The sequence below is a fragment of the Scardinius erythrophthalmus genome (assembly GCF_964197995.2).
Source record: "Scardinius erythrophthalmus genome assembly, chromosome: 16".
Lineage (NCBI taxonomy): Eukaryota > Metazoa > Chordata > Actinopteri > Cypriniformes > Leuciscidae > Scardinius > Scardinius erythrophthalmus.
In genome coordinates, this window is record NC_138236.1 from 9774462 (window position 1) to 10062819 (window position 288358).

At 38.2% G+C, this 288358-nt stretch overlaps 9 protein-coding genes across 18 annotated transcripts in view; 6 read left to right on the plus strand and 3 right to left on the minus strand.

Annotated features, from left to right (window-relative positions):
- Positions 1-21541, plus strand: part of tgfbr2b (transforming growth factor beta receptor 2b) — a 26508-nt gene extending 4967 nt beyond the window's left edge. The window contains exons 2-7 of the mRNA XM_081389110.1: positions 1078-1234; positions 1825-2015; positions 10802-11604; positions 13788-13929; positions 18386-18513; positions 20167-21541. Coding sequence (XP_081245236.1) covers positions 1078-1234; positions 1825-2015; positions 10802-11604; positions 13788-13929; positions 18386-18513; positions 20167-20355 — 1610 coding nt within the window. The 3' untranslated portion in view covers positions 20356-21541. The remainder of the gene's footprint in view (positions 1-1077; positions 1235-1824; positions 2016-10801; positions 11605-13787; positions 13930-18385; positions 18514-20166) is intronic.
- A 12520-nt stretch (positions 21542-34061) lies between these two features.
- stt3b (STT3 oligosaccharyltransferase complex catalytic subunit B) lies at positions 34062-83744 on the plus strand. Its single transcript, XM_081389103.1, has 16 exons — positions 34062-34589; positions 57633-57741; positions 63265-63552; positions 64335-64400; positions 67275-67374; positions 71809-71907; positions 72097-72243; positions 73771-73819; positions 75479-75633; positions 77539-77750; positions 78155-78342; positions 78434-78605; positions 79279-79452; positions 81132-81245; positions 81397-81603; positions 82056-83744. The coding sequence occupies exons 1-16, from the start codon at positions 34333-34335 to the stop codon at positions 82134-82136; spliced, it is 2418 nt and encodes an 805-aa protein (XP_081245229.1). The 5' UTR covers positions 34062-34332; the 3' UTR covers positions 82137-83744.
- A 1985-nt stretch (positions 83745-85729) lies between these two features.
- osbpl10b (oxysterol binding protein-like 10b) lies at positions 85730-143585 on the minus strand. Of its 2 annotated transcripts, XM_081389104.1 has the most exons (12): positions 143154-143585; positions 140160-140335; positions 137827-137906; positions 132092-132325; positions 120718-120940; positions 120374-120516; positions 109038-109184; positions 99503-99992; positions 93299-93485; positions 92442-92624; positions 89321-89474; positions 85730-87506 (listed from the first exon to the last, which is right to left on the minus strand). In XM_081389104.1, the coding sequence occupies exons 1-12, from the start codon at positions 143363-143365 to the stop codon at positions 87462-87464; spliced, it is 2274 nt and encodes a 757-aa protein (XP_081245230.1). In that variant the 5' UTR covers positions 143366-143585; the 3' UTR covers positions 85730-87461. The 2 variants fall into 2 exon arrangements, with proteins under 2 accessions (XP_081245230.1, XP_081245231.1); XM_081389105.1 differs by lacking the exon at positions 132092-132325.
- A 1274-nt stretch (positions 143586-144859) lies between these two features.
- On the plus strand, positions 144860-165635 carry gpd1l (glycerol-3-phosphate dehydrogenase 1 like). Of its 2 annotated transcripts, none has more exons than XR_014031823.1 (9): positions 144860-145026; positions 145395-145572; positions 145665-145805; positions 147059-147197; positions 149566-149678; positions 151279-151515; positions 151660-151766; positions 153914-154073; positions 164864-165635. XR_014031823.1 is itself a non-coding variant. In XM_081389111.1 (9 exons), the coding sequence occupies exons 1-9, from the start codon at positions 144983-144985 to the stop codon at positions 165096-165098; spliced, it is 1287 nt and encodes a 428-aa protein (XP_081245237.1). In that variant the 5' UTR covers positions 144860-144982; the 3' UTR covers positions 165099-165336. The 2 variants fall into 2 exon arrangements, 1 of the variants encoding a protein (XP_081245237.1); XM_081389111.1 differs by having other exon boundaries at positions 153914-154006; positions 164864-165336.
- A 96-nt stretch (positions 165636-165731) lies between these two features.
- Positions 165732-167363, plus strand: tmem42a (transmembrane protein 42a). Its single transcript, XM_081389125.1, has 3 exons — positions 165732-166199; positions 166386-166532; positions 166612-167363. The coding sequence occupies exons 1-3, from the start codon at positions 166026-166028 to the stop codon at positions 166753-166755; spliced, it is 465 nt and encodes a 154-aa protein (XP_081245251.1). The 5' UTR covers positions 165732-166025; the 3' UTR covers positions 166756-167363.
- A 329-nt stretch (positions 167364-167692) lies between these two features.
- On the minus strand, positions 167693-182539 carry zdhhc3a (zDHHC palmitoyltransferase 3a). 4 transcript variants are annotated; one of them, XM_081389119.1, is made up of 7 exons: positions 182364-182539; positions 180407-180726; positions 178960-179084; positions 178505-178601; positions 178129-178210; positions 176231-176361; positions 167693-169442 (listed from the first exon to the last, which is right to left on the minus strand). In XM_081389119.1, the coding sequence occupies exons 2-7, from the start codon at positions 180704-180706 to the stop codon at positions 169221-169223; spliced, it is 957 nt and encodes a 318-aa protein (XP_081245245.1). In that variant the 5' UTR covers positions 180707-180726; positions 182364-182539; the 3' UTR covers positions 167693-169220. The 4 variants fall into 4 exon arrangements, with proteins under 4 accessions (XP_081245245.1, XP_081245244.1, XP_081245246.1 ...); XM_081389118.1 differs by having other exon boundaries at positions 182234-182464; XM_081389120.1 differs by lacking the exon at positions 167693-169442 and adding an exon at positions 170294-173336 and having other exon boundaries at positions 182234-182475.
- On the plus strand, positions 182158-190542 carry ebag9 (estrogen receptor binding site associated antigen 9). 2 transcript variants are annotated; one of them, XM_081389124.1, is made up of 8 exons: positions 182158-182332; positions 183990-184070; positions 184521-184617; positions 185008-185083; positions 186898-187056; positions 187646-187753; positions 187945-188036; positions 189214-190542. In XM_081389124.1, the coding sequence occupies exons 3-8, from the start codon at positions 184535-184537 to the stop codon at positions 189329-189331; spliced, it is 636 nt and encodes a 211-aa protein (XP_081245250.1). In that variant the 5' UTR covers positions 182158-182332; positions 183990-184070; positions 184521-184534; the 3' UTR covers positions 189332-190542. The 2 variants fall into 2 exon arrangements, with proteins under 2 accessions (XP_081245250.1, XP_081245249.1); XM_081389123.1 differs by lacking the exon at positions 182158-182332 and having other exon boundaries at positions 183799-184070.
- A 3058-nt stretch (positions 190543-193600) lies between these two features.
- sybu (syntabulin (syntaxin-interacting)) lies at positions 193601-205556 on the minus strand. 4 transcript variants are annotated; one of them, XM_081389106.1, is made up of 9 exons: positions 205344-205556; positions 204994-205025; positions 202188-202242; positions 201010-201187; positions 200577-200780; positions 198961-199060; positions 198397-198546; positions 196437-196592; positions 193601-195473 (listed from the first exon to the last, which is right to left on the minus strand). In XM_081389106.1, exons 3-9 carry the CDS (start codon positions 202209-202211, stop codon positions 194318-194320), a joined length of 1968 nt encoding a protein of 655 aa, XP_081245232.1. In that variant the 5' UTR covers positions 202212-202242; positions 204994-205025; positions 205344-205556; the 3' UTR covers positions 193601-194317. The 4 variants fall into 4 exon arrangements, with proteins under 4 accessions (XP_081245232.1, XP_081245233.1, XP_081245234.1 ...); XM_081389107.1 differs by lacking the exons at positions 204994-205025; positions 205344-205556 and adding an exon at positions 202349-202631 and having other exon boundaries at positions 193602-195473; XM_081389108.1 differs by lacking the exons at positions 204994-205025; positions 205344-205556 and having other exon boundaries at positions 193602-195473; positions 196437-196589; positions 202188-202199.
- A 3701-nt stretch (positions 205557-209257) lies between these two features.
- gdf6a (growth differentiation factor 6a) lies at positions 209258-213989 on the plus strand (the record flags this gene model as incomplete). The annotated part of the gene is made up of 2 exons (XM_081389117.1): positions 209258-209594; positions 213078-213989. The coding sequence occupies 2 exons, from the start codon at positions 209258-209260 to the stop codon at positions 213956-213958; spliced, it is 1218 nt and encodes a 405-aa protein (XP_081245243.1). The 3' UTR covers positions 213959-213989.
- Between the last annotated feature and the right edge of the window lie 74369 nt (positions 213990-288358).

A 288358-nucleotide genomic window follows, 5' to 3' on the forward strand; every position in this document is an offset into this window, starting at 1 on the left:
GGAGGTGTGTGGTACTCCAAAGAGCAGCTAAACTAACAAATTACGTAATACAGTTTAACGACTTCTTATGGATTGGCCAAACACAGACACGCTGCAATTGAGAAACCATACACACTTAGAAATGACTCATACAACAAACAGTAACCCCTTGCGTGTTCTTGAATTTACCTTTTGGGTCTCTAAGATCTACAGACTAACCCAGTGGCAGAAGCATAACTTTTCCACTGATCTGAGGTCTTGATGTCAGTCTTTACTCAGAGACAGGAGTTTGACACCATTTGGTCTCTCTGTGCTAGTGTTTGCTTGATCGCATCAGTGCATTTAGGTCAGATTTTCAGCAACCTGACAAGAGTGCTGGAGATGAAAGCAGGTTCAAACAGGGCATTGAAAAGCAGATAAAAAAAGAGCAGCATGTATATCTGATAACAGAAACATCCAGCATTTCATCTTTCACTTTTTTTGTATTCCCTTAGGACACTATTCAAGGGCAGTAGATGCAGTATTGACTTTAATACAGATTTTGCACATCTCTAGACTTCTTAATTTGATCTGATACTGTGGTTGAATGTTAGTGATGTTGACAATTTTATCTAGTTTGATATTTTAATGTAACACCGTGTCTACCTCAGACGTGATAGTAGCAAAAATCCATTTGTTCTTTGTGTCAGAAATAACGCCAGTGCTTGAAGTACGTCAGAAATAGAACAGGGCAGCAGTTTAGTGTTGGAGATTTGTCGTGTCTTGTCGCTCTACAACCAGTGTAGACAGCATAACTGATTATAATGGGTTCTATTCGCTTGTCGCACCGCTCGTGTCTGGTGTGACACGGTGTAATGCCTGTGGCTCAAAAAGCATAAGCATTGCATTTTATGATGATGTTAAAAAGTCAAACTTTTAAAAAACATGTCTGAGACCTCTTCATTTTAAACGCAAGGTTCCCCTGAAAACTAGTCCAATTTATTATATAGGGGTTCCTAGTCGTAAAATGTCATTTTGCACATTACTCTGTCAAGCACAAGTAAATAGTCCAAAAAAGTATGTAAAATGGGTGATGATCTTGTTTCTGTTTTATCCTAGATGGGATGCATCCTTTACCTAATCGATTTCGGCTTGCTCAACTGTGTAAGTTCTGTGATGTGGAGGCATCTTATTGTAACGGCTACGGCACCTGTGAAAGCAACTGCAGCATCACGTCCATCTGTCCCAACCCTGAGGAGATCTGTGTGGCTATCTGGTACGTCACTGTCAAAGTGTGAAGCATCTGCTTGCACAACAGTCAAAAATCACAACTATGTCTTGTTTACAGATTGCAATATTATTCTAATTTTAAAAAAAGGCATGAAATCAAAATTGACCCTTAATTTATGCCCTTGGTCTCAGTACATATTGTTCTAAAAACAGTAGTTTCACTACTTCTGAAGCAACATTTCTTTTCTACTGACATAACCCAGGCCAAATGGTGTGAAAAAAAAAATATTATCCAATAGTCTAATACTTCATAATCCAGTACCAAAAATAATATCAAGTACCTTGTTTTACTCTGAAATATGTGACACTGAAGTTAAATGAGCTGTGAATGCCATTTCATGTTGTCTTTAATTATGGAAACAGTGCAGTTAAAAATAGCAACAAGTCATTACTGTATCTAAGTGCTTATTATGTTTACTGGTGAAGCAACAAGGGGATGCAGTTTATATTTTATTGTCAAAGTCAATTAAAAACGTAAAATAACAAAAATGTATTTTGGATTGAGAAACTATCATTTGATATCATAATCCTTTTAATCACAGTGTAATTGTATTTGTGTTCTCTTTATGACATCAGGAGGAAGAGCAATGACAACAACACGATTGAGACATTGTGCCACAATCCCTCTGAGCCCCTCTACGGCATCATGGTGGAGAACTACAACAGCACCAAGTGTGAAATGAGAAAGAAGACGTCAAACAGAGGCCCTTTCTACATCTGCTCCTGCAGCGCTGAAGAGTGCAACGACAAGCTGATGTTCACATTCTGTTAGTTTCCTCTTCATTCCTCCTTTCAAGCTTTGTCTATCCTCCATTTCTTGTGTCATTGATAGTAGTGGTTTAGGATAGCAGCTGAAAATTGTAGATTCAAACCATTGTGTCCTTGAGAAAGGTTCTTTAGGTTGATCCAGTGGGACTGTCCCAGTGACTCACTTACTAGTTGACAGGCCCAGACGGAATCTGCAGAATCGCATTCTCTCTGTTGATTTTATAAGAAGAGCTGTGGAAAAGTGCAGGAATTGATTTAAACATGGTAATTTGTTAAACTGAAAGCTAAATAGTACGTGACAGCATTATCAATTGAACAATGTTATAGTCAACATGAACAATGTACTTTCGTTATACATGTTCCTTGGCTTTTATTCCAAAGAAAAATATCTGATGTCATAATTTTTCATCAAAATCACCATTCCCTCATTAATTTAATAATTTTCAATGATTACAAATCCCTTTCCCTCCAAACAGCTGTCTCCATTCTGGTAACACCCACTTTCACAATCCAATCAATTCCTGATGGATAAAATCAAGCCCTGTCCATTTTGTTTTCTTGTTGAACATCCTGTTTCATTCTGAAATACAGTAGATTATGGAAATAAAATGGGTGCGGACACCATTTAGATGCCAAGCACTGTTGCTATTGTTGTTAACTAAAACAAAAACTATTGAAAAATGTTTTTGTTATTTAAAATAAAGCTGAAATGGAATGTAATAAATATTAGATGAGAAAAACACTTAATTTAAAATGTTTCACTGGCAAATAACTGAAATAAGTGAAATTACTAAAAGTTAAATAAAAATAGCTAAATGGAAATAAAACAAAATTAACAAAAATGACAAAAGCACATAAAATAACTAAAACTTAAACTAAAATGAATACGGGAAATATAAAAGTTTAAGCTATTTCAAAATACTAATACATATTAGTATATAAAAAATGCAAAAATGACACTGATGGAAAGGGCGGGAATTTTACGAATGAGGGGCTTTCCAATTCTGTGTTAATCTTCAGCGTTCTGCAGTCGCAGATTCCGTGTGGGTATGTGAAATGGTAAGCGAAACTAGATCATTGTGAACTTCTGATCTCATGTGATGTAGCCTACATCACACCTCTGTTTCCATAGACTATAGAAACGTTGTTTAAATAATGAATTGTGTTTCAGCTAGTTTTAGTTTAGCTAACGTTACACTTTCTTTCACCACACTAGATGGAGAAATAGCATTCAACTGAATTTAATCCCAAACCCCAGCAGAACATATTTAACTACAAGCTGAAACAGTCTGCATTAGCATGCAATGCTAACTATTTAGCACTGGCTCATAACGAGTACCTCGCTCTGGTATGTGAGCTCAGGTTGTCGTAACGTTCTAAAGCAGCTGCATTGTTGCTGGCCAGGCTGCGCTGTCTCAGGCTGACTTTCTATTGGCTTTGGTTGTGTGGACGGCTGAGGATCTCAGACATGTGGTTTCCTGTCTGTGTAACTTGAAGCAGAGACATCACAACCACATGGCAAAACAGCTGTGTGCACTAAGCATGCTCTAAAATAACCTTTTTTTTACCTCTATTTGGAAAGTTTATAGCACGTTTTGTAAGTTTTAAAAAGCCACAATATGCGTGCAACATCCACATTGTGTGTTTTCATAAAACCTAAAACATTTGCACGGGGATTTCTGAGGTGTTGGGAATCCTGTGGCGAATGTGCTTCCTTTATTTCAGTATGTAAACAGCTGTCTTGTTAGCAAATGAAGACAGATGCTATGATGTTCAATTGTGGATATAAGTTACAAAAATGCCGTTTGAGCAGGTGTTTGATGCCTGTAGTGTTGACTATGTAGGAGCAGTTTAGGGAGGCTGTAATTCCATCCGGTGAAGGAGGCCTCATTCCCTGCTAGAGTGGGGAAGTATTGCAGGAAGTCCATGTTTACTTATTGGAACGGTTCCATGGCATATTTCTCCAGAAATGCCTGGCATTGTTTTCCCGGACCATAACATTTTTATGACATTAACTGTGGCTGAGAGCCTGCACGTTACAGCAATAAGTTCCCTATTCTGTATTCGACTGGAGACTTTATTATGGCAGCTGCAGGGTGTACACACCAGCTTATAATTACATACTGCACAGCAGAGCTTTCTCGTATTGCAATTTTACACATATTTTTTGCTGAATCAAATAAACAGAAAGTCACGCTTACAGTACTTTTGGCCTAGTTGGACTTTTTAGGTGGAAAGTACACTGTGAAAACTAAAGGTGCCTCAAATATCCGTTTTCTGTACTCGGGAACTACATTATATTTTCTTATATATTTATTATTACATTGTTTTAAAGTGCCCCAAAAACCTTTCTTCTTCTTGATGGGTTGCCGGAGGACTATCAGTCATCATGGATAAACAAACAGATATTAATATTGACTGATGTATTGGTTTATTCAAAGTATATATCCCAGTGGGTTCCCAGACAGCAACATAGTGCCGGCCCAGATCCGGCCCACATCTGGTACACATGGATTCCACACGGCCCAGATGTGGGCTGTATCTGGGCCGACACTATGTTGCTGTCTGGGTTTGTATTGCAAGATTTCAGTTCCACGTTCAGAGCCATTATGGTGTTTGAATGCTGAATATTTTAATATTTTGAATGAGAAACAGTCTGTCAGCATGAAGATATGATTATGTCTTCTAGACAACACTCCACACAAATGAATAGAGGGAAACGGAGAAACTGTGGTTAACTGTGGATTACTGTCATTAGTTTACCAAAGAAAAAAAAAATGTATATGTTGTAAAGCAGTTTCTGCTGAAATGTATCTAATTCAGCTGCAGAATATTAGTGCTGATCCTCAAAATGGAGTTTGTGTAAACATTCCAGTGAGCAAACAGTGAGTGAAAGCACAAACCACAGAAATGGTTTGCACTTGAAAGTGATTTTGTAACATCATGTTTGTTTAAATTTGGCTCTGAAATGAGATGATGATGAGATATGAAGACAAATTGATGTCACTGTTTAAAGCAGACATATTTGCTGCTACTCTCTTCACATTGGTGGCCATTATTGCCTGAGTGCTCCAGCAAATGTACATTTGTTTCTAATAAGCAACTCGTAAAGCTTGTCAGGAGCGTTGAACTTTTCATTGTGGTTTGCACACATGTTTTTCTGTTATTTGACTTGTAAACTTGATTGGCTCAATCAGAAGGAACATGAAGTGAATATGAAACCTTGGAGGCGTCTTGATTTAAAGGTCCTGGAAGCCTCTCGTGTTTTTTTCACGACATGCAACAGTGTATACCATCACAGTAGCGCAGTGAACGAGATTCACACTCAACTAGGTTGGGTTAGTCATTGCTGGAGTTTAATTACCTCGGATTTCCTGTTTGCATGTGCAGTATTATTTCTGCAACTGTATTGTCACTATAATGCATAACAATATTGCATTGCTAAACCTGTTACATTATTTGATTGCAATGGACATAGGCTATACCATGTTTTAATGTGGCGTATATGTATTCACACAGGAAGTACAAATTGTGGCTAACAGTTTATCATATAATGTAATGTAACGTTTTTAACTAATTGTCTTTTATTCCTAATAATTTAATCTATTATTAAATATCTATTATTAGTGATCATTATTATTGTCTTTTAAGTCAATACAATTCTTATTATATTCTTTTTAGATTCTGTTTCCGTAGACACAAATTTGTTTATTTTTATTTTAGTTTTTTAATAAGTTTTGCTTATATTTTCTCTTAGCAACCATACATTAAATAAAAATAATGTAAAAACTACTAAATAAATACATGTATTTACGTACAAACATTATATATTTAATAATATATTTTATTTAATACATACTTTTTTATTTTTGTGATTGATTCATTTAACTTGAAACAGATCGATGTGTGTTACTTGTAATATGTTATTCCCGAAACTGCTGGTTTCATTACGCAAAATATTCTTATATCTTATTATATTCTTAATATATAGCATGCATTATTCTTTCCCAGGATGACAATCCAGGCCATTGGCCTGACAGGACAAATAAGTAGCAGCATGTGTCTGTGTCTCACTGGAATATTTCCAACCAGACAATATGTTTCTCCTCAGTTGATCTTTTATCATAGGTTATTTTGATGGAAAGAAGAACATAAAGGAAAGGAGGAAGAGTGCAAACTGAGGATCAGTCTGTCTGTAGACTTTATTTTCAACCCAACCCTGACCTGCACGTATATAAGCTGGTTCGCAAACACACCCACGCTCACATGCTGAGGAATCTTGGCCTCTGGTTATAGAGCAGATAGTTAAGAGTCACACTGAGAAAGCCAACGAGAGACCAAGACGGTGTTAGTGAGAGAGAGAGAGGGAGAAAAAAAGAAAAGTCAGACTTGTTTGTGGTATGAGCCATGCTATAAAACAAAGCCGTAGTCATAACAAACAAACAGTAACAGGTCTGTTTTTTTCATGTAGAGCATGTTATCAATCTCAGTACTCTGCATAAGGACAGGGATCCAAAAGGCAATAACATGTACATATGGGAATCCTCACTTTGAATTCTGACATTTTCAAAAGTAAAGCAAGCTAACGATGCCCAGCCGACAAATGAAAGCAGACCGAAGCTTATTCGCAAGAGGGTGGAGAGAATTGGCCTGTCACATCAGTGAACATAAAGGAAAGTCCTGGCAGAAAGCGATGCATAAGGATGTAGTGTAACGACAAAAAGTGTTGACAACTTAGTGTTAACTAATAATTGTTGCAAACTGGTACTACCAACAAAATATTAGTGCATTCCTGGAACTGGGCGTTGTTACACTACATGCTTATGCGTCGCTTTCTGCCAGGACTTTTACGTGCTTTTCCCAAACCACTGAAGTGAGGTCGACGTCCGGGTTAGCGGTAGCATGAGCCGTCAGGCAAGTGTTATTTAAATAATCTCCTGACGTAATTACAAACTTTCCAATGCCTTGTTTTATGAGAACCAATTTGTACTACTGTAGAAGTTTGGTAGCATTCCGGGCATTATTAGTGGGGTAATTTACGAGATACAACCTTGGATCCATTAGCGCCTGCACTAAGCCATTCGGCTGATATCTCTAAATAAGCTCTAATAATGTTTGACCAAGGGAAAAAAGGCTTCTGGGGGGGGTGTTTGGCTCGAGGTCATGGTGCAAAGGACCCTAGGTTGATTTTACTCCGAACCATCCCTTTAACCTATAAATGTAAAAAAAAAAAAGGATTTTTTTTTTGTAACGCAATTACAATATGAAAAATGGTTTCTTAATATTGAGATCTGCTAAATTTTGTGTAATAATAATTGTGTTATTAAATTAGTGGGTTTTTTAGTGTTAGATGATGGCAAACAAAAAGTACATTTATTTAAAGGGGACCTATTATGCAAAATTCACTTTTGCATGCTGTTTGGACATAAATGTGTGTTGGCAGTTTGTGTACACAACCACCCAAAAGTGATAAAAATCCACTCACTCCTTTGTTATTAATTCCCATAAATCATCAGCAGTGTCTCCCAACGACCTGTTTTCAGAATGCTGTTTTAGTGACATCACTAAGCATAGGCCCCGCCCACTAGTGTTGACAGACACTGCCGTTCTAACATAGACCCGCCCTGATCGAGTTCACACCGAGTTGTACACATTCTCCATTGCTGCACTGACGAGAATGTCTCCCAAGCGTTGTAGGTGTTGTGTGGGTGGATGTATTAATCCACATAGCTCTCTCTATTTACTCCCAAAATCTGAGGCAGCTGCTGAAGACGCAGTAAAACTGATGCTTCATCGCTTCATCTTTTGTTTGATGTACAATAAACTTTATTAAACTCATCAGTATATTTTTGATCATCATTCGGACCTGGTCCGAAACAGCAGACTTATAGGCTATTAATAGTGGATACATACAAGCAGATGAAAAATACGTTATAACCGTAATTAAACTAAACTATACCTGTTCCATCTCCATACAGCACTCTGACTCTGTAGGCATTATTGTCCGACTCCGGGTCGAAATGAACACCGTTACTGAGAGTTTCTGATATTATCATCATACCGTGAGATGAAATTGTCCTGAGACTGAGTGCGAGCTCATGAAGCTCCGCCCCCTGTGCCGTGCAGCAGCAGCTTATTTGCATTTAAAGGGCACACGCTAAAACAGCGCGTTTTTCTGAGCCCCAAAAAGTGACAATTTAAACATGCTATAAAAAATGATCTGTTGGGTATTTTGAGCTAAAACTTCACATACTTACTCTGGGGACATCAGAGACTTATTTTACATCTTGTGAAAAGGGGCATACAGTAATAGGTCCCCTTTAATATATTTGGCTGAAAGTGACTCACTGCATTCAAGCTATACATTTTTTTCAATTCATGCATTCCCTAGAAATCGAACCCATGACCTTGCCGTTGCTTGCGCCATGCTCTGCTGTTTAAGCAACGGAAAGACAAAGGTAATGCAAACATAGGTGGAAATAACCAAATCAAATATCCAATATCAACCAATACTGTTATTAAAAAACTCAATATGGTACTGATATATTCTGCATCCCCTTAAAAGCACAGTATGCAAGTTTTGCCGCTAAAAGTTGCTTATTCAAAACAATAACAAAGGCATGCCGTGAAAGAGCGTGGAATCATGGGAGTTGTCATCTTCACCTCAGCAATCTGACGGGACTCATGTTAATGGATGACCGAATGTATTAAAGTTTTATTAACGTTACTGTGGCGTGAAGCAGGGCGGGCGAATTCGGTGGAGCGAATGCGAATGAGAGACACCTGCGCAACACACCGGTGTCTTTGGGGTTTCCTTGGATTCTACAGATATACAACTGGAAATCGAGGGTCTAGACAGGCGACAAAATTACACGGGCCGTTGCACTGGTTAAAATTGCGGATTACTCTGTATTTAAACGTTGGGAACATTTGGGATAATGCAAGTACACAAGTCAATAAAATATATAACATTGTTCGAGCAGTTCTTGGATATTTGAATCCAAAAATCGTACATATTGCGCCTTTTAATTAATCCTTTTCCAGTAAGTATGAGCAATGGTAATAGAAATAGTGCTTGTTAATGCACTAATAAGAAACATGTCCCCCCCCCCCCCCCCATGAGAAGCAATTAAATTTTAATAGATTAACTTGTGAGTCAGAAGCATTGGAAAGTGTAATCCACTTGATTCTTGTTAAGACCTTGGCACAGATGTACAGTGATGCGTTTAACGGTAGAGCCTGCAGAAAAGTGCCTCTTATTAGCTGATAATGGCATGGACCGCAGCAGTGTGGCTGGCATCCTGTCTAATGTGGCTGGAAAAAGCGCTGTGATTTCATGCATGTTTATTTTAGTTGTTTGGCTGGAGAAGAGGTTTCTGCTGCTGTTTGTGAAGGGTTGAGTGTTCCCTCTGCACCACACGTCTATGCTTTATGTATGTGTTTGCTGACTGTTCTGTCTGCCAAACGCTTTGGCATTTATTGACGTTTTCCCTCTCCCAGCGTTGTGTATTCTTTTTCTGTTCTTTTTATGTCTGTGTCTCAATGATAAGGCGTGTCTGTGTGTTTGATGGAAGAATGCAGACAGACGAAACACTGACTCCACTCTCTGCCCACGTAGTTGGCAGGTCTCACTTTGTCTCTGGATTGAACCTGCAGCGCTAGGGCTTCTAAGCCAATCCTGAGGTTGGCTGGCACACATCGTAGCTGGGTAAACTTTCCCTTGAAGGATGCAGTCACTGAACAGACTCCCACTGTGCGAGCTTCACTCGTGCTTCCTGGTGTGGCGGGAAAAACTGCTTACAAACTGAGTTAATGATTAGGAGTTCAGTCAAACTAGGTATAGCGAGATGGTTATAGCTGATACTTGAAATGGCGCTAAATTCTGGACATTTATGCTAAGGAGTCATTTAACAATTAACTTTGCTCAAGGACACAATGGTGTTACAAAGCATCACTACCTCTTACTTACATTATATATATATATATATATATATATATTTTTTTTTTAATCAATGCAACATGATACATTGAGATTTTATTGAACTTCTAATTTAAATAATGTATTGGTGTATATTTTGTAATCATTTAATTCATCTTATAATTAGTCTTAAAATAAATAAAAAACATTATTTTACATTTATTTGAAATAATGATATTTTTATTTTTATTTTACTAAATTAGCTGTTAATTTCATAACATTTTATTTATTTATTTGTAAATTAAATGTTATGAAATGAATGTTATTTATTTATTTACTTTCTTATTTTTTATGAATAAATGTTCCCTGTAATACTATATTGTTTAGCCAATTTTTATTGGATCATTCATTAAATGCAAAATGCCTTCAGCCAATAAATTGTTGTCAGGGCAACTAAAGATTTCTTGTTCAACAAATGATCAATTAGCAACACAAGAAATATTGATTTGTAATTATTTCTTTCTAACATAATTAATGGTATTTTCTTTTCAGAGTCTTGGCCTCTGAAAAGAAAACATTTGGAAAGCCAAATAGGAAATTGTTCAAGCAACTCTTTTAGGATAATTGGAACAACATAGGGGGAATATTGTTTGTCTAAACATGTGTTTTTATGTAGATTCATAGTAAAAAAAAAAAAAAAAAGGTATCGGACATTCCTGTGTACAGGGTGAACTGTTCAATTTTGAACTGGTAACTTTTTACATTGTGTTGATTTGTAAGATGTGCATAACTAGTTTTGATAGTTACGTGCATTTGTCTTGTGTTGTGTAGAGGTAAATGTTGTGACATCATCTGCTTTCTCTCCAGCTATTGGTCCAGATCCCACAAATAACCAGGTGGTGTTGGTGATCCTGGTCAGTTTGCTACCCCTCCTGGTTCTGGCTGTGCTGGTCATCGCCTCCTTCTACTGGTATCGTATGTACCGTCGCCGCAAACTCGATGAGTGGGAGACAAAGAAGCCGTCCAAACGCAAGGGCCCCAAAGGCCCGCTGGACTGTAGTGATGCCTGCGCCATCATGATGGACGATGACCGCTCGGACAGCAGCTCCACGCACGCCAACAACCTCAACCACAACACGGATCCTCTGCCCATTGAGCTGGACCTTCAGGTAGGCAAGGGCCGCTTTGCTGAGGTGTACAAAGCCAAACTGAGACAAAGCCCCTCGGAACAGTTTGAGACGGTGGCGGTGAAGATCTTCCCCTACGAAGAGTACGCATCCTGGAAGAACGAAAAGGACATCTTCTCGGACATCGATCTGAAGCACGAGAACATTCTACACTTCCTGACTGCCGAGGAGAGGAAGGTGGAGAAACAGTACTGGCTGATCACCGCCTTTCACCCACGCGGGAACCTGCAGGAGTACCTCACGCGCCACCTCATCAGCTGGGAGGATCTGCGACAGCTTGGGGCCTCCATGGCCCGGGGTGTGGCTCATTTGCATAGTGACCACACCCCCTGCGGGAGGCCCAAAGTGCCCATCGTCCACCGAGATCTGAAGAGCTCTAACATCCTGGTGAAGAATGACCTCACTTGTTGCCTCTGTGACTTTGGGCTCGGCCTGCGTCTGGACAACTCGCTCTCAGTGGATGACTTGGCCAACAGTGGACAGGTATATGCAACGATATTTCATATGGTGCATTCTTTCTATATTGATGATATACGCTTCTGTTTTTAGCCATCAGTCATCGTAATTTCAACTTAAAGGGATAGTTCACCCAAAAAGGAAAATTCGGTCATCATTGTGTTCAGCAGGTGTCCATACAGGTTTGGAACAACTTGAAGGTGAGTAAATGATGAAAATTAAATTTTTGAGTGAACTATCCCTTTAAGATCCACCAATTTGTGAATAAACGAAAGAGAGAAAGAGATCAGCAATGAAAGAGATCAGCAGAAATCTCGTCCATTCGCATGAATTGCGTTATAAAGTCAAGCATCTTATTTATTTTTGCAATAAATATAAAATATATTGTTATTATTCTGACAGCAAATGACTATACATCAATGGTTTTATATTATAGCATTGTTTTTTATTTATTTACGGCAGTTGCATTGTTTTATGGGATTGTAATCCCTTCATAAAAAACATTTATGAAATAGTTTTTCCTCATTTTATCATATTTTTTGCTTAAATGTTACCCGTTTTAAATAATGAAGTCCATCATCTGAAGCAGCGTAGCTTATATTTTATCAAACCCAGTGCAGCACTAGACAGCTCAGATTCACATGCTTTGTAAGTGCCAGGTAAAGCTGCCATGGTCTATACCTAAAATTGTGCAGATTTAAAGTGGCAGGGACGTCTTGTCATAACTTGCTGGGAAAGTCCCCTCAGGCGTTTCACCATGTGCAGATGTGTATGTATGTATATGTGTGCCCTTTGTTCAAACTGTCTGGTCCGATTTATGATTCACAGGCTAAAAATGAAAAGACAAAAGGCTCTGAGTGAATCAGTAATGAACGAGCTAACAATCGCCTGACTCTCAATACCTAGAGTGCTTTGATGTATGCCAACAATCTGCTAATCCCAGACAGTGACCCTAAACGCATTCAAAGGGAGTTTAGACTTTCACTGCTGAGGTTGCATTTAATTTATCACGTTTTAGTTTTGTTGGTTCAATGGTGTGACCTTTTGTAGTTCTAAATTGAAGTTGAGTAATGAAGTGAGGTGTGCATGTTTTAAAGATAAAGAAATAAAAAAAGATCACCTCAAAACAGTTTTCCAATCGAAAGCAACGGACAGTTAGATAAATGTATTATCTGAATGACGATATGGAAGGAGTGAGTGAACTTGTCATTTAGATCAATGTTAATAAGGTAACACTTTATAATAAGGTCTCATTTATTAAAGGAACACTCCACCGTTTTTTGAAATAGGGCTTATTCACTTTCTTTCCTACATTTAGATTGGTGGGCAAATGCATTTTTGTCTCAGTGCATGCATTGTTTTAGTTTGACAGGGTCGGCGCTAGCTTAGCTTAGCATAATGAATGAAATCCTTTGTTGCCAGTTAGCATGACCTGAGTAAAAGTGATATATAAAAAAAAATATTTATATATTCTTGTGGCCTGTCTATTCACAACAAGTACAAATAGTGATGCAGATTAGCACTAGGCGATTTCCTTGGCAGATATTGACTTATATATTAAGGACTATATTAGGGGGAAGCACAGGCGAAGCACTGCTACTTGGGCGTGATATCTCTGCGCCCAAGTAGCAGTGCTTCGCCTGTGCTTCCCCCTAATATAGTCCCAAGTCAATATCTGCGTAGGAAATCGCCTAGCGTTAATCTGCATCGCTATTTGTACTTGTTGTGAATACGCAGGCCACAAGAAGTAATTAGGTGGTTTTTATTATTTTTTTTATATCACTTTTACTCAGGACATGCTAGCTGGCAACAAAGGATTCCATTCATTATGCTAAGCTAAGCTAACGCCGACCCTGTCAAACTAAAACAATGCATGCACTGAGACAAAAATGGATTTGCCCACCTATCTAAATGTAGGAAAGAAGGTGAATAAGCCCTATTTCAAAAAACGGTGGAGTGTTCCTTTAATGTATTAACTAACATGAACTAGCAATGAGCAATACATTTGTTAAAGTATTCATTCATCCTTGTTAATAATGTTAGTTAATAAAATCCAGCTGTACATTGTTTGTTCATGTTAGTTCACAGTGCATTAACTAATGTTAGCAAATACATTATTGTAATAATTCTAATTATTGTCATGAAATTGATAGATATACAAAATCAAATTATTTACAGTATAATAAGTATTCTATGTATCTGATTCTCAGGTGGGTACAGCCAGGTACATGGCTCCAGAAGTGCTGGAATCAAGGATCAACCTTGAGAACATCGAGTCATTCAAGCAAACCGATGTCTACTCCATGGCCCTGGTACTGTGGGAGATCACGTCCAGGTGTAATGCCATCGGAGGTGAGTACACAACCATCTTCAAGATCTCACTTGGAAACATAGCTGTCATTTTGGCATTTCCTAAATCAATATGGTTAGTAAACTTGAGACAATGCTATTCTATTTCTATTCTGCCTGTAATTGTCCCTCAAGGAGAGCAGGGATGAAAATAGGCTTGCCTTTTTATCCGATTCTGTCAGTGGCATTCAGTTGTTGTTTTTTTCTACCATCATTGGGCTATTGTTTCTGTACACTGCATGGAAAGCCCACTGCGGCCCACACTGTTTTGAGCGATTTGCAGCTTCCTGTTATTGGAGGAGTCGCACTTTAACAAGAGCAGAGATGGTTCGGCATACTCACTCTGTTTGGGGAATGTAAGGAATGTGTGAAATGTCAAGTGCTTCCTAAGAACTTTCCCTTTTTTGGTCAGGTGGGAAGATTCTTGGCACACCCAGATATAGGCGTTAACAACAATATATAGCTGTCATTATGACTATTTATGCTCTCATATGTATTAAAGACAACAGCAACATTTTTAAATAGTTATGGAAGTACATATAAAGTATATGGAAATTTAAGAAGAATGAAGGATTTTGTTGTTGTGATCAGGGTTTTTCCTGCATTGAATATTTTTCAGTGGCTGCCCTGTGAAATTACGGCCCGCTGAAGTAAATTTTTATATTCATTTTTCTTTTTTTTTGTGCTAATTCCTTTTGCATTTGAAATGCCCAGGATGGATGAAGTCTACTGGATTTTAATTCCAACTATGGTTCTTTCATATTCAAGGAAAAATGGCTTTGATTGCCTTCAGATAATTTTACATTTTCTTATATGGCATTAAACAGACAGGATTCTTTAATTTGGGGTAATATTTATTGGAGCTTTTCTGTGATTTTAATCCCATCTGAATAGGGCTTAGTCAGAGTCTGATGGAAGAGAACAGTAATTTTTACGAAATAGGAAACAAATTTAAATTAAAATTAAATGGTGATGATTTAAAAAGAATACAATTTCTGTGTTTTGGTGTAAAAAAAAAGCGGAGATAAATCTCTTTTGCTTTATTTTTTAGCACAAAACATTTTGGGATAGTATTTCTTTCTTTTTTTTCTCTTTTTTTTTATTTCGAATAAATGAACTTTCTATTCATAAAAAAACCCTAAAGAAATGTATTGCAGATTCCAGTATTAAGCAGCACAACTGTTTTCAACACTGATAATAAGAATTGTTTCTTAACCACCAAATCAGCATATTAGAATGATTTCTGAAGGATCATGTGACACTGAAGACAGTAACGATGCTGAAAATTCAGCTTTGCCATCAAAAGAATAAATTCCAGTTTCAAATATATTAAATTTCTATATCAAATATATAAAACAGTTATTTTAAATTGTAATAATATTTCACAATGTTACTGTATTTTTTTTATCAATAAATGACCAAAAAAGAGACTTTCAAAAACATTAAAAAATCTTACCCAAACCAGTAGTCAACATAAATAAATACCTTTTGTTAAACTTCATAGTCATTTTGCTTCCCATGTAAATGTATCTTGTTTTTGAGCATGTTTAGATATTTTACTGGAAAACAAGATAAGAATATTGAGAAATAAATTTTCTGGAATTTTTGTGGAATTTGATTGTCGAGTTTAGAAGGATCATCATTTCATCATTTACTCACCCTCAAGTTGTTCCAAACCTGAATGAATTTCTTTCTTCTGCTGAACACAAAAGAAGATATTTTGAAGAATATGGGGAACCAAACAGTTGATGGGCCCCATTGACTTCCGTAGTATTTGTTCCCATATATGGAAGTCAGTGGGGCCCATCAACTGTTTGGTTCCCCATATTCTTCAAAAGATCTTCTTTTGTGTTCAGCAGAAGAAAGATACATACAGGTTTGGAACAACTTGAGTGTGAGTAAATGATGACAGAATTTTCATTTTTGGGGGAGCTATCCCTTTGAATCAGCTCTGAGAATATGAGTGACATGTATGGGTGTATTTGCATGTGTATATTGTTTCTCACACTGTCCCTGTGCCTGTAGAGTTGTGTTACCCACATGCCCCGGCATGCCCTCTCTGTGGTTGACAGGGGTTGCAGGAGTCCTCATGTCATGCTGCTTGAAGCTTATCTGAAGAGCTGGAGGTGTTCATTCCAGACTGTCTCATTCCAGCCTGTGCTGAGGGGGGTAGAGACAGACATCCCAGGGTCTGTCTCTCGAAGTCCTCGCTGTTTTTTATTTTGCTCCTGTTACCACGTTCCGGTGAATGCAATGTTAAAAACCTTGGATCACCTGCAAAAAGGGGGAAAAGAACCGTTTTCGGGACTTAAGACTGCAGAAAGTCAATGTGTGGGTGATGGTGAAATGGAAAGCTGTGGCCGCGTTGTTCTGCTTCTGCGGCTCAGTGTGTATGCTAGTAAGTCCTGAATTAGCACGGGGTGCGGCCTGGTTTAGAGTAGAAGAGCAAACTTGAGACACTGCCAGTCAAGGAGAACTCCCTCCCTTCCGCCGAGAAAGAGAGGAAAACAAGAAGTAAATGGAGGACAGCAGCTGGCTAGCAGGTGGCAGAACCCCATGCAGGGTGGCCATCCATCAGTATGGGTCTCAGATTCACCGCCTCCGCGCCTCTGACTGACTAGAGCTTCTTCACAGGCACGCAGAAGAGTCAAGGGTGTTGTGTGCTCATGATCCACCCTAAAACTGCCTGACTGAAGCCTGAAAAAATCCTCCAGCAACATTGCTCTCTAAGCAACTCTTAAATAGGTCAAAGTCTTTAAGCAGGAATCTTACCTCCTGTCTGCCCCGACCGACTGTCTAACTCACTGTGGTTAATGGATGTTTTATTTAATTAAAAATAAGGCCTCTTTTTATTTTTTTCAAAACTCTCAGTCAGTATATGAAATCTTGCATATAGTGTAATTTCCATTTATTCCATGGAATAAAACAACAATGTTAATTTCACAGTTGATGCATTTTAATTTCACAGAATGATAATCAGAATTACTGTTTGTTTGGAAATTATATTTACCTTAAGGAATTTGTAATTAATCATATCTTTTTTCAACATCACATCTCAGATTTATCAAGCTTACTCTCTATGTCTTGGACAAAAAGCAAAAGTAAATGATAAAGGCATGATTAAAAGTTTCCAAGAGAGTCTTACTGTGTGGCCTTATGATATAAGAAAAAGAAAAAAGCTTTTAATTTTAATACAAATCAGCCCTTGAGACATAAAAGCGCTCAAGAATGAAGAAACACCCTTAAACTGTTTCTTTTTCTTGCACTCTTTCCCAGACTCGGATAGGCAGGTCTGTGGAGGTAGCAGACGGTTAATCTAAAGGGGAAACTGTAGTACTAAAAGCATTTCCCTGGATAGCGCTAGCTGGGCCCGGGGTGGGAGGCCTCAGCCGGCAGGACATCTGATCCCAAAACCACGGCATTCCTCATATAGCGAGTGCATTTGTGGAGCCTGGCCTCTTGAGCAAAGCAAAACGTATAGAAAAAGAGACGGAGACCAAAAAAAGAAAGACGCTAGGTGACCTTAATTTTGCAGAAAGCCTCATCTACAGATTGCATGCATGCTAAATACCGATTTTGTCCGTTTTACCACCGCCCGGTCAGAGCCACACGCAGGGCACAGAGGACAGCAGAAATAGCACCGCAGGGGTGGGAGTATTTTGTTTAAGAGCTGAAACAGGGGAAATCCACTTGTCAAAAACAGGATGCGTTCGCTTGTGGAGTCAGCTTCTCCTCAGGGTCCCAATCGCAGTCCTCCACTTCCTGTCCCAGGCTGCACGCTGGCCTAGCCCCTTCCTGTGGGCCCAGAGTGCTGGGCAAGAACCACAGAGCACGCTCTCCAATCAAGAGCAAGCCGCTCCAAAGTAAACGTACTCATCAAGCGTAATTTGCTGTAATGGATTTTATATTGGCCAAGAAGAGGACAATAACCGCTGTTTTATGGGAGGTTTTGGCGTTTCTTGCAGATTTTTAGCACCCCATGTTTGTGTGTGTTATCTATAGCTGGCTCTGGTCAAGCACTTGGCTATGGAGGCTGAAGACGGATATATGATTGGGCCTCTGCAGCTGGAAGTTTCGCAATGTCTGGAAAATGTGTTTTTTGAGCTCGCTGGCACAGTCCAGTGATTAGCCTCGTATTTTACCAATTTGTTTTCAAGAACAAAACAAATGACCCACAAAATCAGCATTGTTAATTGTTGGCATTCTGATGGAGGAACTGATTTCGTTTCATTTTTCTCTAGTTGCCACATTTTGAGTTGAGGTTTTTCAGTACTGGATAGAATAACCGGATGCATATGGAACATGCTTTTCCACCCTCCATCATGGCTTGCTTCCAACCTCAGTACTTCTCACGACCTAACTTCTTCTGAAAATGCTCTCCGAGAATGATTCTTCATGTTGTCATGAGGGGATGTATCATATGTCTGATAATCTGATTGTCTTGTGTGTTTCTTCACAGAGGTTAAGGATTACGAACCTCCATTTGGCTCTAAAGTACGAGAGCACCCCTGTGTGGAGAGCATGAAAGACAATGTGCTACGAGACCGGGGCAGGCCAGAGATCCCCAACAGCTGGATGAAACACCAGGTAAAAGAGCATAGGGTTGCATTTTGATCTCAGAACATGGTAAGAGACAGCATATTAGCCATATCAGCAAAAACTTTTTTGAGAGGTTTTGGAAGGCATACAATTGTCCTGTGAAAAATAGCTTTTAGTTTTAGTAATTTTGACTCCGTTCAAAAGATTGGGGTAAGTAAAAAATGTTTTTAAACCAAATGAATACTTTTATTCAGCAAGTATGCATTGAATTGATCAAAAGATACAGTAAAGACATTTATAATATAATGTTACAGAACATTTCTTTTGAACTTGTTCTTTTGAACATTCTATTAATCAATTATGAAAAAAAAAACTGTTTCTATGAAAATATTATGCAGTGCACCTGTTTTCAACATTGATAAGAAGAAATGAGCAACAAATCAGTGTATTAGAATGATCATGTGACGCTGAAGACTGGAGTAATGATGCTGAAAATTCAGCTTTGCCATCAAATGAATAAATCACATTTTAAAATGTATTTAAGTAGAAAATGTACTGTTTATACTTTATTTTTGATCAAATAAATGCATCCTTGAGTATAAGAAACATAAAAAAAATACTTACCAAACTTTTGAATTGTAGTATACATACATTTTTACTAGGGCTGTCAAACGATTAATCGCGATTAATCGCATCCAAAATAAAAGTTTGTGTTTACATAATTTATGTCTGTGTACGGAGTATAATTATTTTCTATATATAAATACACACACATGCATATATATATATATTTAAGAAAATGTGTTATTTATATATAAAATATTTATATATTATATAAATTATATATAATATAAATATATATACACAGTATATACATGCAAATATTTCTTAAATATATACGTGCATGTGTGTGTATTTATATATAGAAAATAATTATACACTGTACACACACATGTATTATGTAAAAACAAACTTTTATTTTGGATGCGATTAATCTTTTGACAGCCCGAATTTTTACACAAAATTTTGTTAGATTTCTCTGAAAACAAGGCTTATATTATCTCATTTTGCTTCTTGTCTTGTGTGTTTAGATATTTTTACCTGAAAACAAAATACTGAGTAAGGGGCAATTTACACATAATGTGATGCCTATTCCACTGCGCTACTTTTCCATTGTTTTTCAATGTAAACGCGCTAGATGGACGCGTTTGACCGTTGCACTCGCGTCTTGTGCTTGACGCGGCATTCTAAGAACGCGCTGCTCAAGTTAAAATAAGTTCAACTTAAAAAATGTTTTCAAAAAAAGCATCTCTAGACCTTTCGTTTTTCTTTTCCCCCGCTTCACTGACCTGCGTCTCATATTTTTAACTGCAAAAACGTGTTCTGTGTGAATGGCAATTTTGTGCTTGACAGTCAAACTGTCCCCTAACTTTTGAATGGTAGTGTATACTGACAAAAAGTGGGATTTAAATAGAAAAAAACACCAGGGATGTAGAGTTTAGTTCCCAAGTTGAACCAAAACATGTTAATTAGCTCAACTACTATAGCTATAGTTGATTTAGATGAGTAAAATCTTTGTATATGACTTGACAAAATATTGATTGAATTTAAAGGGCATTTTCATCAAAAGACTAAAACTGACTAAAATAAAACACTGTTTTTAGGCAAATGCATTCACAAACACTTGTGTTTTGTCTCCAGGGAGTGGCTACAGTCTGCGCCACCATCAACGAGTGCTGGGACCACGATCCCGAGGCCCGGCTCACGGCACAGTGTGTGGCCGAGCGCTTCAACGACATGGACGACGACCTAGACAAGTTGTCCACCTGCAGCAGCTCCGAGGAGAAGATTCCTGAAGATTGCTCTGTGAGCGTGAGCGATGACAAATGAGAGAAACTCTCTCTCTCTCTCTCTCTGCAAAAACTGAATGTTTGGATCCTTCCAATGAGATGGAGTGAAAGAATATGGCCTTTTCATTAAGCTTTGTTTCATAGCCAAAGATTTCATGCACTTTATCAAGATTATGCATAGCTCACACTGAGGAAGGTCAGGCTACCGCGCGAGGAGCTGGACAGACGCTGGGTTTCTCCTCTGACAGCTGACCAAGAGCCAAATGTAATCAGGAAAATGTTTTGCCTCGACACTAAAGATTCATAGGAGATTGTAAGACTTTTTACAGATCATTTCAGGAATTTCTGGATTTATGGAAGAATGTGTTGGGTGAGAGATTTGTGTTTGTGTGCATGAGTGTGTTAGAATACTAGCGTGTGTGTTTGTATGTTTGGTGCATTTACCGAGAAGTGTATTGTGCTTGTTAGCCAAAGAAAAAAGTATGTTGTAAATACTGCTTTTCAACATAACAAAACAAAACCCTACACTATTGAGAGAGCCAAAAAAGGGAAGATTATGCTGCACGTAGGACTGGGCGGTATATCGTGTTTGTGTGATATATCAATATATTTTTATAAACTATATAGGATGAGGCAATACTGTTTATATCTATATACGGTATTGTGATATTATGAGCGCATCTGAAAAATGGACACAGAGTGGGATGAAAGTACACAACCCAATTTAGCCTAAATATGAGATTTGTGTAAGATATAGGTAACGTGTATTGTTGTCCCAAGTGGCTTGTCCCGTCAAGGTGCTTTGACAGATACTGATACAGATGCATTTGAAGTGTTGTTTTCCTCAGTGCAAATCTTACATTTCACAATATTGTCCATCTGTAAATGTTAGAAGGTCATGCATTGTGCTGTCAGGAGTGGACAAGCCTGATGCAGACTTCAGTGAACGAGCACTGCCGTGCGCCTAACAGACGAAAATACAGAGATATATACACTATTTCGTCATTCAGACAAAAAATACAGATATGATTTTTTTAGACATATCGCCCAGCCCTACACATACCAAAAAAATTTGTTAAACAAACAGTATTTTGAAATCACAAAATGCCTCGTATGTTCACATATCCTGGATATTAAATCGTGCCTCTCTTTTACTACTTTTTATGTAATATATTGTAAATCTTTGATGATTAAAATACATTTATGTACAGTATTGACACTAAAAATGGGTCACATTTTTTCATTTTGTTTTAAAACAGCCTGTCCATTGTGTAGTATTCTTTGAATTATTAGTTGGATCTATTAGGTCCACTATCAGCCTGGGAAATTCGTGAAGGTTCCTTTCATTTGGGTGATGATTGACAGACGGATATTACCTGTATAACGCCGCTGGTTACAACAATGTTTTCAGTTAGTCTTAATTAACATTCCATTAACCGGTTGTCACGCATGCCCACTAGTTCAGTGTTGTGGGAAACAAAGCTCTTTAATGGAAATCAGTTGTCAAATATGCCTCGTAGAACTGACACCAATGCAGGTGTCAGTTCTACGAGGCATATTTGACAACTGATTTCCATTAAAGAGCTTTGTTTCCCACAACACTGAACTAGTGTTTAGTGAACTCTGTACATAAGCCTCAGGGTTTTTACAAGAACACCTAAGTCAAGAAGCTGTTGTGTGAAAGTATCTTTTACAACAGTAGCAAGTGTGTAAAACACTTTTTTTGTCATTTTCAAAAGAAAATCCAAAACCCACTGCTGTTGTTGTTACAGGTCATTTTTAAGCATTGTTAGAGTATTTTATATATATATATATATATATATATATATATATATATATATATATATATATATATATATATATATATATATATATATATATATATATATATATATATATATATAACTTTTTGTCATTTTTATGTACTTTTGTAATTTTTAGCATTTTTTAATATTTTTATTTAGCTTTAATTGATCAAATTTCAGCTTTAGTTTTAGTATACGTTATTTTATTTCAGTTACTTAACAAGGAAACATTTAATTGTTTAAATTTAACTTAATGCTTTTTTATTTAATATTTATATTTTATTTCAATTTAAAAAAATAGTTTAACAATAACAACATGCTGATTTACCATATTTGTCTCATTTACAGTAGTATCTTTGCCATTTTCTAACACAAGTCAGACTTTAAAAACATTAACATTTTAATAACACTAAATGTAATTGTAAAAATTACATAATAAATAACACTGTAATTGTAAATGCAATTTTTTTTTACCGTACTGTACATCATAATGTTACTGCCACTGGTAGCATTTAAAATGATTGATTTAGTGTTGTATTTTTTATTTATTTGAATAGTACAAAATTGTAATATCTGTTACTTAAGGGTTATCTTGTATTTTCAATTTATTCAGACAACATGCCTATAGTAGCCCACTATAGCCAATACAGTTTTAATGTAATTTTTCATTATCGCCAAGTTTCATGTTAACATCAAAAATTTTTTTTTTATTAGATTATTTAAGATTATTTAATGTCAGTCCAACGCTATTCATCATTCTATGGATTTAAAATGATTCTCTATAAAAGCAGGTCTTGCAGCGCGCATGCGTGTGGGCTGGGGCAAGACGACTGTCTAATTGAGTGAAATAATCTTCCTCTTTGACTCTCTATTGTGGCGTGAGGCAGTTTGAGTTGAGCTTTCACGCTGGAGTCAGTATAGCGGTTTATCTGGGCTTTGTTTGGGAGTGAGAGTTTTGAAATTCATGACCGGGAACTGTTGGACCATAATGACAGAGAAAACGAAGACTGCCGAGTCCCTCAGACGAGTCATTTTTATCCCCGGCAGTCGAACACACCCCTGTTCCTCTCACCATCCCTCTTTTCCCTATGTCTATTGTTTCTTTACTATTTTAGGAGGGGGGGGGGGGGGATAACCAGACAAGGGAATAAAGCAGAATATGTGGGGCTGAAGGCCTATAAATATCTCTCTGTGGCACTGATCTCAAAATAGGATTTATGGGCCCGTTCTGAGTCTTGGCATTAGTTGTCGTTGTGGTGTTCTAGAGAGAGCAGAGCTGACCAGAGGAAACCGTAGTGCATTCTTTTCTGTCGTGGAGAGCTGGAGTAAACAGTTTAGTCTCTAGTCTCCATTTTCAGATATCTGTAAATAGCTTGAATACTAAAATGTATAAATATATGCTAAAAGAAAAGATTTACGAGACCTCAAATATGCGCCTGTGAAAGAGACTTCTCGTGAAGTGAGGAATTCATAAGTGCATATAAGTTTTCGTAGCCTGTATACAACAACTTTATTGGGCACAGTTAGATTCATCATACATAATGCATTGGCTATCTTTCATTGTTTAGTTAATCGTCAATCCTAAATTACCCAAAACAAACATTTATTAATTTAAGTGGCACCACTTTACTCACAAACTAGCTGCGATCCGTTTAGCCTGCAGGCTCTAAATGGATTAAAATAGCAGTGTCATATTAAATAAAAATATTTTTAGAGACATTATATTTTACAATTTTTTTTTTTTTTTGAACACAAAAGCTTATTTGTAACCTATGTGTAGTCTTAGTAAACACTACTTTAAATGTTTGAGGTTGGTTTAAAAAAATAATAATTATGAAGTCTCACCAAGGCTACATTTATTTGATCAAAAACTATTGTGAAATATAATTTCAATTTAAAACAGTATTTCTATTTTAATACATCTTAACCCTTTTTTATTATAATTATTTTTTTTATTTTGATATATTCGGAAGTGAACTGTAGCTTTACACACAAAATTACGCAGATCTTTTCTTTTTTTTAAATACATTTATTAGTTAGATTTGTCTAAATATTGATAAAATATATATTTTCTTGCATCACACTGTTTTTTTGCTGTAGGTCTTGTGAAATGGTAAATTTCAAAGAATGTCTCTACTACATAACTTAATGTAATAGCATGGTAAAAACACATGAACATTCAAAACGTTAATTATTCACTCAAAGTTACTGATCAGATACAATGATTATAATTGAAATATAAAGTTATGACTTTTTTTTACAAGCTTATGTTCCACCAGGTCCAAGACCCAGGAATGCAAAAGGTGTATACAGTTTTTTTTTTTATTTTTTATGCATTACAAGGGTTAAAATGTAATTTATTCATGTGATGGCAAAGCAGAATCTTCAGTGTCACATGATCCTTCAAAAAAAAAATTCTAATATGCTGATTTGGTGCTCAAGAAACATTTTTTTATTTTTATTATTAAAAACAGAAGTTCAAAAGAACAGCGTTATCTAAATAGAGATTTTTTTTAACGATGTAATTCTACACTGTTACTTTTGAGCAATTAAATGCACCCTTGCTGAATAAAAGTATTAATTTCTTTGAAAAAAAGGGGACTTTGAAAAGTCCCCCTGTAGTCAGTTAAATGTTATCCTTTAAAACTCACCTTATATCATCAAAATTACACATTTAAAAGTTTTTTCAATGCCCTAAAATAGCTTGAATGTAACTTACACCATGAATATGCAAATTAGCCCCGCCTCCACTGTCCACTCACCCACTCACACCAGCACAGGGATCCACTCATTGACGATCACGTTGATCTGATTGGTTACAAGGTAGTTTGTGACATCAGAAACACCAGCGATTTCAAACCGCATGTCTTTGGTTCACTGTTTTATGGCGAAAATATTCAGCAATGCAATGGTCATGTTAATGACTTATGAATTTGCACATAACTTGTAGGCTATTAAATCATATAAATAAAAAAACACCACATAGACATATAAACAATATTAAAAGCTTGATTTTTCATTTTCTTTTAGTGATTCCCCTTGCTCTCTACTTCTTTTATTAACTTATAAAGCTTCAAGTTTTGCTTGAGTTCCGCATACATCACCATAACAAGGCTGGCACATAGCAAAGTCCGTGAAGGCCTCCGCGATTCTTCTTCTCCAGTTCTTTCGGCAGTTAAGTTGAAGAAGTGGTGGGCTGTAGGCCATTTGCCTGCTGACTGATAAGTATCTGTTTGAAGACATTCACCTTTTTCCCTGCACGTCTGGCGAGCCACCATCAGGCTGTGTTTCATCATGCTCTTTGATCGCTGGCGCCACCCGAGGGTACAGAGATCAAACAACAGATAAGAGATAGACACTGAAGGGGAACAGTGCACACAGCTCAAAGACACAACACACTATCATACTTGCTTCCAAACAAACACAAGTTAAAGGAGCTGGGATAATGATATAGGCTGGCCAATTGGAGCACTAGTGCTCCTCCATTATATTTCTGATGGCCATTAAAGTACAAATTAAAACAAGATGCAAACTGTCAAATGGCCCTTTTTTTTATGAGTGTTAAGTTGAGTGTGTTGTGACATGACTAAAAATGGTCACTTCAGTAGAAAGCCTGACTGACATGTAAAATGACCTATGATGTGCCATTTAGGTGTAAGTTTATCTGCAAAAGATGACCACAATAAATACTGATTTAAATAATGGTTCATCAAAGATGTAGCCTACAGAAAATCCCAAACACCTGAAATGATGTTGAAATAAAGAAGTGCTTAAACTCTCATGAAAATATTACAATGCAAAACTTGGAACACTCCAAAAAATGCACTTCATTAGGTAGGTGAAATCTGACCATTTCTCGAAATGAACAGAATATAGTTCATATTTTTAACTCATAATTTATATACAAGGTAGGTTGAATTTATTTATATATATATTTTTTTATTTTTTTTGGTAATGAAATCTGACCTTGACGTGCTTAACAGGATAACTCATCATTTTAAATCATAATTTACATAAATATGCATATATGTAAGCTGGGTCAAAAGGAGAGACAAACACAAATGAGACTTTATTTTTTAATCTTAGCTTAACGGGATAACTTGTCATTTTAACTCATAATTTACATGACTATATATATATATATAGAAGCCGGGTTGGAAGGATAATCAAACACAAGTGAGATGCCACCAAAGACAAAACAAGAAATACATAGTTAGCACATTTCAGCACAGATCTTTTAAACTTGTCATTTGCAACAATCCCAAATCCCAAGCTTTGTATTTCTGCCATCTGTGGCCTGCTCCGCAGACATTGCTTGTTTACTAAACTCTCCCGTTCCCAGAATAAACCACTAAATCAAACCCTTTTGTTGTCAGAGATCTAAGGATTGACTTTGTTTTAGTCCAGTGATTGATGTTGGGCAAAATCTGTGCATGGCAGCAGTCAGGTCTTACTATGACTCTGTAGTGAACTACACTGCCCTCTGTTGGTCATTGCTAAATACCATGGTACCTACTGTATATAATACATGTTGTATAAGTTCAACGACATTACTATCCGCGACCATCACTGTACATGGTGTCAACATAGTAGTTTTTCTTATATGCGTGGTTAAAGTTTTTTCAATGTGTCATGACTACTTTAATCTGAATCTGAATGTTCCTTTGACCTCTTTAGCTGGATGCCTAAAGAGCAAAAAAAAAAAGTTTATTAACGTCCAATTATGTCCTATCTGTCTTCTACGACTAGAGAGAGCTGTGCTCTTTATTTTTGTATTTATTAATTATTAGTAATTATTTATTAGTAATTATTTTTGAATGCCAAGCCATTGCAATAATTTATTCCTGCAGGTTTTACAGTCCTAAAATATGTGCTTTAAGGGTGGTATTGTGGTAATTCCACTTTAAATGAATCATTTGAGTAGAAAGCCTTCTTAAACATTTAAAAAAATATCTACATTATCATGTAGCCTATTAATTAATTCATTATTTTCCATAGTAGATTACAAGTCAAAGCAAAGTGATCATTCACTAATTATTATGAGGCAGTGTGCTGAGCTTTGGGCCGTCGCCGTGAGAGCCTCGCTGTCTCTACAGATCAGTCTAACGTCTTTTCCAGCACTTCCGTCCCGGAGTCCATTATACTGGAGAAGCCGATGAGAAATAGGAAAGCAGTTTTACAGCAGAAGGCCACCTAATGAAGACAAACAGACCTTCTCCACACTGCTTGTATGTTATTTTGCGAGACGTCTCTGCAGATACAGAGAAAGATCAATGCCTGAGTAGTGACAGAGTAGATTATGGAGTATGCAGTGCCATTTGGTTCAGGACCATTATGACACAATACTACAGTCTGGCCTTCAACATCTAATGGAGGCTTGCTTGATGCACAGTTGGCTTTGATAAAAAAATATTAAATTGTAAATATACAAACAATATAAAGTCAATACATTTTAGTATCATATTAATATACTGTAGTTTGATAACTACATAAAAACATAACAAAAATATGGATTAAAGGGATAGTTCACCCAAAAATGAAAATTCTGTCAGTAATTACTCACCCTCATGTTGTTTCAACCCCGTAAGACCTTCGTTCATCTTCGGAACACAAATTAAGATATTTTTGATTAAATCTGAGCGCTGTCTCACTCCTCCATAGACTTCTAAGGGACTGAAACTTGCTGGCTCAGAAAAGTTATTAAAGAGATCGTTAATATAGTCCAAGTGACCACAGTGGCTTAATCTTAAGTTCATCAAGCGACGAGAATACTTTTTGTGCGCTAAAACAAACAAAAATAATGACTTTATTCCACTATTCATTTCCTTCTCTCTGGGCCTCGAGTGAGTTAACGTAGTGTTTTTGCGCAGCGCGTCACACACATGACCAGCGTCGGCCAATAGTGAGCCTACGTGTTGACGTGCAACACTGACGCGCTGCGCAAAAACACTACGTTAACTCACTGATAAACTTAAGATTAAGCCACTGTGGTCACTTGGACTATATTAACGATCTCTTTAATAACTTTTCTGGGCCAGCAAGTTTCAGTCCCTTAGAAGTCTATGGAGGAGTGAGACAGCGCTCAGATTTAATCAAAAATATCTTAATTTGTGTTCCGAAGATGAAAGAAGGTCTTACGGGGTTGGAACAACATGAGGGTGAGTAATTACTGACAGAATTTTCATTTTTTGGGTGAACTATCCCTTTAATTATAAATTATTTTTCCTCTTTGTCGCCATCTCTGTTCGAAATCTGCAATTGCAGTTATTCGCGGAATCATCAACTTTACGTGGGTTGTGCATCGGCACGGCACAGCGCGGATGAATCCAATGTTTTGAGGAGAATGTGCGGCTGTCAGTCACCGCGCCGGTGTGGATACTGTCATTCGGAATCACAGATTCTACTTTTTGGAAGTATGACCTTCTTATACTGTCTATGAGTATGACCAAATTACGAATTTTCACCGGAAAATTTCATCTGTAAGTAACATCCACTTTTGTTCTGACCAACTAAGGGAAAAAAGCATTGCAGTAAATTGCGCTGATTAAATCTAACAATCGCTCAACATATCACGTCAAACCGTGCAAATTATACTTTGTCCTCAAATTGTTAATGTTAACAACATCAGCATTGCGTGACTACATTTAATTTGTATTAGGGCTACCTGTAGTTCAGTTTCCATTTCTAATTTCTAATTAGCAACAAATTAATTTGCCTTACTGGTTCTCTTTGAAATACAAACACACGTGTAAGATGCATATTTAAAACTGGAATATAATCTAATTTTTACCTTTCAAAAGCCCTTCCGATATTTATCCTTGTTTTCACATGGGTCCGGTTGCAGTCTCTTTTTTTCTGAAGCCACTCCGAAGTCCGAAATCCGAAGTCTTTTGCATGTTACAACGGGTGAATCTTCAGTTGTCACTTGTGATTGTCGTATGAACCTTTCTGAATCCGCCATCAAATTGATAAGTTTAATTATATCAAGTGCTGTGAGAAAAGGCAATAAATCTCCACCTCCAACATCCTCACACGCAATATAGCCTAGCCGAGACTCCTTCTTTATGTACAGTCTATGGTACAGATACAGATGTGACGTAATGACGCAAAGACATGCTCGAATTTCCTGCGGAAATCCACCAGTACCACTGGAATTAAAAACAAGCTTACCGTTTTGAATCGAGCTAAGGCAAGCAGATCGTTTTGAACACTGGCTGGTTATGTACTTGCTCAAAAATTTATTTTTGGATAATTTTTAACCCAAAAAAGTTACGGACTGCAGCTTGTTTTGCCGGTCTCCTACAATCGGTTTACATGCATCCAAGGTAAAAAAAAAAAAAAAAAAAAAAAAAAAAATATATATATATATATATATATATATATATATATATATATATATATATATATATATATATATATTTTTTTTTTTTTTTTTTTTTTTTCATAGTATACACCGCAGCATCACCTCTTTTCTCAAAATGTCTGAAACTGTTTAATAAAGATTTCTCTAAACCCCTCCTTTCCGAAAGGTTACTATGCTCTGATTGGTCAGATGGCCTAGTTTGTTGTGATTGGTCTACCGCTTACAGCGCGTGTCGGAAACGAAACTGCCATTACCATATGTTACCCTGGATCACAAAACCAGTCACAAGTATTTGTGACAATAGCCAACAATAAATTGTATGGGTCCAAATTATCGATTTTTCTTTTTATGCCAAAAATCATTAGGATATTAAGTAAAGATCATGTTCCATGAAGATATTTTGTAAATTTCTTAACGTAAATATATAAAACATTTACTTTTGTGAGTGAATGCAGCACAATCGCAAACATAAATGGACAACTTTAAAGGAGATTTTCTCAATCTTTTGATTTTTTTGCACCCTCAGATTCCAGACTTTCAAAAAGTTGCATCTCGGCCAAATATTGTCCTATCCTAACAAACCATACATCAATGGAAAGCTTTCAGCATCAATTTATTCAGCTTTCAGAAGATGTATAAATCTCAATTTAAAAAAATTTACCCATGTGACTGGTTTTGTGGTCCAGGGTCACATATCTGAATTTCAGCTCCTGAATTTTCTCATCCTTTGGAAGTGGATTTGCCTTCGCAGAACCAAACTCTCAGCCCTCAGCTACAACTACTTTGAGGGTCAAAGTGGACGTTGTTCGTGGGCAGCCAATGAAGACCAAAGCATTATGAAAATGTGTTACAAGCACACTTAGGTTTGTGTGCGAGGAATTACTGACAACTTGTTTCAGGCAGTTCAGAATCAGTTCTTTCTTTTGGGAGACAATAACTCCATGTGCTGTACACTTTAATTTTTTAAACTTTGCAGACCGTTCACATTCACAAACAATTATACCACACACTAAATGAAAGGTAATATCCGGAAAAAGCATAATAGGGGCAGCCCGCAACAAAACCTAAAAATGTCTCAGTTCCCTCCATCAATGTAAGATTTAGTGTTATTGTCAACTGTATGATCTCTTAGAAACATCTCTCTTTAACAACCTGCATGAATTGAGATGTTATTTATGACTGTAGCATAAAAGGTGCCCTGAATTTGAATACTTATGAACGAACCACTAAAGAACTAACAAATGAATGAACCACCAAAAAATGATTAATCAAAGTCAGCCCTTAATCCAACATGCGTCCATCAGCTGTCTTCAGAGACATAAAAGCCTTAGAAAGATCTTAGCTGTATCATTCACAATAAATGGATCAGCCCAATAAATGAACACACATGAGAATAGTCTTTCACAGCTGCTTTTTCTTCTGTCGAACAGATACACACTCAGCCTCATTATATGCCTTCATTCCGCACAACTGATATGAGTCACCAGGTAAGTCGCCTCGTTGTCTGATCTCTTCTAACCTCTTCAAATACAGGTGTTTTTTTTTTTTTTTTGGCCTAAACTTTCGCAATTCACTCTCCTACTGAGACAAAGAAACCACAGAGGAAAATAAAAGAGAAAGAAACGATTGTTAAAACCGGATGTTAATGTCAGAATGCAGTGGGTAATTGCTTTGGCATTTAAATAAGAAGGGACCTTCTGGATTGCATGCCGTTCTCTATAGGAACACCACTACTATTAAAAATCAAATAATGGCACCAGGAAGACCAACTAAACAAGAACACTATGAGCATGCTGCAAAAATGTCATTTTCTTAATCAGTATTTTTCTTTTTTCTTTTTTAGTGGTAGCCTTTAAGATGTTCTGAAAAATATATTATCAGTCTTTGCCATTTTAATTATCAATATTTGGTAACACTTTAGTTTAGCAATTCTCACTATTGCTTATTAGCATGCATATTACTAGGATATTAGCTGTTTATTAGTACTTATAAAGCACATATTAATGCTTTATATTCTATATCCCTTAATCCTATACCTGAATGTAACAACTACCTCACTAACTATTATTAAGCAGTAAATAGGAGTTTATTGAGGCAAACGTTGTCGTTACTAGTTAGTTAATAGTGAGCATTGGACCCTTAACTATAGTGTTATGACCCAATATATATATATATATATATATATATATATATATATATATATATATATATATATATATATATATATATATATATATTATCTAAATAGCTTTACAATTAACAAAGAGTAATTACAATATTTCCAAAAAGTCACTTGAATTAAAAAAAATATAATTATAATTTTAAATAAGCCAATATATAAAAATGCAACCTTATGTCAAGAGCAATGACTCCTCTTATATTTTGCATTATATATGGATCTATATTTACAACAATTTTCATTATTTGTGGAGGACTGATGTTAAATCAAAGATTTATTGCATTCTACACGTTTTAGCAGCTGGTTGCTGTGCACTGGCATCATGGAAACTGTGGGTGTCAGCAGAGGTACATTAAAGCTGTTCAAAACCAGAACAAGACTTACTTGTCAAACATTTGACACCATTAAAAAAAATACTGTTGGCAAATGTGATTTGTTTTAAAATGCTAAGCAACTCTCTGAAGTAATTTTCCCTGGTAATTTTCCTGATGAAAAGGAGACATAAAAAGGCCTGTTATATTCAAATACTACAGGACACAACTAATTTTCCATTACAATATAACCAAAGCCACATGTGCAAGGAAAAGAGGCTTCCTTTTTTCCAGATGGTAAGCAGAACATAGGCTACAAAAAAAAAAAAAAAAAAATCAATTGGCTTTAATGCATCTATTGATTTTTCAATGCAGCAATATTGACACATGCTTAATGTGGGATATTGTCTGCAGAGACGGATTCCTTGCACTGTGGATAGAGGCATGTTTAACTAAACCAAATGTTAAACTGTCACTGTTAAACACCACATCTGCAATGTCACATTAATGGATAACTTGAACATGTATCGAAGCCAGAACAATCCACTGACCGATGAAGTCTGCTTTAAAAAAACTTGTTATGTTTAAGATGACCTTCAAGCTTAATGCTGAATTACCCTTGAAATAAAGAAAAGTTTAATTAAAAATAAAGCTTTTACCATTAAAACTCATTACATCTTGCTACTATGAGATGTTATGGAACTGATATTTTCAACTGTGCCTGTGATGTCTCATGAGCAGATCCAGAGCAATTTCTGCATGCTGGTCTGCACAAAACTTTGAAAAGCCAAAGGCGGTATGATCTATACTGCATGTGGTTTTTGAATGTTTTTTTGCTTTTTAGCAAACCTAACCTGGAATGACATTGTGGAGTGGTTTCAGTGGTTGACTGGGATCATGTTTTAGGGGGGATACAAGATAATTCCAGAGAACCTGATCAAGGCAAAGAATTCACTTTGTGAATTTCAGATCACCATCACATGGTACCGGTAAGTTTCCTATATCCTATATTAAATGAATTATATTTTGAATGACCATAGGATTTTTTCCCTCCAAACACTCCGGCTTTAAAGCATGATATAAGCATTTGCATAAATATTTACATTAATTAAGTATTCTGTCCACACCATTGGTTATAAATAAAGCTGGTTTAAAAGAATAGTTTTTAAATGAATTGTTTTCAGTGACTTTTAGATTGTAGCTGATATGTCAGTTGTAAAGTCATTCAGATCTAATAAAAATGGCAGAGACAGTTTGATAATTGTTTTCAGGACAGCTAAACTTGAAGGCTACCACAATTTTGTTTCTTAAATCATTTATCTTATTTAAGGATGAATACACATACTGGAGAGAAACTTTAAAATACAGATCAAGACCTTTTTCTTTTCTTTTGCAGTGTTCTCAGGTTTTTCCTGTAGCTGGTCTTCGTGATGCCATAATTAAATGTTTTACTGCTGCAGCTTCTCAGTTTATTATTGTGCAATATAAAAAGCAAAGCATGCAGATGTAACACGGTTAATGTAGCGTGTTTGCCAACCATTTTATCATTAGTAGGGAAAGTTGACCTTAAAAGTTTTGAATTTCTGTCTATAACTTCTATAACTTTCTTTAGTGAAACAAAGTAATCGGTAGCCATTTAATCTCGTTTCATCTTTATCCATACAATGGAGTTGCTGAAGACATTATGCCTAAAAGCTCCTATGCAACGACATGAGGTTGAGTAGGCTAAATGATGACGAGATGTTCATTTTTGAGTGAGACAATGTGACATCCGCATAAAAATATCGTTTGCGTAGTGGCCTGTATGAAGGCAGTTTTCTGGTACAAAATTCATTTATTTCATTGGTGTATCGCGGCACAGCGCCACGACGGTTCTTCGTGCTGAATGGCTCAAACGAGTGTTCGTTATTGAAAACCAGGGACAGGATTGGCTAACCTCCTGTCAACGTTTTTCCGTTTGTGTTTGTCAACGGTCCAGGCTGTGCGTGATCTCATTGGCTCCTGTCAGTGGTTTGCTTGCAGCGGATTGGCTGAAAGGGTCGCGCGTGTGACCCGCCTTGTTCTACCTGTCTCGCTATGAGAGGCTGAGAGATTCTTCCTGCTGTGTATAGAACAGAACCGCCCTGTTCACCCCCCTCCCCCGCCCCCCTACCAGTGGATCTCGTGTGCCGGTTAGCATGCCACTCAGACGCGGAATCTGCTGCAAATAAATCCAAATTATTAATACACAACGCCAAATTCTTGCAGTTGGAGCAAAGGCCTGGTTGCGCAGAAATATTGGCGCCGAGGAGGGAGCGGGTTGGCGGAAAGAGGGGTGCGTGGCGGTGGGAAGTGCTTTCCTAACCAAATCCTCCAGAACATGGCGGAGCACCACACTGCCTCCGACTGTAAGCACAAAGCGAGCTCCAACTCCGGAGGTTCGGTCTCGGGCAACGGACGGCCCAACTCCCCGGCTGGATGCAGCGGCGGAGGCCTGTCCGGGGGACTGACGCAGCCGGCGGGATGGCAGTCTTTGCTGTCGTTCACCATTCTCTTTCTGGCCTGGTTGGCAGGGTTCAGCTCTCGACTTTTCGCAGTTATTCGCTTCGAGAGCATCATTCACGAGTTTGACCCTTGGTGAGTATAAAGGCGGGCGGGTTGTGGCGCATTTAGAATCTGACGTTTGGGGATGTAATGCACGATTAATCTCGCCGCGAATGAAATGTACGTGCGTGATGCACTGAACTGCTGCGATCCTTCATTCATAATTGTCTCAGGAAGCGTTTTGTCTCTGTGCGGTACCGTCCATGCTTGACAATTTTGACACGTAACCGCATGGCAGTTGCCCTCCATCTTATTATAATTCACGATAAACGAAATTGATTGTGATTGCGTTAGCGCCATGCTATTCTAATTTAGCACGACTTTTGATTACTGTCTGTTGAGATATAATGAATACTACGTCGAGGTGTCCTAAAAAAATCCAAATCAGAAAATTATTAATAAATATGATGTCAAAAATCGTTTTCATCCGTTTTTGTGGCAAGTCGTTTTACCATTTCTATTCCTTAACATACTAGTAATTTATTTTTGTTACCATTTCTTTTTGTTAATTACTAGTAGACAATTCAATAGTGTCTAAAAGCTAACTAACATCATTAGTTGTGTTAGGCTATCTATTTATTAGTTATTTGCTATTGCACATTCATTACATACTATAATATCCAGTCCTTGGCTACTAGTCAGTGATATAGTGACTAATTACAATTGGAGTACACAATTACTAGTGTCTATTCAATTAGTACTAGGAAAACTTGAAAATGTAAAGTACTTAGAATAAGTTATGTATTCAAAGTAAGTTCCTGATGATTAGTGGAAGTGGTAAAACTGGAATGGGTACTACTAGTCAGAAGTGAATATCTGAACCACACATTGCTGAAGTGTCCAATCACAAGTGTGCACTAACCAGTAACAGTAAAATAGTTAGCCTACTTTTCACTGTTTGGAAAATTATTAGAAACATGAATAATATATTGGGAAATTCAAGATATTACTCACTATTGGACCACAGTTACTTAATATGGATGACTGTTTTTACTATTGATTATTGTTAATCACTTTATGTTTATCACTTAATCACTTTTTTGCTCATCAGCCACTGTGACTAGTGGTTTTCCAAAGTTACAAGCCACTCAGCATTTTCACTTGCCACAATTTCGATACCATGGGGAAGTAGAAGATATATTTTATATTATCTCATAATTTGGCAGCAGGTTAACTTAAAGACCTGACGCACAAAACCATTTTACTGTTACGTGTGCCTTTTCTTTCTTAATCTCAACTGTTTACGTTCACTTAAAACATAGGCTAACTGACTGTTTATGTGAATAAACAGCAAGTTTGACATTATTGTGTGTGTATCTGACTGTTTAAGCACAATAAGCAGCGAAAAATAACTAAATTTAGTACTGAGAGGCGGCTTTATGTGCGCACTTTGTGTGAGCACAAAATTATACGAAATCCGAAATTACCGCTTGTAATTAAAATAAGTTTTAGTGACAAAATCTATGTTCAGTTTAAAGAAATTAGTGTTAAAATGGCTTGGCGTGCAGTATTATCACCTCCTGATACTATTAATGTGGTTTATTCATAAAAATCTGTTTCATAACAATGTCAGATTTTTAGATAAATGGAATTCTTTTGATCTGCAGAGCTGTCAAATGCAAGCTCTTAACTTTGCTTTAGAGATGATGGTGTATTTTTAGCACTTAAATGTTTAATCCATTCATGAATCATAGGTTTGAACTAAACCCCTTGTGCAGTAATTATATCCAATTGAGATACAAAAGCATTTACTTCCTGTTCTTCAACATATAGACACATACTGTCAATAATTTCCTTATGTCCTCAGTTATGAGCAGTGAAGACATACCTGTTTATTAAACTGTTATATTTAGTCTCAATGTGGTAAATAAGGCTGGATTAATTTAGGTCAACTTTTGATTTTATCATAATCGGAAACTTCATAGTCACACTTCCGACCATGACAGATTCTTTAAACAAATGAATGGTATAATCAGGCATGTTAAATTGCATTTCAGCAGTTCTGCTACACTTCTTCATAAGAGAATAACAGCAGGAACATCCTTTGACGGTATGATCCCAATTTTCATAGCTGCCAATATTGAGGGTGATGGTGCACTGCATTCATTAGTCTGAACGGAAGATCAAACAGTGTTATCTATGTGCTTAAACAAACAAATTCTTAACCTGCCTCCTAGGCTAAAATTAATGATATTCAACGGTAGAACATCCTCATGCAAAGCAGGTGAACATGCTATTTTTTGTTGTTGTATGCCGGTCCTGGTTTCCTCTTAGGTTCTGAAAAGCTTGGTCATTACTAGTGATGCACTTGAAAATATTTGACCGTAACGGTATAAAAATACATTTGATTTCAGGTTGAAATCATTGACCGAAACAATGACATTTAATGAGCATTCTGTGGTGATGCGTTTTGACTGTCAGTGTCTATTTTGTGCACACAACGTGGATTAGCTGGTAAACATGTCAGCGGTGTGGACACACTTCACCGTGACCAAAAATGATGCTAGAGTAGAAATGTCAAATTTGTTCACCTGAAATAAATATTGCGAGGTGGCTCGTTGTACATATATATATCTCTTTCAGATCATACACACATCAGTTAATATATAAACATTACAGAGCATTCATTAGACACTACAATAAAAAAATTGGAGAACAGCATCTAGAGCATGTGAAAAAAATGTAAAGTATTGTAATCGCAACTTAATAAGGTGACTATTGTATTCTGTATGTTCTGCAAGTATAGTATTGGATATTGTATAGTTGAATTTCTGTATTTTCAGCAGTAGTCCAACTGCAGAAGCCAGAAATGTTACAGTACACTCAAAAAACAAATAAAAAATTGCGTCAATGAGAGATTCAAGAATTGCAAATGGTGTCTAACTACCTGACCTTATTTAAGGATTTGACAAAAGAGTGATTTATCTGACAAATATGTTTATGCCACTGAGCATTTGCTTCAGAGAATGGGCTTTAGTATTTTAGCTATTGAGAACTATACTAGCACGTTAACCACATCCATGAGCAGAACATGTTGGGCCAGACAGCATCTTTGTAGGGAGTAGGTTTTACAGTCCTCCTGATACAGTATAATATTGCAGTCCAGTAGGAACGCCTACTAGCAAACAACAGCACAGAGAATATGCCATTTAATGTGAACTATATGTGTGAACACCCCTTAAAGCACATGTTCTCATTGGCTCAGGGTTTCATTGACTAATGGAGTAAGTGGGTATATGACTATATAAGCACCACTTGCATGAGTAGATTTAATTAGCTAACAGATCATTGCTGTTTGCTAATGACCTTTCTGAATTTTATTGGTATAGTTTTCGAAACCATTTACATACGATGGGTCCGCCAACCGTACCTGTCATTAGCCCATTTACATTCAGAACGTTCATAAAACACTGCATATTCTGAATCTGAAATTGGCAAATCTGCTGGCATTTGTTAATGGTGAAGGTGTGTGTTTTTTATTTATTTTTTATTTTTTTATTTTTCAATGTTAAAATCATTTCTCCTGTCCTTGCTTGTTTGGAAAAAAAATAATTATTTTATTCCTTTTACATTTATGTGATTTGTTATAAATGTAGAAATATGGGAATAGGCATGCATAACGTTTTTCTATGCTATGTATGAAAGATATATATATATATATTTTTTTTTTTTTTTTGGCTTGTCAATTGGATTTTGTAATGTCTGCCAATCCTTGTCTAGTCTTTTCTGCCTTTTGTAGAATTGCGGAGCATTCAAGTGGTCTAATGTAACCCACTGATTGCATTTTTTAGATTTATATCTGTTTGTTCATGCCATTTATTTTGCTGTGAATAAGACATTGGATTGTTGGGATTTATAGTGTTTACCTTTTGTTTGCTTGCACACATGCGACTGTCCTCTCAAGTGTGGCATTGACACCTCTCAGGCTATTGTATGCTCTCGTTCAGTAATCTACTTTGACATGCAGGAGGAGTTTTTCTTTTCTTGCTGGCAGGCGCGCATTGGCTCAGATTGATTTTCCAGCTCTGTTAGTCATATGAATGTTGAGAAGCTTTTAACCGCAAGTGAGTGCTCAAGTCCCTTTGTAGAGGTTGGGATGGAGGTCCCTCTGGGTTATTGGTTTCCTGGGCACAGATTGGGCCTAGTCTTGGATTTGAGCGCGCTAACACTGGCCATATCTTTGGAGTCTGGACAAACATGTAAGAATGCATCTAGAACTTTACATTTGAGATTTGCAGGCTTTTGAAACTTGGTTTTACCTGCAGTTGCATCAGGTTTGGTTCGGTCTGGTCTGAATGCTGGTTTCTAATACTGAAGGAAAGTATATTCATCCTGTTCCTGTAAATAACACCAATTAAAAAGGTTTGGACTGACTGAGCTCCGTAAATGGTTGGAAATTGTAATAACTCTGAGAGCACCTTACTTTCAAATGCTTTCAAGCGGCTTTTCCCTGTGTTTCCAGCCAGGGGCTTCATTGATTTGAGAGCTCAAATGAGTAATTGTTTCATGTCCAGATAATTTCAGTGCAACACACACACACTTGGTTCTCTGGGTGTCTCATTTAGATCCAGCACACTGCCCCGAGCCTGCTCTGTCCTTTCTCATTTTTGGATGCTGGAGTGTTGCGTTTCCTGTTCTGCTTTTCTACTCTTAATTCCTCTAGTGTATTTTCTGTCTATCGTTTTTCTCTCTCTTGCTTTAGCTTGTGCACTTCTTTCAACCCTCTCTAAGGCAAATAACACAGCCTGCTGTTAGGGCTGGATTGAAAGTTGAAATGTCGACTGGTAGATATTTTTGTGCTGTATCTTGTGGTAGGCATACTTTTGCTGCTATCAGTGGGCGGGAACTATTTATGTTATTTGCATGCAACAAAGAATCAGACTGTTGTGAAAAATTACAGAGGAGGACCTGGACAAGTTAGATGACAGATGTACTTATGGCATCACAAGGCATATGTTATTATATATTCAGGGCTTGGCATTTATTTATTTGTTGTTTATTACAACAAGCCATTTATTTTAACAAGCCAAACTTGCCTTAAAAAATAACATCTGTAGCCATTTGAAATTGGAGGTAAACACTGCATTTTAATCATGATCTAAACAAAGATGCTACACACGTAGAATGAGAAGTTGTTTATTATTTAAATTAGATTGCACAATTTCAAGACTTTGAGCAAATACAGAATGGTCTGACTTTGTGAAATTGTTACATAAGACAGACCTGCACAAAAAAAAGATGGACTGAATCAAAATGCAATTTCACTCTCTGACAGAAGGTGGCGCTTATGGAAAATAAGCTTTTCTTTGGGTACCACTGTAAACAAAGCAGCATCTGCGCTTATAAACACTACTATATACGGAGGTAAGAGGAAAAGAAAATCCCATCAAAACTATTCTGAAGGCAGTCAGTTCTCTTTAGAGACAAATTCATATAAGCCTATGTTCCTATGTTTCAAGCACATCGAACAGTGATCTTGCTGTGCCTGGTATTTTCTCTGCTGTGCATCTGCGCTTTCCTCTTTGCGTCAGTCTTCAGCATGTCCAGTCTCTGGCCTGTGTTAACGTCCTGTTAACAGACTTCTTAATATTTTCACACAAATGACATTTCGGGAAATGATTGCAATGCAGTTTGTGTGCAAGTCCAGAATAGAGCAAAAATTAAACCAAAAACTGGCCTGTTGCCGATCATGTGTTTGGAGCACAAACAGGCCGTTTCTGATTTATGGCCGGTCGATTGATGCATCTCTAGAAAAAAAGGTCGCACCACATCAATTGTTTGCACTCGCACAAATGCTCCCACATAAATTGAGTTGCACTACATAGTTCGAATTACAGGGGGTAATTACAGGGACAGAAATATCAGTTTTGGGGGGGGTCAGAATTTTTCTGATATTGTGAAAAAATATAATTACAGTTACAATACAAGTCAACTCCTATTTTCAGTGTAGGAACAATTTAATGTAAAGCGATTTCAGCGATTTGCCAAAAATTGTCCTTCCGGTTTGTCACAAGTTTCGGAAAGTTTTTTTCGAGTATGGGCATGTGTGACGTCAGATGTAGCGGAATTTCCTTATACGGGTCCTAAGGGCACTTCTCCGGTAAGATCGCGGGCGCGCGCGCACTCGTACACCAGAGCGAGAGAGCGAAAGCAGTACCTCATCTAAGCGCTCTGCTCGGCTTTAGGGAAGTCAGTGTCACCAAAGAAGTGGGTTTTTGGTTGCCAGGGCAAGACAAACCTGCACAGATTCCCAAAGAACCCAGTGTTAAGGGAATAGTGGATGCAGTTTGTTTTTCCGGGGCAAAAACGAGTTGAGCAAGACTGTTTCCCTGCATTTCGACGATGATTGTTTTATAAACAAAGCCCAGATCAACGGATTTGCAGATCGTCTAATGCTTAAGGATCGAGCAGTCACAATGATAAAGGTCCGCAGTCGTGCGTTGGAACCGCAGGCGGTGAGTAAAACTGTTGAACAAATGTCTCTGTGTGTTGTTAACGTTACTAGCTCGGCGCGTTAGCACAGCTTTAGCACATCGCCCACACGGCCCGCCCCCAGCCGCTCGTTTTTTTTCCGGAAAGACTCGGTACAGTCTATCTTTCACTTATAAATATAATAAAACTAAAGACTTTTTGGAGATATGAACGATGCAATACTACTCTATAGGTACTCAAGATTAACAGGAGATTGAGTGAAAATGAGCATTTCACCCCCCCTTTAACATGTACAAAATTTTCTTCCGGGTGGGCATGCCCTCGGACCCCCCTAGAGGTACCAAGCTCCACCAACAAAAAAATGTGGGGAACACATTAGGCTATATGATGATTTACAAAAATATACATATTTAATTATCTTATTAAAATACATTATTATGATTTTACCACCTCCGCCTCATTTTGAGCCAGGAAAAACCCTGAAATAGGCAATAGGCTTCTTGTAAAGGTATTACTTTTACTAGTAATTAGAATGGTATTTCAGTGCACTTAACTTCTAACTTTTGGGAGTTGATCAAAACAGTTCTCTTTTGGATATATAATAATGAGATATTCTGTAGCCTACTGATTATCAGTTTGTCGCATGTTTAGGCCTTGTATGTGTGTTGCACAACACATGTTGCACATGTAGTGGACCATGATGGTCATAGAAGAAGTGAAGGAGCAGTACCCCACAATTATAGTGGGGTAATTCGCACTCTGGTTGCACAGATTCAATTTTGGGAGCGTATCATTTCGAGCCCTGTATATTTATTGGTTATTTTACATCGGCTTTGAAAATGGCTAATTTAAAACAGAATTTAAAGTTTTATATATACTAAAATTAGTTTTTGCCATAATGTGAGACTTTTAATTTACTGATTATCAGTTGTTTTTTCTATAATAAAAGGAGAAAATATTCACATTCTTATTATGGTTACTTAAATATGATTATTTAAAAAATATGTAATATTTTAATTAAAAAAACAATGTGTATAAGTTTATTTAACATAAACAAAATATTATCTGCCAAAAAAGCTATATTTATAAATGTCTGTATTTATAAATATATTGTGTGAGTTAGAATCTCATTGCAGTATTGAGGTAAAATATTGCCTTTTTTTGAAAGACCCCCCCCCCAATCATATTACCCACATCTAACCCTTATGTTCTGTTTGCACAACAGAAATAAGGGCAACAATGCAAAGCTCATATTTCTGTTTTTACCTTCCCCTGTTTTCTTTGAATCTTTATCTCCCTCTCCGCTCTCTCTATCCATATGGCATTATCCATCCACCCTTGTGTTAATTGAGCTTTCATCCTGTATCTCCCTGACCGTGGCTGCGTTGTCTGTGACGGGCATCCTGATCTGAAGAAGCATTTGAGTGCCACTTATCTCTGAGCTGCCTGTGGAGTTGAGCTGCTCTCTTGTATATCTGAATGAGATTCTACTTTTATTGGAAGATTTGAGGAGAAGTATAATGTTTCAGGGACCACAGGGCTCTTGTTGCCTCTGCCTGGCCTTGAATATAAGTCGTCCGATTAATTAGTCTCCAGAAGGAGAAAAGGAAGCCAGGCACAGCTCATCTTTTTACTGTGCTTAGTGTAACCTTTTCCAAATATTCTTAAAGAATAGTGAGAAGTCACGTGTTAATTAGGGTGGTTTAAAATTGCAACAGGTATTGTGGTGGTTAGGGTTCTGTCTAACGTTTCCGGTTCCATTAAAATTATTAAACGACTAATAAAAAAATAGTAGTAAGGAATAGGGTTGTGTATCGTTTGAATTTTAGCGATCCTCATCGATTCCTAATTTAAATTCCAATAAGGTAAAAAAATAACTTGGATATCATTCACATTTATTTGTCTTCTTGCAAAACAATCAATGTAGCTGATTATCATGAACAAATCAATAGGCTAAAAACTTTTTTCTATGGTTTAAAGATACCATAGCAAAAACAACTAGCCTAACTAATATAAATTTAAAGCATTATTAAAGACAAGTAAAAAAAAAAAAGAATAAACAGAGTTTTAAGATTTTCAGGTTCAGAAACGAATCAATGACTCGCACGCTGTTTTCTGCGCTGCACGCATGTGTAACAGTGTAGGATTAAAATAACTTTTTCTGTGAACGCACTTTGGATGTGCGTGCAGCACGGAAAATAGCGTGTGAGACTTTTGTACTTGAATGGTTTAAATCGCATTAAAATGCCCACACAGGAACCGATAAGCGAAATCGAAAAGCACGTTTCTTACTGAATCACCAGTTCTTGGAAATTTGGAACCGGTTCTAAAATGGAACCGGTTCTCGATACCCATCCCTTTAGCTGTCTGATGCCACTGCAACTCAATCCAGGTATGGGACCTCTTCGTATTTGTCTATTAGCCAGCTCATGAATATTACTACTTCCTGCTCACCTGAATGGAGAATGTCTTTAACATTTCTGTGTTTGGCAGCCTGAATCAGAGTCATGGTAAGATGACTTTAATGTTTTTTCCTTTGAATAGTCAGAACTGATTGTGGTCTTTGTAGTATTAGAAATGGAGGGGTGGACGATATAAAGGAAAGGAAAATGTCCTCCTCCTCCTTACACAGAGAACAGTCTAAACAATAACCACAGTAATTTCAGAGTCTCTATCTCAATCCTTTTTCAGATTCCTTTTTCTTCTGATTCCTTGGCTGAAGACTATTTGTTTGGAACTCGATTTTGAGGTTTTGTGAAAAATCTACTATTTCGAACTCCTCTTAGACCATTGCTCTGATTTTCACGAAAATATAATCGGATCATCTTTAGACCATGGGGAAAAAAACATGGAATTCAAGTTGAGTCGTCAAAGCGTTCTTGATTAATGTGTGAACGAATTCGACGAAGAGCACACCAAAATGGATGTGAGGCTATATCTCTGTCCACGCTTGGTGTGTTATGACAACCATGACCTTTGATCAAATCATCTTTAGCCCATGTGGCAATTTTATGGATTTTCGTATACAGCATTAATGAATTTGCTGGTATAATGCCAAACTGAATCTAAGGCTGTATCTCTGGAAAGATTAGACATAGGCTAGACCAAATTTTGTGTGTAATTGCCACCCAACACTGACTCCACTAGATAATTTTGGTGTCGTCGCCACCTACTGGTCAAAAGTAATAAGCAATTGTGTCACGTTGATTATTTCTGGTCTTTCAGCCATTTTGCTTATCCAAAAGTCTCCAAATGTCTACTTATTTTTGCACTTGGTCTGATGCTCTCTGCCTTTATTTTTTTATTTTTTTTTAGCTCTTCATTCTGCCTCTGTGACGCTTGGCCCCTTAAAGGGTTAGTTCACCCAAAAATGATAATTACCACTTTCAAGGCTTTAAAATAGTCCATGTGATTACAGTGGTTCAACCTTAATGTTATAAAGTGACAAGAATATCTTTTCTGCGCAAAAAACAACAACAAAAATAGACTTGATTCAACAATTTCTGCCGTGTCAGCCTCAGACGAAATAAAATTTTTGGGTTTATTTGAATTGCTTGGGTTTATTTAATTGCTACTTACAGCAATATTTTTTTAATAAATTATGATTTATTATTATTATTATTATTATACATTTATATAATATAAAATAATGTTTTTATCATTTAATATTGTCTAATTTTAAAGTTTTTCTGTTTGGCATATTGTTAATTCAAACAAAAAGAGGCTTTTATAATTTTATTTGATTTATCTTTTATAATTTTCAGCTATTATGGCTTAACCTAATAAATTTATTGTTAGATATGTTTGTAAAGAATTTGATATAAAAAAAAAAAGAGATACAAATCCTTATTCTGAAGAAAAAAAAATGATGCAGAAAAAGAATCCATTTTGTGATGAAGCTGGTGAACATTTTGGCATAGCAAGTATAAATCTGAACTACTTGGCCAGCAGAAACAATCTTTGTTGAGCCCCTGCTTTATCCTTAACTGGTATATCGCCCACACATAAATGGAAGTAAGGTTTTAGTTTCTTCTTTGCTTCTGTAGCTGGGCTAGTTGTGTCTGCAGCCTTCTCCCACTCAAATTTCATTCATGCAGTGTCATCTCTGCTTGTGGTCAAAGTGGAGCAGTTAACACGGTCCAATTGACTGTGAAAACATGATTATGGGGGCAGTACTTGTTTATTTCTTCATACTGTTGGAGTCTTTCACCTTAGCTTTCCCTGCTTATTGAAAACCTGCATGTGGTCCATGAGGTCGCTTGCAGTGTAGCCTAATGATCCACCCTGCCCATTTCTTATGATAGTTCACAGCTGTACAAACTGTACAAAATGGATTTATAATGCTCAAACTTTTTTTTTTTTTTTTTTTTTTTTGTGGCAAGAAATGTTATCAAATCAAGTTATATATTAAGGTCTCCTTCCATTTATGTTGTTGTTTTGGGGTTGGGGAAAAAAGCAACCTTTGTTTTTATATTTCAAATATTTTGAAGGTGTATGATTTCTTTTTCATAACTAGACTGAAATTTTACGTTTTTTACTGAGGTCTAAATCTTACCAAGTTTTCATTTGCAAATCCATTAATCTGAGCAAATCTTATTGTCTTTTCAAATAGTCTTTTCTTTACAAAGAATCAGTTCACAAATCTGAATGAGTTCAGTTTGATTTAAATTGCAGTCTTTACACAGGTTTATTATATTATGTTATTATATTATATACCTGGTGTAAACAAGGTGTTGGCAAACTTTGTGTTTGCCAGTCATTTTGAATTTAATTCTTTGTTCTTTTGACATGAGAAGGTCCTTGTTTTTCTGCGCCAGATAATTATCGTTGACAATGATGCATAGATGTGGGATCATTAGCCATCTTCAGAGGAGTATTACAGAAAAATCTAGTTCAGGAAAAACGTATCAGTCTTTGTGTCTAGTTAATAAAATGTACGATTTAAAGCCGCACTGATTGCCTAATTATTGCAGACTGAGGTTTTCTAATCTGTCATCACACAGTGAAATGCAAAATATTAATTGCTATGGTTTTTCGGCCCACTTGGGTAAAGATATTTGCTCTGTGTGCGATACACAATACGTTGCAGGCGTCTTTGTGTGCTGAAACGGAATGGGTTTTAATTGGGATGTGCTCACTTAGCTGAGCAGCTTTGCATTCACAGCACAAGCTTTCCCCCTTGCCAATTACGGGCCCTCAGTTATTCCAAGAGCGTAGCTTTGATGTGCTTGTGTCAGGCGGGACGAACTCCTTGTCCTCATCCGGAAAACCTTCTGTATCGTTCCTCAAGGTCAATCAGTTCTTTTATGTTGGATTAAATCTCCAGGAAAGGAACACAAAGCAAGTGAGATGTGAATTTGGCATTTGCTGTTTGGTTTTCCTACTCCAATCAGCTATTGAAAAGATTAAAGGTTATGTAGTATGAGGCTTGATCAATGCTTAAATCATTCAGACAGATTGCTTTGACCAGAAGTGCTTGATGTGTGAATTTGGGTTCTTAAATATAGTCAGGCCTTTCATGAGTTTCTGAAGCACAATTTCCCCTTTTAAAAAGAACAATCTCCGAATTTTATACAGCTGACTGATCTTTTGATCCACCCTGCTCAGTTATGAAATCTTTTTCATCCTTTTTGTTTTTCTTTTAGAGAGTTTGAGTCAGTAGTGGAGCTATTGATGCACAAGAATGCACTTTTGACATTCTCATTGGTTGTGTTCTGAGCTTCAGACCATCTCATGCTTTTACTTGCTTGAATTTTGTAACCCTTTACAAGAAAGCTCCCATTAGTTAACGTTAATGCTTTAACTAACATTACAAATGGGCAATACATTTGTTATATATGCTATGTCATGTCCATTAAATGATATAAACGGATACAACTTTTGATTTTAATAATGTATTTGTTTGGGCTGTTGGAACGAATTCCGAAATTCGAATATAATTTGAATATTTAAAAAATCAATACTATTCGAATGCTGAAGTTCCTATTCGAATATTGCTTTATGTATATTTAAAAAAAAAAATGCAATCTTTCTCGCTTACACGCATGTGAAAATGAAATGCTTTTGTTTCGTCTGATGAACAATAACGTTTTTGAATCGTCACACAATTGTGCACGTTATCCACGCTGTATCATAACTATACAAAAATCGCGGAGAGCAATGTCTCCACGGAAACGGAGATCACCACTCCTGACAATTTGATTCCCAGTCCACACTACAACGTGAAAACGGAGTTTTCAAATGTATCCACTTTGGAGTGCGTTTACAAAAAAGCTTCGTTTTCATTAATAAAAACACCGTCTCAGTGTGAACGGAAGGCCAAAACAGAGAAAAATATACATTTTCAAACGAAAACGTTTACCAGCTGTCCGCCAAAAGGCGATAACAGACAAACTGACACGGTTTATCTGTGAAGATATAAGACCGATCAACATCACGCATTTGCATTGGCGATCCATAAGACTGTGTAATGTCGTAAATATTAATAATAGGATGAATTTGAGCATTTAATATTCGAATATTATTCGAATATTAAATAAAATAAGGAATGGAATTCGAATAGTATTATAGAGGAAGATTGACAGCCCTAGTATTTGTACATTTTGTAATCGACATTTAACTAAGATTAATAAATGCTTCAGAAGTATTTTTCAATGTTGAATCATGGTAACTAATGTAGTTAAATAATGTTAACAAATGAAATGTTAATACATCAATCATTAATCATATGCAGTACATAACTCTATAGTAAGTACATGTAATTAATGAATTACTCCGTACTTATTTGAGTAAGTACGATGTACCCACTTGACCTTAAAATAGTTTAACTGTCTCATTTTCACTAACATTGTAAAACACAAGAAAGTCCAAAGAATTCAATCTGATGGATTACATCTCAAGTGAATATGATGTATTGTGCTTTGTAAAGGTCAGAATTTATTTAAATTCATAAATATTTACAGATGTCACATTCTTAAATTGAGTATGCATTTTATATTTCAGTTGGACAGCAAAATGAAGTGGCTAGAGTTAGCCTAGCTGTGCAGTGACACCAACATAGGAATCCAATATCCAAAATTTCAAAATGTATAGAATTTTAATATTGTGATCATTTGATCACCATTGACATTAAAACAATTACTGGCTTATCGTATTGACTAGAATTTTTAAATCAGTGCAAAAAATACCCACTTTTGAAATCAAAGAGAATTTCCAGTCAGTTTTTAACAAAATTACAGGACATTTTTGAATTTTAGTCCTTATCTTTCACAGGGTTGAGGATTCTGCAAAGCACCAGCACTCCCTGACATATTTAATGCACACTGAGACAGCGCATCTCATTTTATAAACCATAACTCTTTTCCATATATTATTCAGCCATCAGACCTCTTTCTGCTGAGTTGCTCTGCCTGAAGCAGTCTTGCTTAGACAGACCCATTTTTAATGGAGCAGGTAAAAAGAGCAAACTTAGCTGAAGCCCCATCACTCCTCCATCAAAAATCCAACCTGGCTCTAACTTGCATTCTTCACTTTTTTTTTTAACGGAAGGATCCATGGATTCACAAAGCACCTGTATTGTAAGATGACACCTGGACTTTGATGACTGTTTTCCACTGGCTGTAATATGAAGAATGCTGAAGTGCTGTACAAATGTAGTGTACTTTCTCCATTGGGTGCTGACATGTTTTTGTTACCATTTTATGGATGATGGTACAGTCCTTGTTCTGTGTTTTGAGCTGTGAGTTTTGTATCTCATTGGTGGTTTTCTTGTATAAATGCTTGTACGGGCCATGACAAGCTTGTGGTGCGATTGAACCAGAATCTGATGTTAATGATTTAGAGATGTGTGTGTTTGTTTGGGCTATACTGATTGAGGTCAGATACATTGGCCCCACGGCCACCTTCAGAGCACATTAAGCATAAAAACCCTCTTTTAATTCTTTGAAGGGTGGAAGACTGCCTTATTAGATCACAGTAATTGGTTTTTTGAAGAGAAAAAAGGTTAGCGAAGGAACAAAAAACCCAAGGAACATCCACAGACTGCGTTTTTATCTCTGAGGCTACAGCTATTTTTGTCAACTAGAATGTGGAAGGGATGTGCAAAATGCAGTTTGTCTGAACGTCTCTTTGATTAATAAGGAGCCATGTGTAATAGGGAAAGTTTCATGTTAACCTGATCCAACATGTTGCTTGCATTCAAACAACACTAGATGCTACACAATGAAATGTAAAAAACAAGCAGCTTTGCACAATTTGGGCAGAATAGATGGTAAAGGATACGGTTCTGTCCCGAATGTATTTTGTAAAAAGTAAAAAAATTCTCCACCCAGATTGAGTTACTAAATCAGTATTCAATTGAACAAATTATTTTTTTGTACTTTGGAACAAAAAATATTGTGAAACATTGATTGTGCATTTCTAAATTGAATGGTTTTAGATATGTCACTAATCACCGTTTGGATCATGGTTGGGTTTTCTTAGGTTAATAGCTTTAATGCTAATTGGAGCTTCACCACTAATAATTTAGGCTACTTTTGGTCTAATAGGTGACTATCGTCATTCATCCCTACTAGAAAAATAAAAAACACTTAGTATGAAATGGAAATTCACTCTATCTACAGTATTTTATAAATGCATTATTGATCTTTTTGGGCAGGATTAATCCATGTATGTTCCTTAATCATTTTTATTTTATTGACCTCAACATTTTGATAAAATACAGGCTTATTTAATCATGTAGTCAGCTTAAACCCCACCTCTTCCTCTCAATCGATTACAAGCTTGCGGATCTGCCTCCATCCAGTCAACTGTTGCACACTATTGTACGTCACAATATGGAAGCTAAGAACCTCCAATACATCACAACTGTAAATGTTCTTTCAATGCTACTTGCAGAATTTTATTAAAATCCTTTGTTGATTTTTATTTTATTTTTAATTATTAGCTTCTGGTCACACAAGTTGACCTGGATGTAACACATTTGAGTTGTGCTTTATCCTGCATTTGTGTTTGTTTATACGGTGGAAAATTAAGGATGAGTTATGATTAGGATTGCTTAACAATCGTTTCTCAAAGATTGTCATCTTCCATCTTTGCAACTCTTTTCTTTTTCATTAGTAGCAGGCTCCTATCCGCTCCAGATTCCATACTCCTTGTAATTTCCTTGCCTGCACCCTGATTAAATTGATGAAGGTGATACAGGCGTAATGTCAGCCATCAAATTTAATATGACAAGCTTCCCAGCCTGACGACTCTGTATAAACGATTGCAATCATTTTTCCACAGCCTCTATCTTGAAGAAATGCATAGAGCAAATAGCAAAGTCTAAAATGTTTGACTTTTGGCCTCTGAGATGCACAAGATGTGATGGGGAGTAATCAGAAACCAACACTTGAGTCCAGGCTAGCCCCTCAGTCTCATTATGTCACGGTGAGACATTTCAGATTTAAAAACTCTTGCTCTGTTGTTGATTTTCTCTTTCTTTTTTTGGTCCCATAATTCCTTTATACCAGGTCTTAACGGCCACTTACATGGAGAGCGATTTGCAGATACAATGTGGCCAGAAGTCAATTGTTTCAAATAATAGTTGGAGTTTTGAAGCTGGAGACAGTGAAGCTTAAGCAATTTGTTGCCGCCATTGGATAATTCAGTCAAGTAAAAATGCCTTGTCAACCTCCCACAATATCGCCATCAGCGTAATCATTCCTTTATGCTACAAGGTTGAGCTCTTTCAGGCTGTACAGGCAATTATTTGATTCATCACTTGATTTCTTAACTCTGGTTATTCTATCTTTAGTTGTGTTTACCCAGCAACAAGTTAACACGACCTTGCCTTTACTGCAGGCTTTAATGAACTCCAAACCAGTCCGGATACCTTTAATTGCTTAAATCTGTTGTACTTTCTCCAAGTACCTTAGCGCTTCTTCTCAACTCTGGACTTAAGCCGTTCTGTCTACAAGAAACTTAAAAGTTTAAACAACCTTTATTTCTAGCATTTCCAGACACGCTTTAAGCAGCAATTTATGCCCTGGTCTCTGCAGTGGCTGTTAATAAATGTTAGGTTGCTGCATGGCATTGAATGGGACCTTTTCAAAGCTCTGCATGTATGTCCACACAGTGTGAAATTGAGTTTTATGAAGTGCGGAGTTCAAGAGTTGGCGGGAATGTTGAGCGGAACGTGTGTCACTGAGGTTAAACTGCAGATGAAAGAATTCCAGTTCACTGCTTGCATAAAGACATCTCAATTTATCCAGCTGATAATACAGTCACAAAATCTGATTCTCCTGCACATTGTCTGCTGAGATTACCCCACCTTAAAACGACACGGCTTAGTGTCGCCCTGGGTCATTTCCAGGTGACTTCTCACGTGATTCTGTATCCTGGCGCAGAGAATGCAGTCACGGAAACATTAGGGTGTTTCTTCAACTTTTATGTCACAATGGTTGATTTTTATTGAAAGATTAAAATTATAATAAATTATATGAAGGTTACATTACAGTCTTGCTTTTCTCCATTCCTTAATATATTTTTGCTACGTTTCAATGGCTTTGTTTCATCCTTGTTCCACATCAGAATTTGTCTGACTTCATATTGTTAGAATGGATTTTTATGTATTAATGCATGTTTAAAATTGAGTCACCTAAACAAATGTATAAATAAAAATAAAAATATATTAATATATATATATAGATATAAATACCTGTCCCACAGTTTGCTGCATTTCTGTAAGAGGTTAGTTTACCAAGGAGACAACAATGCCATTGAAATGATACTTGTGGTCACTACCTTTTTAAAAATAGGGGTCAGTAATTTTGTTGTTGTTGAAGAAATTAATACTTTTATTCAGCAATGATGCATAAATGTATGACAGTAAAGACATTTATAATGTTACAAAAGATTTCAAATAAATGCTATTCTTTTGAACTTTCAATTTTTTCCCACTTTCAACAAAAGTATTAAGCTGCACAATTATTCTCAACATTGATAATAATAAGAAATGTTTCTGGAGCACCAAATCCACATATTACAATGATTTCTGAAAGATCATGTGACACTGAATAAGTAAGACTTGAAAATTCACAGGAATGAATTACATTTTAAAATACATTAAAATAGAAACCAGTTATTTTACATTTTAATGTCATTTTACTGTGTTTTATCAAATACATGCACTGAGCTTTGGTGCTCAGAGCATTATGTATTGCCTTGGTAAGCATAAGATGCTTCTTTCGAAACATATAAAAATATAATTTAGTTGTGTAAGACAAAGTGTTGGTCATTTTATTCCAAAAGTGAGTCATTTGTCATTTCTACCACATAATTCCATTAAACAAAAATACATAATTTAATGATGTTTGGATTTCATCTCCTGCAATGTATTTTTTCACTTTCTGGCACCTTTTATTGGACAAACTGGATCAAACAAGTAAGAATGTGAAATGTGTGTTTTAAGAGTCAATTTTCTAAGTCTTCAGGGCCAAAAGTGGCCATAGTTGAAGAAACAAACATTAATGGAATAAAAATTCAACTCAGTGGAACTTCTTTAATGCAAGTCATTTCACTCTATGGGCATCTTCATAACGGCGTCCCAGGGCAGCTATTCTTGTAGGTAATAGGTATTAAAGTACAGAGTCTATCTGTTCGAATGGGGAAAGAAATCTCCAGAAGATTGCATTTCAATAATGTATTTCAAATCTGCAATAAAATCTGACAACAAGGGTATCTTATGGTTTTGCTAGTGTGTTCATGTAGTTTCTTTGCAGAAAGGACATTGCAGTGCTCAGTGAATGCCAAGGATCCGGTTTAGATATCAGATCGTGATTGAGAGTTTGACCATGCCAGTAAAGGTTCCTGAATCTTTAGCCTCCCTAGAGAGGGAGAAATGGTCTGAGAGGGATGGGAGCTAGCAGGTTGTGGTGTCAGTTAGCAGCCATGGTCAGTGATGGACTGTTTGTGTACTTTAAAGGGGTCTTTAAATACACATGATTCACAGTTCTGCCGATCCTCCTACTCAAGCGCCAGGTTGCCAGTTTCTCTCGCAAACACAGAGCGTCTCTTGCCAGTAAGACGTCTGTATTACAAAATAGTGAGGACATTAATCTGATGGCAGGCCATGTGCTGACACTTGCCATGCATGCAGAATCTGATTAAATAAATCCAGAAGTAATGCTTTTCCATCCCAGTGGACACAATTTACTTGCATTAACAATAGCAGCAATCATGAATTCACTGGAGCCGTAAACTTGCAATAAGAGAGCAGTATTCGATGGATCCTAGCCAGAACTGATGCTATATTTTACGTGAATGAAAGTGTGCCATGTCAGTTTCAATAGGTTGTGCTGTCGTGAGGTCCTATGTAGGATTGTGCAAGACTAGTTGACATTGGAAAAACTTGTCGTTTACTTTTTTATGTTTAGAATTATATTTTTTACAAAAGCTACATTCAAATTACTGTCATCATGTTAATGTCACAATTTAAAAATATTATTTTGAAAAGAGTATCTGGAGCAGAAAACAATTTTCATTCACCTGATTATTCAAGTTCAAAGTTCTTTATTGTCATCAGTGTACAGCAGAACAAAATTGCATTTCTCCTAGCTCAAATGTGCAAAGTGAGTACAAGCATAAATAAGAAAACAAAATAAGGGTAGTACAAGCAGGACTACAACAGGTGGACATAATATACACTATAGATAGGCCAAATAACAAATCAAGATATAAAACAATGTAAACTAAATTATTAAACAAAAATTATATAAATGCTATACACAGTGGGTATATTGCATATAGTAGTATATTGCACATGGGTAGAGCAGCATATGTGATTCAGTCCTTCTATGTAACATGTATCGACAGTCCAACAGCCATCATATCTCTGTATTGGTAATGTGATTTTAAGTATTCTAATGGCCTGTGGGAAGAAGCTATTACTAAGTCTGGCAGTCATGCATTGCATGCTACGATAGTGTTTGCCAGAAGGCAGAAAAGTAAACAGACCATGGGCGGGGTGTGTGGAGTCTCTGATTATTTTGGTGACTCTGTTAAGGCAGCGTGACAGATGTAGTTCCTGTATAGATGGGAGGGAGGTCCTGATGATTTTCTTTGCTGTCCTCATCAGTCTCTGGAGGGACTTCTGGTCTGCGGATGTGCAGCTGTTATACCAGACTGAGAGGATGCTGGTCAAAATGCGCTCTATCGTGCCTCTATAAAAAATTGAGAACAGGAGGGAGAAGGTTTGCTCTCATCCACCTTAAGAAGTGTAGGTGCTGCTGAGCCCTCATGACCAAGTGATGTGGTATTAGTAGTCCATGACAAGTCCTCAGTTATATGCACCCCCAGGAATTTGGTACTTCTCACTGACTCCACAGTGCTGCCATTCATTATGAGTGGGTTATGAACATTATACTTCCTCCTGAAGTCAACAGTGATCTCTTTAGTCTTGTTGACGTTCAGTGACAGGTTGTTGTTATCACACCAGATGATGAGCTGGTTAACTACTTCTCTGTTGGCCGATTCATCATCATTGCTGATGGAGCCCACTACTGTTGTGTCATCTGTAAGCTAAATGATGTGGTTCGAATTGTATCTGGCGCAACAGTCGTGTATCATTTAACAACAGTGGGCTCAAGACACAGCCTTGGGGGAACCCCGTGTTCAGGATGATGTTTCAGAGGTTTTGTTCCCAACTCATACTTTCTGAGGTCTATCAGTGAGGAAGACCTATATCCAGTTGCACAGTGGAGTTTTGATGCCTAGTGGGGCCTTTTTCCTCTCTAAGTGCTAGGGGATGACTGCGTTAAAGGCGGAACTAAAATCAATGAAGAGCATCCGCGCATAACTGTTGTTGTTCTCCAAATGCGGCAGGCTCAGATGAAGTGCTGCTGGTATGGCGTCATCAGTGGAGCGGTTGGGGTGGTATGCAAACTGGAGTGTGCCAAGTGCTGCCTTAAGTCTGGATGTGATGTGACTTGACCAGCCTTTCAAAGCACTTTATCATAATGGGAGTGAGGGCTATCGGGCAGTAGTCATTAGCCGCGTTTCCATTACCCTTCAAATTGCGCAAATTGAAATTGCGAATTGAAAATATGCTCAATGGAAACACATCAATTTCGCAAAAACTCCCATTTATCGCAAAAAAGTTTTTGCGATCGCATGAGGTGTTTTTTTCAGGCAATTCGAAAAAGGAATATTTTGCAAAACGGCAATGGAAACAGTTTTTGCGCATTTACAGGTTACCTGACTTAGAAGGCGCTGTGTGTTTGGACAGAATACGAGACAGTTCTTGAGAAGAAAGAATGACAGAAATACTGGATTCTAAACCTCAAAGAAATGCCACAATCAAGACCTCGGAGCAGAAATGAGGGAGAAACACCCAGAAACTCCTCATATGTGCCGCTAACAGTATAAGGGTCTTTCCTTGCCATTAATGCTTGGATAACACGCCTACGTTTCCTTCCATTAATAATAATAACGTCTAGTGCGGTACGTGGCTGTGATATATATAAACTTACCAATGTCCATTGCCATGATTTTTGGAATGACTTATCGCGAGAGGAAAAAATGACGTTTTAGTCGCATAACATCAGTTAATGGAAACGTCGTCATTTCGCAATAGTTTTTTGACGATATTTAGAAAAAATCGCAAAAGTTTCGCGCAAATCTTTAATGGAAACGTGCCTATTGAGTGTTGAAGCTGGTGACTTCTTTGGTAGTGGTAAGATGGTAGTGGCCTTGAAGCACGGGCTATGATGGCTTGACTTAGGGAGATGTTATAAATGTCTGTGAGAACGTCTGTCAGTTGGTCTGCACACCCTGGTATGTTGTCTGGACCTGCTGCTTTCCGTGGGTTGACTCTACGTAGGGTCCTTCGGACGTCAGCTTGGTCAAGAAAGACAGAGTACTGCATCATCTGGGCTGGAGGGCGTTTTCATTGCTGTTATGTTGTTCTTTTCCTCAAACCTGCTGAAGTAGGTGTTAAGTGTATTGAGGAAGTCAATGTTGTCATCACAGGGTAGTCTCTGATGGACTTGATACCCCGCCACAAGCGCCTAGGATCTTTTATGTCAGAGAAGTAACTGGATTTTCTGTCCATAAGCACGCTTTGCTATTCTATTCTATTGGCTATTCAGGGCTATTCTGTAAATTATTCTGTTTTCCTTTCAGCAGGGCTCATCCTGCATAAATAAATGAAAACATGCATTTTGGTGAACTAGGCTTTGCACAGTCATGGGCTTTTTCTGGGCTAAAAATGGGGCATTTAATTTCCTTTAAACACAAAGCATGATTGACACAGGGCTGTGCCTTGATTTTTATTGTGGATAAGGGGAGTTTTAAAAGGCTATATTCATCTTGTGTTAGTAATGAAAAGTTTCAGAATGACTACTCTGGAGTTTTGAGAGATAGCAGGATACAGTTTGCTGAACTTTGGGTGATAAAGGCATTAGAGAGGATTGCACAGTTTAATTACAGCCATGTTCGTAGTGCTTTTGTTTGAGCTTTTTCTTTATCTGTTGTGCATCAAATGAATGGTTCTAAGTTAATAAAGACTATCAGGAAATGTATTCATTTGAGCATTTCTACATTTTAAAATGTTTATAAAAAAGAAAAATAAAGTGCCTAATGTTAACTAGTTTTTTTAATATATATATATATAAGCACAAAGTATATGGTCACACTTTAGATTAGGGTCCAATTCTCACTATTAACTAACTATTAACTACAACTTTTGCCTTAAACTCCTAATTACTGCTAATTAATAGTTAGTAAGGTAAAGTTTAGGTAATGGGTAGGATTAAGGGATGTAATATGGTCATGCAGAATAAGGCATTAATATGTGGTTTATAAGTACTAATGAGCGTCTAATATCCTATTAGTGCATGCTAATAAGCAACTAGTGAAAATTGGACTCTAAACTGAAGTGTTAGCTATTATATTATTATTATTTATTATTATTATTATAATATCCATAATATATAACTGTATACATGTGTATTTTTACAAAAAATAACAATTGTATACATAATTATATACTTAACACTTAGATACAAATCTCACAGTTTTTATTTTATTTTTTTCTTATGTGAGGCCTGTGAAAATATTGGCATGGTATGTGCAAATCTGAACTACCTTTTGTAGATTTTTTTTTTTCTTTAATTTGTTCTTTATTGTTAATTTTATAATATACACTCTGTATCATTGTTGGTTATTTATTCATTTTGCTGCAGAAAAACTAGCCTAAAGGACAAAGCAGAATGCATGACTGATTGAACAGGTGTATTCCTGTCTGTGTGCACTGAAACACAGTGAGCAACCAATCTTGTCCTTGAAAACACGTGTCCTTCAAGATGAAATGATTGAAAAGTTTAACCAAAACATCTTTTTCTATCTAATTAAATAGTCTATAATTTAGTTAGTTAACTGTTTCAGTGCTTCCTAGTGGATGCTCTTGTTTTATTCTTTGTGGTTTGGCACTGGTGATAGTTGGCTGCTTATATGGAAAGATCTGTCATTTAGGCAGTGTCTTAACAGTGTTCTGAACACCTCGTCACACCATGAAATGCATTGTGACATGCCAGTGTTGATAAAAGGCTGCCTTTTCTCATCAGAAGTGACACCACAACCTCTTCTGTTCTTCTTTGTTTACAGGTTCAACTACAGATCAACTCATCATCTCACCACCAACGGTTTTTATGAGTTTCTCAACTGGTTTGACGAGAGGGCCTGGTACCCACTGGGCAGAATAGTGGGAGGGACGGTAAGTTTTTTGTATTTTTTTTTGTATTTTTTTTTTTTTTTTGTATATGTAAATGTTAAAATTATTATGAGTAATAAATGGTGTAGATAGGGGTGTGACGGTTAGTATAAAACCGTGAGAACGACGGTTATTATTAACACCGTCATTAGAACTCTATAACCGGCAAAACCGTGTTATTAAAATATTTTTTACAAACATTTTTTATCATAGAGAATGTACAAATACTAATTAAAAACAATTGTTAACAGTCTTTGTTATTAATGGTCTACGTCGTTTCCAACTGTATCTGATTTTTTGCGAAGTACCCCCTGACTGACCGCCAATCAGAAATAAAAGCTATGACTTTGATAGTGATGTGCCATCATTGAGAATTATTAAACAAATGAAAAACATTTGCAATAATAAACATTAGCAATAAACATTTGCAATAATAAACAACGTATCATTACTGATCATGCAGTTTAATTACCCCTTGACTGGCCCCAAACATGTTTGATAAAAGAAACATATATAGTGTGTATATATATGATGTGTATTACATTTTAGCTCAAAAACAATTGTAATAAAAGATAGGATCATAAGATGCACAATATATCGGGAGACATGGTTTTTACCACTTAATGAAGTTTTGTTTTGTAAATTGTCAGATATGATTTTTACCACTTCATTAAGTTTTGCTTTGTAGAAAGCCTGTCTTTAAAGGAGAACTCGGCAACTCTAGCGAACTCTAGTCACTTCTTCGCTGATTTTCCCTTTTGTTGTCGCATGTTTTCCCCACGAGCTCCCCCTACAGCTGTGGTGGGGCGTATATTTCACAACACAGTCGTAAAAAACTCACTTGCGGCGGCCTCCTCCCCCTCTCTACCGCTGCTCATGTGCGTTTGTTTTGATCGGAGCAAGCCAACTGTATCGCGTGGAGCTATGTCTACCGAGGTGGGTAATCTGGTAATACATCATACATGCGTGTGTGTTTATGTCGAATTGCCATAAAGCAATTTGTGTTTCGCGCTCGTTCTCGTTCTCGCTTTCGCTTCTCACGAGACTTCCAATTTCTATCTTGCCGGGACGGTAGTGAACAAGTTGCAAGGTTGGTTTTCCGCCTGGGAACGCTGGGGGGAGCGGGGAAAGTCACCAATATCACCAGAACAGGTTGTTTAACCATCCAAATGATTTCTAGACAGTTTTATTAAGTTAAAAAAGCTACCAAGTTCTCCTTTAAAGTGAATTTCTTTTTGTACAAATTGTATTTTAATTTTAATAAATGTTTCATCAACCAATTGCATGTATTTAATAATAATAAAAGCAAATATAGCAGACAATATAATAGGGGTGCAACGGTACAGATAGCCCACGGTACGTTCCGTACCTCGGTTTTTGGGCCACGGTCTCGGTTCGGTTTCGGTACATGTTTTGTGCAGAAAGAGACTATTTCATCCCAAAAATATGTTTTATTTTTCTTATGAGCATAAACAGAATGTCACAGTAGGAAGAACATCAATGTATGGAATAAATTAACACTCTAGTCTGTACTGAACAACACTAAGTAATACAACCTCTTCAACTATCACTTAGGCCTATATGAAATACAAAATGTAAACAAACACACTTCAAAATATTCAAGTGGATCCCAATTCCAAACCTTGATAACTGGTATATGAAGTGATCAATGTGAAAGAAAAAGTGCACTTTTACCTTTAACAAACATAAATTAGCTTGTGCTAAAAAAGCAGAGCAAAATAATATAATAAAAAAATACTGCATTCAGGATACAAAGTGCAATGTTATTTACTCATCCACTATTGAGAGATTCTTGTGCAAAAAGATGAGTCTATCAACACTGTCTGGTGCAAGGCGAGACCGGTTGGCACTAACGATGTCCCCAGCAGAAAATTCTCAACTTTTCAGAATGCCGCAAGCGCACCATAGGTCACGTGACAAGAACCAACCAGAGCGCAGCTGATGGTTGCTTTAGCAACGACAGACGCCTCCGGAGCGCAACCGCCCTAGCGCTTTGGAAAAAGGAGAACGCGGCGCGCCTAGCGTTTTCTACGCGTTTTTAGGCGCGATATGTGAACGCCGCCTAAAGCAAAAACTAAAAGGATCAGCGCGAACTCAATGGCAAAACCGAAGTCCCGCGGGACACGAGGGTAGATTGTCCTGTGCAGGGCTGACCGAACGGTCCGGGATATTACCGTGTACCGTTGCATCCCTACAATATAATAACCATGACATTGAGGCGCCGGCGCGCCACGTTCACTTGCATTGCATTGTTAAAAGCCTTTCTTTAAAGCGATTTTCGTTTTGTAGAAATGGTATCTTAATTTTAATAAATGTTTCATCAACCAATTGCATGTATTTAATAAATAAAAAGCAAATAAGCAGAAAATATAATAACCGTGACTTGCATTGCATTGTGAACTAGAGCGCATCTCATCGTAAATGAATGAAACTCAGCGTAGGCCTATGCCTCATACATTAGCATTAAATATCTTTGCTGCATCCTTTCTAGAACAGACAAGGGCTTTCTTGCAGCTCGCATCAGCAGAGCACTGCATCGTCCATAGACCGCAAAACAATCAGCGGATGGTGGGCGGGTGCGGCTTTGAAATTTGGTCAAAAAACGTTGGTGCGGATGATGAGTTTTGAATGAAATAATACCCCATCCGCGTATCTCTATCAATAACAACATTGAACACTACACAAATATTAATTTTATCTTTTTAATTTAGGCGATCAAGTAGCTAATCAGTGTCTGCTCGTTTATTCAAACTAAGTTGTCCTATAACAGACGAAGGTCGCAAATAACCCCCACCCCCCAAATACTGATTATATTGATTACATTGTTACGCCACCAGGTGGCAACAAGTGACTGTTAAAAAGTAGTTTTTGTCATTGAATCATTCATTCAAACCAATTTTTTAAAAATTCATTCAGATTCATTAAACATTTTAAATAGAGTGCAGCAATTAACATTTTGTTAGAACCTCTAGTAAATCAAATGTTATTTTGTTTAGTTGTCTGTTCAGAATCATGGAAGAACCGTGATCTCTATTTGAAACCAAAAAAATCGTGATTCTCAATTTATCCAGAATCGTGCAGCTCTATAGTTAAAGGGACACTTCACCCATTTGCATTAAGCTTTGCATTGTTAGAAACCCAGTCATACTATTGAATGGTCGTGCAATACTCTCTCATTTTCCCCTGAGACGGGAGAAATACGTTATTTACCTCTTACACTTCCTCCTACAATGACGCAAAAATCGTCATTTTGCGTCATTGTAGGAGGAAGTGTAAGAGGGGGGGATTTCTGTTGAGACTACAACACTCGTTCCTCATCTTTCCCAGGGGGCGGGACCCGCTCACGCTACAGACCTATTACAGATCAGTGGGTGGGACTTTACTCTCTGAAACTGAAAGCAATATCATCTTGTTTGAAGCTAAGCTAACAGGCGCTGTGGAGACAGATGTAAAGTTATGACAATAGCGGAGGAGAGTACTCAATATGATATAGAAGAAGAGGATTTCGGAAGTCTGATGCTTGAATCAGGTGTTTGTGGCTACCTTTACAAGCCGCATTATAGCGAAGAGCAGCCGAGGCAGAAGACCTGCCTGCCGCGGACGAGGAGCCCCGACTGGCTCGAGTTAGGGCGGACCGGTGGCGCCGGTGATCTCACTATGCAGCTACGAACACAGAGATAGAGTCCGTCTGCGGCAAAGAATTTCAACGATGACAATTTCTCCTGGACGAACTCTCTGAATCAGACGAGGACACGGACGTTTGTGTTGTGAACTATCCTAGTTTCGCACCGCATATGTTCTGACTGAACATCCAGGTACCATGCAATAATTCACCTTTTCGAAAGAAATACAAACGAGGAGTAATGCACTAATGAGTTCACCAACTAACTAGACATTTTGTGTGAACGTGAAATGAATTTCAAGCTCTGGTGGTAGCTAGCCTTGTAGACGGAAAAGTGATTTCTCTTATAGGCAGATACCTCATATGCGCTTTCTGGATTAGTGGGAGTGGCTTGCGGAGCTGTGCAATGTGGTGCATTGTGGGAGTTGTTGTCTTTCATACAAATGCGTCCTGAAGTTATTTTTTGTCTTTCCTCGGTCACAAAGGCACCAAATTCAAAATTTATTTTACATTTCGACTACATATATGACCCACTTTATATTAAAAACAATGTTCAAATGGGTGAAATGCCCCTTTAAGTATTGATAATAAATGGAACCTAATTGTAAAACTGTTTTTCTTTTTCCTTTCCTTTTTCTTATGAGCCATGTTTGAAGCCCTTAAAATATACTCAGATCTGAGTGGTACTTTTATCTCTATTTAAATCAATTCTTATTTAACACAAACAATTTTAAGATCGATGCATGTGAATCAACAGGACTTTTAATCTATGCGTCAAAATAACAAGTGATTACTGCCGTGCCATTCACACCCCACCAACAGACTATTTTGAAAAAATATATATTATGCCTTTCACTTCACGATCCAGAAATATTCCTACACTGATTATTTATAGTTGAATGCTTGATGTCCTCGTTGTTGCTGCATTCTTGTGCCGAATGTTTGCATTCTATACGGTTGCTTGTGAGTCAAGTTCTGCTCTGCAAATTGCAAGTTCTGTTTTGTCTGCATTTCGACAATGGTTCTTGTTAAACCCATAACCTCTGTATGATAAAAATGCAGTTAAATGCATGCCAAAGGTTGTTTGTGTGCAAGCTCCTATGGATAGACAGCCTTCGGATGATTTCTTCTTGAAAACAGCATCTTTCCTCCCTAAATATGGCCACCCCCTTTAACACTCCCTGTCTCTGAAAAGCGCAGTGCTGCTGAACCTAATGAGCTGGCTGGAGAAAGTTTGGCTAACGTTTGACATCTGACAGATCTGGTGTTGGAGCTGTAGGGGGGCTACAGGAGGCAGGGAACAGCATCTGTTGTTGTGTACAGTTCAAGCAGTCGTTATACGGCCTTCAGAGCAGGATGGTCTGTTCCCAGCACAGCCTGCAGACTCGCTTGTGAGATGAAAAAAAGAGAGGGTGGGATTGTGGAGGTAAAGGAACAGGGTATTTCCTTTCTCGCTGCAGGTTGACTGATAAATTCAGCTTCAAAAGTGAAAATTGTCATTTACTCACCCTCATGTTGTTCCAAACCTGTATGACTTTCGATGGAACACAAAAATATATTTTGAAGAATTGTTTTTATTCATACAATGAAAGAAAATGGGGTACAAAACAACATTGGAGACCATTGACTTTAATTGTATGGACTCCTAGACATTTTTTTAAAAGAATTTTTGGGAGAACTATCTCTTTAAGAGGATTGATTACAAGGCTCCTAAGGGTGTGCTTTGGCTAAGCTTTTCATTATCTCTGTCTTAGGGCCAATCAAATATTTAGGAATGTTTACAGGCTTTCTTACAGATCTTGATTTAATTTATGAATTGCTGCAGGCAAACTTCTTAAGCAATTTCGTGTTCGATTGCAACTCAAATATCTCGTCTTTTGCAGGTGTATCCTGGTCTGATGGTGACGGCGGGCTTGATCCACTACATACTGAATCTGCTTCATGTGACTGTGCACATACGTGACGTTTGTGTGTTCCTGGCCCCCGTCTTCAGTGGCCTGACTGCCATCTCCACCTTCCTGTTGACCCGGGAGCTGTGGAACCAGGGTGCCGGCCTGCTGGCAGCGTGTTTCATCGCCATTGTACCCGGCTACATTTCACGCTCTGTGGCCGGCTCATTTGACAACGAGGGCATTGCCATTTTTGCCTTGCAGTTTACCTACTACTTATGGGTTAGTTGGATTTAAATGTAACAATTTGTGTATGTTTCTCTTTATCTATGTTTGTTTTTTCCTCTTCTTCAAAACTATCAAGTTTAATGATGTGAAATGAATGATGATCATAAGTTGAAAATCGTAATTGGTTCACATGATCAGTCTGAATCATTTGTTCATGAATTTGAATGTTAAAGTTCTCTGGTTGAATTCTTTTGACAGTTACATCGGTTCTCAAGTTAACAGCTCACTGGCAGAGAAGATTATCAATTAATAACTTTAAATTTTAGCCTGTTCATAAAACAAAGTTGTCATATGACTTCAAAGGACTCGGAATATAGAGCATGAATCACAAGGACTACTTTTATAATGTTTATAATGTTTTAAGGTGCCCATTGAGAACTGTTCTAAAATGAATGAATATCCATTTCAGAAACTCTTGCGCTGTCCCACAACAGTCGAAATGATGAATTAACCTTGACAGACATTCATCACATATTTTTTTTTAGCTGAACGACGAGACAGCTGGAACGGATGCAGTGGCAGCATACTTTGTCTCCTTTGGCGCTTTAGGTTGTTTTTTGTTTTTTTGTTTTTTTTGGCACCCATCCCTTCTCTCTTGAGCTTGCTGTCAGCTGAGACTGCAAGGACTTTGCTCTCAAGCTTGACTTAAACATTGAATTTCCTTGGTCTCTATCTTATCTCTGAGTGTTCCTCATCTTGGCTTTGTTTGAGGTGATGATATCAGACCCTTTGTTTGGGATTAGCAGAATTAACCTAAGTGTGTCCTTTCCACACAGGTGAAATCGGTGAAAACTGGCTCGGTTTTTTGGGCCATTGGCTGCTGCCTCTCTTACTTTTACATGGTGAGTTTTCATTGGACTTTTTACCTTCAGTTGGTGTACTGCATTTCATTTCTGTTAATATTACTTGGTAATACCAAAGTAAAATACTCAGACAGCTTTTCCTGCCAATGCTTATAGTAAATTACACTACCGTTCAAAAATTTGGTGTCTAAGATTTTTTTTTTTCTCTTATTGACAACTGTATTAAATATTACAATTTAAATAACTGTTTTTATTGTAATGTTTTAAAATGTAATTTATTCCTGTGATGCAAAGCTGAATTTTCAGCAGCCATTTCCCCAGTCTTCTGCGTAACATGATCCTTCAGAAATCATTCTAATATGCTGATTTGTTGCTCAACATTTTTTATAAACATTCATTATCATTCTTATTAGTGTTGAAAACAGTTGTGCTGTGTAAGATTTGTTTCAGGATTCTTTGAGAACAGGATGAATAAAAGTTCTTTAAAAAAAGTCTTGCTGACCACAAACCTATGAACGGTAGTTTATAGCGTGACAATTGTAGTCCAATTTAGTGATAAATGACAATTCTTTTTGCTGAATCAGTCAGAACGACTCAAATGAGTTACATTTTACTCTGGTTTAGTTTGAGTAAATAAGTTTGCGGATTTAGGAATTAACATTTGATTCACTCATTGAACTGCAAGTCTTACTTGGTGTTATCAGTTGAATCATAAACTTTGTTTTATGTAAGGTTCATGAAACATAAATCTGTGCAATTGCTATAAAATAATGTTGCGTAATATAATGTTAAAGAACCGTAATCGTTAAGTGGAATCGTAATCTGAAACGGAATCATTAAATTCTTATGATTCCCATCTGTAGTGTTGGGTGTTCTGGGTCTGGTCGCACATCTCCCTTGCTCTTTTTTTTTTTTTTTCTTTTTTTTTTTTCTCAACCCATTAATGTGATGTGTAAAATAAATGACTAAGCAAACACCACCATCCATCATGCCACCCTAGTGGGGGCCATGCGCCAGTCGGTTATGAATATCAGCCATTTCTGAAACTTGAGATTCTTCCCCTGGAGGAAGGCAGCACTCATTAATAATGGAAGCCTACAGCCCTGCCCAGCCCCCAATAATCTCTGGCTTTCCAAATGTGTTTATAAACATAAATGACACCAGTGAAATCTGAGCCATCTGCTCCATCAAGACCTTGGGCTCCAGCACAGTCCGACACGGCCTAGAGGCGCTACCGGGGGCATGAGTTGAGAGAGCCTCTCTTGAGCGGGACATTCTAAGTGACCTAGAAATGTGCAGAGGTTTCAAAGGCTGAGTGTGCTAATGGAGTTTTCTTGTAAATGTGATGTGTAATAGGGGTGAAAGTCAGCAGGGACCTGGACGATATGATATAATAACTTGGTCACGATACATTACGTTTCTTTACCTTTAGTCTGTAGTTGTTGAAAACTGGGATATTGTAATCTTTTACTCGCTTGTTTCTCTTTCCATTTGCATTACACCGTGACTACATCAGATGTGAGCGGCACGACGTAACAAAAGACAATAGAAACTATTGTAATCAGTGATTCCGTCTACTCTGGTTGCGGCGCAAAACAATAAATCCCAGAATGAGTTCTAGTTCTGACATACTCCAAGCGCTTGGCTGCTACTGACATGGATTTGCAATGCTCGCTTTGTAGTGCCAGTGTAGACGGCCTCAAGATGTTGCGATGTGACCGTGGTTGTGCCCGGTGTAGACCTGGTTAGACTTTGGTGCTTTCGACGAGTATTTTCTAAAACTTGTAATGATTTTAGATTTTGGCCGAAAAGACGAACACTGGTTTTCACATTCAGTTTTTGTCTTTTGTCAAATGTCCTTTTTAATAGTTTTGTATTTTATTATTTTAATTTATTTTAAATTTAATTTAATATTTTGTCATTTTAATTTATTTTAAATTGAATTTAATATTTTGTCATTTTAATTTATTTTAAATTTAATTTAATATTTTGTCAATGTCATTCATTCATTTTAGTCAGTTTTTCCTTGGACTCTGAACTCTTAACACCGTGCCTACACTGGACGCAACGAGACAATATAACCCATTATAATCAGTGATGCTGTCTACACTGGATGCAGCGCAACACGACATATCCCTGACAGAAAACTGATGCCCCAACCTACATTTTAGCACTCACACTACTTCTAACAAGAAGAACAAATGGATTTGCAACAATCACTCTCATCCAGCGTTGACAGCCTCAAGCTTTTGCTTTGCGACAACTGTTTTTAAGAAAGACTATGTAATATTTTTGTCAATGTCATTAAAGGCCTCATTATACTTCTGCGTCGGACCTATGCCGGAGCATCTACGCTGTAGGCAATACTTCTGCGTCGTTGTCCGCGTTGACGCGCAATTACTCTTGCAGAGGGAGCGGTCCTAGCAGACCAATCACAGTGCTTGCGTCCGTGTAGAGTTGATGCACTGTTACATTTTTGGAGAGGTGTATGTCAGGGTACGCCGAAGGGTACGCGCGCTACACACAGCCTACGACGTAGCTACGGCGTGAGTTCGACGCAGAAGTATAAATAGGCCTTAAGAGTAAAGTATACTGAAATTACATAAAATTGTACACATTGAAAGACTAAACTTTTTTGTGAAGTTTTTTTCATGTTTTTCTTTTTCTTCATAATGTGAATTAAACTTCATATACTTATGAAGATTAATATACATAACATAAACACCCAATACACCATAAACAATGTTTTTTTTGTTGTAATGTGACCCCATAAAATATCATTATTAGTATGTTGAAGTATTGGCTACTTATCTAAAAATGTAAATGATTCTTAACGTGAAAACTGATACTATATTGTGAGGTAAAATATTGCAATATTTGGAAGTGTACAACATGATTTGTTTTGTATTGCAGGTGTCTGCATGGGGAGGATACGTCTTCATCATCAACCTGATTCCCCTCCATGTTTTTGTGCTGCTCCTTATGCAGCGCTTCAGCAGGAGGCTGTACATCGGTGAGTCACCTGTGTTGTGTGTATGTTTGTGTGAGCGTCTCTGTTTCCTGTATGAAGTACACACTTCATCGCCCACACAATCACGCTGCGTAGTGCTTGTTCTCCCGCACAATAATGAAGCGTGAACCAGCTTTTTCCCACTTGCTTTTTGATTTGGAAATGCAGAGACTCTTGCGCAGTCGTGTTCACTAAGTGTTCGTCTATCTTCACATTGACAGCTGCATTTAAAGTTGACGTTGATGTTTAATGACATTTTTTTTTCGCCCACTTTACTTTTTTTCACAACCAATCATCCTGTTGGGAGGATACATGGATCTTCATGTTGCATTAAAAAACCTTTGGATCTTCATGTTGCATTAAAAAACCTTTGGCTCCACATCCGCAGTCTTAAATGACAAAACAACATGCTAACTGTGAATTAGGACCTCTGCTAGCATGAATAAGCTTGCCACTTCTGCAAGGTGAAAAAAAAGACACCAGTTCTTTTCCTTCAAGAGTCCTTTTTTGTCTTTGACAGATTATGCCAATTTTTAAGTGGATGAATAATTAAAGGTGCAATGTTTTTGTGAGGCTACTGAGTGAGCACTTTGATAAAAGAATGAGGCCTTGTGCCACTGGGCTAATTTTGTTTAAATCTTTATTAGCCTCTCACACTCTGCACAGATGCCCTGTGCGAAATGCGCTACTGATGGATGCTGGGTATTAGCTCAGTTTGTCTCCGCTCTGGAAAGTTCTTGCACTTGCCGCAGGTCCCACTACACATTTGCCATGGCCCGACTCCACATGAGTATCACTGCCACCTCTCCTAATAGATCATACTGATTAGATTAAGTAGCACTGCTCTCGGTTTATGGGGCCAGTGCTTGAACAAAGAACAGCAGTCATGTTCAGAGATGGATGGAGAATGGTGTAAAACCAGTGGGATCTGGTTATTGCATTTCTGTTTCACCTTGTCTCCTCCTAGAGTGACGTTTGCTAGCTAACAGTTTAAAGACTGTTTAATGTATATTTTGACCTCAAAAATAGTTAGAACTATCTGGAAATCATGTCCGAACTGATTGGCTGATTGACTTGACTTTCAAGGGTTTCCAAAGTTGGTGTTTCAGGTTAATAATAACATCAAATCAAGATATTCAGAGTTTTGTTTGAGGCTCTCAGTAATAAGCAAACTAAATTATCGTTCAAAAGTTTGGGGTTGGTAAGATTTTTTTTTTTTTTAAATGTTTTTGAAAGAAGTCTCTTATGCTCACCAAGGATGCATTTATTTGATAGAAAATACAAGAAAGGCAGTAATATTATGAAATATTATTAGCATTTAAAAGGACAAAAGACAAATCTTTCTTATATTTTAAAATGCAATTTATTCCTGTGAAACAATGATACAGTTTTTGTAACATTTATAAATGTCTTTACTGTAACTTTTTATCAAATTAATACATCCTTGCTTAAGTAGACCTATGTATTTCTTAAAATAAAATAAAAAATACTGACCTGAATTTGAACAGTAGTGTAGATATTGACAAGTAGATCTGCTATACTTTACTACTATGCTAACTATATATATATATGCTTATGCTATTGCACTGTTGTTTTACATCTTAGATAAACATGCATCAAATCATGGTTTTTGTTTTTACATGCTGTCTGACAGTCTCTTCCTGTCTAATTAGGTGTCTAATTTGGCCAGAATAAGTTGTGATGTGGGCCAGACTTTAGTTAGATACTATGGCTCGGTGAGAATTTAGCTACTTTTCCCACTGCAGGAAGTAATGCACGTTTCAGAAACTTCAGAAGTAGTCCAGCATGTCAGAATAGTTTTGAATGTGTATTGACATTATCCAAAGAGATTTTGAATTGTCAGTGTTTCCTGCTCTTTCGATTAGCATGTCGCCTATCCATGTCTCATCTTAATAATACAAAACCAACAAAGTATCTAAAAGAGTGTCTTCTATTATTGTCGTTGGTGTTGCTACTATTGTTATGCACAGAAACAACACAAACTAGATTACGTCACCACAGGGTTCCCGTTATAGGTGCCAATGCAAGAGGGAAAAGTCTCTTCTTGTCTGCAGTTCCACTTCCAGGGAACCAGAACTAGATATTCAGAAAGCCCTGTTTAACTCTAGACCCTGAATATTTTGTCACTAGTTAAATCAACCCATTTAATCGCTGCTTTTCACTATCTCCTTTTCAGATTTTTTTTTTTTTCTTTTCTTTTTCTTTCTTTCACAAAACAGCCTGTCAGCTGTCTATGAATAAGGAAGTGTTTGTGTGTCTGGAGGGCTAGGTGTGTATTGCCTCATTAGAGCATCCTATTTTGGAGTGAACATGTTCCAGTTTGGCCCTTAATTGATGCTTCTCAAAGGCTGACAGCTCATACAGTCACTTTTGTCACAAGTGGCTTCAGTTTCCTCTATTGCGCAGCTGATTCGCCATCTCATGTACCCACATTCATACCTGGACCTCTCTTCTGACAGGCTGTCAACACCTGTCTCTCAGGCAGGGGTCCACTTCACGGAGCTGTCAGTCAAGTATCGCACAGGTGACAGACTGTTGCGCTTGCCATTCTTCTAGGAATGTCTGCTCTCCATCACTGGCGTTTCAGTTTTCTCACCGTTTTGTTTTTATCGTGCAGTATTTGTCACTTTGGATAATATGAAGGGACAGGTTGGAAACGCAATGACAGCTGGTTAAGTAATGGAGGAATATATGTATATTGTGCACTAAAATAGCTTATTTGTTGATTTTGTGTCTGTTAAACTCTAAATTCTAAGTGGCCTTTTCTTGTTAATGCAATGCAAATTTACCGCATTTACAAGACTGTATTGATAAAGGAAAACTGTTTAACGCGTTTACATGACCACACGCATAGTCTGCTTATAAAGCATTATTGGGTTAAGAACATGTAAACACACTCAATGTAAATCCGGGACCATCATGAATGCATTAAATAGCTTCATGTCAGTTAGCAGTCATACTTTTAGCAGGCAAATTTTGGTGGTGCTTTAAAGAGACCTTTTTCATTTATTTTCTTAGCAGACTCAAATGGGGAAATTTGCAATTTGCAAATGGGGAAAAACACAGGCAATTAATCATAAGGAACTAACAATATTAAGAGCCTCAATGCAGGATTTGGAGCGTTTGCATCAGGAGAGTGCAAAGTGAATCTTTTTTTTTTTTTTTTTACATGGTGAATTAAATATTACACTACTGTTCAAATACTCACCAAAGCTGCATTTATTTGATCAAAAATACAGTAAAAATGGTAATATTGAAAATATTGCTAATTGATGTCGTTTTTTACATTTTAAAACAATGAAGTAGATTTGTATTCCTTTGATCAAAGCTGAATTTTCTGCATCATTACTCCAGTCTTCAGTGCCTTCAGTGATTCTAATATGCTGTTTTGCTGCTCGAGAAACGTTTCTTTTTTTATCAATGATGAAACAAGTTGCTGCTTAATATTTTTGTGGAAATTAGTCAAAAGAACAACATTATTTGAAATTGAAATAATATTATGAATTATTATTATTATTATAAATCATTATTAATATATATTTTTTTAGTCATTTTTGATCAGTTTAATGCATCCTTGCTGAATAAATGTTAATTTGTTTCCAAAAAAATCTTACTGACTTACGAAGTTTTAAATGGTAGTGTACATTACATTTATGCATTTAGCAGAAGTGACTTTCAGTCGAGGAACATAATCAATTGGTCACAGGGATGAGGATAGTTTACCCAAAAATGATAAAATACTGTCATTTACTCTGCCTCATGTTGTACTAGACCTGCATGACTTGTATATATGTGGAACAGAAAAGAAGATATTTTGAAGAATTGTGCTGGTCGCTGCAGTTTTGGTAAATTAGGTATTTAAAAGAATGCAAAAGCACAATAAAAGCTGACTGATGCTCTATATTCCAAGTCTTCTGAAGCCATATAATGGCTTTATCTGAGGAACAGACTTAAGATTAAAGTCATAACTTTTTCAAGTCTTCAGAAAACTTGGAAATAGTTTTATAGACCATATTCATGTTACTTTTATGGTGCTTTTGTGTGTTGTTTTTTTTTTTTTTTTTTTTAGCTTGACTGACTCACCATTAATCACTGTTCGTTGTAATTGCATGAAAGACTTCGACTGGGACATTTTCTTCAGAATTACTCCTTTTGTGTTCCACTGAAAAGAGTAAGTCCTACAGGGTTGTAACGCAAGTCAATATTGACAGAATTTTCATTTTTAGGTGACCCACACAGGGTTGGAACGCAAGTCAATATTGACAGAATTTTCATTTTTAGGTGACCCATCCTTTTAAGTGCTCAGTGCTCACATAAGAAAAGTCTTTTGTCTTTTTTTTTTTTTTTTTTTTTTTTTTGAGATGCAATGACCATCTAGGGCTATTCTCACTTTCTCTGTTTCTTTTTTTATTTCAGCCTACAGCACCTTTTATATAGTGGGGTTGGTGCTGTCCATGCAGATCCCCTTCGTAGGCTTCCAGCCCATCAGGACGAGTGAACACATGGCTGCTGCAGGTAAAACCGGTTTGCCTCCATTCTTCATTAACTGTTGCTCATTTACACTGATTTAAAAGAAGCACTCTCAACTCAAATCCATAAAGCCATGAGGGCAATCATTTACATCACATCCAATCAGCAGCAGTACTTCATGACCGTGTGTGTGAGAGCAGAGTAAATGGGCTAATGGGTCATTTGCGTTTGCAGGTGTATTTGCTTTACTTCAGGCTTACGCATTTCTGCAGTATCTGAAGGACAGACTGACCAGACAGGAGTTCCAGACACTGTTCTTCCTGGGCGTTTCTATGGCTGCAGGGGCGGTTTTCCTTACTGTTATTTACCTGACTTACACAGGTGAGTGCAAAAGGACAACAGCTGCATTTAATTTGAACAATTTAAAATTGAATTTTGAACTAACTTTCAAACCGAACTTCAACCACAAATGTGACTTTTTTTCCCTGCCAAAAATTCAGACTTGAAATAGGCATTTGCTTGGATATCAGTTAGGGGAGAGTGGGGTAAACTGTACATCCTTTGGGCAAGGAGAAGTGAGAGGTAAAAATTAATATTCTAATTTCAGATGATAGCAAACATCCTGAAATATAAGAAATCATCTATTACATACAAACATGAAAAAAAAAGATAGCCTTACCCACTCAACCTTTTTTGAATGGTCTTGTAATTCGGAAATGTGAACGACTTATACTATCGTTTGGGGTTGTTAGTATTTGTTATAATCTTAGTTGTACGAGTCGCAAAATTATTCTCACCAAAGCTGCATTTATTTGATGAAAATACAGGAAATATATTATAATAGATAAGTTATTTTAAATTATAACATGTTAAAATGTAAAAAAAAAAATATATGATGCAAACTTTTTAGCAGCCATTACTCCAGTCTTCAGTATCACATCATTCAGAAGTCTTTCTTATATGCTGCTTTGTTGCTCAAAGAATATTTCTTATTATTATCATCGTCGAAAACAGTTGTATTGTCAATTTTGTAAACTGATTATGATTTGGCCTATATAAATATTTGGTTACATGTTAAAAATTATGCCTTTTTTTGATGGGTCTGGCAGAGATTTATCCACTGACATATCTTACCCAACTCTCTATTGAAAGGTCACAACTGTCACAGGAAGATTTTTTTTTTAATGCCCCTCTATTTTGCAAGATTGTCAGTAAATAGATTGCACCATAATAAATTGTCGCCCTACGTGACTGATTTGCAGCATAAAAAGCCGTTTTTTCAGTGTAATATTAAAAAGGTCCAATACTGTTTGCTTGTCAAGTAGAGGACACAACGCTGATGGACTATGAAACACTTTTTTTTTTTATTTTTCAACACATCACCCTTGATGGCATTGCGATGGCAAACTCTTTTATATTCTGTCCTTGTCTAAATCATCCAAACCAAACAGCTTTCAGTGAGGGAAGGAAAAAGAAAAACATCCACGTCATTGCATCCAATTCTCTGCTTTCTCACCTGAGTACGGCGTGACTTCATGACCTCAGCCTCTTAACACCACACCTCTGCCGGCATATATGAAGTCAGTGTGATTTGCTTGTATTCCCGTCGTACCGGAGGCTTTCATTAATCTTTCTGCTGCAGGGCCTCGTCTGCAGAAGGCCTCTGAGATCTCATTAAGCACTTCCCTCCGCTCGCCACACTGCTTTTCAAACCGAGCGCAGTCTCGCGGTGCAGATTAATTGAAAATGTTGCTGGCTGTATGTGTGGTATTAAGGTTCACTGGACGTAGTCCAAGCTCATCAGTGCCTCAGAAGCTGCTTGAAAGTGCTCTTGAGTCAGTAATGGTCGGGTGGTTTGCGTGTGCCTGTTATCGTTTAATCACTCTGTTGTGTTCTTGTGCTTTTCAGGGTACATTGCTCCTTGGAGTGGGCGTTTTTACTCTCTCTGGGACACAGGGTAAGAATGCTGAATAGTTTACGTCGCATACACTTTTTTTTTTTTTTTTTTGGTGCTCGGTCGTACAAGTGAGTTGCTAATAGCTCTTTAGCACACCCTGTTAAATGGCTTAACAACAAAAGAGCTGATTTTGTCACAGGCTCAAGCATGTAGCGTGATTTATGTCTGTAAGTAGGTTCTTAGACTGACTTGAATTATGTCTGAATAGCTGCATTCAGTTGATATTCATTCACACCACCAATGAAACCCCGCTGCTAGTGCACAAGCATGTGGTACTTTGCTGTTATGACTAATTGTTATTGTAATAATATTTTTGGGAGGGATTAATCAAATTTAGTTTAATCTCACAAAGCTTAAAGACCCCCTGTGGTGAAAATCAAGTTTTTAATGTCTATGTGGTGTTTCAAATATGCTTTAAGACAAACCTTGTGCAAATTCATCAGTCAACACCATTGCTGAGTATTTTCTCCTTAAAACTGCAGCGAACCAAAGACCGTATCAGTTTGAAATCTGCCTTGTTCTCTTCCACATCACAAATATGTTGTTTAAATGTCAATTTGGTGATCAAAGATGAGTTTTAAGGGATACAATTATTGACTACAGGGGGACTTTAAGAAATGTCTGGGTCATATTTCACCCCAAAATCATAAAATAAATCTCAATTTTTGATTTTGACATAAAACTTTTCAGGACTTTAATTTGTGTATCACCACAAACAGAAGTGAAAAAGATCATACAGCTGTGGACCAGACTGCTTGAAACACGCTCAATAAGGACAGGTTGTCGTTGCTGATAGGCCTGTATCGTAATCTTGGTTATTTATTCAATTATTTTGGCACCCCTGCCGATATGGCAATGTTTGTACCTTTTTACATTGCAGCCACAAAAAACATTTGCTTTTTGCTGGCTGCTTTTTGTTCTTTGCCCTCAGTGAAACGTCGCCCATCATAAATTCATAAATGTGTAACTCCCTTAATGCAGCAGCTCTGCAGGGAGACCCACAGTCCTGTCGAGCTCTCGCGGTGCGCAGTCAGCCATCTGCGTTTCTGTCAGCACCTATACGGAAGGTCAGGTCGTCAGATAATGATCACTAGAACACTGAGTCACCAAAATTGAGCGTAGTAATGCAGCAGAATTGAGAGGAAGAACAGCAGCGCAACTCTACAACAAGCAGACCCATTTTAACACAAACTGAGAGGTTTTCGCTTGCCCAAAAGTATTGACATTATTTCTCTTACTGGGTTCGGTTTCATTTCTTTTTATAATGCAAACTTTAGTCCTTAGAGCGTGAAACTTTTTGTTTGCTGTTGAAGATGCTTTTTGCTGACCTAAAGTTGGCTGTTTTGAAATGGATTTTGTGGACGCTTTGCTCTCGAAACCGACACAACCCAATAGAGCTCTTTTCTGAAACATTCCTGAGATGGGTTTTAAAGTCAATATGAAATTTAAAATTGAATTTATGATGTGTGACTGTCTTTGTAATCTTTCATTTTTGTTCTTCCTCTAAAACGACTTGTCTGACGTCACCTGGGTTGTGCCAGCTTAGTTCATGTTAACCAGGAGCCAAACAGCTATTTTGGTGTTTAATGTGAGTTTCATTTGCAACATTTTTACATACAGTTGTAAGTTAACAAAGCCATCCCTGCTTGTTATCTTCAGATATGCAAAGATCCACATCCCCATCATTGCATCGGTGTCAGAGCACCAGCCCACCACCTGGGTCTCCTTCTTCTTTGACCTGCACATCCTGGTCTGCACCTTCCCAGCAGGCCTCTGGTTCTGCATCAAGAACATCAATGATGAGCGAGTCTTTGGTGAGACGATGTGTCTGTATTCAGTTCGATTCATATTGATTTGTATACAAAGCAGCTTTACAGAAAATGCATGTCTGTTACCTTCTCAACTCAGACGTGTTGGCTTTCTTGTTGCTTTTTTATTTATCAGTGTATGTCTTGACAGATTGACCGTTGACGTAACAATTATTTATTTATGTAATACATATTTAATTTATTTAACATGAGTTAAAACCTGTAAGGGGTAATTAAATGTAACAAATCATGTAAAAAAAAAAAGAAAAACGTGAAGGAAAGCAAAACTTTAATATCTTCTCAAACTTTGATAATTGCCTTAATCTTTTAAACAACTGAAAAGATAGTGATCAAACTACATTTTATAAAAATTAACCTGTCAAGTTCATAATATTACATCAGCAAATGAGTCAAATTAGACGACTACAGGGACTCATCTCAGGCTCACTCATTTAACAGTCCATCTATTGCCAAAATTATGAAAAAAATTATCAGTCAAAATATTGAAAATATTCAAATCAGGAACGTCAGAATCAGAATGTGTAGTTTGTGCATAAAAATGTAAGTCAAAACCAGCACGTTGAACCATGTTCATTCTCATAATGTTTATCCTCTTTAACATGCAGTGTGAAGTATTTCACTCAGTTCCCTGATCACTCTGATTCAATTTCCAGTAGCACCTCACTGCAGTACACGAGATCCAGGGGGTGGAGTTGGATCCAGATCTAAGGGGTGGAGATTGGTAGGTTTAGGGGTGGGTTTAGGGATCAGGGGGTGGAGATGGGTAGGTTTAGGTATATGTAAGGTGGGAGGAGTCAAACTCCTCCCCCTGGATTTCGTGTTCTGCAGTGAGGACCATCTCTCAATTTCAGCGAGTGAAGAACAAATTAATTTCCTCACCTGCGTTATGTATTAGGTATGGTATCGTCTCTGATAGACAGCATGTTGAAGCCGCTCAGGCCGCCATTTTCTCCCTCTTCTCGGGAAGCGATGACAGTCAAAACATCCAGTAGTGTGTGCACTTCCTGAACCTCTGCTTTTTGGAAAAACTACCACCGTGTATTGTGCACGTTATTTTTTTTGACAGACATCTATGTCGTGATATTAAAATGATGTGGTTTTGAAAACACATATTGAAAGGTAATAATTATTTCTTAGCCGGCAAGTATTCAAAAATTCATTTTAAAACTTTTCCATTTTTACCTTTTAGCATATGTATATACGTGTGTGTGTGTATATGTATGTTTATACATGCATACATATGTATATATATTTTATTTACATATATTAGTTAACAAAATATCCACACAAGCATTTTACAAATATATTATTATAAGACTGTCATTTGGTTGATGTCTTTGACTTTTTTTTTTAATACAAAATTTCTCCCACTAACCTTGGAATCATTTTAAGCCTTCGTTTATAAAAGTCCTCATAAAATAATATTGAATAAAAAATATCAAATGAAATGCTATCAGGGTAAATTCCACTGTTTTTTCCGTAAGAAAAAAAAACTACATTTTGAGTCTCCAGAAGTGCGACTAAACATCCTTGAGTTCATATCTCTCAGCAGGCTGTTTATTCTGAACAATATTAAGTTGTGGTGATTGTATCCTGTTTGTGCACTCACTGCTATATATGTAGAGGCGCTTGGGAACAGAACGCATTGAATTAGTCTCAGTCCCCAGAAGAGTTTGTTATTTTTCAATGGCTGTCATGGAGTTACTGAAGTCTTTCACTAGAACAAACAAGGGAACTTGAACAGGCGACATGTTGCTACATGTTCAAAGGCCCACTTCCGTGTTTTTCGATTTCTCTCTGGAGTTGTCTAGTAAAGAACTATAAACACTACACTGCAGTGCTACATTGTCTTCTGGAAGCATAACTGATGTTTTCTCCATCGCCCCCTAGTGGCTCTATATGCCATCAGCGCAGTGTACTTTGCTGGTGTGATGGTGCGTCTGATGCTGACACTCACCCCAGTGGTGTGCATGCTGTCAGCCATCGCCTTCTCCAGTGTGTTTGAGCACTACCTGGGCGATGATATGAAGCGCGAGAACCCGCCGGCTGAGGATAGCAGTGATGAGGACGACAAGAGGAATCAGGGGAACCTCTATGATAAGGTGAGTGAAGGGTCAAAGGTCAGGTCAAGGACCCCTTGGTGGATAGTGTCGCAGTTTTAAGCCTGCCTTACAAAAACGTGCATGGTACCAAATTAATTAATTTAAATAATATATATAAAATAATGATAATAATTATTATTGTTGTCATTGTTCATGCATTTAAATATTTATAAAAATGATCATTGTCATTTAATAATGATGATTATTATTATTATGATTATTATAACAACTGTGATTACTTTTTGACAATAGTTTGAGTTTAAACACCAGACCCCTGTTGAAGACACTTAGTTGGTTTATAGGAAATGGTTTGTTGTTACTGAGAACAGAATGGTGATTGGTGGGTAGCTTGTTTGTAGCTCATCTGTATTTTGTCTGATTGGTGTGTCCATGTGCATTTGCAGGCCGGCAAAGTCCGAAAGCACGTGTCGGAGCAGGACCGGCCAGAAGAGGGTTTGGGCCCCAATATCAAAAGCATTGTTACCATGTTAATGCTGATGCTCTTGATGATGTTTGCGGTGCACTGCACGTGGGTCACCAGCAACGCCTACTCCAGTCCCAGTGTAGTGCTGGCATCGTACAACCATGACGGGTAAGAGCACCTTCATGTGGCCTATTTCTTGTTTAAAAGAAGGAATATTGGAGTTATTGATTTTTCCTCATTCATTTATAATGACCTCCAGATCACGCAACATTCTGGACGATTTCCGTGAAGCGTATTACTGGCTCAGGCAGAATACAGATGAACACGCTCGAGTCATGTCCTGGTGGGACTACGGATATCAGATAGCCGGCATGGCCAACCGCACCACGCTGGTGGACAACAACACGTGGAATAACAGCCACATAGCACTGGTGAGGACAGACATTACAATGGGGTCTGATTTGCTATCATTTAAATGGATATTTCACCGCGGGAAAGATGAATGTGTATTTAAATTTGGGTAATTTATGTAGTAGAAATGTGAAATTATTTTAGAAGTTGGTGCCTTCTAGACTGAGAAAAGCCAGAAAATGTATTTTTGGCTCATGTGGATGAAAGACAACAACTCCCAGAATGCACTTGCTTCGCTAGTATCGGAAGAAATGATACAACTAGGCTACTAGTTGACTCGAAACTGAAAAGACGGTGTTTTATCGTGAGATCCCACCCTCTGTGGGCGGGTTGAAAACATGCAGAACTAGCTCCTACTACTGGCTGTAGTCTCTAGCCTCTGGCCAAAAAAGCGTCCGATGACGCTAAATGACGATTTTTGCGTCATCAGAGTTTTTTTTCCAGACACTAAATACAGAAATCTCTCGTCTCAGGGGGACATGAGGGAGGGAAGCACGGTCATTCGAAAATACTAACGGGTTTCTGCTGATACAAAACTTAATGCTAATCAGTGAAGTATCCATTTAAGAATAAATGTAGACTTTTTCTTTAACAAGAACAAATGAACTGCTTTTGACATGGTATCAGTGCTTTGTCTCAGTAGTATCTTGAGGACACTGAAAGATCGCCATCAATATTCTGTTCCTTCTGCAGGTCGGTAAAGCCATGTCCTCCAATGAGAGTGCAGCCTATGAGATAATGAAGTCCTTGGATGTGGATTACGTTCTGATCATCTTTGGGGGAGTGATTGGATACTCGGGCGACGACATTAACAAGTTCCTGTGGATGGTGCGCATCGCTGAGGGGGAGCATCCTAAAGATATCCGGGTCAGTGTCAATGTCAATCCTGGCCTTTGTGTGTCCAGTTTGCTATATTTTTGTAATCATTATAGATTAAGGATGGGCATTGCGAAGGTCGTCTGTTATAGGACAACTTAGTTTGAATAAACGAGCAGACACTGATTAGCTACTTGGTCGCCTATTAAACAAATACAATTAATATCTCAACAACATCCGCACCAATGTTTTTTTTTTTTTTTCAAAGCCGCACCCGCCCGCCATCCGCTGATTGTTTTGCGGTCTATGGACGATGCAATGCTCTGCTGATGCGAGCCGCAAGAAAGCCCTTGTCTGTTCTAGAAAGGATGCAGCAAAGATATTTAATGCTAATGTATGAGGCATAGGCCTACGCTGAGTTTCATTCATTTACGATGAGATGCGCTCTAGTTCACAATGAAATGCAATGCAAGTGAACGCGGCGCGCCCGCGCCTGCATGTCGCGGTTATTATATTGTCTACTATGTTTTCTTTTTATTTATTAAATAGGCTACATGAAATTGGTTGATGAAACATTTATTAAAATTAAGATACAATTTGTACAAAACAAAATTCGTTTTAAAGAAAGGCTTTCTACAAAGCAAAACTTAATGAAGTGGTAAAAATCATGTCTGATGATTTACAAAACAAAACTTCATTAAGAGGTAAAAACCATGTCCCGAAATATTGCGCATCTTATTATCCAATCTTTTATTACAATTGTTTTTTGAGCTAAAATGTAATACACATCATATATACACACACTATATGTATATGTTTCGTTTATCAAACATGTTTGGGGCCAGTCAAGGGCTAAACTGCACGATCACGGTAATGATACATTTGTTATTATTGCAAATGTTTATTGCTTATTGCAAATGTTTTTCCTTTGTTTAATAAATCTCATAATGATGGCACATCACTATATCATAGTCGTAGCTTTTATATCTCAAATGATTGGCGGTCGGTCAGGGGGTACTTGGCAAAGAATCAAATACAGTTGGAAACGACGTAGATCACTAATAACACAGACTGTTAACAATTGTTTTTAATTAGTATTTAAACATTCTCTATGATAAAAAAAATGTTTGTAAAAAATATTTTAATAACACGGTTTTGGCGGTTATAGAGTTCTAATGACGGTGTTGAACTATAACCGTCGGTCTCACGGTTATATACTAACCGTCACACCCCTAGTTTTAGTACATTGTCGTTGTGTAAACGTACCCTAATTCAGTCCAGTTAAAAGACCAGAGTTTGTATTGAAAATAGAAAAAATATATATATTTTTAGGTGTTTTATCATCATTTTTTTTACCTGAATTTTTGCCATGAAAATGGTATGGCATTGAAAAAAAAAAAAAACCCAGTGTTTTTGTAGGAGTGCTGTAGAGCGAATGAGCTTCTCTGACAGGATTTGATCATGCTGATGGTGTGCTGTGCTTTAGCATGCCGTTTGACTGTCACGGAAACTCTCTCTGAGATGTTGTGTCTAAAATGAATCCTCTAATGCTCCGCCACTGCAGCAATTAATAAAGCTTTATGTAACATTCACTGTCTTTTACAATACATTTCAAGACAGTTACTGTTGATGAGCTTTCAGGTCGCCCACAGTGAGAAATGTATATTATACATAATTCACATGTTTCGGATATTTGCTGTTTTTTGAGGTGTCTTTTTGTTCTTTTGTAGGAAAGTGATTACTTCACACCGCAGGGAGAGTTTCGAGTGGATAAGGCCGGCTCTCCCACCCTGCTCAACTGCCTGATGTACAAGATGTCTTACTACCGCTTTGGGGAAATGCAAGTGAGTGCTTCTTCCTTTTAATTCAGGTGGTCTATACATTAATTGTGTTGCAACAACAATGGCTGATCCTTTAGCTATCACCATTGTGCCCTTCTGATAGTGTAGTAATGTGTATATAGATAAAAACTAACAGCAAACGCCTCTCCCGCAGCTGGACTTCCGCACACCCCCTGGATTTGACCGGACACGGAACGCAGAGATCGGCAACAAGGACATCCGTCTGAAACACTTGGAGGAGGCGTTTACCTCTGAGCACTGGCTGGTGCGCATCTACAGAGTGAAGAAGCAAGAGAACCGACAGGCTCTGGACCACAAGCTCCGCAACATCGCAGCCAAGCAGAAGTACACCTCAAAAAAGGTTCTTCCCTCTAGATTCCATTAGAACAGCATCATTATTTCATGATGTGAGACTGTGTAACTTGAGCTTTCAATACTTGATAGAATTAGAGCTTAATGGGGCATTTTCAGGACATGCAAATTAGAGGTTCTGACAAAATATTAATTGCTTTGGTTTATTTAAAAATCTAAAATAATTTTAATGAGTCAATGTCGATTTTTTTTGTTTGTTATTGGATGAATCAGCGTTTGTGAATAAATCTTTTAAATGAATGATTCAATGACAAACTTTTTGAAACACTCATTTGTCGCCACCTCTTGGTGGAATGACCACCATGTCCATGTAGCCTTTTAAATAATAATACTTAATAAATGTAATTAATAAAATTAATTGTTATAGTAATAGCTATACAATTGCCTGTTATGATCGGTTATTTCAAATGTAATTAACTTGTTTCTTTTCATGGTCCACAGACAGCCAAAAGGAAGAGGGGATACATCAAAAACAAGTTGGCTCTGAAAAAAGGCAAGAAACTGAACAAGAAGTCTGTTTAGCTATTGAATGAAAACGTTGAGAATGGAAAAAAGAGGAAAACAAAAGACAAGGAAAAGTGCAACTAGTAAGTAATCCACCAATCAAAAAGAAGAACAAACATGTTGTCTGGCGCCGCCCACCTGAGAACGTTTGATTGGAGGCTGTTGGTCCTGCGATTGCCATGATGCGGAGGTTCCATGAGCGGTTGGAGGATGGGGATCTGCACCGTAGTTTTAATCCGACAACTCTGGACTTAATTTGTTCTTGTTCTTTTTTTTGTTTTTTCTTTTGTACTTGAATATGCTGGTGAAGCGAGAAGCGCTGCCCGTGTCTCAAACAGCAGGCACTTTTTTTGTGGTACAGTTTAATATAATACAACCGAATGCTAAAACAACCAACACATATTAATTCATTAAGCTCAGTGAACCTTGGAGCACCAAAGAGATTTTTTTTTTTTTGTCTTGTCAGAGCCTGTAATAAATTGTTATCTTTTGATTATAAAACCATTTAAAAATAAAATCTGAGGAATATGGAGCCGTCTGCAGTGCGACAGCCCCTAAAATGCTCTCTTGGTTTTAACTGTTATCTGACAAACCCGGTTTCTATGTGACACAATGCAGTGGGCTCTTTGTGGCTCTGAATTCGAGTCTTTTTTTCTTTTTTTTTCTCGAAGGCAGACACTGCAAAGGACTCGATTTATTAGTAATGTTTAACTGTTGTGGTGATTTTTGAATATAATTTTGTTTGTTACATAATTTTGAATGTTTTTGGTTTGTTTTTCTATTTGGTTGAAAGATTTTATGCAATAATTCTAAATTCAAATGAAGAAGAATCCGCTTTTATTTCCTTTATTGCTCATGTGTTTTGTCCAGAGGGGGCGCTGTGGCTTGGCATCTCCTGCACACACATTTGCGAAGATCAGATGTTTTTCTTGGGCCAATTAGAAATCAAAAATGTTCCCCCTCTTCCTAAACAACTGTCTGCCAGGACAAAGAGTGAATTGAATTAGTTGTAGGTTTATTAAAATGCTGCATTACTAGCCTGAATGCACTTTGTCTTAGTTCACCTTAATGTGGATCCACTACTGAGTAGCATGCAGGTGGAGAAGTGCGTATTTTTAGTGTGAATATTCCATTTTTTTTTTTTATTATTATTACGTTGAAAGGGTGCTTCCTACAACATCCAATGCGTTTTCTTTTTTCTTGTTTTTTATTTTATTATTTTTTGGGGCTGCCATTTAAACTTTTCCCCTCTTTGTTTTCTGCCTTTCTGGTTTTCAACCCTACGTGTATTGCTTTTGCTTCATCTGTTTTCTTTTTGTAAGATAATTAGAAGGAAAATGATTGTTTTTTCCCCTCTTCTCCACAACATCTCCATATTATTCTTCTCAGAGGGCTCTGAATCTTAGGAGAAGGTATTTATTAATAAGAATGAATTTGAAGTTGAGAAGAGGAAGCTTTTCATCATGAAATGCAAAAACTGTATTTGTTTTCTTTTTCAAGTGAAATTTTATTCCATAAATTGTAAAATAAAGTTAAAAAATAATTAAAAAGAGCGAGAGAAAGGCAAAGATGCTGTTTGTGAGAATGAGTTTATGCCATTTGTGATTAAAAGAATTAATGAAAGAATCTGCCTTTTTCATGTCTGCTTTCAAGAAATGTTTTCCATTTTGTTTGTAGTCTAAATACTATTTCTGTTAAAAGTAAAAAAAAGTGCTCCTATTATGCTTTTTTTTTTTTTTTTTTTAAATATAAGTTCCCTAATTTTTTGCTGGTCACCTACAATAGGTTTACATGCATCCAATGTCAAAAAACACTTTCATAATATACACTGCAGCATCACCTCTTTTCTCAGTGTCTGAAATGGTTTGATAAAGGATCCAGTCTCTCTAAACCACTCCTTTCCAAGAGCTTCCTCTGCTCTGATTGGTCAGATGGCCCAGTCTGTTGTGATTGGTCTACTGCTTACAGTGTGTCAGAAACAAAATACCCATTACCATATCTGAATTTCAGCTACCTCAGCACTTGTATACACAATGGCTGCACCTGAAATCACATACTCTCTTGAGTAGGAACTTATTTTGAACAATTACTTCACGAATCACGACCATTAAAAAAAAAGTATGTTCTATATAGTATGAATGTAATCTGGAAGTACTATTGCCATGCTGTCATTATCATGTGACCTATACCAGCGTCAATTGTGTCGCTTCACTGCTAATCTTCTCCCGTTAACTTTACAATCCCATGAGGCCACGGGAGAAGATTAGCAGCGAGTGTCCATCGTATGCACACTTCAGAATCTTGCTGGTAGTAGCAAGTCATCCGAGTACTTTTTGCCTATTCTTTTGAATTACTGTGAATTTGGACAGTCACATACTGTTTTTCACCTACTATGTAGTAAGGAAGTATGTGATTTTGACAGGGATACATTCAAGCCTGTGTCCTCTCATCTTTTTGAAGTGCATGCAGAGAAGGTTTACTTTCACAGCTCAGAAAAGAGTGTCTTCTCAACACACCAAACTCTCAGGTCTCAGCTACAACTACAGTGTTTGAGTGTCAAAGTAGATGATGTGTGCGGGCAGCCAATGAAGACCATAGGCTGCCATTATGCAAATTTGTTCAAAAGTGGGTTTGTGCAGGAATTAAGACTGGAATTACTGACGACTCATTTTTTTCTTTTGGGAGACTATAACTCAATTTGTCTTGCACTTTAATGTTGGAAACTTTGTAGACCGTTTACATTCATAAACAACTAGATCACAAACCACTTGAAAGGTAATATCCGAAAAAGCATTATAGGACCAATTGATAATACTGCTCAAGTCCTCCTGTACTGCATTGGTGCTGCTCTACAAGTGTCCACTAGGAGGCAGCTCTAGCACATCACACCAAGGAGGTGGTCAAGTATCCGCCGCCTTCAGAACAACTTATCCGAATCAGATGAGCTATACATGTCATGTGACTATCACTCTGGAAAATTGCGTCATTATAGCAGTCTCAAGCGAATATGTTCATCCAGGCAGGGAAAAAAATAACTATTTCATGATTTTAAGATGACGACACTCTAACTAGGCAAACCTTTGCATCGTCTTTGTTTACCCCGTTGATTTCTCATTCAGATGTAGCTGAGATATGAAATCTTAATATATGAACTCTACTTTAATAATATTTTCTACCAGTTTTTATATTCCTGATGTGTAAATATGTCGGTTACATATCTATTTAAATTTCTAGCTGGCTGTTGACCTTTGCTTACTATTTACACGTCTGAAGTGTGTACACTCAACTTTGTCAGACGTTTCTTTATTTTAAACAGTGTTTGGGGAATGTCATCTCATCTCTGAGGTTTACAGTAGAATCACTGTGCTGCGTTGAATCTGTGCTAATGGAGTGTTTTGATCAAAACTCAATGCCCTCTTATGTTCACTTGCACAGACAGAGATAAGCTCTGCATGCCTGTCTCAGTCGGACCCTCAAAGACACACATCTTCATTCAGTTAAGACACTAGGCCTATTATGGAAGTCACAAAAAGGAGCAAGTTACATAACTGGATGTGGTTGACTTTACCTTATTTAGATGATGTGCATGATTAAGATGTGCAAAATCAAATCAGTTGAACTGCCGTTTATTACATTGTTGTACTTTCCATGAAAGCTGTAAACCCGTTGGGGTCCAATGACTTTTTTTAAGCATTCGAGGCATTTATTTTTTGTAAGAACTTGGTTCATTTTATGAATAATAATATATTATGCAACAAAGCATGTACAGTAGCTAATTTTAAACACAACAAATGTCTGTATCCCACCTTGCCATGATTTTGAATGATCAGCCCCACAACCATTGCTCAAGGATCAAGCAAATATTTGTCATTATGGGAAATGTAAGCTTCAATAACCGACATTTGGTCCCAAAATAGCTTGTACCTATTCAAAATGCTTAATGTAGCTTAAATTTGTAGCACTGTTATTATTATTATACATAGTTTTATTTGATACATTTTAACATGTATTTAACTTTTATTTGAATAATTTGATTTGACACCCCCCAAAAATGACAAACCTCATAGAAAATAGAAAAAGTTTTAATGATCTGAGGTTGATCATTTTTTAAAGGTTAATCACCTCCTTTCAATGACCATTTGTGAAAAATAGGCCTTATTTCACATCCTATTAAAACAACTAATAGTTTTCTCTTTTCTGTCACAGAATCGGTGCTGGGTAGAAACTGAAAACATTCAGATTCCAAAAATGTAGTACTTGTAATATTACATCATATTACTTTCTAAAATGCTCAATCAGATTATAGTTAAGCTACTTTATTATGAATTACATATTCACACAATGGCAGTAAATTATTAATTATTAATTGATTCTCCCCAATTCTTCTTTTTACTCTTTTAAATTTTCTTTTCTAAAAACATCCAGCTTTATTCACAATATAGAATGGCCATGAAAAGCATGTATTAGATGAATAATTATGCAAGTTACTAAACACTGCTGATATATAGCTGTGAAACACTACATCTTCACCATATCCAATTACCTTTACTTTTAAGTTAATAAACACTTGCATGTTCACAAAATAGTGTACTTTGAGAAGAAATTAAATTGTCAAAAAGTCAAATTTCTGAAGAGCAGCTTTTTAGAAATCAACGTTTAACTTTTAATCAGCATTTAATGAATAGTTCAGTTAAGTGACTGAAACGCATGCATATCACTGACCTTGCTAAATCATGAAGGAAAAAATACATTTGCACGTGATTTTAAAATCCATTCCTTCAAATATCCATTTTATTCTTTCTTCAGGTGTGAGAGACTCGACTGAAGCACAATACTGTCATTGAATGGTAAGATTGATTCAGTCATTCAAATAATACATAAGAACATGAGGGGTGAGGTCTCTCACATGAATACATACTCCTCACATACTATAGCCGCTCTGTGCTCACTGGTCTCACGTAACCAGAATACTCTATGGTTGTTCTAAAATAATAGCTATCGGTTTTTTTTTGTTATACTCTCTGATACAGATGCTACATCTCTTCTGTGTGAAAATTCACTTTACTGTAGTATTGATTACCAGAAGTAATATAAAGATATTGCACAAGGTCACACAATTCAGGCCTCCACATCCAAATCTTCACCGTCCGGATGGGCTTTTGAGGTATTTCAACCACCCTTGAGTCTTTTTGTTTTTGGCACCTTTCATTCTCCGTACGACAAGTTGGAGAAAAAGATCAATGTCTTTCCCTGCGGCTTGAGTCCCATTGGTTGACCAGCCCCTCGTTTACACGGCCACTCCCATCTGTGGGGCGGGGGCGGGGGGGTATGGGCTTTTCTTCTTCACTTCGTCTTCCATAGAGGATTGTGGTACACCCATCCTTCCCCCTGCGGGCAATTCAAGGACAGAATCAGATGTTAGACGTGCTAGATCTGATATGAGAACCAATATCCTGCATGACTCTGGAGCTAATCAAAAGAGGCGGGATGTGAAGGGAAATTAATAATATTCGGCCCCGTCCCAAACATGGTGACAATGTAAAATGCTGTATTGAGGGTGAATTGTGACCACATAGATGGGTGCTTCTGAGCCCCCTTTTAAATCATGACATTTAAGTATGGCTCACAATTACACACTAGCATTTAAAATGTGGCTTCAGTAAGAGTTTTTTAAACACTCTTTATTCAGCAAGGATACATTGAGTTGATCAAAAGGGACAAAGACTTTTATATGGTTACAAAATAATATTTCAAATAAATGCTGTGCTTTTAAAAAGGCACAGCTGTTTCTTGAGCAGCAAATCAGCATATGAGAATGATTTCTGAAGAATCATGTGACACTGAAGACTGGAGTAAATAAATGCAGCCTTGGTGAGCATAAAAGACATCTTTCAAAAACATTTTCAAAACTTTAAAAAAAGTGTATAATTAATCATTTTTAATAAGCGTAAAAAAGAAAAATCAGTTGTTCACTGAATTTAATTATCATCATCAAGTATGAAATATAAGTGAAAAGCCAACCCCAAACGTCTGAACAGTACTGTAGTTTTATAGAGTTTCCCTCAATTTAAAAAAATAAAACCTGAGGAGATCTTGTATTCTGCTGTTTTTGAACATATGTACATGTCTTATGTAACCACCTCTTAAGAAACTAATCCGTTCAGGGTCTGGTGAACTGAAACCAGCCTAATTATAAAAGGCTTCCTTAAAGGATTAGTTCACCCAAAAATGAAAAATTATCCTATAATTAACCCCCCCTTAAACCATCCTAGGTGTGTATGACTTTCTTCTTTCAGTCAAACACAATCAGAGTTATATTAAAAAATAACCTGTCTCTTCCAAGCTTTATAATGGGAGTAAATGGTAACAAGGATTTTGAAGCCCAAAAAAGTGCATCCCTCCATCATAAAAGTAATCAATGTGGCTCCAGGGGGTTAATAACGGCCTTCTGAAGCGAAGCGATACGTTTTTGTTAGAAATGTATCCATATTTATACCTTAAATATTATCACTGGGTTGTGGTAACGGCCTAGTGCCGGTGGAAGAGTGACCTCTGACCCGACGCATGACGTATGATGTAGGAGTAGCGCAAGCTTATGTGAGAGTAGATGCCAAATTGGGCTGGGCAACAAACACAAGCTCCTCCCACAATTCTCTTTAAAAATTCCCGTTTTAGACTTCTAATTCGTGACCGGTGTTTTGTTTTGCTCTATCCTCTGCGCTTCTGCGTTCGTCAATATGTCATGTGTCAGGTCAGAGGTCAATCTTCCGCCGGAACTATACTCACGCATGGCCGTTACCGGAAGCCAGTGATTATAGTTTAAAAAGTTATAAAGTACAAAAACCCATCGCTTCGTTTCAGAAGGCCTTTATTAACCCACTGGACCCGTATACATTACTTTTATGATGGATGGATGCGCTTTTTGGAGCTTCAAAAACTCTATTCACTTCCATTATAAAGCTTGGAAGGGCCAGGATATTTTGGAATATAACTCTGATTGTGTTTGGCTGAAAGTCATACACCTAGGATGGCTTGAGGGTGAATGGTAATTTTCATTTTTGGGTGAACTAACCCTTTAAGACAAATTAGCTGACTAGTAAAAGTACTGACTAGTCAATTAAAAATGACAAATGGGACTTGAATGAAGGCTTTGAGGCTGCAAGTCCTCATCAGGTTTTTGATGCAGAATTAGGAAGCCTCACCTCTTTGATAAAGTACTTGGGTTTCCAGGTGGTGCTGCTGGCTGTTCTCTGCTTCCCTTCTCTTCTCTGTTTCTCCTCCAGCTGGTGTTTGCGTTCAGTGGCCGCGTCGATGTCCCCGGCCTTCAGTGCCGCGGTCACATGCTGCCACAGCCGTCTATCAATCATTGCCACAAGTCAGGATAATACCACAGGCTGATACTTTTTTCATGCTTATATATTGTTGTGGAATAATATACTTCAGATAAATTTGCTCCTAAATTGGACCTGCAAACTTTTTTTGCGGTTGCCCCATATGACATTTTTTCTGGTCAATATGTATTTCAATTACATGCCAAATGTTGTTTACAGCATGGCTTAAGGAAACATTTTATTCAAGCTTCATGCATTCTTTTTTTATCAACACTTGAATGTGGGTAAGTAAAAATAAATAAATAAAAAAGGAACATTTTGAACAAAATGCTGAGAAAATGGCGTTTTTGTCAAAGACTACGTCCGGATCAGATTCAGAATGATGCTCAACACATAGATGGAGTAGATCGAGTCCATCAAAGTTTTGATTTATATGCAGTTTAATTTGATGATCACGTTATTTAATATAAGGAATGCTTTTATCACGCCTGTGTTTTGATGCGGAGAGTCTGTCCTCTTTCAGAAGATGCATAATAGCGCCCCCTACCGAATTTTGGTCAATGGCGGGGAAGAGTTGCGTCATAAACGACGGAAAATTATGTCAATGACGGGGAAAGAGTTTAAAAGAAAAAATAAATAGTTTTCAATCTTGAACAAAAATAAATTTAGCCAAAATTCAAAGCAATTTATTGTCTAAAATATATTTTGGACAATATATTGTAAATATATTTAGATTTAAATCATTTAAAAAAAATAGCCAAATTTAAAAATTTTTGTACATATATTTTAAAATCTATATTAGCAATTCTGCCATTTTTGTTCATTTTGAAATATGAACAAAAATATAAACATATATATATATTAGGGCTGTCAAATTTAGCGCGTTAATAACGCGTTAACGCAAAATCATATTAACGGCACTAATTTTTTTAACGGACGATTAACGCAGCGCGTATTTTCTGTTTGACCCGTGGCCCAAAACCTAGTTGGAGAAATGCAGATACACAGTGTTGCTAACTTAGCCACATTGCAGACCCCTTTAGCGATTTTTTTCCCTTCAACAAAGCGCCCAAACCTTATTTAGTTCCTGAGAATATACCGGTACCGCCGGTACTGCTCTCCCAGCACGCGCGCGCGCCTCTCTCTCTCTCGCGCTCTCTCTCTATCTCTCTCTCTCTCTCTCTCTCTCGCTCTCTGCGTCTCACGCGGAGGAGCAGCGCTTTAATTCAGTTAAACACAGATATTATGTTGCTTCTCTAATTTTACAAATATAGCCGAAATCAGAGCACGGATATTGTCTTTAGCTTATGTGTATTTGATTTCACCAGACGACGGCTCGATTATCAGAATTTTTGTGCAGATTAACGTCTTGGAAGGGAGAGCTGGTTATGTTTATTTGGTCGCGTTTCAGTCACCATTTCAAATTCATTCCGTTGTTTGACAACAGAAACAGTAAAATATACGTTTTATTGAGAATGTATTGAGAATTTAGCTTCATCAAAATGGGCACAGAGAGAGACAAACTACAATGTAATAATAAATGCTAAATGTACATTTAGCATTTTCAGAAGAGCTGCCCTGCATGTCATGCAAAAATCTAAACATGTTTGTGTTAGTAAATTGCTCAGTGCAAAGAAAGAGAAGTAATGGGAACCTGGTATTTCTTTTTTCTTTCTACATGTGTCTAATAGACATGAACAAGTTCTTTGAAAAACATCTATGACCTTTGAAACATGTCTCGTCTTCATGCTATATTGACTATGGTTTCAATAATAAACATACATTTGCATAAAGCATCTATATTTATCAATGCCCACGTTGATTAGAGTATTACAAACTTGAAAAGTATTAATTTAAGGTATATTTAGAACAAATAAAAAATGTGCGATTAAATGCGATTAATCGCGAGTTAACTCATGACAACCATGCGATTAATCGCGATTAAAAATTTTAATCGATTGACAGCCCTAATATATATATATATATATATATATATATATAATAAGCTACAAAACTTTGCTGTTTAGTCAAGGGTGATGCGTCTAGCCATATTGATCAGGATAAGAAAATCAACCTCAGATGATGAATCAGCCAAATCTTTTATTAAATTTGATCCCAAACCTTTCAAGGATCAATGGATCCACACTTTTTGCAACTACTAGCGCTACTTCAGAAGAACCTCTCTGCCGCTATATCTTCTTTTGATTGCATTACGCGGCTGTGGTACCGCCAGGCTGAGAGCATTAGACTACTCTGATGGGGCTCTGTCCTGTCCGGCTGGATCTCTCCTCTACAATAAGCCAATAAGCAGCATTAGAGTTTATTAAGTGAATCCTCCAGCTCCCTCAGGGCCAGAACAGTGCATGAGGGTCACGAGTATCGTATAAGAGCTCTAGAGGGGCAGGATTTAGCTAAAATGCTCTAAAATGAGAGATGCTCATCCACCGTGGCATTATCTGGATCACCGAGTTCTGATCTTTCACACTCGCTATTTATTTGCACTGCCTGAGTAACTCTCTTCCCTAGAAGAAAGGTTTCACTATGCTTCCATTTGAAGTTAATGGACTTCTGCAAAATGAATAGAACAAGCTAACTCTAAATAAAAACACACAACTGTTTATAAATATATTTAGTCCATTTTGTACTCTGGCAAGTGTGATAATCAGATAATTTTGGCCATTAAAAAAAACAAAAACAATTTTTAGGGTTAGTAGGGGGACAACCCAGACTCAAACACGTGTTGTATACATGAGCACCATGACTCAACATTTAAAGGGCATGTGTGAAATCAGCTAGACTACGGATGCAACAAAGAAAGAAAAAGACCACTTTTAAAATTGTTGTTTGTGATTTCTGCATTACTAGTGGCTCAAAATGTAATTGCAAAAAAAATAAGAATTATTTAAATAAAATACAATTCTGGAAAAACATGAATTCTCCCATAAACACCCTCATTGTCACTATTTAAATGAAGTTAGTGATAAAATCTCACCTCGATTCATACTGGGCCTGTTTCTCCAGTGGGCGGATCTTTTTCTTAATGACTGGCAGTTTGGATGTGTCAATCACTTTGGTCTCTCCACTGCTGTAAGTGAACTCCAGGGTCCCGTTCCACTCCCCCTGAGCCTTGCATACGATGGTACCGGTGGGATTGTGTTTTACCTCACCTGTGACTCTGTTGAAGAAAAAGAGAAAATAAGTTAAAGGGGCTATATGTAGAATTCAGAAACCATTGTTTTTAGCGACACCAGTGGCCAATAAGTGAACTGCAGACAGCAACTTCTTGCCGGTGGATATGTTTGCACAACATATCATGTCGACAGATGAGGTCATTAAAATGATAGTTTGATTATAAAGTATATTTGAGACTACAGATCTGGCTATTTGAAACTATAGTTTGAATGAATCCCTTTTCTTTGTATGACACATTGACATTACAGAATAGCTCTTTAAGTATCCTGAACATTGTACATGCATTCATTTCATGAGCCACTGAAGGAAGAGGGGATGTAGCGTGTAAATGTCATCCTTTTTATTATCACGACAAAAACGTCCTGAGTCCTTCACATAAAAATCAGCCCTCAGGCTTTTGTAGACAACCCAGGAAGTTGGGGAAGGTCTCGTTTTTTTTAAGTTTCGCAACAAGCTGTTCACACACTGGGAATAAAAAAGTGATTAATACATGAAAATTCATAAAGCCCCTTTAAAGATGACAAAAAATAACTTATTATATAATAAGTCAAGTAAATAATAAGTAAATAATCCAAATCTTACCATCAGCAAAATACATATTAAAATATGATGCATGTTTTACCCGATCTCAAATAAAATGAGCTTCTTGACTCTCACCTGTGAACTTTCCCTCCATAGAAGGGTTTGGTGTGGAATGTGACGGTGGCAGAGTATCCGCTTTTGGCGCAGCCGATGGAAACTTTCCCACCCAGCTCCACCCAGGGCACTGTGAGGATGGAGCGAGCGTAGGCAGAGGGCAGCGTGAACACGTACTCCTCGTCATGCTCCAAGAGATGTAGGACTCCTAACGTAAAAACACAGGTCACACTCGGTTCACAGACTCATATGGTTCCAGCTCAACTCCATACAAAGCGAACAGAATTCTGATTAACTTTGATTCCAATGCTCCACAGGTGTTTATAGCAAGTCCTGAAGCAAAACTAGTTGAAACCACCGAGCGTATTAGAAGTTGTTACAAATTATATTAGCGAAGTATTAGCATTCCTTCTGGAATTCATATCCACTATAATCCTTCTGTGTAGTCCAGTGTCATGCGTTTAGACCTGTTCTGATTTACCAGTCATCAGGATGACAGATTTTTTCTATATTACTTTTTTTATAGTGTACTTAGATTTAAATACACTATATTATAATGCAAACCTCGAACTACAGTTGACTTGTGACTTGTGTCTATCTGTATAACTCAGGTAAAATCTGAACAGTTTTGTTCGCAGCAGCTCTCTCAGCGGGCCTGGCCTATTTTTTATTCTGGTTACATAATGGACAGCTGTCTAGTGGCAAAATCTCTGTGGGCTTTCAGCCAGGTCTCACAACAGCACATCTGTTTCCCAGAGACAAGAGAGCTGAAGGGGGGGGGGCGGGTGCAGTTCGGCTCCCTGCTCCAGAAGGGTCAAGCGTGTTTCGGCCCAGTTCCTTGTGATAATGCTGAGCCCAGAGCTTCTCTGATGATCCCAGTAGAGGACAGATGAATTCATCTGTGCTGACGCATGAGGAAACTACATTTGATTGAGCCGACATGGCTGATTTGCAGAAGGGACATTCACTGTGTTAAAGGTGTTCGAGCATCCTTGATTCAGTCATGATGTCAATTTGTAGGCGAACCTGGAAGGCTATTTGCCCGTATTATTTCAAAATGCCCTTTGCACTTTTGGTGAGTATTCATGTAAACACAGTCAGTTATGTCTAAAGTGAAAGTAAACAGTTGGGGAAATAATTATATTGGATCCATGCATAAGGAAAGTGAATATCTTTCATAGCTTTATTAAAGGAGAACTCCGGTCAATTTTTAACATTGAGCTCATTTCTTTGTAAATTTGGAGTGCTGTCAATATACATACCGCACATACCTGTATTTACATCCTGTTTTCGGTCAAAATCCATAGTAATCGATTGTCGAGTTCACCCGCATAGGTTTAGTTACCTATGATCACGCGCGTGAACTCGACAATCGATTACTATGGACTTCGACCGAAAACAGGATGTAAATACAGGTATGTGCGCTGGCTGAAATAACATCATTTTTATTCATATTTTTCACATCTACTGCAGTCAGATTCACCCGTGTTCACTCTGAAGGAATCACTCACATTGGCTGGGCACTTGTAATGACACATCAAGGATGTTAAGAGGCTAAAAGCAGGTTTAAAACTTGCCCCATTGAAGTCAACAGGGTGCAAATTTTAAAAAGAGGATAACACGGTGTAGGCAACACCGATTTTTGTCGTTGTTCTCTGTATTGACAGCACTCCAAATTTACAAAAAAATGAGCTTAATGTTAAAATTGACCGGAGTTCTCCTTTAAGAATCCATTGTGTATATGTAATTCATACAGTGCAGTTAATACTATGCAGTTTAATTGGGGTGTGTGTGTGGGGGGCATCGTGTATATGTTAGAAGGGAAGCCCACTGTCTTTGACTTTGAAAACCCCTGATCTAAGACAAAGTTCATTTCAACGTATACTACAGTAATACATTTTAACTCTCTGGTGCTCTTCGGTCATATTCGAATGAAAAATTTTGCGGTTTTTTTTTTTTTTTCAAATTTTTTGCTTCATAGGAATGATACGAAACTTGGTAAAGGTTTTGGCACCTGCTATATGAAAAAAAAAACATGGATATGATTCGAAAAGGTCCTGATTAATCAAGGTCAAAGGGCATTTTTCATAATAATAACAGACATTCTATAATTTTTTTCACTTCAGCAATAATCTGTCATCCTTAAAAAGAGACCAAAACAAGTATGTGCACCAAAACATTCAAGATTTATGACAGTTTAAGTTGGAAATTTCATTTGTAGGTCTATGCTCAAAAAGTGAATAAATGCATTACCAAAAAAAACATTATCAAACTAAGAGTAGTCTTTTTTTTTTTTTATTCAAATTCAATTAATTTTTGACTGCCAGATGAAGAGCACCAGAGGGTTTAAATCAAAAGTTGTATTATTTTGTTAACATTCGTTAATGCACTGTGAACTAGTATGAACAAAAAATAAACAATTACATTTTTACTAACTAACTAATTAACATTAACAAAGATAATAAATGATTTAAATAAATATATTGTTCATTGTAAGTTAATGTTAGCTAAGCATTAAGTAATGTGTACAAATGAGATTTTAAAGTAAAGTGTTACCAGAAAATCTTCATGCCAGCGTTATTGTAGTTAACTAAAACTAAAACCCTAAAAAATATTTAAAAGTTAACGGAAATAAAATAAAACAATTGAACTTATTTCATTTAGCTTGTTGCCAAGGAAACATTTCTCATTTTCAATTAGTTTAACTTGATGTACTAAAATAATTAAAATTAAAATTGAAATAAAATGCATAAAAACTGTACAGATTGTACTGTAAATAATAATAATAAAAATGGAAAATATACAAATAAAAACTAATTGAAAATATGAATATAAACTATTACTGTATCTCAGTGATCAATGAATTATTGTTTTTGAGCTAGTTCTTTTCAATGAAAATTTCAAAATAGACAATGATTTACTGAGAAATCAGACTGAATCACTAACAAACAGCTCTGTGACTTAAAGGGTTAGTTCACCCAAAAATTAAAATTCTGTCAGTAATTACTCACCCTCATGTTGTTCCAACCGCGTAAGACCTTCGTTCATCTTCGGAACACAAATTAAGATATTTTTGATGAAATCTGAGCCATGTTTCACTCCTCCATAGGCTTCTATGTGACCAAAACTTGCTGGCCCAGAAAAGTTATTAAAGAGATCGTTAATATAGTTCAAGTGACTCCAGTGGCTCAATCTTAAGTATATCAAGCGACGAGAATACTTTCTGTGCGCAAAAACAAATAAAAATAACGACTTTATTCCACTTTTCATTTCCTTCTCTCTGGGCCTCTAGTTGGTTCGCGTAGTCTTTTTGCGCACAATGCGTAGCGCGTCTGTGTTACACGTCACCACGTAGGCTCACTATTGGCCGACGCCGGTCATGTGTGTGTTGCGTGATGACGTGCAACACAGACGCGCAGCGCAAAAACACTACGAGGCCCAGAGAGAAGGAAATGAAAAGTGGAATAAAGTCGTTATTTTTGTTTGTTTTTGCGCACAAAAAGTATTCTCGTCGCATGATAAACTTAATGTAGTGCCACTGTAGTTACTTGGACTATTTTAACGATGTTTTAATAACTATTCTGGGCCGGTGAGTTTCGGTCACACTGGAAGCCTATGGAGGAGTAAAAATTATGTCAGATTTCATCAAAAATATCTTAATTTGTGTTCCGAAGATGAACGAAAGACTTACATGGTTGGAACAACATGAGGGTGAGTAATTACTGACAGAATTTTCATTTTTGGGTGAACTAACCCTTTAATGATCTGGTGTCAGTTTTAGGGTTAACAGAGGAACAGATTATCAGTGAATAACAGCTTGATCTGTTCCTCATCACATGACTTCACAAAACATATATAAATACAAATACGAAATGTCGTTAAATGGAAAGGAGCGTGAAGATTCTCAAAAATATCTGTTTTTGTGTTCGATAGATGATGAACAATAAAAAGGTGAGTAAATGACATAATTTGTGTAAAATATCCTTTTAAATTCCTCTAAAATTCCTGCTGCTCCAATTAACTCTCTGTGTACATTACTCTAGGGGATTAGTGCAAGCCGTCTTATAAGTAATTAATGTTGTCCTGATTACAGAAGAGTCCTAACTGGTTAAGCTCACCAAATGCTACCTTCATCCTGCATGATCCACTTCATTGAACTCTCAGTTCGAGAGTATTGAGAACATGCTTGGGTTCAATTAAATGCTGTTCTTTTTAATGTACTATTCATCAAAGAAAATTAAGCAGCACAACTGTTTTCAACATTGATAATAATAAGAAAAGTTTCTTGAGCAGCAAATCAGCATATTAGAATGATTCTGAAGGATCATGTGACACTGAAGACTGGAGTAATGATGCTGAAAATACAGCTTTGCCATCACAGGAATACATTGCATTATAAAACATATTCAAATAGATACTATTTTACAATATTGCTCTATCTTTGATCAAATACACATCTATAGTGAGCATAAGATACTTTTTTTTCAAAAACAAGTGTATTTATAAATGACGTTTATCTGGCTTCATCTGCCATTTTGTCACAACGTGAATGGGATTTCATTCTCAATGAAGAACCTGACCAAAACAAGGTATATTAACTAAATCAAGGCATAATCTTTAGGAACAATGCCTGAAAATGTTCCCTTTGCTGGCAGCTCTACAGTTTTGGGACTTGAGCGAAGCATCAAGTGAGTGAGTGAAGTGACACATCAAGGGGAGAGTTTTTCAAACAGCAGTGCATTTCTGTTGTTGTTCCTGCAGACAGATGGAGTTGTGATATAAGCACCAGTAAATATCACAGGCCCTGAGGCAGATCAGCTGATCTGGAAACAGTATGCTCTTTAGACACACATCTGAGGCGACGGAGGAAAAACAGTTCTGCCTGAATGAGCAAACCCTCAGGCTTTAATCAAACAGAAATGAACAAAACTCAATGATCCCAGCAGACAAATGATCGCCATAAACAAAACACAACTTTATGAATTAATAAATGCTTCTAAGAAACTATTTAGCTTTTTTTTTTCTAGAAATGTTTTGGTAAGTATGAAAACAAAGACTCGTAGTAAGATCTTGTGGATGGATCTTGAGAACTGGATGAACTGAATTCACTGAATTCTCATTGCATTATGTAGCCCTGCAGGGCATAGTTTTTGCAGAACTATGCCCCCTCTGGCGACAAGCGAAACTGCAACACTGCAACTGACCGCGCATGACACGCCCAGTCTCAAATTCCGACCCGAATCCCTCTTATTTATTTTACTGTACAGGATTATAGAGGCAATCGCAGTGATCAGAGAAGGGCTCATTCAGCCCATCAGGCAATTGTTAAGCATGTATGGGTTAGAAAAACGGGTATTTTTAACATGAAATGTTGCGCAATGCACCTTTAAGTTGAAGTACTATAATGAAACTTAATAAAAACAAGACATATTATATAAATATAAAAAAAATGAAAACAGAAAATATAAAAATAAAATCTGATCCAAAATATTAACAAAAACAATAATATTTAATGATAAATTAACATAATGTGATGCATGAAAAATTTATATTAATTCTGAGATTTGCTATAAAGACAACTAGATTATTGTTGTTTTTAGTCAGCATTAGATGACAACAAAAATCCTAACCCTAACTAAATGTAATATTAGGCGAAATGACTACAAACAATTAAATATCCAATATCTACTGATACCAATAAATTAAAAAAATGTATTGGTATCTGTCAATATGGTACTAAAATATTGTGCATACTTATGTGAAACATTTGTCATACCAAAAAAGCACATTCAAATTGAAAAGGGTGTTACATAAGCAACATTTTGAGCAAAAAGTAGATCGAGTCCATCAACACCCGCAAAGCTTCACAGTCCTATACCTCGTGCTGGGTCGACATTTCATTCAGTAATATTAGACTGTTTTGATTTATATGCTGTTTAGTGTAGATGATCTCGTTATTTTACATATGCATATGAGTACATATGATACCGCTTCATTCTGTATCTTCTTTGCATGTGTTTTGATCAGGAGATTCAGTACTCTCAGATGTGTAATAGCGCCGGAAATTTGTGTCAATTGGCAGCCATAAAACGTAGTGATAATCTGCATTCTCATGTATGTAGGCGCTCTGAACGCTCAAACCGGAAACTCCCGATATGTACTAAGTAGAACGCAGAAATAGTTGTGCAAGTAGTCCATAGCGGGAAAGAGTTAAAAGAGACTCACCTTCTCCTAACATTGACACTCCTATGGACATGCCCATGAACTTGCTTTTTGTCCAAACATGGGTGTTGACGCATGTCCGGCGCTCTTTGCACTCGCAGTAAAATCCAGAGACCGGGGGGTGGTGGGACACCTGTTCAGCCACAAAACGTAGCCGGTAAGATCCTAACCCATCATTGGAGGTGGTCTGTGCGGAATGAGCAGCCGCAGGTGCTGGGCTTGAGCTGGTAGTCCTGAGGGGCCGAACCTTATCTCGCGGTACGTCCCATGTGCAGTGGAAGCTCTCCCCCAGAATGGGGTTGTAAGGCTTCTTGGCCACAGCACCTTTACGACCCTCGTGGAAAGCGGTCAGATAGTATTCCACAAACCGGATCATGCGTTCCTCTGGCGTCGCTCCAGACGTGATGGCCAAAAACACATCCGGGTGGGCCATGAAGTTGGCGTACATCTCCAAAAGGGAGCGCTTCTCTAGGATAAACGTGGGCAGCACCACCTAAGAACAAAAGATACAGGCCTACATTATCTGACCAATCTGTAGACAGTTTTGATGGTATTTGAATGTGAGTGAAAAAAGATTTCACGGATATTGCTGAATGCAGCCCATGAATGCATTTTGTATCAAATGAATGACAAAATGAATACGTTTATATTATTTGTATCACTCTGTACGTTCCACTGTGCACTGGTGGGGATTTTTTTCAAACTCTTTCTGTAGTTTACATAATTTCACGAGTAGGTGGTGATAAGTGACTGTTTTTATGAGTGAATGTTTTTTTTATGATCCCTCATTCAACCGATTTGCTCAAAAACATGGATTCTTTCAGGAATGAAACAAGTGTCTGGCTGCATCTGAAATTGCATACTCCCCTACTATATAGTAGGTGAAAAACAGTATGTAATAAAAGAAGTCCGATTTCACAGTACTCATAAAAGAGTAGGCAAAAAGTACTTGAATGACCTACTGCATACGATGGACACTTTAATATTCATGAGGCCACGGGAGAGGATTTATAAATGGCAGTGAAATGATAACTGACGCTGGTAGGTCACATGGTAATGACAACATGGCGAATGTAGTACGTCTAGATTACATTCATACTACTATATAGAACATCCTTTTTTTAGCGGCCATGAAGTAATTACTTATTCAAATATGTACCTACTCAAGAGAGTATGTGATTTTGGACTCAGCCACTGTCTTATTGAGCAAGTCACTGAATTATTCACTCAACCATTTCAAAATGCAGACTCTTTCCGGAATGAACCACCCCTACTACAGGTATGTCACACAACGGCTCTGCTGTGAAATTGTTCTGAGCTGTTTTTGTTGAGGGGCCAAAACAGACAAAGCAACTTGCAATATTGTGCCTAAATTTACTCAATATCGCTTACTTCAAAAGCACTCATTGTTAATGATATGATTTCAGATAATAACCTAGATGTGCTGTGTTTGACAGAAACCTGGCTAAAACCAAACGATTACATTACTTTAAATGAATCAACCCCACAAGATTACTGTTATAAACATGAGCCTCGTCTGAAACGCAAAGGGGGTGGTGTTGCTGTAATCTATAGTAATAGTTTCAAAACCACTAAGAAATCAAGTTTTAAATATAATTCTTTTGAAGCATTGGTGCTTAATGTAAAAATATATAGTGTAAACGATAAATCACGTTTGAGATTTGTGCTGGCTACTGTATACAGGCCACCAGGGCACCATACAGACTTTATCAAAGAATTTGCGGACTTTCTATCAGAATTAATATTGACTGCAGATAAAGTACTAATTGTTGGTGATTTTAATATACACATCGATAATGAAAAAGATGCATTGGGATTGGCATTTAAAGACATTGTAAATTCAATTGGAGTTAGACAACACGTGTCAGGACCTACTCATCGTCGTAATCATACTCTAGATCTAATATTATCACACGGAATAGATGTGGATGCCGTTGAAATTCTGCAGCAGAGCGATGACATCTCAGATCATTATCTAGTCTCGTGTAATTTGCATTTAGCCAAGGCTGCAAAGCCGACTCCGTGTTTCAAATATGTGAGACCTATCACTTCTGCTACTAAAGATTGCTTTATTAATAATCTTCCTAATCAGTTTCATCATCTCAGCATCTCAGATAGCTTAGAAGAACTAGATATTACAACAGAAACGTTTAACTCTCTCTTTTCCAGCACTTTAGACACAGTTGCTCCGTTGCGCTTAAAGAAGATTAAAGAAAATAGTCCAACGCCGTGGTACAACGAGCACACTCGGGCCCTTAAGAGAGCAGCCAGAAAAATGGAGCGCAACTGGAAGAAAACAAAACTAGAGGTATTTCGCATTTCATGGAAAGAGAGCTCAATTACTTACAGAGAGGCTTTAAAAGCTGCTAGATCTGCTTATTTTTCAACCCTATTAGAAGAAAATAAACATAATCCTAGGTATTTATTTGAAACGGTGGCTAAACTAACGAAAAATAAAGCTTCAAGCACCGAAGTTTCCAAGCAACACAGCAGTAATGACTTTATGAACTTCTTCACTTATAAGATTGATAATATCAGGGACAAAATTATAACTATGCAACCGTCTACTACAGTATCGCATCAGGCAGTGCATTGTAGTCTCCCTGAGGAAAAATTTGATTCATTCGTTGCTATAGGAGAGGAAGAATTTACTAAACTCATTAAATCATCTAAATCTACAACATGTATGTTAGACCCTATACCGACTAAGCTACTGAAAGAAATACTTCCAGAGGTCATAGATCCTCTTCTTAATATCATTAATTCGTCTTTGTCTCTAGGATACGTACCAAAAAACTTTAAGCTGGCTTTGATTAAACCGCTTGTTAAAAAAACGCAACTTGATCCTTCAGAATTAGTCAATTACAGGCCGATCTCGAATCTACCTTTTCTGTCAAAGATATTAGAAAAGGCAGTATCCTCACAACTGTGTTCCTTTCTTGAAAGAAATGATATCTGCGAGGATTTCCAGTCCGGATTTAGACCGTACCATAGTACCGAAACAGCTCTCGTTAGAGTCACAAATGATTTGCTCTTATCATCCGATCGTGGTTGTATCTCTCTATTAGTGTTACTCGATCTTAGCGCTGCATTTGACACCATCGACCACAACGTTCTTTTAAATAGATTAGAACATTATGTTGGCATTACAGGAAATGCACTAGCATGGTTTAAATCATACTTATCTGACCGTTATCAGTTTGTAGCAGTAAATGATGAGATGTCTCATCGATCACAGGTTAAGTATGGCGTACCACAAGGCTCAGTATTAGGACCGCTGCTGTTCACTCTGTACATGCTACCCTTAGGAGATATCATTAGGAAACATGGAATTAGCTTTCACTGTTATGCTGACGATACTCAGCTCTATATTTCTTCAAAACCTAACGAAACTTATCAATTCACAAAATTAACGGAATGCATAGCGGATATAAAAAATTGGATGACTTGTAATTTCCTACTTCTAAATTCTGAAAAAACAGAGTTTCTAATTATTGGACAAAAAACTTCCTCACGTAATAATCTAGAATACTGTCTAACACTTGATGGCTGCTCTGTTAAGTCTTCGTCGTCGGTTAGGAACCTGGGTGTGCTCTTTGATACCAATCTTTCATTTGAAAGTCACGTGTCTAGTATCTGTAAAACTGCATTTTTCCATCTTAAAAATATATCTAAATTACGTCATATGCTCTCATTGACAAATGCGGAACAATTAGTTCATGCGTTCATGACCTCAAGGCTAGATTATTGTAATGCTCTACTGGGTGGTTGCCCTGCACGCTTAATAAACAAACTACAGCTGGTCCAAAACGCAGCAGCTCGAGTTCTTACCAGAACCAGGAAGTATGACCATATTAGCCCGGTTCTGTCAAAACTGCACTGGCTCCCTATTAAACATCGCATAAATTTTAAAATATTGCTGATTACTTACAAAGCACTGAATGGTTTAGCTCCGCAGTACTTGAGCGAGCTCTTAACTCATTATAGTCCGTCACGTCTATTACGATCTCAAAATTCCGGCCAGTTGATTATACCTAGAATATCAAAATCGACTGCTGGCGGTAGATCCTTTTCCTATTTAGCACCAAAACTCTGGAACAGTCTTCCTACCATTGTCCGGGGAGCAGACACACTCTGTCAGTTCAAAGCCAGATTAAAGACACATCTCTTTGACCTAGCTTTCACATAATACATTATAGACTTCTATAATTTAATGTTATGCTGCATAGATTAGGTCAGCCGGAACCGGGAACACTTCCCAAAAATCCTGATGTACTCGTTACATCACGAGAAGAATGGCATCTACGCTAATTTTAGTGTCTGTGTTTATCCCAAGGTTTTTCCTGCAGCCTGCCGGATCCAGGCCGTATCCAGATCTGACGAAGGACCTTCACCTGGACCGATGACAACGCAGTGCTGAAGTGCCAACTAGTCTCTCCCTATGGAGGATCCCACTACCACTCTACAGATAAGGCGTTGTCGGGAAAATTCGTCTTGCGGTCCTACCCCAAAGCAACAAATAAAATAAAATTCCTTATCAAAATTTATAAGGAAAGACAAGTATTTTGTTTAGGCTTGGCTTGTAGGGAATTCCAAACCTGCGTATATTCTAACGCACATAACTATAGAACCCATTCTAAATGCGCATGTGACCGCCATCAGCGTTTCTCACAGGTTCGCGTTTAAAGTCTGTGTAGAGAGAATGGTGTCGTCTTAGCGGCCCCTAATTTAATAACAAATGATCATTGCGACGGAACCAAATCAATTAAAACTAACTTTAGATGGAAATAACTTAACTCTGCTGTAAAGCCGAAACAATCTCTGTTACCTTAAATTATACGCTTATCTCTGTAAAGCTGCTTTGAGACAATCTACATTGTTAAAAGCGCTATATAAATGAAGATGACTTGACTTGACTCAATACAAATTTCCTGTTTTTACTTGTGTATAAAACATTATCACACTTGCAATCGTGCTGTTTTATCAGCTTGGCTTTGGTTACCCATGGCACGCACATCTACGCCGATATTAAAAAAGAGCATATTATTCTTGCAATATTGCTAAAATATTATTTTATATTATTAATCTATGCAATGTGATGTCAGTGTAAGCGCGTACCTATTACTGGTGTTCACAGATAATATAATAACTGTATGCTTGTCTTTGTAATACAGATTCTGACTCCATGGATTAATGCTCTGTCCCTTTCCCCTGAGGCCTACAATACACATACACACATCACTGAACTTCATCATCTGAGCTATCCAAATGACTGCTCAAATCCTGCTGTATAACTATAAACACAAGCCCAGAAGGAAATGTTTATATCAGAGAGACTAAACAAAGATGCCTCTGTAGGTAGTAGAGAGAGAAACATATATCAAAACCAACACTGAGACATTCCTGAGGCTTATGAACAGTAATTAGAATAATAATATCATGACACTTCTCGACACGCTTGAATCGGTCCATTTGATTCCTAATCACGAGGACGAATAGGATCATCAAATCAGATAAAGTATCCTGTTAACTGATTACGTAAAGTATAATTATGAAACTGAATTTCCCCTGAGCTACGATTATGTTAATATTCCTTGTATGTAGCATGGCACTGTAACAGCGTGGTTCAATTCAACGTAGGACAAATTCAAATTCCAAGAATTAGTCTTTTAATAATAAACCAAAATACTCAGGGGATCATACAAATATACAGAAGAGAAAACCACACATAGTGTCAACAAGAACCAACAAGAGACTGAGTTAAACAGGGCTGTCAAAAGATTAATCACGATTAATCGCATCCAAAATAAAAGTTTGTGTTTACATAATATATGTGTGTGTACTGTGTATAATTATTTTGTATATATAAATACACACACATGCATGTATACATTTAAGAAATATTTGCATACATATACTGTATATATTTATATATAATTTATATTATATATAAATATAAATTTTTTTATATATAAATTACACATTTTTCTTAAATATATACAAGCATGTGTGTGTATTTATATATACAAATTTAATTATACACAGTACACACACATATATTATTTAAACACAAACTTTTATTTTGGATGCGATTTATCACGATTAATCTTTTGACAGCCCTAATATATATATATACAGTGAGGAAAATAAGTATTTGAACACCCTGCTATTTTGCAAGTTCTCCCACTTGGAAATCATGGAGGGGTCTGAAATTGTCATCGTAGGTGCATGTCCACTGTGAGAGACATAATCTAAAAAAAATAATCCAGAAATCACAATGTATGATTTTTTAACTATTTATTTGTATGATACAGCTGCAAATAAGTATTTGAACACCTGTCAATCAGCTAGAATTCTGACCCTCAAAGACCTGTTAGTCTGCCTTTAAAATGTCCACCTCCACTCCATTTATTATCCTAAATTAGATGCACCTGTTTGAGGTCGTTAGCTGCATAAAGACACCTGTCCACCCCATACAATCTGTAAGAATCCAACTACTAACATGGCCAAGACCAAAGAGCTGTCCAAAGACACTAGAGACAAAATTGTACACCTCCACAAGGCTGGAAAGGGCTACGGGGAAATTGCCAAGCAGCTTGGTGAAAAAAGGTCCACTGTTGGAGCAATCATTAGAAAATGGAAGAAGCTAAACTTGACTGTCAATCTCCCTCGGACTGGGGCTCCATGCAAGATCTCACCTCGTGGGGTCTCAATGATCCTAAGAAAGGTGAGAAATCAGCCCAGAACTACACGGGAGGAGCTGGTCAATGACCTGAAAAGAGCTGGGACCACCGTTTCCAAGGTTACTGTTGGTAATACACTAAGACGTCATGGTTTGAAATCATGCATGGCACGGAAGGTTCCCCTGCTTAAACCAGCACATGTCAAGGCCCGTCTTAAGTTTGCCAATGACCATTTGGATGATCATGGGAGAAAGTCGTGTGGTCAGATGAGACCAAAATATAACTTTTTGGTCATAATTCCACTAAACGTGTTTGGAGGAAGAAGAATGATGAGTACCATCCCAAGAACACCATCCCTACTGTGAAGCATGGTGGTGGTAGCATCATGCTTTGGGGGTGTTTTTCTGCACATGGGACAGGGCAACTGCACTGTATTAAGGAGAGGATGACCGGGGCCATGTATTGCGAGATTTTGGGGAACAACCTCCTTCCCTCAGTTAGAGCATTGAAGATGGGTCGAGGCTGGGTCTTAATGACCCGAAGCACACAGCCAGGATAACCAAGGAGTGGCTCTGTAAGAAGCATATCAAGGTTCTGGCGTGGCCTAGCCAGTCTCCAGACCTAAACCCAATAGAGAATCTTTGGAGAGAGCTCAAACTCTGTGTTTCTCAGCGACAGCCCAGAAACCTGACTGATCTAGAGAAGATCTGTGTGGAGGAGTGGGCCAAAATCCCTCCTGCAGTGTGTGCAAACCTGGTGAAAAACTACAGGAAATGTTTGACCTCTGTAATTGCAAACAAAGGCTACTGTACCAAATATTAACATTGATTTTCTCAGGTGTTTAAATACTTATTTGCAGCTGTATCACACAAATAAATAGTTAAAAAATCATACATTGTGATTTCTGGATTTTTTTTATTAGATTATGTCTCTCACAGTGGACATGCACCTACGATGACAATTTCAGACCCCTCCATGATTTCTAAGTGGGAGAACTTGCAAAATAGCAGGGTGTTCAAATACTTATTTTCCTCACTGTATATATATATATATATATATATATATATATATATATATATATATATATATATATATATATATATATATATATATATATATATATATATATGTATGTATGTATGTATGTATGTATGTATGTATGTATACACACAGGACTAAACGACTAAGTGAACAATGGGCAGGTGGACACAATAATTTACTAAGGTAAAAGATAGACCCACACTAGGAAACTAGGTCAACTAAGGAAGACATGAAATTACCACAGGAACTGGGAGCACAAAACAGAACATAATCATGACATTCTGAATCTGTGTCCGAGACTCAGAGACGCAAGACTATAATACACAGAAAGAAGTATGAGAGTGTGGAAATGAAGCACAAAGTCTTCATTCCAGTTATCCACAACTACATCACCTGAGCACTGCCCAATAGTAACAAACATTTGTTTCTAAATTAAGACGTACTGTACATCTTATACTGAACATTTAATAATTTTGTATTTAATATTTTAAATATTTTTGTTGTTTATTATTTCTTAAAACTGCATCGGAAGAACTAAAAATGCAAACAATACATAATACAAACATAATAAAAAATATATTAATAAATAGAAGTCAAGTCAAGTCACCCTCATTTATATAGCGCTTTTTACAATACAGATTGATTCAAAGCAGCTTTACATTCATCATAGGAAATGAATGCGGCAAAGATTATTTTGGCTGTACAGCAGCTCTAGGTGAAAGTCATTGTCTAGCTTAAGTAAGTTTTTAATTGATTCATTTCCGTTGAAAAAATCATTAGTTATTAACTTAGAGGCCGCTTACACAACACCGTTTTCAACTGAAAACAGAAAACTAATAATGCATTCTGGCCGTTCATTGACACGACAATGGCGTTTTGGTGGCCTGAGAATTATGAAGTAGGTTTCAAGTGCAAGTTTTTGAAAATGGGTTTTGAAAGCGATACCGTTATCATCCCCATGTAAACTTCAAAAACGTGAATCTGTGAAAACGGTGATGGCATGCATACTATGGAACATGCGTATTACACATTTAGTCTATAGGCATGCATGTTTTAATGAGTATGTGCGCAGGCGCGTATTCTCTCTTTACAAAGTGATATCGCCAATTACTTGTCTGGAACGCATAATACAGCGTTTTTAATCGTTTCCGCGAGAATCATTTTGATAACATTTTCATCTGTACATAAATAAAAAAACTAATATATAATCAAATAATTTGATGTAATACAATTACATTGGTATAAATTTTACTGGTAAATAAATTCAGTGTGTATTCCAAAACATTCCAAATATCTGTGTTTATGGCACAAAGTGTGGGTTTTTGTCAAAATTTCCAAATCATAAAAAGCTGGAAAACCCATCATTTGTTCCCTGAGATTGAGAACAAATAAATAGTCTTGAGTGGTTCCTGTTTGTATGAGAAAAGGAAGAATGATGTATACAAGTACGGAATGGCCGGATTCTTTCAGTACCATTAACTTGATCATCAGTTTAGGTGGGACAGCAAGTGTGTGTGTGTGGCCTGATAAACCCTACATTAAAGATGACAATATCTGAAATCCTTGCCCTTGTCTGGGCATTTTTCCCCATGAGAAAAACAGCTTATAAATCATACTAAATTATGTTTTTTGAAAATGTAAAAATGCAAATAGTTTTCTGTGATGGGTAGGTTTAGGAGTAAGGTTAGTGTAAGGGGATAGAATATACAGTTTGTACAGTATAACAATCATTGTGTAAATGAAAAGTTCCAAGAAAACATGAAAACCCAACGTGTGTGTGTGTGTGTGTGTACCCGTGTGAGGTCCATGCCCAGTTTGAGTTGAGACAGCAGATGAAGGATGATGCTCCTCTGGTCATCCAAGACTCCGAGGTCTTCCTCCTCATTATCTTCTGTGTCTGTGATCTCCTCGCTGGAGTCCACCGATTCTTGGCTGGAGTTCTGCAAATCACACACAGGACAATTTACAAATGTTACTGAACAAAGATCACTTGTGATTTACCATTAAATAAAATTGTTAAGCCTTATTTCAGGGCACCACATCTGTGGCATGCCATGAAAGCCCATATCCACCACAAAATAAAAATAAAACTCACATAATGGTAAATTATGACATAGAAGTCAAAAGTATGAGATACTAATGACACTGTAAGTTCGCACTCTAAGTTTTTTGGAATTGACAACCACATTTACTCACAGGTAAATTGTAAAAAAAAATGTTGAAAAAAAAAATATGATTATATCAAAAATGTATTTTCTCTCTCTCCAAATGACAGATGCTCTGTGGTTGCAAGGCAACTGTGCATTTTTATGCAGTCTTGGTTGGCTAATGAAGTTGGTACCCCCTGCAATCGCTCATGCAAAACCCTTACATTGTTCCTAATGCATAATGTAAAGAAGTGTTCCAGAAGCGCCTGCCCCAAAGCATTATGGGAAGTGCATAAAAAGCCCCTTCCTCTAAGGGCTCTACGTAGATAGTGTTGAAAGATGAGCGAAGCAGATCACATGATGCTCTCTCAGTGGATCACTCTTTTTTCCTTTCCAAGGCACACACAAATGTAAGTAACTTTAGGGGCAGCAGATGGGATCTAAATGGGTTACGATATGGTTAGACTGTAAAGTAAAACAGTAGGGTTTTGTGGGCTAGCCGTAATCCCCGAGGTAACACTTACGACTGGGCACATACCATTGCCCGTGGCGTTATGGCTAGATTTTATTAGATTCTCTTGCAAACCATTTATCATCTTTTTTTTTCTTCTCTTTCCTTCTGCATTCTCTGGTAAAAAGGGAATATTGTGTTCCCGGAAAAAAGTACGGGAGCTCATTGTGCAGGATGGAACGCCCTCATTTCGAGCTGCAGCTGAATATTTCATAGAACAAGAGCAGAGCACTTTCTCCTTCCCTCTACGACATCACATATATGATTAAATAAACACATGCGAATGAGGTCACATGCTAGGCCACACATCCAGCGTGACCACAAATCTATACACACAGTGCATCATCAATACTAAATACAATGTTCCATGCTGGCATGTTGTTCAATCGGCTCTGTTTATATCCCACTGTCCTTGTAGGCAAAGGATCATGTCAAGGACACTCGAAACTATTCATTTGTGTCCTCCTTTCTCTGTGGAGGTTCAGTTGGGTGGTTTTGTTTTGTTGGACTCTTTGGTAGCTACAGTAACTAGCCAAAAGTTGGATGCAGAAGCTGTTTATGCAAATCAAATGAAAGCTAATTAGATATGCAGAGATTTTAAAGATGCAGCGAAATGAAAGGAAAAAGCAAGGAAAAGTACTTTGATGTTTTTTCTAGAAAACTACGAGATTGGATAGAAAATGGAGGAATCTCACACGTCTCCTTTAAAGTTTCAGAAGAGATCTTAATGTACCATATACCAAAGTTAGTGATCAAAAGCCAGAGATTTCAATATAAACTCAAGTATTTCTCATCAAACTGTCCTTAAGACAACTGTTTCCTAAATTTATCTTTATACATACATAAATCATATCTAAAGAACACCATTTTGTCTCCTGAGCTAAGAGAAACCTCTGAATCTGAGCAAGGATATTTTCCTTCATTAGTCTTTTGCATTGGCTAAAAACTGGCACAACAATAGGACTAATATGAAAACATTACAACAATGAATGAAGTTTCCAACTTTCCTCACTCCCAGCAATCCAAAGGGATTGCTCTCTCTCGCCAACAGGATAAACATGCTGCCCTAATGATTCAAATGAACTCAAACTTACATTCATTTCAGAGCTGGATCAGGTATAGGTTCTTGGGTGTTCATCTCACAGTTTCACTGTGGTGGTCTCGACAAAACTCTCTCTTTCACGATCTCTCACTAACTCTGACACTCTTATCTCGCTGCCCAGCTGTCCCTGAGCTAAGGAAGCGCTGCTCCCTCCCACTTTGCCAACCTACACACACTCTCTCTCTCTCTCTCTCTCTCTCTCTCTCTCTCTCTCTCTCTCTCTCTCTCTCTCTCTCTCTCTCTCTCTCTCTCTCTCTCTCTCTCTCTCTCTCTCTCTCTCTCTCTCTCTCTCTCTCTCTCTCTCTCTCTCTCTCTCTCTCTCTCTCTCTCTCTCTCTCTCGCTCTCTCTCGCTCTCTCACGCTGCTTCCACACCACAGGTCTCTTGAACTACAGCTGAACTTCATGAGTTTGTTTGCTCAGGATGGAGAATAGAGACATTGCAGCGAATAGATGGAAATCATGACTGGTAAGAAGATTAAAATTGAGACCCACATATTGTCAGAGCCAATCCCAATACATTCACTTTCATAGTGCATTTACACCAATTTCACCTCTGCCCCGCCCCCATTATGATGCATCACCTCTGTTTCTCAGAGCATGCACACAATGCTGAGCACAAGTGTAGTTAGCTTAAAGGGATAGTTCACTTTGAAATTAAATTTTGGTATGTTTTAGCTTACCTCAAGGGCATCCAAGATGTAGGTGTCTTTTTTTCCGCAGTAGTTTCAATTTTGATATTTTTAGGTCAAACCGTTCTTGTCTGTCAGTCATATCATGCAGGTATATGGTCACTGTCTCAAAGAGCATGCACAGAGTCCAAATTAAAACAATTCCCCGTCGTCCAAATTAAACAATTCCCCATCGTAAGTACACATTGATGGCCTAAGACACGAAACGAGCGGTTTGTGTGAGAAAACGAACAGTATTTATATCGTTGTTACCTCTTGAACACAGCCGCATCCAAGTGATCTGAGGGCGCGGGCGGGTATAGATATATACACTAGATGTCACCTTGGCTACTGCAGTTCATTGGAACGAAACCGTTGCCAAGGCGACATCTAGTGTATATATCTATACCCGCCCGCGCCCTCAGATCACTTGGACGTTTAATCACTTGTTTAATTTGGACGACGGGGAATTGTTTTAATTTGGACTCTGTGCATGCTCTTTGAGAGAGTAACCATAGACCTGCATTATACGACTGACAGACAAGAACGGTTTGACCTAAAAATATCAAAATTGAAACTACTGCGGAAAAAAAGACACCTACATCTTGGATGCCCTTGAGGTAAGCTAAAACATACCAAAATTTAATTTCAAAGTGAACTATCCCTTTAACATGCTGGAAAAATTCACTACAATTTCAGTCTGACTAAAGACAAATTATTAAAACTGAACTTTTCAAAGTGCAGGTATACTTAGTGTGTCCAGTCATTCCAGTTTTACCTGCAGTCATCAAACATCCCCTTTAGTTACTGTGTCAATACTACACCTGCACTAACCTGAACATTTACAAGTCCCCAATAAAATAAAAAAAGTGTCTGTACTGTAATACATACTAGTTTTATTAGATTATAAGCATTTGATTCATGTGATGGCAAAGCTGAATTTTTCAGCATCATTACTCCAGTCTTCAGTGTCACTAATCAATCTAATATGCTGATTTGGTGCTCAAGAAACATTTCTTAATATCCAAGTTGAAAACGTTTCTGCTGATTAATATGTTTATGGAAACCATGATACATTTTTTCAGGACTATTGAAATGCCATTATCATGCCAATCTCTCAGAGAGTTGCCATGACAGAAAGGTCTTTACTGTAATTTTTTACTACTTTAATGACCTCAAACTTTTGAATGGTAATGTATAAATTCAAGTGTCCCAGTAAATGAAACCCAGTGTTCGGCATGATGTTGGTACAGTATGTTTCAGAGTTTTTGTGATGTGTTCAGTGTAATTTCAGATGATGTGTTTAATCCCCATGACATGGTCTGATCCGCACATGACTCCACAGGGACCTCCTGAACCTAGTGTGTGTATGCGGGACTATGTTCACAATGGAATACTAGAATACTGCAAATACTGCACAGTATACACTGCCTACTATTTATTTGAAAAATATTATGTGAAATCTTTGAAACCGTTTAACGGTAAGCGATTCAACATATGCTATATAGTAAAAATACCATTTTATATGATGCCCACATATAATCTCAGAAAAAGAAAAAAGGTCTATTTACATACAACTCAATTTTCTCTAAAAATGTCTTAACTCTTGAGAGTGCAGTCAAATCATGACTGACATTATCAATTTTCATTGGTTTAAATAATAATAAAAGTCAGCCAAAATCAGCCTGAAATCCTAGAATCAGCACAACCTCAGAGTGTGATGAGCAACAGAGGAAAGAAAAAACAGGGAAGAGAAAATGAGAAAATCCCTAGAGGATTAAGTGTGGACTATAGACTTCACATTGGTATGATCTCAGATTATACTATGCTACGCATTTAATATACAGCAGAAAAAAAGAGTTCACAAACACAACCCAAGCACAGATCTGGCTCCAGGCTTCGGCTTAGCATACAGAGATGCTTTTTTATACAGAATCCAATTAGCTCTCTTATACACTCGATGAAATACAGTGGGGTTCAAAAGCGTTGGGAGACACCTGTGAAAATGCTAAGACTTTAAATGATAAAATAACCACTTATAGGAGACACTGTTTGTGGAAACCTTCCTTTTCAGGGCCCGATGATAAAAATCAGCTGACTTTGGTCAGGTGACCTGACATCATGTTAGAGCTCTTGAGAAAACTGCACAGGGTTGTGGGAACGCAGTGTTTTAAAACAGCGCCACCTTCATGAATTAATAATCAGCGGCAGCACGTTGTCTTCAGGGACACGGTTAACGTGAGTGCCTACGCACTGAGAACAGGATGAAACCACGCTGCTCAGACAAAGAGCCTTTAATCAACTCTACCATGTTGAATTAAAATAGCAGTACAACTGACTGTAGAAACAAACAGATCGCAGGGGTGAACACAATGATCATGAACAACACAAATGCTAACACAGAAGTCAAACCATTTGAATTCACCATTCCAATCTTATCCAAAAATCTATATATACACTAGTAGCATTAAATCGAAATGTACAAATAAGGATAATAGTAATAATTTATGGCCTGGTTTCACAGACAGAGATGCATGACTAGGCTTAAGCTTTCTCTGTGAAACCAGGGCTATAAATCTTAAAACCAACTACAAACTAAATATTACCTTTTACATTTTAAAATATTATTACAATATTATTTTAAACGGATAAAATAATAATAACAACAATAACAATATATATATAAATATTTAAAAATGTAAAATAGTATTACAATATTATTTTACATTACATTGATAAAATAATAATAATCTTTTTAAAAAACAAAGTAAACTACAAGGTACATTTTTTTTTCAAATTTTAAAATACTATTTTACTTTACAATATTTTTTATGGTATTATATAAAATAATAATGATAATTTAATTTAGTGCCTCATTTTTGTAGTGATTAATTATTACCTAATTTAGTAAAATATTACAAGAAAATGTACTCAATCAAGTGAATTATTAAAAGATCATTTAGGCAACACTTTACAATAAGGTTTTGTTTATTAACAATAGTTATCTACAGTTAACATGAACTAAGAATGAACAATACTTCTACAGCATTTTTAACCTTAATGTTAATCTCAAAATTTACTATTACATTTTTTTTAAATCAAAACTGTAACTAACACGAACATAAACAAAGATTAATAAAAAAAATGAATTGTAAAAAAAAAAATTAATGCTCATTGATAATTCATGTTAGCTGAAGCATTAACTAATGTTAACAAATGAGACCTTATTGTAAAGGGTTACAAAAAAAAACACTGTAATAATAGCTAGTGCTTGTGGGAGTTTAAAGAGGTCATGAACCGGCTTTTTTTAATATTTTTTATATTGTTGTCTGAGGTCAACTTATGACGTTCGCTTGGTTTTTCCATTCAAAAACATCAAAATGAATAAGTAATAGGCTATTTTCTACCCTGATTTTGAGCCTAGATCCTGAAATGCTCGGTTTTTATGGGCGTGCCGCATTGAGGACTTGAAAGTAAACGCCCACTGCTATGATTGGATAACCGTTTTTCATATTATGAGTTTCATATAATGCGCAAATCGGTGGGTGGGGCTAAACAGGCAATGTTGAAGTAGGCGTTGATCTTCTGCGGAGGTGGTGTTTGATACCCTTTGACGTCATAGATCCCCACTCGTTCGCTGTGCCTGGTGTCAATAAAAACTTTTATTGGACTAACAAGGAAGTTTTCAGCTCTGAAACTTACAGGATATTCTTATTGTATGATGACCTATGTCAAAAGCTCAAGGAAAATTTGATTTCTCAGTTCATCACCCCTTTAACTACAAAAACGTCATTAATGGATCTTGAATGTCTGCATTCTTGTAAATCAGAACTACTGGAATCAAAATATGAACCAAATTGATAACTTAGTCATGATTCAATTCAAAAGTTAACACCTGTCTTAGCTGTGGCCCAGTATGTCTGGTGCACTGAGTCTGACCATGTCCAAGAACACAAATTCAAACCCTCCCTGTTGTGTTCCTGAGAGAGTTACCTTTCTGCCCCAACAGTGACGAGGACAGATGTTTGCCTTCTACTCACACACACACACACACAGCTCACCCGAGAGACACAAAACACCCATACACACACCAATTTGAATCTTGACAAAGATCTGCACCGCTGCTTCTCCTGTCAAACATCTGGGATCTGCACGCTTGATGGGCCATGTCTCACGGCTCGGTTTTTGTTTTTCTGTTCCCTGCAGTTTTGCTGGCATTATTTTCCTCTGACAGCACAGAAGAGAGAGCTGTCAGACCATGAACAGACAGACAACACTGAAATCTCTCTCTCCCTCCCTCTCTCCTTTCTGAGTTGAGACTGCTGACAGCCTCATTTCAATCCCAGAAGTCCCAAAAATCCAATAAAAATGTTGTCTTAAAAAAAGAACCAGTTAAACGCTCTGTGTACATTACACAAACCTATACACTTCCTTCTCAGACAGCTTTATTCAGCCGTGACCGCTAGTCGTGACTGCTTTCCTCTGCGGTTCACTTGCAATCTTCAATCACAGCAATCTTTTCTGCACTCTGCCTTCCTCTACTGGATATTATGAAGAAGTACAACCATTCTAATAAAGAAAACAATAGGCAATCTGCCACGAGAGATTGTTTTATGTTTCATTTACATCTGAGCAAACACAATCTGCAGGTATTTAAACACGCAAAAGGTACATATTTGTCAATTAAAAGACTCAGAAGAAAGCGTTGGCATTTGGCCAGCAGAAGTCCCGTCGCTCCAATCCCGAACGCAGCCAAGATTTATAACCTCTCGGGCGGCACTGTTGTTTTACAGCATGTCTTGCTGTTTCTGCATTCAGACAAGAAGAATCACTGGGGCGGCTGCTGAATAAATCGCTTGGCTAATCATTTGTTGTGTTCCCTCGATATCCTTGAGCAATCCCTGTGAATTTTAAACTGGTATGGCCGAACTACCGGCCAGGCGATTCTCATTGTGAGGGTAGCTACTCCATCGACTCTTGGCCCTGTCTATCAAAAATAATTAAATTATCTCAAACTCATGTAGAATAAGTAATCGTACATTCTGATGAGTCTACTTTAATAAGAAAGTAGGATAACAACAAAATCTAATTTTAAAGGTCAAGGTCAATGCATTATAAATGTTATACAGCAGTTAGTTCTGATCAACTCATTTGATCAACAAAACGGGACTGTTTTAAATACAAATAAAATATCTGGACATAATCTGAAAGGACAGTTGTAAATATTAAAGGGATAGTTCACCCAAAAGTGAAGATCCTCACCCTCATGTCGTTTCAAACCTGTATGATTTTTATTTATTTATCTGTGAAACATAGAAGACCTTCTGAATATTGTATTATTCACTCTTTTTGTAGGCAAAAGCATCATATAAATCAGGGATTCCCAATATTTTTTGTCAGGCGAAACACTTTTGACCTCAAATTTTTACTTGAAATACCACCTAAGATTTAAAAATGTGGTTTTTCAATAACTTACCAGCATATTTACATGTTCACGGTTCTCTGATTTATGATAATGGTCATGTGGAAGAAATTTAATATGTTCTATGTTTGCATTTTCTTATATTCATAGAATCTTAGAAATATGATGATAATCAGATGAATGTAGTGTCGATACACACCCTTATGAATATACGTATATGTATGTCCTTGTATATGACCTGATAAAAGTTAATGTGACTGAATGTATGACCGAGACAGAGAGTCTCCATTCAAGGGTGTAATATGATTAAATATGATAGACGAATCTAAACAATGTGTTAGTTATGGCTAAGATGTATCTTGATTTAGCCTCGGGAAAACAACCTGTATGACTGCTGACCTTTCCTTGCAAGGGAATAAATAATTGTTAAAGACAATTGATACCTGTTTGTCTCTTATTCGGTATTAGAAAATTGTTTGCCACCAGTCACATGACATGTACACAACAGAATAAAATATAATTTTTTTATCTTCCGGTATATTACAATGATTACAGTGATAAGTTTGTAAATGACTGCAGGTGTATGCTTGGAAACACATGACACTGATGAAGGGCTTAAAACGAAAAAGGTTTGCACACCTTTTGCAATTTATTTGTGGCCTCTGGACAATAAAATCTTGTGAGCTTTTTGGCCAATTTCCGTGTGCGGATCTTTTTTCAAATTTTATCTTAAAATTACTTTTTTATGATTTAATTGATTATAAGCTTGTCATCAAATCACAAATGAGTCGACTCAAATAAAAAAAATAATTTGTGGATCATACTTCACCACTTCTAATATGAACTATGAGCTATTGAGAGATAGGGTGGTGGATGTCAAGTTTTTCACTGAATAATGACTTAAGTTTTGGTCTTTTACCTCACATGAAGTCTGAAATATTGTTTACAACTTCCTTTACGAAGTCCTTTAAGTTCTTATTCACTTTTGTGATGGAAATGTTTTATGAAATGGTATCAGAAGTGCAGAAAAGTGCAGACTAAGTATGCTCAGGTCAAAGACCATGTATATCTATATATACATCACATACTGTACTAGACATACCCAAAAAGAGCTTAACACAGTAGAACTAACAGTCATATGATTAGTGAGATCAATCACAGTGAAGAAGACTTCATTCCTGCAAAAGGTCTCCTTTTGTGTTCAGCGGAAGTCAGTCAGTCATGTGGTTTGACTTTGGAATGACATGAGGGTAAGTAAATGAGGACACGGTTTTCATTTGTGGATGAACTATTCCTTTAATTCCCACAGAAGCTGAAGTGGCTTTTTGGAGATGGCAATCACATTAGGCAGCGCGAAGACTTCGGATAATTACGTATCTCCGGGGCTACAATATCCAAAGTGTGATAAAGATTACCAGAGCACTCCTGTGTGACGCGGACACGCAGCATCCATACAGCGGCAGAAACTGTAAACGCACTGCACTTCCAAAAAAAGGAGCCTCTTATATGCAGTCTGATGGGATTGATTGATGGGGCTCATATGAACTCATTTCAGACCTCAGATATCAGCATATTTCACTGTCTTTGCTGGTTTCATGCCTAGATAATCCATGAGCCATGCAGTCGATGCTGATGTTACATATATAAAACTGCATTGGTGCTGGAGGCGCCTTAAAATAACTCAACTATACACATACCATGCATTTGTTTTACACTTCAGCATCGTGATATCATCGTCTTTTTAATATTCAACAGTGCGAACTGAGTGATTTAAAGGTTTAATGATATGAGTCACAATGTTAAATTAATTAGATGCATTATACCGGGTATATCAGAGAAAGAAGAAAACATTGCACAGATTCTGTCTGTTGCATTCTGGGAGTATGTTCATCCTCATAGGGTGCCGATTTAATGACAAGCACACACAAAGCAACCGCAAAAATGAATTAGCTCCCTTAAGGCACACGCTCACACACAAATTAACCCGTGTTTATGCATACGCCACGCAAACAAACAGTTGCACACTGTTACGCCGAAGAAACAGCAGCCCTGGCCTCTCTCCAGAGGAACGCAGGCGGATAAAAGGTTTCCAAGAGGGACGGGCTGACTCATTCAGGGCTCCAGAGGGATTGTGGGTATCCTCAGTCACCCGCTACAGATGCTAAAACTAGAACACGTCCAATTAGTGCTCCTCTTTCACTCCTTCGCTGCAGAAGTCTGGCAGGCGTGCGTACGATAGCGCAGCCACGCTTCTGAAACTTTTCAAAGACATGCCTACTCTACGGGAGACTTTAAATGAGTCAGAGACCATTCTGATTTTTATGGGCTATTATCAGATAAGCTGAACAGATCCCGGTGACAGATTTTACCCCTGAAAGATCATTTCCCTTTAAAAGTGATAAGCAGCGTGTCAAAGCTGCCAGCTTTAGAACGATAATGATGGGTGTAATGATGACTATATAGCAGGGGTGTTTTCTTTGAGGCGGCGAGGGAGAAAGCGCTGCCTCAGAAATTTAGATGAAAAAACTATTAGCAGTCCAAAAGCAAAACGAAATGAATTACGTGACCAAATAGTGTCTAAACTACTCATTTACTCAGTAACGATGTCTTAAATAAAATAAAATAAAATAAAATAAAATAAAATAAAATAAAATAAAATAAAATAAAATAAAATAAAATAAAATAAAATAAAATAATATAAAATAAAATAAAATAAAATAAAATAAAATAAAATAAAATAAAATGTTGCTCAAGAAACATTTCTTATTATTATTATTATTAATCTTGGAAAACAGTTGTGCTGCTTAATATTCTTAAGGAAACTGTGATACATTTTTATATATAAAATTAATCTATACATATACACAGACATTTCAGTATATATAAAATAAAGGATGCTAGGAAAAACTAAATATATCTGTCCTTATCTAAAGTAACACTGTCTAAAAGTGACAGTAATGGACAAAGTTAAATAAAATAAAACAAAACTGGTATCTATATTACAACTGCTATACAAAATGTAAAGGATGCTAGGAAAAACAATATATATATATATATATATATATATATATATATATATATATATATATATATATATATATATATATATATATATATATATATATATATATATATATATATATATATATATATAGGGCCCTTTTCTAAAGTAACGCTGTCCAATAGTGACAGTAATGGATAAAGTTTCAGGCAGCATTTCTAAAAAAGCAAAAACAAAAAAATAAAATAATACAAATTAATAATATATTTGTGAGTACCTCTATGTCTTTGAGGCGTTCTTTGCTCCTATGAACAGGGGAGTGGGGCTGATGTATAGGTGAGGTGTTGTTACGTGCCAATTCTCCGTTATTCACATGCTCTTCTGGGGCAGTTTTGGGCCTCGACCAAGTAGAGATGTTATCTGCACAAGGACGATATCATTTATCATAGATTCACTATGCACTATTATCAAAATTTGTGGACATTGAATGTCAAACGAAACTTCCAATATTATAAATCAGGCTATAATATTATATATGATATAACAAGAGAACACATTTTGGCACGCTGAACTAACACACATCACACATTTCAGAAGAGACAGACAGTGCCATATTCTCGCCTGTATTGGATCCCTGCGTGTGGCTGTGGGTGATGTGTTGGGCAGCCTGGCACACGTTGTGCTGAAGGATACTCAGGCATTCTCCCAGACAGCTGAGTGTGGCTGCAGATGTGGCTTTGAGCAGGAGCAGGTCCTGATCCAGGGAAGACAGCGGCCCGCGGCTCGGCAACGACTCGATGGAATTCACCAGGTTCTTCTGTTGGCCCTCCGCCTGGGACATGACCTAAAAAGCCAGGTCAATAGACATTCTTTTCATCGATTTCATCTGGACTTCAAAAACATCTTAATTAAATCAATCTGAACAGCACACATTTGTATTTAGACCTACTTCAGTCTGGCTTTCCATTACCAACAGAACAGCCCTCGAGCAAATGGATCCTTGATTAGAATCAGTGTCTAGAATTAGTTCTCTAATATTTAGACAGGCACATGCTGCCAGCTTGTATACTATACAGCATTTGTAGCTTATTTTATTTCTGTGAGTGTATGTAGGCTACTGTGTGTGTATTATATATAATGTATACCGTGTGAGTATATATACATACATATACACACACATACATACACATATATACATACATATATATACACACATATACAGTATAGTACATTTATGTATTACAGCTTCCACAAGAATATTAAGCAGCACAACTGTTTTTCAACAATAATAAGAAATCTTGGTAACACTTTATTTTACAGTTTCCTTGTTCATTGTTACATGTACCATAGTAATAACAGTCAATTATGCATAATTACATGCAAGTAACCCCTTAACCAAATTCTAATTATACCCTAACCTTTAGTAGGTACATGTAGTTGCTTAATATTACTCAGTACTTAAATATATAATAACACTGTAACAATGACACCTTAAAATAGAGTGTAACCGAAATGTTTCTTGTGTAGCAAACCAGAATTTTAGAATGATTTCTAAAGAATCATGTGACACTGAAGAGAGCTTTGCCACCACAGGAATAAATTGCATTTTAAAACATATTAAAATTGTTTTTATTTTAAATAAAATGTTGAAATTGTAATAATATTCACGCTATTACTGTTTCGTATAGTTAAATAAATGCAGCCTTGGTGAGCAGATATACACACATACACAAAGAAAAATAACAGATATTGAGGTAAAGTAGAAATGAAAAGTGCAGTACAATAATATAATATTGTGGCTTTTATTACCGGTGTCTGATTTAGAGTAGATTGAGACACTTGTAATCCCCCCGGAGTGAAAGTAATCTCCTGGATTAGCTCAATCGCATCTTCCCAGTGTTCAAAACAAACCACATGTCAACTGCAAATCCCTCTGACTGAGAATACATGGCATATTTGTGTATCTGTTGCTCACTTTACCATCACTTTTTAGAGCACATGACTGTGAAGCGAGTCGTGAGGGAAAGCTCGTAGTGTTTGCCACCCCCATTTGAGTCCATCATGAAGGTAATGACCATGGGCTTTTGTGGTGGTGTAGATATTGGGCAGCTCTAATGAAAAACAGACAGACAGCTAAAGAGGAGCAGAAACTTGCAGGACGTGACTCATCACTGTAGGCTGCTCTGTACGTGCATATTTCTCTCTCTCTCTCTCTCTCTCTCTCTATTCCAACACTTCAGTGATTGCAACACTATTACAGCACAGCTGTAGTTTTAATATATGAAACTTATACTCACACTTAAAAGGAACATCAGAGTCTCCTCAAGATATCTGCCTCTCTTAAACCAATCAGGTTTTTTCTAGATATATTAAAGGTGCTCTAAGCGATGTCACGCGTTTTTTAGGCCAAAACATTTTTTGTCACATCCAGCAAACATCTCCTCACTCTCTGCTAGCTGCCTGTCCCCTGAACACACTATAAAACAAGTAATAAAAACTCAGTGAGTGTTTTAGCGCAATTTTCTGACGTCATGGGATCACAACACTAAGAGATAGTAAATCTTTTTATGTTTTTTTTTTTTGTGTGCGCTCCCGAGATTAGACCTTCCTTAACATAATGCCGAAAACCCGAAGTCTCTAGGTGGTCTGGTTGAGGAGGAGATAGAAGTGCAAGATTGGTGCGCACAGACAGAACAGAAATCATGAGTTAACAATCGCAATTTTGTCCGTTGGAAAATTGCACTAAAAAAACGCGATCTCTGTAGACAGCCCAGGCTCCGCAAATGGCAAGAAAAACAAACTGGCCCAGTCTGGACCACGAAACATAACAAACAGTGTTCCAGCCAATAACCGACCAGAATGATTTGGGGGTGGGGGTTGGGGTGTTAGTGCACGCGCACATGAAGGGGGGTGTGGGGAGTGGAGGAGAGAGAAGCATGAGGAGGGAAGTTAGCTAGAGGAGAGATGTCCTAGACAACGACTAACGTTAGAATTATATTCTCTTGAATTTTGATATGGCCGACACACGACCAAAGAGACGACGTTCCGATGAACAAATAGCAAATAAGAGGGAAAAGGAGAAGGAACGCGCAAAGTCCCGAATTTACATTGGAAAACCCTCCGACTCAGTCCTGTTTCAGGAAGCACGGAAGGGGGGGGGGGGGGGGACGGGAGGAGGAGGGAGGGTCGCACTAGCCTCCGTTTTGTTTGACAATACTTCAAACGTCAACAAGAAGTGACGTCACCCAACATCACTTAGAGCACCTTTAATAAACCCTCAGAAACAAATAAGATTATACAAAATATGCACATTCTCCATTCAAAAGTTTGGGGACGGTAAGATTTCTTTTAATGAATAAAGATTCTTGTGTTTATCAAGGCTGACTTAATTTGATAAAAATACAGTAAAAACAGTAATATTGTGTATTTTTTTTTTTTTTTTTTAAATTGTAATTTCTTCCTGTGATGCCTATGTTGAATTTTCAGCATCATTACTCCAGTCTTCAGTCACATGATCCTTCAAAAATCATTCTAATATGCTGATTTGGTGCTCAAGAAACAATTCTCATCAATGATGAAAACAATTGTGTTAAATAATATTTTTGTAGAAGACGCTTTTTTTTTTTTATTCTGTGATGAATAGAAATCTTTTGTAACATTATAAAAGGTTTACTGCCATTTGATCGATTCCTTGCTGAATAAAAGTTTCAGTTTCTTTAAAAAAATAAAACAGTAGGCCTACTGTATATCAGCTGACAATTAACCTTTTAAAGCAACAGTTCATTGAAAAATAAAAATGAATGTCATTATTACTGATTGTAAAACCCATATACTGTTTTTCTTTAAAGGAAAATTTTAACGTTTAAGGCCAATTCACACTCCACCGAGTCCGACAGACACAGACCAACGGCGAACAGTCACCGGATTACAGCACGCCACTTCTCAGACATTCTAACTCCGATTCTGCATGTTCAACAAACTCCGACAGACACTAACAGACTCTGACAGGAGAAACACACTGATCCGACGAAGTGTTTGTTGCCATCTGTCGGCCTCTGTATGTGTGATGTGAATTGGCCTTTAAGTGATAGTTCACCCAAAAAGGAAAATTCTGTCATCATTTACTCACCCTCAAGTTGTTCCAAACCTGTATAAATGTTGCACACAAAAGAGAATATTTTGAAGATTGTCGGTAACCAAACAGCTGTTGGGCACCATTGACTTCCACATATTTTTTTGTCCATACCTCAATGGTCCTCCACAACTGTTTGCTTGCCCATATTCTTCAAAATAGCTTCCTTTGTGTTCAGCAGAACAAAGAAATTTATATAGGTTTGGAACAACTTGAGGGTGAGTAAATAATGACAGAGTTTCTATTTTTAGGGTGAACTATCCCTTGAAGGCTCGTTCACACCAAGAATGATAAGTATAACAATCACTATATTAGTTACGTTCTGTTTATTCTAAGCACGAGCTGCAGTTTTGTCGACTCGTCTCCCACATTAAATGCTTGAGCTCTTTAAAGCAAGATGGATTCTGACTGGCTGTCAATGTTTTTACAGTGATTCCAATGATGTTGTTTCTCTGTGCTGTTATTGTTAGTTGTGGTGTGGACTCTGCTATTCTTTTATATTTAGAACGATTCTTAGAGCTACCTCGTTATCGTAATCATTGTAGTTATCGCCCTAGGTGTGAACGGGCCTTTATATGGAAAAGGGGCTGTGTGAAAATTACCCAAAATTTCTCCTTATGTGTTCCACATGCAGGTTTAGAACAACATGATATTGAGTAAATGATGACAAAATTGTTGTTTTCTGGTGAACTATGCCTTTAAATTTGGTTTCACTGGTTAGACTGTGTTTGTAGACCCACAGACATTGACGTCATCTTTAAATAATTCACTGAAATAGGATATCACTGCCGGCTCTCTCTACAACAAGTGAAAGACTTTAGGGATTTTTATATTAACTGTCCTGGCTGTCTGCTACAGCATGGCAAACTTTGAGCAGAGAAGAGATTTTGCAGTTGTTCATAACCCAACTCTCATGAAAAATTGATCTGTCTCTTTATTCTCTCTCTTTGATCCGTTTCTCTTTTTGAGCGAGTATTAAAGGAAAAAGACGAGCACCACAGCTGTCACTTGCTCTCGGCACAGAATCCCCAAGGTTCCCTGCGCACAGGTTTAGTACTGATCAAGATTCAGGAGCTGAGAGATCACACACCCTCAAAACTGACGCACAATGCTAAGTGAAAAAGACCAAAATAGCATTAAAGGCACAGTTCACCCGAAATTTTTAATTTCACATTTACACTCTCATTTCATTCCAAACCTGTATGGATTTCTTTCTAACATGGAACACAAAAGAAGAAACTTTAAAGAATGTAACCAATGTTTATCACATTAGTTAATGAAATACAAGTGCAGCTGACCAGGCTTGGGAACAGCCAATTCCTCATTCCTTTATTTATTTTCAAAGTAAGAGTATAATCATCTGTCTTCTATATTCGAGCATGTTTCTCAGGGTATGTTACTCGTGAAATGAACAGAAAATCTATTTCTTGTACTCCAGCTACTTTTTTTTACCTCCCCCTCTCTGGTTCCTCCTTGACAAAATCAGTCTTTCTTGTCATGTCTTTTTCATTTTTCACCGTCAAAATGTAACGAAAAAAAAAGGTTACAATTCTCTCAGTCACTCTCCATCGGTGTCACTTTTACACACACACATCATTATTTCTCTCTCACTTGCTCTCTTACAGGACGTGCAATGCCACTGGATCTTATCCGAAACTTTGGGGAAAAAAATAAAAAATTTAAGTTTGCGGTCTGTAAGTCTTTTATGCTCGCCAAGGCGTTTATTTGATCAAAATACAATAAATACAATAATTTGTAATACAATAATTAACACAACAATTTTAAATAACTGTATTTTAAAATGTATTCCTGTAATGGCGACTTTGAATTTTCAGCATCATTACTCCAGTCTTCAGTCACATGATTCTTCAAAAATAATTCTAATAATGATTTGGTGCTCAAGTAAAATTATTATTATCAATGTTGAAAACAGTTGTGCTGCTTAATATTCTTGAGGAAACCCTGATTCTTTTTACAGGATCCTTTGATGAATATAAAGTTCAAAAGAACAGAATTTATATGAAATTTAAATTGTTTGTAACATAATAAATGTTTTTACTGTCACCGTCACACCAATTCAATGCATCCTTGCTAAATAAAAGTATTAATTTCTTTAAAAACTTTTGAACAGCCTAGTGTACATACTTGGCTCACCTGTTTACACCTGGTATTAAGATGTGTTATTGTGTTATTGTCGGTCGGATCACAAGTGGACCACACTAAATACAGGGTCTAAAGCGTTTTGAGCTTGTCCACTTCCAGTCGAAAACGCATTTGACCGAATTGCTTTCGTAGTGTAAACGCTCATGTGGTCGAATGTCTTCAAACAGCCACAAAACACTGCCTACTCTCCGCCTACTGACCACGTTCATATGTAAATTGTCCTCCCTCATCTACTTGTGATCCGATCGACCAAAAGCATCTTTATACCAGGAGTAAACAGGGCCCTTGTTAAACCACAATTTTCTATCTAAATTTGTAGTTTTCTCATCTAAATTTGTAGTGTATTTTGCAGATATGATGTTAGATGCAAATATTTGCATATTTAACTCACTCTGGTAACTGAACTGAATCACACATCAGCAAATTTACTGTACAACATATACCAAAATCAAGGTGTTTGATAAAAAAATCAAAAAAAAAAATCAATTAGGGTCAAATAATACCAACTTTAGTTATATACAGTATACAAATTCTGTTATGCATAAAACATGTATAATTTCTGATTCTGAATAGTCAATTACATCATTCTGCAGTTAAATATTTCTGTAAAAAATATTTTTGTTTAAACACCAAGTCCTGATCACCTTGAAACAGACACATCAGCACATCCCTATGAAGACGATCACCTCTGAGCAAATTATTTCTGTGTGTAAGCAATTTCCACTCACACTTGTACAGTGTAACTAATTGCACATCAAGCCATGGATAAAAATAAATGCAGCAGGATAATTAAAATGCCAACAGTTTCATGCAACTCTAGCGGCAGTCACTTCAATTCAAGGAGCCTTTCAAAATCGTATCTGGAGGTGATGTGTCATTTCTTTCAATATTGCAATAGCCTACTTTCTATTACAGCTTAAAATCCAGGCTATATACTGTTCAAAAGTTTGGGATCAGTAAGATTATATTTTTATTTTTGAAAATATTATTCAGTAAGAATGTAGCCTATTAAATTGATCAAAAGTTACAGCAAAGACTTTTACATTGTTTTAAAAGTTTCCAATTCAAATAAAATGGTGTTCTATTGAAATTTCAAAGAATACTGAAAAATATTAGGCAGCAGAACAATGGGTCTCATGCGTAGCACAAATTTGTGAGTGAAATATGCGTACAAACGACTTTTAGAACAAATCACGATTCACCAAAAATTTCGTAATCAATTTTATTCTAAGTTTACAAAAAATATAGGAACAGCTGAAACCACAGGTAGGCTACGCAAAAGATTGTAAGGAAAGCGTGTGCAGAAAGCCCTTATATGGAAATGGTTTGGGCGTGTTTTATGTAAATGACTAACTTTGTGCACTCTAATCCAGATTCACCAACATCAGAACGCTATTAAGAGCTAATTCATGTGCGTGCGTACGAACGTGTTGTGAATTAGGCAAGAGATTTTTTTATGAGAAGTTCTCCTGTGCGTACAAATACCAAATAATCTTCGCAATTGGTGAGACCCAATGTGTCAATCTTGATAATAAGAAGAAATAGGTAGTGGTAATATATATAAGTATCTGTTTTTGCTGTATAAATGCAGCTTTGGGGATGAAAAATCATTGAAAGTTCAAATTCCTTACCGACCCCAACCTTTTGAACGTTAGTGTGAGTAACTAAGCCCTTTGCTGGTTGGTTTACTCTGTGGTGCTATCACAACATTGAGCATCTCAAGTCCCACTCCCAACACAGCAATTTCGTTTCAACCAATGGCGTGAGATGGGGTCGGGATTATCTATGTAGCTGACCAATGGCAGATGGGGGAATGTTCCGAAAAATGGTTTGAAACAATCATTATTTTTGCATAGTATTTTTCAGTTTAGGGACGCTAGTGGTGCAGAAGAAGCCTTTGAACATCAAAGACATTAAATTAATACGTCTACAGAATATGCAGAGCGGATGAACTTTAAGCCAAACCTCAAAATCTATAGCAAAAGAATTCCACCTGCTTAAAAAAAAAAAAAGGCATTAGAGATGAAAGCAACTGGTGTGAATATGACAAAAAAGCAATGCAATCTCCAGTCGGCAGAGGAGAAGAGGTCACTTTATGTCTGGGCATCTTTTCTAAAGCACAGGTGCTCGCTATCTTTGATTGACAGCCCGAAGATTACACTCTTTGAGCTCTATATCAGCAGGTGTAAATGGACCAGGGTGAGTTTAAATACGTGTATTGGAGTGGACTGGCTCCAGGACCGGGAAAGATGTCAGTAAACTATTGCACTCATTTGGTATAGTTACTAAAAAATGTAAATACTGTCATTATTTACTCCCCTCATATCATTGTAAACCTGTATGACTACTTTAGGAAGGACATGAGGGGGAGTAAATAATGACAGTATTTACATTTTATGTGAACTATCCCTTTAAAAATGCTTGCCAACTTTACAGCCAGTAAAATATACGCTGGCAAGATATTCAGAGAGAGTGCTAATAATAATTTCCACCTCATTGCTTAGATGCACACACATTTTGAAAGCACATTTTATGAGTCTCAGCTGGTTTCCAATGACTTGCTGCATATTTCCTTTGGACTGTCAGGGAAAGTGACAGTGTTGTCTAATTCGAGGACAAAAATATGGCCTAAGAGAGAGAACCAGCTGGTTATCACGAAAATGTCACACCAAGGCAGGGTCATGCAAACTGACAGTTTGAAACAGCAAAAAGAAAGGTTCTTAGATACAATTCATTGATAAATGATGGACCTCGCTAAAATATAAAGATCCATTTATGCTCTGTAAGAGTGATATTGTGAAGACAATATTTTTTTTTGCATAGGTTTGCAAAATGAAATTATAATTGAATGTAAATTATATACTGTATACCAGTGGCGAATGGGGACTTCTTTAACCGGGTATGCTGTGTAGCGCGTCATGTAAAAAAATGGATGGGTTTATAATAAGTGAGACACGTTCGCTCTAGACAGAGTGTTACCTACTCAGTTGCTTACTCTCATATGACATACAGCAACACAGCTAAAAGTGTTTCTAATATGTTGGACCTTTTACTGAAATAAGCCTACATTTACCCGTTTAGACACAAGCACATACACCGGTAGTTCAATGTGTGAAAGGAGCATTTGCAAAATATGAAATTAAATGCTATGAAAACAGTTTGTTATGATTTTTTTTTTTTTTTTTTGATTTTATGTTTTTAGTTTTGAATCAAATACAATGTGATTTTCGGTGTTTGGGATCTGGCAGCGACAGCTGTTTGGGGCGAGCGATTCACGGACAGCTTTCTCAGAGCATGAAATCTCCCATTTGGCAGCAAACCAATGAGAACACGGGACAATTATGACGATACATAACTACAGAGCATAGGCGCCAAAGCTGCTGTGCATCCGCTTCCCCAAAACCCTCAGTAACTGACAGATTTGAAGAAAATTACGGTAGATAAATAAATAAATGACAGACAGTTGCATACGTATTACCAACATTTTATCATTTAAGCTTTATGGTACACCTCAAACAAGAGAATTTATAGTGTTAATATTAATTAGCAAGTCCTCAAATGGCTTGGGTATGCAGAGCATTCACAGCTTATATGGACTGCAATCCCCATATCTGTATATATATATATATATATTTTTTTTATATATATATATTTTATATATATATATATAGTACTACATAAAGTAATTTATGTACTACATCAAAAGCAAATGATCAAAATATTACCTGTGCAAAAAATATATTAGTGTGTTTATAAACAATTACATTTAAATGTATTAGTTTATACATTTAATATAATAGTTGTGCGCAAATAGTTTAACACAAACTGTATATTGTGTTCTGAATGGTTTAATATCTGTCAATAGCAATATTCTGGACTCGTATGGCTCGCCTCCCTTCTTCAATTTAAGTCTGAGACTATTTAGATTACAATACATTGTTCGGTCTGATGAAGCAGTTTGAGGTGTTTTCATAGCACAGGCAGTACTAGGCAGGTTACGTGCCAAAGTTTAATACTTAGGGTTAGGAATTTATCCAAATCCTAAGCATGAGCAAAATCGTAGTAATAGTGATGCTAGTCTTAGCAATTAGCGCTAATTACTGTAATCAGGAAATTGTAATTGACAATTGTAATAAACATGAATGAGAAGGAGTGTAATTTGCATAGTTCTGTGTCAAAAACTGACCGTTTCTAAAATCCTCACTTCATCGTGAGATATCACTGCAACAATGTCAAAACAATGTGATGACAGAAGCTTCCTGCTGAACAGCCAGTTTCTGATGCTGACGCAGCACTCGCAGGACAGCTGAGCTTGAGACGCTCCATAAGGGAGTCAGCTCAAAACTGCCAGTGCTGCTGACTGCATACTGGACCTCTGTCAAGCCTTCAGAGCTTAAAGCAAGAGACATTGTGCTATGTTTAAGAACTACTAACATGTGACAACCCAAAACTCAACAGAGACAACATTTTATATTTAACCCTTTGATGCATAACATCTACTACAGACAGATCTTCAAAAAGCCTATTTTAAGCCTGGCTAACAGAGATGACCTTTTTTTAGAAACAGCAAAATTGATTTCTGACTGACTTGAAAGCATCAGTAAAGATGTAAATTACAAACCAGTAAGTAATGTATTGCATCATATTAAACAAATGTTTTATTTTAAAGGAATATATGAAGAGTTCAGATGCAAAAGCCTTTAAGTGCCATCTGAAATTTTCTTCTAGAATGATCATTTTTATCAAGCTTGTATATTTAAGTTCAGTTATTTCACTTAAATGACATTTAATAGGTAATTTGCTTTGCCATTTAAGTGAAATTACTGAACTTAAATTATACGAGCTTGATAAAAATGATCATTCTAGAAGAAAATTTCAGATGGCACTTAGAGGCTTTTGCATCTGAACTCTTCATATGTGTATGTGTGTGTGTGTATTAGTGGTCATATCGATTAATCGCGATTAACAAATGAAAGTGTGTAAATATATATATACATATATATGTGTGTGTGTGTGTGTGTGTGTGTGTGTGTGTATATATATATACTGTATATATATAATATTATATATTTATAAACTTTTGTTAGATGCCATTAATTACAATTAATCGATTTGACAGCACTAAATGAATATACATAATATTATATATATATTGTATATATCTTTCTATATTGTTATATCACTTCTTTCATATTTTATATAGAAATATGGTGCTAAAAATAAACATTGAATTAACAAACGAACAAAGAAATTAAAGTTTATGCAACTGAAATGTAACATTTAACACAAAAATATAGAATACATATACAGAAAAAAAAAATACATATACATTTTTATAATTGTATATAAAATTTGCATTTAAATATTTGGTTGTTAAATTAAAATATATTTCATATAAAATATACTTTTATACTTATATTATATACAAATATAATAGACAAATATTTAATAAACAAGTATTTTCATTATTTATATCCAACATTTATTTTTTATAACATGTTTTAATAAAAATACATTGCTAAAAACTAAATTAGTAATTATTGTGGTGAGGCTAGAGAAAATATTGACAGCCGGAAAAAAATTGGAACTACAAAAAAAAATCCTACAAAATTTGCATCCAAGGGTTAAATCAAATTAACCCCCCCGACAGACTCAGTTTAATAACGATGTCTAGCTGGCTCTGTCTGACACTGTTCATACCTCTTTGACCTGGTGCAGTCCTGCAGGGTGCTGACTGCAGGCCCGGTGGCTGGCGGTGGGGGACTTGTGGTGGGTGATGGTGATGACAGAGGCGGGCGTCCCGTGCTGGGGGGTCTGTCTTTGGGCGGAGATGGAGGAGCACTGTGGGACGGGGTGTGGGTGCAGGGAGAAGCTGCGGGTCCGGCCGGATGAGGAGGAAGAGGAGGTGTTGCAGGAGGAGGAGGAGGTGCAGCCCTGAAAGAGACAGCAGCAATGGCAGCAGCAGCAGGAATGAGAGGAAGAGCAGCCGCCCAGGCCTCGCTTCCCCACGGGCACAGGAACAGGCCCTGTGCCACCAGCACGGTCTACCATCACGCAAAAGAGCATCATCGGCCTGACACGACCAAGACAGCAGCCACGTACAGACAGGGAGGGGGAGAGGATGCAAGCGCATCGCATGGTGGAAGATGAGAATATGAGAAGGCAGAGAGAGGAGGAGAGAGAGCTTCCTGTGGAGTCCTGTTCTCCGCAGCAGAGAGATAAAGGTTGTCACTCGTTTCAAATGCTTTCATCTCTAAAAGCTCTCCGGTACAACCTGAGAACTGCAATCTCATTCCATCAAAGCTAATCATAGACATCATTTTTTCCATGATTCACAAAAGCATTTAGTGCGCTGCTGATGAAAAATGCGCTAAGGCAAGTGTCTAATGCATGCTTTTAAAATGCAAGTCTAACTAGATTTATACTTTGTTTAAAAAATGCTTCTGGGTTTACTGAAGACTTGGGAGTGTTTTTTTTTTTTACCGCTCTGCTTCATGGCTTCTACAAAAGATCTTTATTCTCATCCATAGTTTGGGTCTATATTACTATTACTTATATTTAAAACAAAGGCTTTTCAAAAATATGAAGCAGAACAACTGTTTTCAACACTGATAATAATAATGTTTCTTGAGCAGCAAATCAAAGTGATTTCTGAAGGATCATGTGACTGTCTGAAGACTGAAGTAATGATGCTGAAAATTCAGCTTTGCCATCACAGGAATACATTCCATTTCAAAATTCATTCAAATAGAAACCATTTATTTAAAATTGCAATAATATTACACAATTTTACAGTTTTAATCAAATAAATGCTGTTCCTTTGAACTGCATTTTCATCAAAGACTCCTTAAAACAAGTATCATGTTTCCCACAAAAATATGAAATATAAACAGAGGATGTGGTCAGGTAAAAATAAAAGAAAATGTAATGGCACATATGCATTCATACGAAACTACAGGGAACATTGCACTCCTGGGAGTTTCAAAATGGACTCTTAGGCTGGATGAAGATCGCACTCTTTGATATGGCCCGAAATGAGATCACACTACAAGGTTTTCTGTGCAAGCCGGAATGAGTATTTTATTCAGGTCTGATAGAGCTCCCCCAACCCTTTATGATTGCAGTCAAATGGCAGCCCATTGTACAGACGTCTAAGATTTCAGCTGTGATATGTATATATATATATATGTGTGTGTGTGTGTGTGTGTTATTATATAGTAGCCCCTACTGGAATTGTAAGCTTACTTGATTATTATTCCTCCTCAATGGGAGTCAATGGCAGCCCTATGAACATAAGGAGAATTGTACTGATGATAATGAATAGTAATCTAAACCAACTTTGGGGTCTCTAGGACCAACTCAACAGCACCACCACCAGGCCATTTTGAAAGGGCAGTATTACGTTTTTTCGCTACTCCTTCAAATTTTGTCCTATTCATACGAAAATTGGCTCACATTATTTTTGGACTGAGCTGCAAAGAAATGACTGAACAGATTTTTTTTATTGATCTTTGTTCAAAAGTTACAATGTCATGGACTTAACAAAAAAGGCGACCCAAAATTGGTTCAGAGGCTATATCTCGGCCAAACTTTGATCAGTCGAAATGGAAATCGGTAAACTTCATTGGAACCATGATCTTAGGGTCCATGCCAAATTTGGGAACAGTGCCACCTACAGGTCATGAGATCTGGAAAATGGCTATTTTTGCTAATAACTGTTGAACATTTGAAATGTTGAAACAGATCAACATGTTGAAAATCATGATCTTGGTGTCGATGGATTTCGTGTCAAGCCGAATCCGATGATACCGTCTTTTAAACGATTTGACGTATTGACACACAATTTAGTAGGAATCATCATCGGCCTGTCCTGAAGATACCTGAGAAGTTTGAACACAGCGCCACCTAATGTTCTAGAGATATACTTTTTTTATAACTTTTGGAAACATAGTTCAAAATTTGATTTCTTTGATTCCGACGATATCTCATCCCATCTCATTTTATCTCATCTAATTTTCCATCAATGTGTCTGTCTGCCATATTGAAGCAAATGAAACGCAGTTTTTTCCAAAGATTGGACCGAGCCGCATAGAAATGACTGAACGAATTTTTATTATTTGCTAGTGTTCCGGAGAAATATCTCTCCAAAGTTGACTCTGTCTGTGTTTGTTGTCTTATGCTAGTTAGCTTAGCATGCTAATTGGTTAACATGCGAACCAGTTGCCATTCTTTCTAATGTGGCTCTTCAGCTATCAGATTTATCATAAACTACATTAGCATTAAGTTATCTTAGAATGCTAATCTGGTTAAAATATTAAGTCATGCTTTTGTATACGGGTTCTCAAGTCTCACGCATTGGCCGTGAGACACACGCAATTCAACCAGTTCACACGCTCACACGCCACACCGTGTATTTCTCACGCTGAAAAGGCAATGCCAACCAAGTTGTCCTACAAGCTTTATATATAACGTTGTATATGAGGCGCGGGCACACAAAGCGAAGTTTCCTGCCGCCAGCACGTATCCCGGCCAGATTGCGTTCGTTAATAGGCAACATAGATGCGCGAACACACGGAAGTTGACGGAACATTCTCGGCCACCGTACGTTCGTTACTAGGTAACCAACAACATCGCGTGAACACACGTCGTGATGGAGAAGGTAAGTTGGACGAAAGCTCGTCTAACATTTTTAAGGCTGGAACATTTAATATATAGCCCATCGTATACATTATTATTGATGCAGTCAAAAACTCTACAACTAAGTTACTTTGCAACCAGGCCAGAAGCATTGGTTCAGTTTGGCTAGCTTACATTATCTGAAACTAAGGGAAATGTTAGTGGGTATGGGAAGGAATGAAGATGTATTTCTTCATTTTATTTTAAATAAATTTAAATGTATTTATTTTATTTTAAATTATATTATATATTATACTGTATTAATAGTATTTCTGGTTACATTAAGGCTACATATATATTAAAGCAAGAGTGCTCTGGGTAATATTTTATATCCTGTCAAAACATAACGTTACTTTAATCATTGATTGCCATGCATTTGTATTTTTCAAACACTAGCAACACAATTCACACTAACATACCTTAATAATATGTCATTTGTTCTCAATGTCCCACCACACAATAAATCATTATACCATTTCGACTAGACACATTCAAAATGCAAAAATATTTGTTTTTCCAAACTGTTTGGAGCAATTTGTTATATTTTTGTAATTTTTGTAACTTAGTTGTAATTTTGAAATATAACATTAAAGAGTATATTTGATGTGATTAATTGCTCTGTCATTTATCAGATTTACCAATTGTTATTTTTAATTTGTGCTGGTTAATTATGAACAATGGGTAAAATTGGGGGGCGGGGACAGGTGGGGGCGGGGCTCCATTAGGGCTCCTCCCCCAACCGCATGTGATCTCACTCCAAGATTTTGATAAAACTTGAGAACCCTGCATTCTAACACTGAAGGCTCTCCTCGGCAGCCTGGTGAATCAGTGACCATTCAGGTCGTGGGATCGAATCCTGTTTGGCACATGCTTAGACCACAAGAGGTACTGTGGCCAGAAGTGGTGCAGAAGTTGCTTCTGTTCCAAACACAAACATGCAGTGCATTTATATACGAAACAACGAGATGAGCGACAGGAACCTGACCCAGAGATTGTGAGTTCGAGTCCTGTGTGGGGCAACACAAAAATTGTGTGTAATGCTGTGTAAATAGAGCTGTGGTTCTGCCTTCATAAACTCAAGTCTCTGTAAAATTAAACAAACCTTTGTATGAGTGGCATGCTGTTTAAAGCAACATCTATCTGTAATTATAAACATTTTATAAATTGACAAAATTGCATAATGCAAAAAACATAATAGTACTGTGCTAACACTGCAGCAGGTAATAATCAGTGCAGTGCCAGTAAATAATAAAATATATACACCAATTTTTTAAGTTATGTTAATAATTTAAAATAAGTACACTGAGTATAGAGAATCCATGGAGCATCTGTTGCATGCATTATGGATTTAGTCATCAAATTAATAAATATAACACTCTGGTTATGTATTTGGCCTTAGGCCGATGATGAAGACAAGGCCCAGATTTGTGTGGTTTCAAATTACTTTGCTTATAATGTGATTAATCAAAGAGACTGCAAGGATTTTTCTTCTTTTAGAATACATTAGCAGCTAACACTGGGTTGTGTTATTAGACTACCATTTGTTGGTCATATATTGAAAATGAATGCTAATAGAAGTCAAACAATGTTTCAGCCTCAAGGCTAAATTCCATTCCATTTAACCCACACTCTAAATTAGTGGATAATGCTGCTCTCACCCATATGTAAACACTCATTTTCAGATCTGGCTGGAGTTACCTTCATTTTCTGCCACTCAAGTGCGCTGATCTGCCAAACATTATGCATTTTGAGGCATGATTAAATGGCATGTTTTTAAGGAGGCGGACGCTTAAAGATTAACTCAGTAAAGGTTAAACATACACTATCACTATCTGTTCAAAGTCAGACAATAGTGGGAAACAATACGTGACAAGCAATGTGTTTTTGTCACATGGTATGTGAACTGACACAATAAAGATAAGTCTGTTTCTCCTCTCAGTATCAAACTGTTGCATATATTTTTGGACAAAGATAAACCGTGCCATGTGGATAAAAGAGAAATGAGTCTACATTTATAGTGAATGATCATGTCAGGTGAGCTGTGTAGATCATATCCATACAGCTACTTATTTTATTGCTCACTGAATTATAATAATCATAACTTAAACCTGTGAATAACAATAGCAATTCTGTATATATATGAGCATGATTATAATATTGGAATACTTCTTTACATTTTCAGAAGAAAATGTCACAGAAGGCACCATTAATGCAATGCTGTTATTTGTGAACTAAAAAATAAAAAAATTCAACTGTTGGATCATCAACCAAGCTAAAACCTTGAGTTAAACTGCTTAGAAAGGTTAAAAAAGTAATAGCGCATCTCAACCAAATAAACAAACTCAAGACCTCATTGGAAATGCCACCCATTACAACGAACCTTATATCCAATGTGATTAACTTTATTCTCTGCTGAAAAGAGACAGAGAAAGTAAGCAGCATCACAAATCACACGACTACAGGGGCAGTTTGTCATCGAAGTTGCGCCTGGAGAGGTCAGAGGAAATGGAGAGCGAGTCAGTCAGTACAGAGAAAGTGTGTGTGTGTTTGTGTGAGAGAGAAAGAGACAAAGGCAGGAAGGATGACAAGAGGCACTTACAGATAGGACAGTAAGTACATCGTCGATGACAGGGTGAACTAAATCAAAGGAGGAGAGCCTCAAGACAAACACTGTGGTTTTAAAAGCAAAAGGGAGCGAAAGGAGATGTAAAGGAAGGAAATGAGAGCACAGTGTGCCGAGTTAAATGTAACTGGGTTACCTTGGCGCTGCCGTCTGAGTGGCGTCGGGCACACAGCTGAAGCTGGGTCATCCACATCTGCTGCTCACGTGCATCACAAGCTAGAAGAAGATACACATACTATAAATGGCCACATTCATTCATGTTGTCTCAATAGCTAATTTAATCCAATAAGTAAGGAATAATTGACGACTGGCCTTTGAATTGTTTGAAAATAATGCACACCCGAGGTGGTAATGTGGCCACAATGTGAAGTGGAGTAATGGAGTCAATAATTCCACGTATTCGTTACCACACCTCAAGACATTGTTCAGATGTTGTATTTTAAGACATTCAAGACATCACATTTTTGTCCTTAAAACTTGTGTGTAGGACTAATTTCTTACGCATCTCATTCCACACTTCCATTGCTAATTCCAAAATGTCATTTTAGAGCTAGTAACGGAGACTTGAGCCATTGACAGCAGACTAATGAGAGAGAGAGAGAGAGAGAGAGAGAGAGAGAGAGAGAGAGAGAGAGAGAGAGAGAGATTAAGCGTGTGTGAATTACCTGAGTCTGTGCATCTCTTAAAGGAGCACTAGGTAACTTTTCAACCTTCATAATATATTTCCAAGACTCTTGTGATGGTACATCGACTTACAATAGGTTGAATGACACGTCTGCCATAGCCTGACGGGGTCTGTATCGTTTTTAATCGTACTTTTAAACTTCGGGGTTCGGGTAGTAACCCCCGCGCACAAAAAGAACTACAAAATTCGACTGGTTTACGGCATAGGCTACCTCACTTCCCCCAACACGTCCTCACATGCTGTTGGACTTGTAAGTATATTGCTTATATTGTATATCACTCGGACAAGCTTTCACTCGTTGGTGTGAGCTAAAAAGCACCTGGCGTTCTTGTTGATAGATTAGTAACTTAGACATCTTCGGAGGCTAGCATTGTGTTTATTACCCAATCGAACTGGTGTAACTGTCTGTCACACGTTTTACCGTCCACAGCATTACTTGATAGACAAAATAGGACAAGAATGAGCATCAAACAGAAACAATCCGCTTACGGGGTGTTCGAGGCGCACATACAATACAGACTGCCGAAAGTTAAACAGGGCGCGCGCAGCTCTTAAAGGGGACGCACCTTATTTCCACTCGTTACAGCTTCCATCCGACTGAACAGGGACCGGTATACAGGGGGGAGGGTATCAGGCCGTGAGTGCAGAGACTGCTCTGCGTGAGAGGTATTTACGACAGTAACGTTAAATACAAGTAGTCCACAGCGACTCTAGGGGTCGTTGTTTCCTACCTACCTAGTGGGGCTTTAACAGAGTTCGGAAGCAGCAACTCTACTAATAGCGAAACTATACGTTTACCTGCTTCAAGAACAGCGCCATTATTACCTCGCTAGAGAGAAATGTCATGTAGCTTTTAAGTTGCTAAACTATTTTACTCCAAAAACTCATCAGAGGAGCGATGACAAAAGGTTTCCGTGCGCGTGTGTGTCCGAGAAGCTTTCCGTACATAATAAAACGTAATTTTGTGGGGAAAAAAAAACATGGAAATAATTTGTCTTTTTTATCCTATGAAACCAAATGTCATAAGCGCACACGCTGAAGTTGCATATCAGACAGGGTTTTTATATAGCCTGTGATAAACCATTAGGTATTGTATGGTTACCCAGGTAGAATAAATGCAAGTATTTTCACCGACACAAGACCAAAAAACTCAATTTGTGGCTTGTCTGTTACCTGGGGTAAGATTGAGGGAAGGTGTGAAATGAGAAAAACAGCACCTGAAGATTATAATTTCAGAAGACTGGAACACTGGGAGCGGACGAGGCTCTGTCAAACTGCTGGGAATAACGCTGGAGGTGACAGCTTATTTCCTGCGAAATTCATCCTCTCACAACCTCTCCGAAATTGCCTTTGTTACAAATGGCCGATTTGGCTGGGGGCATTTTGCTTGTAAACTCCTGATACAGTCTAAATGAGTTCTCAGAGTCGCCCCGAACCGACAGAGAATTTTGATGTAAAACCATCATAAAAAATTGTGGCATACAGTGAATGCCAACCATGAAAAGACTCTTGGCGTACTTGAGATGACAGAGAGGGAGAAGTATAGAGATCTAATCTGATGTATAAGTAGCTGGTGGGAAAGAAAGGGTGAGCGTGGACAACTAAATCACAGATAAAGGGGGATGCCTGAGGGGAAAACAGATTTCAAAGAGATTCTTCCTTAAGAGACATAGCACAAGGTGACTCAAGTTAAAGGATAATAGAGATGGGAGGGATCAATTCAGACACAAATGACCACGTTATAAGCAAAAGATTAAAACCCACGAAGGCGAGAGGACACTCACCCCGCAGTTTGAAGAGATCTCCATTCGCAGCATAGACTGTGAACATGAAGGGAAACTCGTCGCTTAGGGCCACCGAGGAGCCAATGAGGGGCAGAGACCCTCGTGGCTTCTGGTCCTTATTGTGCTCATTGATGAAATACTGAAGTTGGCCAAGCTCAGGGTCCAACACAAAGTACCTGCATGACGAAAGACAGAGAGGAGAAGATGATGACATTACTACTAACCTGGATTTTGACAGTGAGTGATGCCTGATGTGTGAGTGTATTGCATTATATGCATTTTCTAGGATGTTCTTCTCGTTGGTTGCCAGAGCTTTGCTATGAGGTTGCTCAAATTTTCTGAATGGCTGAAAATACTAAGTCTGATCGCTTAGAAAAGTAGCAGCACTTCTTCTCAAAACGCTGCATGAATTGAGGTATTATTTATGTCCGTAACAGAAACCTGTCGGGCGAGTTACAGTATGCACCAAAGTTTAATACTTCAAAAGAATGAGCAGTAGTAACAGTGATGCTTGCCTTAGAAAACCCAACTACATACATGCAGTATAACTGGCCTGCAACAAAAAGCCTATGAGAGCTTTACGGTGGCCATTATTACTGTCTCTCTCTCTCTTTCTATCTCATTATTCGTGATGCATTACATGCCATGTCTGGTTCCCCACTGTCAGAGCCAACCAGAGAGGAGCTTTATACGGGATCGTAACTCTGCAGGGAATGGACTGTAATCACACGGTTTGGGTGCTATAACACAACAGCCACCCTCTTAGTAAAAAATGGATGTGCTGCCAGTTTCTCTTCCACGGTCTCTCTGATGGGGTCTCTGAAAGCTAGGCATACACACATCATTATTTTAAAGAGCAGCTAAAAGTATGAAGATCAAAGCGGCAACAAATGCATTGCTTTTGATGGCGGAGGACAGACAATCACTGTGGACCTTTGGTGACATTTGCTTACATAACCTCATTCCCCAGTGTGAAAAAAGACATTGTGTTATACCCCCTCACCCTTTATAAAAATATGGCCCCCGTTTCACAGACAAGGCTTAAGCCTATAGTTCTGTTCCAGACTAAAATGCATGTTTGAGCTTTTTTAAACTGAAAATCTTACAATATGTCATTGCCATTGTTTTGTCTAAAGATGCACACCAGTAACGTTTAATTCAAAGGCAAGTTTATAAAAGCTACTTAAATGTCCTAATTAAACTAAGACCTAACCCTAGCTTAATCTAAGCCCTGTCTGTGAAACCAGGCCATAGAATAAAAAAATAAAAATATACATAAATTATGTATATAATATATAAATTATAATATCATTTTGGCCACATTTCATATATATGCTGGTACCATGGCACAATATAATACGTTATAATACCATTTCTATATTGTTTACATGCTATTCAAAAATGCATGGTTTTACAAAGAATAGCATGACATATTATGTGATATAATCAAACTCGAACTGTGCTAACATGCTCACATGTGTGTCTGTCAGTGGGTGAATTAATTACATTTGTGATAGACATTCTCTTAGCGGTTCTTTTCAGTAAGTTATTCTCTCCAAGGCCCAATTCTCATCAGGTCAAAATATTGAGTGGTGTGGAAACCTCTCTCTGTTACACACACACACCCACAAATCATTAAGCACTAAACAGTGACTAGTGCTGGGGTTAACGTGAGGGCTATTTCTGAGCCATTGCGGACGGCGAGTAACCCTCCGGTCCTGACGCTCGTTATTTGCTTGGCCTGTTTCCTTATCGATCGTTGGACTAAGCAAGAGAATGAGCACAACATTATAGATGTGAGGGATTTCCCATCACGGATGAGTCATAGTCTCTCTCCCAGATGAAAGAGCCTTAACTGTGGGCTGTGCTGCACTCAACCCTGCAGAACACACAACCATGAAATCCCACAAAAACAAAAAACCTCCAGCTTTCAATGAGAGGCTCTTGCTTTGGAGTGTTTCTGCACATCTCAGCTGTTAAAGGGCTCATTTCACATTTAGATTCCTGACTACAAATAAGACCCTTTCATTTTGGGAAGGTCCTCTAAAACATAGGACTATCGTGAAATCATGATATTTTGATGTGTTTTTAAAAAGCAGAAAACCTTCCAGATTAGAGTTTGTGTTATTTTGTAGAGATACAACCAGCATACTAATGCAATTATAATATACAATACATATCTGCAATAAGACTGTAGGATAAATCAAATCACAAGAGAAATGCTATTACATAACACCAACTTAGATAACAGGTAGGCAAACTAAGAGGTAGGATTTTCTATCTCAATAGATTGCATCAGATTTTACAAAATGCAACATTACTTGAGTCTTATTTGATAAAAAAATATTTCATTTTAGATTAAAAACCTTTGGGAGAATCATCAAACAAAGATTTTACATTCATGCATATATATATATATATATATACATATATATATAGATACATACATACATATATATATATACATATACATACATACATACATACATACATACATATATATATATATATATATATATATATATATATATATATATATATATATACACACACACACATATATATATAAAACCAAACTGTTTACTTTCATGCATGATGTCATAACGGATCGACACTAATTTCATTATTTAATTTTCATACTTGTGCCATATTTGACCAAAACTCAACATAAGATTGGATGCAAGTACGAGGATAAAGCTGCCCATAAGCTCAGCATCAACAGGGGGAGAATCCCAAAAATGTAAACAGTGAAAGATATAATTTAATTCATGCATAGCGTCATATTGCATTGGAATAGACCGCTTTCTTTGCATTGCTGGAAGATGACGTGTCTTCATTCTTTGATCCAGATACTGGTTGTCATGAAAATGAAGGAATTATATGATCAGAAATGTGAACAATTTTCATCATATTGGACTATAAGTCTGCCACGACAAACATTTAGTAAGGGTTTAAAAGTTGGAAAGAGTGAGCAAACGCCAAAAAACTCTTTACCTGCTCTGCCAACCTTGTAATAAATTGGTGTATTTGTTCAAAACCCCCTCCAAGTGTCTCTTCTGGGTCTGAGATGGATGAGTGTCCGAAACAGCCCCTGATTCCGGACTATACGAGCCGCTTCTTGCCTGTCTCTGTGCGGGATTCCCCAGATCCGCGGACCACTTTCCTTTACTGCTCCCTGAATGCGACGCGTTCAGTGTTTTTTCCATGATTATTCCAAACTCTGGATCATACAATATCACGATTCAAAATCCAAAGCACAGTTTCAAAACCAAACCAAAGATACTGTTAAAATGATCATCGTATGGAGAGGACGTGATTGGAGACTACTTTCATTTTTTATCTTGCTGCCTTGCCTTGGACTCTTTAATGGGCTTCTCTGTGTTTCCATTGGAATCAGTGTGTGGTCACTCCCCTCCCGCTCTCCTCAAACAGGAATGCTGCATCAGAAAGGCGAGACGAGGGAACGCAAAGCCACGCCCCCTCATTATCATAGGCACGAAGAAATTATAAAATGAATGAAATAAGTGAGATAATAATAAATAAACGAAATAAAACAATACAAATTAAATAATGAATAAATATAAAAATATACAAAAAATTATAAAAAAACCGTAGCCTACCTTATCATTTATTTATTTATTTATTTAAAACAAACTCTTGACGCTAATTTCTGCTAATATTTACTTAAGATTAACCTATGATTTTTCTGTATTATGTTATTATGTGTTCGTTGGGGTGAAAATTATACTGTGATGTCGTAATTAATAATAATAATAATAATAATAATAATAATAAAAATAATTTCCACGCAAAAAAAAAAAAAAATATATATATATATATATATATATTTTTTTTTTTTGCGTGGAAATTATTTTTATATGGATATATATATATATATATATATATATATATATATATATATATATATATATATATATATATATATATTATATATATATATATATTATATATAAAATATATATATATATATATATATATATATATATATATATATATATATATATATATATATATATATATATATATATATATATTATATATAAAAAATATATATAAAAAATATTAAAAAATAAAATAAAAATTTATAATTCATTGCACTTGAAATTGTGGGTCTGAGACAAAAGTAGATCAAAATCTTTACAGAAAAGGCTAAAACAAAAGATGTGAGGAGTAAAAAAGTTTCCAAGTTTTGACCACCACATTTGACCACAAAAGAAAAAGATGGAATAGGTGTAAATGTTGTTAGTTCTATGAGCAACCTGTGAAAGAAAGAAAGAAAGAAAGAAAGAAAGAAAGAAAGAAAGAAAGAAAGAAAGAAAGAAAGAAAGAAAGAAAGAAAGAAAGAAAGAAAGAAAGAAAGAAAGAAAGAAAGAAAGAAAGAAAGAAAGAAAGAAAGAAAGAAAGAAACTATAAGGATGCATTAATGTAATGAATATTAATATAATGAGCTATTAGGTTTAATGAATAGGCTATTGTTATCTATATTTATCTATAAGGTTTAATCTGCTCAAGTAGAATGGATAGCCTAATTATTTTCATAAAAGCGCTATACACATAAACTGCATTAAATTATCCTCCAATGTGTGTCAAGGTTTTAACAGCAACTATTTTAAACATCTATAAGAAACCTGTAGAAATGAGAGAAAAAACTACAACTCCCAGAATTCCTAGATATCATCGATGACGCAGTCAATAGTGGACCAGCACGTTCCCTCCCACCGAGAAACTGCTTGACTTTATAGTATTATTGCCTTTATTGTTTACTTGAAACATTTATCCGTTAGTTGATCGCAAAGGTGGCGATGGCTGCTCCGCTGAAAGTATGTATTGTTGGTTCAGGAAACTGGTGAGTATGAACGTGTAATGATTAGATATGATCAATATGTGATTGGTAATGAGATTAATATAGAACATATGGCGTGGACCAACTGCTATAGCTCAAGAGAACACTTACATTAGCTGGAGCACAAGTTTAATTGCCTGCGTATTCATATCGATATTCAGGTCCTTATGTTAAACATTGTTATTCTGGGCAAAATCAAGTGATTAATGACTTGATCTGATGAGCTGCATGCTGCATAACACTCATTTGATTGCAGCTGGCAAAACAGCTTCTCAGGGTTGTAAACCCCGCTTGAAACGTCTCAGTGAACTGCTGTTTAACAACAGACTGGCATTTTGATTAAAGATACTGTTGTGTTGTACTGTGCCAAGGGGCTCTGCTATTGCAAGAATTATTGGCTCCAATGCACAGAAACTCCAGTGCTTTGCCACAACAGTCAAGATGTGGGTGTATGAAGAAATGGTCAATGGCAAAAAGCTTTCTGAGATCATCAACACAGAGCACGAGAATGTCAAGTATCTTCCAGGCTACAAACTCCCAGAGAATGTGGTAAGACAGTGGGTGGGGTGCATAAATATTGTTTTATGTTAGCTTGATCCGATGTGGAAATAAGTGTCAGATTAATAGTGTTTTTTCGGTAGGTTGCTGTGCCGCAGCTTCGGGATGCCGCGGATGGTGCCGACCTCCTGGTTTTCGTGGTCCCTCACCAGTTCATCCGGAAACTGTGCGATGAGATGATCGGCTGCGTTTCGGAGAAGGCTCGTGGAATTACACTAATCAAAGTGAGAATACTCTGCTTTGTACAGAATTGGCTTGTAGTGCTTTTTGAAAGGCTTCCTAAGCTATACCGAAGAGGGAAGGTTTTATTATGGACTCGTTGTGGCCTAATGGTTCGAGAGTTGGGCTTGTAAGGTTACCGGCAGGAAAAGACTCACCCAACCACTAATCGCTCCCCGTGTGTGTTCACTCACTACTCACTGCTCCTAATGTGTGTGACTGTGCACTAATGCAATACTGAGTGTACAACCGATGTATGCTCAACGGCTAGAGAATACCCATAATGCACTGTGAGGGTCGCACACTGAATGAATTCCCGCGCCTGACCAGAAGATGGTGCCCGCAGGTGAATCATCCATCCATCCATCCATCAATTTTCCAAACCGCTGGTCTAATGTGGGTACAGCGTAATACCATACAGGTATAACTTCCTTTTTAATTGATTGTTAAATTGTTTAATTAAGGTTTATACGTAGTTTCCATGACAGAGTTCAAGCTGCAGGTTTGCTACATTTCAAATGATTATTAAACAGCAAGCACAAACTATGAAAAAGCAGCATCCCTTGCGGCACACTCAGTGTCCGAATTCCCTTACTCATCATTCACTCCCTCCAGTGAACTATATTAGTGGACTAATGTAGTAAATAGTGAATGAGGGGGGGCTATTTCGGACACAGCCCAAGTTTTGGTCAAACCTTGAGAATCCTCTTCCATGCAGACAGGATGTTCAGGACTGAAGAATGCTGAGAAGTCTCAGACTTTATGTCTTTTTAAAAGCTCAGCACAGTGCACCATATGTGGAGTGACTCATGGGTAAAAAAGGGCCCTCTGTCCTGCTGGCAAACTCTTTGCGTGCAAATTACCTCCTGGTGCTAGTTTGTCTCCTCTGTTACTGACTATGCCACTCAGGGCTTCATCTCTGTAGTTGTACCTCACCAAATTAAATGTATCTTCTTCACTTCGCTATTTGAAAAGTCACCTCATTAAATTTCTCACAGTGTTCCGTGTTTAATTTGAAAAGATATGGTTTGTCTGTTTTCTGTTTCAGATTTCTGCCCATTTCTTGTGTACTCATTCCACCTCCCTTATTATTTTTGTTCTGCTTTGGTGTTCCTCCTCATTTTTTGAGTCATTAGGCAAAGATAGTCCTCCTAACATCTGTGTTTCAGAGTTATATCTACTGAGGGGGAAATGGTGTGATGCTACATTAAAAGAGCGTTGGTGTTGATAGAATTCTCTCTTTTTTCCTTCTTTGTAGGGCATAGATGAAGGACCAGAAGGATTGAAGCTCATCTCTGACATCATCCGGGAAAAAATGTCCATCGATGTTAGTGTCCTAATGGGGGCCAACATTGCCAATGAAGTGGCGGCCGAGAAGTTCTGCGAGAGCACCATTGGTGAGTGAATGTAAACTGTGAAAATGCTGTAGATAGTGGCGCTTTTAAGGAACCACATAGACCACGAACACACTGCGGGTAAATTCAGTTCACCTGTTAACGCTTAATCCTGTTCTGTATACACAAAGTTCAGTAATTTGCAGGAGTGACAACCGCATTTACAAAAATTAGCATTGTGTACGAAACCAAACTGGACAACCAGTTGTTAAAGGTCCTATTATGCCCTTTTTAGTCTAGATTTTGTTTTTGGGGTGTACTAGAATATGCTTTCATGCTTGATTGTTCAAAAACACATTATATTTCACATATTTTACATTATTACAGAACCTCTCTCCCCAGTCTTGCTCGAACACCCGTCGTTAGTTCGACGAAGCCCCTCCTTCCGAAATACGAAATGTGCTGTGATTGGTTAGCTGTCCCAGTATGTTGAGATTGACACCATGTGTTTGGAAAATGTCACGCCCCTTACCTTACCGTGAGTTTCATCTGCTCAGGTGTAAATATTAAGTATGGTGTCAATTTCAAGCCTGATTCAGACTTAAGAATGGTTAATGGTTAATTTTTTAAAGGGGTGGTATAATGCCCTTTTCACAAGATGTAAAATATATCTATGATGTCCCCAGAGTGTGTGTGTGAAGTTTTAGCGCAAAATACCCCACAGATATTTTTATATAGCAAGTTAAAGTTGTCACTTTTTGAGGGTTTGCAAAAACGCACCGTTTTGTGCCTGGCCCTTTAAATGCAAATGAGCTGCTGCAGAGGGCGGGGTTTCAAGAGCTTGTGTCTGTTAGCAGCTGCTATTACCTCACGCAGACACACTAAAATGACAGAAACTGTTCTGCCTTTAATGTTAAACGGAGTCAGATAAGGATGGAGAGACTCAAGAAGAAGTGACAACATGTAGAATGCAACAGGACGTCTCTGAATGGTTAGTTGATGAATTTATGTTGCTGATGTGGAGTTAACTATCTTCAATTAGGATATTCTGTCATAATAAATCTATAAATTGCTCATATATGAACTGTTGTGAGATGCACACAGAGTGACTTTCTATTGCATGTGAAAAGATGGATGCTAAAGTTTGAGCTGACTCACAAATGTACTCTTATACAACAACTTTTCCTCTTCTCAACATGGACTGCGTGTTCCCGGGGGCGGGGTTTATGTAAATTCTAGGGTTAGTGATGTCACTAACCCGAGAGGAATGTCATGTAGTCCCAACCAGCCATTTGTTGTAGTCCTTTTCTTTAAAAGCAAATATCTTCCTTTGCTTTGAACTTTGAGCATTGTAACTTTGCAGATGTTGTTTATGCTCAAACAGCAACATTACACACTAACTAAAGTTAGAAAAGTGAAATCACACTCAACCACCCCTTTAAGGGGCGGTGAACAGTCTTACAAAAGCGAGAGCTTACAAAAGCTACAGTAAACACTACATCAACACTAATGTTGGCTAGCAGGCGAGCGCAGGCAAAGCTCTGCCCTTTGTTTACATCGTAACAACAACTTAAAACGTATAATTGGAACTGTTAATAGAAAATACAACTACAAATAATAAGACATACTTTCAAGTTTTGATCCATAAACAACAGATTGTCCCAACAAAGTGAGAACTGCTCCGTTTTGGGAGCGGGGTGAAAAAAAAAAACAGTGTCGCTTTGATATAGCGACAACGTCGTCTTCTCTAACACAGCTCAGCCAGGCCTCATCCCATTTTTGCATATTCTGTGGGCGGGGATTATTTTAATGAGTAACATTATGACTTCATAAGATCCGGAAAAAACACGTTGTAGTTCTTGGAAAGTGAATTCTGTCAAATAAAATATATCTTTTTGGAGTGGACTTTGAGCTTTATAACCTTGCAGGTCTTTTTTTATGCTTAAACAGCAACATTACAGACTAACTAAAGTTGAAAAAGTGAAAAGGCTATATAGGACCCCTTTAATGACATATTTAAATGCACAATAGAGATGTTAGATAAATAAGACCAAACTAGTGCGACCTGCACCTTCCCACTTTAATAACTCCATAAACTTGATCACTTTACAACAAGCCCAAAAACACTTATAATAAGTGGATATGGCAACACTTCAAGAGAACGCTCTGCAAAGTATCCTTCCAAGAATAGACAAAACACGACGGCTCTTTTGGCAATAATTTAGTTAAAATATATATATATACAGCAGAACATTGCTAGGGAGATTACCACAATGTTCGCAATTTCTGGAACAAACTGTGTTCCGTACACGCACACAATGAAAATATATGGGATTCACACTCATGTTTAAATGGGTGTACTTTAGTACACATAGTAACTTGCTAAAAAGCACCATGGGAAATCTCAACAAACATTTTCTTCGATCCACAGGCAGTAAGGTGTTGGAGAACGGCCACTTGTTCAAAGAGCTCCTGCAGACGCCTAATTTCAGAATCACCGTGGTGGATGATGCTGACACAGTAGAGCTCTGTGGAGCCCTCAAGGTAAATATCAGTCTTGTCTTGCTGCTCATCCCAAGGGAAATATCTGGATGCAGGCACCTGAGATGCAGGGCTTCGGGGGCACGACTCAGACCTCTGTGTAAAGAAGAGAGCTTGCGCTGCTGAATTTACAATTAGATGCTGTAAGGCCGCTGTCTTCCTCCTCGTAAATACATTGTAAAAATCGTTGTAACATTGGCAAGCTTTGACAAATATTCTGGGTTTTTTACAACCTAAAGAGATCATTCATTCACCGTCATTTCATTCCAAAACTTTGACTTTCTTTCCTCTGTGGAGCATAAAATAAGTTTTTAGAAATGTCTCAGTGGCATTATTTTTATCCATACAATGGAAGTCAATGGCCACCAAAACTGTTTTGTTACCAACATTCTTCAAAACCTCTTTTGTGTTCTGCAGAAGAAAGAAAGTCATACAGGTTTGGAACGACATGGCGGTAAATAAATATAACTGCATTTTTAATGAAAAATTATGTTGTTGCAACCCCATAATATATTATGATTTTTTTTTTAACATGTTAAATAATGTACTTTTTTCCCCATATAATTAAAGTGAATGGGAATTTAAGCTGTCAGCCTCCAAAGAGACAGAAAAGTACCATGAAAGTATCGTAAAAATGGTCCAAATGTGTCTTCTGAAGCCAAATTATAGCTTTGTTAAGCTTTGATAAATAGACTTAAATCTAAATCTAACAGCTGTAAAGTTGTTTGCATCATAATTTTGAGATGGGACTACTTTTCTAAGCGAATCATCTGTTGGCACAGACATGTCCAGCCCAGAATATTTATGTAAAGCCCATCAGTATTTGATTTGCCAAAGTTACCAATAGGCTTTATGCCAAACGTCACATAAACAAACAGGAAAACATGTCTCATTGTTTCTGTTTGTCGGAGAAAGTGTTAACGGCAGTACAAACTGACGGTGATATCTGTGGACTTTTAAGGTGATCAGCAAACCTAGTTAGTTTTTTTTTATTTATTATCTAAATGTTAGTGAGAAGAAGAAGGAAAAAAAATGTAGATATCAGTCTGCATATGCGATGGACATCAGTTATGCTTATCTTGAGTAAAACTGCTCTATACAAAAGACCTGAAATAAAGAAAGAAGAAAGAACCGGAAGTGATGCAACCTGTTTAAATAAATACAGAAGTTTGTTGCGCAGAACCCCCAATTTAGTATTCTAATAACCCTTGCTTGCTTATTTTACCATTATTTTTAGCATATTATAACAATTTCTGAAAGATAACGTGACACTGAAAACTAAAGTAATGGCTAATAAGAATTCAGCTTTGCAATCACAGGAATAAATTACATTAGATTAAAATAGAAAAGTTATTTTAAATTGTAATAATATTTCACAATTTTTGTGTTTTTAATCAAATAAATGCAGCCTTGTGAGCATAAAAAAAATTGTATAAATCCCAAACTTTTGAACAGTAGTGTATATAATATAGGAAAGCAGGATTTATGCTTTTAAGTTAATAGGCTGGACATTAATTTGTACCATATTTCTGGAAAGTGCTGGATGCGTTGCACCATTCTGGCATTCTAACAACCTTTCCATCCTTATTTGTCCCTGTTTTAGAACATTGTTGCGGTGGGCGCTGGCTTCTGTGACGGTCTGCAGTGCGGAGACAACACCAAAGCAGCCGTCATCCGGCTGGGCTTGATGGAGATGATCGCTTTCGCCAAACTCTTCAGCAAAGACGATTCCGTGTCCTCCGCCACATTCCTCGAGAGCTGCGGCGTGGCTGACCTCATCACCACCTGCTACGGAGGACGAAACCGTCGCGTGGCAGAGGCTTTTGCCAGGACAGGGAAGGTAAACAGAAAAGCCATCCGTTTCTGTCTTTCTCCACTTGCCTGATGGCATGTAATGTACGCTTTATGGATTGAAGGAAGATGCTGAGCATTAGGCACATTTGCTGATGCAGAAAAGATCAATACAGATTTATTTTTCTTTCAGAGCATCGAGGAACTGGAGAAGGAGATGTTAAACGGACAAAAGCTTCAGGGACCATTGACTTCTGCTGAGGTTTATCACATCCTCAAACAGAAGGGCCTAGTTGATAAGTATGTGTAACCATTTTTTGGCTGTCATATTATTATAACTGTATTATTTATAGTATTATATATTTGCATTAGCCTTTATGTCGGTTCACATTCTCATGACTCGTGTTCATGCAAGTAACACAATTCTATGGAAGCTTGTTTCCGCCACTGAATAAAACATTTTAAAAGATAATTGCGACTTTTTATCTCACAATTGCGAGTTTACATCTCGCAATTCTGACTTTATTTCTCAGAATTGCGAGATATAAAGTCAGAATTGTGTGAAATAAAGTCAGAATTCTGAGATATAAAGTCAGAATTCTGAGATATAAAGTCAGAATTCTGAGATATAAAGTCAGAATTCTGAGATATAAAGTCAGAATTCTGAGATATAAAGTCAGAATTGCGAGATATAAAGTCAGAATTCTGAGATATAAAGTCAGAATTGCGAGATATAAAGTCGCAATTGCGTCTTATAAAGTCAGAATTCTGACCTTTTTTCTCGCAATTGCGACTTTATATCATGCAATTCTGACTTTATATCACGCAATTCTGACTTTATAACACATAATTGCGAGTTTATATCTCGCAATTCTGACATCTTTTCTCAGAATTGTGAGATATAAAGTCCAATTCTAAGGGGGGAAAAAAAGACGGACTTTTTTTTTTTTACCTTAGAATAGTTTATATCTCACAATTCTGACTTTATAACACGCAATTGCGACTTTATATCATGCAATTCTGACTTTATATCTCCCAATTGCGTGATATAAAGTCAGAATTCTGAGACATAAAGTCAGAATTCTGAGACATAAAGTCAGAATTCTGAGACATAAAGTCAGAATTGCGTGATATAAAGTCGCAATTGCGAGGAAAAAAAGTCAGAATTCTGACTTTATAACATGCAATTGTGATTTTATTTCACACAATTCTGACTTTATATCTCGCAATTCTGACTTTAAAACATGCAATTGCGACTTTATTTCACGCAATTCTGACTTTATATCTCGCAATTCTGAGAAATAAAGTCAGAATTGTGAGATGTAAACTCGCAATTGTGAGATAAAAAGTCGGAATTATCTTTTTTTTATTATTATTTTGTGGCGGAAACAAGCTTCCATACAATACTGAATAAAAATCTAAAGTTAAAAAATTGTATCCTAGCAATACAGTCCATATAAAAGAGATTGATTCTAGAATTGTATAAATGTGCTTCTTTTTGATGCATCATTTTATCCGCCATTTGCAGAGTGAATATCTCTTTTTTTTTTTTATGTATGGAATTATTATTTTGTCAAAGCATCTGAAAAGTGTGGTGATTTTCTAGTAATTCTTGCAAACAAAATAAAAATACCAATTAAATACTTTTTAAAAATGTGCCAGAATGTCAAAATTATAACATGATTTTAATTATTGGATGATAATTTCCATTTTAGAGAAAGTACGGACATTTTTTGCTACTTGCTAACTTTAGAATGTTCATTTTATTGAATTTTTTTATTTGGATAAAAATGTATCTTACATGCACTACCGTTTAAAAGGCTACATTTTAATACATTTTAATTCGGCAAAGATGTGTGAATTTGTTCAAAACAGGCATTTATAATGTTGCAATTTTTTTTTTACTGTTTTCAACATTGATAATAACAATTAGAAATGTTTCTTGAGCATCAAATCAGTATATTAGAATAATGTCTGAAGGATCATGTGACACTGAAGACTGGAGTAATGATGCTGAAATTCAGCTTTGCATCACAGGAATAAACTACGTTTTAAAATGTATTAAAACAGAAAACAGGTATTTTAAATTGTATTAATATTTCACAATATACCTGATTTTACTGTAATTAAATAAATTCAGCCTTGGTGTCAATAAGAGACTTCTTTCAAAAACGTTAAACAAATCTTAGCAACTTTTGAACGGTAGTGTGCCTAATACTAGAAGGTGGGATTTGCGCTTTTATCGTCTAAAAAACATCTGGATACATTGGATTATTCTTCATTTAACAGACTGTGTATTATTCAGAGTGACTTACAGAACATGTCTACTGCTGTAACAATCCCCCTGGAGCAACCTGGCATTTAAATGACTCGCTCTAGGTCACAATGTTCTTTGTCAAGATGCATTTGCAAAATTGGTGACATCTCAAATCTGCATTATTCTCCAGGTTCCCCCTGTTCACGGCTGTTTATCAGATCTGTTTCGAGGACAAACCGGTTCAGGACATGATCACTTGCATGCAGAGCCATCCAGAGCACCTGTGAGTGTCTCACAGGGACCAGAACCCCCCCGGCGACTGCCCCCCTCCTCCACCCCCACCCACTACGGTCTGTTAGGTGGTCCTACCTCTAACACTTCTCATTTTCTATTATACAATGTTATATTTTAAGCTTCTCTTTTCCAGTTTTTGACTAATGGTTAGGCTTGAACTCAGGGGTTTGCCTCCGACCTCGCAGGTTTTGTACATGACAGAATGTACTCAGTTTTTCTTTTGGAAAAGCCATGTGTTGTTCACTCTGTTTGAGCCAATATGGAGTTTTGAACTATTTTCTCTCTGTCTGACTGCCCTCTTGTGGATGGTCCACAATATCACCTCACTGACAGATGAGATGAAATGCCTATTTTTATTTTTATTAAATGACAATAGAGAGATCTAATCATAAACTCTCACACCACGTCCACATTGAGAACGACACGACTAGAACGCCTCCGTTATAATCAATGAATTGCATGAGTGTTAATATCCTGTTGAACCAGCACGATACCACTATCCTTAATAAAACATAAAACGGGGGGGGACTTTTACACAGCGTTCGACACAAGGGCACAAGCTAGGTTTAATACTAAGTATACACATTCATTATTTCAGTTCTGATTGTTTCATGTTGATACATGTTGAAACTGCCATTTACACCTAACATTTTGGGAGACATTAGATTTAGATTTCTTTAAATGTGAAGATGCCTTACTGGTCAGGAACATTTCTCAGACAGTTCAAAAAATATTTAAATTGACTCACTTTGGGTTTGAGTTTTTGTTTTAAATGACAATATATTCTTTAAAAGGGGCTCAAATCTCATCTCAACGTCCCAGCAAACCCCTTTTAGGATTGAGTGCTTTTAATACTTGTTACAGAACAACATTGTTGACTACAACTTTTATTGTGTTAGTGTTAAACTTATATCTAAGCTTCAGGAATGCATTAACATCTTGTTCGAAACCCCTAATCGTTGATGTAGTAATCCTGAAAAGCTGAACAACAGTTCACGTTTCCGTTTTAGTACTCGCATCTTTATGGAGATTAGCATTAAAAATATTTAATCTGTATTTGTACTATGAAAAGAATGAAGGAAGGAGATCTGTAGTTTTCAAGCAAGGGAGCTTGTTAGGTGAGCAGCTAGTGTTTGAATCCATAATGGCCTTTTTTAGCACTGTACTGTGCTTACAGATCCGTTAGGTCATACCTAACACAAAAAGATTAGCTCTTAGCATGTAGCTGTTACAGTGTGTCTATTATTCCTGTGTTGTTTTTATTTTTTCAGTTTGAATCATATAAAAGTATTAAACGGTGCAAATGTTGCAGTGAGCTCAGTGTAACACTCCAGTGGATGAACTATAAAACTGCTCCATGTTGTTTTATGAACCCGTCCTGTATTCTCTCTAACTAACGTCATCAAGGCTGAACTTTAAACAAATGCTGCTTTTGAAAGAAACCAATAAAAAAATCTCTGTGCTAAATGTTTGTTTCATCAATGCATTGATCTTGGTTTAAATATGAAGCAACATTACGCTTAAGTAGCGTAAGATGTGTCACAATTTAGATTGCAGATCACAAGTTATGTGGAAGAAGAACTGAAAACGTTTCGGTTACTCACGTAACCTCTGTTCTCTCTAGAAGAGGGAACGAGTATTGCGTAGTTGCTTACGCTACGGGAAAGCCTTTCTTTCTCGAGATACTGAAGCCAAAAATTATCCTTAATTTTTATAATCTTGTCAACGCAGTGCGGCAGCCTGCAGACCTAGGGCAAGCTAACTAGCGTGCCCATTGGCTGCCCTGCGGCAACTGCAGCAGCCTACCGCTGAGCCCTTGGCGTGACGTCACGACCAATGAGCGCGCTTGGCGCGCTTAATGCGTCACAGCCCGCGAAAAGGGGTGTGGCTTAGCGTATATAAACAGGGCTCGGAGGCTGCTTCTCTGGTTTCTGTCGCATGAAGCGAAATGAGCTCGTGGCGCGAGCACGGCGGGCTACGCAATACTCGTTCCCTCTTCTAGAGAGAACAGAGGTTACGTGAGTAACCGAAACGTTCTCTTACGAGAGGTTCTCTCGTATTGCGTAGTTGCTTACGCTACGGGAACGCCCTTGTTAACGCCGTGCGCGCCCAGCATCCACTGAATGAGTCCCAGGGAGAGCCCGGGGAACGTGATAGCGGAGAGCCGGGCAGCCCGAAGAGGGCTAGCGCCGTACATAAGCACACACTAGGGGGTTAGGAGCGGCACGGCCGGTCCTAACTGACAATCCCCTGCATGGTGCAGCTCAACCAGTAGAGCTAAATCACACAACGTAGCCCGCGCACAGATAGTGGGCTGGCATACGCGAGACTTAGACTGATAACACTTTCGCCTGCAAGGCGGGAACATCCAGGTTGTAAAACCTAACAAATGTGGAGGGGGAGGCCCAGCCTGCCGCTGCACAAATGTCATGAATGGGAATCCCGCTGGACCATGCCCACGACGAGGCCATGCCTCTAGTGGAATGAGCTCGAACGCCCAATGGGCACTGCAGGTCTTTAGACGCATAAGCAGCAGCAATAGCGTCCACTATCCATCTGGACAGGCTGTGTTTCGAGGCGGCGAGACCCTTGGTGCGCCCACCAAACGAAACAAAGAGCTGATCCGAGCGCCTGAAAGCGGCGGACCGTGAAATGTAGTTTCTCAACGCCCTGACCGGGCAGAGGAGATTACTATCGGCCTCGCTACCGTGCGTCGGCAGGTCTGAGAGGGAAATGACCTGTGCTCTGAAGGGAGTGCCCAAAATCTTTGGAACGTACCCATGCCTCGGTCTGAGAATGACTTTGGAGTCATTAGGTCCGAACTCGAGGCACGCGGCGTTAACAGATAACGCGTGAAGGTCTCCCACTCGTTTGACTGACGACAGAGCTATCAGAAAAACGGTTTTGAGCGTGAGGTATTTCATATCCACAGTTTCCAAGGGTTCGAAGGGATGCGCTCTCAGGGCCTCCAAGACCAGAGAGAGATCCCACATAGGAACCGAGGGGGGTCGCGGGGGGTTCATCCTCCTGGCTCCCCTAAGGAAGCGGATGACGAGCTCGTTCCTTCCTAATGCGCGGCCCTGCTCAGAAACAGAGAGCGCTGAAATGGCCGCAACATAGACTTTGAGCGTGGAGGGGGACCTGCCCGCGTCCAGTAGCTCTTGAAGGAAACACAGTATTCGCGATACCCCACATGTCTGTGGATCGAGCCCCTTAGCAGTGCACCATGTGTTAAACACTGACCATTTCGACATGTAGAGCCGCCTCGTAGAGGGGGCTCTAGATTGTATGATCGTGTTCATGACCCCGTCTGGCAGATCAGCGTGTAATCGTTGAGGCTCCACGCATGCAGAGACCAGCGCTCTGGATGGGGATGCCATATCGATCCGCGTGCTTGAGAGAGAAGGTCTCTCCTCACCGGTATCGGCCAGGGGGCTGAGTCTGCCAGCTGTATTAGATCCGGGAACCAAGCTTGGTTCTCCCAGCATGGGGCTATGAGGAGCACTGAGTGGCGCGCTTCCCTGATTCTCTCGATGACCTGAGGCAGCAGAGAGACCGGGGGAAAAGCGTACAACGGGCCGCTGGGCCAGATCTGGGCCAGCGCGTCCTCGTTCTTCGAGAAGAACTCTGGGCAGTGAGCGTTGTCTTTTGACGCAAAAAGGTCGACTTTCGCTTTGCCGAACCGTCGCCACAGTGACTGGACTGTTTGGGGGTGTAGAGACCACTCCCCAGGGGGAACGTTGTCCCTGGACAGTCTGTCGGGGCCCTCGTTCAGGTGGCCAGGCACATGCGCGGCTCTCAGCGAGCGCAGAGAGTGCTGAGCCCACACGAGGAGGCGTTCCGCCAGGGTGCAGAGCATCTTTGATCTGACACCGCCCTTGTGATTCACGTAGGCCACTACCGATGTATTGTCCGTGCGGACTAGAACATGGTGACCGTGGAGGAATGGGAGGAAGTGTTTGAGCGCTTTCTCGACCGCGAGCATCTCTAGACAGTTTATGTGTAGGAGATTCTCCTGGTCTGACCAGCGGCCATAGACCGGTCTGCCTTCGAAGAGCGCTCCCCAACCTAGGTTGGAAGCGTCTGTCGAGACAACTTTCCGGTGTGAAATCACTCCCATAGTCACTCCTGTGTGATACCATTCGGCTGCCTGAAATGCAGCCCTGATTTACTCTGACTCGCAAGCCGCCGGCCGCCCAGGCTCGGTGGGGCACGCGCATTTTCAGCCAGCGTTGGAGCGGGCGCATGCGCAGTAAACCCAGCTGGAGCACTGCTGCAGCTGAGGCCATATGCCCCAGGATACGCTGGAATGTCCTCAGCGGAACCCGGCTGCCTATTTGGAGGGATGCGGCGAGGAGGCGGATGCGGCGCGCGCGCTGCTCCGACAGTCTGGCCGTCATAGCCACCGAGTCCAGTTCTATTCCAAGAAAGGAAATTGACTGACGGGGTGATAGCGAGCTCTTGGTCCAGTTGACCGAGAGACCCAGCTCCTCCAGATGGCTGAGAAGCGCTGTTCTGTGAGACACAAGTTCCGTCTCTGACTGCGCTAGAATAAGCCAATCGTCCAGATAATTCAGTATTCGCATTCCCTGTTTCCTCAGGGGAGCGAGGGCCGTGTCCATGCATTTCGTAAATGTACGGGGTGCCAAAGACAGGCCGAACGGCAGGACTGTGTACTGATATACTCGACCCTCGAAGGCGAATCTCAAGAATGGCCTGTGACGGGGAGTTATCTGGATCTGAAAGTATGCGTCTTTTAGATCGAGAGAGATAAACCAGTCTCCTGGGCGAATCTGCGCGAGGATTTTTCTGGTTGTGATCATTTTGAACGGCCGTCTCATGAGGGCTTTGTTCAGATGTCTCAGATCTAAAATAGGTCTGAACGCTCCGTCCTTCTTGGGCACGAGGAAGTAGCGGCTGTAAAAGCCCGACTCGCTCAAAGAAGGATGAACCTGTTCTATAGCCCCTTTGCGCAGCAGCTTTGCTATTTCTGCTTGAAGCAAGTGCGCAGCTTCTGAACTCACTCTCGTCTCCGTCTGTGCTGTATAGCGCGGAGGGCGACGAGCGAATTGAAGCGAATAGCCGTGTTTTATAGTTTTCAGCACCCATTCTGACGCGCCCTGAATCGCTTCCCATGCTTCCGCATGCATAGCTAGGGGTCGAATGGTCTCTGGGCTCAGATCGCCGTGCTGCGCGGGATGGGGAGCCTGTATCAGAGAGAAAGGCGCGGCGCGCGCGCCGCTGGTGCTCGAACACGGGGGCTGGTAAACAGTATTGGCCGACTGTACAGCGTTCAGTAGCTCGGTCCCATCGGATGGAGCGTGATTTGCTGTCAAACATCCCAGGCGCGAGAGTGGCGTGGGGATTATAATGTCTGCAAGTGAGTGCGCGTGCTCGTGAGCGGGCGCAGGGTTTACACTTATGACACGGCCAGTGTTTGGGAGCTTTAGAGGGTCCGCGACCCAAGGTAACTGGCTGGCAGAGCGAGCAGCGGGTAGGTGTGAGCACAAGGTTGTGGGCACATTTTCTACACTTAATACTCGAGCGGCTTGCGACCGCTTCATGAGAGAGCGCTCTGTACGCGTTACCATGGGGACCCTGTTTGTGTGAAGCAGTGAGCACATGGGAGTGGGCACATTTTCTACACTTATAACACCCTCGGCTTGAGCCGCTGTTGCCCGGGGTAACCGAGTGGCAGAGCGAGTTACAGGTAGATGTGAGCACAGAGTTGTGGGCACATTTACTACACTTAATACTCGAGCGGCGTGTGACCGCTTTATGAGAGAGCGCTCTGAACGCGTTACCATGGGGACCGTGTTTGTGTGAAGCAGTGAGCATGTGGGAGTGGGCACATTTTCTACACTTACAACACCTTCGGCCGGAGCCGGAAAGCCCGAATTTACACTCTTTCTGAGATTTATTTGGGCCGCCGTAAAAACGGCGTTTGTGTGCAGGCGAGCGAGTGGTATTACTGGCTCGTTGGCTGCGGTGTAAGCTGCTGCAGTAGCCTGCACTGAGGGGACTGACAGAGCTGGGCGTTTTGATGGCGGTCCGGCCGCAGCGGGACTCAGCCATCTCTTCCTCCCTGCGGGTGCTAGGAGGACTTCGCGGGCTCAGACTTCAGCGTTATCTTGGGACGCGGACCCCGGGGGGGCGGCGGTCTGTGACGGCTGGTCGAGCGCGACCTAGGGCGGCCGCCCTGGCGTCGCTGCGAAGTGGTTGGTGGCCGAGACGAGCGCTGTGTGGAGCTGCGCGCAGGAGGCTGAGCTTGAGAGCGGCCTGCGGCTGGGCTCGAGCGGCGAGGCAGGAAGAGATTCATAGCCTGCGACGCCTTCTGCACTTCAGAGAAGCGGTCCACAATCCCGCTGACCGCAGGGCCGAAGAGGCCGGTGGGCGAGAGCGGGGCGTTGAGGAAAACAGCGCGTTCTGACTCACTCATATCCGCCAGCGTCAACCATAAGTGTCTGTCGATGACGGTGAGCGCGGCCATAGATCTGCCGATGGCTTGTGCAGCGGTCTTGGTAGCACGGAGCGAAAGGTCCGTCGCGCTGCGCAGATCTGTTAAGGCTGTATGATCCGAGCCCTTCTCGTCCAATTCGCGGAGGAGGTCGGCTTGCAGGATCTGAAGAACAGCCATCGAGTGCAGGGCAGAAGCAGCTTGGCCGGAGGCGGCGAATGCGCGGCCGGCGAGAGCTGATGTGGTCCTGCAGGCTTTAGACGGCAGGGCAGACTTTGAGCGCCATCTAGCAGACGGCGGGCAAAGGTGCGTTGCCACCGCTTCCTCAACGGAAGGGATGCCGGTATAGCCTTTCTCGGCGGCCCCGTCCACCTGGGAGAGAGCCGAGGAGACAGACGAGCGGAGTCTAGCGGAGAAGGGCGCGCTCCACGACTTCGATAGCTCCTCGTTGAGCTCAGGCAGGAAGGGTGCTGACCTAGAGGCTGGCGCTTGGCGGCGGCTAGGCAGAAAACACCCGTCGAGTCGGTTAGGCGCGGGCTCCTTGGGTGGGGACCAGTCCAATCCCAGTCGGTCGACCGCTTTGGTGAGGAGGCGGATAAGCTCCGCGTCGACACTGGAGCGGGACCTGCCAGACTCAGGAGTCGAGGAGGCGGAGCGGTGAGAGCCCGACCACTCCTCGCTGTCCGAAGCGAGCAGAGAGCAGCTGTCAGCGGCGTCATCTGCTTCATCCCCTGAGGCGACGGCAGTGCGGGCAGTAGCCGGCCGCTGCGCGTCGGTGAAGGGCGGGGGAGAAGGAGAAAGCGAGGCTCGCGGGAGGGGCTCCGGCGAGCGCTCAGCTATAACCACCGGCTCGGGAGGCCTTTGAGAGCGCCGTTTCTTCTTACGCGGCCCTGAAGAGGCAGCCGGGGAAGGTGGAGGATCGTCAAACATGGCGAGTCGAGCCCGCAGGGTCGACATCGGCAAGTCCTCACACTGTTCGCAGCCGCCCGAGGAGAGGGCGAGGGCTGCGTGGTCGAAGCCCAGGCAGAGAGCGCAAACCACGTGGCGGTCTCCATCGCTGAGCGAGGCTCTGCACGAGCCACAGGATGAGCGAGGCATTTGAAACAACGCCTCGCGCTCTTTTAGATGCAAAAGTGTGTCGCGGGGCGAACACACAACACATACAACACAGAGCAGTAAAGGATATAATCGCCGGATAGCGAAGCAGGCAGGGAAAGCTGAAGGCGGCGAAGGCGGCCGGCGTCCTCAGGCTGAGATCCTCGGCGTGCTGGTCGCTTGTTTCGACGGCGGCTTCCTCAGAGAGCAGCGATGCGAAGAGCTTCGCTGAAAAGACAGAAATCAGAGAAGCAGCCTCCGAGCCCTGTTTATATACGCTAAGCCACACCCCTTTTCGCGGGCTGTGACGCATTAAGCGCGCCAAGCGCGCTCATTGGTCGTGACGTCACGCCAAGGGCTCAGCGGTAGGCTGCTGCAGTTGCCGCAGGGCAGCCAATGGGCACGCTAGTTAGCTTGCCCTAGGTCTGCAGGCTGCCGCACTGCGTTGACAAGATTATAAAAATTAAGGATAATTTTTGGCTTCAGTATCTCGAGAAAGAAAGGCTTTCCCGTAGCGTAAGCAACTACGCAATACGAGAGAACCTCTCGTAAGAGAACTCATATTACATTATTTTTATTGTATTAATTAAAACTATCTTTATTGTATTAATTAAAACTATCTATCTATATTAAAATACAATCAATATGTAAATGTAATCACAAGTTACGTGGATATTATTTTTATGGTTTTAATTCATTAAAACTATCTAAATTAAAATACAATCAATATGTAAACTGAAATAAAAATATTTTACCCTCTCAATAACTTTTTTTTATTGAAGAACATGCAATTAAAACTTTTGGTAGGCCTATTACAAAATAAATTGTAGTTAATTTACACACACACACATTCAATATTTGATTAAATGTATTAAATTCATTTACTCTGAATATTTTAGTCCTCCACATTCCTTTCTGAGTTGGTTGAGTGTTGTGGAGGAGGACTAAAATATTCAGAGTAAATGTATTTAATACATTTAATTAAATATTGTATAAAGATTAACTAAATAAATACTTAGATGAAATACCTAAATCATTAAAAAATATATATATATCATTTTTAATGACACACATTTAGGTATTTCATCTAAGTAATATATATATATGTATATATTTGTATATGTAATATATAATATATTTATATATATATATATATATAAATAAATATATATATAAATATATATAAATATAATGCATGATGTATGTGTTTGTGAGTATTATCTGTTATTATATAGGAGTCCTTTGGATATTATTTTGGACAGGCCTTTGAGTCAAAAAGTTTGAGAACCACAAAATATACAGGAAGTTATATATTAATATCAATGTGTCTGAGCCAAACACTATTGGCTGTATTTATTCCTCTTTTTTTCTTTTCTTAAAGTGTAATTTCACTCAACCTGATAATGCTGATAAAATATCCTATGTATATTTTTTTTATGAGATTTCTTCCTGAACACAGACACCGAATTTCAAGTTGCAGCACAAGACAAATGGTGGTAAAAACATTTTATTCCAGAATGCATTTTTCTTTCCTCTAAATGGGACACAATGTATAATAAAATACAACTGCAAAAGTCCCCGAATCAGGGACTTTGAGTGTCAACGTTTTGCAAAACAAAAACCTAAAATAAAGATAAAAAGGGTAACTGCACAGCTCCTTCATAGAAGCCATATATGTACATCCTGTTGGACATCTCTAACAGGACCGTTTCATTTCTATGAAACACTGAATAGCCTCTTCGAAATCAACCTCTATGTTCCATTTTCTATCATATTTTCATTTCTGATTGTTCCAGATGTTTTTGTCTCTCTTTTTGCCCATACATTTGTCTTCGCAGTTTTTAAAAAACTGTCATTATTAATGATTCTGAAGTTGTTATATATAGTTACTTCCTGCTATTGATGATCCTTCAGAGGCTCATAATGACCCGTTTAACAAAATTATTTAACAAATAAGCTGCATGGACTTGATCACTCTCACAAACATCTATATACATCTATCACCACCTACACACACAGAAATATATTTTTAAAAGAGGAGATTGGTCATTTCAAGGATCAGTCTGAGACACAATCTGACCAAAAGAAATGCTTGAATCCATGTCAAACTAGTCTTCCTCATCATCATCATCATCACCAAAAGACAGCAGACTGTTGTTCTTCACCTTCACACCAGCTTTTGACTCTTTCTTGTCGCCATCCTCGCTTTTCTTCTTCTTCTTGCTAGAGCTGGCCGTAATGCCTTTGAATTTATCAGAGGAGCGTTTGACAGGCTTCTTAAAGACGATCTTTCCATCAGATGGAGGCGGTTCATCTGGAGAAAATGAAAGCATTTACTTTAATGAATGACTTTATACTCACTGAACACCAGAACATTAAGGGTGACTGGATCGATTTTTTACTTTTCCCATCGTAACTCACAGACCTCTACAAATTTACTTGCAAACTTTGTTATAAGAAACATTTATATGCGTCGCAAGAAACTATCATTAACAGACCAGTAACTAGACAGAAATAATATAAAATTTAAAGAAGCCAACTGAAAAATTAGAAAAATTATATTGCACATTTGCTCACTGTCTCAAATAAAAGCACATAATAAAACTTGTCTAATAGTAATTATCTATGTTACTGAATAATTTTCTTCAGTGAAAAGACAAATAAAATGGGGATACAAAAAATATCAATTCAATCCGTCACAGTAGTCTATACAATGAGAACAAATTCCCATTGAACAAGCTTTGAGAACAGCCGCTAAGCAATTTAAATATTCAGAATGTGACTGCGTAATTATCTTCTTTCTTTTCATTTTTATGCAAGTAAAAAAGTCTGCCATCAACCACATTCAGTCTCTGAGCAACACACAACAACTCAGAAAGGAATGTGGAGGACTAAAATATTTAATACATTTAATTAACAAAATAAATATTTAGATAGAATACCTAAATATGTCATTGTCGTTAAAAAATTAAACTGTACCAAGTTAATGGAATACTGTACCAATATTTATTGTACTAAATTATGAAAGTTAAAAATAATAAAAAGTGTGAGTATAGCTATATATACTTATATAAATATAAAAAATATATGTATACTTATATAAAATGCACCTTTATTTAATTGTAATTGAGATAATTATTGCATTTAGAGTATGTGGGTCATCATCATCAAGAATTTACTTAGAATTGTAAAAGGTTTGGTACTTTGATCACATTCTTATCCATGAAAGCAACGCACGTACAACGCATTACCTGTGTCTGAGTCTGTGTCCTTTGTGTCTTTTTTGACTTTCAGAACCTCTTCAGCACTCAGATCTCCCTTCTTCAAGACCACGACCTGCGGCATCTCGTCCTCCCGATCACTGTCAGCACTGTCACCATCATCACACTGCGGCATCTGCTGCTTCTGCAACAACAACAACAACAACATTAACTTAATTCCCTACAATAAACAGCAATACAACAGAGGCCGTCTGAAAACCTATGAGCTGCCTACATGGACAACATTTAGGAGACATGCGTTCAGATAGCATTTTTACGCTAGCATCTCACTATGTTTTGAGGCGTTACCAATGTGACTAACAACACTTACCTTAGTGTCCACTGTCGGCCCTTCTTTATAACCAACATCATTCTTGAATTTCTTCAGAAAAGACGGTTCGGCTGGCTTCACCCATGATACGTTACCCTTTTTACTCATTGTGTTTTAGTTCAAATCAGACCGATAAACTGTAAATGTGCTTAATGTTTCACATACACTAAACACACAAAAGCCAGGCGTGTAAATTTTGCGTCATCAATAAGTGCCTGTGAATTACCAATCAGCGCGCGCCTTCATGATTTCTTACATTGAGCAGCAAACGTTGCTGGCTAATAATAACTTTCCACGACATTTATTTTCCTCAAGAGGCGCTTGGCGGCTCAGAAAGCCGAATTCTCCATTGAGCCCTGTTTATATTACAGAGTGTTTTTCCCCCTATTGGAGACATTTGCATACTGAATTATATAATCGATTAGATATATATTTTAATAGCTATTATTTGTTATACAAATGTAACATTAAATCCAAAAAAGCAATTCGAAAGCGAATGTGATTGGTCCATTATGAACAGCATTGAGAAAAGTAACACGCATCACATGACGCCTACATATTTTTCAACAGTGGTCTATGTGATAATTTTCACATAAGTAATGACACTTCAACATTAAAAAGCAATTACACTGGGTGAAGACGACGTTTTTATTTAGGTCAACAGTGCATGTTTTTTTATTTTTTTAAGTCCCGCCCATTAGTGACAACGTGATCCATGCTGACTGTCACTCTACCTGTTCTACCTATTTCTGTGATGCACAGTAGTTTCATTATCATTTGATGTCTTAAAATGTTAAAGATGGTGGTAAAGTAGTGGTGTTACCATAGTCAAGTCTGGGTGAGGCATTAGGACCGAGCTGGAATTATGTTGCCTGGGGTGTTTTATGCGTTGATCGCGGGGTTTTTGGCAGCATTAGCATCATCTTCTGCTAAGTTGTCCTTGGGTGCTGATTATCTGAAAGGTGTGTGTGAAACAGGGCTGATCTGGATAGATGGACAGGGAAACACTACAGGAGTTGATACCACAGCTTGTGACTGGGTAAGAAGTGTTCTATTAATAGATAATAGATATCACCATACTTCCCCAGTTGATTGATTTTACACTTTATGAAAAGCCAAAATCTCAATATTGACAAATGCATAAAAAACACTTTTTTTGCCTGTAGTGTCTCACCTTAAATGAACAATGAACATAATGTCATTTTAATGTTGTCATTAATCACAGTTACATATACCTCTGCGGCTGCTTTGTGGTGGTCTTCTGTTCACCTGCAATGCTGTGATGTGGACCTTCTTCGCCAAAGCCCTCCGACACTCGTCTTCCTCTGCCCGGGCCACTGTGACCACCACTGCCTCAAATTTTATCTTCTCTGTAAGATTGCTCAAACCCCTCAAGTTCATATTTAGAAACTAGCTACTTACTCATTTAATATGCATTGTCTTTTTCCCAGGCTTTCCTTGGACATGTGATCTTTGGCGAAACGCATGCCACGTTGTGGTGGGTTGGCATCGTGTTGACCCTGACAGGGCTTCTTGTCTTGCATGGATCGACTCCTCAGGCTCCACAGGAAAATGTGGATAAGAAATATGAGTGACAGAACAACACAAACATTGCCTTATCTAATGCTTGAAGTCAAATCAATCAAGTCAGATGGTGTGTAACGTAAACCATGTAAAGCTACTGAGCTAATAAGAACTATGCACAACTGTATGATATGATGCTGAATGTTTGTATTTCTGTCATGGGATTGTTTTTTTAAGATCTTTGTGGTTAATTTATTATTGTGCTATGTGCATCATGGTAATGTTAATAATGACACGATGCAAAGCCTTGAAATGTGTCTCACTTTGTGCCTACAGTCCTGCCTCAATCATGTAGGTTAATGCATACTTCAGCCGTCAAGGGCACATTATGCAAGTTTATAATAAATTCATTTATACTCTTGGTTACTGCTACCTTAAATATGTATGTCATACTTTGTAAATATATAATGCTGATACACAAACACTCTTTATTTTTTAAATGGGTTTATTTTTTCTGTATATTTGACCAAATACAGCTGTGGATCTCATTTTGTTTCACTGCTAAACTTAATGTTTCTCTGATACATTTTTTTTTCTAAGTCTTACCAAGTAAAATCTATTTAAATGTGCACACCAAGTAGTGAACAGGATGCACACTCAGATACATTCATTTTCTTACATTTTTTAATAATCATACATTACACTGTTTTAGTTCATATAAATTATAGTTGGATTAAATATCACCTGATAAGCAAAATATGCTTAAAAAAAATCCTCATGTATTTTAAAATGAAAAGCTCTTCTATTGTGTGTCATTTTGAGCAAACCACTGACCTGGACTCTATTTTAAACCCAACCACAAAAGCAGCATCTGTTGAGCACAGCTGGCCATTACAATGTGTTCTGCTCAGAAATCACATCTGAAAATTGACTTGGTACTACCAAGTCAGCCATGAGAAACATCAGGTAATGGAAAAAAATCCAAAATATAACAAACAACGAGCCTGTAATGGAAAGATGCGCAAGTATTTTTTTATTATTTTTTAAAAGGTCGTAAATACATTGAAAAAGAAAGATATGACATAGAACAATAAAAATAAGAAATATATCAATCAGATCCTGGGATGGTAAATCTGATATGTGTTTTTGACAATTATGGAACAGTCTTAACAGGTCTACAAATGAGCACCATAAGTTTATATTATCAAATACTGCACCAGAATTTGCATATTCATGGGTTTATGCCTGTTTCAATGTCAGGCAGTTTTAAGAGTCTTGTAGAACATTAAGGCAACATTAGAGATATTATATCATTTTTTTTTAACTGTGATGATACATCTTAAAAAGGTCCTATAGGAAAAAAGATATCTTCCAGTTACTTAATACAATTTTTTTTTAACCAAAACTAAAATTATAAACTCCCGGGCAAAGAAAAAGGTCCAACCAAAAATGGCAAAATATTTAGTGGTCTTAACCATTTTAATCACAAAGAATTCACTGGTCAGGAAATTCGCAAGAATTGCACAAACACTGTATGTACCCCTTTGTCTCGGTTTTCTTCAAATGTTTAAGCCATGTGGGTAAACTTAGACAGCTTTTTACAGGAAGAAGAGTCTGTGTTGTTCCGCTCAATGTTAATGGCTTCAAGCAGTTCATGAGTAGTTGAAACAATTCTCCCAGTTCATTTGAGTTTAACGTGAGACCAAATATTCACTATAGGGTTTAAATCTGGACTCTGACCAGGCCAAAACATGAGCCTGATGTACTTGTTCTCAAGACACTTCTTGGTTGTCTCTGCAATTTGGGCAAGAGCATTGTCGAAAATAACATCTGATCATACCTCTTTAGATATCAACTTTTCAATTGTGGGAAGCAAGCCATTCTGCAATATTCTCCTGTACTCCAAAGCATTAAATGACTTTTCACAGTGAAGTTGCTCACCAATACCAGCAGCTAAAAAGGCTCCCCACACCATGACACCTCTTTCTTCACTGTGGTAGAGATGCATTTATTATTAGATTTCTCAGCAGATTTTCAAAGACAGGACTTTGGAGCATCACCATGTGACTCGTGTTTCATTGTGATCCATCACTCCACACACAACTTCCCATATTCCTATCAAAAACTTCACTCTCTCTTTGATGGTTTTCCTGCGTTTTAAGTAGTGAATTTGCTTAAATCTTGCTAATATCCTGACCAATAATTAATGGTTAAAACAATTAAAAGCTTAGTTTAGCCATTTTTTTGTTTTTGCCCAGGAGTGTAGACTGCTCCAGGAACAGCTTGTATAATGAAGTACATGTTAATGAGCTAATGACAGCTAATCACATCTCTCTATGCATAACATAAGTTTCTCTTAAAAAGAGTGAGATGCATTTTTGGTTGTAAATACTGTTTTAAGGCACGTTGGTACAGTACATAAATGCTGTTTCCAGAGGTAAACAAAAAGAAGAAGTAAAATTCAAATATTCACAGTAGTCTCTTTCCAAGTCCAATTGTGTCATTTCAGTTGTCAGGAATTAAGCAGCAAACACCTTTACATCGAAGAAGGCTCCAAAGGAATTTCAATCACATCTTCCTCAATGATCTCACCCTGTGGGAACATGGGAACAGGAGCAGAAGCATCTTTCTGGCACGAGAGATCTGTGAAAGGGCTCAACCAGGCCACAGAAAGAGGGCCTCCGAAAGCTGACTTTATAGCTTCCCAGGATGGAGTCTTCTCCCATGTAGGGTCTTCACGCTTCAACTTTTCAATACCCTGCAAAAAGAAAAAAACAACACATCTGTGATTCTGTGTCTGTTGAAAGATAATTATAATCCATATATGCATGGAAAACAACATCCATAGTGCCAAAAAACGTACATTCCATTAAGTGAACGGAAAAGGAAAGCAAATGGTTACCACCATGGTTAAAAAAAAGGAATGGGAAGTGATTTATTTTACTCATGCGCCTGCGTGTGTAATCTTTAATGAGAGATAACCCAACTGGAAGAAATGGTTCAACTGTCACTTTATGGAAAAAATAATAATCAGAAACACATGAAGCATGCAGCATGCCTTCACAATCCAAAGCGTGTATCTAAAGAAAAAGAAAAACAGACTATTTTAAGCATGCAATCAGGCAAAAGGCACATTGAATGTTTGAACGGCCTTTATAGCGATAGCAATCAAAGCTTACCTCCATCACACCAATCAAACAGGGACATCAGCCTGATTTAATACTAAATATAATTAGTTGTTTTTAGATTCATTTTAATTCCCCAAACCACAAAGGCTGGATATTTCTGAGCAAGGAAACCATTCATAAGACGACACGAAAGAATAAAAAGAAATTTACAAAGACTGTTTGGGGAAACTAGGTTAGTGATAAAGACAGAGGAAGTGGACAGGAAGATACAGACCAAGCAAATTTGAAAACATTTAGACCCTTTGAGAGATTACAACACAGTGATTTTGCAATGCGAATAGAATTTCAGCTGCTGAATTTACTGTAATACAATTTTAGACTTTTCAGAAGCAGAGATGGTTTCGCTTGCGGTTGCGCATTTAAGAAATCCAAAGTCAGACACTTTAAAAGCGATACGTTGTTACATTAAGCACTAATGACCAAGTGTTTCAGGTTTTTAATTCACCATTTGACAAAGAAGAACAGAATGATTGTCTTTTTCATACATACTTAAAAGTTCAAGCACATATCATCCGTTCATCATAACAAAAATGTATATTAATAAAATGTCAAATATATGCAATTAACCAAAACAATGGCAACAATGGTGAATCAATAAAGTTGTCGAAAACACAATTTATCTTTCATGTAATAAGCCATAGAACATATTAAAATTCTTCATATACTGTATATAAATGTAGTTGATCTTATGGTCAAATTCCCACAATTTCTTAAGCCCGTTTCTTTCTTATACATTTCTGCAAACCAGGTTTATGGAAACATACCAAGTAAATCAGCAATTCTGTTCTGTAATGGAGCACCATAAGTGCTGTTATCACTCAAAATGTTATGTATAATATCTCAATGCAGAGTCTGTACATTTATAAAATAATTATTCCAATGAAATTATTTTCACTGTTATGGTTTAGGGGTGTAAAAATGATCTGAAAATGCACTGGTTATGGAATTTATTATTTAATAATATCCAATCATGTTAAATTCTGTTGTACAATACACGTGAATGCAAAAACTGGTGGATCACTGTGTCAATATTCAACTACAGTATGAACCGTCCCTTTAGTTACATTTCTGTTTATTACCATTTTCAAAGTTTTTCCAATCAGAAAAATCAAAAGTAATCGAACCAAATTGTGATCAGATGTCATGACTGCATCATTTAGTGAAGAATCATTTAGAATCCAAGCTTTGTCAGAACAAATATTTACACCCCTATTCAATTTCCTATATATTTTTTTTTATAAAGCCAAAGTCTGTAACCCATATTCAACGGATAGTTCACCTAAAAATGCAAATGCTGTTATCTCATGTTTTTCCATACAAACCCAAAAGAGTTCATCTTCGAAAGTCCACTGACCCAAAACCCTGACAGTTCAAAATATTCATAGAGAGATTGTAAAATAAAAAGCAATCGATTCAGTTGGATTTCTTTTACAATCTCTTTATGAATGTTTTGAAGCATCAGAGTTTTGGGTCAATGGACTTTCAATGGAGGGACATGAATCTCTCAGATTTCATTTGAAAGATCTTCATTTGTGTTCAGAAGATGAACGGAAGTCTTATGGGTTTGGAACGACATGAGGGTGAGTAAATGATGACCGAATTTTCGTTTTTGAGCGAACTACCGCTTTAAGGCCTGATCACACCAAGAACCATAACAATAATTATATTGGCACCCACACCAACAAATGATAATTCTGTTTATTATAAGTGCGCATGGCAGGTAGATCATCTGCCGCTTTAAATTTTTGAGCTCCTTAAAGTCATGTGGTTTCTGATTGGCTGTTGTTGTAATTCATCAGCTGGAAAAAAAAAAAATTTTTGAAAGTGATTCCAACAACATTGTTCCTCTATGTCATTATAATTATACAGCAGCTGTGGTGTAGACTTCCCTATTCTCCTAGTATTACAATCAGGGCTTGAAATTAACACCATTTCATCAATGGCATTGGCGTGTAATGCAGTCACTCCTACTAGCCACTTTGGTGGGTTGAATTTTACATATAATAAATCCATTTTTCAACTGTAGTCTTTTAAAAAGGCATCTGAAATAAACCAAGTGCAATGTACTGTTGTCAAAAATATTTTTTTTTCGATGCATATCGATACTTAAATATCTGAAACGCTTCCAATACTCATTTTCGCAGAATAGATACACGATACTAGCTGCACTTTTCTCGCTCTCTATCTCTCCGATAGTGAGTTGACACACGAACCCGCATCCCCTCACTCACTCGTTTCATTTGCTCCGGATGAATATTGTTGCTGTTACAGGGTTTTAATTTTGGTGTGAGATTGTGCGTATTGCGCATAATTTTACTCATTCCCGCAGATTTTATGCTCACACTCAAAGTGCGTGCATATAAAGGCGTCTCTCAGTACTAAATTGAGTTCTTTTCTGCTGCTTATTGCACTTAAACAGTCAAATATACACAAAATAATGCCAAAATGCCAGTCTTGGTGAGTATTCACGTAAACACAGTCAGTTATGTTTTAAATGAATGTAAACCGTTGATAAAGACAACGCATGTGTAACAGTATAATGGATCTGTGTGTCAGGTCTTAAAGTGACAGCGGCCTAATATACCTGCTGTCAAATTATGAAATAATATCAAAAATATCTTTATGTCAGTTTTACCCATGGAATCAATGTCAAAATTGTGGCCAGCGAAAATGCTGAGTGGCTAATAACTTTGGAAAACAACTAGCCACAGCGGCTGGTGAGAAAAAAAGTTAATGTCAAGCCCTGATTACAATAATTATTAAAACTTTATAGTTATAGATATCGTTATGGTATCTATGGTACGATTTCACCCTTGGTGTAAATGGCCCTTTAAAAATGTCTCGTGTCTGTAAGTATAATAATCATTTTTAGTGAATGGTTGTCAGTGCTCTTATGCCGTTAACCAGGAAAGAACATGGGTTTTATATCGTAGATATGTATAAGGAATTAAAAGAAGGTATTTCAGAAAGTAGTTTATCATTTTAGCAACATTCTGAAGAGATTACAATAGTGATTATATTAGCATAAATTGGCTTCTATAATCTACACGATTCATCTTTATTTCAGTGTAGCTAGGCAGAGATGCTTGAGAGTACGACATGAAGCTTCCACTTTCTGTTTTTAATTCAAATAAATAGAGGCAAGAATAAATGGATATGCAATGATTTGTTCCCTGAAAAACAAAGGAAGATGAAGGTGATTTAGTCTCACTGGTAAATGCTCCACTCAAGTCCGGATTAATTAAAAGACGCTCTTTAAGGGCAGTCCAAGTGCACTCGAGTCTCTAGCTTAAAGCTTCCTGAGCTCAGACCACATACTGGTAGGGGTCAGCTTTCCCGTGTTCGGGTGTGGAAAATGGGCTAAACCATGCTATCGAGAAGGGGTGTCCGAATACCGCCTTCATGTTCATCCATTTTGTTTTTTTAGCCCATCTTCTCTCTTCCTTTTTCAACTGCTCTATGCCCTAAAAACAAGAGATAACCGAGACTTCAGAGTGTGTGAATATTACAAAACAAGAGGAAAAGAACAACTGACCCATTCCATAAAACAGAACTGTAACCATATTTCATCTTAGATGAGATAAGTGATTTTCATAATGAAAAATCATGCCAATAAGTTTATGTTCAGAATAAAATACTAGCATACTGCTTAGTTCAGTGCAGTATACTGTACACTGCATACTTCCCACTTATTTTATAAAAAGATTGTGAAACAATGCATTACGTAATGGTATGTATTTCAAAATGTAGTATGCTACAATTATATTTTGATGGTTCTAATAATACTAAAATCTAGTATTATTCTTGGAAATATTTTTGTTAATTTTTTTTTTCTATATTAAATGCAGTCATTTTAGTTCATTCATCAATCTGAGAAAGGAAGGTCAAGTTGAACGCACTGCATTGTGGGAAATATGCTTACTGCACACAATATACACTACCATTCAAAAGTTTGGGGTCGGTATGATTTTGTAATGTTTTGTATGTTGTTTAATCAAAAAGCAGTAAAAACAGTAATATTGTGAAATATTATTTTAATTTAAAATAGATTGAAAGATTGAAATTATTGCTGTGCTGGCAAAGCTGAATTTTCAGAATCAGAAATCAGAATCAGAAAGAGCTTTATTGCCAAGTGTGCATAAACACAAAGAATTTACCTTGGTACTGAAACTTCCAGTGCACACATGAAGACTTCAGATGCAAAAGCCTCTAAGTCCGTCTAAAGTTTTAGTTTAATATTAACATTTTTATCAGGCTCCTATGTATAGGTTTCTACCCAAGTACTGGCATTTCTGAATGGGCTAAGGCTGGGATTTAGTGAGTTTTTTTTTTTTTTTTTTTTTTTTCTTTCTTTTATATAGCGCTTTTCACAACATAGGTTGTATCAAAGCAGCTTCACAGTAATAAATTAAAACAATACATCAATGTTTGTTTCTAGTGGAACGTCCACGTTTGGTAATGCTGATCAATGGTATCGTTGATTGATTAAATCAATTAAATATCCCCAAATATCTTAGTTTGAAGTTAAAGTATTTAACTAAAGTAAATAGTTAGTAAGTAAGTAAAGTAAGTAAGTAGTTAATAGTAAGTAAGTAAAGCAATTAAATATCCCCAAATATAATAGTTTGAAGTTAAAGTATTTGATGAATGTATACTATGTGCGGAGAGCATTCACTCAATATTATTATCTCATTTTTGACAGAGGTGGCTTTTGCATAGAGGCTTCTGCATCAGAGGTCTTCACATAAAAATATAACAACAGAAACATAGTAGTAAAAATTTAAGAATAAATATAAAAATTCTAATAAATTCAAATTCAAAATCAATATTAACAAAAACGCAACATGAAACAATGCCTAGAAATCCCCCAAAAAGTATCCGTGTACTTTCTTCAATGAGTTATATCTCTCCAGACTGGAACTCCGTTTGTCTGATGATGGGAACGCGATAACTTCTTGTTATGACCAATACAACGGATATATTCACCTCAAAGAAGAAGGTACATGTATTGTATGCGTGTCGCGCTTTTGTTAGTCTTGATTTCTCACTTGTGTGCTTTTTCTGGGCGAGACGGAGTGACATGCTGTGCTAACATGATCACATGATCCAAGTGTCACATGATCCATCAGAAATCTAACAGAACAAAGCTGGATGCTGGTCACAATTACTGTATATGTACGAGAGCGAGGGAGACTTTTTTTATTTTTATTTTTTATACAAATTCTCCTTTTGTGGTCTAAAAAGAAAGAAGGGAATACGGCATTAGAACAACACCAGGATAATTAATTTATGACTTAATTTTCATTTTAGGGTGAATTATCCCTTTTAAGTGTCACATGATCCATCAGAATCATTCTAATATACTGATTTGGTGCTCAAGAAACATTTCTTATTATTATCAATGTTGAAAACAGTTGTGCTGCTTAATATTTTTTTGTGGAAACCAAGATTCTTTTTAACACAATTTTCTAATTCAAATAAAAAAAACTTCTAATCAATGCTAATGTCTTTACTGTCATTTTGACTCATTGAATGCACTCTTGCTGAATAAAAGCATTACAAAAATTGAACGGTAGAGTATATACTGCAGAAAAGTAGTATGATTGTATGATATTCTGAGCAGATGCTAAACACCTGCAATTATCAAAGGCATCTAGTGAACAGTATATACATACACCACTGTAGTCCATCAAAGAGAATCTGATGGCAGTGTCAAATAGCATCCTCCTTAAAATACGTTTTAAAGGATATAGTTGCATCTTTAGCACAAGAATATATGTGGGTGGTGTTTTCCAGGTCAGTTGCTAGAAATTCACAAGATCATGTGTCGTGCAAGTATGTTGTCCACAGCACTGGACCATTTGGACTCATATGTGAGATCTTATCATATCATGTCACCAATATACAGTACATTTTAATAATAACTAGCAAATAGAGCTGCACGATTAATCATTAAATGATTGAAGCACCCACACGATTTTATTCCTAAATGATCCCAACTTTTTTTCAGAACCTCTATTAAATGAAATGCTAATTTGTTTAGTTGTCTATTCAGAATTGTAATTTCTCTATTTAAAAAAATAACAATAAATCATGATTCTTAATTTATCCAGAATCATGCAGCTCTACTAGCAAGGGGCGGTACATAACAAATAACCAGCATGAATGTATGTTAGCACTACTATTCAATACACAATGACCTACTTATACTTCTTGTATATGTGTTACATTTCACTTCAAGCACAATCGCATTTTAGGTAAAACTGTCCACACATTAACCTAAAAATAACAGTGCATATCAGGCCACAAGCACTACCTCCACCACATTCGCCCACTGCCTAAAGAAGCGATCTCTTACCGTCTCATCTGTGCAGATGGAATGGATTTGGGTGCCAAACATCACAGAGGTGAAGATGAGGAAGAGGAGGGCTTCAAAGCACAGGAGGATGAGGAGGATGACAGTGGCTGGAGGGGAGAAGGAACTGCACTCTTGGGTCAAAAGGGAGAGGGAACACACACACACACACACACGGCATTAAGACAAGCTATACAATTTACTAACACATCTATAAATTATTTGTAACTAGAAGGAAAGAAGAGGGTTAGCGGGCATGGATATCTGGCAACGCATCTAGATTTGCATGTGCAAACTGGGACAAAACACGGTTGGAAGAATCTAAACATTAGAACATGGGTTAAGAGGTTTTATCTTTTAGCTAAGCGAGGTTAGCAACATTCAGGTGACCAGTCTGAAAACACTGATTACACTGTTTGGCATATATGAATTTCTCTGATAATGTGGATCTTATCTGTAGGAAAGCAAATCAAAGGCTATTCTTGCTAAGGAAATTGAGAAAATATTCAGAGAAGTCAGGTTGTTCTGCAAAGAGTTTATATTAGTTTGATCGAGAGTGTTTTAGGGTATAACATAACTGTGTGGTTCGGACGAGTTACATCTGTGAATAAAGTAAAATTAAACAGAATTACAAGAGTAGAAGGTAAAATCATAGGATCCAAGCTAAAGTCAGTCCATCAATTATATGAAATTGCTGTTCAGAGACAAGCTTTGACTATAACGAGACACAACACACCCCTTGAATCATGTTTTTGAATTATTACCATCTCGTCAATTTAAGCAATATACAGAATAAACAAACTTTTGTACCAAATGCAATAAGTCTTTTGAATAAGGGCTAGGAAATGTGAATATTTTAAGCTTTGATATTGTGGATGTTGTGTATTATTAGATGTATTGGCTGGATGTTGTGTATTGTTCATTTTTTGTGTATGGCAGTTGTGCTGATTAATGTTTTTGTGGAAACAGTGATAATTCTTTTAGGATTCTTTGATGAATGGAAAGTTCAAAAGAACAGCATTTACTTGAAATGTATTTATTTATTTATTTTGCAACAGTGTAAAAGTCTTTACTGTCACTATTGATCAATTTGTTCATTTTAATGAATCCTTGATTAATAAAAATTACAACTTAAAATCTTACTGGTCCCAATTTTTAAAATGGTTGTTATGATGAAAATCATTTGAACAGGGTGATTTTCAAAAAACCTCCCAATAGTGCTGAGAGTATATTCACCAGCACACACTCTCAACATTAAACACAAGTAAAAAAAATTCCAATGTTGAATTAAAATGTCATATAAAAGTGTCACTGGAGCTGTGGTAGGGAGGCTAGCACACGTCCTCAAACACATCGAGCCGTGGCGCTCATCTGTGCAATCTGAGTTTGAATCTAGCTTTCAACATTTGCTTACATGTATATCACTTCCCCTTCTTCATTATCTGCCCTTTGACCACTCTTTAGTACCAATAAAAGTGGCATTACATTACATTTGCATTATATTGTTTGCCCGGCATAGCAGCACTTTTTTGTTCTCACACCAAAGGATCAACTTCTCCAAGCACACAGACTATGGTCTACTTTTATAATACATTTATGGTGCTTTTGCATCCTTTTTGGATATTAAAACCGTTGTTTACATTGTAAGTGAATTAAAAAATGACCAGTATATTAATCACAATGTACTGGAAATATTTGGAATGAAGGTGATTAAATGACAGAATTTTGATATTTGGGTGTACTGTCGCTTTAAGAAGTACTTATGGTTTGCAAAGGTTTGACTTCTTTTTCCCAGTAGACAACATTCTAAATTGCATGCTTGTCATCTAACCCTGTCATCTAGAGGTCACTGGGGGTCAAGTTATCGGTCTTGCTAACAATAACCTGCTTTTCTCACTTACTTGTCCAGTCATCTTCAAAGCAGTAGAGAAAATGAAAGACCACCATGACCAAGGTATGCAGAGAAATCAGGCAAATGTACATCTGAAAAACACATCATCATCAACATTATATGTTTTTAGTGCTGGTTTCAAAGAATCTGAATGAAATATGAAATAAAATTTACAATTAAATCCTTAGTGAAATGATTACAATCAAATGAATATTATTCATACTACCAAATACAATTTAAATAAACTTCTTATCTTATATCAGGAAGTCCAAGACTACTTCTGAATCTTTGCAACACTTTGCAAAATGCTTACAACCTGTGGCTAACACAACTCTGTTTGTGGTATTTTTAGAAGTGTGCAGGATGAGACTTTTTTTAGTACTTACTGTGAAAAGCACAAAGTACTTCTGGTTATTTTCCCCGACACAATTGTTTACCCAAGGGCAATGATGATCCATCTTCCGTATACAGCGCTTACAAACACTAAAATGAGTTTGAAAGGAAGGGTGGAAAAAGAAAAGAGATGAAAGTCACTTTAATGCTGAAAATTGGATGGATGGATGGATGGATGGATGGATGGATGGATGGATGGATGGATGGATGGATGGATGGATGGATGGATGGATGGATGGATGGATGGATGGATGGATGGATGGATGGATGGATGGATGGATGGATGGATGGATGGATGGATGGATGGATGGATGGATGGATGGATGGATGGATGGATGGATGGATGGATGGATGGATGGATGGATGGATGGATGGATGGATGGATGGATGGATGGATGGATGGATGGATGGGAATCTATATGTCTCCATCCATATGTTCCTCTCTCACCTGCAGTGGTGAGCTCTATCCGGCTTGATACTGCTGCACTTGGGACATTTGTAAACCACCTGGCCTGGCTTCAGCTGCAAGCTCTCAATGTACTCCTTAGTGGCGTTGCCCTTTGGCACAGCTCCCTAAGAAAGCATCAGGCAACTTCAGTAACATTTTAATAGTTTATGACACCCTGCTGAAGATTTAGGGAAGACTGGGGGCAGACATCACACAGATCTCATTCAAAAATGAAAATTCTAGCATTATTTACTCACCCTCATGTCGTTCCAAACCCATAAGTCTTTGTTCTTAAGTTCTTCGGAACACAAATGTAGATCTTTTTGATGAAATCTGAGAGCTTTCTGTCCCATAGACAGCCTACGCAACGGACACTCTGGCGCTTCAAAAAGTTAATAAAGAGATTGTAAAACTAATCCATATGAATTGAGCGGTATAGTCCAAATTTTCTGAAGACACACAAGAATGAACCTCACTGGTTCTTGTAGAAGCTCAAACGTGCTGCGTAACACACGAGAATGAAGCTTATTGGTTCTCGCACGTCAACTGAACATGCCTGAGCTTCCGTTTACCACAACTGATGTGTGCATTGATGAATGTTTGTGTTTGCATAAAAGCCTAAATTTAATCTGTTCATCATATAATGTGATGGAGAAAATTTTGGACTAAACCACTCAATTCATATGGATTAGCTTTACGATCTCTTTATGAACTTCTTGAAGTGTCAGTTGCGTAGCTGTCTAAAGAGGGACAGAAAGCTCTCAGATTTCATCAAAAAGATCTTTATTTGTGTTCCGAAGATGCACGGAAGTCTTACGGGCTTGGAACAACATGAGGGTGAGTTTTTGGGTGAACTATCCCTTTAAATTGCAACAATGCTACAGTGATGACATTTATGTCCAGTATTTTTATTCTGCTGTGTAAAGTTTTGACACCGACTGAATTCAAATAACTTTTAATTTTATATCTAGGATGTAAAAGGAGTTGTCATGGGCCCCTTTTATGCTCATTTACATGTTAATTATTCTGTTTACGGGGTCTATGTTTACATGATGTTCAAAAAACATATTTTCTTATAATTTACATTGTTGCAGCATTTTTTTTCCAGTCTGTTGTGATTGGTCTACCGATTAGACCGTGTGTCGGGAAATGTAACACCCCTTACCATAAACATTAATGTTATGTTGTTTTTTAATATGTTAATATTATAATTAACATTTTAATTATTATTAAAACATTAATAATAATAATATAAACATAACATTATTATTAAAAATAATATATACATATAAGTGTCAATTATAAGTATAAATTAAATTGTATTATTATTAGTATGTGACATATAGCGCTATAATTCCCCCTATATACTGTATAAAACTGCCTCATAATGGGGATGTTGTCTCCCCAACCGAAAGAGCATGCATTTATTGCTGTAAGTAAAACCCACCGGGTCTGTGCACATGGCTCTGAAATGAGACGCCAAGGCAAGGAAGGCCAGGCTATTGAACAGGGTGCCGTTCACCAGGCTGTAGGTGAGGTTCTTTGATGGAATCAGCATGAGGAACAACACGACGAATTCAGCAAAGAAGACAAGAAACCAGGTGATGATCGCACAAACGATGCCACAGGCATCTCTGATGAACCACATGTTGTTCTGTCGCTCATGACAGGGAGGAAGACACTGTGCGGGCTGCTGGCCACCGGCCTGCCTCTCGACGTCCCTGAAGCGCGGCACTGGACTTCTCATCCTACCACAGAGATGCCATCCTGTCGGAATGATGGGGGAAAAAGGAGTCAAAGTTGGATGAAACAGTCTAATTTCATAGTAAAAGTTTGTGCACAGTCTATTTTTTAGTTCACAAAACCAAATGGTTAGCAGAAGTATAGACGTGTGAGGACAGTGGATCACAGAAAACGTCCAAAGCAACCGCAATATGAATTAAAATTATTTAAAATAAGACAAAAGAAGCATTTAAATAAGCTAAAACAAAAGTCAAAAAGAAATGATATTTCTTATTTAAATCATTCACTCAACAACTGTCATTTTTATGTAAGAACCAGAATTCCCAGTCTTGGAAAACCTCATGTATAAAAGTGTGATTTCTAGACATGGAAGAGTCAAATTAATAAAATGATGGATGGACGGAAAGATGGATGATTTTAATGAATAAAATTCATTCAAGCGCTAAAACATTTATTGGAGTCATAAAAAATCATTTTAAAACCATGTCATCACAAATTACTAGAAAAGTCAAAATTAGTGTAAAAATAAAACAAAAGCCTGGAGTCATTTAGTAATTAACATTTAAGGTAATGATACACAGGGCAACTTTTTGAGCAATGTTGCTGGGCAATCATGCCGAGCGATTGTTACTTGGGCACTTTCCAGTTGAAAATGGGCAATAAATTTCTATCTGGATCATTTAGATCGGTCGTGGGCCCTGTGTCTCATCTGGTGGCCCGTTGACGGCAACATTGCTCAAAAAGTTGCCCTGTGTATCATCACCTTTAGGCCCTAATTCTGGAATTTAATATTTTTTATTAATTATTTCTTAATATTTCATTTAATCGTTTTTAATCGTTTCTGTAAATAAAGTTTGAAAACAAGCAGTTTTGTCGTTTCAGCAGAAGTACCAAAGACAACTTGTTTTTTTATTTAATTGAACTATTGTCTTTGATAATTGGTGGACTTGGAGTCAAGAAGCTTGAGATCCACTGGTTTAGGAGACACATACAGAAGGTCATATTTAGTGGACACAGCAGTATGGGAGCTGCAGTCTGACTGATAAAGTCACTTGAGCAGAACCAACAATGTCAGTAGAGGACACACTGTAGTCCCAGTCTCTCTTTTTTTCTGTTATGGCCCAGAAATCAATACTACATCCAACTTTTCTGCCTACTGATTACATTCCTATCTACTCGAGTCCATAATGAGACAGTCAAGCACTGTTCAAGAGTGCCAGACATTTTTTTAGCATTATCATTATGCGTTTCAAAATCAACCTCAATAATCAGCCCAAAATCTGGTTTAACAAGCCAAAGCAGCTGAAACAGGACATAGTAACACAATGGCGTAAATTACGCACTGACTGTGCCAACTGCCAAGACATCAGCAATAACATACAGCATCCAAAGCGCACTGTTTATCATCTACTTACATCTCATTGGAATATTAATGGCAGTTAATAATAACACGATATTGATTGAACAACACTGAAATCAATCAGCCAGCTGTGTGTAGAAACCTGCGTTACCTGGCCATGGCGATACTCACATATTTGGCGACATTGGCGCTCCTCGCGTTTGCTCGCCCAACCAAGGCCGAGAAGATCCAATGATGCATGGATCACACTAACAGGGGAACATGTTCCAGGTTAGTTTTAATACAATAAAAAGTGGTTTACCCGATTAATGCACAGAGGCTGGTGAAATGCTGCATTTTTGTGCAGTGCCAACTCCTCCCTTCACTGGAGAAACTGATAGCCACACCTCCCTTGCTTTCACTGGAGGCGCAACTGGATCACGATTCGAAATGGAAACCACTTCCAGAAAATGAATCACTGGACTGCTAGGCGTTGCCAAAGAGACTGAAACTTGAGTTGTTTTATCAGGGGGCGCTTCGAGGCTCTGAACGCAGAATGTCCCATTGACCCGCATTCAAATCTCTGGTTGTTTTTATACTATTGGATATATGTTGTACTAATACAATTATAATCCTTTAAAACCTTTACTTCATAAAAAATTGAATCAGATACACAAATGCATATCATCTCCATAACGTATTGTAAAATGACTTTTTAATGTAGCCCTTTAAGTCATCATAAACGACTGTGATTGGTTCGTCCTGTCCAGCGGAGAGAAAAGTAACAGATTCCTCGTGGTATCGCTAGATAAACCACACACGCCAAATAGAGTTAACTTCATATTTCCGCTCATATGTTAAGACTGCTGGTAGCCATTCTAGCCTCTTAGTTCATTTGTGTATATTAAATCGACTCAGTATATTGAGTAAAATATTATGTGGGCCGTTGATAATGCATTGCATTATATCTGTGAAACCCAGACAGAGCCAGCTAGAAGTGTCATGAAAAACACCGTTTGATTGTGTGTATCCTAAATATAACATAATATATTTATAACATAAATAAATAAATCAATTTAGTTCAATTTAATCGCTAATTTAGAACTGGTACTAATAGTGTGCGATAGATAGATAGATAGATAGATAGATAGATAGATAGATAGATAGATAGATAGATAGATAGATAGATAGATAGATAGATAGATAGATAGATAGATAGATAGATAGATAGATAGATAGATAGATTTGATTAATGATATTACGATTTTTATTTATTTTTTATTTTTTTTTATATATTTTTTTTTTTAAAGAAAGAAAAAAGTACATTTTCAAGCATGGACTCTTATAGCTGAAAATTTAAAGCGTCCCTTAAAATTTGCGCAAAAGAGCCTAACATGAGGGTTGCCAGGTTGCATTCTAAACCACGTTGTTAAGCAAAATTATAGTGTTTGACAAAACCATACAGATGATTTTATTTGAAATTGTAATTTTATTTAATATTTCAGTTTCTTTGAAAGAACAACGTGACTAAGTATTCGTTCAAAAGAACCCTGGTTAATTCTTTTTGCGTTTATATCACTGGTCTATGGGGCACAGATACAGAACCAGTATGAACAGGTGTGTTTTTCTTTCTTGTGCAAAAACAACATTTTCCAGTACAAATTGTGTATTTTCGTCTTTTGCTGACACACACAAAAAAATGTATTACAAGTTTTAACCCAGGGAAATTACTTTATGCGACCAACCTGGCAACCCACGGCACGGACTCCAGACCAGTTCCCTGTTGGTGTGACGTGAGGTGGTACAATGAAGAGACGATGGCTGCCTGCATCAGAGTAATATGGATGAGATTGACCGTCTTGACAGCCGCTATTCATGATGGTTCTGCTCTCCTAAACTCTTTCTTTGCCAAAACACACTAATCTCCCTGTTCGTCCCATCTGCACAGATCAAGTGTTGTATTTGCATCAGACTGCTAGCCCCGTGCTATGATTCTACCTATATCAACTCTCTTTAATTGACCTGACGGGTGAGTAACTAGATGGTTCTGCACCATTTTATAATTCATTTACCCATATAAGACCTGTGAATGTAAACTAAAGCGAAGTAACCTCGTTAGGCAACATAGTTGTTCAGTTAGCTGGCTATAGCTAACATTAGCAATTGCTATTGCAGTTCACTTGCTTCCTTGATTGTTTCTGGTAAAGGTCAATATGCCAAAATGGGTGAAACAAAATCTGCATGATATAATGCATGGATCATATTAGTTTTTAAACCTAGGAACAGAATATTTGCAAATCCTGCAAATAACATATGTGTCCAAGGACTTGGACATGGATTCTTTCAGTGCCATCATATAATCCATATGTCTGGATTGCCAATGTTGTTTGTCTAATTTATTTTTAACTTGATATGTTTCTACTTTGAAATTATGATTTAATACATCCCCCTTTCCCTCTGTGTTCTCTTTTCTCTTCAGATACCACTCACAACATGGCCATCACACAGTTTCGCCTTTTTAAAATATGCACCTGCTTGGCATATATCCTTTCATTCGTGAAAAGACTGATTTGCAGGTGGGTATACATTTCGGAAACACTTTATTTGAAGGTGTCCTTGTTACATTTAGTTACTATAGTAATTACTATAGATTGTGTTAAATTACATGCAACTAACCCTAAACTGCACCCTAATCTTAATCCTAATCTTATAGTAAGTACATGTAGTTTATTATTACTCAGTAGTTTAATATATAATTACACTGTAACACGGACACCTTAAAAAAGTGTAACCTTAATTTATTTTGTTGATTTGTTTGCAGATTTATATTGTAGATTGTCAGTCTGAAGCCTTAGGGCAACTGTTATATGACAAGGATCTAGAGTGTGTCTCTTACAGAAGTGATGCTGTGGTAATGAGTTTCCTCTGCTACACTGTGTTTTGACTGTTGTCTTTTGTCAACGTAGGACTGGAAGGTCACGCAAGCTGAGTGGGGATCAGATCACCCTCCCGACCACAGTTGATTATTCTTCACCAAAGCAGGTCAGAGAAAAATAGGTTGTAAGAAAAAACCTTATTTACAGTATGGCAAAGCAACATTTAATAGATCAAAAGTGACAGTGAAGATTTTTACATTGTTACAAAAAAACGTTCTATCCATCAAAAAATTATTTGTTATATTTCAATTTCAATATTACTTTTACTGTTTTTACTCAAATAGATGCCATGGTGAGCATACTTTTCCCAAAAAAAAAAAAAAATGCTTGTATATTGTTAGAGCTGCAAAATTTATTGTTAAAAGATTGCGATCTCGATTCAAACACCCATGTAATCTTATTCCTAAATGACAATGATCCGGCAATGTCTGTACAGCATTTGACTAGCTGTAAAATTATGAAAAAGCTTCATAAACAGTCTTTTTAACCACACAGTATCATTATTTCTGTGTTACAACAATTCATATTATCACACAAGTAGACGAGATAAAAGTTTATAGTTCGAATATAAACGATGTCTATGGTAGCGATCAAAATAGAGTCAATCACCTTTTGAAAGTGACTTGACTCTTCAAAGAAAGATTGTATCATTACATTGTTACACCAGTAGATGGCGACAAGTGACTGTTAAAAAAATTATTTGTCATTGAATCATTCATTCAAGAGATTCATTCAAAAATGCTGATTCATACAGCAATGCAACAAGTGAAGTATTTATGAGTGAGTCATTGAATCATTCATTCAACCCAGTTAAAAAAGACTAGCAATTAACTTTTTGTCAGAAGAACCTCTCGTAAATTACAGGTTATTTTGTTTAGTTGTCTATTATGTCGAACCGTGGGAGTGAGAGTTGTGATCTCTATTTTAAACAAAAAAATTGTGGTTCTTAATTTATCCAGAATCATGCAGCTCTAATATTTTTATATTATGCGTACTTGTGCACAATTTTATGCCGTTTTGTAGTATAAATAGTGTGAGTAGTGTGTTCACACTAAAATTCCCAATAGAAAAAGCTTTAAATACCCGCATGATGCACTTAATTAACCGAAAAAATTAAGTGTAATGATGGCAACATAAACTGTCACAGCTTTAATTACGTAGCGAAGGGGGAGGGGCTATCAGACACTGATGTTGAGTGACAAAATAACCATATAAAACTCATACACTACATGGTCAGTGCGTAAATATAGTGTAGACGTCTATAATGCTAGTGCATCATTTGGAAGTCAAGTCATCTACATTTATATAGCGCTTTTAACAATATAGATTGTTTCAAAGCAACTTTACAATGATAATAGGAAACTAAAGTAAAGTGTTTTGGCTTTATAGCAGCTCTAGGATAAAGTTATTGTCCAGATAAAGTTAGGAACACAACTTTTGTATCATATGGACAGTGGTGATGTGAAGTCACTTACTTGACTTACTTACTTTTTTTTTTCTACTGATTATTTGTAAGCATAAATTTAAATAAATAAATTAAATAAAACTGGAAAGATGACTGTTTACTAGTATTGACTTCTGCTTGATTAAATAAGTGAATATTTGGGAGCAGTTGTGGCCGAGTAGTTAGAGAGTCAGACTGGTAATCACTGGTGGGTTCGATTCTCAATACCGGCAATGACTGATGTGTCCTTGAGCAAGACACCTAACCCCCAATCACTCCCCGGACGCCACAGCAAAATGTCTGCCCACTGCTCCTGGTGTGTGTCCACTGTTTGCAGTGTCTGTTCACTACTCACTACTCCTAATGTGTGCGCACTTGGATGGCTTAAATGCAGAGGACAAATTCCAAGTATGGGTTACCATACTTGGCCTTCACATGTCACTTAAACTAATTTGTTTGTTGTATAATTAAAATAGCCGGAGATTGAGGAGTGGAGCTCATGGGATGAGGAAGCTCCCACGAGTATCAAAATTGAAGGTGGCAACGGGATAGTTCCACCTCCACAGAATGAAGCTGAAGAGGAAGAGCCGGACTATTTCAAAGACATGACTCCCACTATCAGGAAAACACAAAAAGTAGGTTCAATATTTGGGCCTGCTTCATTTCCTGCTACATCTGCTGCTTTTTCTTTGTCATACGTTTTCTTTTCTGTCCTAGGAAATTTCTTTCTTTTGCTTTCTCTCGAAACAATAAGTATCAACAGATACAATTTTTTTAACATTTGGTTTGTTTATTAGTTAGGGCAAGTGGAAATTAAAACCTGTTGAAATAAAGAGACTTTTATAGTTTAATGGAAGAAATTCAAGAAAATCTTGTGGTTTTGTGTGACTAACAGTGATGAAAAGCAGGGCAAATGTTGTAGCCCTGGTCCAGTGGTAGTGCTGATCTTCTCAATCCCATTTTTGTGTAATATATACTCTACTGTTCAAAAGATTTAAAAAATATATATACTTTTATAGTGTTACAAAAGATTTCAATTTCAAATAAATGCTGTTCAAATAAATGCTGTTCAGGAATGTGTCATAGCTTTCCACAAAAACAGCACAACTGTTTTCAACATTGATACTAATAATTTTTTTGATTATCTTACAGACCCCAAAAATGGTCTAAACTGTATTATTATTGATAATGTAGTGTATATACATTTTTGTGCTCTTTTTCCAGATTGTCTTGAAGAAAAGGGAACCTCTGAATTTCTCTATGCCGGACAGCTCCTCGGGTTTCTCCAGCCGACTAGCCGCCACTCAGGACATGTCCTTCATCCAGCCCTCTGTGAGTAATACAAAAGTAACAATGTTAATCACACGGTTATTGTGAGACCAGTTAACACTCTAGATCAGAGAGAGAGAATTTATGGAGAATAATTCTTTATCTGACTGCAACACACTCCATCAACGCACATCGCATTTTATTTGTTGGACCAAATTGTACAACATTCACAAAACACTGTCTGTGGGCTGCAGGCGGAGCTTGGGGACCTGGACACCTGGCAGGAGAACACTAATGCCTGGGAGGATGAGGCAGAGGCATCCTGGGATGCAGAAGAAGTGCTAAGGTGAGGTGTATTACCAGCAGACTATGAGGTGTTCCCCAATTTTATATACAGGGGTTGGACAATGAAACTGACAATGACCCCAATCATTTATTAGTATGGTGTAGGCAGGGTCTTCTTTTGCAGTCAATATAGCATCAATTTGGATTGACATGTATAAGTCCTGTACAGTGGCCAGAGGGATTCTGAGCTATTCCTCTTCCAGAACAGAGGCCAGGTCAATACTTGATGCTGGTGGAGGAAAACGTTTTCTGACTCCTCCAAAACAAAAATATTTAGATCTGGTGACTGTGCAGGCCATGGGAGATGTTCAACTTCATTTTCACGTTCATCAATCCATTCTGTCACAAGTCTTGCTTGTGTGTATTGCTGCATTGTCATGCTGATACACGGCACCTCCCTCAGGGTACAATGTTTGAACCAATGTTTAACCTCCTAAGTAACAGATTAACTAACTTTTCTTATAACAAAAAGAACTCTGAAATCCATTAAATAATATTAACTGATACAACTTTTAATTTTGAAGTATTAGCCAAAATTGAAATTAGCTTAGATAATGCTTTAGAAGTATTTTTCATCGTTAGTTCATGTTAACTAGAGAATTAACAATAATGAGAAGCAGAACATTTTCAATCAATATCTAGGGCATGTTTTAGTCCAGGTTAAAATGTAAAAGTATGTTTAAGCTGTGATAAATATCGTTCAGAAACAGAAAGCGCAGCGGCTTTGCTCACGACTGCTTTCTGTTGTTCCTTAAGCGCCATCTGCTGTCAGAGAGTGAACGTGCGTTTTCATTCAGCCGTTCCGCCATTTTGCTCATGCGTGTTGGGGTTGTATTACTGTATATCGCACATGTCTAGTCATAAGTTTCCGTTCTTTTGACTGAAACTAGTTCTTTTGAAAATCAATGTGCCTGGCAATAGCACATAATTCACACTGAGGGAGAATTTGGTGGTTTTCTGTTTGTTTTTGTCCACTAGGTGTCATTGTACAAGCACAGATGAATTCAATCTGCACTGCATTGTGCCAGTCCTTGATTAAGCTTTACTTGGATAAATCATGCATCACATCATATTTGAACGGTCATGATTGTTGAGTGTTTTTTTCCCTCAATTACACTGAAATTAACATGTCAACATGTCAATTAACAATGATCTGTCTCTGTCTATCCTGAACTCAGGCAGCAGAAGTTGGCTGAGAGAGAGAGACGGGCCATGGAGCAACAGAGGAAGAAAATTGAGAAAGAGGCACAGAGAATGATGAAAAAAGAGCAGAAGATCGCTGTCAAACTTTCATAACATTAATACAGCGCACTGGACACTCAAACTCAACAGCCAAACAACTGTTCATATTACATTTTACCTTTGTCCTGCCCTCTACATTGCTGTCTTCAACACTTTCGGATATTTTTTTTTAGTCCATCAGCCGTCCTGGGAGAATTTGTGTGTGTGTGTGTGTGTGTGTGTGTGTGTGTGCGTGTGTGCGTGTCTCTTTGTGTTTTTTTGTTGTTGTTGTTGTTGCATTGGACAGAAATCAGCACAAAACAATCTTTCCTTTCAGTTATGACTGTTCTTACTGTGCGCTCGATGAAAGAAAAATACTTTTTTTTTTCTGTCAGTATTTATAACACTTGAACGATTTTGTCCAGAATAATTTTAGATGAGGAATTCCGTTCCTTTTGGTTTTTACCTTTTGCTGGGGGTTTTCTTTTCTGTTTTTTTATTTGTTTTTTTTGTTGCTTTTTTCCCCACCTGTTTTTCTTCATCAAAGTCTTGTAACTGCTTTAAACACTGGACCTCACCAGAAATGGGTGATCTCAGTATTTCAAAAAAATCAACCGATTTATGCAACCTTGAGTTTCTGCTCTCCACATTCTATTTAGCTGGCTATCTTTACCATTCCGTTTACTTGATAATTGTGAATAATCCTTCAAGACCTTATATTTTGATCTTGATTTTTATAAAGACAAAAATGATTTGGGTCATCTGTGTATAGAGTTAATAATTGTCAGAGGGAGTGGAGAGCAGAGATGTACAGTATGTACTGAGACTTGATGAGAGCTCTTTTAAGAGGATGTGGGTTGGTCGTCATGGAAACGCTGAAATTTTTAAATATCCGAATTGGCAACCAAACCATCTTTTATCTTTAGTAAGACACTGTTACTGAGAAGAGCATTAGCTGAGATAAACATTCACAGATAAACATTTTAAGGGAATTTCAGTCATTATTAAATAATTTCCCATCTCTTAAAAATATATAAATTGATCATGTTTTTTGACACGATGAGGATGATGATGGTGGTGCTGAAATTAACCTCTGCATGCTATGATTTTTAAGGAGTGTGAAGCCATGAGAGCCACAGGTACAGATAAACAATGAAAAACTGAATAAAATCAATTTTTTTTTCATTTATGCTTCCCCCTCATGCTTGCTCATGCCTTTTTAAGTTGTTTTTACACTTTTGCACTGTTCAGCCTTAGCTGCAATAAACATTCAGATGTCTGTTCAATGGTTTATTTGTACTCGAAGAGTTTCCGAATCTTCTCTCATTTCTTCATAAGAAAACAACAACAACTTGAAAAATGCTCATTGTGCTGTGGTAAAGATTTATTTTTTCTTTTCTTTTCTTTTTTTAAACATAATCAGCAATAGAAGACTTTATTTGGTCTGTTTGTACCCAGACTGTTAAACTGTAAACAGCATCATGAAGCTGTCATCATTTATGATATTCAAGGTCAGACGCATTGTCCGGACGGGTGGAATATTCCAGCTCTGAGAATGTGATGTCATAATCCCATCTGCCTCAGCAACGCCCCCCCGGCCGACCAATCCTCCCGCAGCCTGACCCACTTACACGGAGAGAGGAAAAGAAACTATGACTGAATTATACATTACATGCTGTCTTCTGCAGCTATGCGCATCTTCATCACACCTGTCTTGGGTTTCCCACGACTTTGTCTTTGTAATCAAGACTTCTGGATCATGCTCATTAAATAAAATGTATATAAACACTGTTCGAAGATCTTATGCACTAAAAATGCTTCACAAATGCATTGAGAGAGAGTGTAACAAAAGCATATTAACACTGTTATCTTTTACGATGCATAACATCCTCATTGCTTAGTCTGGAACATATCTAAAAGCTATTTGTAGTGTTTGACTGGGCTAAGAGTACATCACAGCAAGCATTTGCTCAGTCTTGACACTTCATGCATGTGGGGCTGCATGTTATGCAACAGTCAAGTCCCATCTGGTAACAGATTTACTGTGTGTTCTTCAGGCAGCCCAGGGTTCCACACTTGCTGTAATGATTGGTCTCAGCTTCTGAACGTAGCAGTGCTTGGGTTCATATACTTGATACATTTTATATTATACATTTTTGTGTGTGTCCTTGTATTCTCTATATTATGGGGACCAAATGTCACCACAAGTTTAGTAATACCAGTAAATTTTGACCTTGTTGTGGCCCGGGGACATTGTTTTCCTGTAAATCGTTAAGAATTATCTTTTTTGAAAATGTAAAAATGCAGAGAGTTTTCTGTGATGAGTAGCTTTAGGGGTAGGGTTAGTGTAAAAATCATTACATCTACAGAATGTCCCCAGAAGCATGGAAACCTAACGTGTGTGTGTGTGTGTGCGTGCGTGCGTGTGTGTCCATCCATCCCGTTGGGGACTTCAACCTGAATGCACACAGACTCATGTGGACTTGTGTCACCGTGGGGACCTAAATTGAGGTCCCCATGAGGAAACAAGGTTATAAATCATACAGAATGAGTTTTTATTTTTATTTTTATTTTTTTATGTAAAAAGGTTTTCTGTGATGGGTGTTTAGGGGTAGGGTTAGTGTAAAGGTATAGAATATAAAGTTTGTACAGTATAAAAATTATAACATCTATAGAGAGTCCCCTCAAAGATAGTGAACCAGACATGTATGTGTGTGTGTGTGTGTGTGTGTGTGTGTGTGTGTGTGTGTGTGTGTGTTTGGGTCCTGGGCAGGTCTGTCGCTGCCTACAGGATTTATCTTAAAACAAATGACAGTTTATAAACTATTTACGGATGTTTCGTCAAGTGAGAGCACTTTATGTAAATTTTCTTTTATTATTTTATAATTATTATTTTACTTTTTGTTATAAAGGTCATAGTACAACTGTCTTAGAATTTTGATTCATTTTTATATTTATAAATAGTTTTGCTTTTCAAAACAATTTTATGTATATTGATTTATCTTAACACACACTCAATCTAAATATTAAAATCCATCATAAAATGAAATGAGACATGATGCATGAAACGTAAACTGTTGTTTGTCTGTCAATGTCTGTCATTTCCAATCAAGAAAAAAAAAGTGTAAAAATATTATTTATGTGAGTGTGTATATGCACAAAATGCTATAGCTATGACATTAGTTGGCAATTTTATTTGATTAATATAAAAATATATAATGTTATGAAACACAACGTTGGAAATGCTAATGTAGGTATGGCATAGACATTACAAAATCTATATTTTAGTTTCTTAAAATATTGCTTTATAAACAACAACTAGCTTTCTAAAGAAACTTAATCTTGTGAACAGCAAAGAATTAAACTGCGTTAATCTAGGATTAAAGCTAATCCTGGAGATTAAGACTCACTTTAACTCACTTTGCTGGGCTTTAAACCTTTTTCTCCAGAATAAAACATCACTTTCATTCTTGGGTTATGGAGATATTTGTTATATTTATTTAAAAATGTATAAATATGAGATGCGCCTGAAAACCAGGCCCAGATAATCAACTCTTTTTTGCATTTTATGTACCAATTTTAGAACAATAATTGTTCAACAATACTACACTCTTATTGGTAGCTGAAAGCATGATCAAATTATGCAAAAAGGGACCCCGTTATAACATCCTACAAGGTAAAAAAAAGAAATGACAGAAGGATGACATCTAGTCGAGGAGACTAGTAATAATATTCACGTTAATCAGATATTGGTTGTGTCCGAAATCACCCCATACCCTCATATCAATATCAAATTTATTTATAGAACACAGTTCCAGTAGTTAGACTGAATGTGAGATTGAATAAGTGCACTAACGTCCACAATGGTTTCGGACACCCAAATGGCTGTTCCCTCAAAAAGTGCCCTATTTAAAGTATCTATGAAAAGGTTTTTGGCTTTTGGTATGAATATGTTAGCCTTACAGTTATCTAGTGTGCTCCAAAACGATGACAAATTTCGCATTTAGAAGACCAATCCAACATTGAAAATGAAAATCAGGTTGATGTCAGAACCCAACGTCAGATTGACGCCAATCTCCAACGTTGGACGAAAATGAAAATCGAGGGAATACCCCTGCAACCAAAATCATCCCCTGACTGACCTTACTATCTACTCAAGGACCTTGACAGAAATGTAGTGGAGTAAAAGTACGATATTTGTCTTTAAAATGTAGTGAAGTTAAGTGAAAAGTAAAGTACATATACTCAAAAAGTGTACTTTGTTACTGTCCACCTCTGACAAGCAAACATGCAAATGGTTGGGGATGTGTAGTACTTTGTAAATGACAGTCATTAAACTCTGTAGAGCTTTCTGTAAGAACCGATTTATTGTGGGACATTAGACAATTTTATCACACAATAAAAGGCCAAACTTGAAGGGTTTTTTCCATGCGTTAATAATAAATATAATGATATACATCTGATATAAACAAAAATATTGCACATAGCTCAGGCACATAACAAGTGTTCGCTGTAATGTGGCAAGCGCTGCCTTTCAGGAAATGTCAGTTTACACAGCAACATGTAAAAAGCTCGAACTCCAGGAGAGAAATACAGTTTCACTTAACACAAAAGGTTGAACACATTTAAGGTTTGGCAGAAGGTTTTAGTTCTTTGGAACACAAGTGACATTTTAACTACAACAAAAACAATGGTCAACTGACAGTCAACCCCTACTGTCACTCCAAATGACTCTTATAAAAAGCAGGGAATAGCAGTCAGCAAAGAACAAGACTTGAGCAACATAACCACCCACATGATCAGATTCTGCAAAAATATTTATATATTTATACACGCAAACATAAGGGTAATAAATAACAAAAAAAAAAAGACAAATCAAGTCCCTTTATATCCCCATAAATCCATCCTTTGTGCCTCAGCTGGCAAAAATACACAGTGCAAAGTAGGAATGTCACAACTAAACGGAAAATAAGTGTATGCGTATAATCACGTGTGCAAAAACACAATTTCTACTTGAAGATAAAGTTTAAGTGCTCTTGTTGTAGATGTGGGTGAGGGCTACTAAGTGTCTGGCCCGTGAGAGACATGGCGGAGTGAGTGCAATCCCATAATGCAACAGCCTCGAATCAAAGCTACAATGTTGTACACTGGAGCCCCTCCGACCAAACCGTGCTGCGAGTAGAGCCACGCCACGGTGGGCAGCACGGGCGCAGCCACAGCAACCAGATCCACCAAGAAGTTGTTGCTCCAGTGGCTTTTCCCCACCACTGCCATGCTAGAGGTGTTCTTTGAATTCTTCAGGTCGAAATTCAGCTCCTCCATGAACTCTGGACTCATTCCAGGCTCAGAAACACACAGACCGGAATCACTAGGAGCATTTTGTGCAGTGTTGGTGCAAATGAGGCCAACATCTTTGACTTCTTTGTCTTGTGCTTCAGGTAATTTCTTTTTTATGGGTTTTTGTGGTACAAGCAAGTCCTCAAACTTTTTGGGAACCTGCGCTGAAGGTAATTCCTGGGATTGGTGGGGAGAAGGAATAAGGAGGCCAGAGAAGCCGCCACCCTGGAGCTTCAGCAGTTGGAAAAGGAGAGCTTGGAGATCAGCGGTGTAGATCATCTCATCCGTCTGGACACCTTTATCTTCTGCACTAAAGGGGTCGCTTGAGATATTCTCCTCTGTGCTCTTTTCCGAGACACTCGTCTCCAGGGTGGACAGTCCTGGTTGGGGAATGATCTTGGTGCCACCGTCCTGGCTTGAATCGACAGCAGTAGACATGAGAACCTGCTCCAGAATCTCTGCTCTGTTGGCCATCTCGTCATTGGCCAGCAGCTCACTATCAGCCATCTCCTCCACCGCTTGTTCCTCACCATGTAGATCCATCTCCAACTTGCCAGCGGTAGATATTTCTGGAGACTCACAGATGAAGTCTAACGTCGGCTCATCCTGTAAGTAGCAGCCATTCTGCGCTAACTCCATGCTGTGGAGTAAGGACTCCAGCTTCCTGTTTTGGATGTTTATGTCGATGAAGTACTGCTGGATGCCCTTGTCCTTCTCCACGAGGCTGTTCTTCATGGTTTCCACCACTTGGCGCAGCTGCTTGATCTCTCTGCGAGCTTCTTTAAGAGCAAGCTGAGCTTCCACACGGTGACATTCCTCCTCTATCCAGTCCTCCCGCATACGCCCCAGTTGGGACTTCAGCTCCTCAATCTCAGTATCCCTGTAACCCATCAATGTGATATCAGTGTTTCAAATGTGTCAGAGCTCTTGAGGGAATTGCAATTAAAAATCTCATTTGTTTCAGTTTTAGTTACATACTTGACCTCAATGCTGCCTTTTCTTGTAGTTTTACTAGAACATAATCATGTAGTGACTACTAACTAACATTAGCTGAATATCTTCTACTGTGTTTTATACAACTGTTCAGAGGTAAAAACAGTGATTAGTATAGTAATGTAGGTGTATGAACAATCATAAATGAATGAAAACCGGGCATGTTAGCAGATTTCCAATGGAAAATTTGTTCTTAAAGGCCCTCTGAAATCAAAATGTAAGTTTTTTAGCTTAAGTATGAATATGTTAGCCTTAAGGTTATGAATAAGCTGGTGTGTTCCAAAACAAAGACAAAGAGAGACGGTCTCTCACTTCCGCTAAAATGGATCACGGATTTTTATGACATCACTGGCTACTTCAGCTTCTCATCACATATTCTGTCCAATCAAATGCTCTCTAGAATCTGAAGCGTCCCGCTCCCTATGCTATAAATATACTACCTGGCCAAAGCGACCGTTGACACATCACGAAGTAATATGGGTTGGAGATGTGTGTTCGGTTGCCCAAACGCTCAAATTTTATTCCGTGAATAAAAATGAAATCATACGAGAAGGAAATGGCAAGAATTTATTCACACCTCTACTAGTGAATCCAACGTATCATCGCTTCCATGGTGCTGTCGACTTGCAGTCTGTGAGGTAAACTAAACGCTATTGGCCATTTGAAAAGGGGGAGGAGCCATTCAATATGTCCCACCTTAGCTTCCTGTTTCAGTGGAAGTTACATCAATGCATCATACAAAGCTGCGCGTTCCAAGACACTTCAGTGGGCCTTTAAGGGAGTCCCCTAACTAATCCCATCAATTTGAACAGTAACATATTAGCCCATGTATGTCAAAGCAGAGTCTTACCGGTCACAAACTGTGTTCTGTGAGTCTCTGAGCTTGGTCTTGAGGTGTCGTATGGATACCTCTTTCTGCTGTAGAGGGGTAAGGTACTGCTCTGGATTGGGAGGTTTGATGCCATGATTGTCTCCGCAGGAATGGTAGCGCACAGGAGTAGTTCTTCTGAAAGTAAAAACAGGTTTACCTTTTTAAAATGTGATGCAGCATGGTAACATGAAAGCTACAAAAAGAGCTCAAGTAATGAACTACATGGCCTGTTGTGTGTGTAATCAGTTACTGTTTCCAATGCAAAATCTAAAATGTTCAAGCTTTTCTAATATGAAAAACTTCATAGAGCATACATTACACAAGCTAGTTACGACTATTTCCCTAAACCAAGTTGATTAATTATGTCACACAGATGGTGGAGTAATAACTTCTTTTAATGAATCAGTTTGAGATCGAATTAACGCCAGATTCTTGCCATGAATTATATGGCATCTGAGGACGTATTTTGCTTTATTTTCAGATTCAATCATAGGCTCAAAGTACACACATGCACAAAACAGAGCTTTAAATCTCTTGACAAACTAAAATGTAAATAAAATCTGTATATATTCAAAATAAAAGATATAGATTGTACTGATTGTCAGCTTGCTTATTTTACTCAAGATAAGGATTTAATGAGTCCACATAATGCAAACAAGAAACTGTGCTTCACAGGTCGAGAGCTGTCGTTCCAACCACACAGCTTTGTGATGCTGTTTGCGAATGTTCGTTGGAACTATGGTTTCGGGAAACACAGACTCGTTGATCTATGCTGATAACGAAGGAACTTGCGACCATAGTTGGCAAACGATGCTTTTGGGAAACGCACCCCATGGTCAATAGAGAGAGGGGAAAAAAAACCCTAAACAATCATGCATTAGACAGCAAATTATGAAATGTATATAGAAACCATAGTTCCAACGATATATATATATATATATATATATATATATATATATATATATATATATATATATATATATATATATATATATATATATATATATATATATATATATATATATATATATATATGATAAACAATTTTAGTATTTAGTAAGCAATTTTAAGAAAGAAAGAAAGAAAGAAAGAAAGAAAGAAAGAAAGAAAGAAAGAAAGAAAGAAAGAAAGAAAGAAAGAAAGAAAGAAAGAAAGAAAGAAAGAAAGAAAGAAAGAAAGAAAGAAAGAAAGAAAGAAAGAAAGAAAGAAAGAAAGAATCAAAGTAATGACCCTTTTATCTGACTAGAGGCACAATCTCCTAGCAACCTGCTAAGTTGCTTTGAAGTCAAATTTGCATCTGTGCCAGAGATGGAACAATAGAAGAACAAACAAGCTTCTGAAAAAGCCCAGGCAGGCATTACAGAGCACACACATTCTGTGCTTAGATATAGAAAAAGAATCATAATGGAGAGTGTGGGTTATAAAAATAATTAAATAAAAATAAATGGAAGCTACATATACCAGAATGACCCAGATTCACTCCTTTCCACAATGTCAGCGAGTATACCCACTGTTTTTTTACCCTCCCTCCCATAAAAGAGAAAGTAAAAAAGTCAGAAACACCACATCATGCTATTAACAAGCAAAACGACACTCCCTGACTGTGCATACTGACTGCGCACACATGAAATATTAATGCCCCCCTCACCCTCTCTACAAAAACCTGGCACAGAAAAACACTTTACTCCCATCAGCCAGTCAACAGATTTGCAGTCTGCGTGGGCAAAATGAGAGCAGACAATTTTGTCAAAATCCCCACAAAGCCTCGCAGAGCCAAACCGTGACCAATCTAATCCTTTATTCTGTGAAGAGTTTGAGGACACGATAACACACTCTATCTGTATGGTTCCTGAGCCCTGCGTAGAACATGCTCTCAACTTCCTGTCGTGTCCTCAGCCTCCTGTCTGTCTGTTTGTTGGTTTCTGCCCCTGGTTCATACCTTCTGGTAGAGCTGGAGTTGGTACTGCTGTTGGTGACAGAAGGGGCTTTGGGGGGCATCCTGTATGGGGCATAAAGCTCTGCGTCATGAGAGGCGGTGGGGCTTCCCGCAGGCTTAAACACAGGCAGGCTCCTGATGTGAGGCCCACGACTGAGGGAGATAAGAGCAAGCAAATAGGACAGGACATTGTAATAATGGGCAAGGCATGTAGGCTATGTTTGGAATAAAAAAAAACACCATGCAACACATTCTATCAGAATGCATGGAACTTACTACTGCACATTTGCCAAAATTCGCCATATGCACACCATTAACTGAATTTAACATGCATGTAATGAGATCATGTGACAACAATGATGCCTCATTGTTTAATGCACACTGTTTTAAACATTATATATTTTTTTAAAAAAAGCAATAAAATGTCTATTTTTGTTTGAGGCAACATGCAAAATTGTAAGACGACTTGGATGAAATATCAAATCTTACAGAAACCCACCCCCCCAAATATCAGCCATCTTGTATTAGACTACAGATACAGTGCATAAAATAAAGCATAAACCATACCTGCGAGAAGATGAGATCTTCCCTGTGGAGTTGCTGGGCAGAGTTTCACGTGTCTTGTAGCTTCCAGTGCTGCTAGATGAGCTGAAATCTGTCTCACTGGCTGCAGTGCATAAAAATGGAGATCAAAAGTTTAAAGCTTCCTCAAAAAAAAAAAAAAGTAGAAGTAGAGACTTCAAACTTGGCAAATGCACAACCCAAGCACGTTTCAAATTAGCATATTTCCAGTAGCCAGATCAAAGAGGCTTGTCAGAGGATATAGGGTTACACACTTCTGCGGCAAACATTGTCTGCTTCCATTATGGAAGAACTATAGCTGGGAAAGTTAAAGATTTGATTTCTCTTGAATATCACCTTAGCTGCAACCATTAACTTTTCTAGTTAGCTTTAGCACTTCTGCTTTGACAGCCATTCAAAAGTAATGTATTCCATCTTGCAAGCAACATATTAATGGCAAAAACTTCATATTTTAGGTTTTACCAGTGCAAGGGTTCCTAAAAGCATGGAATATTCTTATATATTTCCACTGTTTCCTGCAAAAAGATCTAACATTGAGTACGTACTTCCTGGAACTTCAATTGAACTCCAACTCTCTGAACTATATATTAAACATCCTTATATCAGATCAAGACATGTTTCAGATAATGCAGTATTTTTTGGGGAAGAAAAATAAATAAATCTATTAAGCATTTCATTCTAAAAGAGGTGACTGACAGACAAGGATACTGGGGTAAGATAATTCAAGATCTTCATTGTTTCAAAAGTTTTTCCCACAAATATACACACCTGAGAAGCATCTCTTTCCTTTTGACAAAACCATGATAAAGTGTACTCTTTTAAATATTTCTACTAACTATTAACCTAACTAACCAACTAAATAACCGAACAAATGTGACTCACTCACAAACAATCACAAAATTGTGCAGTTGCTCAATACGAATCAAGCTCAAATGCTGTGAATTCTCACAAGCAGTGGGAGGAGCCATGTACTTTTAATTGCACTGATTGGCCATCTACAAGCCAACCAATCAGTGGCCTCAATGAGACAGGGTAATCAAGCTAATGGCACCTGCTGCTTCCTGGATTGTGTTGCCTCCAATTATTTATGTCTTCAAGTAAAGACATCAGAGAAACCCAGTCTCAAGAACATCTAAATGGATTAAACAGGCAGGTGTGGCCATCACATTAAATAAATTAATTACGCATCATACTTTCAAAATAAGAAACAGGGAGATAGGAAATAGAGCTGCATGTGTTTACATGTTTGTACTTGCATCCCAGTGGAAAAAGGATTTCATGCACAAACTGTCCTGTTTTAGTGACTAACCAAACATCAGCTTTCTTAACCCAATCATTCTAATTTGACATACTTTTCTGACTACAGAAAAACATGCGGTTTTATAAACATTCACTCAGAGCATGACTATTTGGCTTGCTATTATAATCATGTAAATCATATATCTATCAAAATATCATATTTTTTTATTCTGATTGATTGTTTAGTGTCCATGATCAGAAAGGCACTATATAAAATATAGCCTAATAATAATTATTACTATTATTTTAATAGTTCACTTTTAGAATATAACAAGTTTTATGTTTTATTTATATAAAATTACCTTTATGCATGATGGAGGCAGGCTGTTGCTTCTCTCTCTTGTGCTTCTGTGTCGGTTTGCTCCACTCGGCCACTATGTTCATCCGAACTCTCTTCACTTTGACCGTGCGCTCTCCCAGAGAGGGCGAACCCATTGGACTGTTGTCAGAGCCTGAGAGGGTCTTGGTTGGCGATGCACATTGACTGCTTGGGCATCCAGTGTCATCTGAGAAGACAGATCCATGTTTAAACACTGCTCCACAATGACGTAACACCCATTTAAAAGTTATGCTATAGTGCTTTTCCTTATCAGAAAGGTTAAGTGCACTAGGACTGATACACAAAAATCCATCATACAGCAAATAATGATATTTCAGTGCTCATTTTTTATCCTTATACTTGGAATAAAATTCCCAAGTATCCTATCAGGATCCTATCAACCTCATATGGCCTACCAGAGGACAGGCTGTTTGGGCTGATGGTTCTTTTCGAGTGCTGGGAGCTAATGTCAAATTCCTTGCTCTCCTCTTCTGACAATGGCATGTTGGGCACCGATGACTCCTTTGCTTTAGTACGCAAGGGGTGGAGGACAAATCGAGGGATACGGCTGCGCATGCTTCCCTTTTCCTTCACCTGCAGGAAATGGAATATTGATAACTGGTGGTGCTACGATTACATAGAGACAAGCAACCTACTACATCCGAGGTGAGTTATTTAACCTTTTTTAAAAGGGATACTCCACCGTTTTTTCATATTAAACTATGTTATTCCCTTAACTAAGACGAGTTGATGCATACCTCTCTCATCTCAGTGCGTGCACATAATCGCTCTAGCGCGCGGCGACACTTTGAAAGCACTTAGCTTAGCCCAGTATATTCAATGGTATCTAACAGCAATTAATTTAGAAGTGACCAAACACATCAACGTTTTCCCTATTTAAAAACAGTTACACGAGTAGTTATACGACCAAGTATGGTGACACAAAATAAAACGCAGCGTTTTTCTAAGCGGGTTAAAAAGGATAACTATAATGTATGGCGTAATAGCACTTTTGGGAGTACTTCGACTCGGCGCAGTAAAAAGTCACGCCTGATCCACTTCCTCTCACTTCTGTCAATAGTGGGAAGAGGATCAGGCGTGACTTTTTACTGCGCCGAGTCGAAGTACTCCCAAAAGTGCTATTACGCCATACATTATAGTTATCCTTTTTAACCCGCTTAGAAAAACGCCGCGTTTTATTTTGTGTCACCACACTTGGTCGTGTAACTGTTTTTAAATAGGGAAAACGTTGATGTGTTTGGTCACTTCTAAATTCATTGCTGTTAGATACCATTGAATATACTGGGCTAAGCTAAGTGCTATCAAAGTGTCACCGCGCGCTAGAGCGATTAAGTGCACGCACTGAGATGAGAGAGGTATGTATCAACTCGTCTTAGTTAAGGGAATAACATAGTTTAATATGAAAAAACGGTGGAGTATCCCTTTAAAGCTGAATTATGCGTGCGTGCTTGAAGTTATTTCAGTATGCAATGTGAGTCTTGCATGCATGCCGCTTGTCTCGCTGTAAGGAAAATGGGTTTGGGAAGGAAAAGGAAAGTAAGGAAAATGATTTAAAGTTAAGATAGTAAAGCACCTCATACATCTGCAAAGGTCCCATTCTTCTTAAATAGGGAATACTTCAAGTAAAACTGTAAAAAAAAAAAAAAAAAGGCAACGGGTTACTTTAGCATGAGGTGATGGTATGACAAGCAAACTAGAAAAAGAAAGATAACAGTGTACAAAATGAGGTCATACCACGAGATGCCAGGCTGTTTTAACCCAATTCATGAACGGCTCTATAAATAGAATGAAGCTTATATGTCTGAAATTGAGGTATGATAAAGTGTGATTCTAAATTGTCCATAAAAGAGAAAGGACCCCATCAGCCACCCACTAAATCTAAATTAATTTCACGAGTACTTGGAAATTTAAACTGCAGGAACTCTTATTCAAAATTAAACTAATCCAGTGCTCCTATTCAACATGATTCATTTGCCGGTCAGTGAATTTAGCGAGTGTTATGTAAAAGGCTTTGCACTTTGAGAAGGAAGTAATATGGTCAATTTAATCCTTGTCTGTTTTGAGAGATGATAAAACCCCACCCTTCTGATTAACTTATTTAATTGCTTTGGGTGTTCCAGATCTGCTCATGACTAAGAGACCAAAGCTGCTTCTGAATCATTTAATCTAGTGTATCACGCTTGATTGACTATGACGTCATTGGTCCATTTCCTGTTGTTAGAAGTGTATGTGTGACTTGTTTTTCAGTATCTTTTTGATGTTGGTTATGTAAGGGTTAGAGTTGCTTTCAATGCGGATGACGTAACCCCTTAAGTTTCACGCATAGCTGCGTTCTCGCCTCTTTCCATTTTGCATCCGGATGCCATGTTTCATTACAAAATAAGTCAAAACACAACCTTTATGTAGGTTTCCCATTCCTTTCGGATATGGAAAACATGTTTCTTGATTTTGAATATCTTATGTCACTGCGTTGTTTTAAATTATTAAGTATTAAGCCACTTTTTAAAAATTGTTTATGGTTCATTTAAAGAAAAAAAAAGGTTTTGTGAACTGTTCTGAAAATGAGTTTGTAAGATAAAAAAAAAGAAAAGAAATTAATACTTTTTTAAAAAAATGATACAAAATATTTCTATTTCAAAAAATGCTATTCTTTTGAACTTTCTGTTTATCAAAGAATCCTGAAATACATGTATCAGTTTCTTAAAAATACTAAGCAGCACAACTGTTTGATTATTAATACAAAATTAAATTAAAATAGAAAATACTTATTTTAAATTGTAATATAACTTTACAATATTACTGTTTTTTGATCAAACAAATGTATGCAGCCTTGGTGAGCATAATAGACTTCTTTCAAAAACATTAATAAATCTTGCCAGCCCCAAAACTTTTGAACGTTAGTGTCGATATTTTTTGCCTTATTCAATTAGCCATCAGAATCTTTTGACTGTCAATTTGCCACTCATGGGAGCTAGACTGTTCTCTCTTGTTGCCCATGTCAGAGCCTTAGCAACACAACCAAGCAACACAGACCAGGCAAGTGGCAACACAGAGAAACATAGCCATTAAAGAAGCCAGATAGTGGTCAGTGACACTAGGCAGCCATTCACTTAACTGATGTCTTGTGTCAGGACAAAGCTTAGTGTTTTTACTCCTTGTCAGCCTAATAGAAAAGCTGAGACTAGTTTCAGCCTGACACAGTTAGAAGTTACTGATGCAGTCTCTCTTCAATCCATCTTATATGGAAATGGCATGACTGGCTTGAGGTGATAAACAGGAGTGAAGTCACAGAGTTAGGTTATATATATTCATTGAATCACAACAGCTTATGTAATGTACTGCACTGATTTAATTAAGAATGATTTCATGCATAAAACATGACAGTAAAAATCAACATCATCTTATTCTTTAGCCTTTTTATATTTCAAATATACTGTAAATTTGAACTACTTTTTAGTTCCGATATGCAGAAATATAAGTAAACAGACTGTCCTCTGGCTACATATAGTCAACACAACACATTAAGATCTAGAGACACATCAGTTGCCTCAGCACCGGTGACTCCTCATTCTGTCATTAGTCCACTAAAGCAACGATGACTCAATGTTATTGGAGACGGAGAGTAATGTGCACAAATGCTTTGCTACTGGCTTTGAGTGCTTTCTCTGCTTACTTGTTTTTAGTGTTGCCATTTGAGCTTGACAATAAAAGAGGATGCCTAAATACAGGTTGGCAATGTACATTAGTCAGTGAGTACAAATTTCAGCAATTCCTTTTCTCTAGTTGCTTCTCTCTTAGTCTACACTGTGCAGCATTCCATACATTTTTAAATGACTATGATTTTTTTGTGCAGTAGATATGAAATCTCTATTTCCAGTAAGAATTCAGTGCACTCTTGATACTTTTTGGGGATATTTCTACCAGCTTTTAAGAAATATACAATGCAAAAGTATATATATATATATATATATATATATATATATATATATATATATATATATATATATATATATATATATATATATATAATTTTGCTTAGTCATTTTAATGTCAATTAAAATTTATTCCCTTATTCTCAAAGAGGATTCTCATTAGGTTTTTTATTTAATTTAATTTTTTTACTTAAATCAGATTAAAATATCAGATTAAAATACATATAGGCTAGGCTTATCATTTATAATAATTTAAAAAGTACTTTATATATATAACTTGCCTGGTTTAATAAATAAAGGTTAACTTTTTAACAAACTTTATAGTGTTTTATAGCGTTCTGTGACACAACGTATTTTTTCTTTCCGCTTTCCCACAAATGACAGATGTTTTATAATATTTTGGCTTGCAAAAATGAATCTCAATTGTAACAAAGTTGATTAAGTTACCTGATTGATCAACGTTGACGCTTCTGCCCCACCTAAACAGCAAATATGCAACAAAAAACACGATTTAAAATAAACTGCTTTTCTAATAGATGACAAAATTTGATTTTATTCCTATTGTTTCTTCAAAATAAACATTAATCTTACAAAATGCGTTAAACAATAGCAGTGTTATTCAGATTTAGAGCAAACATTTGAATTGAAGCTTCCGTAGCCTACCAATGTCTTTTTCGAATTAAAAATAGTCAAATCAAATGATAATATAGGCTATAACATTCTTTTCGTTAATATATGTTCATAAAAACCCCCGCTATGGAAAACAAAAATGTGACGCAGTAAGTAAATACACTTGCCTCGTGAAGTGCTGGATGGATTCCTGATTCCTGTGAGTGAGAGTGAAGCATGCGCAGCCCCGTATCCCTTCAGAACAACACAATGCGCGCTCTCGGTCCTCAGCTCTTGTTTTGATCTGATGTGAAGGACTCTCAGCCTCTGTCTGCGAGAGAAGCCAGATTATTCCGCACAGCACATCTCAGTGCATCAGTGTATGTGCTCAAGCAGAAGAGGCTGAGGAGATTGACATCGCCAGTACGACGTAAATTTTCCAAGTGTGTTATGTAACGAGCAGCAAGAATTAACTCTTACGTGCCCGAGTGAGATTTAACAAGTAGGGTTTATTGACGTGCACGGTTCACAGGCTAGTAGCCTATACTGATGACAGTAGTCATTCGGCTTAATGTTTTATCAAAAGTGACTAGAAGTCCCCTTGTTTTAGGGTAGTGATGGATGGTTAATGGATTGGGGTTGAGTCTGACCCGCAACCTTTTATTTAGCAGTCTAGTTCTTTCACCACACCCCATGGTGTTTTTATTCATTATCATCATAGACAGTTTTATAACAGCTTTCTTCTCACCAAGAAGTGACTCAATATAATTCCTTTTTATTCCTAAAATAAATACAAATAAATACGCACAAGCAAATAGGCTCATGCAAAAATATGCTAAAGGAAAATGTATATGACAAAGAAAATTTTACTTTAATATTTTTGCTTGTGGATATTTTAAATAACAGAAAATATAAAATAACATGGTGATGGAAATCCCTTTTTAATCTTTGGAAAATAAAACAAAAATGCTCTAAAGAAAATAATTTTGTATTTCAATCCAAAGATCTACAATACATTTTTTTTTTAAAATAAATATAGCAGTCTCATTCGGTATCAACATTATCAACATCAGAATGAAAACAAAACTTTTAATAGGACTTGTTGGTTATGCAATAGCCTACAAAAGTAGCATGATACTTTATTCATGTATGCTTCAAATTAACATGTGAAGAGTTTGAATCAAGTACATTCTCCATTATTCCTACAAATCCAGCCTAAAATGGTTTAGGATCGTAGGCTGTCCAACTGACCTGACCTAAAACTCATCTTAAGTTGACCGGGCTGGGAGACCATTTAAGATGAGAAAACCAGCTTATAAGATGTTTATTTTCGGTATAGGGTTCTCTTACTTGAGTAGCACTGCTGACAGAAAAGACTGAGTGCAGTTGAGTGGAGACGTCGGCTCTCCATGGTGCTGAAGTCAACTCACCAAACGAGCGTGAATTCAGGGCGATTCGAAGTCATTCTCCAGATAAGAATAATTCTCAGGCCGATTGAGTAATATGTCTGAAGCTTGATCAAACGTATGTTACCACAAAATACATTAGTTTAGTCGGTCATTTAGTTTAAAAACGTTGTACATTTCTCAAAGGTAGGATAGGCAATTTTGAACAGGCTAGCAAAAGCAAGCTAGCTTTGAAACTATGAGATCCCACCCTCAAAGCCATGCAGGCCTCCTTCAAAACATGCACGTGCGCACACTGCACACATCAGCTTCTGCAAAGCATTACAAGACGAGAGATTGCGTTAAATTACCATATGTCTCAAAGCACATAACATTACAATAATGAATGTAAACGTACAGTGTTCTAGTTGTACCACCTAACTTCTGTAGATTAATTTAAGTGTTATAGTGTTGACATAGCATAAATCGGGTTGCCATCTCGTAATTACGTTAAGACATAAACGCAGCATAAGCTCGTTGTTTTAGTTCAGGAAGACTGTAAAAAAAACAGCTGCTTTTTCTTTGTGGCGTTCGGTGACTGTCTGTCTACAACTCTGGATAGCCTTACTGGACACGCTGTGTGATGTCTGCACGAGCAGGGTGCGAGGAGGTATGGAAATACATGTTGACAGGGACATCGTATCATTGAAAATTTTTGGTCCGGTGACTTCTTCAGAAGATACACCCTACATTTAGATCACTTCTATTATTGATTGCTATCAGGATATGAGAGTTTCAACCAGCATATATAACAAAAAGTGTTTGTAAAACAAATTGCTATATCCTACCTTTAACGCAACAAATTAAGTTACAAGCAAACACGTGTGACTAATTGAGTATAGGCTACTGTATCTGATGTTTGTCATATGATGGTCGCGCAATAATAATAATATGGTGTTTCACTGCCCTCTGCTGGTAGATAATCGAACGACAAGTGACGTTTCACTGTTTAAATTATTAAAGTGGACTAAAGTGTTGTGATGGGGTGAGTACTGATGCATTTGTAAAAATACATTTGTCATAAAGTATCTTTGTACAAATATGTACAAGGTTTCATATTATTTACTAATTGTGTTGTGGGAAAATAATGAAACTACTAGGCTATGTAATGTGAACTGAACGTGTTTTATATGAAAACGAATACCATTTATTTTGTCTAAAACAATGTTAGGCTACCTGTTACATTCTTGCTGTTTCATGATTTTCTTGAGGTTCGTTTTCATATTTTTTTTTAATTTTTTGCCTGTTTAAAGATAGATCCTATTCTGTCTCAACAATGGTGCATGCAAATATGGAGAAAATGACTTAGATGAACTTTCCCTGAGAAATCTTCAACGAAGTATATGTTGTGTTATCTCTGAAAATGTTATGAAGTTTAAATCGATCTATTGCACATAGACTAAGTGAACATGAATATTGCTGGCTTCGGAGGCTTTTCTCAGATTTCTTTTTTTTTCTTCCAAAATGCAACATTATTGCAATGGATAACCGCAGGGAGGCAGTGCAGCGCAAGGTAACGGGACATTTGAAACCGGAGAATTAACAGAGTGCCTTGCAGCCGGTTATTCTGAGGATAGAAGTTACAATAAATTCTTTCAGCTTTAGGACATTAACATATGCATGAGACAAGACTGTCTAGAAATATAACCATAGATTTTAATAGAGTTGTATTACGTTGAAGATTGAATCTTCCAAAAGATTGAAGTTATTTACCAGACCAGACCCATATTCTCAACTGACCTGCAAATAAGTTTTCTATTTCGGCTTTTCATATTAATTGTATTGATCTATTAAGCAACTTCTTCTTTGTATAGGACTGGTGCAGTTCTTCGCGAGACGATGCGCTTTCGCACCATGATCACTTGTAGCCAGTGCAATAGATCTGTGAATATTTTTGTCAACCTGTTAACCTCTGTCAACATGTTAGTCTACTTGGAAGACCTGGCATCCTGTTGCGTTGCCTGGTGCAGAGACGGAGATTAGCCTATGACTTAGGTTATTTTCCTTACAGGACAACTCCTGAGACCGAGCAATAGTTGTCCATCGTTTTTGTTAATTTCTGAGACCAAACTTTTTTTTTTTAAGCTCTACTCTGTCCTTAAGAGCACATATATACAATTTCTAAATGTACAATTAATTAATCATATAAAATTAATATTTGTTTTAAAGAATAATTAAGATAGTAGGCTACATTAATTATAATATTTATTATTTATAATATGTTATTGTTATGCATCGCTATTATGTAGCCTAATAGGCCTAATAATAATCATCATCATAGTAGCCCAATACTTTCACAACTGCTACTACTGTACTACTAGCCTACTGCTATTACTACAAATATTTTTTTACATTAAAAACAAAAAACAAAAAGCAACCGACAACAACTCAGAAGGTTTTCAGAGAGTCTGGAGAAGTTCTCCAATAAATACTGGAGCTTCTGTGTAGTGGGCGTGACTCGTGAGTGAGTGAGTGTGTGTCTGCAGCCTCGCACTCTTGAGCGTACAGCGCACTTCACTTGAGACACGCAACACGGATCTCGCGCTTTCCGCGTTCGTGAGACAAACACAAACCAAAAAAAAAAAAAAAAAAAAAAAAAAAAAAAAACATCACTGGGAGACACGGCTCGGCTTCACTTTTTGGGGGACAGTAACACCATGGATGCCTTGAGAGCAGTCGCCTTTTACACGCTCTTCATTTTCCTGTGGAGTTTACCGTGTTGCCAGTCAGCTGCGCTTCTATCGCAGAAAAGGAGCAAGGGTGCCAGGAGCGCGTATGATGGACAAAGGTCACACAAATTTCTTAAAGAGATTTTCGCATCCTCCCCGGGCGTGAGTCGTCGGGATGACTTGGAGGACCCGGTTGTGCCCCACGATTACATGATCTCTATATACAGGACTTACTCCGCTGCTGAAAAACTGGGGCTCAATGCAAGTTTTTTCCGCTCTTCAAAGTCTGCAAATACCATAACGAGTTTTGTAGACAGGGGAAAAGGTTTGTTTTGTTTTATTCTCTTGCCCATGCATTATCTGAACCATACACTCTAGCATTTTCAGTCTTTATTAACTATTCTTCTTACTTGAAATCTTTATACTTCTATATAATCATTTTAAAATGATGTAAGATACGCTTTAAACACGCAGACTTGTAAAGCAATAACTTTAGTAAAAAAAAAAAAACTCGTTTGCGCTAAAAAAATGATCTAGATTATTGTTAGAAGGGAAAATAAAGATATCTTCCGTTGAAATTGGTGGAATAATTTTCAAGGTTTGTTCATGTGCTAATGGTTTGGTAATCACTCGTCCTGCTTGGGCCGCAATTTAATGGTCAGCACGACCTCATATTTTGGCTAGTATAAAGTTATATTGGCTTTACATTGACCCTAAGGTAACATGCCAATAAAACACTAATTGGTCCGTTTTCTAAATGAAGGCAATAAATCATTCCCTTAACATCCTCGCGTGCAAGCAGTCTCACAAACGGTTCTCACAAACCTCACGAGGAAAAATGACTTGCATGCGCACATAATATATTATTAAATTAGCTTTTTTTGTACTGAAAGGAAATATTTTGATTTTTACAAATCTTTTGCTTTAAAAGTTAAAACAACTTTTAATCAAGTTTAGAGTTCCCAAGTGGATTCTTTTATTTAATAATGCTGTGCGTATTAGTTGCAGTTAAATTGTATTTACTTGCAACAAAGTAACATTGAGGGAAAAAACATGCAATAAAAAGAGGAAGGCGGCGCAAACATTGCACTTTTCTTTTGCAGATAAACGCGCTCGCAGAAAGAAGAGAAGCGCACACTGATTTGATGAAAAAAGCTTCACTTTCCTCACTGATTTTGATTTGATGTGTCATTGGCTATGACCCTTCACTGGACCCTCTGAGGGTTGCTTTGCATCAAACCGCTGATTGGAGTATTTGAACTGGGTGATCTAATTGAGTGTCCATGTCATAACATATCAAACACTGTCTATTCTCCCGTAATGAACTAGTTCAGCTAGTGGCACATCACCAAAAGAGGAGAGCAAAAACTGGAGAGGACCTTACGTCTGTTCAAGTTTGATGAATTGTTACTTTATGGACATGTTGCTGGCTTTATAGCATTCGAATTGTGGATGGCTTAGTGCATTACGCGGGGGTACAACAGATCAAAACTTTTTTATAAGCATCTTAAAGTGCTGTAGCAATCGGTGTGTAACATTTACCGTCAGTGCTTAATGCAAAATCAAACTGTTCTGGCACTACAGTGTCTTAGCTATATGCGCCATGCGCGTCATTCGCTGCTGAATGTCATCAAGAATCATTTCCACTCAAGCGCCGTTCAATTATGATAAGGCGGTAATCTTTTTGTGTAACAGGAAGGAATTTCCTCCAAAACAGATAAGACATTTCCCCAAATTTTAGATCGTTATGGTTGCAAGATCAGACAAGAACAAACGGAATGTATGAAAATTACTTTTGGCACTTGTAAGTAACTCATTAAAACGCAGATGGTGCCCCGGTAGCCACACCAAGAGAACTCTCTCTCTCTCTCTCTCTCTCTCTCTCTCTCGTCCAACAGATTCGAATTATTGGACAAGAATGTTCATTGATTAAAAGCGTGCGATTGTGTGGCTGGGATGATTTATGAATTTATGTTCGTGGCTAAACTTGCCTCACTTATCTGTTTAGGCCGTCGCGTAAACTCGTCCAACTCTTGCTGCATGCAATTGCATTTTATACGGGCAGTAATCACTTTTGAAGCGGTATGTTTGTTTTTGGCAGAAGGGATGAAATATAAGAGGGGTGCATTTCAGTGGGGTGGGAGGGAATTTGGAACTGTTAATTATTTGGTGACCTTGTATTCGATTTGTTTGTGGTCTTATAAAAACGCAATTGTGGACCATACGTGCATTTTATTTGAATCATTTTACAAGGTAACGCATGGCCAAAAGTCGCAATTATTATTATTTCATTTCGATTTATTTGTTCTAAATGGCAATTAAAAAAGGCTCGAGCTTTGAATTGATTTTAATGCAGTGCATTTTTGTATTTCTGAACATTAAAAAGCAATCTGCTCTCGAACAGCCAAATTAAAATTAATGGTGTTATTGAAAATTACGCACGTATTTATCTGGCATTTTTGTCCAGGCTAAATTATATATGTGCTCGAGGCATATTTGGAGCGATAATAGTCTAACAAATAGTTCAACTAAATTTCTTACATACACAAGCCCACGTGAATTCTGATAAATGCTTCTCGTTTGGTCCGTCAGAGAGATAAAAGGCGGTGATAAAGTGCGACTAGGCCTCTGGATTCCTGAAGGGGAAAGAATGCATTAATTGTGCATTGTTCAACACGTACAGTATGTCGCTTTGTGTCTGGCGCACTCTTTCCCCCCACTCTCTCTCTTTCTTTCTCTCTCCCTCACTATAGCTACCAGATCTCTCTTATTATCACCTGTACATATTTATGACAAATTATTTTGCAAACAGTTTACCCATTAGACAGGAATAATAACCACATAAGGAAAATATATATAGCATATACCCACATGCTATGATTTATAAAAATGGGATAAAGTTTCAAAATATAACGAAAACCCCGTTTTAGATTCACATGATATATATTTTTTAATTTTTTAATTCTTCATGGTGCTTTATAGCCCCAGAGACCAATGCTGATCTGAAAAACCTGTAATTACAGCCAATAACTTATTTTGAATCCCAAACGGCCAAATGTAGACAAAAGTGTTTCTTCAAGCTTGCTACACCTGAAGAACGGAGGGAAAGCAAAAAAGCAACAACAACAAAAAATAAATATCTCTGAAAATATTAGTCTACAAATTTGTGGGCTATATTGTTTCATCACGTTCATTTTTTTCTCCTTGATTTTTTCCTTCATACAATTTAGTGTGAGTTTGCCCCACTTTCTAACTAAAATAAAGCTGAAAATAAGGCGTATTAGAATGTGAGTCAGCAAAGAAATAATTTAACCACCCATCTTCCTTTTATTTTTACAAGATGCATTGTAATATAAATCAAATATTTTAAAATGTTGTATATGCTTGTTACGGTTACCAAAGATTTTAGAAAAACAAATATTAAAATATTTATCTTAAACGACGAAACTGTGAGTTAAGGTATTGCATGTTCATCTCTCTCTCTCTCTCTCTCTCTCTCTCTCTCTCTCTCTCTCTCTCTCTCTCTCTCTCTCTCTCTCTCTCTCTCTCTCTCTCTCTCTCTCTCTCTCTCTCTCTCTCTCTCTCTCTCTCTCTCTCTCTCTCTCTCCCTCTCTCTCTCTCTCTCTCTTTTAAATTAGCTATCTGCTCTCTTATGCTTCATTTTGTATATATTTTTTCCTCTGTTCAACTTTGTTCAACAAAGACTAAAGAAAGCCGAATTAAGGTTTTAGGTTTTACCTGGCCCCTTTATTAGAATGTGAGTCACTCTAAGTGAATCTGACTGCAATTATTTCTCTTTATCTTGCAGACGATCTCACGCTCTCTCCTTTGCGAAGACAAACTTATCTGTTTGATGTCTCAACTCTCTCAGACAAAGAGGAGCTGGTCGGTGCTGAATTAAGGATATTTCGCAAAGCGCCCGGGGATGTCCAAGCGTCCCCATCAGGCGTCTACAACATTCATTTACTCTCATGTCGATCAGAGAGGCCACTGGCTTCCAGATCCCTTGATCTTCAGGATTCCCGAAAAACAGAATGGGAGGTTCTGGATGTTTGGGGGATTTTTAAAAACAGGCATCAAGGGAATCAGCTTTGTCTCCAGCTCAAGGTTACGCATGGCAAAACTGACGCTGAAATCGACCTGAAGCAACTGGGTTTGCACCGGCACGGCCGAACGCAGCAAGAAAAAGCCATTTTGGTGGTCTACACGCGGTCTAGGAAGAGAGAAAATTTGTTTAATGAGATGAAAGAGAAGATCAAGTCTCGCGGAGACCATGAGGAGGAGGAGGAGAGCGCGCTGCAGTTTAAAGCGCGGCGCAGACGGAGAACTGCGCTCAATAATCGCCATGGGAAAAGGCATGGCAAAAAGTCCAAATCGAGATGCAGCAAAAAGGCACTGCATGTTAATTTCAAAGAGCTGGGATGGGACGACTGGATCATCGCTCCCCTGGATTACGAAGCCTACCACTGCGAGGGGGTGTGCGACTTCCCATTGAGGTCGCACCTGGAGCCGACCAACCACGCCATCATTCAGACGCTCATGAACTCCATGGACCCGAACAGCACGCCACCGAGCTGTTGCGTCCCCACAAAACTCAGTCCCATCAGTATACTATACATAGACTCCGGCAACAACGTCGTGTACAAACAGTACGAGGACATGGTGGTCGAACAGTGCGGCTGTAGGTAGCGAATCACACACGAGGGTTTGGCACCAAGGCATAAAAAAAAACTAAAAAAAAAACTAAAAAACTTGAACGATGCGTAAAGACGCCGCCCAAACTGCGAATTCTCACCTATGCAAAAGGGATTTTCATCAGAGACATTTTGACATTTTAAATGATCTACACCGGCCACTGCTCATGGTTGTGCCAAGAGTGCGTGCGTAGTTTTTCTAGACTTGGAACAAAATCTTGTCATTTTCCTTACACACGCCGGGTTTCTTTTTGTAATTACGTGCCCAAAACCCAACATATTTCTATAACGATTCGTCTCTCGGACGAGGCAGGTAGAAGAAACGCCAGATTCAGTGCATAACCGTCTGGACAGGATTGACTGAGGATTGTGTTACACCATTATCTATGTGGACTCAGAAGAATGTGGAGACGGGCACCTGTTCAAACTCATCTGTTAGTTATATCGATAAGATATAGCTATGGTATATGGATATGAATGAATGAGTAAAACACAGTGCTCTGGAAACGCTTTTTACGACCAACGATGCGTAATCGAGTCAAATTCAGGGCAAAGGTGAATGTACCAAACACTAAATACGGCATAAAGCGATTCTGCTTCATCCCTGCAGTGAGAAACAGAGAGACTTGACGGATGCTTTTGAAGGAGCATCGGACAACTGTTTTTTTTCAAGTGCCTGGACATTTTTACTTCGGTAAAAATCCACAAAATGTCATTTTGTACTTTCAGAGAAGTCAAAAAGTGGAAATCCATCAACGTTTGCATCTTTACAAAATGCACTTCCGCAACTGTCCAAGTCATCTGGAAGGAGCGTTTTTTCACGACCTATTGACTGACGAGAAAAAAAGAGACTCGCAAGCGAGATTATATTTAAATGCACATTAGCTTTGAATGCACTGTTGTTCATTATTTGAGCTGTAAATATTTGTAAAGTAAAACCTAAAGTGCAACGTATGAAGAAATGCAAAACCACATTTCTTTGTTAATGTACATTTATAAATGCACTCAAATCGCTATAATTTCTATTCTATAATTATTTTATTATTTGTGATGTACAGAGTTTTCATGATAATCGTGTATTTCTTACGCTGATAAAACAAAATTAATTTAAAATGTATTCATTATTGCTGAGGGTGGAAATACCATTATCGATGTCTACCTCATAATTGCATAGAATATACGTCCTGAGGTGCATTCAGCTAGAGTTTAAGGTTTTTCCCAAATATATATATATAAATACAGTATATCAATGGATAATACTATATCCACACTATTACTGTACTAATAAAATGAATAAATGCACTTTGTGTGGTGCCAGTGACTCCCCAGATCCATTTAAATATTTTGTCTTTAAAAAAAACAAAAACATTTTGAATGATATATCATAGTTTTCTCTCATTTAGTTCCAGTTGTTAAATATGAGAAAGTCTATCAGAGAGAGATTAAGGTTTTCCTCTCTCTATATATGTAGAGAAAGATATCTCCTCAGACAAAGATTTTAAGTATATGAATGAAATGTGATGCTACTGACAGAGTTAAAATAGTTTATTACACTTTATTTTAAGGTGCCGATGTTACTGTGTAATTATACTTAAGTACTGAGTTATAATAATTAACAACATGTACTAGTGTTAGGATTAGGGTGCTGTTTGGAGTTAGTTAGCATGGAATTATGCACAATTTAGTAATTCCTATAACATTTAACAAGGACACTGTAAAATAAAGTGTTTCCAAATTGTTCAATGTAATCTGTAAAATTACACATCCTTTTATGTGTGTGTAATACATTCTTCTCTAACAGAGAAAGCATTGGTATAGGGTAAAATAATGATTATTTCATATTATTTAATAGGGTTAAATAATAAGATAATGGTGTCCTCATAGAAACCACTGCAGCAAAAGACTGTATATTGTAGTATTCCTGTAAACTTCATGTTTGCTTTTGAATGACCTGTCACTTATAGTTTTTAACCACATAAATATGATGTCAATATTCTGCAGAAAAACTCAATATCTATACCAAATTGCATAGATTAGATGAAACAACTCACACATTACTTTCTCATAGTTTGGGGCCTGAGAAGATTTTTTTTGGTTTTATGTGTTTCATAGTTTCATACAGTGTCATACGAAGTTAGAATGTTAGTTTCAGTCCTGTGTTGAAGTCTTGTTTTCACCCAGCAGCTTCTTTTCATGTGTCCATCTTTTGTTTCCTTTACTGACAGTTCCTCTTGTGAGATAATCCAGCTCTTCACCTGATCTGTTTCACATTTTTATTAGCTCTCAGACAGTTTTAAAACCCCATGAGAGTTCTGTGGCTCATTTTCACAGTGCATTATTAGCAGAGTTTTTATCCTCGCATACGTTTCTGCTCCAATAATCAGCTCCGCGTAATGGTGCTAATATGGCAGAGTAATGCCTTGCACAGTCACCTCTCAGAGTGTTTAAATAGTGTTGAAACATGTGGACCACAGAGATTTAAGGAAATACATCTCCAGCGTGGATCTGAGTGTACGAGCAACAGGCTTTTTTCCAATGAATTAGCCATCCGCAGGTCAAGTTTTCTTAACACTGTAATGTTTCCCGATCTTCAGATGAAAAGGTTGAAGGCAGGGATTGCTTCCATATAGGCACTGGCCTTGGCCTGGAAGCAATTAGGAAATTGCTTTGAAATGCTATATGTTGTCCAGACTCTGTTACAGTATCATGCCACTCTACACATGTTTGTTCAAGGAGGGGGGGAAAGATGCTAATGTGCCCTTTAGCTGTCTGTGCGAATGACACTTACAATGATAATGTCTTTCAGAATGAGGACAGCATGTGCAGTGTCAGGTGGGATCTCATCACACGTCCTTTTAGAATGGATAAAAACACAGGAAGTCTTTCTGCAAGTTCTACCATTTTCCTGGTAACACTTTACATTAGGTTCAGTTTGTTAGCGTTTGTTAATTCATTACACTGTAAAAAGTGAACAGTTGGATCAACTTAAAAAAATACTTCAATAGGTAACACCTAAAGAAATTAAGTTTTCTCAACTTAAATTATCACATTTTTCACGATAAAACGTGATAATTTAAGTTGAGAAAACTTAATTTCTTTAGGTGTTACCTATTGAAGTAATTTTTTTAAGTTGATCCAACTGTTCACTTTTTACAGTGTAGGTATCACACATTTTTAACACCATTTATTAATCAGGGTTTAAATATACTGTATATATATATATATATATTGATTTGAAATAGAGTTTTTGAAACAATGTAAAATCCATTATTGTCATTTTTGATCAATTGAATGCATCCTTGCTGAACAAATCTTATTTAATAAAAAATATATGATTTTGTATATATATATATATACCACAGTTAAAACATTTGGGGTCAGAATTGTTTTATTTATTCATTAAAAATAAATGAATGCCTTTATTCCTACTATAATATACAGTATGCACACACACTGCATGCACACAGTTTCTTATGCACATTAACAAATTGGAGTATTATTATATGTAGAAATTATTAATCAAGATTAATAATTGTTGTATGGTAACATGTTACCATCTCCATTTACGGTTTGCACTAAAGTTTTATAGTGGCCAAAGATTGTGTAGAAAGACGCACATATGGTATATCATTTACTGTGGATATGATTAAAATAATGGGGTTTGCTTTGCTAGATATGATATTGACCATATTGTGGACTTTATTTGAGGTTTTCAAGAACTTTTGAGTATGAAAATGAAAGTTTTTTTTAAACTTCTTCTAGAACATCAGTGACCTTTTAAAGGATAAAAAAGGAGACTGATTGCAGACCCGAGACTGTCTCTTATTTGATTTTGATTTATGAAATAATGGCCGGGTTCATAGAAAGAGTAGATGGAGATCGGAATGCAGGAGATACAGAGGGTGTTTAGCAAAATGGAATGCAGAGTTTACCATTCCGGGTTCCTCAGTGCATTCCTGGACTCAGTGCTGCATTAAGTGAATGGCTCTTCCTGGTCATTGGAGAGCTATCTTCTACTGTGCGGAATGCCTCTTGAGACATCACTGTTTATTTGAATGTTATGTCTAATGTGTGTATGTGTGTTTTTGTCTTTCATAAAATTGTACAGTGAAATGCCTGGCAGAGGGACAGATACCTTTCAGTGGAGTTTTGGGGAATGTTCTTCATAAATAGCCTTGACACATCACATCTGTGCACGGCGCTATCAGACAGGATTTCGACCGCGGAGGGCTCTGCTAATGCTTAATCTCAAAGATATACAGTCTTGATTCTTCCTTGATTCTGGGAAGCTCTCATAATCTTGCAAATCAATTACTGATAATGGACTCATCAAGTAGACATTAAGAAAGCGTAATTCAAAAGTGGGACAAATGCATTTGAATGAAATGTTAAAAGGAATATTCTGGGCCCAGTGCAAGTTAAAATTAATCTGTTGGTCACCACAAAATATTATTTATCTAAAGCAAAAATCTGGGTTAAAGTGAGGTATACTTACAATAAAAGTAAATGGGGCAAGTTCATTACCATTAAAATACTGTTTCAATGGCAAAATATGTAAACATCATGTGTGTCAAACGTGCTTTTATTGAGTTTTTACAATATCGACTTTAAAAAATGTGTGATTTAAATGGCTTTACAGCTCAAATATTTTTTTTTTAACAAATTCACAACTTTTTATAAAAGTATCAGCTTTACATTTCCCTTCAAAACCTGTAACCTTAATTTTGCTTTAAAAAACAACAAAAAAACAAAACGAGATGAGCCAAAATGTACGGATCCGTTAAAGGGACATGGTGGTGGAAATAATATGGAATGGGAGAAGATTTTTTTTAACAAAGTTTTTGAGTTCTTTCGTTCGCAATCAAAAAACACGCATTCACACACAAAACATCTGCGAGAGGACGCAAAAGCATTGACATACAATTTTTCCTCCCATCTCACATTTTATCCTTCACCACTTTAGGGTGCTCTTTAATAATGATGTTTTTTTTTATTTTTTATAATCACCATTATACCACCAATGCTGTGAGTTAAATGTATGGAAAACGTCAAATTTTATTATAACACAATACATTTTCTCCCACTTTAAATGTCATCTTGTTAATGATTAAGATTAGAGGACACACATGTGTCAGGAGCCTGTTCATTAAATTGAATGGGAAGAGAGACAGATCAAAAGACAGTAAGGAGGAGTGTGTGTTTGAGGAGACAGAAGGACAGCAGCGCACACAGATGGGAAGATGGAGGGTGGATGAGAGCATGCTTGAAGGGTGGCAGATGCCTTGACTGACCCCCAATGTAGCCCTGCATTCATCCGCTGGACAGGCACAGACAAAAGACCGACCCAAACAGTACATACACTTGCCCATGCCTCAGGGTCAAAGGTCAGATAATCTTTCATCTAATTTTGTAGCACTGTTCTCTTTGTAAAAGGATTTTATATCAACAGGGGTCAGAGCAATTAGTGGCTGCACTGTAAAAAAAAAAAGAATTTGTTGTAAATAAAACATTATTGGAGTATGTCTTGTTTTTCTACTTCAAAATTCAATGAGTTTGTGAAATTCACCAGCAATTTCTGAGTGAAAATTGTTTCCATACCTTTTTTTCAGCTTGTTGATTTGCAGAAAAACACATGACGGAGCAGGACAGATGAAAAAAAGAAAAGAAAAGAAAAGAAAAGAAAAGAAAAGAAAAGAAAAGAAAAGAAAAGAAAAGGTGACGTTCCTCTTATGGGGCATCTGCTGAGTTTCTATTCTCTCCACAATCCCAGCCTGAGATGCTTTTTAGTAGCACCTGGGTTTAGCTTACCTGCTAATCACATTATACGCAAGGCTGCGGGCCGTTTTGAAAACCGAGTCGTGCTTTTATCTCGTTAAACATTTCAAATCTAATAGCAGCTTGTGGAGAACGTCCAGGATTGGTTGTTCTAAGTTTAAGAAAGGGAGAATACGCAAATATTTGCGGGCTGTCTGCAATGATGAACGTTTCACACGCTTGTTTGACAAGATACTTTATTTTTCTGGAAACTCTTTAGGCGTTGTCACACTCGTGGCTCAATTGAGTGTTTAGAGACAATGGTCTGGTATTGGTTACTGTCGTTAAGTGTGTGTGCGTCTTGTCTCGGGGTTTGGTTAGAGTGTGTGCTAAGAGCAGGGTAAATTTGCACAGCCGATCAGACAATAGCGGTGTTTAGTGGCAGGGCAGGGACGCGACCTTTTTGCCACCCTCCATCTGGTTGCGCTGCTGGCCGTGTGCCTTGACTGCTACTCTTAATACATGACTTAAAGTTGGGGAGAGCCGGAGACCTACGAGCCTGCTTGATTTCATAAAAACAAGCTTGCGCCGTGAGGAACAATGGAGCGTTTGGAGTTGTACTGTAAAGTGATCCACTGAGAAAAACAAACACGGGGCAAGAGCGGCGAGCTAGCAGGAACAGACCCTCCACGAACGCGGCGGGCCGGGGGATTCAGCTCGGGCACTTGATTGGTAAGTCGCCCTGATGGACACCTTCGGGCTCTGTAGATGGAGCCTGGGGTGTCTCAAAAGGTCACAGCCCCTGCTGGCTCGCACCATCCATTAGTCATGAGGCTTTGCAGCTTACCTGTCTAGCGTTTCAGCTCGGCACAATACAGTTAACCTCAATTGCGCTTGATTAGGAGGTGTGGAGAACCGCCGGCTAGGAGCGCAGAGCCTTCCTAAAAAAAAAAGAAAAAAGGTCAGACATCTATTATGCACCTCCAGGATGGAGATTGGGTGACAATGACTTTTCGTTGGTTTCCGTCAGCTTTATGTTAACATTATGTGAGCCTTACTAAAGAAAAGGGGTTCAGCATTGTCCCGAAACCCACCACCCCTCATTTGGTAATTACCCCATTACGTGTTAGTGGCGGATGGAACTGTTACAGATGTTTTATGGCGGGGAGCCCTTTTCATTTTGTCTCCCTGATGAGGGACAGATTTATGGTGTAACTCGACAATGCCATTCAAGAGTGAGGTTCCAAAAGCACACACACACACACACACACACACACAAACAACAAACAGATGAGTTGTTCCGGATGTGTTTCGTTTTTGTAGGCTCCCGTCTGGGAGACAGTCAGCCGGCGTGCATTCATGATGTGGTCTGACACTCTCGGCAGCGAGTGAACCACATGCACTTCATTTGGACTTGGAGAGCGAACCGGGATTCCAGAACACAGCTCTTTATCAGAAATCTCTGTGTGTGGAGAATCATGAGAACCGAAAGAGATTTCCTCAATGGCCGTGGCCTGCAAGGAGGTGGTTATCTACTGAAGACGTTTCTTCTCTTGCCTTTAGACTTATTTGAAGTTTAACAGACGACACAAAAACCACATTGGAGACTGATAGGTTTTCAAACAGTATGCTGTTGTTGTCTTCAAAAGCAATGGATGATTCTCTGGCTCCTTGTGGCTGTCTTCATTACTTGAAAAATGTTTGATGACGTTGTTGCTGAAAGACTCAAAAGCTTGGAATGATGATACGCAATTTAATATTTGCTCGTTGCAATAGTGCATACCAGACTTTATAACTTCTGCTCAACATAAAATTTATTTGATGCTGTGAACAAATTATAAAAAAAAATCTACCACGGTGAATTCCAGGTCATCCTCAAAAGTAAATAGAACTTATAATTTGCTTCAAGAATAGGATGTGTTAACATAATTTTCTCAATGATTCTTTTCTCATTACTTCAATAAAGTTAAGGTTGCACTTTATTTTAGGTGTCCTTGTTACAGTGTAATGCATTTAAGCACTGAGTAATGGTACACTATATACTTACTATAGGGTTAGGATTAGAGTTTGGTTAGATGCATGTAATTATGGATCATTTACTGTAGTTTACTATACATGTACCATGTGTAACAAAGACAAAAAGTGCTACCAAAGTATTTTTTTCAAATACTTAAAATTTTTCTTCTATATTGAAAAAGGCAGCACAACAAATACAATCTAGTTTATATATAGTTTATTTTATATTTTGTATAAATAATATTGAAATATAAGTATTTATAAGTTATGTATGCAGAAATAAAGTATCATTTTCATTATGGGGAAAAAATGCTTAACTGTGAACAAAAAATCTTTTTAAATTAATAAATTCTTCCTTATTCTAATTTTAGGTTAAAAAAAAAAGACCTGCACATGTTCTTCACAGGTTTCATGTAAAGCTATATATATATATATATATATGTATCACCTTTGGCTTATGTTGTCAGGTAAGTTAATATTGCAATCTTGTAATACATAATATCAATATTGTGTAATTATTTAATCAAATTAATACTAACTTTGCAAATCTTATAAACAGGTAAACTTATAAACCTAAAGCAAACAGTGAGTTTTTCTCTTTTCTTTCAGAGAAGGAGAGTTTCTCTGTGTGACTGATGAGGCATTTCTCTTCCAGCAAAGGATTGAGAGTTGTCAGGTACAAGTCTTTTAACCAACAAGGTCAGAGGAGGAACAGTTGACATTAATCATTTACCAGCGTGACACAATGAGGACCTGAGAGACTAGATAGCCCGGACTCTGAGAGCCAAACGCACGCTCATCACACCTGTGCAAATCAATCAAAACGGATCACACATTCTCAAAATCATAGATGAATAGAAAAGAATATTTAATAGAACTGATATCTGAATTCATTACTGCTTAGAACGACTGGCATGGTTTGTTGAATTTTTCCGAAAATGCTGCATCTGAAATAATGTACCTAGAATTCAGAATGGGACTGAATAGGATTCAGGATTCAAAACGGACAATTTTCCCATTAAACCTAGTGTGCCGCAATCCCCTTCCTGTTTAAGCAGATGTAACTTCATCTTCCTCTTGCTTTTGTCTTTTTTTCTGCCTCCCATCACCTAAGAATGAGAGAGCGAGCGAGAGAGCGTCTCTCTAGCCTGATATTTCTGTTTGCAGAAGTCTGACCTTTTTCTGAACTGTTAAGTGAAAGGCACTTTCAGCTGTGGAATCAGATGGCAGTAACCATATGCTGCTCAACTGATACAAAGGTGGGAAGGGAGGGAGGTTAGAGAGTCGGCATGTTGTGGTGAAAAGGAAAGTGTCGTGCCACTTCTCTTTGTGGCGGTAAAGGGTATGTCGGTGTGTGTGTCAGTGTTTGACTGGACGTGCTGAGAAACACACAGACGGTCTGCTTTGCCGTTGAGGTGGTGCTTTTACATGGATGAGTGCCGTGAGCAAACAGAATTCTTTCCTTTGTGGACCACTTTGTGTGAGAGTGTGTTTGCATGGGTCTGAGCGTTCAATAGTGCATGTAAGTGGGTTGGTCTGCATTTGCCTGCAGATGAGGGACTCTGAATCTCCTGGTTGGGGTGTAATAAACTCCTCTTGACCCTTGGGTTTAGTGAAGTTGGGGAGGCAAACTCTCCCTCTTCTTGATCCTGCTCCTCCCTGGGCCGCTGACTGACCGTCCCGTTTGATTGGCTCAGAGAACGACAGAGATGGAGAACGAGGGCCAGCTGTGAGTGGTCAAATGCCACTGATACATCGTTTCTCAACCAGCTATAATTCACCACCTAGATTTTACAACACTTCAGCAAAAAGGTTCTTAGTCAATTGTTGTTTACAACCCATTTTACTTTATTTTGACGTACTTCTGAATGATACAGAATATTCAGTGAAAATAAGAATTTCATTTTATCCATCATAACAAAAGGTGTTACATACCAGGATAGAGTCAGGCCGAATGCAAGTTTTCTAAACACAAAGCCTAAAGAGCTATTTGGCTATTAACATTAACATTATCCGAAAGTCAATGTGAGTAACAGCACAAAAATGAAGAGTGAGTTATTATATTTTGATAATTTATAAACCTTTTTTTTTTGTAATAACAAAAATGTAATAATAAGTCATTCACTAAGACCATGAACGTGCATTAAGAGCATAAAAAGGACAATTGTGACTTTAAAATCAAGCATTGAAATAAAGTTAAATACAAATAAGATAAATAAGATATTAAATAAGATAAATACAGTGACCGAGAGATTGGAACTCTTGTTTTTTTTTTTACTATCCTAACTATCCTAACTATACACAATTATATGGTTTCATTACATTTTATTATTCACATTTAGTGTCACATTTAAGTTGTTATTCATGGTTAATATTCCTCTCTGCCATTTATATATATATATATCATGAACTTGGTGCATGCAGATGCATTGTGCCAGTTTTGATGTAATTGAAAATAATTGTAGGCTGAATGTTTGGCTGATGATAAATGATTTTTCAGAACAAACATAGACTGTTGATCCATGAATCACATGGTTTAATGTGCAGAAACACCTTATATGTGACCCTGGATCACAAAACCAGTCTTATGTTGCACGGGTATATTTGTGGCAATAGCCAACAAAACATTGTATGGGTCAAAATTATAGATTTTTCTTTTATGCCAAAAATTATTAGGATATTAAGTAAAGATCATGTTCCATGAAGATATTTTGTAAATTTCCCACCTTAAATATATAAAACATTTATTTTTGTGAATGGATGCAGCACTATTGCCAATAGAAATGGACAACTTTAAAGGCGATTTTCTCAATATTTCAATTTTTCTGTATCCTCAGATTCCAGATATTCAAATAGTTGTATCTCGGCCAAATATTGTCCTATCCTAACAAACCATACATCAATGGAAATATTATGTATTCAGCTTTCAGATGAAGTATAAATCTCAATTTAAAAAAAAAAAAAACCCATAAGACTGGTTTTGTGGTCCAGGGTCACATATGTTAAAAAGACTGGGGTGAGTAAGATTTTGATAAAAATAAAAAGGAATTAATACTTTTATTCAACAATGATGAAAATTGACAGTAAAGACATTTATAATGTTACAAATTTTCTATTCATCAAATAATCTTGAAAAAAAATGATCACGGTTATCCAGAAAAATATTATGCAGCACAACCGTTTATAACATTGATAATAAGAAACATTTCTTGAGCAGCAAATCAACATATTAGAGTGATTTCTGAAGGATCATGTGACACTGAAGACTGGAGTTATAATGATGCTGCGTTTTGCCTCACAGAATTGAAATACATTTTAAAATTATTTTAAATGGTACTAATATTTCACAATATTACTGTTTTTAGCATATTTTTTATTAAACCTTCACGAGCATATTAGACTTCTTTCCAAAACATTAAAAAACAACAACTTATGAATGGTGCTGTGTTTTCGGGCACTACTGCTTATCATACTTATCATAACTGTTTTGTGCTTTCAATTACACCTAAATTAGTAATTGTGAATGTGACCCTCAATGTGTGCCCTCTTCCAACCCTTTCATAAAAATCCCTTCGGGATCCCACATATACACACCCGCTATCATAATCGCCAATATGAGGAGGGGGATGAGAGGAAGAGGAAGGATGTTAGTTACAGGAGCAACATTAATTCATTCCTCCAGCTCCTCTTTGAAGAGCACAGGCAGCTATGACAGGCTAAACGCTTCCAGAGATGTCACATTTCCAGGCAATCTTAAAGAGCTCGAGCCTGCACTCTTCCTTTCATGTTTGATTCTGTTTTCAAGATTCTATGATAAACAGACGAGGACGGACTGGGGGCAGGAGAGAGAGAAAGAGAGAGAGAGAGAGAGAGAGGGAGAGAGAGACAGAGAGACAGAGGGCGACAGGGAGGAGGGCAAGTCTATGCTGTCAGGGGAACCAGATGCCTTTGCAAATTGGCTCTTTGTCTGTTTCATAAGGGTTTGGAAACGCAAGTCCAAATTAAGACCTGGAATTTGCCTTCAGCCTTCTAGGATTGCAAGGATAGTGCACTGAATCCAATTAATTTACGTTTTCAGGCCACCAGATCATGACTTCAAATGTACAGTGGTTAGGTTAAACTATTCTTCACATGCTCAACACTGCAGGAAACTGAAACCTATTCTGGTCTCACAGATTAATTTGTTGTTTCTGGTTATACATGAGACATCAAGTGGCGTACCAACCCTCTACTAAACTTGTTTATTGTACATAACAAAAATGTTCTTGAAGTCAGTGCAAGCCAAATGCTTATAAGGTGACCCAAACAAACAAGTACTATAGTGGTATTATGGTAAAGTGATGGTATCAGATGGTAAAACCATGGTATTCTTGGAAGTACCATGTGTAGAATGAATTTCAAACACACACACACACACACACACACACACACACACACACACACACACACACACACACACACACACACACACACACACACACACACACACACACACACACACACACACACACACACACACACACACACACACACACATACACACACACACACACACACACACACACACACACACACACACATTATATATATATAAAAGATGTATAAAATAAAATAAGACGATGTATATAAACAATATATAAAATATAAAAAATGAGATAAAAAAAATTTGTGAAAGAAACCAATAGTTTTTTCAGCAAGGAAACATTACATTTATTAATGCGTGACAGTAAAGACTTTTATAATGTCACAAAAGATTTCTTAAAAAAAAAAAACTTTCAAAGAATCCTGAAACAATGCATTATGGTTTGATGCAATAATATTAAGCAGGACAACTGTTTTCAATACTGATAATAATGAGAATTGTTTCTTGAGCACCGAACCTGCATATTAGAATAAACTTTATGTTCGTGTGTTGATTTAGATTGAGTATTCGGTTCTTGTAGTTTGTAAGCTAAGTAACCAAGATGACCAAGATGGGTTTGATCCCCAAAGAACCCAATGAAACTAATACTGAAAGCACCTCCCAAATATTAACATGATTCTGCTTGCAGGTCAGTGGTGTTTCTTCCTCACTCCCTTAAAAAGCATTTTGAATCAATAAATAAAGCGGCAGAAGTACCATTAGGTGTTTAGGAGAGGAGTTTTGAAGAGCTAAATTTAAGGCAACCATATGTGACGGGAAATGTTCCGCGTGGCATTGTGCTCGAGTTTAAGAGTAAATGTGAGCCAGAGAAAATGAGTTTAACCACATCCTTTTGACATCTCATACCTACCCCCCCCCCCCCCCCTCCTCTCTTGCTCCCTCTTTCTGAGGTCTGTGGAGTATTCTGTGTCCTAACACAATGTTAGGGGGCAATAAAAGCCTTTGGGGAAACAGAGCATTTCCAGCCAAACTCCGGAAAAGAGGCAGTAAAGGGAATGTTAACCCAGTCAAAAAAAAAAAAAAAAAAAAAAAAAAGAGAGAGAGAGAGAGAGAGAGAGAGAGAGAGAGAGAGAGTGGGAAAAAAAAATGGAGCACCCATAAAAATAAAATCATAAAAATACCAGAACAGTAGTGAAACATCTTTTCATTATCCTTAATAAAAGCCATAAACAAGCCCTCAATAATGGGTAAGGTTTCATAACAAGGGACTGGTTAAATGTCTATGAATCTTGTTAAAAGATATTGGTTAGAGCCGTTACATGGCCGGTTACGACGATGGGTCACTCGATAAATCTACCTTGTCCTTCCTTCAACAGGGCGGATGGAGCACATGCTCACCGTGATGCTCTGGAAAGCACGTGGAAGGTCAATGACTTCATGGTATCATGGGATCTTCTGAGAGACAATCTGAGAGAGAGAGAGAGAGAGAGGGCAGTGAGGTAGGTCTGGATGCTGGCAGAGGTGATTGAGTTCCCACAAGCTGGTGGTGCAGCCCATCCCAGGGTTTTGGCAAAGACCGGGGGGCTCCTGGTGGGTTTGGTATGAGGAGGGGGCATTCCAGAGTTCCAGCCAGGCTGATCGGTGATTGCCACTCCTCCTCTCCGCTCTGAGGCAATGCACTGGCCCCGAGCAGCAGGATGCCCCCCTGACTGGCATGTCTCATTAACTGGAGCGAGTGCTGAGAAAACGAGAGAACGACCCAAAGGAAGCCACTTTCCATGCCGAACACTCCTACGACTACGGCTGCCTATATGTTCTTCAGGTATAGTCAAAGGTGTAATCAAACTAGATGCAAATATACATTCAAATGCTCACTTAAAGGTCAGGAAAGGACGTGTAAAGAGAGATGAGCATCTCTGACTGAATGAGAAATGTGCAGTCTGAGAGGAAAATGCAGCTCGCTGGCTCCATCAACAGGCTGCTGATCTGAATGACGTGCCCTTGGGCCAATTGCATTGCTTAGTGCATCAGCCATTAGCCAGTTTAGCTGTGAAGCACCACTGACCTCTGGGACGCATCTTAAGAACATATGGCAGGGTGTTCAATGTCTTTTTGGGGACTTAATTTTATGATTATGGAGCTTTTTCCACTTATTTTGTATTTAATCTTATTTTATTTTATTTTTTGTGTGTTTGTTTGCTTTTCCAGAAGTCTCTTTTTCTTTTATTTTGTTACTTTTCTGTTCTTTTTATTTTATGTTAATATTCATTTCTACAGGGACAGTTTATAAATTTTAACCATATTACATAAAAGCTAAATTTCAGCATAGGCCTTAGGTTGCAGACCATGAGAATATTCACTTAAAAAATGTGATTTATTAAAATAGAAATATACACATTAGACATTAAATAAAATGTCTAAAAACTAGCAAAAATGTATACATTATACACAAAACGTTAAGTGCATATACCTACCCAGAAGATATATAAAAATGTTTTATTTACTTATTCTATTTTATTATTATTTATTATTATTTATTATATTATATATATATATATATATATATATTTATTTATTTATTTATTTTTACAGGGAAAGCACAATTAATTCATTATACATAAAATCTGAATTTTTTAGCTATAGCTAAATATCCTAATCTATACATTAAAGAAAATGTCTAAAAACTATACTTAACTTAATGTGGTTCTCAGTTGTTGTTGTTTTTTTTTTTTGATGCACTCGTGATCACAACAATTTTGGTCCTAAATTTTGTAAGTCTTTGTTTTTCAGTCAACTCCCAGGTTTAAATCCCTCTTTTATTAAGTCCGTTGCATATCAAAAGAGACATCAGCAGAGCAGAGAGTTCACTTTTAAAACACTGAATAATAACAATCCTGAAACAGACAAAAGCTTTCCAGCGCACAGAACTGTGTCAATAAAAGCTTGGATTTACAGACATGTCAATTTTATGAGTTGGCAGTCGCAGGACCAACACTCTTCTCTTACTGTGCGCTGGCCACATAAAATGGCTCAAGTGTTTATGTAGCCTGTGGCAAAACTCTGCTCTTGGTTACAACAGTGCCGGCGTGACAAGATGTTTCCGGATGAAGTTTAGTGTATGATAAAGTTGGTAGTTTCACATCCTACAAGAAGAAAAAATCACTAATGAGATCTTCTCAAATCTCACTTGCTTCTCCTAGACCACAGTGTGTTTAGATGGAGAGTTTGTTGCTTCTCAGTCATTTTTAAACGTGCATTTCAGAAGAGATCTGTGCAAAGGTATTGAAATTTGCAATCAGAGATATTCTATAAGTATTCAAACATTTCTAAATCAAATACTTCCAAGACCCAGCATTTTCTGTTAAACCAGCCTGAGATGGTTGGCTGGTCTTAGCTGCGTAAAGCTGTTTAAGTGGCCAAAACCCCTCTAAAATCAGCCAAGAGAGCAGTTGGGACCAGCAAATAGTTTAGGCTGGTTTAATATGTTGTTTTTCTTCCTCTCTCTGCCTCTAGGAGGGATGCTTTCCACATTCAAATCTTTCTTTATATATATTGACTGTATATTAACATTTGATTTGTTTGTATTTTCCCTAAGGAATTACAGTAAAAAACATTTAAAGTTGATCTCAATATGTTGCTAAGAACCACATTAAGTCTCATGAGAAAGCAGTGTTTTTAGCAATAACATTTTCCTCCGGGAAGGCAAACATGAAACTTCTGAAGCACTTGATGCTTAAACTGGTGATATGTTTTTTCTCTTACTAGGGAAAAACAGTGAACTTGCCAGTATATAAAAGCATTACGCACAGCATTGCTGTAAACAGCGTTTTCTAACAGAAACAGCTCTGGCTATATACATGGAACAGGATGGTGGCAATCTGCTTTAAGTGATGTCATGTTGCTGGGGATGGGGTCTCCCACCCCTGCTCAGCGGGGAGATTTTACAAGGGACACTATGATCTCACATACTGCCCTAGGATCAGTGGTCGGCCTGTGGGGGAGTTCTGCAGTGCGGTGTGTGTTTCTCTGCCAAGCACAACTCTAAGTAAATAAACAGTGGAACATTAAAAGCTTGGCCCATTCACCTCTGCACCGCTGCATTAGATTGTGCAAACATACATTCATCCACAGTTAGCGCTGACACTGTGCTCTGGAGTTTGGTGATGATCTTTTCCTGCAGTCTTGACAAACCACTCTTTGCTCTTTTGATGTAAAAAAAAGTCTGAAGACTAAAATGAAAATTCTGTTATCATTTACTCACGCTCAATGACTTTCTTTCCTCTGTGCAAGACGGAAGGTTTAAAGGAATACACTTTTAAAAATAAAGGGTCCAAAAGGAGGTTTTCACACTGATGCCATAGAAGAACCATTTTTGGTTCCCCAAAGAATAATGAACAGTTCTTAGTCAATTCAATTTTCTTAGTGTGAAGAACATTTTAATAATCTAAAGAACCCTTTTGGCACCATAAAGAACCTTTAGTTCAGAGGAAAGGTTCCATGGATGTTAAAGGTTCTTCATGGAACCATCATTGCCAATTAAGAACCTTTATTTTTAAGAGTGAATATAAAGAATAGTCACCATAAAAATATCGTAAAAGTGATCCATACGACCTGTACCATATTCTGAGTCTTTTTGGTGAATGAATGTTTTCAGTGCATCTCTTAATCATGGTCTAAACAATTCATTTGCATATCAGAACTGAATAATTTCTTTGGTGTTATCGCGATCCGTTTAAAAAAAGTATTGTATGACTTTAGGAGATACATTTGAGAGGCAGGTAGGACATTGTATCATTGCATTAGGACCGAATGCAATGATTGGACGAGCATTTGGACTTCCACAGAAGATACATGTACATGGTTTAATATTTAGATCACTTTTTTTTCTTTTTTTGGGGGGCGATTTTTGCCTTTATTGTGCTATTACAGAGTGATGTTAGTATAGAGTCAACAGGAAGTGAGGTGGGAGAGAGAGAAGGGGACGGGATCGGGAAAGGTCCGCGAGCCGGGACTCAAACTCGGGTCGTCCGAAGCACAACTGCACAATATGTTGGTGCGCTGCCCACGAGGCTATCGGCATCAACAATATTAAGATCACTTGTATTGGTGATTGCTATGTGAAGAGTTTCAACCAGAAAGTGTTTATAAAACAAATTGCCTGACCTATACCTTTAAGTATGTTAAATATCAGTTACTTCTGTACTTTTACTCAAGTAATAATGAAAATTAGTACTTATATTTTTACTGGAGTAATATTATATTAGGATATCTGTACTTTTATTCAAGTACTTGATTTGTTTACTACCACTGGTACTTTCTGAAGCTTGGAAGCTTTGGACTCCATTGACCCCATGTGAAGATGTGAAAAATCCTTTTGGTTTATCCTATTTTATTATATAGAAAAATTATAAATATCCTTTTGTTTTCCACAGATGAAAGAAAGTCATTCAGGTTCGACATGACGGCGAGAAAATGATAACAGTCTGAGAAAAAGAGTGAGAGAGTTAAGTGCACTCACCGCATTTGGTCTGTATTTACTATCCGTGAGCCGTTCGTTTCCTTTAATCACCTTGGCAACATTGCCATGGTTTAGAAAACCAAACAATCCCGTTTCCAGGTAGATCCACCAGCATTAGTGGATGGAAAGCTCTCGGCTCTCTAAAGAGCTTACGAATTAGAAACCGTACCTTTGTGCGCAGTGACCACATCATTAAAAGTAGATGCCGAACATGCCCTTACATATTTGTGAGGGTGCAAGCATGTGTTCATCTGTTTGTGTGTGTGTGTGTGTGTGTGTGTGTGTGTGTGCATATGACCTGCATTACCCCCCCCCCCCATCTCCCCAAACCCTGGTTACAGTCTTTCGTGTTTTTGACTCATGATTTGCGCCCCGAGGCAGACAGCAGGGGTTCCATTCTTAGCTTCCTGTAAAAAATACCTCCCTACTCCACGTCCTAATTAATCTGAAGGGCATGCCCAAGATCCCTATAAAATCATACGAGACTATACCAATTTCCTGGTAGTTGTGCCCTACATGTGCTTCTTGTTCATGACTATAAGTTTCTTTTCCCGTGACTCTACAAAGATTTATGCCTCCTCGTGTTTAATCTTTTATGTATGTTTGTATTTATCTATTTAAAGGTTTCCCTATGTGAGATTAAGGTGTTATATTGCATGATAGTGAAATATTCTAGATATCAAGCATACGGATTATCCAAGTTTGTTAAAAACATCAAAAACATGTGGCTCTTGCTGTTTTAGCATATGATATGATTGCAGGTTGTGTGTCTGTTTTAGAGTATGTGTGTCTGAGAAAATGAGGGATTGTATAGTGTGTGTGTGTTTGAGAGTGAGCATATATGCATATTGAGTTACACAAGGCCTAAAACAGTCACGGTCTGACATGTAAAGAAACATACATTGATTTCTGCAAGCGCTCCACCTCCAGACAAAACGACAAAGCCAGTGAAAGAAATGTCTGCGTGAAACACAGCAGAGCCTCGCTGCACATGCTAGAGCTGTGTGTCATGATTACAAAAGCCCAGCATACACTCCCAAACCAATGGATGAAAAAATCAATACAAGTATTGCTCAAGTAATCACAATGCACCGATTTTAAAATTAACCAGATTTTATTCTCAATCAGAAGGCCATTCTACCCTGGATAAAAAGTTGCTGCCCTAATTCCAAGTACAATCAACTTGGATGTTTAAGTCATTTCAACTTAAATTACATTAAACTGGTTTAAAAATTAGTTGAATCTTGTATAACTTAAAAAAGTTGAAATTGCTTAACTTATTTTCATGAGTTAAATCAATCTAAAAAGATAAATATTAATCTTATGGATCATATAATTTTTTACAGTTTATAGTTTGATAAGGTTAAGTTATTTTTTGTAAGATTTAAAATGTTATTATCAGAAAATTTTGTTTAGATATTAGTTTATTTTGCATTGTGCCATGTTAGGCTAAATTTATAGCATGAAATATATACATTAACGGTCAAAAGTTTGGGGTCGGTAAGATTTTGACTTTTTTTTTAGTCTAAGTATCTCAAGTCTATTATGCTCACTTAGGGTGCATTTATTTAATAAAAAATTGTAATATTGTGAAATATTATTATAATTTTAAATATCGGTTTTCTGTTTTAATATGTTTTAAAAAAAATATTTTATTCAGCAGCCATTACTCCAGTCTTCAGTGTCACATCATCCTTCAGAAATCATTCTAATATGCTGATTTGCTGCTCAAGAAACATTTCTTATGATTATCAATGTTGAAACAGCTGTGCTGGTCAATATATTTTTTTTTTCAGGATTTTCTTTGGATTTAAAAGAACAGCATTGTAAGTATTCTTACTGTCACTTTTGATTAAATGCATCCTTGATGACTATAAGTATTAATTTTTCTTAAAAAAAAATCTTACTGACCACAAACTTTTGAACGGTATTGTGTGTCAAATATTCAGCTTGTCAATTATTAGTTTCTTACTGTGATAACAGGATTTATTATTTTATGACTGTCCATTGACAGTCATACAAAAAATTTATATAAAAGAGAAGACTTTAATTTGACCTTCAATTCTTGAAAGGATGTTGATGTTGAATTCATTACTTTAGAAAAAGAAATATATGATATTAACAGAAAATGGGGTTGCCACATAATCTGGGGAAACCTTTCCAAGTCTTTTTAATAAAGTTGAGGTAACCCAGACTGCTAACACTTTATTCTGATGATGCCCTTTAGACATATAGACTAAGTAAAGTTCTACCTATGTAAACTAACTCTATAGAGTATTAGTAGACTGACTGCTTAATATCTGCCAACACTTTAGTTTGATGCTCCCCCAACAGACATGACAAGTAAACAGAATGTCTAAAGGGGACCATCAAAATGTAACCCACAGAATAAATGACAAGTATGTACGTATCCAAATATACAGCACATATGTTTATATAAATGTACAAGGAAGATTGGAAAAGCATTCACAAATGGTACTGTTTTGTATAATGCCTAAAACTTGTTTTGCCAGGTAATCATGTTAGTAACTTTTGGTAGTTAAAAGGGTCCAGTTAGACAGAAATAACTGCTTTGAAGCTGTACATTTTCACTTGTACAGTGCAGCTTGCTTCTGGTAAACATGTTGAAAGGTGGCAGAACTGAATTTCAGCTGGTTTAGTTTTTAAGTGTTTGCCTATGCTTTATAAGTGATGGAATAAAGGTGCAATGGCAAGATATGAAGGTGGCCTAAGTGCTGCTAAAACAAGAAACACTTCCCTTCCTCTGCCCTACAGCCTGTGACGCAGTCCAGATCCCATTCCCGAGAATGTGTGTGTGTGTCTGTGTGTGTGTGCATGCTTAACTTGTTGTGAACTAGCATGGGCTGCTGCCTCTTATCTGTGCTGTCCCTCTGAGGAGATTCAATCCATCATGTCTAGACTACAACCTCATTTTTTGATTTATGTACGTTTTGAAATTGAACCCAATCTTTAGCATTTGCTCAGTAAGTAACTTTTTGTTTAAACTCACTCCTTATAAGTTATATACAAACTGCAAGCTCGACACCTTGAGGTGGGTTTCATGTAACTAGAAGGTTTTTATTGGCCTCAGACCAAGAAGCAGGAAAAGAAGGAACCTTGGCCAGGCCCTAGCAACAGACTACAGGCCTGAGGAAACGACTGACGTTGGATAACGGCGAGAGCTTTGTGCTGACTGATGGATGATGGAGGTGACAGTGTATTGATAAGCAACAGTTTTGGCCGCAGCAGCGAAAACGCAGAGAGAGAACAATGTCTGTGGTCAAAGGGAGGAAATTGGGATGTGCAGTCGTAAAGTTGCTTGGTGGAAAATAAATGTTGTATTTGTTCTGATCTAAGAGAGATTGTAAATAGAAATAGTGAAACTTTCCAGAGAAACAAACATTCTTTGTAAAAAATTTGAACTTTGTCTCACAATTCAATTGTCACTTAATATATCACGATGTGACTCACAGTTATGACTTCAGGTCTTATATATGTGACTTTCATTTCACAATTTCAACTTTTTCTTACAGCTGTAACTATAATTGCGATTTATTATCTCACATTTAAGACTCTGTATCTCTCAGCTGTAACTTTTTTCGTACATTTGCAACTTTATATCTCACAATGTGACTTACATATTTAATCTCACAATTGCCTTTTTTATATTTTTTACTCTGAGGCAGAATCACACTTGTGTAAATTTAATGCGTATTCATTTGTTTTGTATGTTTTTAAAATTTGAAATAGCATTTGATTGACATTTTATTGACATACATTTTATTATCATATATATATATATATATATATATATATAAAGCAATTACTTCAGTACAATTTATATTAATATTTAAATTTAAAATAAGCATTTCCTTAACATATTAACTACAGCAAAGCCGTAAAATAAAGTAATTATATGATTCCATATTTAACAGTCACATTAAGTTTACAGGAAGCACCCACTAATTAAGCTTTTGCTCAAACAGGCAGAGAGTGACCGCTGATGTGAGCAAGACGGCCTTGGAAAACCCTCCTATTCCTCATATGTGTGCTGTGTTTCATGAAATCTAGTCACTGGAGTTTTAAGCAAGTCTTGATGCAGTCAAAGGTTAGATATTTCAGAGGGCACTAATCAAGCCATGTTCTCCATTTCCTCCCCATCCGTTTCTTCCTCTCACCTTGCAGCTGCATTCTGTAAGTCTAGCCTTGCACTGTAACGCTGCGTCCCTTTCATCTCATGTCCTCATTAGCATTGCAAAGACTTGTGCATAGTTAAGGTTGCTCACAGAGAAGGGGCTGGCCAGGCAAGGAGGGAATACTCGTACAACAGTCCAATAAATATCAGGTCTGGGTTTATTGGTTCTGAAGCATATTTGCTATTTGTTGGGAACACTAAACCAAGGAAGGGTCCTGGCGAAGTGCTGGGGTGGTGCTCCTTTCTGGGTCAGTGAGAACACTGAGGAAATCCACCATGACATTAACAGGCTGCTATAGGAAGTGTTGTTGGATTAAACCAACGTAGCTCTGGCAGGCGGCTGGAAAGGCGGAGGTTGGGAAATCATGGAGGTTGGGGTGAGGTGGGTGGGTGGGTTTGATCTCAGAGTTTGTGGCAAATATTGGCTCGGGTGCCTATGATGTAGATTTTGTGAATTTGGAGGCCCTGACCACAAGGGTCTCTGTGAGCGAGAGGTGACTCATTGGTGTGGCCCGGCTCCTGTTCCTCTTTGCGGCACAATTATGCCCAAGGCACAGGGCGTGTCATCAAGTGGAGACGACAGAGTGTAAGGATGAATCACTGATGGCCAAGTGCCGAGTTTCTGGTAGTCTTTCTTGTTTGCTTTTTTTTTTTTCTAACCTGAGGGGTTTTAAAAAATTTGTTTGTCTCTCTAGAACTTGGGGCACCATGCTCCCAATGTCCAGTGTCGCCAATGATGACAATAATCTTCAGCCAAAGTTACAGCAACGAGCCAGCTGCATTCCAGCTATTTCCTGTGACATCACCCACTGCATGGCCCATTGCTTCCCATGACCCTTTGCTTCTCAGGGTTAAACAGCAGGTATTAGGTAAGGAGTTAACATGCTGGTCAGATATTGACACATCTCCTGAATTTAGAAATATTTAGGCTAGATAATTACTATATTATTATTATTATTATAGATCATAAATGTGCTGAACTGCATCTTGTGAGAATAATCTTGTGTGAATTTCTTTGAATTGCATTCCATTAAAATGATTTCATTAAGTTGAACTTCATGTTACTTCAAATCAAATTCAATTCAAATTCTGAAATTTAGGGTATTCCATGGGGTAGAATTTGGCAAAAATGAGGTATCTGTAGGGTCAGTGTAATTATTTGGAACATGATGCTTTGAAATGCTATCAAAAGGCAGCTCACTGGATTTTGGAAAAGCTATTGTCTCTTCTTTTACAGACATATATAGTCATGACAGCAAAACCTAAAGTCTGTTCTCTTGCTAGAACTGCAGTGTTCCCTTGTGTTCTTTCAAAGGCAAACAAATGGAAATAGCCGGATATGGAATTGGAATGGGAATAATCATCATACATTACACTGACAGATGCAATAATTATATAACTATGGCTGTTTGATTAATACCTCATTCTTGCGTAACTGCTTTGTGGCTCAAATACCACTTCGTTTCTATAGAAGCCTTTTCCAAAATTGTTGCTGTTCTAATGAAAGTCCAGGGCAAGGTTGCAACAACCCCTTTAAGCTTTAAGTTAATGGTAAGAGAAATCCAAAAGTAAATATTTTCAAGAATGTTAAGAATATTTCTGTGCATAAAATTGAAGTCAGTGGGGTCCAGAACAACACAGGAGCCCATTGACTATATCATTGTATGGACAAAAACTTTGTTGTTTTTTTGTGTTCTGCAGAGGAAGGAAAGTCATACTGTTTTGGAACACCATGAGGGGGAGTAAATGATGACAGAATTTTCATTTTTGGGTGAACTATTCCTCTAAGGGGTTTGTTGCAATCAGTTGAAGCTCTTTAACTTGGGTCACAAAAAGCCGGAATGTTCCGGAAGGAGCTCACGGAAGCGAGGCTATCAACTCGCGAGCCCCCCACAGCCTGCTCCCACCCGGCCAACCCGCCTCCCAGCATCCAAGGTGATGATTACAGTTTGATAAGGCCCACAAGGGTCCGGGACTCAGGCGAGAGAGCCCAGAGGGAGAAAGCGTGGGGGCCTGTAGGCTTGAGTAGCCGCCCCCTCATAGCTGTCTCTCATCACGCCATTGACCCCCCAGGAAGCTTTAGATGCCAGAAGCGGTTTCATAATTCTCTTATCCCGTCGAATCTGCGAGATAAGCTAGGAGGAGTTGAAAGTGTAAACGGAGCACCACGGACCTGGAATCCTGTTGCAGGCTCATTCTTTACCAGCCCGCCAGCATCGTTTACAGCTGGCATCCTCCCCCTGTGCAAAGACATAGAAGTACGGCTGCGGGTCTGTGTTTTTTAGTTTGTGTGTGTATGTGTGTGTGTGGTGGGCCTCTGTCTTTTTGGCCATTCCTACAGCCCTCATCAGGACCCTTCCGCCCGCCCTGCTCAGATAGTCGGAAATTTGATTGATCTGTGAAAAAAGAAAGAATGAAGAAAAGAGGGAGCGAAAGGCTTTGGTCACATCCTGTGACCGGTGCTGATTTCCTTTGCCTGAATGCAGCCCTGGAGTATATCTCGGGCTCAGTGTCACGTTTGTATACGTTTCCAAAGATCACTAAGAAAAGTGAGTGGTGTGGGGGGTGGTGGGCGCAGACCTGTGCAAGTTTAAAGCGTGGCCCTTTCTCTGACATAAATCTGTGTCATGGAGAGCGGATGTAGCTACTGGGGAATGCGTTAATTGATCCACAGATCACATGAATCGTATAATGTTTTAAAACCAGGGTTTTCAAGCAGGGGTCAGTGAATATACAATTGGGGGGTTCTGTAGAAAAGTTTTTGTTTTTAAATTACGTTTTCATGCATTTTCGAGACATGCATTTTTGTTTAAGGGGTTCCTTTGTTGCCCCCAATCTAATGATCTCTTCCTCGAAATTCTCACTTCTCACTCAACTCCTCGGCCTGATGTAAAGGTGCTCTCATGACATTGCACAGCTAGTTTGCGTATGACGCTACGGGCAATTGGCGGTTCCTTATGTGGTAATTAGTATTTAGAGGTGTCATTTTAGATGTTCTAACCTTACAGCCTGTAATTAGCTTTTATACCACCCGAGGTAATGTGAGTCACCTTTTTAGAAGCGGCTGATGTGTTTGATGAGTCGCAAGTTAATAGAATCATCCACCGTCCACCACCGTCCTCGTAAACCTGGCAGAAAAGCTCTTTCTGATTCTGCTTCTGACCATGAGAATTTCATCTTTATTTTGCCAATCTCCTTGATTGACACACAAACTTGTGAGGTTTTATTGTTTACACCTCTAGATGCAAAAGTTTCTGACGTTTTTCAATTGTTCATTCGCCCTTCCCCGATACTGCTCTTGTACTCTGCCGTGTTTTAGCAGGCCTAGATTATAGAGTGCCACGACATTTCTTGGATATCACAGTAATATAGTAATGGCTTGGCATGAGAGGAGTCTCCCTTTAATTATGCTTTTCCAATTATGCAAGGGGCATATTTTTTTTCTCCTCTTCTCTTTCTCTATTCTTTCAGAGCTGTCGCTGTCTCTTCTCTTTCATCTCCGTTCTCACCTGATTGTGGGCTGGTGTGAATTTGAGGGTATGGTGTGCAGCAAAGCTAAATGACATGCTTGGAGACTAAGACTCTTACACGCTACACTCTATGTAATGAGACTTCAAACCCATAGTCTCGTTTCTCGCAGGCATACACACACAATGCCTATCCGGCTGTCCTGTGATTCATTTGGGACGGGTCAAAGCAGTCACTGCTTTCGGCTTGGGGATTATTGCAAATAAATCCAGTCTGGTGTATCCTTGTTGAACGTGACAAGTGATTTATTGATCTTCTCACAATAATTATGATTGACTCCTTGTATTTTATTGCATGCATATTCTTTTTTAGTGAGAGATTCCATCCATCCATCCATCATCCATCCATCCATCCATCCATTCATCCACATCCATCCATCCATCCATCCATCCATCCATCCATCCATCCATCCATCCATCCATCCATCGTCTCATTGCTGTCTAAGAAATGGAAAACTAAATCTCATTTCTGATTTTCCTTGCCTAGAGAGCTTCAGTCCACTTTGGAGAAGAGGTTTGCCCACACAGCAAATGGTTGATGAGGCAGTAGAGGAGGAGCAAGACTTGGAGGTGTCCTCACTTACCCAGGGGCTGTCAAAGGGAAGCTAGCCTGCTCGGAAAATCTCCTACTCATTCTAACTCCAGATAGGGAACACTGTGATGATGTGAGTTCTGTTTGGATGATAAATTTGGAGGCCTTTCAATCAAAGAAAGAAAGTATTGCTTGAGCATCTGTAAGGGTGACAGTCCAGTTGTCCGGTTCACCTCTCTCCAAAAGCTTGAGCTGTTCTGTCTCAGAATGTATGTTAAGTCTGTTATCTTAAGGGATCGACCTTTAATTAATCCCTTCTTTTATGTACAAAATCCTTCTCTGTTTGTAAAAGCCGTTCCAATAGCACACACTTTACAAAACCAATCAGGCCATGATGTTGAACATTCTTCATTCACTTCCACGTACATCCGCAGTCTGAATTAATCTGCGGATTCTCTTCTTTGTTACAGAGTGAGTTTTGCACATACCTCCAAGACCCATATGGAGCCCAGCAGCCTCGTTTGGGTCATCTACGCGACCCTGGGCGGGTGAGCGTCTGCTCTTGATCACATGCCCATCTTCATAAGCTCGTCTGCTCATTAAAGCGCTTTAGTGGCTGTGTTCAGAACTGATAAATCAGTGGTGTTATATGGGGGCATGTTAGCACAGATAGTAGCCTTCTCAGTTACCTCCCTCAGGAGAAAACCGGCCCAGTCCTCAGGTCTTAGTTCAAATCAAAAATGCTTTTGCAAAAGGGGGCCCTCAGACCTCGGTTAGAAGTAATGCATGCTGATCAAAGGACAGCTGGCTACAAGATTGGTTTATCCGGCCGGGATCAATTCTTCATCTGGGATACAGTGATGGATTTGCGTCTTTATGTGTGCAAGCGAAAGAACGTGTACTGCTGTGGCAGGTGTGTTGAAGTGTGTATGCTGAGGTGGGGTGGAGGGCACTTTTTCATTATGAACCTGCACATCTGTGTGTGTGTGTTTTTGTGCGTATGAGCTTGCATGTGTTTAAGCAAGCCGGAGAGATGTGGACCGGGGGCCGTTTTGGGGTGAGGTCTTTTTGTTATTGCTCAGTGGATGGTTCCTGCTAGTACTGGGACTTCTTGTGTTTGCTTTTGGGAGTGCTTCCATATGCATGGTCCCGCCAAGACATCTGGCTGAGCGAGAAGGAGATCAGCTATGTTGGGACGCCTATCCCTGGCGTCTTTGCTTTCATGGAACATCTCCAAAAAAAGTGCTGCACCTGCCTTCTTGATCGCCGTTGTTGTGTCTCGCACATGGACAACATTCACAGTTTAGTTTCCGCTGGGGTTTTCTTGTGCAAAGGGTTTTTACCGTCTGCGCATCGGTGGGGAAAGTCTGTTCCATCACGTTAAGAGTACTTATTAACACTTCCCCAGATGGGGGTGAACGTTCCCCGCAGGATGGAAAAGGTCTTATAATAACCTCTTCCCACTCCACGTAGGGCTCTCTGGGGGAAAAACAGATTTAAACAATTATCAGGCTACTGTACGAGAACAGCGCCCAGAGAACAGCCCTAAATTACAGTGCTTAAACTGTCCAAATGTATGCTGTGCTACCTCTAAGAAAGAACATGACATAAATAATTGATATCAGTTCTGCTCTGACAGCACTGTTCTACTTTTGTTCCTCATTCTTTCAGTTGCTTTCCTAAATTCTCCCAGATCTAAGAGGAACAATCGAAGCCAAACGGCAATTGAGTTGGTGTCAAATGCGGGAAGCGCTGGAGAATTGTGAACTTTCTACAGATGAGACTTATTGTAAGTCACTTTCTTTTGTGGGGCCATTCTCAGGGTTTGTACTTAGGGGTTTGGAGAGGTTAGCAGGTTAGAGGGGCCGAGGCTGCACTGACGGACAAGAGCAAATTGATTGCATGTGGGAGAGGAAGCCTTTCTATTAAAGGTATTTATTTTAAAGATGTATGGCCATGCCTAAGCCCAAGCACTTGCTTATTGTAAGAAGTCACTTCCAATCACATCCCAGTGCAGGTCCTGCGGTGCGTGCCAAGGGGCCATTGTCACCCTATCGCTGGGTCCGAGGCCCGTTCACTCCAACTATTTTGGCCCCTCCGGCCCCTAACTTCTCCTCCCCTCAATTCTTCAGGGCAAGATATGGGGGGGTATTCGTGCTGTTGTTAACCTGTGTTTCACACCTGCTGCTCAGTGTGGGGGGGTCACAGTTCAGGCTCCTCTGAGTTTAATTTACTTCAGGTGTTTTGGTGCCTGTACCAGGCCTCCGCTGCCCTGTGTCCCAGCCAGGCGCACTTGGCACTGAAGCCTTTCAAAGGGTTTGTTTCATGGGCAGTTTTAAATTGAATATCAGGTTATCATAAACATTATTTGCAATTTTATCTTAGCTTGTGGTCCTCTGAGGAACTGTGAAAAGCAATTATTGACGACTTGGCATGCAATACTTTCACTCAAGGTGTGCAGCAGAAGAGGCTTTCAGCAAAGATATGTGTGTAGAGACTATAGACAATCCCTTATGGCTAAATAAGGTTGAAACTGGGGTGAAATCTACTTGAAATGGTTATTGGCTAGATTTGTTTTACTTTCCAAGCTTTTCAAGTTCTGTTCCGAATTAAGGACTGATTGGTGTATTTTTGACTATACAAGCTTGTCTTGACTTTTCAACACGTGTGCACCAAATATGTGCATTGTAATTTATTAAATTACATCATTTTAAATAAAACTTAAAATAATTAGGGACTCTTTGCACTATGTTCTGGGCTAACAACATGATAGACATTTCCTGCTTTTAATATCACAATATACCTTATTTTTATATTTTTATTTGACAGATTTTTTAGAGGATTTGTGATTTTTCTTTCACTTTTTAACAGTGGTATTGTCTTATTTTCTATGGAACAGCTGTGTCTATATTTTCAGTGAAAGATTATAAATTGAACAAGTCATCTTGTCATGTTTACATTTCATTCCAGTATAAGCAGCCTGTCTTTTAAATCAGCACATCAATATTTCTAAACTCAGAGCTGAAATGAATTTTGAAATTGTCTCCAATTTAATCAGCTGTATGTGCTTGGGGCTTCAAAACATTCTTCTTCATTTCACTTTCTGATTTATTCTTGCATCAGTCTGTTGAAGCTGTTTTTGTAAAAGTTTTCCCTGGAATGTCAGACTCTGTCAAAAGACAGACAACATCCCAGACCACGCAACACAAACATAAGTCAAATACATACTCATCGTTGGTAGCAATTAATTCTTGGGTGTGTTATGATATTGTGGAAGCAGAGGGAGAGAGAGAGGAAGATGAATCATTGACCTTGGAGATTAGAGCCATATTATCTCATTTATAATTGTTGATTGATCTGAGAGGCTGTGTCTGGATTCAGGGGCTTTTTTCCCATGGAGATTAAACCATACTGTTTAAAGTTGTGTCAAACAACACACTCGCCAGAGGTCAGAGGGCAACCACATAGTGGTGGCTAATGGTAGCAAATAATGTCAATCATGTCAAATGACCCAGTGGTGAGACTTGTGCCTGCCTTAAACTGGAATGCCAGGAATGAGCTTGCTAGGTGTGCGTTCATGCGGGGGAACCGTTGTCTGCTAATTGTCTTTCTTTCTTTCTTTCTTTCTTTCTTTCTTTCTTTCTTTCTTTCTTTCTTTCTTTCTTTCTTTCTTTCTTTCTTTCTTTCTTTCTTTCTTTCTTTCTTTCTTCTTTCTAAATGTAGAATGTGAATGTAGAATTTTTCTTTGTCATTGTTTTTTTGTGACACTGAGGTTTCTTTTTGGCACTTGTGATAATAAGGACAGTGCAAGCAGAATTGTATGTTTTAGACACAGCGAAAATAGCTTTTTTTGACTGAATATACAAAATTGTCAGCAAGCTGATTATCTAGATAGCGTAGTGAATGTTTTTATGGTTTTCAATGAATGGGACGCTAATGATCATTTTGGCTTTAATATTATTTTCCCAATAATTAGGCAAAAGGCAATAGGCTAAAGTGAACCTGGTGTCCTCCATGATTCCTGGTTTTTCGTTAACAAAGCACTTGAATGCGACAAGCTCACAATCACGACATCAGAAGTGGGAAGTAGGACATTTTCGATAGCACGTGAAGAGCAGCATCCATCCACCCATCCACCCATCCACCCATCCATCCATCCATCCATCCATCCATCCATCCATCCATCCATCCATCCATCCATCCATCCATCCATCCATCCATCAACCCACCCATCCATCCATCCATCCATACATCCATACATCCATACATCAATCCATCCACACAGTAAAAAATTATTTGATCAATAATTTATGACAACAGATGTTTTTACATTGCTTTAACTTATCAACCTAAGTTAAGCAATTAACTTGTTTTTAATAAGTTATACAAGATTCAACAATTTTTATTAAAGTCAGTTTAAAGTAAGTTAAGTTGAAATGACTTGAATATCCAAGTTGAATTAAATTAAAAAAATTAAGGCAGCAGCTTTTTTTCAGCCTCAAATTTAGATGTAATTTTTTTTTTTAGGTTTTTTTTTTTCTTTCTTTCTTTTATAATTCTACATAACCATAAATTAGTTAATGGTGATGAGATGAATCGGGATACACTAATTGGCTTATATTTAAAAATAAAAATAAAAATTAAAAGTGATAATGTTTTATTTTAAATTAAATGTAAAAAAAAAAAAAAGTTGCATTAGACCCTAAATAGAATTAAATATGACATGTTAAACAATACCTGTGAATGACCCTGTGAGCTAGATTCAAACTCAAATTGCCACATGATCACCACTGCTAGGCCACAGCTCTGACTTGAGGAGCACCGTCTGTCAGGTAGATCGTCTTGTATTTTTAGTTTTCTCAGCATTATTTGGTGTGGAAGACTCTGAATTTGTAGTTTTCTGGTTACTAAGCAATAACATGACAGATACACCCATAAGCACAGAGACTTATTCCCAGAGTATCTGCCCTTCTAATAAGTGCATGACTGCAAGAAGAAAAAGTTACCAGGTTTGAGACCGAAAGAGAGAGAGGGAATAATAGTGTATGTATAATGTGTGTGTGTGTGCGTTCTTAAAACTCAAAGCAGCCCCCTTGTCATTGATATGATGTATATCAGTATCACTGTTGGTAAATGGCCATTGGTATTCAGCCCATGAAACTGGAGATCAGGTGTGTGGCACACAGTTAGGATGTTAGTGCCCGTACACACACACACACACGCACACATGCGCGCGCACACACACACACACACACACACACACACACACACACACACACACACCACTCACACCACTCACACACAGAGCTTTCATCAACGCACTACACTAAACACAGCACCATTGTGCATTCAAGCTTGCTTCATTTGAACTATGTGTATTTGTTGGACTTAAATTGTTATTTATACACTCTAATGAAATAATGAGCAAATTTATAAATAAATTCAATCATGTCCGCCATAAATCCACAACCTCCTGCTTGGCTGCAAAGACTTATGGGGAGGAGGAAGTGTCCCGATCGACAGCCAGAACAACAGTTCATGCATCCAGGTGTGAAATTACAGTTTTATAAGTCAAAGAAATGTCTGTCTATGTGTGTGTGTGTGTGTGTGTGTGTGTTTGCATTAGGGTGTGTGTCCAGATGCAAAGCTCAGTAAAAATTCCCTCACATCCACATAGACAAACGCACATACACATCCTACTATGTTTGATCAGTTTATGGCAGACCTTTGGCACTGAGTTAACTGTGACAGATTAATGTAGGAGAACCTGCCAGCGGCACCCGGACGAGTGTGTGTATGTTTGAGCGTAGAAACATAATGAAACGTGGTATAGTCTCTCTCTTTCCATACTCTTCCTAACCTGACAAGTCCAATTATAAGACAAATGATTTGGTCCGTATGTGTTTGTTTTTGTTTGCTGGAAATTGGCTCGGACTGAGTTCACTTTATGTTCGTTGTGTATACTTGTGGTGGTCTTCCCGTAAGTGCTTTATTGGTGCTATATGCTGAAGCTGTTTCTTGAATCAGCGGGAGATGGCTTTATTTCGAGCATTAATCAAAAGGGCTGCTCACTAAAACGTCGCCATTAGTTTGTTTGCATAGAGAAAGATTTGTGTCGCTCTCATTTGAGCCTGTAGTCTAGTCTGAATAGACTTTTAAAAGACATATTTTGCACTGCATTCATAACTAACGCTGGCTTGTCTAAATAAAGCCACTACATCTTCTTTGTTGGCTGGCCTTGTCCTTCCACTTCTCTAAAAGATCCCCCATTGTTCTAAATGACAGATGGCTACTTTATCACATTAAGCTACAATGACACTCAAAAGCAAGTATTTTTACAACCTGCAAGCATCAGTGACCAAATTTAAAAGATTGCTCAATGCCGCTGTTGACCTGATTATCGGCCAGTGGACGTGTCTTCGCCATGCAGCCGGCCCTTTTAAACTCAGCAAGGTGCCAGCGAGAGAAGTTAATGAGCTTTAAGCTGCAGTGCTATGCTATGCTCGCTCTCTCTCTCTCCCCCTCTAACTTTCATGTTGTAGGTTATTCTGAATTTCCCAGTGCTCAGCGCACCACATGATCAGCCAGCTCAGTGTTTTTACACCTGTTAAATCTACTGAGATGTTGAAAGGCTTTTTTAAGGGCGGCTGTTTTTCAGGGAAAGGGCTTTTTTGTGAGCGTAAGATGAAATAAGGCAAGGTTTTTCTTGCCTGACTACTTGTGCAGCTCAGAGTTATTTCATATTTCTTATTTTGTAGATAGAAATAATGTTGGGTCAATGAATCTAAACTGTTTTCGCTCTTTCTGTGTGGTTAAAAATCGATTAAATTGATTTCTGCCTTCTCAACTCACTGGCAGTATTGCAAGCTATAAGAAAGCCGTTTTCATATGTGGGATTATTAACCATATGAAAATGATCAACTATATAAAATGTCTTCATTCTACATTCAGTTGCAAGCTTGATTGACTAATAGCAGCCTGGTGCTTGCAACCTCAAGGTCATGATAAAATGTTTAGTTTCAGTCACTAAAATCATCTGCAAAATGCATATATGTTAACTGGCATATTCATCTAAATGATCACATTTTTAATTGATTGACAGCCCTAATAACTATCATTAAATATGTTTTATCCATATGTTGGGGTAAAGGAATGGTCACAGGAAATGAGGCAATAGTCACTGTACAGCCAGTCAAACTCAGTGTGCACGCTTGCAAATGTGTGTGTGCTGCGTTGACCTGAGGGTAGCTGCATGAACCTTGGAGGGGAAGAGGAAAGAGAGAGGGAGCGGTGCAGAAAAAGGGGGGATTTGGCTGAAGTACGTTCTAATCCTGTGCTCAGCCAAGCAATCTCATGATGCAGAGGGCTTAGCCATGGCAGTGAAAGCAATCTAATGGCCAATGAGTAATCAACACTATTGCCTGTCCTGACTAATATAGTGAAACAGGCCAGGAAGGAGGTAAAGAGACGAAACAGTTGCTGGCTGCAGACTGCACACATTTATAGACCAGAGTTCTTACACACAACAGCACACTTATGTGTTTGTTTAGCTATTGTGGATATTTAAAAATGTTTGTACTGTTTTTAATGTTGAGAATTATAAGAAATGTTTCTTCAGTGCATTAGGTTTCTGAAGGATCATGTGACACTGAAGACTGGAGTAATGATGCTGAAAATTCAGCTTTGCCATCAGAGGACTTTTTAAAAAATATATTAAAATAAAAAACAGTTATTCAATTGTAATAATATTTACAATCAGTAACTGTTTTTACTTTACTTTTGATCAAATAAATGCTGCCGTGTTGAGCATAAGAGACGGTAACACTTTATTGTGTTTGGATGTTTGATGGGAACTTTCCATAGACATAATGATTTTTATACTGTACAAACTGTATATTCTATCCCCTAAACCTACCAATAACAGAACACTTTCTGAATTTTTACATTTTCAAAGAAGCATCATTTAGTATGATTTATAAGCTGTTTTCCTCATGGGGACCAAAAAATGTCCCCACAAGGACAAGGATTTCGGATATTGCCATCTTTGTGGGGACATTTTGTACTCATTATGTAGGGTTTACCAGTCTTGCCCCATATTTATATTAATATTTATTGAATTATTCTCTTTTTATTGTCTTAACTAAAAGTACTTGTGTTGCAAAACTTGCAACTTGTAACATCTTTCAGCATATTCTTATAGTGACGCAGATAGTTCATGATAGTAAGTTTGCGCCTGTGCAGTTAGACAGGCATTCAACCAGCGCTGTGGCAGGACGCAGATCTGGCAAATCAAATGAAGGAAAGAACAAGGAAAAGTACTCATTTGATAGAATTTATGGAAACACATAAAATGGCATTTATTTTGCTGGCAGGGCATTGTGGCAAGGGAGCTGTGAAACCGTGCTTCACCCCCGCTTTAATTTAAGAACCCGTCCCACCCCTGCTCGAATAATGGTTTGATCCACCTGCCAGAGATGGGATTTGGCCAAGAGAAAGGATCGCAGAGAGATGGATTGTCAGTTCACAGAATTAAATAGCAACAGTGAATACAGTCAGGTGTATCTGAATAGTTTTCAAAAAAGAGCTGGGCTTAATGTACTTTATGCATTAAAAGACTGCAACCCCATTGCAATGGTTTTCTTGATGGTTGCTTGCTTACTCAAGTCAAACAAGCCCACCCGCAAGTCACTATGGTGTTCTAGTCTATATGCCTTGTTCCTCATTATAAGTCTATTTTATAATATTTTATCATCATACTTGGCTTAGCAAGCACCGCTAATTAAGTTAAAATGACTTAGAAGCCATTATTCAAATATACTCTTACATTAAATCCATTTTACAGTAATTACCGCTTCTGTGAAAGTCTGTGATTGCGACTGACTGGCTGTGGTTTTGTTACTGAACCTTGAATGACGAATATGGTTTCCTTTTTACAGCACTGCTCAGCAGGAATAATTTATTGAAATACTTTTATTAGCCAATGTCTCATCGTGCAAATGTTTATCCATCTTTTTGAGTCTACTAAATGTTTCACTGTGGTCAGAAGTATTTTTATGCCTCCCCAACACACTGTGGTTTTGAGTGCGCATAATAACAGGAACTGTGTGTGTGTAACAGGTTCTTTTTTGATACAGAGGAAAACGTTTCCAGAATTCGTGAAGAATGACAATTTTGGTCAGTCTTAATAGCATGGCCATTTTGGGTGCGGGCGGCTTCGATGTTGCGGTGGGCTCCGGTGTGTTATTCTATGCTGTTCATTGACTTTTCCCCAAATTAGTTTTGACGATTTTTGGCCAGAACGCCACTCTCCCAGTTGATCTCTCTCCGCGAACGCCGTGACAGGAGCCATCTCTCAAAGAAAAGAATGGCAGTGAGAGCGGAAGCCGGCTAACCTCTGTCAAAAGCACCATCCATCACTCGGCTGTTTAACCTAGGCCACACTGAAAGAGGGCCCAATTACTCCACCTAATGAATGAAATAAATATGTCCTCACATTAGGGCCCATTATGATCTCTCTCACTCTCTCTTGTTTCCCTCAGTTCGTCCACAGAGGGGAGACTGGAATGGTGCACGGAGACCAAACTTCATAGCTCAAAGAAAGCAGACCAGAAGTGGCCTCATACGGTAAGATGCGAAATGTGGTCCGTCCATCATATTTCCATTTAGTGAAATCCATAGGGTCTAATATTAGAGTAATTTAGAAATGACGAAGACTGTTATTGCATCTATGGCCTAACGGTTCTCTCAAATGCTCCGATAGGTTGAGTTGTGGTGTTCATGTTAGAGGTGTGAGTTTGAATCCAATTAGCATTATGCCCACCTCTCTCTTCTATTGCTCTCAGTCAAAAGAATGGTAAAAACAGTGAAAACATCTCCACATCAATTCACTTCTCCCTCTATGAAGCCTTAGACATGTCAAACCAACCTATCCCTGATGTTTTAGTGGTGTCGTAGGCCTGTGTGTTCAGATGACCTCTTCTTCGAACCACCTGCAGTCCCATCCTCGTCCCCTCCTGCATTCCAGGTGTTCTGACTTTACAGACATTTTGTGTCCTTTAAAGCACAATAAATAGTTAGAGTGGGTTGAGTTAAAGTGCTGGGGGTGGGGTTGAGGGGTAACCCTCTGTTTATTAGACAGCAAATAGAGGGCCAGCAGCTTTATGATGTGGAAGGTCATTGTTGGTTAATAAATGGCCACATGAGTGCAGGCAGGTGCTGTGTTAACACCTCCTCTCAACACTCCACCATTCATCAGCCTGGTGTTAATGAAGGTTGGAGCATTAATATGTGGGTGGCAGAGAAAGCCAGTTAATCAGTGTAAGTCCTGGTCCTGTTTGAAGTACCAGGCTACGGTGGAAGGGGGCCATGGGATGTTGGCCTCTGGGGGAATTCAGGGGTCGAGGTAAGTCTGGCCATTGTAAAAGCTGTGGGAATCTGAGAGACATCATGGTTTGGTTTATTTGGTGGTGAGTTAAAATGATACATCTTGTTTACTCACATATTACGTGTACTGACAATTAAACCATTTTAAACGCAAACCCTAAGCCAAGACGAAATCATATATTCAAGAATGAGGAGATCAAATGTAAGAGTTTAAGAATCTTTGTTTAAAACCAGTTGACCACCATTCGGAATATTGGGTTGAAAGTGTCTGCCTTGACATTTATGGTGGTTATGGCAATGATTCAAGCATATCATTTGGTATTTAATTCAAAATAAAATGAGTTCAACAACCATTGACTCACTTCAACTAGGTTTTATCAGTAAGTGCACCAGTTCTCCAGAAAGACTGCATTGTTATTTATTTATTCATTACAGGGTTTTCATTTTTTTTTTTTTTTTACTGATCCAGCCATTCCAGCTAACAATTTGCTCATGTTCATGTTTTTATGTGCATTGTTTTGAATAGCACTTTTACCATTTGTTTTCATATCTTAACAGGATTAAAGAAAGACAACAGGAAAGGATTTAAAATCAGGATCAGGAACTGACATAAGTTGGACTGACATGGCCACCATTTCTGAATGTAATTTCTTCTTCAAAGAGGAAACATTGGTAGCATTTTGTCCTTTTTTCAGTTTTGTATGGAATGATGACAGAAAATTAATTTGATAAAAAGAAGAAAATGGGATCAGGAACTAACGCGATAAATTTGTGTTGCTTGTTTAAACACCCTTGCTGATTTTCCCCAGAAGAAACATTGAAATTCTTCTTAGAAGGAAGAAACCTAGTTATTCCTCTCTGTCGATCTCTTTTTGGCTGTTTGCTTATCTGTCACACTCTTTTTTGCTCAGTCTCACAGAGCCCTGGACTAAAATGCATGTTTGAGCTGTCTTAACTGAAAGCAACTTGTGCTGACATTTCTTAAAATATGTCAGTGCCATTGTTTTGTCTCAAGACACATTTATAAAAGCTAGTTAATTTAACTAAGACCTAATTTATCTAAGCCCTGTCTGTGAAACCAGGCCTTTAATTTCTTTGATGGGAATACTGACTACTTTACGTTTATCTCCTTGACAATAAGTTACCTAGCAAGACCTATCTGTGGACTAAATAATGCAATAGATAATCTCAGCTTGTGCAGTCATCTGGTCAGCTTTGGTTCAGAGCCCCTCTGGTCCGTCCTGTGTGTGATCTGCAGGGTAATGCTGCAGATTCCCATAAGCATAATTTGAGTTTTCAAAATGAAGACTTGTATCTCAAACACATCTGACGCTATACACCCGAGGACATGTGCATATACATGTGTGCGCGCACCTGTGCGTGTGTGTTCAGGGGGTGGCGGGTGGAGTGTTTGGGGGGTTGCTGGAGCTTAGTAAGACAATGCGCTTTGTGAGGAACAATTCAAAAAAAGGCCAGGTCAGGAGAGAAGGTGGGGGGTGGTAGCTGAACTGTTTTCCACGCTCAGTGGAGTTACAAGTGGCCTAGCAGGCTCTTTCTTCTGCCTGAGGAGTTTGATGCATATCACCGAGCTCCTCTTTCGTCCTCAAAGCAAACGCTTCAGCGCTGAACCCGTACCGCTTAAACGAATCAGAACAGCGTGGTGATTGCACACCGGCTTCAAGTACACAAAGCAGCCCTCAGTACCTTAGAAACGCTACTAAACAAGAATCAAAAGTGACGATAACAACTTTATCCTTTGTAATTCTTAAAGAAGTCATTCAGGCCCACATCGCAAGGTTTTGTGGGAGGCTTCTCAAGGGTTTTTGTGTTTTTGATTGACTAGCTGATACAAACCTAAAATGGCCTGCGCTTTTGTTTCGAGTATGCAATATTGTGGAGATGTGATTAGCATAATATGATGTTGTCCAATAAAAAGGGGGTTTTCAAGAAGGGGCCTGAAATTTTGAGACATAAATACGTTTTGCATAATGTGTTTTTAAGGCTGTCAGATTTCAGGTTCACTTAAGATATTAATGATATTAAGATAATAATTAAATTTCTGCTTTTTAAAGAAATCAAATATTTAATTGTAATTATTTTATTGTATTGACTGGACTAGTTTTTAACAGTATAAGAAAATGTAGTTTTGCATATGGTTTTGTGGGAAATATGTTTTTGCTGTATTGTAAAAATATTTTATTTTATATGTATATACACTAAAAGTTTGGGATCAGATTGTTTAAAAAAAAATTAATATTCAGCAAGGTTGTATTATATAGATCAAAAATGACTGTATTTATATAGATAATGTTACAAAAGATTTCTATTCCAAATAAATGCTGTTCTCCTATACCTTCTATTTAACAAAGAATCCTGAAAAAAATGTGATACCAATCAAAACACTAAGAAAAGTTTCTTGAACACCTAATTAGTATATTATAAATATTTCTGAAGGATCATGTGACACTGACATATATATATATGGGCAGGATGACCCATACAAAAAGATCACCATATTTGGGGGTCCTTGGCATCAAAAAGTTGGACATCCAGTTGAGAGGTGAGTTAGGCAGGCGGAGAAAGGCTGTACAATGGTTAACTGAAAGGAACCATTCTTTTATTCAGCAATTAACCCCATCTAGGTAAATAATACGGTGTTGTGGAATGGATATACATCGCTCCTACGCACAGCGCTCAGAACCCGAGAGTGCTTCAAAAAGACCCGCGATACAAAATGATGACAAGATGCACCATACACCGCCTTTCATGAAGAATATTACGTAGAGAATAGTGTGTCATTGTACAGTAGAGAGAGTAAGGAGAGGGAGAGAGAGAGAGAGAAAGGGATTGTGAGGTCTTGAGCTCCTGTGATAGTACAGATAACATGTCTGGATGCACTTATCGGCCCAGAAACCTGATCTTATTATTTTAAATTCTGAGACTCAGGCACTTATAAGCGGACATGGAGAGAGAGAAAGAGAAAAAGGGGAGAGAAAAAAGACCTCTAAGTGTGACAGTGATTTTGTGGGGGTTGGAGACGGAGGTGGGGGGACGGGGGTGTTTGGTTGTTCTGGGAGCTTCACTGCATTGTGGTCCGTCTCTCTCTCTCTCTCTCTCTCTCTCTCTCTCTCTCTCTCTCTCTCTCTCTCTCTCTCTCTCTCTCTCTCTCTCTCTCACTCACTCATATGCTCGAAACGATATGCAGATATGTTCATCCTGCTTTCTCATGACCCAAGCCCCCCTTAGGACACACATAGACATACATCCCAGCTATCAGTCGCTGACTTGGAGGAGCTGTAATTACTGTCGATCAAGCGTTCCTTAGCTTCTTAGTGGAATGGTGGAGAATCTGATATGGCAAATGTGAGAGTCGTCGAGCGAGGGGTTGGTGGCGGAGAGGGGCCCGGGGCCCAATAAACAGCGGACCTGATCTCCCCACTGCGACAGGCTCATCAGCCTCCAGCTAAACAGCTCTGGGGGGCTTTTTTTCCCACCGGCCGTCCAACTGACCCTTCCACCTACCCCCGGCAAGGGGCAAGATCCTGAGGGTAGAATCAGACACACCCCCTTTTGACTTTATAATATTAATACAAATGTAATGTTTTTATAATCAATAATGTAAAGAACGTTTCCTGTTTGTTTGTTCCCTTCAAGGTGTAATGAAGTCTACATCACTTATACAGTGTCCTCTGAAGCCCTCAACACTAAGAGACAGGGAACCACTCGGGCCTGGCCTGGAGAAGGCATCTCACCTGGGGCAAGGGTCTTCTCAGTCCTTCCCAACACTAGAAACTGGGCTTTATCTCTTTTTTTCTCCACTCATCCATCACTTTTACTCATTTACTAACAAATGAAGCTTCACTTTTATGCCCCCCATTTGCAGGTCATTATGAAGCACCTTAATTATGCAACTCTGCAACGGTAAAAAATGAATATGCTTGTATTATAATTTAAGGGTGCACCAGACTTTCTTGCTCTTAAAGATTCTAAATTATATTTATAAGAGAACTTGATTATTTACACAATGGAAACACAATTAACAGGATGAAAATATTGAGTTAAAGTTCTCTTAAAGAGAATTAGCTTATATAAGGGTGTCAATTTGAAGGTAATTCAATATTTTTAATCTTTTTAATCTTTGAATTTGAAATGTTAATAATAATACTGTTCTTTTAATCTGTCTATTTATCAAAGAATCCTGAAAAATAAGTACCATGATTTCAACAACAACAAATATATATATATATTAAGCAGCACAACCCTTTATAAGTGACAACTGCATATTATAATGATTTTAAATTATTTAAAATAATCACCCCTATGTTCACTTAATTGAGATATTAGGCTTAAAGCAAACTTACCAGCATTATTTTCATCTTTAAAATTTTTATAAAGTACAATATCTAAATTATATGAAATGTACTGCAGTTGAAATGAAAAATACTTTAAAAAAATGTGTGGATCTTTTTTACTTTTGGGGTATATGTTTGTTTCACAAGCTAAATCCATCTATATTTGCATTTTCACAACAAACATACATTGTTTAAACTGACAAAATCAGTTTAAAAAAGAAAATATTGTGTTATGGACCAATGTAAATGGATGAGTGATGTAAACCATTTAATAATAATTTGTTTTTTCTATGAAGAAAAATCTTTACACCGGGCCCGGACTGTTGAAGTAAACAAGTCACACGAAAATGTCAGGAGAACCGCCATGTAAATTTTCAGCTGCAAGTCTCCGCATATCTGCCTGTCAGCACACTGCAGTCCATAATTGCACATTCTGTTTATTTCCATTTTGTTGTAACACATTCCTTAAAAACAAACATCCACGGAGGGGAAAAAATGTACAAGTACCAATGAATTGTGCAATATTTCTTCTAAATTGCAAAAGCAGCAGGCCAGCACGAGCTTTTGCAAAATTACATTTCTTCAGCGTAAGCCATAAAAATGCCAAAGCGTATAAACATCCTCTGGTGGATTTAAAAGAAATGTTTAAAAGTTCAATAATATTACACTACTATGATCTACACTGTCTGAGGCCAATGTTTGTTATTTAATCTGCGATTAGATCCAGGCGAAATGGCTCGCCTTCATAAATTCTGCACCAGTTCGCCCTTCTGTGAAGATATTATACAAAATACCTCGACTGCAATCTGCTTTAATAATTGGTTACGTTTCCATCTCTGGTTTGTATCAGACCTGGCTCTCCTCGGGTTCTCAATAAAGTGCAGTTTTTCGGCCAGTGATGGCAAGCACACAAACACCTGAGCGTTTCGATTGGTGGAGATTTCATGTCTTGTATTATAGTTTATTGTATAAACATGGAAGGCCTTCGAGAGCCAGCCATGGTCAATGGACCCAAGCGATATGCCCAATAGAGTGCCCAACAGACTGTGTCATCAATACCCCCACAATCAAAAACAAACACTCTTGTTGCTTTTCTGCCACAACTGAGATGGTGGGGGGGAGGGGGGAGTTTAGGCAGCCGAGCTCGGAGCGCTGAGGTCAAGTGAAATGTGCTCTTATCCCCGGCTCTATTTATTTCTTCTACAATCTGGCTCTTAAAAGACATGAACTGTCTGACCGGGGGAAATAGGGGTTAGACGTTTTCCGTTTCTTTTTGTTGCGCTCTGGGATCTGAGATGCTATTACAATTCTGCTTCTGTGAAGACCTTAATTTTGGATTTCTTGTCGGGGCTTGTTTAACGCGTTCCGAAGATGTGTTTGATGTCGACTGTGCTATTAGCGGGACTGAGATAGTTGAGGATTGGTTGAGAAAGTTGAGTACTGATAGAGTTTTGAGGGTTTTTCCGGCTCTTAATTGTGTTTTGATACGGTTCATTCCAGGCTATTGTTCACCGATCATCCTCTCATATAATCCAGCTACGTCTAATTAAGGACATGCATGTGTCTGCAAGTCAGATACTTAAAGCATTTCGTTTGTGGTCTTGTTTTTGAAGGTCATAATTTTCAGACCGCTGAACCGTCAGCAGATCATCCTTGCTTTGAGTAATGAAACGACAGCCAATCAGTCACACCGCACTTTCAACAGGAGTCCCTACTAGTTGCCTTCGTGTTAACACGGCCCCTATTAATCATTAAAGAAACCAATTCACACCACCGCCGTAAGAAGCTCACTCATCCACATCCCATTAGAAACCACAGGCAGAGAAAACCAGCTCTCCTGTCCCACGCTTTAATGAAAGTCCAGTTTCCCTTGCCTAAAGGTAACTTGGTGAGTTGATGGTATCTGCCCGAACAATTACACTGTCACAATCAAAGGAAACAGACTTTAAATAGTCTGTCAAGTCCCATCGGGAGCTAATAACTACTCATTTCTCTCCCAGGGTGTCAGCGGGGCCCTGAATCCTCCCTTTGTTCTCTAGATCACCTGCCACTAAATAGGTAGCTTGTCCTCACACTTCAAGTGCTTAGATGTCAGAGGCGAAACCCCCATGCCCTTAGGGTGAAGAGGGCTCAGGGGTGATATCCACAGTGCCGAACTTAGTGAATCTTCTCGCTCAAGTCTCCCGCTTCTCAGGTCGTTGGGTTTTCGGTTTATTTGGGAGCATTGCCTAAAGATGACAAGAATGTGTGCTAACAGACATTAAGTTGCAGTGTTGGGGTGTGACTAACTGAAAAAAGCTTATTTAACGTTTAAGGTGTGGTCATATTTACAGTTGTTCGGCAAATTTATATAGGAATACACTGGATCGAGAATTTCGTGTGAGAACGAAAGATTTAGTTCTCCAGTACCTTTTTAATAACGGCATAGTGTGACAAAATGCTAAATTCAGCCAGGAAAACGGAGACTTCAAACATGCTCTTATGTTAACTGTATCATTGGGAAGTCATTTTATTTAATCGCAATTCATAATCTAAATCATTTGAATCTGTTCAAAATGAATAAAACACGCTTCCCACTACGCTTTGATGTTTTCTAGTTGTATTAAAGGAGAACTCCGGTCAATTTTAACATTGAGCTCATTTTTTTGTAAATTTGGAGTGCTGTCAATACAGAGAACAACGACAAAAATCGGTGTTGCCTACACCGTGTTATCCTCTTTTTAAAATTTGCACCCTGTTGACTTCAATGGGGCAAGTTTTAAACCTGCTTTTAGCCTCTTAACATCCTTGATGTGTCATTACAAGTGCACAGCTAATGTGAGTGATTCCTTCAGAGTGAACACGGGTGAATCTGACTGCAGTAGATGTGAATGATATTAATAAAAATTATGTTAATTCAGCCAGCGCACATACCTGTATTTACATCCTGTTTTCGGTCGAAGTCCATAGTAATCGATTGTCGAGTTCACACGCATAGGTTTAGTTACCTATGATCACGCACGTGAACTCAACAAACGATTACTATGGACTTCGACCGAAAACAGGAAGAAATACAGGTATGTGCGCTGGCTGAAATACAGGTATGTGCACTGGCTGAAACAGGTATGTGCGCTTCTCTGATTTTTGTCGTTGTTCTCTGTATTGACAGCACTCCAACTTTACAAAAAATTGACCGGAGTTCTCCTTTAAGCATAGGCTAAATGTCTTTGTTCAAGTTAATGCTAACATGCTAATTTTGATTTGATGAGAAGATTACTTTGTGATAATTGTGAAAATAAATTATACTATGTATTTCAAAACATACTTTCCCCCTTTAACAGCTTCAATGTAGTGAGCTATTAGCTTGCAGTGTAAGAGTATAACTTGACAGTAGCAGGGTTCTCAAGTTTTATCAAAAGCTTGGAGTGAGATCACATGCGGTTGGGGGAGGAGCCCAAATGAAGCCCCGCCCCCACTTGTCCCCGCCCCCCAATTTTACCCATTGTTCATAATTAACCAGCACAAATTGAAAATATAACAATTGGTAAATCTGATTATTGACAGAGAAATTCATCACATCAAATATAGCCTACTCTTTAATGTTATATTTCAAAATTACAAACAAGTTATGCAAAAATTACAAAAATATAACAAATTGCTGCAAACAGTTTGAACAGTGTCTAGTTGAAATGGTATAATGATTTATTGTGTGGCGGGACATTGTGAACAAATGACATATTAGAGTATTATTAAAGGAGAACTCGGCAACTCTAGCGAACTCTAGTCACTTCTTCGCTGATTTTCCCTTTTGTTGTCGCATGTTTTCCCCACGAGCTCCCCCTACAGCTGTGGTGGGGCGTATATTTCACAACACGGACGTAAAAAACTCACTTGCGGCGGCCTCCTCCCCCTCTCTACCGCTGCTCATGTGCGTTTGTTTTGATCGGAGCAAGCCAACTGTATCGTGTGGAGCTATGTCTACCGAGGTGGGTAATCTGGTAATACATCATACATGCGTGTGTGTTTATGTCGAATTGCCGTAAAGCAATTCGTGTTTCGCGCTCGCGCTCGTTCTCGTTCTCGCTTCTCACGAGACTTCCAATTTCTGTCTTACCGGGACGGTAGTCCCCAAGTTGCAAGGTTGGTTTTCCGCCTGGGAACGCTGGGGGGAGCAGGGAAAGTCATCAATATCACCAGAATAGGTTGTTTAACCATCCAAATGATTTCTAGACAGTTTTATTAAGTTAAAAAAGTTACCAAGTTCTCCTTTAAGGTGTGTGTGTGTGTGTGTGTGTGTGTGTGTATACACAAGAGTACACACTCCAGCTTATGAAATGTGTTTTGTGTTGTAAGTGTTTGAAAAATACAAATGGCAATTAATATGTTTTGACAGGATATAAAATATTACAGCACTCTGCTTTAATACATAGCCTTAATGTAACTAGAAAGACTATTAATGCAGTATAATATATAATTTAAAATAAAATAAATAAATTTAAATTTATTTAAAATAAAATTAAGAAATACATCTTCATTCCTTCCCATACCCACTAACATTTCCCTTAGTTTCAGAGAACGTAAGCTAGCCAAACTGAGCCAAAGCTTCTGGCCTGGTTGCAAAGTAGTTGTAGAGTTTTTGACTGCATCAATAATAATGTATACGATGGGCTCATAGGCGTAATTTGCGGGTGGGACGGGTGGGACATGTCCCCACCACTTTTTGCTAAGGTCGATATTGTCCCCACCACTTTTGAAACATCTCGCGGCACGAATGTACCAATACAAATAAATAAAACATCTCCAGTTAACTAGCAGAGCATTCATTTATTTCGTTTGTAAGAGGCGATCTAGCGCTGAAATGTGTTGTTTTTGAAATCAAGTGATCAAAGTGCTCGTTGCCGCTGCGATCAGATACAGACACAGGCGCGGATACTGTGTCTTCACTCGGACTCGTGCTTCAATCTGTTGTGGAGACTCTATTCGTTCCGGTGAAATTACAAAACAAAATACATACAAACGTATGCTTGCCTGATATACAACCACTGATAAACATAATCGGTTTTAATGAGAAAAAAAAAAAACCTATACGAGTGCGGATTAGAACCCACAACCTCTGACACGCTTGGCAAAAGTTCTACCACTGGACCATTTGAATACACAATTTTTCAATGGATTTACCCACACCAACATATATCAAACCTCATTAAACGACAAATTAAATCCATGCACTATTTCAATCGATTGCTGGACATCGTAATGTTATGTACATACATCGATTTATGATTTAGCATTCATAAACCCCCCCCCCCCCCCCGTTTAAAAAAAAAAAAAAACCGTCCCACCCACTTTTCACAACAAAGTTACGCCACTGGATGGGCTATATATTAAATGTTCTAGCCTTAAAATGTTAGACGAGCTTTCTTCCAACTTACCTTCTCCATCTCGACGTGTGTTCGCGCGATGTTGTTGGTTACCTAGTAACGAACGTAAGGTGGCCGAGAATGTTCCGTCAACTTCCGTGTGTTCGCGCGCCTATTAACGAACGCAATCTGGCCGAGATCTGGCAGGAAACTTCACTTTGTGTGCCTGCGCCTCGTATACAACGTTATATATAAAGCTTGCGGGACAACTTGGTTGACATTGCCTTTTCAGCGTGAGAAATTCACGATGTGGCGTGTGAGCGTGTGAACTGGTTGAATTGCGTGTGTCTCACGGCCAAATTAATGCGTGAGACTTGAGAACCCTGCGTTTAACCTAGCTTGTAGCTTAAAAGTAGCTTTCCAACACCATTCAGTTGTTCCTGTAATGATAACAGCTCTTATTTTCTCTCTGTCAAGACTGTTATTTACGTATTTCCTTATACTTTGTGTTTCTAAAGAGTCTGAGTAACTGAGTCTGTAAACAGGTGGCACTGCTTGATGCTAATCTGTCTAATTTATAGCCCTATTGTGCATCGTCTCTGGAAGATATAGAGCTCAGTTTAATGCTCACAGTTCACCTTCCCAAAAGGTAAATACCTGTTTCATGTTTTAGATCAATTAACAGGCTAATAGCAACAAGGGGAAGACACAGAAGAAAGGAGGCATCCCAGAGTATCCTCCCCACCCCCCCCGAGTTTAATGATTTGCCTGTAGCCTGGACATTTGGCATGCATGGAATGTTTGTCTCCACATCCAGACCCATTGTGTCGGAGGAAGAGAAAACTAGAGGAAAAGATCTACGTGCCTATCTCAGGATGGGTGTTTGTCCATTTCGAAGCTGATCAATGAATGAAAGAAGATTATTGTTTCAAAGCATCCAGAAGGTCCTGCGTGAAGCCAAAGCAGCAGCTGGTTTCACTTTACCTGCTTTATCGAACCCCACCGTAATAGGTACAATTTCTAAAAGTTATTTTTCTTTCAGAAAATGCCTGTTTCTCTTGTGCTCTCTCTCCCATTCTGTCCCTGGGACACCCCATTCATTCATTTTTTATTAAACTTCAGCACTCCCTGTGCTCATTTCCGTTCCCAGGTCCGTTCCTGTGGTTTTAGTGGTGGAGTACAGAGGGATCGGATAGGGCTCTTCTCACAGACTGACATGGCGACTGGAACAGCTAAACCTGGAGTTGGAATCTGCACTGAAGGGTTTTTGGAGGTTGGGTAGAGGCCAAGGGCTTGAACTTTGGGCATAATTCACCTGTTATTCAAAGAAACAATTCACACATTTAATAAAAATACAAAACAGGCTTAGACAGTTGCTCTGTTCCAAAAAACCTAGTGAGCTCCCCAAGGAGGGAGTATTTTAAGGCATCATAAATTTGTTCCTGATGCAACCCGTCCCAAAAAGTAGCTAACTTAATTATGCGGTCTCCTAAGTTACCTAAGAAAGCAGCATCATATGCACCATCCACAGAGAGTGTGATCCCAGAGTGCACTGCAATGCATTTTCTGATAGTAAAAAGTGATAGTATTTTGGAAAGTAAATCCAAAATGGTGGATGAGGTGAGAGAAATTAACTTGGCAACATGGTCTGATTGAAATTGGAGTAAACTTGATGGGTTTTGAAACAGAGCTGACTTAAAGAAAGTCTGGTGTAGTTTTTACGTACTAAACTATTTTAATTCTAAAAATCAATATTTACCTTCCAACAACTTTGTCAAAAGTATGAGCATATATGCTCTTACAATCAAAGCAGGTTGCATTGCATTTCTTATTTGTTAATTTCAAATTATTTGACATCTAGAGGTAACATCATTTAATGCCTTGGCTAAGCTAATCCTCCTGTTGGCTAATTGGTTTAAATCTCTATTTACTTTTCTGTCACTTTGAGCCTTGATGTGTTATAGTAGGAGTAGGAGTAGTGGGCCCTCAGGACATACAGCGTGAAAGATTATTCATCATGTAACAACAGTAAACTTCCTTCTCGCCAGCAGATGCCAAGCTGTTCTCCTAATGAGATGCATACCAGCACTGAAGCCTGTGAGACAGATTGGGCCTCCTGCTAGTCCGTTCCACCTCGGTCAGAGACCTTCCACTGCCCTGCAGGCAATACAGCCACAGCTTCATTCTCTTCCCATCATGCTCCACTGCTGCTTACCTTGTGTTCCGCCCACCTCTGCATGCTTGACATCCTCACAGGTCTGTTAACCCCATATAGATTTAGGGGAGAAGTTGAGAACAGAGACCTGGAGGAATTTGTTTTAATATTTTTGTAGATTTTGGGAATCAAGAACTGGTTCTTATCCAAAACTGGTTGTTGATTTGATTAACCCTTAAATGCATGAATGTTTCGCCAATCTTTATTACATTTTCGGGTCTTTATAGAGATCCGAATCTATATCTAACATGGATGGATCTCCACCTGTCGTGATAATATAAAACTCTCCTCATATTAGAGTAACAATTACAGAAGAATAAAATAAAGCATGTTTTGTTACCTTTTGAAGCTTGGAAGGGTTCAGTTGGAGTAGGTGTTTTATACCATGATCGCTGTCCTCGTCAGAGCTCATTTCCCCAGAACTTTAAGCATCTGGCTCATGTCCGCGATCTTAACCATATTCTCAAAACGATCATTTTCAACATCTTCAATATTTTGATCGCTGACAGCTTCTTCACCAGATCCACCATCAAGTATATTTTTATATTAAATATCACTAATATTTCAGTACCTGCTCTGCAGTAAATCGCTGAGCCATTTCAAGTTATGCTGATGATACTTCCTATTCTTTTGTTTTCTGCCTGCAGTAACCATGAGTGAAACGTCACTTCATCATTGTGTATCAGACATTGCCACCTCGTGGAATAAAGGTGAATTGCACTTATTCAGTCATCAAAGATTCAATTATTGCTATGCGGAAAGAATATACTCACACTTACACACCTCGGGTCGTTAGCGACCTTATACAATTTTTTACCAAAAATGTATGGGAAAACAGGCATTCTTTTATAATTGTATTATTTGTTTCTTGTTATATTGTTTATGATGAATTTATTGAGGAATACTAAGAAGGCTGATGGATAACTTTAAAAAAATAAATGAGGAAGAGGGTGAATGATGTCCCGCGTCATTTTGAATTAGCTTTTATTTTCACATTTTCAAATTCCTTTTAAATTTTAGTTTTAGTATTTTTTATGTGCTTTTGTCACTTTTATTAGTTTTTTATATTTCTTTTTAGTTTTAATTTATTTTTATTTCACTTTTAATTTGAGTAACTTTATTTAAGTTACATTTTCTAACTTAAGTTTTTTAAGCTTTATTTCAAAAAAGCTATTTTTAATAGTTTTAGTCAACAATAACACTGTTTGTGAGGCTTAAATCAATGTAATATGAACTGATTGTTATGACTTAATTATTTTTTTTTTGTTCCATATATAGACAAATGATTGCTTCCACAAAAGTACTAAAGGTATTGTTATTATAATTATTGAGGAACCAGAGACGTTTAGTGTAATCAGAATCTGAACTAGATTTCCTTGTGAATATATCTGAATAGTCCTGTCATTCTGAAAAAGATCTTGTGCTGCGAATGTACAGCATGATGAGTTGGAAACATTGCTTCAGTGTTGCACTGGTTCAGATTGTTCAAATTGTTTAATTGATTTTGAAATGCCAGTTTTAGCTGTGACCCAGTTTTGTGGTTATGGGTGCATTTACAAATGCCCAGTTTTGTGGGGTATTGATTTCCACAACCTTAGTCACTAGGGAAAAACAGCTGCTGGAAATTCCAGACTGCTTGTAACTTTCTTCAGAACATGACATTTAAAAGAAAACATTCTAGAAAAGACCACATGAGAACAACCGCTAAATTCTGCCTTTGCGCGTGACCTCTCGCTGGCTCAAAAAGCGCACTCTCTGACTTTCCACTGGCCTGGTAATGATATGTCAATATCATAAGTCATGTGCAGTTGTATCGCAAAGGTTGTAGCTGTGGGAATCATAGTTTATACCTATTTATTCCCATTTTGAATTAATCTCTTTGATGTGGCTTGTTCATGATCCACTTTACCGCTATTGCAGAGTTGCAAAGTTCCCTTTCTTTTGTCAAGACTTAAGTCTGTCTGTTGAAGTTAAAGGTCGGATTTCATCCTTCGTTTCATTGGATTTGAAATTACAAATGCACCGAATGGCAACACTCCAAAAACGATCCTTATCCAATCGCACAAACTGTACAGTGACTGTCTGTTCCAATGGATTTCGACTTTATTTTCTTTGAAGACTTAACCCAAACACAAGCTTTCATTTATTTTCCTTCCCGAAGAGTGTACACTTTGGGATATTGTCTGGCTTGCTGATTGTTTTGAAAGGACTTTCATTGTGTGAAATCTTTCCCTTGCCTAAAACAACAGAATGTGGGAAAAGGTGGGGGGGTTTGCCCACTCTTGCCTTTCTTGATTTCCATCCAAGTTTGCTGCAGTTAATGTGGTTACAGGCAGGGCCTGGCCAGTTTTCTCTCCCACTGAGCTCTATCGAACTGTGCATTCTTTTTTTCCCACTTCAATTTCATATGTCACAGTATCAGGGGGTGGACTCAGAATGAATGATATTTGCAGGTATGAACTATATTTTCTCACCATGGAGCAGCAGTTTATATACGCATCCCACAAGGGTTACGTTCCCTTAAAGATAATTGTTTTCTAAAATCATTTGTTTTAGTAATGCACATGATAACGTTGCACAATTTAGAGTAATTTACATTGCACAAGTTGTCCGTACATTGATTTGATATTGCAGGATTTTAGGTTGACAAGGTGAAATGTAATGCTTGCACAGAAGCTTCTACTTTGTAGAATGTTTGAATATTAAAGGGTTCATGACATGGTTTTTATCATTATTTTAATATGATCCTTGAGGTTCAATAAAAAAAGATTTAACAAAAAACAAAAACAAAACAAATATATAGATACGCAAAAAAACGTACTCGGTTACTAACGTAACCTCGGTTCTCTCTAGAAGAGGGAACGAGTACTGCGTTTTATCAAAACGCTACGGGAAAAGTCTCTTTTCACGAAACACTGAAGCAAAAAATTATCCTTTAATTTTCATATATGTAAAACGCGTTGCGGCAGCAGCAGACAGCTATGGCGAGACGGCTTGCTCGCTCATTGGCTGCTCTGCGGCAACTGCTTAAGCCTATCGAGCGAGGCCTGGGATGACATCAGGCCAATGAGGGCGCTTCGCGCCCTCCTCGCCACTTCCCGCCGAAACGGGCGTGGCTTACCTCTATAAAAGGAGCTCGAGAAGGCTGACTCACTTGATTTTGATCGCCGAAGCGAACCAGAGTGAACCGTACGCACGGCAGAGAACGCAGTACTCGTTCCCTCTTCTAGAGAGAACCGAGGTTACGTTAGTAACCGAGTATGTTCTCTTACGAGAGTCCTCTCGTACTGCGTTTTATCAAAACGCTACGGGAACCCCTTGCAAAACGCCGTGCGTGCTGGGATAAAAACACTGATCACCGGAAGCTTTTTCAGGCATACAGTGCATAATCACCAGATTGACTCACACAGAGTCAGGGAATAAGGGTGAGAGCCTTAAGTCCCTAAATTTTAGCGTCGTAGAAAAACATGTCCACAGACGCAAGTATAATCATCACATAGACAGGGTAGGGAACCTGAACTAATGTGGAAAATGTAGGTCTTACACAGTTCTGCCCAAGATAGTCGGTAGCGCATAGCGCATGAGTTTCAGCGGTCTGATTAGACGGCTGAACAGATTACACCGACAAAAGCTTAGCCTGCAAGGCGGGAACCTCTAGGTTATAAAACCTGATAAATGTAGACGGCGAGGCCCAACCTGCCGCCGTACATATATCCTGTAGGGAAATCCCGCTGGACCAAGCCCACGAAGAAGCAACGCTTCTCGTAGAGTGCGCTCTGACTCCCAAAGGGCATGGAATGCCCTTGGCAGTATAAGCCAGCGCTATGGCGTCAACTATCCATCTGGATAGACTTTGTTTCGAAACAGCCATTCCTTTGGAACGTCCGCTGAACGAGACAAAGAGCTGCTCTGTCTGTCTGAAGACAGCAGAGCGGGACATATAAGCTCTTAAAGCCCTAACAGGGCAAAGAAAACTCGAGTCCCCTTCCTCACTCGATGCCGGCAGGGCAGCCAGGGATATAACCTGAGCCCGAAAAGGCGTGTTGAGGGATTTCGGCACATAGCCATGCTTAGGTTTGAGTATGACTTTAGAGTCATTAGGACCAAACTCCAAGCACGCCGGGCTCACAGAGAGCGCGTGCAGGTCGCCTATGCGCTTCACTGAAGCGAGAGCCATCAAAAACACTGTTTTGAAAGACAAATGTTTGAGGCTAATAGACTGGATAGGCTCGAAAGGGGCACCTCTCATGGCCGCTAGGACCGTAGAAAGGTCCCACAAAGGAACTGAAGGAGGTCTGGGTGGATTCAGTCTCCTAGCTCCCCTGAGGAAGCGGATGACTAAATCATTCCTTCCCAGCGACTGACCCAGCGTTGAACCAAAGAACGCTGAAATAGCCGCCACATACACTTTGAGCGTGGAAGGGGATCTGCCCTTATCCAACAGCTCTTGTAGGAAGGAGAGAACCTCCGTTACCTCACATTCGAGGGGTGAAATGCTCCGAGCTGCACACCAGCCGGAGAAAACCGACCACTTCGAAGCATAAAGCCGCCGTGTCGACGGTGCTCTAGCCTGAGTGATGGTATTCACGACTCCCTCTGTGAGACCAACGGGTATCCGTTGAGCACCCACACATGAAAGGACCACAGTTCCGGGTGTGGGTGCCAAATCGAGCCCCCGGCCTGCGAGAGGAGATCTCTCCTCAACGGCAGCGGCCATGGAGCGATATCTGCCAACTGCATCAGAACTGGGAACCATGTTTGGTTCTCCCAGAACGGAGCTACAAGCAGGACTGGGCATTTCGTTTCCCTGACCCGTTCCAGCACCTGTGGCAGGAGGGAGACGGGGGGAAAAGCGTATAACGGGCAGCGCGGCCACCTCCGGGACAGCGCGCTGTCGGTCTTTGAAAAGAACGCGGGGCAGTGCGCGTTTTCGCGGGACGCGAAAAGGTCCACCTCCGCTCTGCCGAATCTCTCCCACAACAGCCGGACTGTTTGTGGGTGTAGAGACCATTCGCCTGGGGGAACATTGTTCCTGGACAGTCTGTCTGGGCCCACATTCTGAAGCCCAGGTACATGCACTGCTCTCAGCGAGCGTAAGTTGTGCTGAGCCCATAGTAGGAGGCGTTTCGCCAGCCTGTACAGGGATATGGATTTCAGACCGCCCTGGCGATTTATGTAGGACACCACAGCCATGTTGTCCGAACGGACTATGACGTGTTCGTCCTTGATGCGGGGACAAAAGCGTGTCATCGCGTTGTGCACTGCCAGCATTTCTAGGCAGTTTATGTGTAGGAGCTTTTCTCGTTCCGACCACAGGCCGAAGAACGGTCTGCCCTCGAGCAGAGCTCCCCATCCCGAGGTGGATGCGTCTGTCGACACCATCCTCACTCTCGAGGAAGTCCCCAGGCTTACACCTGATTGGTACCAGTCGTCCGCCGTCCAAGGCGCCAGGGCTGAAACACAGCTCTGATCGACCTTGAGGCGCAATCGACCGGTCACCCACGCTCTGCGCGGTACCCGCGTTTTCAACCAGAACTGCAGCGGGCGCATGCGGAGCAAGCCCAGCCGGAGAACTGACGATGCTGAAGCCATGAGACCCAGCATCTTTTGAAACTTCGTGAGCGGGGTGACAGCGCCGCGGCGGAAAGACCTCGCCGCGCGCTGAATGATCAACACGCGCTGTGGTGACAGCCGCGCTGTCATAGACTGTGAGTCCAGAACGACGCCCAGAAACAAAATCGTTTGACTGGGGTTCAATGAACTCTTTGTCCAGTTGACTGTGATACCAAGATTCTCGAGGTGATCGAGTAAAATGGTTCTGTGCTCCACGAGCTGTGATCGTGATTGAGCTAGGATCAACCAGTCGTCCAAATAGTTCAGCACTCGCATGCCTCTGAGTCTGAGAGGAGCGAGCGCTGCGTCCATGCATTTCGTAAATGTACGGGGTGCTAGGGACAAGCCGAATGGCAGGACTGTATACTGGTATGTCTGACCCTCGAAGGCGAATCTCAAGTATCGCCTGTGGTGTGACGCTATTTGTATTTGAAAATACGCGTCCTTCAGATCTATTGACATGAACCAGTCTTCTCGGCGAACATGCGCGAGAATTTTGCTGGTTGTGAGCATTTTGAAACTGCGTTTCACCAATACTCTGTTCAACCGTCTTAGATCCAGTATGGGTCTGATACCGCCGTCCTTTTTGGGGACTAGAAAGTATCTGCTGTATAGCCCTCCTTCGCTTAGAGCTGGGGGAACGCGCTCTATCGCCCCTTTGCTTATCAGTTTTGATATTTCGGCTCGAAGTAGGTGAGCTACTTCCAACGAGACCGTAGTTTCGACGCGCGCTATGAAGCGGGGAGGGCGTCGACAAAACTGTAGCGAGAAGCCTCTCTTTATAATGCCTAGCACCCAGTCCGAAACCCCTGGGAGCGCTGCCCATGCTTCTGCATGGCTGGCTAGGGGCTGGATACGGAGCGCGCTCTGATCGCCGTGCGACAGAGGTGCTTCGGGGGATACAAACATAGGCGTTGTGCCTGTGGCATTTGAGGCGGGGCGCGCGCTTAATACAGCGGGCGAGACGCTCGTCCTCGACCTTACTACAGTGCTTAGCTGAGTGAGGGAGGACTGAGAAAGTCTCATAGGACCCATGTGAGCGAGTAGATGTGGGCTGGGAGCGGGCACATTTACTGCTTTGGGCGCGGCGTCTGCCTGAGCAGAGCGCGCGCTCACAGTTCTCGTTTTTACAGAGAGCCTGTGATGTGTTAGACATAGTGTTCGTGGGCACTGGGAAGTGGGCACTCTCACTATGCTGGAAGCGCAACCGACCTGAGTCGATTTTATGTGCGCGGGCCCTATGTGTAGGGCTGTGCTTATGTGTAGTGATGGGCACTGAGGAGTGGGCATCGAGACTACATTTATAGCACCATCGGCCGTGGCCGGGACACCAGAAAATACACTCTTTTCGAGATTTATCTGGGTAGCCGTGAGAACGGCTTTTGTGTGCAGGCAAGCGGGCGGCAGTGCAGGCTTGCTCTCTGCAGAAAACACTGGAACAGTCGCAAACCTTGGGACTGAAACAGCGGGGCGCTTGGGTGGGAGGCCGGCCGCAACGGGACTCACACACCTGCGCTTTCCCAGGCTTGCTAGGACTTCTTCGGCACTTCCGGTTTTACCACAACCCTCGATCGCGGCCCGCGCGAAGAGGGGCGCCGGGCGCTGGACCGAGAGCGGGGCCTCGAGCTGCGCTGTTGTGGCTGCTGCGAAGAGGCGGCCGAAGGCGGGGGCTGAGGCTGAGAGCTCCGCGGGGTCCGTTTGTCACGAACCGCTGCAGAACCGGAGCGCTTCGGTAGGAAGTACTTGAAGGCTTGAGACGCTTTCTGGGCCTCGGTAAATCTCTCCACGAACTCGGAGAGAGAAGAACCGAAAAGGCCGGTGGAAGACAGCGGGGCATCGAGAAACGCAGTGCGCTCGGAATCGGCCATCTCCGTGAGCGTCAGCCATAAGTGCCTCTCAGCGACAGTGGCGGAAGCCATACACCGTCCCATGGCTTGTGCGGCGGCTTTAGTAGCTCGGAGCGTGAGATCTGAAGCGCTCCTTAAATCCGCGATGCAGATAGCGTCAGGTCCCATCTCGTCCAGCTTACGGAGGAGATCACCCTGGTAAATCTGCAGCGTAGCCATGGTGTGTAGCGATGACGCGGCCTGCCCAGCGGCGGAGAAGATTCGCGCGAGCAGCGTCGACGTCATGCGGCAGGCTTTGGAAGGCAACACCGGTTTAGTCCGCCGTCCAGCAGAGGGCGGGCAAAGGTGGGTCGCTATCGCCTGTTCCACCGGCGGAAGAGAGAGGTAGCCTCGGTCACTGGCATTATCCAGAGAGGAAAATGCGGGTGACACAGATGAGCGCGTCCGCGCAGAGTAGGGCGCGTTCCAAGCCTTCGCAACTTCTTCGTGTAACTCAGGAAGAAAAGGAGCGGGCTTAGATTCCGGAGAAGTGCGCTCACCAGGGAGGAAACTACCATCCAGCCGGGTTCGAGAGGGGGGCTCCGGTGCAGACCACTCGAGGCCGAGGCTCGCCGCGGCCAGTGCGAGTACCCGCATGAGCTCCGTCTCAATGTTGGCTCTCGTTGAGGGCTTGCGGGCAGGAGGCGCGAGATCCTCAAAGCTCGCCCAATCCTCGCTGCCTGAAGCTAACAGAGAGCAGGAATCCTTCTCCCCCGACGCGGCCTCTGAACCGACTTCCTCTGATGAAGCGGCGGCAGACTGCGGGCGCTGAGCATCAGGAAGTGATTCGAGAGAGGCCGGTGAAGCTGGCGGGCGAACCGGCGAGCTTGGTCGGGCTGGAGCGGGTTCCGGGACCCGCTGCGAGCGGCGCTTTTTACGGCGCGGCATCGCGGCGGTGAATGCAGGCTTGGAAAAGGATGCCAGGCGAGTCCTCAGAGTCACCATCGGCAAAAGCTCGCAGTGAGGGCATCCGCCGTCAGCGAGCGCGAGCGCTGCATGGTCCTCACCCAGGCAGGAAACACAGATGACGTGCTTGTCTCCCTCGGTGAGTGGGGCTCGGCACGAGCCGCAGGAAGGCATCTTGAAAAAGACGCAGCTCTCTTAGGGGTGAGTGTTGCGAAGAACACACACACACACACACAGAAAAGCAATAATATGAAAGGATATAGGCGTCGGAAAGCGCAGCAGGTACGGCTGTAGAAGGCGGCGTTGGCCAGCGGCTTCGAGGGCTCGTCCCGCTGATGTGCTTGCTTCAACGACGCTGCTTCCGTGATCCAGCGATGCGTGCGCTTCGCTGAAGAGATTAAAAATCAAGTGAGTCAGCCTTCTCGAGCTCCTTTTATAGAGGTAAGCCACGCCCGTTTCGGCGGGAAGTGGCGAGGAGGGCGCGAAGCGCCCTCATTGGCCTGATGTCATCCCAGGCCTCGCTCGATAGGCTTAAGCAGTTGCCGCAGAGCAGCCAATGAGCGAGCAAGCCGTCTCGCCATAGCTGTCTGCTGCTGCCGCAACGCGTTTTACATATATGAAAATTAAAGGATAATTTTTTGCTTCAGTGTTTCGTGAAAAGAGACTTTTCCCGTAGCGTTTTGATAAAACGCAGTACGAGAGGACTCTCGTAAGAGAACTATTATTTTCAATCTTCATTCTGACCCTCTGTCTGAAACGATCTGTTTTTAAGGGACGGCTCCTTTAAAGGAACACTCCACCGTTTTTTTAAATAGGGCTTATTCACCTTCTTTCCTACATTTAGATAGGTGGGCAAAAGCATTTTTGTCTCAGTGCATGCATTGTTTTAGTTTGACAGGGTCGGCGCTAGCTTAGCTTAGCATAATGAATGGAATCCTTTGTTGCCAGCTAGCATGTCCTGAGTAAAAGTGATAAAAAAAAAAAAACCCCACCTAATTACTTCTTGTGGCCTGCTTATTCACAACGAGTACAAATAGCGATGCAGATTAACACTAGGCGATTTCCTAGGCAGATATTTACTTATATATTAAAGTCAGCATGAAACGGAAGTTGAGATTGTCATTTTTTCCTTGTTGTGACGTATATCCGAGTGAAACGGCTTCTGAAATTAGAAAAAAATGTAGGGCGGGGCTTGATTTCGTCCTTCGGGAATTGATTGGATCGTTTGAGGTTGGGCGTTGCAAACAAAATGGAGGCAGATTTGAATGCCAGTTTACATTCAGTTGTGGAGGATTTCTCTCCACCGGACTCCCCACCGTTACCCTCCCATGAAGGATTTTTTATTTTATTTTATTATTCCCGCGAACCAAGATGAGTCAAGTCAAGTTATCACCTTATTAGACATTCTCTGTTATCAGTCAAGTTCACCCTCGAGAGCATCTCGATAGCCGCACCCTCATCGGCTCTGGCCGCACCCTTTCGCCATGGCACATGACCGAAAGAGAAGAGAGGTCGTTTCGAGGGGGGAGGGAAGGGTAATGTATTTGATTAAAGATTATAAGGGTACATGAATTTAAAAATAATAATGAAGTGCACAGATAAATCATTTATAATAAACACTACAATATTACATATAAAAAGAAGATTTGTCAAATTTGATTTCATGCCGACTTTAAGGACTATATTAGGGGGAAGCACAGGCGAAGCACTGCTACTTGGGCGTGATATCTCTGCGCCCAAGTTGCAGTGCTTCGCCTGTGCTTCCCCCTAATATAGTCCCAAGTCAATATCTGCCTAGGAAATCGCCTAGTGTTAATCTGCATTGCTATTTGTACTCGTTGTGAATACGCAGGCCACAAGAAGTAATTAGGTGTTTTTTTTTTATATTACTTTTACTCAGGACATGCTAGCTGGCAACAAAGGATTCCATTCATTATGCTAAGCTAAGCTAGCGCCGACCCTGTCAAACTAAAACAATGCATGCACTGAGACAAAAATGCATTTGCCCACCTATCTAAATGTAGGAAAGAAGGTGAATAAGCCCTATTTCAAAAAACGGTGGAGTGTTCCTTTAAGGCTTGTCAGTAAACAGCCACTGTTATGATTGGCTGACGTCATTACATAGGAAACTGTATCAAGGCCCACTCTGTATTGTGAGCAAGTGTTTTGAAAACATTATCCATATAAAACTGTCGTTTAGACAAAAGCATTATGAAATCATTTACTAACGGTTTTGATGCAGCTGCTGTCAGATCCAATATAGTTGGCTGCTTCATCTCATCTATAGTTGGCTGAAACAAACAAAAGTTTCTTTAAAGAGACTCTCCATTACACTGTGCCTTGATAATAAAACAAAATGCTCTGAACAAACATATAATCCTCTGACTTGATCCGGGACGCCATTAAAATAAACCATCCACTTGATTCCGATGCTGGGATCCTTCTGATGTCTGTACAGAGACGCAAACGACCTGTTCAAACTGGATGAGCAAAGCCATCGTTCACTCTTCCATTTGTCCTGTTGTCGACAGACTCAAGTCAATGCCAATTGGCGTGTGACGTCACAGATCCTGCAATATCCAAACAAGCCATTTTTGGAGCTTGATGAAATAAATGCTTTTATAATGAGGAGGACATTTTAAGCTATGAAACTTGCAGGATGTTTTAACGGTACAAAGACCTCTTATATGTCAATAGATCAAAGCAAATTTGATTTCTCATGTCATGACCCCTTTAAGAATCACAGAAAAGGCCAAGTCCAAATTGCTGGCGCGAAAACAATGAAGATAACTTTGAATTCAAATTCTATTAACCTCACTGGAATAATGTTTGTTCATAACTTTATCAGAAGATAGTTCTGTGAAGATTTCCAGTTAACTGGGATGTCCTGGTCTGATGATTTGTTAATTTGTCCTTTTTGGACACTAGTTCGATAATTATTTTTTTCAGGAACAACTCCCTGACTGACTAATAACATATTCTCCAAAAATCTAAATTATTTGGCATTGGACTTGATCATTTTTACATGAAAAAATGTTTGAGAACATATATGCTTCCATGTCATTTAATCACATCAGACATGATGTGAAAAGGCCTTTACACTGTTTTTGAAGTCAGTGGATGTAAGGTTGATCCCTTTGCGGTTTCCTCCCTTCTTCACCCCTCAATTTTGCTCTTGTTCAGTGTACTTTCCAAACATGTTTGCTTTCGTTCACCCCTGCCACAGCACAAGCAATGGATTGTCTGTCAAGGCTGGGAAAAGGTCTGAATCTTCTCACTCCAGACATCGACCCAGGTCAGATCCTAACAGTTCCTCTCCATCCAGAGCAAAAAAAAAAAAAGTTGTTCCAAATGCTGTGGAGGAGTCGGGAATGTGTGTGTCATGTGTTAAATGGCTGAGGCTGCACTCCTGAATTTAAAAATGAATTATCTCTGGGAACGAGAATACATTTCTGCTGGTGGCTCTCTGTCTCACACTAAACCAGTGAAATGATGTTCAACAGATACAATTACAGAAAAAAGAGAAAACACAACTTATGAAATTGTGCCTGTTCACAGTCTGCCTTAAGCAAGCCCAGCGCTGTTCACAGCCCAGCTCCTGATTAATTGTACAGCTTTGGATTTGTGAGAGTCCGACTGTTTTTCCAGATGATGTTAGTGTTACTGGGAGAGAGAAAGAGTAAAATGGAACAAGAAAATGAGAAAGACAATGGCTGAGTTTCGAGTAGCAAACTTCATACTACACTTGGCCTACAATGCAACAGGATGCTAAATTACGTGTATAGGCTACATGTAATAATTTGCCAAAATGTTTAGTAGCCTACAGAACCGTTTAGCAGTGGTGGACAGTAACACAGTATTTTTACTTCCTTACTGTAGTAGCCTAACCACATTTTCTGTAGGCTACTTGATCAATATAAGGCTATCTGTAGGCTACTTGTCTTTATCAATAGTATTTTTGTATTTTTATTTTGGGCAACTTTTACTTTTAGCCTACTTCACTACATTCCAAAGCATAATATCGTACTTTTTACTGCACTACATTTCCTAAAAAAAATATCATTCCTCGTTATTTTGATCTAAAGAAATCGTCACCCACTCAGAGACACGATAGCGGAGTCCGATTCGTTGTTCAAAACTGTTTTAAACTGTTGTTCAATCGGTTCCCAAATCGCACTGATCGATTCCTTCATAAATTGGACTGATCCGATTGGAGCTTTTCTCGAGTCAACAACTCACTGATTCATATGATCCGGTCCGAGCGAGTCTCTAATTAACAAGTTCACAAGTGTGACTGAAAATGAGCTTAGAATGGGAGATCTTCGGAGCTTCAGTGCGTGGGCGACGGATGGAGCGAAAAGTAAGTTAGGCCTACTAATGCCGAATTTTAGGATTTATTGTTGTAAATGAAAATCATATTTAGGTCACTAGTTGTTTGTGAACCAATTCTGCTGTAACAGGGTAAGCTGTTATTGTATGAAATGCTTGAATGTGGACATGTTGTGAGTGTATTAGGTACTGTCTGAAGGGGGTATGGTTTGAGGTAAAACATATTTTGAGCAGTAGGAGACAGTAGGCTAGGCTATACAATAGCAAAATTAAAAATCAAGTAGGCCTACTTTTGTACTTTTATGAAAAGTTGAAAAGGAGCACTTAATACTTTTACTTGTCATTTGATACATGTATACCAAAGTTCTTGATTTGTGTTCTTTGTCCACCAGTCTTTTAGTATAGTATTGTATACTTTTTACCCTGTTTGTTGACTCATTATTTGATTGGACTTCCAAAAGTCTAAAATATATTTTTGCACAAAATGAATACACTGTAAAAAACAAACATTATATAATTAATAACTTATGACAATTATGTTTTTGCATTGCTTTAACTCATCAAAATAAGTTAAGCAGTTTTCAACTTTTTTTATATGTTATTATACAAGATTCAACAATTTCAGTTTAAAAGTCAGTTTAAGTTTAAATGACTTAAACATCCAAGTTGATTGTACTTAAAAATTTAAGGCTGCAATTATTATTTTTTATTTTTTTAAATTTTAAAGTGCACAAGTTAATGTGACAAACTTCTTCATCGCTGTTTTGGTGCCACATTGTTTGCTCACACAGTTCACACATAATCACACATGCTCTCCTAAATTAGACATTTGTGAGTCTCTTCTGCTCACCATGGCAATGTAAAAGAATTGGCTTCTATTTTAATATATTGTAAAAGGGAATTTATTTGTGAATTTTCAGCACCATTACTCCAGTCTTCAGTGTTTGTAACAATTTATTAAGTCTTTATTATCACTTTTGATCACTTTAATGTGTTCTTGCTGAATAAAAGTAGGCTATTTATAAAAAAAACTTTTGAAAAGTATGATTTGAGTACCATTTTATTGTGAATCCTCTTTTTTTGCATAGCAGAATATTTGGTGCAATGCTGTTGCTCATTAGTTACTATGTTTTTGATAAATTTGTAAAAAATGATATGCACAATATAGCTTTTTTTGTTGTTGTTCTTGTGTTTACTCTAAATATATTTATTTCAAAAGATCCCATTAAATGGCTTCAATCCAGCAATAATGTTGCTAACTACTTTTTCTAAAGAAGATTGGTAAGATAGTTCCTAGCTTCTGCAACACAGTTCAGTTTTCATTTATTTATTCATTTATTTATTTTCGTATGCATGCAGTGTATGAAGCATGCAAATATTCCATTTTGAACATAGCCAGAACAAAGTTATTTCCTGATTAATCCACTCATTGGTTATTACGGCGATGAATTCCTCCCTGTAACTGTGCCCTGAACAATTTATGTACAACTAAATCAGCGGTCATTAATTCCAGTTTACCGTTTAATTGCATTCAGCTGGAGCGTGTCATGTTTTGATCCCCTCTTTCACTCACACTCGCTCAGAAGTATGAAGGTACAGCAGGTGTGTGGCGTGGTGTTGTGTTCGTCTCTCCAGGGGCTCCCTCTGCCTCACACTTTCCACCCCATACTGGAATTTTACTAAATGCGTCTGTACATTATGCTGCTGTGTTATCGCTCCAGAGGCATCCCTAACTGTCTTTGACACATAACATTTGGGAAGAAATGCACAGAAAACACGATGAAAGTAAGAGCAGTGTTAGCGTTCATCTGTGCGGATGTGTTTGTGTAAGAACCCGCACCGCGGCTGCATAAAGCTTAGGTTAATTTTGTGAAACTGTAAAAAATCAACTGCTTTCACAAGAGTCAAATTCAATCTCGGACGGGGCTCTGAGATGTTAAAGAAATCTGCGGCCCCAGACCTCACAATGAGGGATCTATTACACCGACTACCAAAGAAATGTTCTTTTAATTAGCCACATTTATCTTTTTTTCTATGTTTTGACAGAATTTCTTACATAAACATACAGCACAAAGAGAGACAGACACACAAAGCATGCTCATTTTTATGTTTGACAGAGCCACTCGGAACAAAAACAAAGGTGACCTTGCTGTGCCGTTTCAGACCGTAATGGGTTGCTCTGTTTTGTGCGTGAGGTCATATCAGCAGCACCTGCAAGGACAGTAAGTACATAATAACAGATTAAACGGATGAACCTGAAAGACCCTATGAAGTCAAAAATAGAGTTTGTGTTCATGTGTGATAAGGGATAGTTCACCAATAAATTAAAATTCTGTCATTACTCACCCTTGTGTCGTTCCAAACCCGTAAGACTTTCGTTCATCTTTGGAACATAAATGAAGATCTTTTTGATGAAATCTGAGAGATTTATGCCCCTCCATTGACACTTTGATGCTTCAAAACGTTCATAAAGAGATCGTAAAACTAATCCATATGAATTGTGTGGTTTAGTCCAAATTTTCTGAAGAGACTCGATCGCTTTATATGATGAACAGGTTGAATTTAGGCTTTTATTCACATTTATTTAGTTACCTATGATCACGCGTGTGAACTCGACAATCGATTACTATGGACTTCGACCGAAAACAGGAAGAAAATACAGGTATGTGCGCTGGCTGAAATAACATCATTTTTATTCATATCTTTCACATCTACTGCAGTCAGATTCACCCGTGTTCACTCTGAAGGAATCACTCACATTAGCTGTGCACTTGTATTGACACATCAAGGATGTTAAGAGGCTAAAAGCTGGTTTAAAACTTGCCCCATTGAAGTCAACAGGGTGCAAATTTTAAAAAGAGGATAACACAGTGTAGGCAACACCGATTTTTGTCGTTGTTCTCTGTACTGACAGCACTCCAAATTTACAAAAAAATGAGCTCAATGTTAAAATTGACCAGAGTTCTCCTTTAAAGTCATACGGGTTTGGAGCGACATGAGGGTGAATAATTAATGACAGAATGTTCATTTTTGGGTGAACTAACCCTTTAACATTGAGGGCATCTCAATGCTAGTGTATTTCTAAACATCGACTAATTTTACTTTTATATGTGATCTGCGTTTCAAATTGTTTCTTTTTTTGTTTGAGTATCATTAATACTGATGATGTTACAGTCTTGTTCTGTTTTGGTTTTGTTTATCATGTTTGCCTGTTTGAGTTCTCCTTGCTAGTTTGTTTCCATGGTTGCTAAATGCTAAATAAGTTACACACCTGATCCATGTTTTGTTATATCCCTGTAAGCCCTCAGTTGTCTCAGTTCTGGGTTCGGTGTCGTCTATGTTTTACGTGGTTGTTTTCTCATTTTAACATTTCATCATGCGATCACTGCAACAGGTTGACTCATCCTGAAATACACAGATTTTTGTGAAATCAAATGCTCTCTAGAATGAGAATATCCCTCATTTGAGATTTCTTTCTCTAACGGGGAGGTTCAATAATCTCTTTGTGCAGGGTGTGTTTTGTTGAATTGGAGCTAAATCAGAAAAAACTATTTAGGCCTTGGTCATTGGTTAAATGTTGCATTTCTGTTGTTGCTTCCCATTAGTCCTGACCACATGTTACTCATCTTATGACATGATTGTTAGTCACTTCAGTTTCCTCTGTGTCAAATGCACATAAAAAAGACTCAAACTCTAATTTGGAACATAATTTAGAGCATCTGATCAGGTACACCTCCTATACTAAGATTTTTTCACAGTAACAAAGTGTAATAATAACTGATTGCACCTGTTTACACGTTATTTAGACGCATTTTGGTCGATCAGATCACAAGTGCTTGACGCTAAATACTGGTGTAAACAGGGTCTAAAACGTTTTGAGCTTGTCCACTTTCAACCACTTCCAGAGGTAGTCGAAAACGCATTAGACTGTTACTTTAGTAGCGTAGACGCTCGTGGTCGAATGTGTTCTAACAACCGCAAAAGACCGCCTATTGTCCACCTACTGACCTAATGCGGAAACATTATGGGAAGCGCTCTAGCCAGACAGATTTTAAAGGGGTTATATAATGCCAATTTTGTACAAGCTAATATGATTCTTTAGAGTCTAAATTAAAAGTTTGTAATATACTTTAATTAAAAAATTCTCATTAGTATTGTGAGAAAACACTCATTTTACCTGGTCAAAAACAGCTCTGTTTTCAGCACGCCGTTTCAGTGCATGTGTCTTTAAATGATAATGAGCTTTGCTCACCCCGCCCCTCTGTTCTGTGCGTACACCGTTTGTAACACAATAACACAATAACTATAACCATAACATAACCAAAATCAACTTGTAAAAGTGCATGTACCATTATATGACCCCTTTAAACTTTGGCTGGAGACCCACGTTTTGTTTGAAGACATAAAACTTACCAAGCACAGTGTTCTTCAGAAAAATCCAGCGTTCCTGTTTTGATTTCCAACACAAACTCACCCCGTTCAGCATGATCTTGCGGCTATCTCGCGGTCTTGCGTGAGCTTATTTTGTCCATTGTCCATCGAAAGATCTGGAAAAGCCCATACATTTACCCGCCTCTCCTCGAAGAAATCAGGGCAGAAGTGGTTGAAAGGGGACAAAAGAGATGGATTAAAACACCAGGTGTAAACTGGAATGTATCTCCCTCATCTACTTGTAATCTGATTGACCAAAATGCATTTTAACACCAGGTGTAAACATGGCCACTGACACCATGATCAGGTTAACAGCTCACTTTACAGTAAATCACTATTAAAGGGGAGGTGAAATGCTTATTTTCACTCAATCTCCTGTTAATCTTGAGTACCTATAGAGTAGTATTGCATCCTTCATATCTCCAAAAAGTCTTTAGTTTTATTATATTTATAAAAGAAAGATAGGCTGTACCGAGTCTTTCCGGAAAAAAACGAGCGGCTGAAGGCGGGCCGTGTGGGCGGAGCTAAAGCTGTGCTAACGCGCCGAGCTAACAACAAAACACAAAGACATTTGAAGCAGTATTACTCACCGCCTGCGGTTCCAACGCACGACCGTGAACCTTTATCATTGTGACTGCTCGATCCTTAAGCATTAGACGATCTGCAAATCCGTTGATCTGGGCTTTGTTTATAAAACAAGCATCGTCGAAATGCAGGGAACAAACAGTCTTGCACAACCTCCGTTGATGCTCTGAAAAAACAAACTCCATCCACTGGTCCCTTAACGCCGGGTTCTTTGGGAATCTGTGCAGGGTTGTCTTGCCCTGGCAACCAAAAACCCACTTCTTTGGTGACATTGACTTCCCTTAAGCCGAGCATAGCGCTTTGATGGGCGTACTGCTTTCGCTCTCTCGCTCTGGTCTATGGTTGCGCGCGCGCGCGCGTCCTTCCGGAGAAGTGCCCTTAGGACCCGTATAAGGAAATTCCGCTACATCTGACGTCACACATGCCCATACTCGAAAAAAACTTTCCGAAACTTGTGACAAACCGGAAGGAGCATTTTTGGAACAGAAATACTCCTTCAAATTTAATTTTTGAAACTTTGTCCATGTTTAGCATGGGAATCCAACTCTTTAACAGTGTAAAAAACTCAGTATGCATGAAATAGCATTTCACCCCCCCTTTAAATTAGTCAGATGGGTTTTTGTGAAGTGAATAAACTGATTCGTTTGAAAAGTTATGACTCAAAGGAAAGATTTGATCATGAATCTGCTGCTTAATCCTCACAAAAAATGATTATATGGTTTCCGAAGACTTTAAATATTTTGAACTTGATTAAACTGGTTATTTCAACCAGCAATTTTTGGTGTGCGTCAGTTTGTAGCCAGGTTGTCTGAGGCTAGGAGGATGTGTAAAAAAAGATATGAGGAAAAAGTGATGGACAGAGATTGAGAGGAGAGAAATGTAGAGAGAGGAAATAAGAGAGAGAGAGAGAGAGAGAGAGTGCTCCTCCAAACACTTTTACAATTTTACACATTTACAATGTACAGGTGTTGCTTGTGGAGTGTGGAATGGTGGAGAGGCCTGTGCCATTCTCTTAGCTGGCCGAGATGGCGTAATGGGAACTGCCAGCTGTGATGGTAATTACAGCACCACTGAAGAAGACGGGGGCTGTTTTTCTTCAGGGGGCTTGCAGCTGAACTGATTTTTCATTTACATGTTTTAAATAAGATGAAGGAGCTCCCCAAATGGGTTTGAGTTGTGCATTAGCGAGAGTGGACACATGCTATTTTTCAAGTATTGTTCTTTGTCACCAACTGATTGTTTTAGAGCACCTCCATGCTTGGATCTATTAAAGGAATGAGGTCTTGAGGAATGCTCAGGAAACGGATATAAATGCTCGCTACCTCGGCTCATGCATTTCACAAGGGACGCATTGATTTGCCAATAAGGAAATGCTTTTTTGATTAGTCGATAAGGAAATGCTTTATTAGTGTTTGCTAAGGCAAGTACCACCGTGATGCGACCATAATTCATCTTGTGTCATCTTGTGCTTTAGACATGAATCATAATCTATTAAGGAGAGGTGTGCGATTACCTTTTAAAGCGATGAAAGGGGGGAAAAACCATAGACTTAAATAAAGGACATGAGCCATGAATATGTCCAGAATATTATAGAGACGTGGGGGTGGGCTGATTATTATTTGATATAGGTTGGCCAGATAAATTTTCTGCTAAATGTACACACATGTATCTAATCTTAAAGAAGCTTGGGATATGTATAAACTTACAGTACAGTCATTAGTTGTGTCATGATCGACTGTAGATTGTATAATTTCATAGTCTAAAACTCAAAAACTGTTTAGCCAGAAAGGTTAAGTTAAAACTTAAAGGATTAAATTACTCATTTTGCACCAAATTTGAATACTTTCTTTCACCCGTGGAACACAAAAAAAATAGCTGGTCTCTCTTTTCCATGCAAAAAAAGAGTATGAGCTTAGAGGCTTCCAAAAGGATGATAAAGCACCATACAAGAATCATAAACATATTGTGAAAATAGCCTAAATGGTTTCTGCACTATATTCAAAGTCTTCTGAAACCATACAATAGCTTTGTTTGAGGAACAGATAAAAGTTCTTGATTTGTGAACAAATTCACAAATTAATCTTCACAAAACTGAATGAAAAAATCTGGTTCTCGGGTTTGACTCACTGACACCATGATCAAGGCACTGGATTTGTGAACTGAATCAACCGATTCATTAAGATTTGGTCATAGAACTTTTGTGACCTTTCTTTTCAACTCCATTTCTCACACTAAACTATCATATGATTTCAGAAGAAGCACGAGTCGTACCATTTTATGATCTTTTTTTTGTGTCATTTTGGAGCTTCACAGCCAGGGTATTCTTCCAAAAACCTTTTGTGTTCCACTAAGTAAAGACAGACACATAGCTTTAAAATGTCATGAGGATGTGAATATGATGACACAATTTTCATTTTTCTATGAACTATACCTTTAAGAGAGCACAGGTAATTATGAAATAAGAAAGTTGCTTGGCTGTGACTTCTGAAACCTTTCAGTAATGGCATTAAGACTATGAGCACTTCATCGGCAGCCGTGCCAAACTAGAGGAGGGGAGAGACCAAGAAGCTGAATGTATTGCAGATGGCACAGCTCTATTCTCTAACCAAACCATCTGGAGTTTACTTAAACTGATGACTTCATTATCAAGATGTGCTCACACACATGCTGACTGTCACACACGTTAATGTCGACAGACAGACACACACATTGGCACGATTCAGTGTATGGTACCCATAATAATGGACCGGCTTGAAGAGGGGGGCACTGTGTGAGAGTGTGAGTGTGTTTTTCTGTGAGTATTGGATGAGACTGTGGCATTGGAAATGGTTTAAGCTTTGTAATTTGATGACATAATAGTGTAAAACAGGCTTAAGTGGCCTGACTTCTCACTCAAAGGTCACTGAGAGACCTCTGCTGACCCAGCCTTGTGAGTTTGTGCTTCAGCGTCAGAAGTAATGGTTTGACCTACTGTAATTTGTTTGGGAGGCCTCCTCTGAGACACCTGCAGGAACTGGGTGGGTGCGGGCAAGAGCGGCCAAGTTCTTGCCAATTAAATCATCATGGCACCAATTTTTCCAGCACATGCCCTTCCAGCACTGAAGTGTTGTGGTAATTGATGTTCATGACATCAGAACTGCGTATTTTTGTAACCCGTATTAGATTTGTTGTACATGTGGTTTTGGCTGATATATTTGTTCTCATACAGAGCAGCTACTGACTGAGGACTCTAACCACAAGTTGTTCTCTAGACCTGAATGAAACACAAGCTGTATTTAACAGTTTCTATCTATCTATCTATCTATCTATCTATCTATCTATCTATCTATCTATCTATCTATCTATCTATCTATCTATCTATCTATCTATCTATCTATCTATCTATCTATCTATCTATCTATCTATCTATCTATCTATCTATCTATCTATCTATCTATCTATCTATCTATCTATCTATCTATCTGTCTTTCATCCATCCATCCATCCATCCATCGTCTTTCTTTCCATCCATCCATCCATCCATCCATCCATCCATCCATCCATCCATCCATCCATCCATCCATCCATCCATCCATCCATCCATCCATCCATCCATCCATCCATCCATCCATCCATCCATCCATCCATCCATCCATCCATCCATCCATCCATCCATCCATCCATCCATCCATCCATCGGTTTTAACAAATGCGTAATAAAGACCTTTTCACAACAAGGCAAATGGACCTAAACCTCACAAAAGTACTGCACAAAACGTTCAGCAACACCAAATATGATGTAAATGTAAATCTTGGTGTTAAAGAGTTCATAGTGATGCATAGTTTTGTTCTTAAGTCATGTGTATTTTTTGATTCCTGAATGGGTGCGAATAGGCCTTTTACAACAGACTACTTTAAGTTATCTTTTATACTTTAAAACAAGCACACAAAGTGACAGCTGTTACTATCCATTTCTTTGGCACTTTAAACACCACAGATTTGATTTCACCTTTGTGATTTAGTTCATTTTCATTGAGATTACGTTCATATATTATTGTGAGCGCAATTAAAGAGTTCTCCTTCACCATTGTGCTTCTTTTACAATCCCTCTGTGTAGGGGAGTGGACCCATTTAATTGCGTGTGCACTTGTAACCATTGGCGTAATCATGGAGGTTTTTTATTTGACCGGCGCACCGCACCGGTTTCACACTTTCTCCCCACACGTGTGAGGCCTCCAGGTGTCATGCCCTCCTCCAGCCGCCTTGGCCCCGTCACACAAGCCCAACGCAGGAAAGCAACAGTGGAAAGGGAACCCAAAAGGTTCACAGGCCACTTGATTATGGGCTGGCGGACACAGCTGCGGTTTGTGCCACTTCATTAAAACTGTCATCTGCTTCACAACATATAGCAGAGGTACATGACATTATGGGATATGTGCAGTTTCTGTCAGAGGCAAAGCCTTGGTGGTGAATGGAAGACTGAATCCTTAGGCCCACAAACACTGAGGCAAGTTGTCACATTTTTTATTTGTAATTGTATAGATGCAAACATTACAGTTTTACCTTTTGTGATCACGTTTAAGTACACAATCATTTATGAACATAATCTCAATCAAAATGAACCAAATCATTGTTACTGCTGTTCTTTGTGTACTTTAATGTCCTTTTATTTTTGTTGATTTTAATCTTGGTATGTGCGAAAAATAGAAAAAAAAATCCAAAATTGAAATGTTAAAAGCTGTAAAATTTTAAAATGTATAATTCAAAGTGTAATAAAAGGTAACGTACAAAAATATCAAAACATTGTGTTGGACAAAAATATGAATCCATCCATCCATCCATCCATCCATCCAAAACCATTGCTGGAGAAATGCATTTGTGTAATTGAACTTTTGCCTCAAAACCTTATACTGAGTTAACTTCCTTGTGTGACAACTAGCCCCAGTCTCTCCTATATGGTTCATTATTGTGGCATGTTATGATTTATTTTGCAGTCATCTACTGATATAATGTATTTACTATGGTCGTAATACTCATTTGATTCATGTGATTCATTCACGCTGTACTCTGTAGAATAAGCTTGCAGGGAATGAACCAGGTTGGGTTACGCTGACATTTATAACCATTAAAATGTTGGCCTAGCCAGACTTACATGAAGTCAAACATTTAACACATGTTTTCATAATTCATATTTTTGTATACACAGTTGTGACTGGAATAAACTCTCCAGTTCATGATCACACTGACATCTGTATGCAATTATTAACATTTGAAATAAAACATACATGTATATTAATGAACACAACCCCCTCTAGATTATTTGGTGTATCCCGATAACCTGCTAAAAATGCAACAGTGCGATGATGCACAGAATAACTAAATATATACTTTTCTTTTTAGGTTGAGTGCCTGAACCATGAAATCTGACACTAGGGGTCCGTATGTGCCGCAAATGCCCAAAGGTTGTATCAGTTTCTTTTCCTAACTAAATATAAGATTGCATTTTGTTTATAAAAGAAAGTGAAGTATTCATAAATGGCATTTGTCTCTGGCTGCTCAAAAGTTTGACGAGAGCTGAACAAAGAGAGCTGTCAACCGGTCAAGGTCGCATTTCATAATTAACTTCTCCTGTGGCATACTGGCCATGTGGCCACACCACAGTGAGCATGAACTTCCCTCTTATGGAATCCCACTCCACAGTAAAAACACACACACAAAAAAAAGGTAATTTTGAGATAATGTTTAAGATAAGAAATAAAATCACTTTGCGAGATATAAGGCCGTAGTTTTGAGATATAAAATTGAATTACAAAAAATTAAGTTGAAACATTGTCTCAATTGCAATATCTAAAGTCATGTTGTGGGATATAAAATCACATTGTGAGAAATGAAATTGCAATTGCAAGATTTAGTCACATTGTTTTTCTATTTAGGAATTTACAAAGTTCTGTCATGCAAATCTAGATGGCGCAGGTTAATAGGTCCTTAACTCAATCTGTTTGCAATCACATCATTCTCTATAGAACACAGCTGATTGGTTCTTTCTGTATCAGTAGCCAATGAGCTCGCTGCTCAACCTTCAAATACTTGGTCAACATTTGCTGTAGCAGTTGCAGTGCGCCTTCAGAAACCCTCCACCTTCCCCAGCTCCACCTGTCTGCTATGGGTAATTCATGTATGCTAATTTGTATAGCAGCAGCATGTTTTACTTGCTCACAGCAGCGGGCAATTATCAACAGCAGCAGTGTAGCAGATCTATTCTGGCAAGACCAAACAAATCAACATTGTCATCATATCCATTACCAAGCCAATGGCTTCAATGACGTTAAATCTCACAATCATGACTTTTTTTTAATTTATGTAATTTCATAATTTGTTTCACAAAGTTGCATCTGTAAGATGTCCCATTTCAAGATCTGTCTTACTGTTTTTCAAATTACGAATTTGACTGAAATGTAGGCTCAATAAATCTCACAGTAAGAGATGTAAAGTCACATTGTGAAATATAAATTCGCAATTTGTGAACTATAAATTCTCAATGTAACTTTAAAGGCCCGTTCACGCCAAAGACGGTAAGTATAACGATAATGATAAACTTATAGTTTAAAAAATCGTTCTAAATATAAAAGAATAGCAGAGTCCAAACCATAACTACAGAGAAAAGATTATCATTGGAATCACTTCCACAACATTTTTTTTCTAGCTGATGAACGATAAAAACCCTGACAGCCAATCAGAATCCATCCTGCCTTCAAGAGCTCAAGCTTTAAAGCAGCGCACTTAAAATCAAACGAGCGTTATCGTTCATTGGTTTGGGTGCTGCTAGTTATCATTATGGTAATCTTTATAGTTATTGCCTTTGGTGTCTTAAGTCTTGAAATCTTACAATCAAGACTTTGTGAAACTAATTATGAAATTACGAAAAAAGTTGCAATTGAAATGTTTATCTCCCAGTTATGACTTTAAATCTCACAATAGGGACTTTTTGGTCATTTTTTTTCCGTAATTCATTTTGCAAAGTCACAATTATAGGTTTTTAAGTCATTATTGTGTGGAATAAAGTTGCAATTGATAGTTATAAAGTCATAACTGCCTTTTTTAAACTGAGGCAGAAACAGGCTTTCATAGTGTTTTGCTCTATTACTTTTTTCTATTTGAAGAAAATGCTTTATTAGCGTTCCCTGGCAAAGACAGCATTTTTGTCAAAATGGTTTGTTTATATCATCCTCTGAAATCGAACATGCTTGCAACACGAGTCTTAAAAGGATTAAAATGCTATAGAAAAGATGCATTTGAGTTCTTGTTTGGATGTGTGGGAGACTATAGTGCATTTAGCCATGTTCTCATTCATACTGTAACAATAACACGTTGTGTTGTGAGTAAATATGACCTTTAGATAATCCTTATAATGTTTCTAAGAAATAGGATTTTGTGAGCTTGCATTTTTCATGCCGTAAAGTTAATCCCACTCGAATATTAATGAGAATAAGACACAGTGAACCCAGTGGCATGTTTGTGCAACTTTTTTGTACTCTGGGTGAAAAGTTCAGTTCCTTATTCCATCTAAACCATGTGGAATCAGAGGGATGCAATAAAGGACTTTTGAATAAAGTGGATGAATAAGGTAAAATAGTCTACATGGGGTGACTATTGAGTCCGGCGCTGAGTGATTTTTATCGGCTCTTTCTTTGCCACCCAGGTCTCTCACAAGAACACCCAGACAGGAATTCCAGTGCGGCTTATCAGAGCGCCCCATCTCCGTACAGGAGGAGGGAGTTTGGAGGGTTTGTGTGTCTGGGGGGGGGGTCGTTGTGCAAGCTTGGATTAGGTCGAGAGGAAGCGCGCTGTTGGGGTTAGCGGTTCATTAGTGTTTACTAACAATCGCTGGATGTCAGAAAGGTCTCAAGAGAAGAAAAGATGTTTAGGAGGAGAGATTGGTTTATGGGGTCATGTCTTACAACTTATTACACAAAGAGATAAAGGATTAGCCTCCCTCTCTCTCTCGCGTACACAAACTCTCTCTCTCTTCTCTGTCGCTCGCTCTGGAACTGATCTGAGCGAGTGACCTAAAGCTTGATAAGGTCAGTGTACCACAGCCGCTCTGTGGTGCTTGCGGAGGGGTTTGACTCTAATGGTCACTAATCCAACTAGCATGCTCTCAAAGCATGTGGCTCACTTTCTCTCTTCAGTGCACAGCTAGCTAGAGGTTAAAACCATTAGGTCTTAAAGTTGCCATCATTAAATGTTGCCTATGGTATCATCAATTGTTGCCTATGGCAGATTTAGAAGCTAAGAGGATAATTGCAGATATATCCATTTTAGAGACGGTATTGGTTGCTGCTTCATTAAAAAAGCAATGTTGGGTTTCCAAGGTTTATGGGGACTTTCCATAGACAGTGATTTTATATACTGAATCAACTATATTTTATTCCCCTGCACTAACTCTACTCCTAAACCTACCAATCACACAAAA

Coding starts and splice junctions, on each gene's coding strand:
- sybu (XM_081389106.1), bottom strand. CDS start 202,211: ATGGGACCTTTGCAGATGTATGAG. Junction 199,061..200,576: donor TGCCTCCATCATGCATAAAG/GTAATTTTATAT, acceptor TATGCACTGCAG/CCAGTGAGACAGATTTCAGC. Junction 196,593..198,396: donor AACTCCAGCTCTACCAGAAG/GTATGAACCAGG, acceptor TTTTACTTTCAG/AAGAACTACTCCTGTGCGCT.
- tmem42a (XM_081389125.1), top strand. CDS start 166,026: ATGTTGCCTGGGGTGTTTTATGCGTTGATCGCGGGGTTTTTGGCAGCA. Junction 166,200..166,385: donor ATACCACAGCTTGTGACTGG/GTAAGAAGTGTT, acceptor CATTAATCACAG/TTACATATACCTCTGCGGCT. Junction 166,533..166,611: donor CCTCAAATTTTATCTTCTCT/GTAAGATTGCTC, acceptor TCTTTTTCCCAG/GCTTTCCTTGGACATGTGAT.
- gpd1l (XM_081389111.1), top strand. CDS start 144,983: ATGGCTGCTCCGCTGAAAGTATGTATTGTTGGTTCAGGAAACTG. Junction 145,027..145,394: donor ATTGTTGGTTCAGGAAACTG/GTGAGTATGAAC, acceptor TACTGTGCCAAG/GGGCTCTGCTATTGCAAGAA. Junction 151,767..153,913: donor CAGAAGGGCCTAGTTGATAA/GTATGTGTAACC, acceptor ATTATTCTCCAG/GTTCCCCCTGTTCACGGCTG.
- osbpl10b (XM_081389104.1), bottom strand. CDS start 143,365: ATGGAAAAAACACTGAACGCGTCGCATTCAGGGAGCAGTAAAGGAAAG. Junction 109,185..120,373: donor AACGCCTCAAAGACATAGAG/GTACTCACAAAT, acceptor TGTGATTTGCAG/AACTCCAGCCAAGAATCGGT. Junction 89,475..92,441: donor CAGGCCCAGTATGAATCGAG/GTGAGATTTTAT, acceptor AATGATTGATAG/ACGGCTGTGGCAGCATGTGA.
- ebag9 (XM_081389124.1), top strand. CDS start 184,535: ATGGCCATCACACAGTTTCGCCTTTTTAAAATATGCACCTGCTTGGCA. Junction 187,754..187,944: donor TGTCCTTCATCCAGCCCTCT/GTGAGTAATACA, acceptor TGTGGGCTGCAG/GCGGAGCTTGGGGACCTGGA. Junction 188,037..189,213: donor GATGCAGAAGAAGTGCTAAG/GTGAGGTGTATT, acceptor TCCTGAACTCAG/GCAGCAGAAGTTGGCTGAGA.
- stt3b (XM_081389103.1), top strand. CDS start 34,333: ATGGCGGAGCACCACACTGCCTCCGACTGTAAGCACAAAGCGAGCTCC. Junction 63,553..64,334: donor AGTTTACCTACTACTTATGG/GTTAGTTGGATT, acceptor CTTTCCACACAG/GTGAAATCGGTGAAAACTGG. Junction 79,453..81,131: donor AGCATCCTAAAGATATCCGG/GTCAGTGTCAAT, acceptor GTTCTTTTGTAG/GAAAGTGATTACTTCACACC.
- zdhhc3a (XM_081389119.1), bottom strand. CDS start 180,706: ATGAGAAGTCCAGTGCCGCGCTTCAGGGACGTCGAGAGGCAGGCCGGT. Junction 178,211..178,504: donor AGTACTTTGTGCTTTTCACA/GTAAGTACTAAA, acceptor TGTGTTTTTCAG/ATGTACATTTGCCTGATTTC. Junction 169,443..176,230: donor CCATCTGCACAGATGAGACG/GTAAGAGATCGC, acceptor TTCTTTTTGCAG/GGTATTGAAAAGTTGAAGCG.